Source organism: Taudactylus pleione, unplaced genomic scaffold (genome assembly GCF_031769625.1).
Source record: "Taudactylus pleione unplaced genomic scaffold, aTauple2 ptg000321l, whole genome shotgun sequence".
NCBI lineage: Eukaryota > Metazoa > Chordata > Amphibia > Anura > Myobatrachidae > Taudactylus > Taudactylus pleione.
In genome coordinates, this window is record NW_028284722.1 from 3,148,711 (window position 1) to 3,437,068 (window position 288,358).

General features: G+C 40.7%; 1 protein-coding gene across 3 annotated transcripts; it reads right to left on the minus strand.

Moving 5' to 3' along the window:
- Positions 1–31,552: 31,552 nt before the first annotated feature.
- KHDRBS3 (KH RNA binding domain containing, signal transduction associated 3) lies at positions 31,553–152,530 on the minus strand. Of its 3 annotated transcripts, XR_015869420.1 has the most exons (12): positions 152,118–152,530; positions 120,866–121,039; positions 104,251–104,378; positions 100,842–100,958; positions 100,536–100,682; positions 89,607–89,749; positions 85,495–85,681; positions 67,776–67,858; positions 59,589–59,647; positions 52,499–52,645; positions 51,112–51,172; positions 31,553–31,694 (listed from the first exon to the last, which is right to left on the minus strand). XR_015869420.1 is itself a non-coding variant. In XM_088443004.1 (10 exons), exons 1-10 carry the CDS (start codon positions 152,308–152,310, stop codon positions 52,554–52,556), a joined length of 1,323 nt encoding a protein of 440 aa, XP_088299130.1. In that variant the 5' UTR covers positions 152,311–152,530; the 3' UTR covers positions 51,763–52,553. The 3 variants fall into 3 exon arrangements, 1 of the variants encoding a protein (XP_088299130.1); XR_015869421.1 differs by lacking the exon at positions 120,866–121,039; XM_088443004.1 differs by lacking the exons at positions 31,553–31,694; positions 51,112–51,172 and having other exon boundaries at positions 51,763–52,645.
- Positions 152,531–288,358: the final 135,828 nt, after the last annotated feature.

Consider the following 288,358-nt stretch of genomic DNA (forward strand, 5'->3'; position numbering starts at 1 on the left):
CCCACCACCAGGCCTCTAGGTGTCATGTTCTAGACTGTGCACTGAATTGTACATTGTTATTCTATGAAAGGGTCAGATACCGTACTTTGTGGAGTAGGACCACTGATAAAAATTGTTTCTTGGTTTGCTTCTATGGAAGCTACACCAACATTTGCCTTATGGTTAGCCAGGCAACTGTGGTGGCTGGCCACACCCCCTCTGGTGGATGACCACAACCTTTAAGCATGTTTCCCTACCATTGCATCCCCCAGTGGGCCCTTTATGCCTCAGTCCGACACTGCCACCACCTGTTACGAACAGACAGGCAGTATCAGCATAGATTATTGATGGTTTATATTAATCATGAGAGTGAGGGAATCTTGTGATGTCTTTATTAAATGTGGCACTTTTGAAAGCTCCCCCAAAATGTTCCATCACAAAAATAATGTTTTACTGCTCAACAAAACGGGGTACTACGGTGTGAGTTAGCCTCAGATGGTATTCCTATCGAAGCTGCTATTACTATTATGGTAATGCAGCAGGAAGTGGTATGCATTACTCATCTGAGCTGCTTCCATGAGCATAGCATCTGATCATTTGCATGATTCTTGGCCAGATCAGTGACCAGTCACTCAAGCCGCCGATCGCAGTTGCTGAAAAGAGGCCAGGAAATGTCCATCAGCCTATGGAGATCTGGGCTTCCTCCCTCCCCACCAACGGTGGTGACACGCCTCCATTTGGGGAAAAGGAGGCCATCAGGGTAGCGTACATCTCTTAACCAGCCCTTATGACCACTTCATTTATAAGCAACCCACTCACCCCATCCAATATCTTCTTTGTGACACTGAGAATTTTTATTCGTCCATCGCTACAGGCGGCCATCTGGAACTTTATGGCACATGTTGCAATTGCTGGCTAATTCATCCTTTATAAGCATTTAACTGGCTACAGCATGTCCTGTAGTTTGGAACATTCTTTGGCCAATACGGAAGGAACTGAATTGGATGTGAGTAAAACTGATATTAAATCTTACTAAAATGGATAAGAAACAAACTAACTGCAAACTAACTGCAAGCTATACTCATAACATAACTATTAACAAGGTCATGCTCAAGCTTTGCAAATAACAGCTGTCCGGCTTATCAATATTCTCTACAACTCTATACTCATCATAAGTTTGTTATGCAGATTATTTGTGATATTTATGATATACAGTAGGTCTCATTCTGAATATATCATTTTAATACTTTGTAACTGATTACACCAGCAGTGTATTATTTGTATATTATATAATTTTAACTGCATTAAAAGGAATTAATCTGACTACCAGTGCTGCTAATTATTCTTGACTATGTAAAACTACATTCTCTGGGAAAAACCTAGGTGCAATTCGAATCGCACAGCGTGTGTTCACATTAGGGATGTGCAGGCTCGGATAGGTTCGAGTTTGCACGTGGAGTTCGGATTTTTCCCTCCAAAAAAACGGAACTCAGAAAAAGGCAAAATGTCATCTTGCATGGACGAACATCATCATTCCTGGACAAAAGTCCAGGAATGATGATGTTCGTCCGTGCAAGATGACGTTTTGCCTCTTTCTGAGTTCCGTTTTTTTGGAGGGAAAAATCCAAACTCCACGTGCAAACTCGAACCTATCCGAGCCTGCACATCCCTAGTTCACATTATTGTTTTATATTGTGGTGAAATCTGGTACTTCCTCCAAAGCTTCTAGGGTGTTTCATAGCACCATGTATACAGATTTCTATATATAAGAATAAACCAATATACTGCAATCATCAGTAGAATATCAACCTGTTAATGATACTCAGGGCCGTAGCTAGGGTAGTGCGGCCGGTGCCATTGCACAGGGCACCACAGGTCAGGGGGCGCTGTTTGGGCCTGTCACTTTTCCTGTTTATTATCATTCTTGATTGTAGCTTCCTCTTATTTCATCCCCAGCATCTCCTGGCCTCCCCTATATCTTCCCTGGCCCTTCCCCATGAAGCCATGGCCCTTTTTTTGGGTGCATTGTGTCCTTTGAAAAATGAGGGGGACGCCAATGCTCTTTCTGGCACAGGGCACCAAAAAGTCTAGTTACGGCTCTGATGATACTTATGCATTTATTAAAGGTAACCATGCTGATGAACTATATCAGAGTTGAACTAGATGCTTCTAGAACAACGCAATATCTAATCAAAGTATCAGAACATCAGTAATTGTTTCATTTACTGTACAAATGAGAAAAACTGTAACAAGTTCAGCTCAAAGGCAGCCCTACAGCCTCCTGCTTATTTCTGTGCAACTTTAATGTTTATATACAGCTGGTACTGCACAGATTTACAGGTCAATATGTCATATATTGCCAATATCTATGCAGTTGAGTGATTATCACCTGACAGTGGCATCACAAGGGGGATGCGGCCCGCACCCGGGTGTCACCCACCGAGGGGTGACACTCCCCCTCAGTGACAGGAACCAGGTGCTGCACCGTAGCATTACGTGCAGCACTTGGATCCTGTCTAAGTGAGGGAGCCGGCACTGCCGTGTGCACCTCCGGCACCCCTCACCACCCCATTGATAACTATGGGCCGGGATTCGGCATGGCAGGCCACACCCCATTCACAGAGTACACGCCCCCTTCCTGAGACCATGCCCCTTTTCAGCAGCATTCCTCCCCACACCAGGTGTCACTGTGGGGAGGGACGCCACTGTCGCCCGACTACGCATACATTGCAGTCGCACTGGGCACGTGTCAAGACACCTTAGCAATGCCGAACGTAGTGAGGATTTCTTAGCAAAATGATTGACAGTTGGGGACCATTTGGAAATGGTTACGGGGAGGGGGGGTATGTCATGCCCAATTTTGTGGTGTGTCTCAGCATACTACTGCAATCACTTATGCAGAAAACTTGGCACCAGTGTCTCAATTCCCACGGCCACTCAGAGGGGTATATATACTAAAGTGAGAGTTTTAGAAGTGGAGATGTTGCCCATAGCAACCAATTAGATTTTAGCTATTATCTTCTAGAAGGTGCTAGTTCAATGTTAAGTAGAATCTGATTGGTTGCTATGGGCAAAATCTCCGTTTCTAAAAACTCTCACTTTAGTAAATATACCCCTGAGAGACCATAAGTTTACTCCGATGGTCGAAGGATCTGCGACCACTGCTGCGTGTTTGTTCTGCCAGTGGGCGTCTCTATTCATTGCCAGGTTGATGCATGGATAAGTAGATTTTTGCACAGCAACTGCGTACGGGAACGCAGCTCCAACGATTAAATTAGTGCCCACATCCAATGAGCATTCCTTGATAGGGGTGGATTTGATGTGTCTAGAGCAGATTTCTACTGTATGCTCAACAACTTTATTTAAATGACATAAAGGAGTAGAAAAGGATAACAGTGTCATAGAAACATTCAAACACAAAAGTATCACATGAAATAAAGACACACCCATGACTAAAATAAGCACAAAATGATACTAACAATAGCACATTAACCTTTACAATGTTCTTCGTGGACAGATAGGAGCATATGCATAAATATGGAAGCAGTATACAGTAGTATATGGGTTTTTTTTCAGTTCAAAAACAAGCATTTAGGTCACTTCATGAATAATAATCATAAGATAGCTAAAATTCTCTAAGCAATGGTTCTTTCCACCAGTGGTGTAACTGGTGTCATTGACACCCAGTCTGCCTAGTAGTCCTCCTGTGCACGCCAAAAGTGTGCATGCCCAAAAGGTGGAATGACCTCGTAGGGAGGGGCTTGGCCTCACAGTACATCTCTGGAATGGTGGAGATGTCGGGCTGCCCCTAGAGACTCTCCCCGCACTGCTGACTCCTCATCAGTGAGTTGGAGCTGAGTGCTGCACTATATACAGCCAAAGGTGTGCATGCCCAAAAGGTGGAAGGACTTTGTAGGGAGGTGCTTGGCCTCACAGTACACCTCTGGGGTGTGGAGATGTCGGGCTGCCCCTAGAGACTCTTCCCGCACTGCCGACTCCTCATCAGTGAGTTGGAGCTAGGTGCTGCACTATATACAGCTTACATGCCGACATTCAGAGCCCTCCATCCAGGGGGTGTGGCTGGAAAATGACACCGTATTGGGGCAGGGGTGCACGATTGCATCATAATAACCCCGCCCCCTCTTCACAATGCCGAAATTAAAGGCATTGTGAAGCAGGGAACAGGGCCACGATGACGCAATTCAGCGCAAATTGTGTCACTGCTCCCCTCCCCCACTGCGGGGGTTTCTATCACTAGTGCGGGGGGGCCGAAGGGGTCAACGGCCACTGGGAGGCTTGCCTGCTGTTCCTGGGGGCTGTGCGCTTGCCATGATATTCGGGAGGCTCCCGGCCAAATCAGCAGGGTAGGCAAGCCTGATATACAGCCAAAAGGTACACATTTAGGATAAAATGCACACAGATATCACCAAACAAGCCATAGAAAGAATAAAATGGCTGCTGCTGCAAACAAAATAAGTTAATGTATTGGGTGAAGTTGGCGCTAAAATGGACGGGTCATAGCACTGAATAAAAACATTTTTCCACTACCTATAGATATCCAAGCAATGTTCAAATATTCATATTGTATTTATTGTTACTGTGTTTTATTTCTCTGTTTAACAAGAACAACCCCAATGAGAAAGCAGCCTTGATTGGGAAATGTCATGTTATACAACTAAAGCTTTCATGTATTCATTAGAAGTAAGCAATTTGCAACATGGAATTGAACTTGTCCTATTGATTGTGTAGCCAGCCGTGTAGAGTATAGGCTTGTACATTTTCTAAAAGTAAAATAATAAAACAGCATTAGCACAAGCAATGAAGATAAATATTTTTTTTCCAAATGGCTTTATACCAGCATTCACTTCCTCGCCTTATTGCCTCTCCTCTTGTCATCTCACACTAATCAAATCCAAAACTGCTTAAAACTGATGCAGTTATACTGTCAAGGGATATAGACAGGTCAGGGCAAGATTTCTCAGCCCCGGGTGATCATTAGGGAAACACTAATCATTTCATTATAGGTTAAACTGAGAGATTCTGCAAGATCATTAAAACAGAGGACTGAGATTTTACTACGATGGAGGGGAACAAAATGCAAATTTCGATCATGGTTTTAAAAAGAATAAGCATGCTCATTTTACAGTATATTGCATTAAAATAATTTCCTTATTATGTTGTGGCTGTGTGTAATTTAATAGATAGGCTCACACAAAGGGTGTACTGCTCAGTGTTGCATGCTAGTCTTAGTTTGCAAGGGGGTATTGAGATTTTTTGCACTGTGCCGAGCATACTGTATGCAACTATGAGGAATTATGGAGCATTCAGTGTTGTACATAACTCGGCTAGAGTTCCCCTTGCTGCTGAATGGGCATAACTGGGCTTTCACACATAGGCTAAAGGTGGGTACACACTGCACAAATATATCTGCAGATGATGGTCATTCATAGACACTGAACGACCATCATCTGCTTCTGGAAATGGGTCTCGCTGGCCAGAGGGCATGTCCCACCCCCTTTCCGGCAGCATGTGTACGGGCGGTCTGCCAACTGGAAGGTGAGAAACACCCACCTATCGGTTGTATTCTTATCCCTACAAAGAGCTTTAGACACAGGGGGTCATTCAGAGTCGGTGGCAAGCACTGAGCACTCACAACCGACTCAATGTTGCCCCACTGGGCATGCACACGACGGAGCCGGCTCCGTTGTGCAAATGCACGAGACCCGGCTAGCGACAGATGCTCCATTGCTAGGGGTCTCGCAGCAGACGGGGCGAGCTGTCGATGGTGAGAGACAACTCACCCCATTTGGGAGGCGGGCTGGGGGCGTGCCTGCCCAAACGGAGGCATTCCCGCCGGAACGCTTGCCGTTCGATCAGAGCAGGAAGCTCCCTGGGGCTTACGAGTGCCCAGACCCAACCTTAGGGTCTGGTCGTAAGCCCCAATGGTCGCGATGGTCTTGACCATCGCCACCATCACCCATGGCGGTCGCTAGAGCTGTGGGTGTTACCCACAGCTTAGCGATCGACAAGGAGGCAGTCGTTCAGGATGCAAGCAGCTGCCCTGATTCAGTGCGACTGCTTGCAACGAACGACCGCCTCTGAATGAGGTCGACAGTACCCTGATACTGGGCAATATTACCAATATCCACCCCACCCCCCTCTCTGTTAACAACTGGTCAGATTGAACTATTCATACATATAGTAGCTAAACTCAACTTCTATTTCCTTTACATCACTTTTTATCTCTTCACTTAATAGGATAATCCTTAGAGCATTGTGACTCACAATAAAGGATTTTATACATAATATAACTGTTCTTCTCTTGCCTTTAACTAAATTCTACATCAGTTACACTGTCTATTATTCATGCAGATTCTAGTCAGCAAGATCACACAATCAATTCTCTCCAGGCGCAGACCTTATTTCTGAGTATAATTGTGATATTTAAGGGAGGTGGGGGACCTCCCCATTTTTTAGGTGACCCGCAGTGAGCATTAGCCATCTACTTATATTTATTATCATTTTTCTAGCACCTTCAAAAAGATAATATCTAGAATGTGATTGGTTGCTATGGGCGACACCTTCACATCTAAAAACCTGCACTTAAGTAAATGATCCCCTAAATATGTGTAAAGAGAAAAAAAAAGTTCTCCTTGGTGTCTTTTAAACATACACTGGAAATTCTAAGTTAAGTGAGAGAATGAATTCAAGTTTCATTAACACATGCACAGACTATTTTTGTAGAGTCTAATTTACATTTTAATCTCTAAAAAAAGGACCCGGGCTAAAAGTGTCCCAGAACATACAGTATCAGGCAGGTGCTAGGAAACTGAACATCCCCCCATGCTTTCAGAGTGAATTCATTCAGTCTGGAAATAGATACACTTATGTTTACTTTAGGAAAAGCTGAAGCATGCTTTGTCATGAATATTGATGGCAGAACATTTAATGACAGCCATCTATTTATTGTTTAAGTGCAAATTTAAAATTTTGGGGATTTAAAGTGATCAGTTCATTTCCATTTTTTTTACTGATTGTCTGTGATGATTCATCACATGTAAATTACCCAGAATTTCCAAAATAATAGCAACCCCCACCCTTCATTGAACTTACTCTATTGAACACTGCAAAGTTTATTTACAATTTACACCTTAAGGTGTGTACACACACAATTATTTTTTGAACGATTTAACTATAACGACGTTGTTATCGTTCAAAAAAATCGTTGCACTTTTTTGCGTAAACGATGAACGATTATCGTTGATGCGCAATCACGTTTGTAGTTTGTTGTTCATAGTACATTTTGACTGAACAACTTAACGATTTTCATTAAGGGAAAGCTACAAAATTTGTTTGCAGTTCAAAAAAATCATTCATTACATTTTGCAAATGAACAATTTTAGTAAACATTTTCGTTAATTTTTCCCTTGAAAAAATTAACGAAAATCGTTTACTAAAATCGTTCATTTACTAAATCATTGTGTGTATGCAGCTTTAGGAACTTCACAAAACATCTTGGCTTTGTAATTATGCACTTTAACAGTTTGCCCAATGCACATTTAAGTGCACTCCTCCTCTCTCTACTCTTCTGCAAAGAAAAATTGCAGTTCAATTTGCAGAGAAGCATGATGATCTTTAGAGGTGTACTATGCAAAAATTTACCCATAATGTATTGTCTATTCCCCTTCTCCTTTTGTATCACTCCCTTCAATTAAATAACAAACATTTCAGTTTGCTCAATAAAATACTGCCTGGTTTAGCCTTCATTTAAGAGTAAGGGGCATCAGGACAGTTGTCACTTTGTTATAGATATCGTCTATATCTCTTGGAGTAATAAGAAAAACTTATTTTCCTAAGGGCGAGGGGAGGGAGGAGGAGGGGGGGTAAAATAAAGTATTATGACGATTAAGAGGAGGGGTGCTAAAATAATAATTAAAATAAATTACACTAGGGAGGAGGAGGGGATGATACAAAATGGGGGATGGGAAGTGATTATATAACGGGGGCTTATGGACACGGGAGTGGTGCGAGACACACCCTAAGCATGTTTTTTAATGAAACATTTAAATAGAAAAATAAATAATAGAAAAATAAAAAAACAACAATTTCTGACTGCTTTTGTCAGCAAAAAATCATCAGTTAAGTGTGCTCCTTACACATAGAATCCACCGACTGCAAAACTAGGCAGTTGTCACAATGCCGGGCACCCACAGGCTATTTGCCTTGGCCAAGTGGCAGAGTGTGTACCCAGAAGGAATCTGGCAAAGACTCATCCATGAGATCAACCTGTTTACCATCACCCCTCTGCCAACCCAACAGTGACTGCAGCACTTCTATAGAAGGGTTACCATATTTTAGGTTATGCAATTCAACATACAAAGATACAAGTGCAGTATACAGTAGCACTGTATTAGCCTATTTGTATCCAACTCTGGGGTGCTATTACAGGCTTTTTCTTACAGATACAATGCTTCTCTCTTTACTATCCTGCTTCACTGTCACCCCTTTTTGGTGAACATAGAATCATACATCCTGAATTGTTTCCAGATTAATAAAGACAAATTCTAGTCTGCATAGCGATACCCCTTTCAGACATACAACTCGGGAAATATCCTGCTCAGACACGGGAATTTCTCCTGTGCAAAATGCCGGGTATTTTGTCAAGACCCCCTTTCACATTACAGCATCTACAAGGGAAATTCCCAGGTAGACCCCTTTCAGAAATAAGGCTGTTTGTTTTCATTTTTAATAATGCCTGCCTCTCCTCTGCCCTTCCTAGCCTATCCCCTCTCTGGCTGCCGCTGATGATGTCATCATCCTGCAGCAGGCAGCCGACCAATCACTGCATCCATTTTTATTAATATTATTAAATAATTAAAACCTGCCCTGGTGGTCCATCGAGAGTGCCGGCGGCCCGCTGTTGCAGAGACCTGCCAGTGAGTGTCCCCGGCATCTGGCTGGAGTTCTCTGCACACAGCCACCAGTGCGGCGGGTGGTGAGCACCAGCACTGAGCATCCTATAGGATGCTCTGTGCAGCCAACTCAAAGCAGCAGTGCTGAGCATCCTATAGGATACTCTGTGCTGCCAACTCAAAGCAGCAGCGCTGAGCATCTCTAAGGATGCTCTGTGCTGCCAACTGAAAGCAGCAGTGCTGAGCATCCTACAGGATGCTCTGTGCTGCCAATTCAATGTAAAATCTGCGTGGTGCTTGGAGTAAATTCCCGGGTAGCACCATTCAGACATAAGCATGGTAATTTCCCGGGACTTAAGTCCCGGGAAATTCCCTGGTCAATTGAAGGGTTGGCTACCTGGGAACATGTTCCAGGGTAGGTACCTTTCAGATATACGCGGCAACCCGGGAATTTGGCTGAGGCAGGCGAAATTCCTGGGATTCTCAGTATGTCTGAAAGGGGTATTACTTACAATACCCTCCGGACCTTCTGTCCGGATACAGTCAATAGGTCAAGAATTATTATGATTACACTGCTTATGTCAACTGCACTTTCCAATTCTTTCAGTCCAGAGTGAACTGTTTCATCTTCAGTCTGGACAGCTAAAAATCATTGACAGCCTCCTGGTCTCTAGCAGCTATTCTTAACTGGTCTCCCAGTAGCAGAGTTTAGTATAGTACTTCAATTCCAGACTCACTGATTGGCATTCTACCATTTACTGCATTATCTGACCTTATCTTCAAATTCCTGGATTATATCAAAGGTACATCCCATCTAGACTCCCTGTCTGGAGCATCTGCCTGAAGACGTTATTCTCACACTATAAATCTTCCTGAAGAGAGTCTAATCACTGATTGATGAGATTATCAATGTCATTATCACAGGATTTAACCCCTTCTATGATTCTTCTGCAGAGGATCACTCCCTGGATGGACAGCAGTTCCTGTTCTAAATATTTGCCTATATTAAGTGTTTATATATAATGGTACAGTGGAAGATATGTCCATAATTCAATATTCAGTAAGGTGATGGTGTCCTGAAGGGAAGAAAAGGAGCAAATGATTCCATGAACAGCCAAGTGACTGGCACTAAGGAATGTGGAGGTGCACCAAGGGCCTAATGATGTAGTGGGTACACCTGGTGGGAATGTAGAGTTTATTTTGAGTGACATAAGTGGATTTTGGAAGGTGGAAACAGCTTCCACCAACCTAAGACTTTTCCAAAAGGCCAGAGAATTACCAACAGTAGAGTGAGAAATTCAGGGTAGATCTGGAAGAAGCCATAGTTCAATGACTATATGAATAGAGTAAAGACTCCCTCTATCTTTACCAAATGCTTAGTGTTGATAAGCCTGGATCAATCAATAATTCTATTGAGATGTATTGCATGGGAATTGTTGTCCCTCCTGATAGATTCATCGATAAAAAACAAAATGCAGAGCTGTGGCCATTTCCCATTCCAGGTGAAAATCATTAATCAATTTATGCAACTCTTTGTAGACTTTTTGTGGGATCAGAATCAGTAATGTCTGAAGATAGTACCGTATCCTTGACATAACATTTATTTTAATGACACCGACCTGCCCAAGCCATAAAAGTTAATCTCTTGGCATTTGTTAAGGCATGTCCTTGTGATTATATCTATATAAATCACCAGTATTCTTGGTTATTTAAACAGGTGATGTGGAGTGAGTGCCACTAGGATGGAAGCATCTGTCATAATCCTCTGATCATATGATTTCAGGAAGTAAGATTTTAAGATCTTGATTTCGAGTATTTTATTTTTTATTGTAGCGTTTACTAATGGTGTCAAATTCTGAGACCAGACTGTGAAGTGACACAACTGGGTTTACAATAGTAGCTAAAAAATCATCTGCAAAAATAGCTTATTTATGTTCAGTATACCCCACAGTGATCCTTTTTACTGTGTATCAGGGTTGGCTTTAATAGCTGATACAAAGGCCTCTATGCAAAGTATAAAATTGGTGGAGGAGAGCGGACATCCTTGACGAGTTCCACTAGTAATTGTAAAACTTTCAGAGTGTTCAGTTGATCCTAATTCTAGCTGATGGTGTCGGATAAAGAGATAAAATCTTAGAGGGATAAGAAGAACCCAAGTCAAGATATCGCAGCACCCCTGTCATTATTTGCCAGCTAATCCGAAAATCAGTTAAGAGAAATATGGCATGCATGTTCTATGAGGTCTAAAAGCTTCATACTATAGTATTGTCCCTGGCTTCTTTTACTAGGAACAAATCCAACCAGGTCAGTATGGATAAGGCTAGTTAAGTACAGTTTTAAATAATTATAGAGCAATTCAGTCAGTAATTTTATGTCAATGTTAAGAAGTGAGTTTTGGCGATAGCTAGAACATTGACTTGGGACCTTCCCTTGCTTTCGAATCACCATACTATGTGCTTAGTAGTCCTGGGGGGAAAGATTAGTGTGTTTGGAAATGGCATTAAACACAAAATGTCAAATCAGAGCTAAGTACTCTTTAAACATTTTTTAATAGAGGGTGATAAATCCATCAGCGCATGGGCTTTTTGCCATGGAAGTTCCGGGGGGAGAAGGGTTGTTCCAGATGTGTACTAATGTCTTCAATGTTTGGAAAGCTTATGGAAACCAGATAGGAGTCAACCTTTGCAAAAACAGACTTGTAGGCTAATACAAGAATCTGCCCTTGTATACTAAAATCCATGCCTTCACATGTAGAAGCCTATACTGCCCACTGATTTTACATCCACAGCTGAAATCATCATCACTAGTATCTAGACTAGCAGCCACCCCACGCTAGGTGCAAAGATCAATCTGAAACAGGTGTCCAATTTCTGTTTTGTACAATGTGATCAAGCACGAAATGCGGCATACATGACTATTACACTCCAATGGCCTTCCCATGAGATGGAACAGTACATGCTTGCTGCCCAGTTACCACCCAGAAACAACAATTTTTCTTAGAAATACCCATTTTTTATAAAAGAGAATGCCCCCCCTTTGGTTTTCCCATATGGGTTATTATTAATAAGGACATTAGAATAATGTGAACTAAATAATCATGGTGCAACTTGTGCTGACCTTCTATTGCAGTTATCCTTCAGTTTGAAGTAGCTGTGGTTTTTTTTACTACAATTTTGGCTGCTGTTTATTATCATATATTGTTATTTATTAAGTTTCTAAAATTCAGTGTAATTCAGTAGGAGTCTTAATATAGTAATATTTCAGAAGAAACCCTCAGAAGCACAATACTTTCACCAATGACAGTCTACAGTACACTCTTGTTTTAAAGGCACTGTGTTTCCTTTTTTTGCAACAGTTTAGATTGAGGTCAACATTGACAAAGACTATCGAGAGCCCCTTTATTAAAGACTGCTGATCTGGTGTGTTTAAGAACATGGCATTGCCAGATAAGGAAAGAAGAATGTAGATCATGGTGAGAGAAATTGTTCCTCAGAGGTGGGAAATTGTTTAACATTAATACCATCAAACTGAAATTTCTGTACAGTAGGTGGGAGAACATGTAGTTGGATTAAATTGATTACAGTGATGACCACTTTGGTCATCATGTTCAGTAAGAGATTTAGTGTTTACTGATAGTTGCTTAACCTATTTAGATCATAAGGAGAACATGGATCATGAAAACTAATGTTAATACCACCAAGATAACAAAGGGGATGCCATAGGATATCAAAATGAGTAAGCCAGGCTGATACATTGTTAAGGAGTTGGTGGATGACCCAGGAACACAATCGATCAGAGCAAGAGAGAAGATATTGATAAAATGTACTTCAAAAGATAGGAAGAGTTGGCAAAGGAACAGATGAGAGAGCTTTGAATATGTAGATAGGGGAAGAAGAAGTCCAAGCTCACATCATTTTCTGTTGCCAGGAATGTAGATGTGATTGAAGTGGAGGCCACTGTGTGAAAGGGATGGAGGGGCAAGTAAGAACTTAAACTTATATTTACTTTATTTGATACTGAATTTGTACAGTATATACCAGTTAGAGATGAACATTTGTGAAACCTTTCTGTGGAACGTTCACCTCATGTAGAATTTTGCAAGTTTCTCTAGATGTGATTGGACTTACCACTACATAGAGCAGAATGAATTGACATGTAGTCATCGAAACTCAATGTATAGACTTCTGTCAAATGCAGAATTTGGGATTTACAAATAAGGCGCAGGATGCCCTTTTTGCAGAATATCAAAGCAAATGCAGAACTCAAGATTGCATCCCTGAAACATTGGACGTCTGCAACCTCGGAATGTTGGCCTCTGTTTCATTTACTAAAAATTCTGCTTCTCTCTAATGAAAGTTTCACATAATAACTTGAAATTTAAGTAGATGTTTTTTTTCTAAAGAGAAAAATGTGATGACAATAATGAGAGATTTGTCTACAGTAATTACAAATTGGGACTTACATTTTTTTTTTAATGAAAACATGTATTTGGTTTATAACTTTTGTTATTTTAATTGAATTTTAACACATTGCAATTAAATTGCAGAAAATGATATACACAATAGAACTTCTATGACAATATCTCTCTGGGACTGCTCCAATCTTGACTTTTAGCGAAAAAAGAACAGATACCGCAACAACTGATTAGATTAATTCTAACAGTTCAAACAGTGTAAAACTACATTTCTTCCAGAATAGATTTTCACAGCCAGAGAAAAAAACCCACGTGAATGCTATGCAGGAAAAAAATAAGATAACTTTTTTTTTTGCAGTAATTTCTTTATAATAAAATAATTACTTGTGTGGGCAAGGTATAATTTAGCAGAGGGAACTTAATAACAAAGGGCACTTTGCTTTTCCAGGCTTTAGATACTGACATTATAAACTAAGCCATTAATTATATATGTAAACTGTCAAAATTGTCTACATTTCTATATTTCTATATTTCTAGGTTGTCTGCATTCTTCTAGAAAGAAACCCTAAAAAGGTAATACATTTTGTTCTGTTTTTTTTTTTATTTTCATCACCGAGATGTGGTAGAAGTCAGTTCTGTTACAGTTTCATTTAAAACTAATCTCCCCACCGTAAACAATATTCTGACAGCCAGCATAGGACTCACTTTCTTTCCTAATAAGCCAAAAAACTTTATTTGGAATTTTCAATCCAAAGCAATTTGACTACTCAGATAAGTAATTTTCTACTTAATCCAGTTTTTCTCTCCAAGAAATTACCTTGTCATCATTTTGCCCCTGGAACTCAGCATTAAAATTTCAGGGGAAGGTAAGAGGAGAAGTCTGGCCAGTTTCACACACATGTATCGAGAGTGTCTTCACTATTTTTCATTCACTTATATTAAAGCTTAAAACGCTCAAAGCAATCCCAGGATATTCTTAAATTGGATTTTGCTGCAGCCAGATCAGTCTTTGCGGTAAGGCCATAGCTTGAAAATGACAATGCTGGATTTTATGAAAGGAGAGGTGAACTGTACAGTATGTTCTGTTACAAACCGGTCTTGTGATATTTTGTCGTATCAGACTCTAGGTTAGGAGATGAAGAAGACTGGTTTAATTTTACCATGGAAAATAAATTTTACATACAATTTAAGGCGAGCTCAGGGAGGACAGAATCCTCCCATGGAGCAGAAGGGCATAAGCCATGGCCAAAAGTTTTGAGATTGACACAAGTATTGGTTATCACAAAGTCTGCTGCTTCAGTTTTTATGATGGCAATTTGCATATACTCCAGAGTGTCATGAAGAGAGATCAGATGAATTGCAATTAATTGCAAAGTCCCTCTTTGCCATGACAATGAATTTAGGGCCTGATTCAGACCCGGTCATTAGGAAGTGTTCGCAGGCAGCCAGCTGATTTTTGCATTGTGCACCTGCGTACGCATCGCAGTGAGCGTGTGCTAGCCAGTCCAAGCAATTGGGAAGCGTTTCGCTCACCGCGCATAGACAGCCCGGCTGAATGAGTGACAGGAGAAGCCGTTTGAGGATGCTGACAGGGGTTGGTCTTTGAAAACGGGGGAGTGGAGGTGCAAATGCAAGCGTGCCTGAGCATCTCAATGCCATTTCAGAGGTGTGCATAATTCATATGCAGCATCATAGTACACATCACCTACCTGGATAGTGCACTGAAGTGCTTGCTGTGCTTGTGGTAGGGTATAGTCAACCACAAGTGCTGCGTTCACTTCCGATGGTACCCAATGGTTTCGTACACATCCTGGAGATGACATGCGCAAGTGGGCATCTTAAGACAGTACTGGTGGGTGTTTGCATACACAGAGCATTTGCACGCTAAAACATAGTGGGCATGCTTATTCCCATCTGTACGATTGCCTGCCTTGCTGTCACTTTGCCAAATTTGGATAAGAATCCAGTGAGCATAAGCATCTAGTGAGTTGGTCTGAATCGAGCCCTTAAATTCAAAAACAACATTCCACTGCATTTCAGCCCTGCCACAAAGGACCAGCAGACATCATGTCAGTGATTCTCTCATTAACACAGGTGAGAGTATTGATGAGGATAAGGTTGGGGATCACTCTGCATGCTGATTGAGTTAGAATAACAGACTGGAAGCTTAAAAAGCAGGGTGGCGCTTGAAATCATTGTTCTTCCTCTGTTAAAAATGGTTACCTGCAAGGAAACACGTGCATACCTCATTGCTTTGCACACAAAGGGCTTCACAGGCAAAGATATTGCTGCTAGTGAGATTGCAGCTTAATCAACCATTTATTGGATCATCAAGAACTTCAAGGAGAAAGGTTCAATAGTTGTGAAGAAGGCTTCAGGGTGCCCAAGAGTGTCCAACAAGTGCCAGGACCGTCTCCTAAAGTTGAATCAGCTGTGGGATCCGGGGCACCACCAGTGCAGAACTTTCTCAGGAATGGCAGCAGGCAGGTGTGAGGGCATCTTCACGCACAGTGAGGCAAAGACTTTTGGAGGATGGCCTGGTGTCAAGAAGGGCAGGAAAGAAGCCACTTCTCTCCAGGAAAAACATCAGTTACAGACTGATATTCTACAAAAGGTACAGGGATTGGACTGCTGAGGACTGGGGTAAAGTTACTTTCTCTGATGAATCCCCTTTCAGATTGTTTGGGGCATCTGGAAAAATGCTTGCCCGAAGAAGGAAAGATGAGCACTACCATCAGTCCTGTGTCATGCCAACAGTAAAGCATCCAGAGACCATTCATGTGTGGGTTGCTTCTCAGCTAAGGGAGTGGGCTCACTCACTTTGCCTAAGAACACAGCTATGAATAAAGAATGGCACCAAAACATCCTCCAAGAGCAACTTCTCCCAATCATCGAAGAACAGTTTGGTGATGAACAATGCATTTTCCAACATGATCGAGCACCTTGCCATAAGGCAAAAGTAATAACTAAGTGGCTCGGTGAAAAAAAAACATCAAAATGTTGGGTCCATGGTCAGGAAGCTGCCCAGACCTTAATCCCATTGTGAACTTGTGGTCAATCCTCAAGAGGCAGGTGGACAAATGAAAACCCACAAATTCTGACCCACAAACTCCAAGCACTGGTTAGGCAAGAATGGGTGGCCATCAGTCAGTATGTGGCCCAAAAGTTGATTGACAGCATGCCAGGGCGAATTGCAGAGGTCTTGAAACAAAATGGTCAACACTGCAAATAGTGACTATTTGCATAAACTTAAAGTAAGTGTCAATAAAAGCCTTTTACACTTATGAAAAGCTTGTAATTTTACTTCAGTATACCATAGTAACATCTGACAAAAAGGTCTAAAATCACTGAAGCAGTAAACTTTGTGAAAACCAATACTTGTGTCATTCTCAAAACTTTTGGCCATGGCTATATATATATATATATATATATATATATACATACATACATACATTGTCTCTAAAGGGTTAAAACGGTAACTGGTGATTTGTGCATGGTTAGCAAGAAAATGGGGTTCACTCACCAGTCTTCAAAAAATCTCCTTTATTATCTACGTTTCACTCCCAACCATGGACTTTGTCAAGACATGACAATTTAGGTTCAGATCACCCAGTGAAACCCCGTATGGCTCTCACAATTAAAATTCACAGATAAGTAAGAGTGTACTCACCAGGGTATTTTCCAAACAGAATGCATTACTTACATAGTGTTACATCACAGTGCAATCCACGTTTCAGCCAAAGTATGGCCTTTGTCATATAATTATATAGTTATATAAAATAACCCCTAATCCTAATCCACCCCCTAGTGCCCAATCTTATCTCTCCACTCCCACAGCCTATCCCTAACCCTCCGCTCCTTGCAGAATGTTGACATTTCACATGTGCATATTTCACTTGTTGACATTGCAAATGGGTTGGTTAAAAAATATAGACAATAAAAAGATCCACACTAATTTGATCGACATTAAAAAGGTTGACATGAAAAGTTAGACAGTACAGGTTGACGGGTTCAAAAGGTCGACATGCAAATGGTCAACACAGAAATGCTAGACACTTTTTTTTCTATTCCTAATATTTCCCCTAACCCTATCCCTCCCCTTGGTGCCTAACCCTAACCATCCCTCCTAGTGCCAACCCTAACCCTAAACTTAACCCTAACACTTAAACTTAGTCTATATATAAAAAAAATGTGTTGACCATTTCCATATTGACCTTTTGAACCGGTCAACCTTTTGTACCTGTCGACCTTCTTTTACCTGTCGACATTTTGTCATGTCAACCTTCTTCCATGCTGACCTTCTGATGTTGACCAAGTTATTGTTGACCTTTTCATTGTCTGCCTATTGTTTGGAACCCTTGTGAACATATCAACAATCTGCAGATGTCAACATTCAACAATGTCACTATTATAACTGTCGACATTGTGATGTCAACATTATGATTGTTGACATGGTGACTGCATCCCATGAAAGATATTCAATGGGAAATGATATTCAGGATATATTTATGATATTCTGGATATTTTTTCATATATTTTCATTAATGTTGGTATATTTTAACAAAGTGTATTGCTTCTGCCTTACAGCAGCCACATTCACTTTACACCCTACTAATAACTACAAAGGTTATTCTGCTATCTATTCTATCAAGTGTTCTCCACACCTCTTAGATTGTAAGCTCATTTGGGAAGGGCCGACAACATCTTGTTTCATGTAACTGTGTAATTTATTAGTATAATCATCTCCTCTCCTCAATGTACAGCTCTATATGGTATGCATGTGCTTTATAAAGCCTAATGACAATAATGATAATCTGTGATGTGTACATTATAAGACAGGCAAATCATAATGAAACTTTAAGAACCACTGCACTTATCCAGTTGTTTTTTGTGTTTTAATTTTTTATTGTGTCATTTGTTCCATAGTAATATTCTTGCTAGAATCATTTAACTGATGAGTCTTGAGCCATTTACCTACCCATGCTATGCACAGGCATGATGTGCTCTCGGAACAATACACATTCTTCCCACGTTCCACCAATCAATCTTCAGAAATAGCAATGAGCTGGATAACAAAGCCTTCAAAACAGTAGGGTGTCATATAGCTACTAATGATCACTATAAACAAACTTCCTGTTTTGTTACCTTAATTAATTGGTGACCCTGTTACACTCTGTCAATTTACATTAATTAATTGTTTCTTTCATCTCTAATTATAGCCAGTGAATGTAGGGTTGCTGTAGATTTCAGCTCATATATGTGATTTAATGAGCTTCAAATGCTCAGTTTTATTCAATTTAGAACCACAGTGCATCAGCATGAACCTGAGTATTGGGAATAGTTCCCCATAAACTTCCATAGGGGCATATCCAATTAGCCGCAGGATTTCACCCACGGCTAATTGTCAGGCAAATGTCCCGCGATGCGGGGATTAGCTATTCAATTAAATAGCTATCTCCCTGCGTCATTAGAACAGGACTCCAGCGCGAGAACACACTGATTCCGTGAGAACCGCAGAATCAGTGTGTTTTACCAGCTCGCGTGAGGCCAAATAGGGTGACCTCATGCACATTTTACCTCGCACCTACATGAGGTGCAAGGTAAAGTCTGACAGCGGGGACTCACAAGCGGGGTCTTGGGGACAACCGCGCGTGGAATCCTCGCTAATTGAATCACCACCAGCACGACAATTAGCCACGGGGAGTTGGATATGCCCCATAGAGGTCTGCTGCAGAACTATGAATAATTTGAATCCTAAAGCGCCAACAGCATGGTGAGAGCTGGCTCATGTTTTCAGGTCAACCCACTTTTTATTATACAGTATGTGAAGGACATATTTGACAAAGAATGGACAGTCAAAACTGGGGATGCTCTTTTATTCTCCAACACTGATATGGATTCAGGCCAAACACAACTTGCTGTAAAAAAATGTGTAATTCTCAAAGATTGCTCACTTTTATTAATGTTGACAGAAGGCTCTATTGAAGGAGGACAAACCCTGAGGAAGTTCTGGCCTTTGTTGTTAGGTCAAGACTTTCATTGATTAGTTAGTAACTGATGTGTGTTTTAGACCAAACATCATCATAACAGAAGGATGTGTTGAGGTCTCAGGAGTCCACACACTCTAAAGGTGGGTTGGCACTACACGATATGTTATCCGATCCTGTGGATCGGAGTGACATAATGGGTACAGCGTCTAGTGTGTACCCATGATATGCACACTCCTGAGGGTCATTAGCAACATTGCCCATTGGTCCTACTTCAGGGCCGGTGGGGGATGTCGCTAATGATGTCATGTTGCAGAATGCAGCATGACACGTCCCTCCCCCCCATTGGACCCAGCATCAGCAAGTGTGTATGCACTTACCGCATGTTGGGTACCGTCACTGCGATATCACGCTGGGTACACATTGGCTAATGTGTACCCAGCTTATGGCCTCCATAATTTGAAGGCATGATATAAAGGAGTATGGGAAGCCCCACTTTGTCACCTTTTGAGGGATATGCAGGTCTGCAGGATTGCAGGATCCAGTAGTCTGAATCTGAGATGCTCTCTCACTCTTTCCTGCCATTTCTTTTCTATCTCATCTTTATATTGTTAAAAATATGATGACCAATTTGAAATGCCAAATTATTATTTCGTTTTTTTTTTCTATTGTTACATGGCTATGGGCTGACTGATATATAAAAGATGGCATCTGCCATTAAAGAGTTTAGTACTAGTTTATGTATTTTCAGCATTATTCAATGTTATTTCAATCAGATACTGACAAACTAGTGATCCACCTAATTTAAGTCCTTATTGAATAAATGTTAGCAACTGAGAGTTATTTTTAACAATTGAGATGCAAAGGGACTATTGAATGAACTTCTGGGAAAAATAGTTTCTTCTGAGAAGTGGAGCAAAATTAATGGAGGAATTTTGCATGGAACATTTAAAGCTTGAGTAATGAGCAAAATTTGGAAGGAGGCAAACATTCAATAGAACAATTTTGAAACATTTGTTCTTTTATAGAACAAACACTACTCTTTGGGCCTGCTTCAGAGTTGTATTCAAACCAGATAGTTTGCATACAACTCCGATGGTGGGAGGACTGCGTATGGGCAAATGTATCCTGCAAGCTCACACGCAGTGCCCCCAAGCCATAATATGATTGACTTTGTGGCCATTTGGAGACTGGGGAGTGTTGGCCCCATTTTCAGGGAGTGCGGATTCTAGCATCTGCATCTTCCAGTCTTTTACTAGCCTCACAAGTGGGAAAGAGGTGGCCATTCTGAGTAAGCTTAGATCTACCAATGGTCATTATTTTGCAAATGTTGATCCAATCCTGTGTCTTCAGATACAAGCATGGGATCTGAGATGCCGGCAGGAGGTGTATTTTTCCATCAGATGCCCCTGCAGCATTAGTACATTTTTGATTAGCAGCTTCATCAGTCTCTGTATCAGGACTTTTATATCCAGATTTTATTTATACTGTGTAAATATCTGTTTTGGTATTTTATTTACCATATCAGTAAATAGTACATGTACAGTAAGTTGGCAGGGCATGCTGAAACGTGTAGTTCTACAGTAGATGGGGGGTCACTTATTGCCCACCCCTAATCTAACCAGTTCCTCTATCAACTCCATATCAAAACCTAATTAATTATAATTAAATGACTAACAGCTCACATTACAGGTTAGCCAATTACACAATAAAAATAACAAATCAAACAAGGTAAAATCATGATTTGTTGATTTTGCATTGTTATGATCTCCTAAGGAAGTTACGGAGAACTGGGAATATTTAACCCTAACCATCTACAGGAACAGCCCTCTGAAACTGAACACTGATAATACTGAAGTCATGGTGCGTTAGTCAGTTTTAGTCAGGTGAGGATCCGATTAAGAGTTGCTCAATAGCAATTTTTAATTAAATTTAATTAAGAAATGAGAACACAAAGACCAGTTTTATCCCACATCCAGTTTCTGTTAGAATGTGATTTGTAAATCTTGTCCCCTGTCAACACTTCCATTAACACCAGTCTCTCAGCCTCCCATCCTTAAATGAAAACATAGTTATCAGAACAGACAGCACTAGATAAATTTGTTTTGCCAGCATCGAAAGGCTTCTTTATTGAAGGAATTGTACAGGATGTTTTCTCCCTTATCAGGTCCTACGTGTGTCTCTCTGTGTTGATTGTGGATACTCATTCATTGTAAGTACTCCCCTTTCATCAAAGCTAGAAGTATTACAAAGATGGTGGATTTTCATTCTGGCTAAGGAAAATTATTCCAACAGATTTAAAAATGTGTGCTCTTTAGTCATGGACATCTGAGAATGTAGCCTAACACCAGGCCTCAGTGATATCACAAGATACCTAGAAAAATTGATATGTTTAAATTTAAAGCATATTAGCTTAACCCACAAAATGGGAGTCTTCATCATGGCTAGCCGGCCATTTTAAACACCAAAATGCTGAGGTATTTTTGCAGTTAAATTAAACACATTTTTACATTTGTGTTATCAGTTGATGGAGGTCTCTAAATCAGAGCTATCATAATGGTCACATGGGGCCAATGGGGTATTTTGAACAGTTCCTTAGTTAGGCAAACAATCATTGCATCTTTTGTTAGCAGATCACCAAGTTGACAGAATACTAAGAATTTACAGTAGTTGTGACCATTTTAAGAGATTTTAAGATGATAACAAAATATTTGGAATACAACCAGTCATAGAAAAACCTTACTGTAACAAGACAAAACAACCTTTGTTGTATTATATCACTTAGCACTGTACACATATCCATTGACTAATTGATTATAAACATAAATAGTATGGTTAGATACACAGTGGATACAGTATACGATTTACAAACTGAGACAGCCAAGCAAGCATATTTTTATTAAAATAACTAAATATATTACATCACTTAAAAACATAATAATATTACAAGAACACCCAATTGTCTGCCTTATGCATATCAAGGATTACTCCCACATCCTCTTTTTTTAATTTCCCCTAGCAAAAACCCTCTTCAAGTTTATCGGATGGGCTGGAAATTTTAGTATTTTATTTATTACCAGTTATCTATGTTCACACACATACAAACTAGGGTTATTTCTTTTTTGTCAGGAGCCAATTGACTCTACCAGTATATTTTTGGATTGTGGGAGGAAAGTGGTGTATCTGGAGGATACCCACGTAAGCACAGGGAGAATATACAAACTTTACACAGTTAGGGCCATGGTGGGGATTGAACTGAGGACCTCAGTCCTGTGAGGCAGTAATGCTAAACATTACACCACCCGTGCTGCCTGTGGAAATGCACAAAGCACTCATTTCATCTTTACTCTGTCCTAAAATATTGCTCAGTTTTGCTACATTTGTGTCTTAATAAAAGTGGACATACTGTAGGACAGATTGCTACATACAGTATTACATGTCTAATCCACATATAGTTATACATTTCCATATGCACTGTTGGTAGTCCAGTCTCAGGTTCTACCTGCATAGCTCACAAATTCATGTATAATAGCTGACACAATTTTACAAGCACATAATTTGCCCTGCGGGCATGTACTGTAGGTTTACCTTTATAAACACCACTGAGAATAGGTTGATGCATAAAAATAAACTCTGCAACCACTTTAATAGTTTCACTACTCTGATGCTGAGTACAACCCACCTCCCCCACCCTTTTTCCCCGGAATAGGCTGATTTTTTTCCTGGCATGCATTCAACAAGGTACCAGAAACATCCTAAGGGGTTCTGGGCCTGTTTCAGACCCGCTCGCGAGCACTGAGTGCTTGCAAGCGGGTCGATGGTGCCCAAGTGCGCATGTGCACGACGGAGGCAGCTCCGTCATGCGCATGCGCAAGACCCGAATAACGACGGCGAAGCTGTTGTTAAGGGTCTCGCACCAAAGGCGGCGTGCTGTCGATGGTGATTGACAGCACGCCCCCTTTGGTGGGCGTGCTGGGGCCGTGGTTGTCCAGAGGGAGGTGTTCCCATGGGAATGCCTACCATCTGGGTCCGGCCCCACTGACATCACTAGTGGTGTCAGTGGGAGTGCTTTTGGCTCTGATAGAGCCAAAAGCACTCCTGGGCTTGTGGCAGCGAGACCCTACAGCAGGGTCTCGTCGCAAGCCCGATGGTCGCGATGGTCTTGACCATCGTGACCATCATCATGGGCGCTCACTAAAGCTGTGGGTGGTCACCCACAGCTATGCGAGCAGCCTAGTGGCCGCTCCAAAATGAAGGAGGGACAGCCCTGATTCAGAGCGAGCGCTCTGTCAGAGCGTCCGGCTCTGAATCAGGGCCTCTGTTCCATGGTGGCAAAGATAACATCACTAAATAGCTGCAGATTTGTTAGTGCCACATTCATGCTGCAAATTTTCTGTTCCACCACATTCTAAAGGTGCTCTATTGAATTTAGAAACAAAAACACACAGAAAATCAGGCGCTCCAGAATTAACTGAAAATTGCAAATCTAAATGTAGCTCACCACTGTGGGGTAGGCAAACCCCCCAAAAAACTAACAAAGACTGTTTAAGGAAGTGTGTGAGCGCTAAAAGATTTGGAGCTGTGGCACATAAAATGTAGAGATATCAATGTAAATATATACACATTTATTAACTCGACAGAATAAATCAATAATTATTAAAAAACAATATACATGCAATTGTTGGAAGATGTATCTTGTAAATCGGCAAGTAAATCATCACATAAATAAAGATAAAAAGGATGATGAAGAGAATGATCTAAATCAGAATAGTCTTAAATAGTCTGAGTTGTAGAAAAAACTGTTTTTGTATAGAGTCTTATTAGGTCTTAAAAGGAAAAAAATTAATGACCATAAAATTAAAAATAGAAAATGAAAAATATAAAATATACTGAATGATAAATCGATCCTCAAAGAGTCTTGACGATTGTGTGAAAAATGTAAATGTCACAACTTTGGTACAAAAATATAGTCAATGGTGCTGAATCCACGAGGTAGCCTTGGTGCCCAGTGGCAGAGTAATCCCAAAGGGTATGTCCAGTTGTGAATCCCGGCTGGGAAAGAGTGGCGTAGGTGGACAAGCAGGGCGGCTCCAAATAGTATCGGCAGTGTAGCTCTGAAAGTGAAGTGGCTGTGATGAAAACCCGCTGCCTCTGACTAAGCAGCGTCTCATTCGGAAACAGTGTCCGCCGGAGATAGCCTGGCAAAGGGCTAATTGCAAGGGATCACATGGAATCAGCGTATTGCCGTACCTGGATGCTGCGTGTGAGAGTCGTTTCCAGAGATGGCTTCTCAGTCAGCTCCATATAGTGGAATAGTAAAGCTCAATGAGTCCTGTTCTTGGAAATGTGAATGGGAACACACTAACGCATTTCTCGGCTCAACAACTGGCCGTTTCCTCAGAGGAAACGGAAAGTTGTTTGAGCCGAGAAATGCTCCACTTTCAGAGCTACACTGCCGATACTATTTGGAGCTGCCCTGCTTGTCCACCTATGCCACTCTTTCCCAGCCGGGATTCACAAGTGGACATACCCTTTGGGATTACTCTGCCAATGGGCACCAAGGCTACTTCGTGGATTCAGCCGGTAAGCCAGCACCATTGACTATATTTTTGTACCAAAGTTGTGACATTTACATTTTTCACACAATCGTCAAGACTCTTTGAGGATCGATTTATCATTCAGTATATTTTATATTTTTCATTTTCTATTTTTAATTTTATGGTCATTCATATTTTTCCTTTTAAGACCAAACAAGACTCTATACAAAAACAGTTTTTTCTACAACTCAGAGACTAATTAAGACTATTCTAATTTAGATCATTCTCTTCATCATCCTTTTTATCTTTATTTATGCGATGATTTACTTGCCGATTTACAAGATACATCTTCCAACGATTGCATGTATATTGTTTTTTAATAATTATTGATTTATGCTGTCGAGTTAATAAATGTGTATATATTTACATTGATATCTCTACACTTTATGTGCCACAGCTCCAAATCTTTTAGCGCTCCCACACTTCCTTAAACACTCTATTGAATTTAGACATGGTAACTGTGGTGGCCATTAGACCAGGACTGGCAACAGCATTCTGTGGGCCCAGTACACTTGGATCTCTGGGGCCCCTAAACCTCCCCCCTCTCAGTGCCCCCTCCTTGACCCCTCCTCCAAATGCACATGTTGGGTCCACACTCACATGCATACATACCGTACATATACTCACACATATATACACACATACACACATGCATATACATATACTCACACATATATACACACATACACACAAACATGAATACATACATAAATATACTCAGACACGTATATATACAAACACACATGAATGCATATATACATACACATATATACAGTACACACATACATACACATAGAATGGATGCATGTTCTGAGACACTGGAGCCACATTCACTGCATACCGGTTTGCTGATGCAGACTGTGACACACCCCAAAAAGGGTTGTGATACACCTGCATTCTTTGCCACCACTCCCCGTTACCTCCCACAAACGCTCCATAACTGTCAATCACACTGAGAGTAAATAGTTGCTGCGAGTGACCAGGGTAATGTACCTTAATGCATGGCCCAGTGGGCTCAGACACATGCGTAGATTGGCCATCATCACTCAACTGTGTAAGCATCAGAATAGCATACATCTCTAAATCAGGCCCATAGCCGGTTATCCTGCTGGAAATTGCATTTAGTGGATGGGTAGACTGTGGTCATAAAGTTATGCCCATTGTCAGCAACAATACCCAGGAAGGCTGGCTGTGACACTTAGACAATGTTCAATTGGTATTAATGTGTGCCAAGGGTATCTTCCCCTCATCATTACAGCACTACCTCCAGCATGAACTGTTGGCACACTCCATGGATCCATGTTTTTCTTAGCTGAAAGGAGTTGAATATAGAGTGTCCTTCTGCACCTACAGACCATCCACTATATGATTTGATGTGTTGCACATTCAGAGATGCTCTTTGTCATACCCCTGACATAGTGCATGGTTATTTGAGATACAGTACTCTTGCCTACCTGTCAACTTATACCAGTCTGGCCATTCTCCTCTCACCTCTCATATTAACAAGGAGTTTGCAATCACAGAATTGCTGCTTATTTGATATTTTTGTTTTGTGCACCTTTCTAAGTTCTGCTGACTTTAGAGACTGTTGTGTGTTATCAATCCTGTCGATCTGCAGTTTATAAGATAAACAAACCACCCTCTGTCTGGTACCAACAATCAGTCTAAGTCACAATTCCTCCACATTCTGGTGTTTGGCTTGGATAATAACTGAACTTCTTGACCATGTCCACATGATTGGCTGATTGGATATTTGCTTTCATGAGCAATTGCATGGGTGTACCTAAGAAAGGTGCCACTGAGAGAATATCAATGTAATAAGACCAGAAAATCACCATCTTAGTGAGGTGCAAAATATAAGTCCTTCTCATTTCTGACTTGCATCATAAGTTAAAATGTTCTGTAAACCTGGCAATAGTTTACAGTAGGTACATTTGCACAATGTTATTCTCACAGCAGAACCAAAGATGGGTTTGCCGTGCCCCTCAGCCATATTACAGTACGCTTTGTAAATTACCTCAATAAAAAGTCAATAGCTCTTTGACAATAGTGAGAAACTGATATAAAAAAAGGAAAAATCTTTGTAAATTATTTCTTATTAAATCTATTTATGAGGATATACTGCATATTGGATAATGCTGTATAATGAAGTCTAAATACATTAATAACTTTAGTTATGCTATTATTTAGCTGTGTAATGCCAGCATAGAAATAATTTAATAGCAGTTTCTAAACTATTATTTAAACAATTTCTAATGAAACCCATGATTTCTCAGAACCTATATATTGTATTCCTGTCTAATCGATATATCGTAGCATACACAGGTCTATGAGCTCCCACACTGACGCGTCCAACAAGAATCACATATCTGCAGAAACGTGATAGAGTCAAAACAAGGGAGATCATGCATGCATCTCAAAGTTAACAGTTTTAATTAAATGGAACAGATAATTAGAAAGCATTCCCATAGGACTGATTAAGTGAGCATCAGTGTACAGAGACAATAAGTAGGAAATCAATGATTAGGATAACAATCTCTACTGGGAATACCAGATGCTGGATATGAAAAAGGAAGAATCACTGTACTGTCCTCTGCATCATTTTGTTGAGCACTCTGGGGCTGTTTATTAATAGCTTGGCGCATGGCACGATTCGCGGGCACCTTTGTGCCGCAATCAGCAACAATGAACCTGGGCACATCTGTACCACTGCCATAGTGCATGGTTATTTGAGATACAGGGGTCTATTTACTAAGAAGTGTTAGGAGACAGAGTGAAAAGTGATAAGAAAGTGATAAGGTGCCAGCCAATCAGCTCCCAACTGTCATCTCACAGGCTGTGTTTGAAAAATGACAGTTGGGAGCTGATTGGCTGGCACCTTATCACTTCCTTATCACTTTTCACTCTGTCTCCAAACACTGCTTAGTAAATAGACCCCACAGTACTCTTGCCTACCTGTCAACTTAAACCAGTCTGGCCTCCTCTCACCTCTCTACATTTAGACATTTATACACCTGTTCTAAATTATGGGGAAATTAACAATACAAAGGTACATTAAATACCAAAAATGGGATATGGGTCTGACAGGTGTGGTTTAGGAAGATGGAGGAGTGTTCTAATTAAACCCAACTGGCAATGTTACATTTTACATATATAGAAAAATGGGAGTAAATTAAAGGTAATTGAATAATGATATCTGTTCATCCAACTGTCTGTCTATTTTGGGCAGACACAGCTTAAAGGGGGTGCTTCTTTCTTGTCATATCACTGTATGCAAGTTCAGAAACCAGTCCTTGTATCATTGGTTTGTGGTCTCCTAACTAACATAAATTGTCTGTATAGACTTTAGATTGCTAGATTCATGCAATCCGCAATCGACAGCACAGTCATGCTATGTTTTCTTCAGTTTGTACTACATACTGGTAGGGATGGTTATAGCTGTTACGGTGGTGGTGGTCCTGTTGTTATTATATTACATTCGAAAAAAAGAAAAAACTGCATTACAAATTGGGGCTAAGACTCAACACTATTATACCTTCATATTTTATATGAAGGTATAATAGTGTTGTGGTTTGTACCTACAGATATGTCCTCGCTCATCTTTGCCGCAGATGCAGCAAACGTGCGCACGCATCATGGCATCCGATTTTCCACAAATGCTTATGCTACAATTCTCCAGGATGTGGCAGCATTTGCATCATGCACCCTATGGATAGCGGGAGCAAAAAAGACGCATACAGGCGTGTGACTCATGGCATGCGTGCAGCGGCAAGTCGCACAGGTGGCAAAGATGAGTGAGGACACATCTGTACCTCAAGTTTTGAAATATAAATACAAAATCTCTAACTCATCATCCATGAGTAATCAATTCAGGAATATAACCGGAACATTCAGAGCTGGATTAACTCCCATGAGGCCCTCAGAAAGTTAATAGTTTAGGCCCTGTTAATGATTGCAAATGTGTCCCCCCCCCATAAAAAGGCATAAAATTGTTTCGGTTAGTCTGAGCACCTCGGTGCCCACTGGGTCCTAGACAGAAGCCAAGGATGTCTAATAGATTATCCACTATGAGCTCCATGCATCAACTCCAGATTAGAACCGACAAGGCAGGAACAAATTAGTTTAAAAAGTTGCATTTTTTTAAAACTAGCAATCTAGGTGTTTCAGAGGGCAACATAGCTAAATAAAAATAGATACCATACAGTACGTATATTAAAATAAACATTATTAATTATCCAAAACATTGTAACAGTGTTACAGATCTACTGGCATTGGAGATATAGAAAACCTATTCACATCTAATAATGTTTAAAAAAAAATGAAAATAAAAAGAAGTGAATGAGAATTATTTGCACATTATAGAATCAGCTACAAATCACTCATATTTTCAACCTATATAGAGATTTTATTTTTTAATTAAAGGCTTCCTGGAAAGTTGAGTTTCCTGTAATAAAATAACCTCTATGATGGGTTACATCTTCACAGCAAAAAGAAAAAAAAAAAAATTTATTATTATTACGATTTTGAAATCTGTAATATTGTCTTACAGAGAAGGACAGCAAGAGGATGTGATGGGTAGGACCTCATTTGGGGCATTACTAGAATGTTATGGGGCAGTTGGGGATAATCTTCTTATACATGACCCAAACTGAGTTGGACTGATGTCAAGGAAAAGTGATTGGGTGGACCAAATGACAACTTACTGTAAACACCTATAGTAAATGGAATAGATAAGCTTAGATATTTATAAAATAAGATACAAATAATTAAGAGATGTGTCCTGTATGATTTTATATTGCAGGGGACCACATTTACTATAATTTTGGTATGGTGGATTTTGGCCCTCATTCAGAGCCGCTCGCTATTTGCGGTCGTTCGTTCTAAAACAAGGGGTGGCTATTCAAATGAACCGTTCGCTAATTGCGGTCTGTTCACGCCTCTAAGTCTGAACGAGCGAGCAAAACTTGCGGTTGTAATTTTGAAAAATACGCCCCCTTGCTGCTCGCACCATACGTCATGTCCGCTATTTATTAGATGAATCGAGTACATGTATGAACTGCTCGCTATTCTTGTGGCTGGTTTTTTCAACCGCTATTTTGCGAGCAGTTTTGAGTAAAAAAAAACAAGTGACGTGGTCAATGACGCTGCTGTATTAATTATGCACTCCCTTAAAATGCCCGTTTTGACCTTTAAGCACGCCTGCGATCTAATTCCACACCCCCGTTTTAAAGCACCTTCCCCTGTTACCACCCACATATGCCTCCTTCTGTCACTCAAAATAGCAGGTATTCGCTATATAGCGAACAAACGATTTTCGGCCGCACTGACTGGTTCGCGCATGTATATTAAAATCCGTACGCATGCGCAGGTGTGCGAACATCGGTCAGAACGAACGAGCGGCCACTTACGAGCGGCTCTGAATCAGGGCCATTGTTTTAATATTTATCCATTTGTCTACCTCAGATGACATACAGTACCACTGCTAATTTTGGAATGTGATAAACACTGGGGTTCAAGAATTCATAATATCTGGTAATTACATTTTTTTGAAAAGGAAAAATACAATCAGAGATGATTTGCATGACAATGTTTTCATGACATTATTTAAAAAAAGGGAATATTACATGTATTTAAATTGTGCATTTCCCTACTGTTCATATGTAGATGACAAAGCAGACAAAAAAATGTCAATTACAAAAACATGCATAAACTTGCATATTAATGCATACCTATCACCTACACACAGTGATGCATCCATTTTGCAGTATTCATGAAAATGTAGGATATTCAGTAGCTAAGATATAAAATAATAAAAGAGGCATTTAGGGAGCCTACATGATGTCACAGGTTGTTACTTACTTGATAACCTGCATTTTCATAAATATTGGTTGGAGCCTCACCAGTCCCAAGTGAATTGATAGGCGGCATTATGAAAACCAATTAATTTAATAAAATGTCTGTCTCCACTTTGCACCTCACCGATTTTACTGGTTCCTAGTGAACCAGTAGGCTGAATTCTTACAAATATATTGGTTCTGTGACCAAGAAGACTGCATCCAGTGAGTGAAGGTGACAGTTATATTAGATCATCACCAAGGGGGAAATGCAATGAGCTGCGATTTGTCAAAATTACAGTTTAACAGTGACTTTTGCCATAAAGATTTAAAGGCACAATTTTAATAAAGACACAACCCGAGTGTTTAAAATAGTCCCTATAAATCCCTCTGCAGATATCTCTGGGAAACAGCGATTTCGATAAACTGAATTTAATTTAATTTACCCTCCCTAAGATAAACATTTAAGACCCTGAAAATATTGTTAGATACAGTATTTCTAGTCAGAATATTAACGTACATGACCATTTTTTGCACCAGAAACTTTTTACAAATATAATCTATGAGTGGCATATACTGTGTAGTGCAAAGAAATTTGAAATGTTTTTCACGCAAAATGGATGTGGCTGGTTTCAAATACCAGATCAGAGAAAAACACCAGGCATTGACAGGCTGCGTAGGAAAGTGTTATTGTGTCACCAGGAAAGGTACTTTTATAAAATATAGAAACAGACAAAAACACAAAGGTTTTGTTTCCAAACAGGAAATTATTGAAAACACATAATTTATTCATTTTTAGAACACAAAATACTTGAAAAATTATGTTTGATAATATACTTTTTTTTTAATCTTTTCTGTGGGAAACAAAAAATAAAGATGGATCATTTCCAAGCAATGTATTTCCTGTAGGCACATTGGTGAGTATTGAGCAGTCCAGCAGCCATCTGAACAGTATGTAGAATGAGAAGTCCCTGCGAAACAAAGGAGGAGATTTTAAAAAAATATACAATTACAAAAATAAAACAAATTTAACAAAGAAAAACATCCAAAATTTTAGCTAAAGTACAGAGAATTGTTTATCTGGGGTGCAGCTTTTCACCAATAAAGAGAGTACTCCAATGCCTCTATTGTTTGCTTCACAAAGGCATTGGGGCTAATCTACAGAAGAGATTCTTCAATAATACCAATGACTCTCTGAAACAGCCTTCCCTATAGCAACCCAGAGGAGAACAGCACTGGAAAATTGGATACATCAGGAAACCCACTGGGCCAAGGAAATGCTGGATCGAAGCTACGAAATACTCTTTAGTGCAGTTTACTAGTCATTTTTTATGGCTTAGAGAGTAGTACCATTCTAATAGAGTAAAATTTTATATAACTGAGCAAATTTCTAAAATCGTTTTTTTCTTTTTGCCATGTTTGGAAGGGAATCAGGACACCTGGGGATAGCTGAGAATCATACAAACATATCATTCATTCATACAGCAAGAAGGGGAAATGTGTCAAAAAAGAAAACATGTAAGTGTGTCCTTAACAACCTCATGTCATTGGTACTGAGTAATGAAATTCAGTGAACCAGCACCAAAGCACCCCCCAAAGGCAAAGAGTAAATCTAATAAAAATCCAACACAATAGCAGTCGCTACCTCATGTAAGCCATTATTAGTAGATCCAGGCAGATTTATATCTGAAATAGTAGATGCAAATGAATTATTTCTTCATTAGATCTGTTTGTAATAGAAATAAGGGAAATCTTTTGGAGTCTCCTATAACTATTAAGTGGTTTCTACTAGTTAACAAAATAATAAAATGTGAAAAAAGTAAAGAAAAAAAAAGCAATTGCAGTATAGTATTACAACAGACAGAATTGCAGTCTTATAGCTATACTTGAATGCTTTAAAATACACTGCACAATTCTACAGTTTATTGTATTGGGCAGTAAGGGAAGGTACTATGATGACGCGATTCACCATTAATTATTATTATTATTATTATTATTAGTAGTAGTAGTAGTATTATCCTTTATTTATAATGGTGCCACAAGTGTTCCGTAGCGCCTTACAAAGTACATAAACTTATAAGTGAATACGAAACCAGTGACTTACAGTACAATACAGTGCAGGACAAGGACATGATTTATACACATTGCTGCATTAGCAATTAAAACACTCAAAATAAGCAGCCGGGAGTCAGCAATCAAGCGTTAGGTGCCCTATTGGGGAGAAAGGAGTAGAATAAAGTATAGGGAGAAACATTATAAAGCCCCCGGAATGCCCTCTTCACTTGGGAAGAGGATGGAATCAGGGAGACTGGTTTAATCTCCTGAGAAATTCAGGAGACTTTTGGACATTCCGGAAGAGTAAGCAAGACTGCTCACAATGCTGGGGCTATGGGTTCAATCCCTGGCAGGGTACCATCTGTGTGGAATTGGAATGTTCTATGCATGTTTTCAAGGGTGTCCACCAAGTGTATAGATTTTGTCTCACAGTCAAAAAAAATACAGGAATGAAAAATAGCTTTAAAGGAATGTGATTAAATAATCTCTATAAATAACTCCGTAATGAGTAGGTGTTATATAATAATATATTAACTATAATAATAATAATAATTATAAGACAAGATACAAGCACAGCAGATCTAATAGTAACTGTTATAGAAGTAAATGTATACATTTTTAATTGAACATACAGTGTCATTAATAAAAATAGCCGAGCTTTTGGAGTCTCTGGTATGTTCGATAACACAATGTGAGGTATTACACCTCCTACATGTGAGACCTTAGAAGACCGATTGCTAATAAGCACAAGAATGTGTTTTGAATATCATTCATACCAGAGGCATAATTAACTGCAAATCACCCTAATTTGATCCTCTGACCATACCTGGATTTTTTTTTACAACTCATAGATTTCTTACTATCCTGCCTCATGTAATCATATTATACAACAAAACGTATGTAATCCAGACAAAGCCAGGGATTTCCATAATTTATAAGTGGCATCTCTGTCTTCTGGATATGCCCAAGACTCAAACCAAATAGTAGTTCCCAAATGCGTGCATACTTTAAGAGTGGTAACCGATGTGTATTGGCTTGTGCACAACACATAGACCTTAAACTATCTTAATGAATAAAGATGATTAAAATATCCTGGTTGCTCAGCTTTCATAATTTGTAGTCATCACAGTGCGCTGGAGCCAACTTCTTCCAACTTCCAGTGGCACTGGTCCACTTGGGTCGGCACTGGTCCCTCTGGATCTGTTGCAGACAGGAGCCAACCTTCTGCTGGCCAGCATCCACCACATTAATGTTCCCCTCCAGCTGGTAGATGTGGCTTCAGGCATCTCTTCAGCAGCTGCTGCAGGTGGCTCCTTGCTCCCGGCGGCTGTGGCTCCCACGCAGCACTGTTTAACATTTTAAGTGCTGGGTGAGCCAAAATGTGAAGTCACATTGTTGCCAAATTTGATCCTTCTCTCTATATAAGGAAGTCTTTGGGCACTATCCAGTACCAGAGAATTAGGCTCACTTCCTGATCTCCAGAGTCTGTTCTGTTAGAACCTTCTGCATACTTACCTGTATTCTGACATGGTCCACATGACAATTCTCCTCACCTGCTTCTTTGGTGCTACTCACAGTGACTTCCTGTTTTCAAATTTGGCTTTCCTCTGACCTGATTCAGCCCATTCCCTGGTACCATATTGCCCACCTGGTCCTGACCCATTTCTAATGACTACTCTTCAGTATGCATCACGGTGCCCAGTTTACTACTTGCCTTTGGTTCCTCTAGTGTCCACCAGCCTGTACATGATGAACCCAGTCAGAGGGCCATGACCTTCATATTGGGCACAGAGAAGTGCAAACCCCATTGCAGGGGTCTCTGGGGAAAACCACTGATATATTAGATTCTGCTCTGTGTGTACATAAATCCTACAAGTATGGCCAACATCCATATAATCCCAGCGAGATTTGTGACTGCAGTGCATACAAACATATATTTTTGAAGAAATCAATAGCTATGTACACAGGGTACTTGGTTGTTCTCAGCTCCCCAACATCTCCCAAAATCCAGATACTACTAAGTACATGATATTACACATAAATTCAAAAGTATTTACAGTATGAAACTTGTCTGGTGTAATAGCTGTCAATTAATCAACTTAATAAGGGACCGTTATGGACTTTAAAGGTTTTACAACTAAAATATGGATATTGTATAGGTACAGTAGGTAGTATAGGGATCGAGTGGGCACCTGACCCTATGTAACACTAAATGCAATTGCCAAAAAATGGACACAACTACTGTATAAGGCCAGCATACATGGATTTATAAATATGAAGCACCGGAACAGAGTTAACATACCTAGTAAAATGTTTTAATTAATAACACCCACAAACAAATAGGCAACAAGGCGATGATGATGAAAGGTCTAACATTCACACAAATAACTTAGTTGGCATTCTGATAATATATGCACATTTTCCTGGAGACTCAATGAAGATATATGTCAAGGTTACTTTCATGATGTACATCAAAAGCAAAAAAGAGCCTAACCCTTCCAAACAAAGATATGCTTTCATGACGTCTCATTAAACCACATAATAGCCAAGAAGATTAAATTAAGCAAGCAAAAATATACATGTAGATATTAAAAAACAGACACCAAAGCTCTTCCAGTGTTTTTCACTTGTGAAACTTTTTAATTAATTAAAAAAATACATCTCAAAAAGTAGCAGAAAAAAGTTCAATATATCTGTACAAGTGATTCTGGGCCTGATTCAAAGGTTGGCCTATGTTTTTTATACTGTGCGAGTCACAGTATGTTTTTTATACTGTGTGAGTCACATTGCGCAAGTGTTGCGATCGTTTACAGATGGCAGTCACACTGAGTATTTGGACACAGAGTGAATGACAGTTAGAGTGTATATATGGAAGGTAACAGGGGGGTTTCTAATCAAACATTGTGAGTGTTTTGTGGGCATGGGTTAGCCAATGACTGCATCTATGTAGTTTCACTGGCCTCGGTGCCTGACTTCAGACAGACATTCTAAGCAGTCATAGAGTTGCTCAGAAGTTCAATGTTCAACTAATGTGTGACTGAGTTGTAAGCAAACCCGCAACTGGTTTACGTACAACTCAGATGGTGGGGTGCATGTGCAGAATGGGTTCTGTGTTCTTGCATGCAGTGCTCCCTGAGCCACAGCCTGATTGACAAACTTCGGGGGTGTGGCCAGCCCTTATTCTGGAAAAGAGGGGAGTGTCGCCTCTGTTTTGTGGGAGTGACTTCCTGGCCTTGACTACAGAGCTGCGGAGGCCAATCTGAATAACCTTATGGTTACTCAGATGGCCAATGGTCTTGCAGATGAACTGATGCTGCAACTTAGGGTACAGTACTCAAATTTGCAATGCCAGAAAGAGACTTCTTTTTCCTTCAGACACCTCCTGCTGCATTAGCATATTAGTTTTATGGTATTGTAGAGATGCAAGCTACAGGAGGTGTCTGACAGCAATCAACTGTTTATTGTATATATTGACCATCAAATGGGTGACATAGAATAATGGTTACAAAGGTCCTGAGTTCTGATTAAATATGAGTTATAAAATACATTGGGGTTGATGTATCAAGCTTCCTAAAGAGTGAAGAAGTGGACATTTGTCTGTGGGTCTGATTCTGAGGCACATGCAAAAGCGAACGTAGAAGCGTGTATTGGTGTTTGCCCGTCTGCGAATATATGCAAACTGCATACAAACTCCTTCCCTTGTTTATATTCATATGACTGATGGTGCAAGGACTGAGACTCCTACTTTTAGAGTGCATGCAGGCTATAATACCGAATGGTTGTCCTTATACAGTGCACCATCATCAGTCTAACCATCAAAACTTGCACCAGCCATATGACAGGTGCAGTTTTTCTATGGCCTCCTATGCTAGTTACTGTACGTCTCCTGCTATGTCTGCATCTGTGCATCTGCATACCCAGCCACTTACATTCACATGTCCGTGACACTGAACATTTCTGCATGCACTACAAGCCGCCTTACAGTTGCCGCCCAGAAACGCCATCATTTTTCCGCCATACTTCTGATACCATCTGTCCTGATCACAACAGCACCATTGTGCATACACTACAGTATGTTTACCGCAGGCATTGTAGGGGATCCAGAAATTTTTGCACATGAGCAGTTGCAAATATTTGCTCAGCTATGTGATCATCAGCATTGTGTGTGAATTGCATGCAACTCAGATTCTAGCCCTGTATTTCTGTAGAAGCTGATTGGTTGCTACGAGCATCTTCCCACTTGTCCAATTATCCGCTCTTTAGGAGGTTTGATACATCTCCCCTATTGAGCGCATTACAACAAAGTTGTCATGGCTGGCACAATATGATTGTTAGTTTATTTGTGTGAATAGAAATATGGCCAAACAAAGGATTATATTGAGACATAAAGACAGGGGACAAGTACACTATGTAGACAAAAGTGATTGAACACCCCCGCGCAACCAAAGCATACCATGCATAGCATTGCATACAAGTTCCAAATGGCCACTAATGTGGCGGTTTCAACAAGAACACTTGGTAGGGAGGCCCATGCACTTGCAGTTCTATAGAAACAACAAATGTTTTTATCAGGACGACAATGCCACCTGTCATGTTACTAGTGCGATGCTGGACTGGTATACAGAAAATTCGGTAACCTGGATGGACAGGCCAGCTCTGAATCCAGATTTTAACCCCACTGAGAACCTCTGGGACAAATTGAAGCAACGGATGCGTTCTAGACCGACTCGACCTTCTTCAGTGTCAAAGTTGGTCACTGTACTTAAGGCAGAATGGCATAACATGCCGCCTGCTGTTGTATAGAAACTTGTGGACAGTTTGCCAAGAAGGGTGTATGCAGTAATCACTGCACATGATGGACCTACAAAGTACTGATATCCAGAGGCGCGGAGAGGGGTGGGAGCGGGTACAAATTACCGGTGCTCAGGCTTGCTGGAGGGGACCGGCGGGGGACCGGCGGGGGCCCAGGTCTGGCACCGCACCCCCTCCCTCTTCCGTCACAGCGGCCCAGCACACGCTGCCTGCGAAACTGCTTGCAGCTGCTAAAATAGCAGCCAGAGCAGTCTCCTATGCCTATGGGGGGACCAATCATGCTGATCGTGCCCCCCATTGACTGTGCACTGGGCTGAGGGGCACACAGCTCCCCCTCCCCAGTGTGCAAAAGTGATTTTTTTTTTCTTGAGGGGGCATGGCCATGCCTTCAATGATTAGACTACGCCCCCTGCCACCTGGGCCCGGCGCGGCTGTCGGTGGCCCTACTGATGTCAATAAAGTCTTATTAATCCATTTGCTGTTAGTGTGCAATCACTTTTGTCTACATATTGTATGAGTTCAGTCAATTAGCCTACTGGCGTGACTGGGTGTGATGATATGGATCCATATTACAGGGTAGTGACATGATGTGAGGAGGGGAATTGGGGGAGCAGGAAGCCATAGACTGAGAGTTATATAGTAAAAGGAGCAGGGTCCCCTAGCTGAACAGAGTATCTCAGGAGATGAGTAATGTGTTAGTGAGGAGATGACTGCATGTTATAGAGCAGTACCATGATGTGAGGTTGGGAATGGAGGCTGCAGTGATGTCAGTAGTGGACTTCTTGCTCTATTAGTCAACTTGTGCTTGCTAGAGCTGAGACCCTACCACAGGGTCTCCTCGCAAGCCCGATGGTCGTGATAATCGCAACCATCACCAGATAATCGCGACCGTCACCCACAGCTTAGCTAGCGGCCTGGAGGCTGAAAAAAATATAAAAAATCCCTGCCCTGATTCAGAGCGAGCGCTCGCAAACAGCGAGCGGTTCTGAATCAGGCCCATAGTCTCCAGCTACACAAGTATATTACAGGATGCATGATGTATTAGTGAGGACAGGGCTGCATGTGACAAGGGCAGTGATATGATGTGAGGAGAGGAATGGGCAGCAGGAATCCCCTGATTGAGAATTATATAGTGGAAAGAGCAGAGTCCCAGTAGCATAAGGAAATGCTGTGAAACTACTGCAACACTGATAAAGCATACATATGCTGACAAATATCATTTTATGTGAAATGAGCTCCATGTATCTAACCTGCTATGATCTATACACATGTTGTAATGAGACATTGTCTTAGTGTGAAAATGTATTAGATGTCACAGGATAAATTTGCATGGGAAACACTTTAATGTTTATTTTCTAGTTTGTATATACCTAAAGTAATCAACAAAAGGCAGCCAATACTTCTGATGATATAAATTCATTGAGCAGTCCTACATGTGGTCAGTCCAAGGGCATAGTGACGAGATACAAAGGACATTGTGTCAATATGGCTTTTATGCCCAATGCACGATGGCACAAATGACACAATAAGAGGTGATATGCTCCATGGCTCCACTGCTTGGACCTCACAATTAAAAATAAGTTGGTGTGATCTCCCCATATATCAGCCTTCTAGGAGGCATAATGTACTAATATAACATCCCTGCTGTGTTTTGTTGCCTACAGTATGTATGTTATTGGGAGCAGATGAAGTCATCTTTTGTCAGATATTCCAGTATGATCATTATTACTGCATTAGAACTTAATTAACATGTAGTCCTCACTTAGGGCTTGATTCAGACCCGGTCGCAAGCGCTGAGCGCTCGCAACCGGGTCGATGGTGGCCCAGAGCACATGTGCACGACGGAGCAGGCTCCGTCCTGCGCATGCGCGAGACTCGGATAGCAACGGGCAATCCGTCGCTTCGGGACTCGTACCAAAGGGGGCGTGCTGTCGATGTTGAGTGACAGCACGCCCCCTTTGGTGGGCGGGCCGGGGGAGTGGCTGCCCAAACAGAGGCGTTCCCATGTGAACGCCTCCATTTGGGGGCGGCCCCACTGACATCACGAGTGATGTCAGTGGGAGAGATTTCGGCTCTGTTTGAGCCGAAATCTCTCTGGGGCTTGTGGCAACGAGACCCTACAACAAGGGTCTCATCGCAAGCCCAATGGTCACGATGGTCTTGACCATTGCGACTATTTTCCTGGCCGCTCACTGCTGTGGGTGGTCACCCACAGCTATGCGAGCCGCCAGGAGACCATTCTAAAAAATAAAAATAGGCCCGCCCTGATTCAGAGCGAGCGCTCTGTCAGAGCGTCCGGCTCTGAATCAAGGCCTTAGTACAATGTTGTGAGCCTCCCAAGATCCAGCCACCTATAGGTATATTGCCATATAATAAACAGTTTTTCAATTATTTTATAGCTGCAAACTGCATCTGATTGTTTAATGAACAAGCAGATTCTAATATATTTGTCTCGTGACAAATTATATACATGGAGCTTGATACTGTAGATCAGGGGTGGGGAACCTTTTTTCAGCCGAGGGCCATATTTATATATATATATATATATATATAACATTATTCGAGGGCCCGGTGCAGGCCACTCCCCCTCCGTGTGATGTCACATGGGGACATGACCACAATCACCAGTAATTACAGCAATGCCTGGAGCATCCTGAAGAAACCTGAGGATGCTCCAGGGAGTTGTAAGGGCAGTTTGAAGCATCCGAATGACGCTTCAAGTGGCATTGCTGCATAGATTCTGGCTGCAGGGTGCCATTCTAGGCACCCTGCAAGCCAGATTAGGCTAGCAGAAAAAGTTCAGAGGGCCAGACTGAATGAGGTTCCCCATCCCTGCTGTAGATAGTTGAGATGAGCAACATTTTTAAAACAAGTAAACATTTAATGTTTTCTGCATTTGAACATAGAATTTTTTTGCGTGGTTCCCTGGAGGAGCATACGGGTTTATTTACTAAGCATCAGGTTCTAAAACTCGATGCTTCCGATCGGGTTTATGCCTGAACTTCAAAAAGGCAATGATTTTACTAGCAGAACATGACTAGAAGACAAATGGATTTATAAAATGCTATTGTGTCCCCACATGGCCTTAATGAAAGACATTCGATCATTTGTTATCTATAAATATAATGGTTTACTTGTTGGATATAGTAAATAGTCTAAAATATAGATGCAAGTTTGCTACTGTTTTTAAAGTAATACATGTGTATTCTAACATCTGAGAAAATGAAAATATCTCTATTGATACAATGTAACAGTGAAGAAATACTTTTGGAGCTGTAGTATAGAGTAGGAGCATTAAGCACCTCATTCAGAGTCGGTCGAAGCGGCCTCACGGTCGTATGGGAAAAGGGGCCGGAAATGCAAATGATTCCCTCGCAAGTTGCGTCCCTAAGTTCGGATCGGTAGCTGGCCGACCAAGGGGAGGAAGCGGTCGGAATTCAAAAAAATACGCCCCCTTCTCATACGCATTGCACATCATCTCCGGGCATATAAGGATTAATCGAGACCATCGGGAACCATCGGAACTGGTCGTAGAGCTTAAGGTTGACCATACCCTCTCTTAAGCTCTACGATCATGTCAGTGTAAAAACCTCCCATGTCACATGTGCCATGACGCTCCTTTGTTATTTATGCACTCCCATAAACCATATGCACTCCCATAAAACGCCGTTCGCATAATTAGGCACGCCTGCGTCCGGATCTCCACACCCCTGTTTTCAAGCACCTTCCCCTGTTACCACCCACAAACGCCTCAATCTGTCACTCAAACTGCCGACCTGGCTGTGTTCAAGGAGAGATAAATTTCTGATTGTAGCGGCTAGTTTGCGCACGCGCATTGCGAACTTTACGCATGCACAGTATAGCGAACAATGGTGGTGTACGACCGTGCGGCCGCTTCGACCGACTGAATGAGGTCCTATTTTCCAATAATCTGCATACTAGTGGACAGAGTCATGTGGATTCTCTGAGATTTAGCTATATTCTTGTGTGTTGGCCCTTTTATGGATCATATGGAGGTATACTGTGCCTGATTAAGCAAGGAATGCAACTGCGAATGCAGTAGCGATTACGCATGCAGTTCAACTGCGATAGTATGCTAATTCATTGAGATCGCTATGCCGCCGCAGCACTACATCAGGACGCCCACTTTACCTTACACACATCCGTAATGCTTAACAGGACTGCAAAACCATCGGTACAATCGAGTACCATCGAAGCCTCATGCACACGCACATGCTCTGACCTTACTCAGAAATTGCTAACTTCAGAGCATGCTATCACGCCTCAGGCTGCATAGGGCATCGCAGCGGATAATTTATGGATGTCATTGCAACACCGTTGAAATGCACTGGCATGCCAGCGGTCGCCCGATCCCCCCTTCCCCCGATTACCACCCACAAATGGCACTTCCTGTCAATCACTCTTTGATGGGTCTGCATAGTCACCGATGGCAGTGGCTAGTTTGTGCATGTGCACTGCGATGCATACGCATGTGCAGTACACAACAATCGCCCGATTGCGTGCGTATTAGCAACTGTAGACCTGATTCAGACCCAGTCGCGAGCGCTGAGCGCTCACAACCGGGTCGATGTTTGCCCACTGGGCATGCGCATGACGGAGCCGGATCCGTCGTGCACATGCGCGAGACCCGGCTAGCGACAGGTGCTCCGTCGCTCCAGGTCTCGCACCAAAGGGGACGAGCTGTCAATGGTGATTGACAGCTCGCCCCATTTGGTAGGTGGGCAGGGGGGTGGCTGGCCAAATGGAGGCGTTGGAATGCCTGTCGTTTGTGGGCGGCCCCATCTATTAGAGCCAGAAGCTCTCTGGGGCTTGCAGCCACAAGACCCTAACACAAGGATCTCGTCGCAAGCCCGATGGTCGCGATGGTCTTGACCATCGCGACCATCAACCTGGCTGCTCGCAATAGCCGTGGGTGGTCACCCACAGCTATGCGAGCGGCCAGGAGGCCGACCCAAAAAAAAACGCCCTGATTCAGAGCGAGCACTCGTTCAGGGCGTCCGTCTCATGAGACCTACAGGGCAGTTATAATTTGAATAGTACTTTATAAGACATACAGCTTAATACATTTGTTCTTTATTCAAAATTTATTTTAGTAAGAGATCAGGTATAATCCATAGATGTTATGTTCAATATGCCGCAAGGAAAAGGATGTGTTAGTCACAATGTTGACTAGTTGCTAGGGCTTCCCCAAGGTTGCTATGAACACCAACAGAGTGTACGGATTCAGGTGATGTTATTGCATGATTTTAGGGAACAGATATTTTTCTTTTTCGGGAAACAGTTTTAATAAACTAATAAACTGAAATGTTGGAGAAGGAGACTGCAGTAGCTTTATACTATATCCTATCTAATATTTATTTCTGGAAGGTACCTGGGGGCATTTTAATATAGATATATATCTATATATATATATATATATATATACTGTATATATATATATATATATATATATATATATATTACAGAAAATTATTACATTAATGAATAGAGAGGTACATTATTCAATACCTAAATGAGTTAACTAACGGATAGAAGAATAGCTGTTGGTTTTAAATTAATGGAAAATAGTTCCTCTCTGTGTAAGCTGAAGCTTTTAAGCTAAGACCCCAAGAACTTTGCTGGGATTATTACTGTGGTGCTAATGTACGATATAATAGAAATGTAATAGGCATAATACACTATAATGTACCAGCCAGAGTGCTTCCTGGGAAATGTGCAGATATTTTCGTAAAGATTAAATCTTACACAGTTATTTTTTTCAGGTAACACATGCAAGTCAAACATACAGATGTGTCCACACACATTAAGGGAAAAAGTTGCACGAAAAGATGCTCTGCACTACCGAGTCACACCACGGCATGGTGCGACTTGAAGGGCTGTTTAACGCGCAAGGAGGCTAGATTTGTGTGGCCAATCTGTCCTGTATTTTGCTTTAATATATGTGGATAAATTTAGCTTCACAACATGAATGTTGAAATTAAACCAACAGCCAAAACAAACTAATTACAGGCCAAAAACAAAATTCCAGTTATGGACAGTAATTGGTATATGGTTCAGGTGTATTTGAGAAATTACAATGAATTCTTTATTACAGAAGTTCTCAAACTGTGGTTCATGACGACTTTGTGCTGGTGTCACTTGATCACTACACTGTCAAGTATTAAATCTGGCTCCGGGTGGGGAACAGAGGCAGAAATGCACAGTCATGTGATGGCTGGGGATGGACCTGCAGTTACGTTATTTTACCTCCCACTTTGCATCCAGGGGACATCCAATCAGGGCTACACGAGGAGGGAAGTATGCATTCCCACACATGTGCGCGGGTTCCAGCAGGTTTCAGCCACAATAGTTTAATGGAGGTCTGATCATAAGTTGCATATAACCCTAACATAACATAAAAAGGTATATGGAAAGATCTAGGGGCATGTCTGATACATGTCATGAGCATGTGGGGATGTATGATGCCACGTCAGAGTCATGTGGGGATGTCTGTTGCCAATTCAGGGGCATGTGAGGGTATCTGATGACATTTCTGGGGCATGTGGGGATATATGATGCCACGTCAGGGTCATGTGGGGATGTCTGTTGCCAATTCAGGGGCATGTGAGGGTATCTGACGACATGTCTGGGGCATGTGGGGATGTATGATGCCACGTCAGGGTCATGTGGGGATGTCTGTTGCCAATTCAGGGGCATGTGAGGGTATCTGATGACATGTCTGGGGCATGTGGGGATGTATGATGCCACGTCAGGGTCATGTGGTGATGTCTGTTGCCAATTCAGGGGCATGTGAGGGTATCTGATGAGATGTCTGGGGCATGTGGGGATGTCTGTTGCCAATTCAGTGGTATGTATGGATATCTGTTGCCAAGTCAGGGGCATGTGGGGATGTCTGACTATACATCAGGGGTACGAGGGGATGTCTGATGCCACATCAGAGGCATGTGAAGATGCCTGATGCCACATCAGGGATATGAGGAGATGTATTATGCCATATCAGGGGCATGATTGGTGCCATGTCAGTGGCATGTGTGGATGACTGATGCCATGTCAGGGTTATGTGGGGGTGTCTGATGCCATGTCTGATTCCATGTCATGGGCATGAAGGGATGTCTTAAGCTGGCCACACATCTAAAGATTATCTGTCCAACCAGCCAACTACTGTAGTTGATTGGTTGGAATGAAAATCTGGTAAGGAATACAATCAGCAATTTGCTCCCAAAAGCTGGAAAATGGACCAAAACTATTGTTTGAACAAATAGTTTCGGCCAAACATTTAACAAATTTGTCTGAACGACCATTTTCATCTGTTTTCTGGCATTTAGGAGCAAATTGCTGATCATCATTTACTCCCATACGTTACCAGATTTTCATTCCAACCAATCAACAAGTTGGCTGGTTGGATGTAAGTTGGTCTAGTGTGTGGCCAGCTTTAGGGGAATGTTGCACATTAAGCTTTATTTTCTTAATTACTAGTTCCATAGTGAGGTAGATTCCTGAGCCATCCTAAAGAGACAGACCATATGCACATAGCAGTGAGATAAGAACTTTGGTGATTTTCTACTAGCACTGTTCTAAGATAACTTGTTGGGGTACCATAAAAAATCTGCCTCTTACTTACACATGTGACTAGAGAGAATATATAGAAGAGGGAAGGGGCATTCTAAAGTAGACAGATGGGCTGTGGCTTTGCAAAAGTGGCTCATGCAGACCTGCCAAAACACACACATACTGTATACACTTGTTGCTGCATTTATCTATTGCACCTGCTACAGAGACAGTATAAATTCATGTTGATGAGGACTTGCAGTAAACCAGGTGCACACATTGCTAATGCACTGGCATAATCATCTGGAGGTGTCTATGGCTCTGCATATGGGTGATATGACATTATTTTTTCAGGGGTGTGTTATTAAAATATGTGTCAGTCAAAGTGTGTATAACTGAACAGATGCAAACTGTGATTAATGTATATTTTTTTATTTTTCAGGATTGATTACATCAATAATTATGGGTAATGCTGCTGGCTTTTTATAGCTTTTTTTTATCTTCCTTTTTTTACCAAGGTCTTACGCTATAGTAGCAGAAAATATTAGGAATAGCATATATGATTTTCCAAAAGGGAATGTATATTTGACTTACACTAGTCATAGATTAGTGCAGTGTGAAACATATTAAAATGCAAATGTCCCCATGAATCAAAATTATTCATTTTCAAAACCATCAAACAATTTGGGATTTTGACTGTTTGTTAATCTTTCCCTTCCTGTAGATGGCCGATTCCATTAATGTAGGGATAACATAAAAAAAAAAAAAATATTCACATCACCTTTGTTCTCGTTAAAAAGGCAGAAAACTGGATAAATCATTTTCTCATCATCATTTTAATTACATCAATTGAGTTATTTTTTGGGCAAACTAAGCACCATTCAAAAGGAAATTAAATGTATATCTATTGAAAAAGGATATCCTCCCAGGAAATAATCTCCCTATCAACAGCCAGAATTACTGTAACAGTTTGTCATTCAGTGCAGGGCTCCACAGGCAGTTCATCATAGGAGGGTCGTAACTAGGTTAGTGCGACCAGTGCCATGGCACAGGGCACCGCAGGGCAGGGGGCGCTGTTTGGGCCTGTCAATTTTCCTGTTTATTATCATTGTCACTTGTAGCTTCCTCTTCTTTTATCCCCAGCATCTCCTGGCTGCCCCAGGATAACCCTATCTCTTCACTGGCCCTTCCCTATGAGGCAATGTACCTTTTTCGGGTACATGCCTTATGTCTCTATTTTAAAAATGGGTGGGGGGCAGGGGTGCCAATTCTCTCACTGGCACAGGACACCAAAAAGTACAGTTACGGCTCTGCATTATAGCAAAAAGTTTCTGATGTTTGGATACATTTGTGGACATTTATGGAAACTTGTGCACCAGTAAAAATTGTGTCCTTTCATTTTTTTCATCTGGATTAAAAACATTACTGCCCAACTGTCCAGATATTGGCCGGATGGTCCCTATTTCAGTTTTTCCCAGATTGTGGGGGAGGTTGGAAGGTATTTATGTACAGTATGTGGCAGAGATAGGTGCCTCTTTTGTGCTCAGCATAAAATAAGAATATGTCTAGCAAAATTGCTGACCGGCATCATGTTCACCCCTAGGGGGAGATGTATTAAGCCCTGGAAAGAGATAAAGTACCAATTACCAATCGATCAACTGTCACTTTACAGGCTGTGTTTAAAAAATGACAGTTAGGTGCTGATTGACTGGTACTTTATCTCTGTCCACTTCATCTTCACCCAAGGCTTAGTAAATAGACTGCCTAGCCAATACTGTGAAGTACAGATGTGTCCACATACATCCAGCCTCCTTGCGCGTTAACAGCCCTTCTAGTCGTGCCATGCTGTGGCATGACTTGGTAGCACCTAGCGTCTTTTTGTGTGACTGTTTCCCTTAAAGTGTGTCTTATTCGCACAGTGAATATGTTACGTTACAGTGTCACAGCCGTTGACACTGTAACGTAGCGTTTCACATGCAGATACACCCAGAGTTGCACACAGAATATAGGCATGCCGCATATCAGTTTAATCAGTAGAAGCGGCTTGTGCGCCCCATGGGAATAAGGGGTCTAGTTACTAAGCAGTGTTAGGAGACAGAGAGAAAAGTGATAAGGTGCCAGCCAATCAGCTCCCAACTGTCATTTTTCAAACAGAGCCTGTGAGATGGCAGTTAAAAGCCGATTGGCTGGCACCTTATCACTTTTCACTCTGTCTCCTAACACTGCTTAGTAAATAGACTCATAAGACACATTTGAAAGGAAAAAGTTGCTTGAAAACTTGCTCAGAGCTACCGAGCCGCATGCGCTCACACGTTATGTGTATCGTGACATGTAGCGCACGGAGGATAGAAATATGTGGGCACATCTCTATTAATGTCACCCATGTCCCAATTCCAAACTCCCAAATATTAGGAAGTACAGTATGATTCTTAGAATCTGACTGGCTGTTTTGTGTTAAAACACCTTTTGCATAGTTGCATATATATGTGTGTGTGTATGTGTGTGTAACCCAAGGTGTCTTACGTAGCTGGTGCCATATATAATATGAAAAAAAATGTTAAATATATTATATGTTTTCAATTTAGATATCCGATTACTGTTTATTAAGCCCATGTGATTTATGACCCTGTACATGATGCTCATCCTAACAAACAAGTGCTGGACTTGGGAGGCCGAGCTTCTGTATTGTGTAGACTTGAGGTGACCATACAAGGGAGAGGCCAAATGTGCACATTTATTTACATTACGTATCCGACAAGTAAATGGCAGGTGTTGAATGTCAATATAGAGCTTCAGTGGCTGTCTTATGAACTAGCTGTATAACCAACTAGATGTCTAATTATTTATTAAAATATCTTGTCTGCTGCTTTTATAAAATAAATTACTGTAGTAAACTTTCTATAATAAATCAGGCCAGAAATACGTATTTGTAAAGTGATAAGGTTTTACATAGCCCTGTATACTGAAAGGCTGATGCTACAAAACACGAACAATGACATGAAACATAAGATAGAAGATGACCATGCTCAATCATGCTAAGAAGTGTGGGAAAAATATGATACATAAGGTAGCAAAATAGATGATTATGGGGATGGTCTGGGAGGATACAGTAAGGCAGAGTTGATGTAAGAACATTGTTTAAGCAAAAGAGAGATTCTCTGAAGAAATAAATCTGAATCTTAAAACTGAAGCTAACAGAAGGTCCAACCTAGCTCGATACGATAGGTTCCATATAAGATATGTTGCAGAGAAGAGGCATGATTGTATGAGCGTGGGTGACATTAGACTGTCACAGGAGAAGCACAGAGGGTAATTTGCTTGTACAGTAGGACAGGAGATGTGCAGGCACTTGTAGGATGATCACAGAACTTTTAAATTATATTGGGGGCAATTCAATTCAACGGGAATTAAATAGCACCGGGAGCGAGCTCTTGGAGCTATACAATTCAGTGCGCTGTGTGGGCGGAGAATTCCGGTTATCACACTTTAACAAGGGTGTTAAGGCGTGTTAACCAGCATTCTCTGACCAAAGTGCCAGGCGCGCGGCTGTTAGCGCTGCGCTCTGTAGAAAAACAGCTGTGCGCTCTGCACTTTGGTCGAATTTCTCTTCGTATCTCCAAGGCTGTGCGAGAAGAAATCCTTAGCACGCCAAAAAAGCGAGGTGAATTGAATAGCTCCAGGAGCTCCCTCCCACGGCTATTCAACATCACGTTGAATTGAATTCCCCCCTTATGTAGTGTATGAGAAGATAATAAAGATATTCAAAGAGAGGCAATGGAAGACAAAGGGGTCTATGTACTAAGCCTTGGGAGTGATAAAGTGGAGAGTGATAAAGTGCCAACCAATCAGCTCCTAGCTGTCATTTTTCAAACACAGCCTGTAGCATGACAGTTAGAAGATGATTGATTAGTAGTTTATCACTCTCCAATTTATCACTATCCTGAGCTTAATACATATCCCCCAAAGAATGAGAACTGTAAATGAGTCTTGCATTATCATTCAAGATTGATGTGGATCATTTTTTTTTATTGGTAGACCAGAAAGGAAAGGTTTGTGATCTAAGTGGAACATTATAAAGGTTCTGATCAGGAGGCTGATGTCATGTTGTGTAAGGGAAGGATGTATTTTGGAGATATTTTACAGGTAGAAAGAAGTGGCATGATTTGGAGATTGAATGAAAATACAGTAAGCAGTATTGTATTGGTTCCAATGATGTAAAGCAGTCTGATTAACTGGTGCCAAAAAGAAGGGGTCTCAAATCTGCAGCCGAAGAGATACAGTATCCACTGGTGCTTAATAGAAACCAGTAGACAATAACCTGAGTGTAAAGAAATACTCCCATATAAAGTGGCCCGTTGGTTTTATATGAACTATATAAAAACCAAATAAAGTGTAAACAGTATCAAAAGGTTCAAAGGTAGAACATTTATTTGTTGCTTCCAATCAATAAAATACAGTAAAAAAAGCAGTTAGTATTGTCATGGATATTTAATAATATTCTTTCAGTATAGCAGACAATACTAAAAACTCTTGCGTACACAGTATTTGATATTTTTTTACTATCCATTCCATTACTTGTCCTTTTTTCTGCTCATCTATGACTCAATCAATAAATGAATCAAATAAGTAAACCTCAATATGCCTATATAAGTCTTTACCTCTCAATTGCTATCCAACTGTCTGATGAAGCAATGCACACCATGAAAGGCATTGCAGCAGGTCCTTGTGAGATTTTATTTTTTATCTTATCATGGTTTATATGTTGTTTTATGCTTTATTGATTTTTATTATTCTTCCTGTTAATATTTTTATGCCAATGCTATTGTTATTTATCTGAAACTGTGACGTGAGTCTATGCTTTACAGTTTTGTATTGTCTGCTATAAGAATATTATAAAATTTCCAGATAATAATAACTGCTTTTTAAAGATTGTATTTTAAGAAATAGAAGCAACAAATAAATGTTCTGCTTTGGAACCTGTGAATATATCATTTGGACTACACTTCATTTTATATAGCCCATAATCTGAGTAAGAAAAGTGAAACCATTCTGATACTTTTTTTGGGAGTGTTTTCCTAGACACATGTTGTTATTTACTGGTTTCTAATTGGCACCAGAGTTAAATTTGTTTATCCAGTGGTTAAAAGGATGATACAAAGAACTTGAGAGGTTAGTAGAATGAATTAACTTTTTGAATTCTCTATAACTCTCGTTCTTGAAATGATAACTTTACTGTTGACAATGGAAGATACAACGGGAAAGAAAAAAAATCCAATTTCCGTAAAGATTGTAGAAAATGGACTTGTCTCAAAGACCTTAATGGAATGGTATGTGAGACAGCTTTACATTTATTCTGACATTCACAGAATATTTTGGTAAGTGATTTAGGAAACTAAGGCCATGACTTATTGTAAAACATGCCTGCCTTTTTACAGTTTTGACTAAGATGACCTAGGTTTGATCTTTTTTTTATGTTTTATTCAGTATATTTTGTTTTGTACCTATTATTCAGACAACCTGTGATGTATCACACAGCAAAAGCTAAAAGCTGGTGTATTGACTTTATTAACTAGGTGAGAAGACATATAATGGTGGACTATCTTGCAGCTTCGCCTTTAAGCAAAGCTCTGTTGGTGCTTTGAAGTTATGACCAACAGGAAAGACATCCAAGGCCCACTGTGTCTAATGTGAGCCCAAACATTTCTTACAGTGGAAAACAACCACTAGAGTCTGATTTAATAGGATAGCTAATACCACATTGACTGAATTTCAGGCCCATTTCTAAACAGTTTGGTAACACCTTCTGCAAAACATGTTTGAAGAAAGACATCCCAGTAATTTGCAATGGGTGAGTTTCTAATTTTGGAAACAAAAAGTACCTTATCATGTATTTTTTTCCATAAAAGTTTGCTTATTGGCACACTAACTGTACTGGAGGTTACAACCACTTACCTAACATTCGGAAGGCCAATTGGTTTCAGTCCTGTTCTTCAGTGAGTGTTTTACCTGCTTCCTGGCAAGAAAAGATATTGATTAAAAAAAATAAAAGAAAGCAAAAACATTAATTTAGATACATTTTAAATTAAATTAAAATTCTATGAACAGTTTTCAATTAGAAAAGTTAGCTGTTAACTTTAATTCTGTTGATTACTAAAGTTTATGGACAAAATCATTGTCAAACAGCTAGTTATGAAATTTTACAGATTGTTTTAAATATAATGCTGAGGCTTTTTATGAGATTAAAGAAAAATTAAAAGTTTAAAATGGGAATTTAGGGGCCTTAAACTCACAAAAATGAAACTGACTAGTTTGGATTCCACCTGCTTTTTATTGGTTATGTTAAAGAGAAATTAATGAATATTAAAATCTTATTTGATTTATTTACCTTTGCAAATGAAGATCGTTTTAAGGGTTACACATCCTCTGCCACGGATGAAAGCGATCTCAATTAGTCATGTCAGAAAGTCTTTAAAAGCTTTGTGCTAATTGCTCCCATCACGGTACGAAGTTCTCATTAAGGAATCAAAATTCTTATAAATTCCAAAGTTGCACTAGTGAAAAAATGCTCAACAAAATGAAAACTAGTCACATTATTTTTTCAGAAAACTCAGTCTAATTTAAAACCATTTTAAATACATTATTTTGTTTGCATTGTTTAATTGTGGTACTTAAGCAGATCAATACCATTTATACATCATTTATTCTTAGAGTGATAATGTGAACGTGTTTAGTTTTATACCAAATTTAAGACAAACTGCACAGTGTTTAATGTCAACCTTTTATAAATATCAGTGTTAGAAATATTTTCCCTGTTTACTACTATTTATTTTAGTTTTTTTAAATGATACATAAAATTACTGTTTCACACACATTTTTTTTCAAAAGTTTATTAGTATTAAGCAACAGTAAACTTTGCTCAACACTACAGTACATTTCAAGACTTGTTACAAAAAGATACCACATTATTTGCATTTGTGATTTTTTTTCTTTTCATTTATGCAGTTTTACAAGTGAAAAGTAGCAAATTGTTAAAGTAAAGCTGAAAACTAAAGTTTGTCAAAAACCCTTTAAAATAAGAGGTTACGCTTATGTTAAAGAATGGATTAACATATTTAGTCAATCTAACTGGTTTAACACTAGTTAAAAGTTAAATTCATCCTTTTGACCACCTATTTTCAAATACAGACTATTGTATATAACAAGGTTGGTTTACAATGTTTTGTTCATTTGGTTTTTCAAAGATAAATAAAAAAAAAATATTTAGATTCAGTCCATCCTTTCATTCAGGTTTAGAAGGTTTTTTATGGAAAGGAAATGAGCGTTCATAGAAAAAAATTACTTTGAACAGTAAACAGGACTGGAGGAGAGGGTATAATTCGCGCCAGACTGTACAATCAGTATCTTGAATAAGGTTGATCTCTGTAGGTTCCTTTTGTAGCTCTTGAGGAAGCAGCCTTGTGTCTGGAGTTTGCCCAATCTTCTTGTCCTGATAAATACAATTAATATTTTTTATCATAATGTTCCTTATTTCAATTATACTGTTTACATTAGAACATATAACATTGGATGATTTTCTCAAGAACAGTGGCAAGGGCTATATCTTTGACATTTCATCAATAGTCTTTTTTTGATTCAGATGTTAAAAAAAATCAAACACTAAATACGCTAAATTCACAGGATATAACAGTAATGTCAAATTTGTCAGTCCAACCCAAGCTTTGATGTTAATTAACACTCTTGTGCGCAAACTTACTAATTTATTTACAATTTATATCATATCACTGTAATGTACTGCCACTTTTGTTAATATTCCACATTTGTTTAGTTAAACAAAATCATACAGAGTACTATTTGTACTTAAAAAAATTTATATCATCTAAAGAACAACCAGTATTATCTGCTTGATGTACACAAAAAATACAGCGGAGATGCTCTATTGGGTTCATATGCACAGAGCCAACAAAAAGTATTTACTACTTTGGTATTTTTTAACATTGTATTTTCTTATATCATGAAATAAAAATGGATTTATTTGTTAATTTATCAACACAATGGCAAATAAAAAAGATGATGAAGATGATAATAATAATAATAATAATAATAATAATAATAATAATAATAATAATAATTTGCTAAATAATTACTGTAACCCATTTTCTTAAGAAATGCCTAAATAAATAAACCTTAGTACCCTCAGTTATCTTAGTTAAGAGGTCACAACTCATTAATTGAACAGAGATGTGCTCCAACATGTTTCAATTGATTTAAAAATAAATACACCAGTTTGTAAGATGTCACAGAGAGCTTCAACATGAAAATCAAAGAACATTCCAAGCCAATGTGAAAATAAGGTTATCATTAACCAGCCAAGTTACAAAAATATGTTCAAAGAGGTTTAAGATCACTTGTAGCACTGTTAAGTCCATCATACTGTAAATAATGATGCTAATATCACATTTGTCTAGGACAAGCCATCTCACCAAACTAAACATCCATTAATAAAGTACACTTGTTAAGAAGAATACCAAATGGCTTATGACAAATCTGAATACAATCTTCTAATTTAGAGATGGGAAAAACTGTCAATATAAGAACACTATACAAATCTAAACTTTTTTTGGAATGTTAGAAAGAAATAAGTAAAACATTGTTTATAGGAAACACATGATATCTCAACTACAAATGTCATTTTTAAAATATAAAATGACACTTAGGAGCTGATTGTTTGGTACTTTATCTCTCTCCACATTATCTCTCTCCAAGGCTTAGTATATCTACCCCACAGATACCATGTGGAGTAAGATTATATAGCCTGAGAAGAGTTTGACATTTAAGCTCTATGTTTGGCACAACCCCAACACTACACATCAATTCTAGAAGATAATTTTACTATGAATGGTGGTTACAGGAGCATGATATTACGGGGATGATTCTCTGCTTCAGGAATAGGTCAACTTGCCAAGATAGTAGGCACAATGGGTGGTAAATAGAAATTTTAGGGGAAAGCAGTCTCCCAGAAACCTAGGACTTGAAATATATGGTCTCCATCCAACCTTATGAATCTTGAGAACAATGGGCAAAAATTAGGTGTCTATGTGTAAAACTAGTAGTCAGTTAAACACCATAAGGTACAAACACAGGTATTTATGCTATAAGAATATATATTTATGTAATCAATTATTGCCTACTTTTTACATTAAACAATAAAACAAATTAGGAGTTATGATGTTTGACATTACATAGTATTTTGTGTTGATCAGTGATGAAAATGTTCAAATAAATCAATTTGTTTATAATGATATGTAAAGATGCAAAGGTGATATAATGTGAAAAATACAAAAAGGAAATGAATAGGTCATATAGCCAATATATGATATGAATATTCTAATGTTGTGAATGGCTACAGGCTACAATAGTTCCACCCAATATATTTTATCTATTTTGGATACAGAGCATACTAAACATTAAAAAGGGACACACTGTACAATACAGACATGAAAACAAAGACAATTATGTGGAGAAATATTTCTAAAATATTTTGCATACATTTCTCTTACTTATCAATTATCCACTAAACACTGGATCAACACTAATTTTAGGATAGATTTTCTGAGATATAGAGAGATTTTAAAAGTGGCCATGTAGGGGATTTTGTGGATTAAGTAGAAAAACATTTATATATACAATATAAAGGCTGTTTTTTTTTTACTACAGTTCATTTTTCAAAATAAATTTATAAGAAATTATAGCTCTTCTTAAGGTCAAACAAAATAAAAACAAATTCTTCAAAAAAAACAAACTGTGTGAAGATAAATAACAATGTGTCTTAAAGAGCCAGTGCTAAAAGGTCATGTGATTAATTCAAGTTAAGTCTATGTAGAACCATGATTGTTTCATTATAAAGTTCAAGAATGTCTGATTATGTTGTGCTGTTAAAAACAACTTTGATAAAACAGAGAGAGGAAAAGAGGGGAAAAATAAAAAAAGATGTAAAATAATAATATCTATAAAATATAATTTTTAGTATATTGGTGTCAAGAGGAGAATACAGTGACTTTGAAATAGGGATGATTGATTAGGTGTTTTTGCCAGGAGCTTCAATGACCAACAAAGCTGAATTCAGTTATGTTCAACAAATGATGTCTGCATGAAACTCTGAGGGGAAAAACATCACCAACCAAAATAAATAGCGTCAGGAAGCACACACTTTCAGAATGGAGAAATCTGGGCATAGTCTGAAGTGTGAGACACAACAGGTAAACATCAGCAGAACTTGTGACTGCAAATTTCAACCTAAGGTGCATGCATGCAGCCAGTCTAAGCAAAAACAATGCAACACTAATTCCACAGAACATGATATCATTGCTGGATTGTCATGTAAACACCACTCATCTCTCTTGGCAATGGATGTTAAACAGTTAATGATTGAAAAAACATATGCAATGGACTACCACACAGTAAAAGAAGGTAATATTTTCAGATAAACAACTTTGATCATGTTCCTGGCAAACAGATAAGTGGGACCTATCTAAAGAACTCTACAACCTTGAGTATCCATTTTGAACAGGGAAGGATGGTGTTGGTCCAATAATTTTGAACTAATTTTGCTGTCATGGTTTGGGTGCAGTCTAGAAGTCAAGGTCAATGGTAATAGCTCTGTAATGGTACTGAGTAATCATCTTAACAACCATTGCTTTCCTGATGAGAGAGGTGTCTTCTACAATGATAATAAGTCCACCCACAGTGCACATGGTGCAGCCCAATATGAACATAACAGTATGCAGTCAGGATGCCGACAGTCTAAATGCCGACCATCGGCATCCCGACTGTCTAATCCCGTCAAGGGTCTAATGACAGTTGTCGAAATCCCGACACCTGTCATTTTACTTATGCCAGAAGTGCGACGCTCGGCATCCCTATCGAAGGTAAACTGGGCACGGACAGCCATCGTGGGGGAAAGAGTTAGGTTAGGGGCTCCCGGGGGGGGGAGGACATAGGGTTATGCAACCCCCTGAAGGGTTAGAGTTAGGCTAGGGGAAGGGGGTTAGGGTTAGGCACCCCCTGGGGGAAGTTAGGGATAGGCACCTCCCCGGGAGACTTAGGTTTAGGCTGCATGGAAGGGGGGGTTAGGTTTTGGCACTTAGAAGGGGGTTAGGGTCAGGCACCCCTAAGGGAGGGTTAGGGTTAGGGGGGCTTAGTTTAGTCAGTACATCTTAGGTGCTGTTGGAATCTCCACTGGTGCCGGTCCACTGGCGTCGGGATTTGATCCGCCACACATGCGTCCGGCGGTAAATCATACCGATCCCAACAAAACATATTACCCACATGTCATGGTTATATCAGACACCAGATCTGAACCCAACCAAGCATTCATGGGATATTTTGGAATGATGTCTGAAGCAACAATTTCCATCACCATCTACCAGCAATCAGTTGAGTGGATGAACATTGCTGCTTACATCAAGCACAGTTACGGACACGAACAGATGCAATGTCACAGTGAATATAGGCAATACTGTCCACATACAGTATGGTGTTATCACACAGAATGCTGAGTTGATGTTGTCTATAAAATAACAGAAGGTCTTCCGGGAAAATGTAAAGTGAAGCAAAATACAGAAAAGGCAATACTTATCTAACAAAAATGCATCTTAAGCTGAGACCTTTTAAATAAGTTAAAAACTTGGAATATACATTATTTTCTAAAATGCTTTAAGAAAAAACTAAATAGCATAACCTAAGAAATGAATAGGAAAACAACTGATTCATTTGCAACTACACATTAACGAGTCTTGGTAAGTTTTACTGCATACATATTTGGTTTTCTATCATTTCCACTGTTCATGTCAACATGAATTCCTAAATCTTGTCTAAAGGTAAACTTCTTAGATTAATAAAACAATAAAATCAGTCAATTTATTGTGCTAAGAATTTGCCTAGAAAAAACAAAATCAGGTTATTCATGATTAGCTCTTAAAGTAGGTACAGTATCATGCCCAAAAATCAGGATATTTGGAAGTGTACTATCCTACACTATATGAGTTTAGAGTGTAAATGAATTGTATTATGATCATGTATAGTGGTCAGGTCATGTTGGGGGTGTAGTGTCCTATGTCTGTATAGAGTGTAACAGAACTGTACTATGATCATGTCCAGTGGTCATATCATGTTGGGGTGTAGTGTCCTATGTCTGTATAGAGTGTAACAGAACTGTATTATGATCATGTACAGTGGTCAGATCATGTTGGGGTTGTAGTGTCCTATATCTGTATAGTGTGTAACAGATGTGTATTATGATCATGTCCAGTGGTCAGATCATGTTGGGGTGTAGTGTCTTATGTCTGTATAGAGTGTAACAGAACTGTATTATGATCATGTCCAGTGGTCAAATCATGTTGGGGTGTAGTGTCCTATGTCTGTATAGAGTGCAATATAATTATATTACAGTCATGTACAGTGATCAGGTCAAGTTGGGGGTGTAGTGACCTATGTCTATATAGGATATAATAGAATTGTATTTTAGTCATGTCCAGTCCTCAGGTCATGTTGAGGTGTAGTGTCCTATGTCTGTATATAGTGTAAAAGAATTGTATTATGATCATGTCCAGTGGACAGGTCATGTTGGGGGTGTAGTTTCCTATGTCTGTATAGAGTGTAATATAATTGCATTGTGATCAAGTCCAGTGATCAGGTCATGTTGGGAGTATTGTGCTTTATGTCTGTATAAAGAGTAAAAGCATTGTATTACAATCATGACCAGTGGTAAGGTCATGTTAACAGTGTAGTGTCCTATGTCTGCACAGAAGTCCTGATTCAGAGCCGGACGCTCTGAAAGAGCGCTCGCTCTGAATCAGGGCGGTTTTTTTTTTTGGAGCTGCCTCCTGGCCGCTCGCATAGCTGTGGGTGACCTCCCACAGCTATTGTGAGCGGCCAGGATGATGATCGTGATGGTCAAGACCATCGCGACCATCGGGCTTGGTTCGAGACCCTTGTGGTAGGGTTTCGTGGCCGCAAGCCCCAGAGAGCTTCTGGCTCTAATAGAACCGAGAGCTCTCCCACTGACATCACTGGTGATGTCAGTGGGGCTGCCCACAAACGGCAGGCATTTGCATGGGAACGCCTCCCCCATGCCATGCCTCCAAAATGGTGCGAGCTGTTAATCAAAATCGTCAGCCGCCCCCTTTTGGTGCGAGACCCGGAGCGGAGCGCCCATCGCTAGCCGTGTCTCGCACATGGGCATGTTGGAGCCAGCTCCGGCATGCGCAATGGCCAAACATCGACCCGCTCGCAAGCGCATAGCGCTTGCGAGTGGGTCCGAATCAGGCCCAGAGTGTGCTATAATGGTACTGTGATCATGTCCAGTGTTCAGATCATGTTAGTGGTATAGTGTCCTTTGTCTGCAATGAGTGTAGTAATAATCATGCACAATGGTCAGGTCTTGTTGGGGGTGTAGTGTCCTATGTCTGTATAGAGCGTAATAGATGTGTATTATGGTCATGTACAGTGGTCAGGTCATGTTGGGAGTGTAGTGTCCTATGCAAGGGCAGATCTATGGGAGACAATGGAGGCACCTGTCGCCTGGCTCCAGCACTGAAGGAGCACCTCCTCCATTGCCCACAATATATTCACCACACTTAGAGCTGTAACTATGTACCTGGAGTGTACTGTCATGGCCACCCAATATATGGCACTTTTTCCTGGCACCTGAAAAGCCACTATATACTAGCAGAGAGCTCCGTGTCAGCTGCTGGCTCTGTCTATCTATACACTGTCTCCACTCATTGGGTTTGCTGCTTTGCAGCTTCTATTGTCAGTATGACTCACCTGACGTGGGTGGGGGGGCGCACCAAATTATAACTTGCCTCTGTACGTCTATGATGAACTTATGCCACTGGTCCTATGTCTGTATAGAGTGTAATAGATGTGTATTATGATCATGTACAGTGGTCAGGTCATGTTGGGGGTGTAGTGTCCTATGTCTGTATACAGTGTAATAGATGTGTATTATGATCATGTACAATGGTCAGGTCATGTTTGGGGTGTAGTGTCCTATGTCTGTATAGAGTGTAATAGATGTATATTATGGTCATGTACAGTGGTCAGGTCATGTTGGGGAAGTAAATGTAATGGAATTGGAGGCCAACAGCAATGGATCCAAAATGTTATATAAATTATTGTGAATTATCTCAAAGTTCAAGAAAATATAGTGTTTGGGGTTTTTTTATAATGCAAAAGTTGAACATTTTGAGACTTCATCAAAAGGCTCACAGCCAAGTTGCAAACACAAATGTGCTTAACACATCCATCCAAAGCAATCTGGGATATCAGCCAATAAGCAGAGTTAACATTGAAATTATCTATATTAGTTACACATTAATACATGTTTGGAACAGCACCAATATCATTTACTGACCAAATTGGAGACTTACCGTATGAATCATATGTGTCTTCCCCTAGCCCGTGTCCATAATCATAGTAATCTCCTGTGCTGCAAGGTAAGAACAGAACAGTCATACTCAGCATTTATGTAATGTACAGCCACCTTTCATCAAGAATAATCCTAAAGTGTTTGTAATTATTTTCAAATTAACTTGTAACATTCACAAGCATCAACGTAACAGATGGAAATATATATTTTTGCTGCCATTGGGAAAAAATTCAGTCTTAAACCCTTCAGATTTCATGCTGGCAAATCTATTACTATATACAGCAGACAAGAAGAAGCATTTCAAAGCCCAGAATAGCTGGTAGCTTAAAGCATAACAAATGAAAGTTACATACAGTGTGAACTGTACTGTTCTAGGTTTGTATAAAATTGTTTTCCTTATTATGGAACCAATCCAACAAAATAAGGTACCAGAATTATTGCAATTATCAGTTAGTCTGACAAGTAGAAATATCTCTTGACCTTCCCCTCTCATCCCCTCCCTCTCCCCCGCCCCTCTGTTCTCATTCTTTCCCTCCCCCCTCTCTCTCTATCTCTCTCTCTCTCTAACAAACACACTATTTCTATCTCACTCCCTCTCTCTCATCCTCCCCTCCCCCTCTCTCTCTCTCTTTCTCTCCTCCCTCTCTCTATCCCTTATCCCTCTCTCACTCTCTATCCCTTATCCCTCTCTCATACCCCATTTCTCTTTCTTTCACCTCTTCTCTCTCATACATTTCTCTTTATCTCTCACACACACATTCACTCTCCCTCACTCACTTCTCCCTTATTACCCCCTCTCACTGATTTCTCTCTCATTCTCCCCTTTTCTCATCCCCTCTCTCTTTCATCTCCTCTTTCAATCAATCCCCCTTTCTCTCTCTCATATCCCCTTTTCTCTCTTTCATCCCCACTCTCCTCTCCCTCTTATCCTCATTTTCTCTAACTCTCAAATGCCCTCTCTCCCTCATTCCTCTCTCACGCTCTCTCTTCCTCATTCCCCCTCTCTAACTCTCTCTCATTCCCCATCTCTCTCTTATTCCCCCTTTCTCATACCCATCATTTCCTCCCACCCCTTCTGTCAACCCCCTTTCGTATTACCCCTCTCTTATTTATTTCGCTCAGACACACACACACACACCCTCTCACACCCATTCTCTCTCTCTTTCTCTCTCTCTTCTTACATACTGTATATCTATATCATATCTATCTATATAAAATAAAAATTATATTTTTAATGTAACAATAAGCATTAAAGCATGTGACTTTGAAAACTAGCCCCAGAGGTCACTGTTTATTATGACTCACACAGCTACATTGTTGCTGTAAATAACACTTTTGCAGCTGGATTCAGAAAGCCCAGCCAGCATATTAAATGGTTATTTGGTTTGGCTGTATAAAAGTGTTCACAATTTAGCTACTTACATGCAAATCTACACTGGCCCAGATAAGAGCTGAGTAGACTTTTTCCTACCCTTATAGTGCATTTATGTTGCTGGTAATTCTGAATGACAGCATAGTTTTTCCCATCATATTTAGACAAAAATATTTGAATAATTGTACAAACACTGCATAACAAGTTGACACATGACATACTGAATATTGTTTATAAACTGGGATTTATTATTCATGTTACCAAGGAAAATATACAAGATTTTTACAATCTTTGTTTTAAGTGACAAATATATTTTACATCTATTAGTACAGCTATAAAAGCAATGTCACAGTTTTACTTTCATAAGCTCTTGGCATAGAATACACAGTGGATTTAAAAGTAACAATCCGACAACAAACCTCAACGAGCAAATAAGCTCGATAGAAATAACTGACCATGGGCTAGTAGTTCATTATAGTCAATACAAATTTTAACCACAAACACAATATTACGAAGGCATTAAGTGGAAGAAAGGTGGGGGTCCTAAACTATTCCCAAGAAACTGAGACCAGCAATTACTTCTTCCTGTTGACACCAGGCATCTGCAGGGTGTCTGGCAGGCGATGCCCACAGTTCAGCTAATTGATGGTTGGGGTGTTGTATGCTAACAATATATTTTAAAGTGTACGGCACCAATTAAAAAAATAAGCCAGCAAAATCCACCTGTATCATACAAAGGACCTCTTTAAAAATGTGATTAGAAAATCGTAAATTCGACCAACCTTTTATCTTATATTCAGATCAGAAGACACTAAATCACTTCTAGTGAAACTCTTTACAAGAAAATGTTTCACACTTACAACACATAGGTGACAAATGTTTTTAATTTCTAGATTAGCTCCCAATGAACTATATGACCCTCTTTCTAGTAGATCACTTTAATATGCTGGCATTAAAGTGCTACGATCAAACATGTGCAGTATCTAACTGATCTAAAGCATTATATGCTTACTGTATTAAACATGTCTATCCATTACATGCTGAAATATATATTCCACTTTCTTTATGCTCACTTGCCAATTAAAATCTGTATCAGTAGAAATCACATTGCCTTAACAAAGGAGTTGCGATGATGGTGATGCAAAAGTAGATTTATTGTATTTAAAAACGAAAATGTTACAAATGTAATAATAGTAATCATTTCCATGCTGATGGTAGAGGTAAAGCTGTTAAATTCTATATGGGAGAAACGTTCTAGAGGAACAAAAATGCATCTCTTAAAAGGGGAAAGTACCGGCTTGATATGCTTATAGTACTTTTTTTTTTTGGGGGGGGGGGGTTCAGCCGGCCCTCCTATGGCCCCAATCTGCTCTTTTGAATATGAGGAACCAGTGCCTGTTTGGATAGTGAGTGCAGGATGAATGTTGGCTACAGCACCCCACTCACCTCCAGCCCCCCCATCGGCTTTCGCCCAGTGAAATGGCCATAGTTCTGCCACTGCATCCTGAAGTAACTGGTTAGTATTTGTAAACAGCCCTTGTCCTCATCACAATGGAAAGGAATTTAGAGCCGAGGAGCAACCAGAGAATGGTTTCCTATGTAAATGATCAGGCTGAATAACAGATCGTGATAAGCTGAATGTAGAGACCAACAAAGGGACAGAATAAAGACGGAGATAATTGGTAGAAATATAAAAACTATACCGTTTTTTTTTTAGAATTTTAGGTTAAAAAAGATACTTTCCGAAGTCAGAGCTATTCAGCTGTGCAGCACAATTTCTCAAAGGACCAGTAAAGCTTGTATACAAAGTATTTAATTGGATCTGGCTCATTCGTGTAATTACAACCACATAAGTGGCCAACCCAATGAAAATCCATTGGAAGCAATTAGCATCAGATCTATGCTGGATAAACTCGAGGAGACTGTATTATATCATCACACAATCCAGAGACAGATTACAACAGGTACAATATCCAAATGGTTAATGCAATGAGAGATCCTTTTACGGATTCATTTTATTTTTGTTACAACCTTGTAACATAACCTACATCCTGCTCCTGACAGGACTCTTGCCTTGACATGTTAACGCGGCAGCATCTGTCTGGGCTAAGAATGGACGATTAGAAGTATCTCTGTAGCCATTTTACTGCTATTAAGCAGATGGCAAAGCCAAATCCAAATGATGTAGTGCGGATCTCTAGTGAGCTTCATATTTGTATAGCAATTTTTCAAAATATCCAAGATAAATCTTCTAGAGAACATAAAACGTTAAATAGACAAACACTTCTGTTCTGTTACAGAGTTCCATACGGCCTGGATAAAATAGAATGTACAGTAAATCAATCAGAAGTGACCGTACTGCAGACTATGCAGATAATGCCCTGCATAAAATTTAGACGTTAGAACAGATTGATCTGTCTAACACTTGTGTGCTCATTGTTATTTGGTGTTTCAGAAGTGTAAGAGCTTTGTTACAGTTAAATAAACTAATTGGGAACCCAGACTAATCTTGCTGATGTAGAGAAAGCGGTATTGTGCGTTTTGCTACAGTTGCTGAGTGAGGGTCTAATTTGAGAAATGAGGGTAAACAAAAAAAATGGTCAATACCTTCATAATTTTACTTGTATAAAGTCCAAAATACAATAACACTGTGTCAAAGACACCCAGCTCAGTACAGAAGTGTCATAATGTGTGACTCACCTGTACTCAGTGACTATTAGATAGCTATACATTAATTTAATACAGCCCGAAGGCATTCTTACAGCACACATGTAAAGCACAAAATAAATGGCATGGAAGGACAACCCCTATAAATTAACTGTATTTTAATATGAAATAAATCTGTGTAGATAGAGATAGACAGTAGACAGACTAACAACAAATGTTGACAACAATGGGCGCTATATACAGTTCTTACAACAGGAATATGACAATACAAGGAATACTTATCAGTAAATTCTAAATGGTCCAAATCTCCTGCAGTCATGTAAAAAAATACAAGAAAAGAACACAATAGTGTAATACTGTCTTGGCCACAAAAAACACTAATCCACAATAGGTGTAAGCTATGAATATAGTGTTTCACAGAAATGGATAGAGCCGTATCTAGCAAACGTAGAAAGTGCTCCCCTATAAGCTTGGAGATCCAACCACGTGTCTCTCCTTAGAAGTATGGATGCTTACTTTAATGCTTACATGCAAATAGTGCTGGAATCCATCTCTGTACATAGTGACTATGTGAGAATCCATCTGTCCATATGCATTGGCTGTGTGTATAGCACCTTTAACTATATGGTTTATAAAAAATATGTGCTTTGAACTACCTATAGCACATTTAGCTTAATTTATTAGTTATGGTCCTGGGGAACCCTTTTAAACAAGGGGATGCTAGAGATAAAAAGAAACCTTGATGAGCTTTTCCAGCAATATTTGCATGTATTAAAGTAAGCATCCATAATTCTAAGCAGAGACACGTAAAAAGTAAGCATCCATACTTCTAAGCAGAGACACGTAAAGTAAGTATCCATACGTCTAAGCAGAGACACGTAAAGTAAGCATCCATAATTCTAAGCAGAGACACGAAAAAAGTAAGCATCCATACTTCTAAGCAGAGACACGTAAAGTAAGTATCCATACTTCTAAGCAGAGACACGTAAAGTAAGCATCCATACTTCTAAGCAGAGACACGTAAAGTAAGCATCCATACTTCTAAGCAGAGACACGTAAAGTAAGCATCCATACTTCTAAGCAGAGACACGTAAAGTAAGCATCCATACTTCTAAGCAGAGACACGTAAAGTAAGCATCCATACTTCTAAGCAGAGACACGTAAAGTAAGCATCCATACTTCTAAGCTGAGACACGTAAAGTAAGCATCCATACTTCTAAGCAGAGACACGTAAAGTAAGCATCCATACTTCTAAGCAGAGACACGTAAAGTAAGCATCCATACTTCTAAGCAGAGACACGTAAAGTAAGCATCCATACTTCTAAGCAGAGACACGTAAAGTAAGCATCCATACTTCTAAGCAGAGACACGTAAAGTAAGCATCCATACTTCTAAGCAGAGACACGTAAAGTAAGCATCCATACTTCTAAGCAGAGACACGTAAAGTAAGCATTCATACTTCTAAGCAGAGACACGTAAAGTAAGCATTCATACCTCTAAGCAGAGACACGTAAAGTAAGCATCCATACTTCTAAGCAGAGACACGTAAAGTAAGCATCCTTACTTCTAAGCAGAGACACGTGGTTGGATTTCCAAGCTAGAAGGGGAGCACTTCTACGTTTGCTAGATACGGCTCTATCCATTTCTGTGAAACACTATATTCATAGCTTACACCTATTGTGGATTAGTGTTTTTGTGGCAAAGACTGTATTACAGTATTGTGTTCTTTTCTTGTAATTTTTTTTACATGATTGCGGGATATTTGGACTATTTATATCGCACAATCAAGAATATACTTCTAATTTTTCTTTTAATTTTCATTTTCCTGTTGTAACAACTCTATATAGCGCCTATTGTTGTCAACATTTGTTGTTATTACGTTTGTTTTGTGTTAGGTGACTCTTGCTTTTTTGACATTGTGCAGCTTGATACTGTTTGCACATAAGAGGTAGGTCATTGTTTTCATATAAGCTTTAATAGCTAGCTGTGATAGAAAGCGGAGATAGATAGATAGATAGATAGATAGATAGATAGATAGATAGAAAAAAAATACAAGATGGTATTTTCCACAAGTTGTGGCATCCCTGACTCCCCGTGATTATGCACCAAAAGTTTATGCACCTTAATATTTGGTAGGATCACGCTGCTAGCAAAGAGACATAAAGATAGGTGCTAATCATTTTCTGAAATTGGCAGATATTCCCTTTAATTTCTTGTAAAACCAGAAGCAAATTACCCATTATGACCAATGTTCTCTAACAGTCTATAGTATTTTGCCCCTTTTTGTTATTTGTACTCTACTGTACCTAAAGAGGTTTTTTTTATTGTAATGGAACTTTCTATTTTTAGACTGTGGAGATAAACATGTCTTTATTTACAATTTAGCAAAGAAAACTAGAAAAAATGCACAATCATGACTCAATTGCTGCAACCACAAAAACAGATGCTATTACCTAGACTTTTAGATACAGTATGTGTATTTATTAATTATATACTGTAGTCTACTGATAAGTGTCACAATATTTTTAAATTATATTTTGATAGTCACTATAATGTCTGTGTAATATTTTTTGTTTTGTAATTTATGCCCACCTGAAGAGGGTGAATAAGGGTGGATGTTCTAATGCAGAAGTAGTACAGAAAGGCCATGTTGGAGGAATTAAGAACACATGGAGACTTTCGACCAGCTGCATACATATAGTATCTGAGGAAACCTTATTATTTACGATTGGTCAGGGCAGGTGCAAATACACTGATAACGATGACTGTAGCCAGCAATAGTGAACAGCTTGTGAATGTACAGCTGATTTCATCACTTCTGTTGCATATAATATTCATTTATGTGCATATTTTGGTCATTTTTTTCTCTTTTTCCATACAATAGATGAGGCGTTGTTTCTGTTGCATTAGGAAGGTTTTTAAGTTTTAATGACCAAGAGCAAACTTGTATTTCACAAGCAAATCAAATTGGTAAACATGGGTTTATGCTTGGCATACTGTAATTCAGTGCCTATGCTAACCAGTAACAATTTTTTAACATGCATTGCTCAGTATATGGGGTGAAAATACACTACTCTTACATGAAATCTTTGGCCCATTTTGTGACCATCTCTGCATTAGGTCCTAGGGGCTCAATTTGGAGAGATTGAGGTGGAAAGGTAATGAACTAATTCCTTTTTGTTTTGTTTTTTAGTAAAAAAGGAAAAACCAACCTGGTTTTGCCTTTAAAAAAAAATGCAACACTAAACCACACTACAAAATCATTGTTCATTATATTTCACTTTAGCCTTAATGGGCACAAGTCTATTACAACTTCTATGGAAGTCTCGGTTAGGTCACAGAGAGTTCCAGTGGAATCATCTATTATTGATATATATTCCATCTATCTAAAATCTTGGTCGAGATGGGCAGAGTGCAGTCTGCAAAAATAAACATACATACCGTAACCTCAATTCATGCATTTTTAAAATGCACCCCTATGGGACTGCATATTCAAATGAATTATATAGAGACTAATTACTGTACTCTAAATTTACAGGTGGTGTAGGCCGCTGTGGCAATTCAATCCTGTCACATTGCCAGCATCACCTGCAGATTTCCTGTATTTGAACTGATCTCTAATACTCTCAGGGGTTTATGTATCAAGCAGAAGGAGAAGTTGCCCATAGCAACCAATCAGCTTTGCAGTAGCATTTATCAAGTACAGTCTATAAGATAATAGGTAGGAGCTGATTGGTTGCTATGAACAAATTCTCAATCAATCTAATATCTATACTCCAATCACACATATTTGTAACCATAATATGCTCTGTGATTATTACAGTATTTTTCTTTTGAATCCAGCATGAGCCACTGCTAATGAGAATGATGTAACAGTGTAGCCGTAGATCGGTAAGGTGAGAATGTGTTTCCTTACTCTCAACAGTTTTTTCTTCCTTGCTCCAATGAATGTCACAGTTCAATTGCTCAGAAATGTCCCAGGAGCACCAAAACTATAAGGGGAACTGCTCAGAAAGCAGGTTGGAATATGTTCTCATTATGCTAATGATCCTGTATGCTAGCAAAGAAACAGTTATTGAAAACAAATACATCCATACTTAAAACTGCACCGTCAACAGGAATAAAATGTGCCAGTCCAGCACGCCTTACCTCTGTACTTGTGAATTATAGTTGTTATCGTAAGAATCATAACTTTGCTCATCATATGCGGTTCCGTAACCATCATCATAATCCTGCGGCAAACAAAAAAAAAAGTAAAAACAGTTTTAGACATTAAAGCCATGATTATAGAGTATGTAAAATATAACTGCTGTCCCTTCTGCTCCCTATGGATGAGTTACATAAAATTGGTTATATAAAGCAGTTTTTCCATTTCCTCCTATTACATTGAACAAATCCCTTTATAATTATTATCATTATTATTAACCTTGATTTGTTGATCTTACAGCAAAAACACACAGCCTATATTTTGTTTGAGGGGACCTAGGGCAATCATAGGAAGCCCACCCGAACAGCCCTAGCACTTTGTTCTAGTCATTATTAGATGTACTTTATATAAAACTCACTGAGTGATATTTTTTTCTCCCATGAACTATCTGTTTGAACTTAGTTTTGTGCTTACTTGCTTACTTTGTTGAGCTCCTCTCCTCACTTGGCCACTGAGAATGCACATTCCCCGTATTACTCTCCCATCCTGCCCGCTTCACTAGGAAGTGAGTGGGATGGGCCCGGGGACTACACAAAAGAAGCGGGAGTCTCACTGACCTTCCAGGGGAATCGGTATGTTATACTGCCGGACATCAGCCCGGCAGATGAAATACCGACGCCGGAAGGCCGGCATATGGAGATCCCAACAGGATAAGTATAAAGGCTATTCCTAACCCTCCCCCCCTCTAACCCTATCCCTCCTTTAGGGGTGCCTATCCCTAACCTTCCCCTCCTCCTAGTGCCTAACCCTGATCTCCCCCCAGGGGTGCCTAAACCTAACCCCCCTCCTCACACCCTAAACCTAGCCCTCCCCAGGGGGTGCCTGACCCTAACCTCCCTAACCCTAGCCTAACCCTCCTGGGAGGATGCCTAACCCTAAGTCCCCCCCCGCGACTATCTGCTCATGACACCCAGCTTACCTATGATTGGTAAGTCGGGCGTCTGGATATTGGCATGGGGCTTATTAAAGGCGTCGGTATTTAGATGCCTATCAATAGTCCCATGCCGGGATTTCACTGTTGGGAAGCAGGTGGTCGGCATTTCGACTGCCGGCTTCCTGACTACATACCCCTTCCAGGACAGTAGGTAAGCATGCTCTTGTGTGTTACTGTAATTTCCATTTAAAGCGCTTTGGGTATGCAAGTGTCTATTGACCTTCACCCATGTGCATGTTCATGCAAATGCCAGTACAAACTCCTTCCATTGTTGACATCTGTGCAGATGACTGTGCAAAGACTGAGATGCCCACTTTTAGCGCCCATGCAGTAATATCGATTGGTTTGTCCTTATACACCACCATCAGTAGCACAATATACATTTGCAACAGCCCTGTGGCAGGTGAAGGTTCTATGTCTGACAGTGGCCTCCTATGCATGTGGTGGTGTACCCATAAACCCCCCATTTTTGCATGCACTAGTAGCCACCCCCAGTCACCGCACAGAAACGCCTATCATTTGGTTGGAGATTTTTGCCAATGGAAAGATGCAAATAATCGCTAAACTACATGAACATCGACATTGGGTGCGACTCAGTATTAGTCCCCTAATAAACAACAATAATAATAATTTTCAGACAAGGAGATTGTGTTTAGCTATAGCCTTTTACACCCATATCTGACACACACTTATGTGGGTCTTGTCTTATTATTACCATGACCCTAGTAATACTGTAATTGATTTAAAAAATAAATAAAGGTAATTTTTTTATGAGCTTCAAATTTTTTATACCGACAATGCATTTTTATGTACTCCTACTTTTTAGGCCAAGTGCATTATAAGGTACACGTTGAGCTAATCTCTTTGGAAACACTTTTAAAAAATCTTGGTACTTGTTTAGAGTTAAAGTAGAGGTAAGTGGCTTTGATAAAGTCCCAGAATTGTGGAACGAAACGCATCAGTGGACTGTTTTTTGGACCCATTGAAATATCCATTTCTATTAAGCATCGGGTACAATATCAGCACACTGGCCGTCAGCCGGAGTAGAGGTTAGGATCGAGACACGGCCAGACCAATACTAACATCATCTAATCATCAAGGAGCCGCTTTATTCTTGTCTCTCCGGTTACATGAACCTCCTCTGCTGCCCATTTCAGCTTCTCACCTGCTCGGATGTGAACTAAGCATTTTGTAAGTTTATTTCTCATGACATTGTCTGCCAGGATACGTGGTCATAAGTAGCTTATCACGGCTTTACAACAACACACTCTAATCCTGGTGAGATCAAAGGGGGTCATTCAGACCCGCTCGCGAGCAGCAGTACGCTTGCAAGCGGGTCGATGTTCCCCACTGTGCATGCGCACGATGGAGGGAGCTCCGTCGTGCGCATGCGCGAGACCCGGGGAGCGACGGGCTTTCCATCGCTCCGGGTCTCGCACCAAAGGGGGCGTGCTGTCGATGTTGATTGACAGCACGCCCCCTTTGGTGGGCGTGCCGGGGGCATGCCTGCCAGACTGAGGCATTCCCATGGGAACGCCTACCGTCTGAAGCCGGCCCCACTGACATCACTAGTGATGTCAGAGGGAGTGATTTTGGCCCTGATAGAGCCAAAATCACTCCAGGGCTTGTGGCAGGGAGACCCTACCGCAGGGTCTCCATCGCAAGTCCGATGGTCGCGATGGTCAAGACCATCGCAACCATCTTTTTGGCTACTCGCATATGCTGTGGGTGGTCACCCACAGCTATACGAGCGGCCAGGAGGCCGCTCCATTTTCATGGAGGAGGGCCCTGTTTCAGAGCGAGCGCTCTGGTCAGAGCGTCCGGCGCTCAATCAGGCCCAAAGACCATTAAACACAGATGCGGATATTTATGGATTGATATATGTGTTTTTTTTTCTCTATTTTTTGGATCCACCTCCTCCCGCGATCTTTTATTCTGATATCCAATAGTATAGCAATATTTTGTTACATCATGTTTATCAATTTTATAGATTAATTATTCTACTGTATGTGATTGTTTTCTATTCATTGACCAGTCAAGTGAGTTCATTATAGTAAAAATAATTTCATATTATTAATTTTGTGTCAGTAATGATTTGTTCATATTGATTCTCTTGGGAATTTTATTTTTCTTAGTGCAGACATAGACAATTTTCTATAAGTGGCAAAATGAAGCTATGCTGCAGGGAAGTAAATTATAAAATGTGTGTCAGAATGAAGAATTGGGGCAGTAAACTCATGCTAGCTCAATGCTAAGGGGCCGATGTATCAGGCCATTTTTGCAGACTTCGGTGTCCCCCTTACAGTATTAAGAGGCTTCAGCAGCTGATTTAAGATATATTTTGTGGCCTCCTCTATTCGTGATCACCACAGCAGTCCCCGTAGAAGCCTATGGACACTGAGACCCCCTCCTAGAACAATCCTGCAAATTAACCTTTTCCACCCATTTATCTCATTGAACCCTTGTGTTGTCACTCCAATGCTCAGCCTATTTTGACATGTTATGGGTGATCACATTCCAATACATAGATTAGTAAAAAATAAAGTTTATGTTTTACCCCCACAAATTATACCTTGTGGAGTTTGTTTGTTTATTGAGACAGAAAATAAAATCTACCCAAAATGGATTAAAAAATTAGTTTTTCTATTGATAATGTGATTGTGTTTAACTAGGGAAATAGAACACTAGATCTAGCCTGATTCGCAAAAGTAATACAGCACCACTTGCTGGAGGATTATTACAGTATATGAAATGACTAGTAATCCTGATGATAGCAGTAGAAGTGTTATAAGGTACAGTCCATCTATTAAGTTTGACTCAGGATTGACTCAGGGGCATCTATAGAGAGGAGGAGACCCGTGTCCATTCCCCGTACGGGGCCCCTCCTCTCTTCCTGGCTGCCGGCAGCCGATTGATGCGGCTGGCCAGCCACTGGAGCATTAGTAGACTGTGGGCAGTAGAGTGTGCCCAGTGTCTACTGCGCATGTGCATGCGCAAAATGCCCGTGGTGGCCATTTTTCTGGCTATTTGTACAGCGCTGACACCCGGCGCGGGACCTCGGAGAGGTACGTTTTAAACAATATGGGAGAAGGTGTGCGGTGCCCAAGTGCACAGCACACACTGCATCCATTATAGATACGCCCCTGGATTGACTACATTAATTATTGTACATTTGATCTTTTTGAGGCACTCTTTTAACCAGCACTATCAATATTAGCATATGTGAATAAGCATTTTTGTGTATTAAGCGGATCTATTGATCCCAAATGGAGTAGCAGTTGTTCTTTATTGGACTGGGGAGTATTTGTTTGGAAGCCTTAGAGTGGGACGCCTGTTACTATCACCACAAACTACATTCCCCTGTACTAATGTGAAATGTGGGCAACACATGTCTCCGTAATGTCATTAAGTCTGGCATTACTGTGTGTCAAACCCCCATGTTTAAAAATGAGATTTGTTTCTTTTCTGCAGAATAGAACCTGCATTACACATAATTAAATTATGTGACACCATGTTACAAGAGAACATTTTAAGGGACATACCTGGAAGCAGCTCAATGCTTAATTCAGGGGTGTACCCGATCTTTCCGCACATCTGCAATGTTTTTAGATCTGCACATGTGCAGAAGCTCAACTGCGCAGATCTGAGGCAGCGATATCGCTCACAGTGCTCCAAAAGCCGTAGGGGTAGCAACATGCAGGGGCATTGAGGGAGGGGGGGTTGAGTCACAATTTACCCGGGCCCGGGTCCGGTGCTGCCCTCCCTCCCTCTGCAGCAGCCCAGCACAGCCCAGCACACAGAGTGTGCTCAGCTGCAGTGGGAGATTGCTCGCGGCTGCTAAGCAGCAGCCACAGCAATCTCCACTGATCGCGCCCTCCCCTGCCTTTGCACCGGGCCCCGTGACCAGGGGCAAAGAGAGCACCACTGGGCCCCAGTAAAGAGGGGGCGTGGAGTAATTGCGGGAGGCGTGGCCACACCACCTTGAAAAAAAAACATACTTTTGCACTGTGAACACCTCAGTTCACAGCACCGCAAAAATGGTATTTTGGTACTTACCGGTAAATCCTTTTCTCTGATTCCACAGGGGACACTGGAGGTGCTTACGCTGGGGTATAGAGGCGTGGATAACTGGAGCTGGCACTTTAAATAATTCAGAAGTGTGAAGCTCCTCCCCCTCTATGCCCCATTAGCCCTCAGTTTAGAAAATGAAGACCGAGAGGAGATGGAGAACAAGCTGAGTAAAAGGGAGAGAACACACAATCAAAACAAAAAACATACTGAACAAACTGTACAGGCAGGCAGAGAGCGCTCAGGTGGGCGTGCAGTGTCCCCTGTGGAATCAGAGAAAAGGATTTACCGGTAAGTACCAAATCCCATTTTCTCTTTCATCTACTAGGGGACACTGGAGGTGCTTATGCTGGGGATGTCCCAAAGTTTTCCCCATGGGCGGGAGCGCTCTGCGGCACCTGCAGAACAAAGCGGCCAAAACTGGATGCTGAAGCAGCAAACGTATCAAATTTGTAAAACCTTACAAACATGTGAACCGAAGACCAAGTAGCCGCATGCCACAATTGTGACGTGGAGGCTCCACTACCGGCCGTCCATGACGCCCCCACAGAACATGTGGAATGAACCGAATGGACGAAGGAGGCCGACGGTCCGCCTAAACATAAGCCTGATAAATAGTCAGCCGGGTCCAACATGCCAAAGTCTGCTTAGACGCTGGCCAACCCCTCCGAACTGCATCATAGAGGACAAAAAGCGACTCAGACTTACGGAGGGGAAGCAGTCCTGTCAACATAGATGCGGAGAGCTCTATCCACATCCAAGGTAGAAGAACCACCAGAGTCCTCCACCAAAGACGTTACCACCATAGGCTGATTAATATGAAAAGCCGACACTAACTTGGGAAGGAAGGCGGCTCCCGTCCGGAGTTCCGCCCTATCAGCATGAAACACCAGGTAAGGTGGCTTATAGGACAGAGCACTAAATTCTGAAAATCTACAAGCCGATGCTAGAGCCAGAAGGAGGACAGTCTTCCAGGACAAGTACTTCATTTCAATCTCTTCCAAAGGTTCAATCATGGATGACTGAAAAAACAGAAGCACTAAGTTCAAGTCGAAGGGAGCTATCGGATGTACAAAAGGAGGCTGCCCATGCAAGACCCCCTGAAGAAACGTCTGCACCTCAGGAATGAGGGCCAATTTCCATTGAGAGAAAATGGAAAGGGCAGAAACCTGCACCTTTAAAGTTCCAAGACGAAGGCCAGAATCCAGACCCGTCTGAAGAAAATACAGAAACCGGGACAACCAAAATGTCCTAGAGGGAAGATCCCGACTGGAACACCATGAGATATAAGAACGCCAGACGCAATGATAATGCGCAGCCGAAACTGGCTTCCTGGCGCGCAGCATGGTGGGAATAACAGAGTCTGGGATTCCTCTGCGTCTTAGTATATCTGTTTCAAGAGCCACCCCGTTAAATGGAGCTGCGCTAAGTAGGGGTGTACAAAAGGACCCTACAGTAGCAGATCCAGGCACAGAGGGAGGGGCCACGGATCGTCTGACAATAGGATTTTAGCAGTCGAGGAACAGGTGGAATCAGAGGAAAGAGGTAAATAAAGTCGTAGATCCATGGAACTGTCAGAGCGTCTCTTGACACATATACCGGGGGTTGACGATTCAATCGTGATGCCATAAGTCCAACTGAGGACATCCCCATCGACGTATTTGAGCATTGAACACATCTGGATGAAGCTTCCGTTCCCTGGGATGGATATCCTGGCGGTTTAGGTAATCTGTTTCCCAGTTGTCCACACCCGAGATGAATACCACCAACAGGATTTCGGCCCACCGGAGGATCTGAGATACTTCTCGAATGGCCATGCGACTTTGAGTCCCTCCTTGGCGATTGATGTATGCGACAGCCGTCGCGTTGTCGGACTGCACTCTTACCGGATGAGTCCTCAGAAACTCTGTTGCTTCTATCAGAGCATTGTAAATCGCTCTGAGTTCCAACACATTTATGGGCCATTTTTGTTCTAGAGGGGACCATAAACCCTGAAAGTGATAATCGAGGACTACTGCTCCCCATCCTTGAAGGCTGGAATCTGTTGTTACGATGATCAAGTCCCACAATCTCTGGCCCGCTAAAAGATTGTTGGATTGTGTCCACCAGAGAAAGGCCACTCTGGTAGCTGGGCTCAGATGGATCTGTCGATGTAGAAGCAGATGAGACCCTGTGTTAGTAGGTCCAGCTGAAAAAACCCTGGAGTGGAACCGGCCAAACTGTAGTGCCTTGAAGGCAGCTACCATCTTCCCCAGGAGATGCAGACAAAGAAGTAGGGACACCTTCCTTGGTCCGAGGACCAGCTGAACTAACAACCGGATATCTCGAGCTTTGTCTATTGGAAGAAAGATCCTCTGTGATGCCGTATCCAAGATCATGCCCAGAAAGAGCAGCTTCTGGGATGGATTGAGATCTGCTTTCTTGAAGTTTATTATCCAACCGTGTTGTATTAGAGTCTGATATGTCAGGAAGGCATGACTTGTTAGAAGAGATACTGATTGCGCTTTGCGTAACAGGTCATCCAAATAAGTAATTATGTTCACTCCCGATGACCGAAGGAGAGCAATCATGGCTGACATGAGTTTTGGTGAAGATGCGGGGATCCGAGGAAAACCCGAACGGCAACACCAGAAACTGATAATAATCTTTCAATATGGCGAAATGCAGAAAGGCTTGGTGTGGTTCCCAGATGGGAACATGGAGATAGGCATCCTTGATATCCAGGGATAATAGGAACTCTCCTGGTTCCAAGCTCGCAATAACAGACTGCAGAGATTCCATTTGGAACTGATACATCCTGAGATACAGGTTCAATGACCTGAGGTTCAAGATGGGCATGACCGATCCATCCAGTTTGGGTACTCCAATGAGGTATGGGGTTTTACTCAAACCAGTTTGATGTTCTGGAACCGGAACTATCACAGATGATACGTCTAGAGACTGGACAGCCTCCTGTAGAACCCTGGCCTTGTCTGTAGGTATTGGCAGACTTGTAGTGAAGAACCGAGGTGAAGGGGGGACCTCGAAGTCTATTTGGTACCCCAGGGAGATTAGTTTGCGGATCCACGGTTCTGGAGAGGTCTGGTTTCCAACTTGTTGAAATCCTTGCAGGCGGGCTCCCACTGTAGGAGGTCCCAGGTGGGCCGGAAGACCGTCATGCCACCTGTTTTTAGGCTCCTGTCTACGTCATGCCACCTGTTAATGGCTCCTGTCTACGTGCAACCGTGTGTGGGCGACCTCTACCTCTGCCGCCTTTTGCTTGGGAGGGAACACATCTGGCTCTACCTCCAGAGTAAGATCTTCTGGGAGCCGGTGCAGTTGACGGGAGGAAGGAAGATTTACCCCCCGTGGCCTGGGATATCCATTTGTCTAATTCCGGGCCAAACAGCATGTCTCCATTGAATGGTAAACCCTCCACCACACGCTTGGATTCAGCGTCCGCATGCCAGGCACGCAACCAGAGGCCTCTGTGGCCCGAAATAGCAGAAGCAGATATGCAAGCACTAATTTGACTGATATCTTTTGACGCTTCTCCCAGGTAAACTGCAGACTCACGGATGTGTTCTGCTAATAGGCATAACTGTGCTCTGGAAATACCAGAGTCCAAACTTGTAATCAACTGGTCAGCCTAGCCAACCACTGCCTTATTAACCCATGCCGTAACAAGAGTGGGCCTAAGTTGAGCACCCGCTGCAGTATAAATAGATCTTAGCGTTGTCTCCGAAGGATCTTTTAGTACTGTAGCTCCCAGTACTTGGCGTGCTGTCTTCTTAGAGAGACGGGAGACGGACGCATCTACTGGAGGAGGCGTTTCCCACTTCTCCATCATGGATGATTGAAAAGGGTAGCTAGACGGAAACCGGCGCGGAATTTGGAACCGTTTATCCGGTTGTTTCCAGGCAAGTGAGAGCTGTTGTTGAAGATGTAATGAGAACAAAAAAACCGTTCATTAAATAATTAGAGATTCTACCCCTGGAGAGATGGACTCCAGCTCTAGAGGGGTCTCATCCTGTAACGCTTCCTCCAAGTAGTGAGGAATTCCTCATCAGACTCTTCTAACTGGAGAACAGTCGATAAAGGACGCTTTTGAGTCGGTCTTTGCCAGGAAGTGGAAGGTGCGGACACAGCTGTATCCATTACCTGTATCAGGGTGTCAAGAGGCTTGGTTAGTACAGCAACCCAGGGAGGCTGAGACTTATGTGCCTCAGCTAACTCTGACGTTAAATCCGTCATTACTCCTACCATGTCAGAGGCCCATGTAGGCGCAGGTGAGGCAGTATTAGCCATTGGTGGATCAATTGCTATACAAGCATCACATAACGTGGACCCAGCATGTTACACCTTAAACAGAAACACCCTTTTGAGATGCCTTTGCTCTGTTTGACATGGATACACATAATCACCACACACAGAGGGACAGAGTACAAAACAGAAGTAATGAAAAACAGAAGGCTGGAATGGGACACAGAGGAGGAGCACACCCCACTCCCTTTCCCACAGATCGGATTCCCTGCACCCCCAGTGTATTATGCACAGCCTCTGTACCAAAGCCTTCTGTGCTTATCTGGAATGGGGAGCCAGAGAATCCAGCCTTCTGTATGTCTGCAGCACTCTTCCTGTGTAAGGGAGAGATGCAGGCATTTAACAGTTAAAAAATGGCAGCCACGCTGTTATCTACAGCTGCTTGCCGCGTATAGTGGAGAGAGAGAGGGAATAGAGCCCGCGCTGATTAGGCTCCGCCCCTTCCACATGCCCTAAGGGCTCCGATTATGGCAGCTATTTGGCCATTACCTCCCCCTCTGTGTGTATCAGTGGGGAGAGGGGAGAAGGGTGTAGCGCTGTTTCAACAGCGCTATGATAAACAACACAGTGCAGCATGTGCTAGCGCTGGTCAGCGGGGAGAGGGGAGAAGCAGGGAGCCGCATGTACTGAGTACACACAGCTTCCCTGACACAGCGGGATGGGAGCCACGTGGGCAGGAGCCAGGGGATGCACAGCATGTTACTCACTGCGTGTCCCCGGAGGTCTCTCTCTCGGCAGGTCAGCAGAGTCTTCTCTTCTCTGTGTGAAGACTTGCTGTGGTGGTAAGGAGCTGTCAGGAGCTCTTTTATAATGAGCCCTGTGCAATCCTTCCTGGTGTTTGCTAAAACATCAGGGCGCCAGGTACCTGGACCCCACCTTTTAGATAGGTGGCGAAGGGTACCTATAGGAGTATAAAAGAGGCTTTGAAATAAAATAAATAAAAAATAAATGTATTTGCTGGAGCACAGCATAATGTGACCAGCTCCTAGAGGCACATTTTCTAAACTGAGGGATGATGGGGCATAGAGGGGGAGGAGCTTCACACTTCTGAATTATTTAAAGTGCCAGCTCCAGTTATCCACGCCTCTATACCCCAGCGTAAGCACCTCCAGTGTCCCCTAGTGGATGAAAGAGAAAGTATGTTTTTTTTTCAAGGGGGAGTGGCCATGCCTCCTGTGATTAGGCCACGCCCACTCTTTACCGGGGCCCGGCGGCACTCTCTACACCCCTGGCGACATGGATTGTGCCAGAAAATGGGGCAAGCAGGCCCTGTTTGCTGGATGTGCTAAAGCCAGTGGCTGCGTCCTTGCTTCATCTGCAACTTTTTGCATATTTTAAACTAATTCCTGTGCAGTTAAAGGTGCAGCCCGGAGACACTGGTACAGATGGAGTGGTATTTTGCTGCATCTGCTGTGTGAATAATACCCAAACTTAAAGAAAAAGTCACTACACTACACAGCTCGTCACGGCTCACTCGCGCCAGGTGTCTCGCGACATATGGCGTATTCAAGCTAGGGCCCGTATTCAATTAGAGGCGAAAAGTCAGAAAGGTTTCACCTGTCTGACTTTCTGCCTCCTTCGCCTGTTACAGAGGTGAAAACTTTTCGTGTGCGTCCCCGCTTTTTGCCCCATTCAATTCCAAACCACGCGAAAATGGAAAGCGGCAACTGCGGAACAGGCGGAAAGTACTGTCAGATGTGGGGAAGTCAGTCTGTACCCCAAAAAAGATGCACTAACATAGGGAAGTAATGTACATGTTTCCTAATACCCCTAATAAAAGTGTTTGGGGTACTTAAATAGTTTAAATAGTTTATTTTTATGTATGCAAAAGTGGAGAAGAATGGCATAAAGCAGTATTTTTTGGAAAAAATAAGTAGTCCTGTCAAATTCTAAAATGGGTGCAGGCATATTTTAATGTTTCTAAAGTGAACTTTTAAAAAAATGGCAAAAACGCACCTGCTACATGCAACTGCAATACCAAAACCACCTGATCCATCCTTGCAGACCCCCTCCCCCCCCGCAGAAGTCTATTTCGCTACTTTTTATGCTTGTCCCCCCACTTTTTACTTTTTTGCCCCAAAGATGAAAGTACATTTTTGGGATGTTCTTCGTTTTTTTTTCTCAAGATTTGGCCTTTTGGGGACTGTGCCAAGGGTTTTGGGTAATTTCCCCATGTTTGCACCCTAAAACAAAGATTTTGTACTTTACACCTGCAATTCATAGGCAAATAATTTTCGCCTATTACATTGCATTTGAGTTTCCGCGTAGGTGAATTCCGTCTGGAATTGAATTTGGAGATAAGTTCCGACAAGGCGAAAAACGGCAATTGGCGAACCTTTTTCACCGATTGCGGCTTTTCGCCTCTAATTGAATACGGCCCTAGGTGTATGATGACACATCTGCATGTATTGGTCTGCAACATAACAGAGATGTCCGTGTGAACTAGACCTTACAGAGAGTTGAATTCTGATGTAATAAAAGCCTGTGCTACATGGCTAAGAAGTTATTTACAGTGGTTTATATCTGTCTACTCCCTTTCCTGCTGACATTTCCTGCATTAAGCTGGAAGCACCTACAATCACATTTTGAAAGAGAAAAGGTTTCATGGAGCAGCTGAGCACGGCTGGCAAGTAAAACAATACCACCAAAAACTATCCCTATGAAATATTTTATTAAATGTCTTTGTATTATTAGGGACTGGACAACACTTAGGAATCTTCAAGTGTTGCCTGTTTTGTCTGCACAAGAACCTGACATAATAAGGCCTGCACCGGTGGCATTGAGACGGCACTTAGAGACAGTTATACAATAGATGATTATCTCTATTCACGACTTGCTACAATCTCATTCTAAAGGTGCCTAAACACTTAGCAATATTTTACACGAATTGCCCGATTACGACACATCGTGACGACAAGTCATGTAAAATATGCCCAAATCGTGAATGTCCACTCACGATCACGATGCCGATGCACGTCCCTGCAGGTCGTACATCGCATCTTCAGATCTGCTGTTCTGTAGGACAGATCTGACAATCTCAGTCACGATGCACTGGAATAGTTAGGAGGCACGATAGATCGTTTGTCACATTGGACAGTTTTTAACACCAAATTGTGCCCACGACTGCCGGGGAGCTGCTGGGTAGAGTTCAAGGGGAAATCGGACACAATGTCAGATCATGAGCACATCGCCAAGTGTGTAGGCACATTTACAAATTTTAAAGAATATATGCAAACCAATGGTGAATGGCTCATTAATACCAAAAACAAAGTTGTTACAAGGATTTACTGGAAAACCATTTATCAGCTGCTGGACCGACTGAAACGCCTGACTATGGCACTGATTCAGCATGGATGGCAACTGTGTAATCGCACGCGATAAATTTGTGAAAATATGCTAAAGTATGCTGCCGCTCAGCCACCATAGAGACGCTAACTACTGCCTTCTCACATCCATAATACCTTGCGGTCCTGCGTATACATCAGTAACATCGAATAACATTGGCCCCCTCATGCGCAATTACAGCATGTCTGACCTGTCTCAGAATATGCAAGTCTCATCGCACGCAGTGAGTACTCATTCTGCGTAGGCAATCACAGTGGCTAATTTATGCACGCCCATGCAATGGCATTCTAACGGACAGGCGCGCCTGCGTTTCTGCAACCACTTCTCCGTCACCACCCCAAAACATTCATGGCCTGTCACTCATTCTGCAATGGATTCCACAGTGTGTCCGTAATCGCAGTACGATCGCCGTGCACACAAAGAGCTGTGCATACGCATGCGCAGTATGCAACAATCGGCCGATCTGCATCAATTGCGATCAATGCAGAATCAGGTTCAGTGGGCCTGATTTAGAGCCGGATGCTCTGACCAAAGCGCTCGCTCTGAATCAGGGCCCTCCTACTTCAACTTGGAGCGGTCTCTTGGACGCTCGCATAGCTGTGGGTTATCACCCACAGCTATAGCGAGTGTCCATGATGATGGTCTCGATGGTCCAGACCATCGCGACCATCGGGCTTGCGACGAGACCCTGTGGTAGGGTCTCGCTGCTGCAAGCCCTGGAGTGATTTTAGCTCTATCAGATGTCAGTGGGGCCGGCTCCAGATGGTAGGCGTTCCCATGGGAACGCCTACGTCTGGCAGCCACACCCCCGGCACGCCCACCAGAGGGGGCGTGCTGTCAGTCACCATCGACAGCACGCCCCCTTTGGTGCGAGACACCGAACGACAGCTTGGCTGTCGCTATGCGGGTCTCAATAATGCGCACGACGGAGCTCCCTCGCGAGCGGGTCTGAATTAGGCCCAGTGTCCTTATTACTCAATACTCCAGCCAGGTCTAGTTTACCTGTTCCTTGTTATTCTTACTTATCTAACTTATTTCCTTTCATTTGAGATACCTACAGTACCTACTCTAATACTTTGTGAGTTGAACATTACCATTGGCAACCATGATAATCTCTGCCACCACAAAACATGTATTGCTTACTGTACTTTCTATTTTGGTGTCTCCCAATGGACTTCATCTAACACTCTCTGTGTAGGACACTACCTTGTTTTTTTGTCCCACCTCTGCTCCATCTTTATTTTCTCCAATTTTTTCCCTAAAGTGTAACCTTATTTCATGCTTCTCCTTCATCTAATTCCACACAAAGTGACCTATGTATGCTCACAACTTCCTCCACTTCTCACTATAACTAACTACCTACCCTTATTTGGCTGCTCTTAACAACAACACACTCTTCAGTAGTTTCAGCCAGCACAGAGTTTCTGGTGATCCAAACCGCAACCATTACACACAAAACAGACCTAATACCTGCAAGATTGCTCTTGATCTGCTGGTATCCAGTTAAGAAAATCACTAACCTACACTAATCCCCTTCGCTATAAATGTATAATTCATCTCATTACACTGCCGTTCTTACTTACCTGCTTTTCTTCTCCGATATTCTGTACACCCAGTCTTCTAACTCCCAATGCCCGTTTCCGCCTTCAACTTCTCTTTCCAGCTACAAAAGCTCCTGCTTCATCCCTCCCAACTCATGACCAAATCAAAACTGATATATTTAGAATTTTTGACAATATATTTTCTCATGCCACACAGTGCACCCAGCATCTTCTACACTAGCCAACCAACCCTGGGGCCAATTACTATTGTAGTTGATGATAAAACGTTTCCATTGTGACAGCTCATGCAGAAACAAGATGACAAGGATCATATTGTTTTTCAAAAATAGTATTTTACATGAGATGAGACTGGAGAATATTTTTTTCAGCCACTGCAATGTAACACACACACACACAAACACACAATGATTGGATCAGAAGCACACTCCTTAAACCATGAAATGTCCATTGCCCTCCAATGCTCTGATGCTGCAGCTGAGAGCTAAAGTACAATTCCAAAAACGACAGCGGTCATGATAGAACAAACAAAACAGCAAAATACTGTAACTTGACCAACATTTCAGTGTTACAAGAATACTCTGATGAAAATGCTCTTGTAACATTGAAACATTGGTCAAGTTATTTTGTCTGCTGTTTACTTTGTCCCAGTGTTTTGTCTGGTTGTCTGTTGTTCTTTTCCCTAAAGTAATCTACAAGTTACAGGGATGCTTTAATCTGATTTCATAAGTGTATAGGCATTGCCAGAGAAACAGAGAAACTATTCACCCCACTTTACCGGCAAAAGTTGCTTTGCAGGAGGATACCACAATCCTCTCATCACTGATCTTAGGTAGGAGGTAGCAAGGGTAGCCCACAGAAAAATACATGAATTAGACATTTAGGGCATCCAGTTCCAGTGCACTTATGTGCTAGCAAGTCAGATTATACATGCACTGAATCATACAAAACTGGCTGGAGAAGTAGCAACACTTCTCTTACCACTGCCAGCCATTATCACCAGAGAGTGGAGTGGGCACTGGTACAATTGTATAACTAAAGGTTTTTCTGTTGCTGCAATAAACACTGATTCAAAATTTTAGTTATCACAACATCTTGATAAATATACCTCCTGTAGTCTAGATGACAAGGTGTGTGGCCTGCTCAAGGCTAGGTGTTGGCAGCATTTTGAAACCCAATGAGTTTTTCTAAGCCTGATTCTTTATCTTTGAAGCACAAACCTTATTACTTTGCAGAACTCAGTGAATGGACATTAATGAGAAAACAATTAGACCCCTTAAACACAGGTAATAGAATTTGCTTCAGCTTATTGTACAAATACTTAAAACCAGAATTCAATCATCTTTAAATATGGCAACCATACATTTGTTACAATAGTTCAATCATTATTATATTATTTCAGAACTCAAGGAAGTATTGTACAATTTTGAAATGATCTATTTCATCACTGTAAATGGAACACGTGCCAAATGTTTTAACTACCTTGATTTAAGGCTGGAAATGTAAAAAATACAAAAGTAGCAAAATAATACTAACCAAATCCCATCAAAAGACAGATAAAACCTAACCATCTCTATAAGAGGTGCACATCTGCATGCATATGAGACATAAGTGTAACACTGACTGGGAACTAGGATAAAAGAGGATACAGATGATTAAAGCTGTTATCGAGTATTGAAGCTTATCCTCTCCCTCTCTCATCTAAAGTAAGCTAAATCATTGCTAAAATCATCAGGATGTGCAAAAATAATCAGCAAATATCTCTACAAATTTTTATTTAATTGTCCTTTAACTACCAGAGTTTTTAGCACTCTATTTATGCAAACAGTGTTTTTCTTAATTACAGGTTTTCATAGAAATAGAATAACCTAAAGACTAGAATCTGGGCTTCCACTTAAGGAATATGCCATGGAACAATTTAGCAATATATTTGATAAATCATGATGGAAATAATGCACACAGTTTGGCATATAATATACAGATTAATTGTGGATCCTATGAGCCAGTGACTCTCAGACCTGTTCTCAGATTTAGAGGTGGGCGGTCAGTCATGACCACCGGTGATTTCTTTCAGATTCACTGCTGTGAAAAAATGCAAATGTTATCCTCAGCCTTCCCCTTCTGTAACTGTGGGCCTGATTCAGAGCCGCTCGCTCTGAATCAGGGCCGGCTTTTTTTTTTTTTGGAGTGGCCTCTTGGCCACTCGCATAGCTGTGGGTGACCACCCAAAGCTATAGCAAGCGGCCATGATGATGGTCGCGATGGTCAAGACCATCGCGACCATTGGGCTTGCGACGAGACCCTTGTGGTAAGGTCTTGTTCATCGCAAGCCCAAGAGAGCTTTCGGCTCTAACAGAGCTGGAAGCTCTCCACTGACAACACTTGTGATGTCAGTGGGGCTGCCCCCAAATGGCAGGCGTTCTCCATTTGGGCAGCCACCCCCCCGGCCCGCCCACCAACCGGAGCGAGCTGTCACTCAACATCGACAGCTCGCCCCCTTTGGTGCGAGACCCGGAGCGACAGAGTGCCCGTCGCTAGCCGGGTCTCGTGCATGCGCTTGACCCAGCTAGCTAGAGCCGGCTCCGTCGTGCGCATGCGCTTTGGGCCACCATCGACCCGGTTGCGAGTGCTCACCGCTTGCGACCGGGTCTGAATCAGGCCCTGTGTTTGCTGGAGATTTCAAGCCCCGAGATGCCAATTTTAAAATCTGCGAGTGTACTCAAACAATCCACCATTGGCGCATCATTGTGATGACCATCAACACTTATGATGACCTATGGCTGGCTCAGTAACTCCTTCTGAACTTCCTCTAATCATGGTCTCTGTAGGTGCGACTCTGCATTTGAGAATGCAGCTGCATTCACTGACACGCCCATGAGACAAACTTTTTTTGTGCCACCTCCCCACGCACCTCCAAAGAATGCCAATGACTGTTCAGAGCCAGCCCTAGTACAAGCGACTCCATTCCAACAACAGTCTCTGTGTACACTATCTGGTTCGCATGTGCCATAAGGGTTTCTTTGAATTTATGCGCATGTACAGTAGTCCTTAATCACTCAACTGCACAAACATCAACACTGTGTCCACCTCTGAATCAGGCCCACAGTGTCTGTTTTCCTTAAATACAATGAAAGCCACAGACTGATTACAGTGCACCAGTCATTGTATAGTTGAGGCAGCGATTTTGTGCCCTCAGTGATGCCATTATCTTATTGTAAATTGATGGTTGCATTCTTATGAATATCATTAATTTTGGTTCATTCACTATTATAGCTGCCTCCAATGTATGATTCAAGTGGACTATTTGTCAGACACTGATTATTCTGAAAAGCTCAACGTGTTACTTAGAATATCATAAAAAAGAGGGAAAGACCACAGTAGCACTGAACGGTATACAATATAATATTAGAAATTATGACAATCATAAATTAAGTGATTCAATAGAACACTTACATATTCTCCATATGTGTCCTGTGCTGGTGGTGGGGGTCGGTATCCAGTGGGAGGGGGAACTCCTCTTGCTCTTGTGGCATGAAGTCCCCGAGCCCTTGTGGATGGTACCCTTGCTGGGTTCCCACCTCTGGGAGCTGGTGCCCCTCTTGGTACCCCTGCAGATGCTGGTGGAACCCCTCCACGACTCCTGCAACAAAGTTCAGAGTACAGGTTATATTAAAAATGTTCCAGTATCACAAACATGTATAGATTAAATAAATAAGTACTGTACATATCAGATAAAAGTATGCAAAGTAAGATGGTTTTAAATACAGTACTTCTTCCAGCAATATTAGTAAATATTGATTAAGTACTTTGGATACATACTGCAAAAGTCTTAGTTTTGCAATGGAGGACCTCAAGGTGCACATCTACACTTCATTCAAAATGGGTATGTTTTGCAAACCAGAAGTGCACTTTGGTGTAGTATCCAGAGATGTGGGCAGATAAAATTATTTGTCAAATCAAAGCCCAACCTCCATCCCTTTAGTATGACTACCTTTCACTACAATTAACCATTCCCATATTTCTCCTAAAACACTGATTGGACTAGCTTCTGCTATGAACTAAACTTTTCACAAAAGTGAAGGAATATCAATTCTGCCTTTTGTGAATGTGCCAATATTGGTTGTGATTGTGAGCAAAGTGTACTTCTCAACCAAAGTGCAATTATATTAAGGCAGTGTTTCCCAAACTCAATCCTCAAGGCACACTAACAGTCTAGGTTTTAGTGATATCAATGCTTGAGCACAGATGGTTAAATCCAAATAACTATGGTACTAATTAACACACCTGTGCTCAAGTATGGCTATCCTTAGCACCTGGACTATAGTGTGCTTTGAGGAACATGGTTGGGAATCCCTTGTATTAAGGTACAAAATGGATTGCATTACAAATATAGGATAAAACAAAACTCAAAAAAACTCAACTCTGAGCTGGTGCAAAATTAAATTCATTTTGCAGAGAAAAAATGGTCAAGTGTAATTATGTACAACTAGGAATCCCTGAAAGTTTGCATTTTCCACTCTTTTCTCTCATACAACAATCTTCCTTCATACAATGAAAACTCTGGATCTCTCCTTCACAACATAAAGTGTACCATCATGTCTACTTGGTACTTTTCAAGCAATGACCTTGCTAAAGCCAACAACTCCTCTTGGCCTGAGCAAACTTCTGCTTCTACATAAATATTTACATTCTCATTCTGCACACGTGCTTTGGTGAAAATCTAGGCACACTTGTGTAAAATAGGGTGCACAGCAGGATCAAAAAATGTCAACAGAGAAGTCATCTGAGTTTATCAAAACTGTAGCAAATAATCATATTATAACATTTCCGTAAACTAATGAATCAAAACATTTTCCCCGTGCGTTATCTCCAATGGGTGCCTTTTCTAGCAGACCTGTCCTCGAAGCTCCTGAAGCTGCGAGGAAAAGTTCACCTCTGTGGATTAATGCAGGGGATACATTTAATTTCCCGGGCAGGGAATTAGTCATAGGTTTTATTGAATTCCCCTGAAGGGCTTATTCTGTGCACATATACTGAATTCTGCACCAACACACAGGGTCTCATATAGAATTGGTCAAGATGGGCAGAATTTTTGCTCAGAACAGCTGCACATAAAAATAGCATATTTGTGCCCATATGTTGATGGGTATGCCTCACAAGATGCATGCTGGCCAGCAGGCATACATCACATGCTTTTATGCCCATGTTTTTAACCATTTTTTTTTTGCTCACAAAATATGCATTCACCATTAGGCATCAATAAAACTTCAAAAGCATATAATACAGCAAAAAAAACCTCTCTACCTCAAGTACGATAAAAAAGAAAACTATTTTCAAAAATATGCACACAATGTATGTCTGAGCAACAAAGAAAGCTCCTATTATTGCTAGTGGTGCAGCCAATCACAAGCAGCTCAATAGTACTGACAACCTCATCATAATTAGCACCTGCCCCTGACCTCCTTCATTACGGCTTTCTCAGGCATAAGTGCACCTGTATCCAAGGGCCATATTCAATTAGATGCAAAAAGACCATTGCTGGACTTTTCGCCTACATCTGAGATTTTGGGTGCATAAAAGTATCGCACTCGTCCCCGTGTATCCCCGTACTCAATTCCAAATCTGCAAAAACGAGACCCGGCGAAAACGAAGTGAGCGAAAAGTGCTGTCATTTTTGGGGAAATCAGCCTGACTCCCCCCCTAAATATGCTGTGACATGGGGGTTCACTATGTGTACCCCTGAATAGCCCTGTTGAAGGTATTTTGGGTCTTTAAATGGTCTCGGTGCTGTTTAGCATCTTTGAAAAAGTGATGAAGAATTGCATTTAGCACGTTTTTTGGGAAAAATTAGTAGTGCCAGCAAATTTGGGGTACATGATAATGGGTGCAAGCATATTTTAAAGTGGCTAATGTGTACTTTTAAAAATAGTGAAAAATTCACCTGCAGTAACCACCTGTATAAAAAAAACACATGTGGCATACTTGGGGATCCCCCCTGAGTCTATTTCGCTAGTTTAGAAGTTTGTCTTCCAACTTAGTTTTTTTTTTTTCACCCACAAAACGAAAGTACTTTTTGGGGTGTCCTGGGTAACTTTAAAAAAAAATTTACACAGTTTACCTTTGGGTGACAGTCCAAGGGGTGCTGGGTGATTTCTGAAAGTATGTACCTCAAAGCCCCAATTCTGCACTTTTTTTCGACACCTATTCATAGGTGATACTTTTTCATAGGGTTCTATCCATAGACTTTCTGCACCGGCGAAAAGTCAGAAGAATTGAATACGGGGATATGTCCAGATTGGTGAAAATGACGCCGGCAATTGAATATGGCCCCAAGTCTGCATGTGTTTGCAATTGGATGAACACGCCTATACTGTTCTCGGCCCATTAGAATGTTTCTCCCCTGTACTGCATCTCCAGGTGCAAGCAGGAGTGAGTACCTGAATCTTGCAGATCTGCCTAGCTGAATCTGCTTTCTGGGCATGAGCAGAACGATTTCCAGCAAGGCACTGTACACTGGCATAGTATTCACTCAGCACAATAACGGGCAGTGCAAAATGCTGATTTCCAGTCATGCTTCTAACATGAATGCTTTTTTTGTATGACAGCCCCAGGCTAACATTTGCAGGTGCTCAGCGCACCTGTGTCACTAGACTAACAAATCAGTTTAGTTAAAAGTAGAAAATAAATACATAAAAAATAATTCTCAGAAACTTAGCAAAATCACCATTTGCAAAACAGTAAAAAAAATATCAAACTTTGCTGATAGCACAAACATAGAATGACCTGCGAAAAACATGCACAACACACAAACAAGTAACTAAAGAAAGAACATGTTATTAATGGGTGGGAAAGAATGATCCCAGTGGAGACATCTGGATTTGTGCTATATGAAAACAATTTTCCAGTTTTAGCCAACCTGTTTACACAATGCTAATTTAGGTGGCATAGGTCATAGGACTGAAATCTATATTTGTATGTGTAAGCTGTAAGCAAGGCAAGCTGTAGTTCTCCAGCAGGTCTGGACTACAAATGCCAGCATGTAATGTAAGCCATTGATAGTGCATGAGCCCTTAATACCAAGTATGTGTTTACAAATAAACTTTATATGGATAAAAAAACACAGAACATGAAAAAATAAGGTTTTTAATTGGTTCAGCTTCTGAATCACAAATGTCACATTTTCGCTTCTACCAATGATATAAGAAAATATATTTTATTCTAAAACACTTGCTGATAATAGTTTTTGGATGGTTTTGGATCTGGATTCATCTACGTGTTTTGATTTTACAAAACCACCCTCAAGTGTTTTGGTTTTGGATTCAGATAAAAATCGATAAAAATCAATAAAAACAGCTAAAATGTCCAAATCCAATTTTTTGAAATCCGAGTTCTGAGCCGGCAACAGATCAGAATCGGGACTCGGTTTGAACCGGGTCACAAAAGTGAATCCGAACCTTGACCCTATGCGGAACCCCTAATTTCGGGTGTGTTCAAATTTTAGAAATCTGGACCCGCACATCTCTAATCATAACATTGATAACATTTCTCTTAAAACATAAAATTACCTTGACAATGCAGATACTGGTGCTCCACGTGCACGGACTGACTGCTTTCCACGTACTACTACTGGATCTTCTGCGTTTTCAGATCCATTATTTAAGTATGTGAGTTCTTGCAGCTGGGCCTGTCTGATTTCATCATTGTAATCCTATGTGTACAACAGACAAGAACAGTTTATAAAATAATGGCATTCTATTTCCTGTTCTGTATATCAGAACATCTATAAAAGTCAGCACTGTGTAGGTGATCGCTATGCGTTAATTAAATTCAATAAGATTCCATTCCGCTTACACTCCTTTATCCTATTGTTTACATAAGCGTGGAAGGAACAAGTTGCATTAAATGATCTGTAAATCTAGTTGTTTTTTGGCTTCACTACAGTCAGGAATTCATGGATCATGTTTAATTGGCAAATCCTTTATCTCAAGTGAGGACGGCTGGTACAAGTGAGCATGAAATATGGTTTCACCCATGGCAATGAGGTGGATAAAGGTCTAAGATGGGATTGAAATGTAGAATGTGATTAAAACTACAATATATTGCACATGATGTCAGTGAGGCTACATGCTGATAAGGGTAACTCCATTGTCTTGAAACTAGTAGCCCAAGAAACAGAGGTTTGTTTAAAAATGCACTTTTAAAATTGCCAGTTTCAGCAATTTCTGCAATGAAATTCAAAGCATGATTTTTTTAAAGGAAAAACCCAGCATTTTGTGTTATACTGGATTTTGCCTTTAAAAAAAACCCAACAAATATCTCTGATTTTGGCAAATCACACATCATTAGATAAGCCTTGAACTGTTCACTTAAGGGGCCTACACTCTGAGGGCCTGATTCAGAGGTGCTTGCAAAAAGCGAGAACTCGCTCTGAATCAGGGCGGGCACTGGTTCTTTTAGGAGTGACCTCCTGGCCGCTCGCTAGCTGTGGGTGACCATGATGATGGTCGCGATGGTCAAGACCATCGCCACCATTGGGCTTGCGATGAGACAATTGTGGTAGGGTCTCGTGGCCGCAAGCTCCAGAGAGCTTCTGGCTCGAATAGAGCCGGAAGCTCTCTCACTGACATCACTGGTGATGTCAGTGGAGCTGCCCACAAACGGCAGGCGTTCGCAAGGGAACGCCTCCGTTTGTGAAGCCACCCCCCGCCACGCCTCCAAAATGGGGCGAGCTGTTAATCATCATCAACAGCCGCCCCTTTTGTAGTGAGTCCCGGAGTGAGCGCTTTCTGCGCTCGCTCCGGAGCTCATGCTTGCGCACTGGGCCACCATCAACCGTCTTGCGAGCGCAATGCGCTTGCGAGCGGGTCTGAATCAGGCCCTCAATTCTAAACTCTAGATTCTAAGCTCTCACGAGTAGAAAGCTATCCGACCTATGGAGAAAATTGAATAGCTTGCATATTGTAGACATGAGCGAGATCCCAGCGAGTCTGGACTTTATTTTAAAGGAGCAATCATTTAAAAAGGCAAAACCATCCTGATTTTACCTTTTAAGTGATTGCCCCTTTAAAACATCATCCAGTCTGGCAGGGATCTGGTTGATGTCTGCAATTTGCAGGCTATTACATTTGCCCCCTACAGCAGGTCTCGTCAGATTGGTTGATTGTTATGATTTTCTGTTTAACTTGCATGTGTGCTTTATCACTTTTTACATTTTGTATTTGTATAAACATGTATTGTTGTCTTGTTATTGTGTCTATTTAAGTGTTTATTCTTATCCGTAGGATTTGTATGCCAATTGTCCCCTTACAATAAATAAAGGATGTTTTTGATAAATAGAATTACTACATATACATAGCGTAGCAATAACTTCAGAGAATTTAGTTTTTAATGCAGAATATAGAAATGTAACAAGACCAAGAGAAAATGTGAAACCATCTAGAGAAGTAAAAGGGGTTCCACTTTTGAACTATTGCAATTTAAAATCAGACCACTCCTCTTAAAATATATCAATTAGCTGATTTGTTCAGATCTTTAAAGAGGCCTGACAATAACCGATGACCTAAAGACTTAGGACCTCATTCAGAGTCGGTCGTTGCGGCCGCACGGTCATTCACCACCCAATTTCGCTATACTGCGCATGCGTAAAGTTCGCAATGCGCGTGCACAAACTAGCCGCTACGATCAGAAATTTCCCTCTCCTTGAACACAGCCAGGTTTGTAGTTTGAGTGACAGAATGAGGCGTTTGTGGGTGGTAACAGGGGAAAGTGCTTGAAAACGGGGAAGTGGAGATCCGAACGCAGGCATGCCTAATTATGCGAACGGCATTTTATGGGAGTGCATATGGTTTATGGGAGTGCATACGGTTTATGGGAGTGCATAATTAACAAAGTAGCGTCATGGCACATGTGACATGGGAGGTTTTTACACCGACATGATCGTAGAGCTTAAGAGAGGGTATGGTCAACCTTAAGCTCTACGACCAGTTCCGATGGTTCCCGATGGTCTCGATTAATCCTTATATGCCTGGAGATGACGTGCAATGCGTACGAGAAGGGGGCGTATTCTTTTGAATTCCAACCGCTTCCTCCCCTTGGTTGGCCAGCTACCGATCCGAACTTAGGGATGCAACTTGCGAGGGAATCATTTGAATATCTGACCCCTTTCCCCATACGACCGTGCGGCCGCTTCGACCGACTCTGAATGAGGTCCCTAATGCTGGTGTCTGATTTTCTTGGGTCCTACATTAGCTCTAGAATTTTAATCCTAATATACTGTGGGCTACTGCTACCATAAAGAAACTGGAAGCATGAACTTGGTTTCATATAGAGATACAATTAAAAAAATAACCTTATATTACAATGAAAGATACCTCACATCACTACACTCTGTTATTGGGGGCCCCTCTTGTATTATTTATTTAATGCTAGTAATAGACTGCAAGATTTTTCAGGATGATCCATTAAATGAGGGACTGGGAGATGGTCTGATGATAGATGTATGTTCATGCAGGGAATGATGTATAGACATATTGAATAGTTCACTGCATGAAATCGTCAAAATGATGGTTAGGAAGATCAAACATGTTTGATAATCAAATCAAATGATTCTGATTATTTTTCTGCTATTTTCAAATGTTGAACAATTATCTTTCATATACATACTGTACACTAAATGATAACCATCTTGCTTCGGTCTGGACAATAATAGTTCAGTTTAATGCTGGCTTTAGTCCGTAGTGTCCTGCCATTGACATTCTGTAATAAGTACCCCTGTCACAAGCAGCCATGTCCTACCTAACATTATCGACCACGCAATATAACTAATTGGCTACAGTTTACTCTATACCCTCAAACTGGGGTCCAACCCATTTGACAAAAACAAACATCAAAAGCAAAGATCAATACTGAATGATGGATATGACCAATCTAGGTGTTAAGAAGAAAGTCAGTAATACAAGTACAGTACGTTAAATGCATACTAGTGGTCCATAGGGATCAACATTGACTGATGATCAACGTTAGTATAATTACATGATTTAAATGATAATGTTGACACATTCAGTAGTCAGGTATGTTTCATCAGTATATCATACAAGCTTACACCATTATTTATCTACAGTACAATAAGTTTCTTTTGAATTGTTTAGTGGGAGCCCAGATATTGCTTTTGGGTTCCAGGTAGTATGAACAAAAAAACAGAAGAGCTGATTATTGTGCCCAAAATATAATGGCAAAATGGTAGAATTGGGTTGGTTGGTTGGTTGGTTGATTGAGTGGTCTATGGGAAATGACTAAAACATTTTATATATAAGCCAACACTTATATTTTACATTTTGAATATATATACGGAAATGTGACAGCTACCGTAGCTGCAGCAAGATAGATCTGTTAGTTGAATCTTTAAGCATTGTGCTACAGTATTTGATACATTCTATCACAGGAGCTATCTCATGGCTTTATGTCCTGATCCCGGTCAGCTTTAGGTGTGGAAATGAGCAGGTGCTCTGGAGAAAATATGATTAAGAGATTTCAAATTTTCCACACATATGGGATACATGACCGTGGGCATGAATATATCTTAGCTTTGCCTCATTAAAAAGGTTCTATACCCTAAGAGAGGCTGACATGTTAATTATATTTAGAACACGATCTATATCATTATAAAGAAAAGGAGTTTGGGATTGCCATTGAGACTTCACAGTTTCAGAACCACAAAAAGCACATCCTTGCATCCGGAAAAACAGAAGGAGCTTTGTAAGTTGATACAATATTTCAAGGACATTGAAGCATTAAATAAAGACATTTTCACATTCTGTAATGGTAGGTAAAATGTACCGTCCTTGGCTTGTTCATTTTATTCCTACTTAAACAGAACTGTGAAGACAGGGGAATACTACGCAGCACATTTTATTTAAAAAATAGTCTTCAGAAGAAAAGAGTGCCAACTAGGCTAGAAATGTATAGCAGTTGGGAAAAAAGTCAGACTTTATTAAGTATTTATGAATATATTGGCAATTATGGTTCTGTGCTTTATAACCTAGTGTTAATTGCCATCATGCAATAGGCTGACTCAATATCAATAAGTGCAGCCTAAACTCCTGTTTATGTGATGTCACTATATCCTAGTTCAGTGGTTCTTAACCTTTAAGTGCTCATACCCCATCAGTTTTCATACTTTTATTATTGTACTCCTCGTCAGTTATAATAATGCCTGATAATTTTGTAGTATAAAATCAAAGTAAACTGGTCATAGGGGGTAAACCTAATTTTTGAGGTCTTGAGGAATAAAAAAAAAAAACAGCCCCAAACACAATGAATAATTTAATTAAAGAAAAATATTACTAAATACTCATATAAATCTGCATATTTAAAAATGTATCATACCCCCAGCTTGAACATTTCATACTCTCAGTGGGTACCGGTCCCCCTCCCTGGTTAAAAGTCCTAGTAAATTGATTTGCCAAGTTCTCAATACCTTTACGGGTATATTTACTAAAGTGCTGAGATTTTGCCCATAGCAACCAATAAGATTCTTCTTAACATTTATCTAGCACCTTCTAGAAGATAATAGCTAGAATCTGATTGGTTGATATGGGTAACATCTCCACTTCTAAAAACCCTCACTTTAGTAAATATACCCCATAGACTGACTCCTTAAATAGAAGATTTGCCTCAAAAGCTTCAAATAATTGACATGACTAATATGTACCACACTTTTTTTATTTGGGGGGGATAATCCTGTACAGCATTAAATGTTTAGACAGAGCTAAAATGTTATTAAGTAACTATGTTTTGCAGTGTGGTAGAGACATGAAATAGTTTCCCAGTAACTGAGGTACCATAGGTGATTGTAAGGTAAAATATTTCAAGAATGCATGAGACAAACATATTGTTGTTGTTAAGAGGTTATTCATTCCATCATATTTTTTGGGGGGGATGGGGGTGGTGTTATGATCAGGAAAGTGTAGAGATAAAATCTTCTTTTTAATAAGAAAAAAAGAAAGGAACAATGTATAGCATACTGAAATGCTACATAAATACTGTACTGTATGTCATATTTGTCAATATGTAAATTATATTCACACACTTCTCTGGAGATACAGTATATCGTGCTTGTTTAAATTAACATGGTCCTTTATTTACATCATTTGTATCAGTATTGTACAGCTCAATGTAAAATCTTTATATACGCTATTTCATAATAGACACAAGTTTAATAAGAAGACTGCACGCACCTTCAGTGCTCCAATTAGAAAAACACAAACTGTTACAGATTTGTCCATATACATCTATCCTCCATGCGCTACAAGTCGCGACACATAACGCGGGAGCTCCGTGTGACACGTAGCGCTGAGCATCTTTTCGTGTGTCTTTTTACCATCAAATGCATCTTATTCGTAGAGTGATGCAAATATTTAGCACAAGCAGCTTCTGCTGATTAAAATAATATGCAGCATAGCCAGGCCCGCCAAGAGCTGCGACGGGCCTGAGTAAAGGAGGCGTGACCTAATCGTGGGAGGCGTGGCCATGCCCCCTTTGAGGGAAAAAATTTTTTGCAGCACCACAAAGCTGCATTGCGCGCTGGCAATGGTGTCGCTCTGAGCCCCCTCAGCCTGGCGCATCACCAGTCGGGGGGGGAGATCAGCTTGATTGCTCCTCCAACAGGCATAGGAGACTACTGTGGCTGCTTCATAGCAGCCGCAAGCAGTCACCCAGTGCAGCCCAGCACACAGCAGTCTGTGCTGGGCTGCTATGATGAATGAGGGGGGGAGCGGTACCAGACTCGGGCCCCTCCTGCAACCCCGGGCCCGGGTAATTTGTACCCGCTCCCCCCCCATCTCGGCACCTCTGAGCATGCCTATATTCTGTGTGTTACAGCAGGTGTATCTGTATGTAAAATGCTACAGTGTTACAGCCGCTGACACTGTAATGTAGCATTTCACATGCAGTTACACCCGCAGATGCTCACAGAATATAGGCATGATGCATATCATTTTAGTCAGCAGAAGCTGCTTGTGTTAACTATTTGCATCCCTATGGGAATAAAATGCATTTGAAGGTAAAAAGTCACACAAAAAGACGCTCTGCGATATCAAGTCACGCCACGGCATGGGGCGACTAGAAGGGCTGTTTAGCGCACAGGGAGGCTAAATGTATAGGGACTCATCTGTATGTTGCTCAGTTGCCTTAGGTTTATCTCATCTGATAAATATGTGCCTATTTCAACTAACTCTCGAATACTTTTACATTTTCTAGATTTCCTCCATAAGGTAGATGGTGAATAAACCTAATTTATACAGTTATATAATTATTCCGGAAGTTCCAACACAGACGAGTTCTCAAAATAAAACTTGCTGAAGGTATAAGAGGTCCAGATTGAAGTAACTCTTCTATATCTTCTTGGCAAGATAAGCCTAACATGATTTCTATTCATACAGAATAAATTTAGTTACAGACCAAACAAACCTGTCAGAAATGTGCCTACCATCCATTTTTACTGCGCAGAGCAGCGACTCCATCGAGATGAAATGACTGTCTGTCTAAAAAGTTCCCAGATTTTCGGAGCTCGTCAAACAGTCTATTTGGACTTGCCTGACCTCATTTGGTCATTAAACTGAAAGCATTCTTCAATACCCTGGTAGAGAACTGCCTTAATCCAGACAGTGACATTTGATTGAGTGAATGGCTACATAACTTTGTACTTTAAAAGCTTTTCATTACATGCAAATCAAATCCTGGTCTTCAAAGACCAATTCACAGCAGAGGCTTCCACAAGATGTACATGTGCAGTAACCAGGAAAACATACTACTAACACAATAAAATAAATCCTCTTAAAAAAAAATGAGCAGCTAATAATCTTAGCTGGAGCTTCACTATTCTCTAGACAGATAAATGAAAAGATCATCTTTTATATACTATGTGTCCCATTAAAGTGATAATCTTAATATTATTTTATATAAGGATTCAGTAATATTTCCTTTTTTAAAACTTATGAGGACACCTTGATTTTTATAAAATATTTATTGGGTACTACTATATATTTTTAATAATTATGGGGGCAGTACAAGTTAGTTTCCTTAAGAACTGAAAACAGAATAGAATACTGGCGCTTAGAGGGGATAATAGTACAATTATAGGTTTCACTAAATACAATCCGTGTTATTCTGCACCCAAACTGGAGGAACTCATATTTTCCTATTTGAAAACATATACAAAAAATGGTGCTGAACTAGAGACCATCGTATATCCTTAAATTTAGATTAACATGTTGAAGCGGCTTTTTATAAGCACAATATTAATTACACATATAAAAGAAATAAACATTCTTAAAAAACCCTTAATACAGGTTGAGTCTCCCAAATACGGAATATTCCGAAATACAGAATGTTTTTAGCATGACTGAGATAGTCAAACCTTTGCTTTTTAATGGTTCAATGTACACAAACTTTGTTTAAGGCACAAAAATATTATAAATATTGTATAAAATTACCTGCAGGCTGTGTGTATAAGGTATACTGTATATGAAACATAAATGAATTTCAAGTATGTAGATAAACTTTGAGCCACAAATTATTGAAAATGTTGTATAAAATGACCTGCAGGCTGTGTGTATAAGGTTTATATAACACATACATGTATTCTGTGTTTAGATTTGAGTCTCATTCCCAAGATATTTCATTATGGTATGCAAATTTTCCAAATGACGGAATATTCCAATATCCAAAATAGCCCTGGTCTCAAGCATTTTGGATATTGGAGACTCAACCTGTAGTAATAAAATAACCACTCTACGCAATAAATGCCAGCAACTTTATACTTGTAAATTCACTGCAACCAAGTGCCCAAGTCCCAATCACATCCTACTTTTTTGTACAATGAGGTTATGACTGGGACTTGGACATCTAGGAAACATTTATTCTTCTGTTACTTTTTAGTTTTCCATGCTCATTTTGATATACAGTATTTGAATTATTTTATCATGTCACCTCTATCGTCATGCTAGTAATCCTTCTCTAAACTTTATTTTAAATTTTCTGTCTTCAATCATTTTTTAACTACTCAACTGGCTTTACCAATAATTTGGCCACACTTAGCTTGCTGACCTTCATATTTTTTGACACTAACTCCAAGATCTGTCATGTTGACACTGCATTCCTTGTGTACAGTATACTACTTTCCGATTTGCTGGTCACAAATGATAATTTTATTCCATTACTCTTTTTTCTCTAAATCCTTACACATTTTGTTTTACTCCTTTAACATTAATGGAAACCTCTGTATCATCTGTAAAAGACCTACCTATATTCTTGATCACAAGTACAGTAATATATATAACAGGACCCAAGACTAATACCTGGATAATTCCATTGGTTGCTAACATCTAATCTGATCTTAAACTATTGACAATGGGTGTAGTATATTTTGTCGACAGTCATTATGTTGTCATTCATAATGTCGACATGAGAATATCAACATGGTCATACTGTCGACATGCACCCATGAAATGTCTTCTGGGTCCGGTGGTCAGCTGATGATGACTTCAGGCTCATCCAGCTGTGTTTCTGGTTGTAGGTATCCTTAATCCCTAAATCCTCCCCCTAGTGCCTAAACCTAACCCTCCCCTTCTATAACCTAACCTTAACCCCCACTGCCGCAGCCCAACTATAACCTTGTGGTCCCTGCAGAATGTTGACATTTCACATGTTGACATTTTGCAGATGAAGACATGTTCAATGTTGACATTTCAACCGTGTCGACATCATAACTGCACCATTCAACTCATATTGAAGGATATAGCAAGGATGGAGATTCAGGGATTGATTCTGAGGAGGGAGCAAAGAAAATAAAGCAAGAACTTTGTATCTGGAACAAACCATGCTGCAATGCAAGGGGTGCAAATTTATATATTATTTTAGCATGTAGCATAAATACTGGCTGCTTTTGTATGTAGCCCACAAATCTAAATTTCTATGCACATTTTACATCTGCCCCACCAAAGTGTAAAATTATATGCTTTTATTTGTTGCTTTTCTCCCAACTCAGAATCAGCTCCGTAGTTTTTACTTTTATACTATACTGTATGTAGCTTCATTTGGAACATTCTGCCAAACAGTGCTGGCTATTAAATATTTTTGGGGTTATCCTTTATTTTATATACTAATATATTCTTTTTTCTTTTATGGATACTAATGTATTTCTCAAAAAATAAAATATATACTACACGTTTGCATATGTTTTTGGCCTAATATATATTTTTATTTAACCTAAAATGATTAACTGTATGGTACAAAATCAATAAAAACTGTTGATGCAAAAATATAATAACTGAAAAACTGTATGTACATAACTATAAATGTGTCCTCATATATCATTGCTGCAGTTGCGCCAAACAGACCCCCTCGTCACGCCTGGACCTGTGCGATTCTGCTAGTGCTGGGCTTCTTTCTTGCCAAAATGAGTCTTAGGTACAATGCAATGCGAATAGGATACACCAAAAGACTGCACTAATAAATTTGATATGAAACATTTGTATATCTGTGTGCGACTGAGGAGGGTATCCAATTAGCCATGATTGACAAAAAAAGAGGAATTTTCACTGATTATCTCCATTTTTTGCCTATGTTTTTTCTTCCCCAATCCAATTATTTCATATGACATAATAGGATATTTTGGCCACAAACACATAGGATCTGTGAGAAGTTCAAGGAGATATGTGTTTTCGCCTTTGCGGCAGTGAAAAAGCTGCACTTTTTGTGGATTTTTTCTCAAGACACAACAGGTAATGGAAAAAAAAAACCACTATAAGTGTCAGCATCAGGCGCACTGAGACTAATTGGATAGCCTCGGGGGATCCATTAGTGCCCGAACAATGTTCTGAGCCTGTGATTCTGTATACAAAGTGCTATGATGCAGCGGCCACTGCTTATTTTCACGGCAAGTTCCATTATGCTCAGTATACAGACTCAGTTGCACACAGATATACAAGTGTCGCATATCAAGTCAATCAGTTAGTATCCTGAAGCATCCTACTCCCAACACAAAATGCTTTTTTGCCAAAAAACATGCCAAGCGCTAGCAGAGTTGCAACGACCTGGCTGCTCACTACCGCCAGACATCTTGTACCACGTGGGCCGTGTCATATTAAGGCTAGATGTATGAGGACACATCTCTAGGTCCATCCAACATGCCATAAGTCCTATCCCCTTTATTTAAAATAGACATTTAAAGAACAATAATTTAGAGTTGGTTACGTAGAAAACAAATTGAGGTATTAGATGTTTCCTTTTCTTGCATTACCTTGCATAAACATAAGAGATAGGGCACAGGTATTAAAATCTCTAAAAGGGTTCTGTGATTGATTTGCAGTCTTCTAGGTAACATAAATACAAATTGCTATACTCAGAGAACAGAATATGGCAAGGCAATGTCATTTTTAACAAAGATATGTTTTTTTAATTTACATTTTTTCCCAAAATATTAAAAAAATACTAACTGGAATAAGAAACTTCTTAATTTCTTCCAGAGCATGTCCCATTCTGGCATAGGCTTCTGCTGGTGGAGCAAACACCTCAATGAGAACATGAAGGTCATCGTTTAGATGGAAATATTTTGCTTCTCCACTTTTTCGGAGCTCTTCTTCCTGTAGTAAATTTAAAGACCACATTAGCTTTAATTATGGCAGCATACCGAAGGTAAGCTTAAACTACATTGTGCCAGATACGGATTCTTACTATAAGAAATCAACTCTTATCCTGTTCAGATTATTGTGGTATAAATATAGGAGAATTCTAAAAATTACCTTTGCTTTATCCCTCATAGATCCTTTTCCAAGTATGGACATTTTAGTTAGTGTATCTTCTTGTAATCTTTTCAGGGAATTGCCACGTGGACCCAAGAGTTTACCAACAAAGTTAAACTATGCAATGACAGAAAAAAAATAATATATTATATATGCAAGCAATATTTAATTACATATATTGCGACAGTGTCTGCATTGTAATAATTGTTTATCCATTTCACCCAATTATTTGATCATTGACAATTTATACAGTTGTCTCTTCACATGTAAATTGACTATTCTTTTTAATGTATTCATGAAACACAGAGAAACAGAGAAAGAGTAGTGATGTGGTTTTATTTTTAAATACCATCATTTTAAATCATATAATTACTATATTATATGGACAATATAGAAAGCAACAAAAAGTAATGATAGTGTTTAAAAAAACGTAAATCTTACAAATTATTTATACAGGTTGAGTCTCTCATATCCAAATATTCCGAAATACGGAATATTCCGAAATACGGAAATATTTAGGCATGACTGAGATAATGAAACCTTTGATTTTTGATGGTTCAATGTGCACAAATTTTGTCTAAGGCACACATTATTAAAAATATTGTATACAATTACCTTCAGGCTGTGTGTATAAGGTGTATATGAAACATAAATGAATTTAATTTCTGTAAACAAACTTTGCTTGAGCCACAAAATTATTGAAAATATTGTATAAAATTACCTGCAGGCTGTGTGTATAAGGTGTACATAACACATAAATGCATTCTGTGTGTATACTTGGGTCCCATTCCCAAGATATTTCATTATGATATGCAAAGATTCCAAATTACAGACCCCTGGTCCCAAGCATATTGGATATGGGAGACTCAGCCTGTACTGTACATGCTAAATGCATTGGGAATGGTTGAATTAAAGGAAGTGATGCCACAAAAACTGCTTTTCCATGGCATGGCTCAAATGCTTCTAGTATTGTTAATACAGAAGAAATAGTATAATAAACATTTGCTCATAGCTTAAGGATTGTATTGCCAGGGTTGTTCTACTGAAGTATCTACATATTTTCCTCATCTACCAGAGAAGTCACCAGAAAAGCCTTACTACATGTGTCCACATACATCTATCCTCCATGCTCTACAAGTCGCATTACACATAAGCGTAAGTGCTGTGCGATTCAGTAGCGTCAAGCAACTTTTTGTGCGAATAGCACTCACAAGCAAGACTTGAGCTGATTAAAATTATATGCAGCATGCCGATATTCTGTGCGCGACTGCAGTTGTATCTGCATGCCAAATGCATTACGTTACAGTGTCAGCAGCTGTTAACACTGTAAAGTAGCATTTCACATGCAGATACAGCCACAGTCACATATAGAATATATGTATGCTGCATATCATTTTAATCAGCATAAGCTGCTTGTGCATCATATTTGCACTGCTTTGAGAATAAGGGCATTTTAAAGCAAAAAGTCGCACACAAAGACGCTCAGTGCTACCGAGTCGAGCCACGGCATGATGCGACTAGAAGTTCTATTTAACGCATAAGGAGGCTAGATTTAAGTGGACACAACTTTACACACTATTTGATGCACAAATTAGTACTTGCAGAAGTGTTTGATTTTTTTACTTGCTTATCTATCTAATATTTTATAGACTAATAACCATGTTTCAGCTCCATTTGCTACATTGTAATTATAAATTGTGGAAGTATAAGTAATGCTGCATAGTTCTATGAATTTGTTTATCTATAACAAGTACAATAAGTATGCAGTTAGTGCATCTGCGTATTCCACCTCATCTTAAATTAACTTACTTCTTATGGTCCAGCTGCCCTATCCACTTATTTCTCACTACCCCATAGTCTTACTGGTGTGTGAGCTATTACAGTCAGGGGTCTCTGGGCCTCATTCAGAGGCGGTCGGAGGATGCAAGCGGTTGCTCAGAAACTGGGCGGCCACTTGCATCCTGACCGCCCGCCTCTGTTGCGGTCGTTAGGCTGTGGGTTAACACCCACAGCTCTAACGACCGCTCGGGTGATGGTCGCGATGGTCAGAGACCATCGGAACCATCAGGGCTTACGACGAGACCCTAGGGTAGGGTCTCACTTGTCGTAAGCCCCGGAGAGCTTCTGGCTCTGTCAGAGCCGGAAGCTCTCCACTGACATCACTAGTGACGTCAGTGGGGCCTCCCCCAAACGGCAGGCGTTCCCATGGGAATGCCTCCGTTTGGGCTGCCACCCCCCCGGCCCGCCTTCCAAACGGGGCGAGCTGTCTTTCAACATTGACAGCTCGCCCCCTTTGGAAAGAGACCCACTACGACCGGCGCTGTCGGTCATAGCGGGTCTCATGCACGCGCATGCGCACTGGCAAAACATCGAGGCGGCCATGCAGTCGTAGACCGTACGGCCACCTCTGAATAAGGTCCTCTCTCCATCCTATCTGTCATCACCTCCTACATTCTGCTTTGTGTTTTCTGTTTCTATTTTCTCATAACTCATAAAGCTGTAATTATTTGTTCTCTATATGTATTTGTAGGATGTAATTGGTATTTACTTAAGGAAAAGGGGAAGGGGAAAGTTCGTCGCACTGACCGATTATTATATATAGTTGTAACAAACCGCTATTCCTATCATATATTCAATTAATTGTGGATGTTTATTAAGGCAACGGTGATGCTCACTAGAGTTATGATGTATGGATAACAAGGGAGAAGGATAGAAAAGAACTCTGTTTTGTGAGCACTCAATTTATGTACTATAAGGATTTAAAAATTAACTTTTAATAGATAATATTAAAATGACAAAAAAGTTCAACAGGAAAAAACTTAAATAGTTGGACAATTATAATTGCAATACATCATTCCATCTCAATAAGTACGCTTGGATGTATCCCTATTATAGTATCTGAAAAATATAATCCAATGATATTCTAAAATGATTTTTTATATACATTCAAAAACAAACAAACACTGAAGATTAGAAAAAGCGTACAAAAAAGATATTCCCCTTGTTTTGTAATAATGGCGAAGTATTGCACAGTAAATTTTATAATTTTCAAAAACATCAATACATATCATGGACTTGTATTGAAGTTAACTAGAAATAACTTTGAAACTAGATGCACTCTTTTTTTGTTGTTGATTTAATCATGTGGAATACTATACTGATAGAGAACCAGTGGTCCCATAGATTAAGATAGTAGCAAACTCTTACCATTGTCATTAGTGTGCATTATTTATAACTGCAAGATCTGCAGACATTTAGGAATGCAACTGGTTACCAGGTTTGGTGATTTATCTTAGCAAAATATATCGTCTATGAATTGTGATATTCTGGAAACATGTAAGCAGTGTCAAGCTTCCATGCAGTTCTCCACAGAAGAGGAAATCAGACATAGATTTGGCAGGTGACTTACTTTAGGAAACTGTTTAATAGGGATTAGGACTTTTTGTGCCAGCTTCATGTTCTTGTTTATCACTACATCAATATACTGGTCCTCAGTATCATCTTCAGTCTCATCCCCCTTCTGAAGTTTTTCAATCTCTGAAAAGTAAAATAGGAAAATATATATATACATATATATACACTGTACTTAGTATTTTACAATTACAACTTAGAATGTAAGCTCTCATGAGCAGGGACCTCTTCCCTCATGTGCTTCTCTTTACATTTTCTTCTACTCTTTACTCCCCATAGGGCACCTAACATGGGACTGCCAACTCCTGGCAGCTTATTGTGAGTGCTTTAATCACTATTTCAGTAATGTATATAAATCGTGTCCTTGTCCTGCACTGTAATGTACTGTAAGTTACTTGTTTCTTGTTCACCTATTACTTCTATGTACTATGTAAGGCGCTGCGGAACACTTGTGGCACCATATAAATAAAGGATAATAATAATAATAATAATAATAATAATAATAATAATAATAATAATAATAATAATAATAATAATAATACAACTGCACATGTGTTGGTGTTCCAAGTTATATTACTAATATTTAAAAAGGAACAAGATAATATTTGTGTATGTCAAACTTATGTTTCATTAAAGTCACTCATACTCATCAGCCCACACTGTGCTATTTCATAACACTACCTTGACAACAGAATCCTCCATGTTTCCATTCCCTTCATCACATTTTACCATACATACATACTGTACATACATACCGACATACTGTTCACATAAACCACATAAACATATTAACAAATACCTTATATATGCTTATTGCAAGATGACAAAGAAAGCAAGTGGCTCACTGGTTGTTATGGTATATGTTATTAAATTAGATCTACTGTCACTGTCAAAAATGATCTGTGCTGCTGTGAACATTCTGTAGATTTGATTCACTACAAGTTGTTATATTGGCACCCACTTCAAAACAGGATTGCAACACACAAGCAGTACAGTACCTGGAGATTGGTGAAAAAAATGCTTACCCTAGTCCACAGGTTCTCAAACTCGGTCCTCAGGGCCACAAACAGTGCATGTTTTCCAGGTCTCACGAAATCACAAGTAAAATAACTAGCTCCACCCATGGGTGAGTAATGACTATACCTGTGCACCTGCCAGGACACCTGGAAAATGTGAGCTGTGTGGGGTCCTGAGGACCGAGTTTGAGAACCACAGCCCTAGTCAAATGAAACTTTTAAACAGTGTCATTAGGGGATTTTATAATATTACATTTATATTTATTAAAGTAGTGAGTAAGGGTTTTGGGAAATCTTTTATTGACATAAACTATTTAAAAAATTTATTTGGTTTTAATTTGTACATTTTCCCCATTCTTTGCCATTTTTTGCCACTCATGTTCAGAGTTCTTAGGGAGACCCAAGTACAATGGGCATTAACCCCCAAGTATAATGTGTCTAAAAAGGGTAATGGATAAACAGCACACGGTCAGTATGATTTACTGCAAGCTATTAAGATGTGACAAGTGCTCAGTGGGACTCTGGGCCTGATTCAGAGCCGCTCGTAAGCGGCCGCTCATTCGTTCCGAGCGATGTTCGCACATCTGCGCATGCGTATGGGTCATAATGCGCATGCGCCAACCAGTCAGTGCGGTCGGAAATTGTGTGCTCGCAAAATAGTGAATTCCTGGTAATTTGAGTGACAGGATGAGGCGTTTGTGGGTGGTAACAGGGGAAGGTGCTTGAAAACGGGGAGTGGAGATCCGAACGCAGGCGTGCCAAATGGTCAAAACGGGCGTTTTAAGGGTGTGCATAATTAACAAAGCAGCGTCATCGACCACGTCACTTGGTTGTCTCTTAGCCTGATCTGCTCGCATGATTGCGGTAGGAAAATGCTACCACAAGAATAGCGAGCAGTTCATACGCCTTTCAATGTACTCGATTAATCTAATAAATAGCAGAGATGACGTAGGATGCGAGCGGCCAGGGGGCGTCTTTACAAAATAGGAGCACATGTTTTGTTCGCTTGCTCAGACATAGAGGCGTCAACAGACCGCAAAGAGCGAGCGCTTAATTTAAATATCCGGCCCCTTTTTCAGAACGACCGTCCGCAAATAGCGTCCGGCTCTGAATCAGGCCCTCTGTACTGCATATATTCATCTCAAAGATCCATCACCAAATTTTTTATGGGATCACCATTTACCCTCGTGAGCCACACCTGCAAGAAACATTCTTACGCATTAGTCTCAGTGAAGACATGCTCACTTAAAAAGAGAGACAGGTGCCTTAAAATAATTGTTTAAGCCACACTGGCAGCTAGATAAAATATTTTCCTGTAACATTTCAGGTTCCGTTGAACAGAACAAGCAAATCAATTAAGCTAACAAATGTAAATGGGGGAGGTGTAAGAGGCTGGACCAATCACAAGCCAAAATCCTTGGACTGTGGCTTTTGGTTAGCCCTGCCACTCACATCCCCCTCCGATTTTCATATAAGAGTCTAAGAGGGGACTCCGGCTAGAAGTAGTAAAAATGTCTACCAGACGGTTTTATAGCTTTAAGCAAACAAAAAAGAAAGAAAAATGAACTTTATCTCACTGACACTTGGGCATGAAAAATTGAACAGTGTGCAGGGCTGGTGACACAGGTTTCAAACAAAATTGCCAAAAACATAAATAAATTGCAATACAGAGTTCAATTCTGGGGACAAAAATGATGACACTGCTCCTGGGGCAATTGAAGCTAATTCATCTTTGTTACAAATGGTGACTTTTTAACCAGATAACAGTGAAAAACCTTTACAAATGATAACCCTGCAAGTCTCACACAAAAGTCTATTTGTCCTACTTGCCTAGTCACAAATGTATTGTATTATTAACTATGGGCTTGATTCAGCAAGGATCGCAGTGTCTAATATGCAGGCAATCGACTGATTGTTGCGTTTTTGCGATGCGTATGCATTGGAGTGCGCGAAAAAGCTATTGCGATTGGGACTGCGATCGCAGATGCTACGCAGACCCCTTGCAGAGCGATGGACAGGAAGCACAGTGACGGGGGGATCGGAGAAATGCAGGCTTGCCAGTACATTCGCACGCAATTGCAGGTGAATGCATAAATTAGCCACTGTGATGCCCTACGCAGTCTGAGGTCTCATAGCGTGTGTGGTTGTTAGCAATTACTGAGTAAGGTCAGGGCTTGTGCTAGTGTGCGTGAGGTTGCGATGGTACTCGATGTGTGTAAGGTAAAGTGGGCGTCCTTATGCTGTGCTGAGTTGGCATTGCGATCGCAATGGATTAGCTTGCTATCGCAGTTGAACTGCGTGCGTACGCAGTATTGCGATCCGTAGAGAATCAGGCCCTACGAATGTAAAGCCAGGGCTAAAATAGCCTCCCCATTTCTATATAAAACTTACAATATGATTTGCAAAAATCATACAACGTATGACGTGACGTGTAATTACTTTTTGAACAAACGGCACTTCTACTTTTAATCACATTTTTCAAGGTTGAAAAGCATAGCGGGATTTGCTTTACTAATCCAGAGATTACATTCTGTACCGCTAGGTTGTGTCTGTACACACCAAAGCTTTGCTGTAAGTAAATGTATGATTAAGGTTTCTGAGCAAAAAGATTAAACAAAAAACCTTAAGATACAGATGTTGCATCTGAAAAAGCATTTACAACAATCTGCGATTGGGCATTACACTTAATATCCTCTGTACCTTTACACATGTTCATGGAGTATTATAACAGCACAAACAAACAACATAAAATCTTATTTGTGCTACGGTTAAAAATATAAAGCAGATATGAACGAAAGGGCTTTTTGGTAGAGATCAAGGGAATTAATTGAAGTCAGCTTTAGGAGATAAAGGTATAACACGTTACAGATAACAGCAGTAGTACTCCGATCCGTATTGTGATTTATCAATTTAGAGCTTTCAGCAATGATTACAACAGACAATGCTCCACCATACATATATTTATTGCTATTTATGTATGCCTCTCACAGCACTGGGTATCGTATTGCAAAAAACATCTCCAGAGGCAAATTGGGTAATCGTGGTTTGGAGATAACAGTGACTAATGGGACCCAATATGTAGACAGTTTAATATAACTTAATTTTCATTAAACAGAAGAAAAACAAAGCGATTCATCCTGAGGTGACTGTGCAGAATGTCTATACATTCAGCATTTACATAAAGGATAGCAGCATAATACCTAAAGACTTCATGTTTTCTTTAGATAGCTACTCAAGCACACAACTTTATTGTAGAACACACAATTCTGTGTAAGGAATTTAGGTATAACATTGAAGGGAGTAATTTGCACCCTCTCACAAAGGAAACCGTTTGGTTAATGGACAGTGGGTTTCATTCAGACCCGCTCGTGAGCGCAGAACGCTCGCAAGCGGGTCAATGATACCCAAATGCGCAGGCACATGACGGAGGCTGCTCCGTCGTGCGCATGCACGAGATCCGGCGAGCGACGGGGAAGCCGTTGCTTGGGGTCTCCCACCAAAGGGGGCGTGATGTCGATGTAGAGTGACAGCACGCCCCCTTTGGTGGGCCTGCCGGGGCGTGGCTGCCCAGACGGAGGCGCTCCCATGGGAACGCCTACCATCTGGGTCCGGCCCCACTGACATCACTAGTGATGTCAGTGGGAGTGATTTTGGCTCTGATAGAGCCAAAATCACTCCAGGGCTTGCGGCAGCGAGACCCTACCGCAGGGTCTCGTCGCAACCCCGATGGTCACGATGGTCTTGACCATCGCAACCATCATCATGGACGCTCGCATAAGCTGTGGGTGGTAACCCACAGCTATGTGAACGTCCAGGAGGACAAACCAAAAAAAAACGCCCTGATTCAGAGCGGGCGCTCGTTCAGAGCGTCCGGCTCTGAATCAGGCCCAGTGTTTGCTGCCTAAAGAAAGAGTGATGCAAAATCTCTTTGAGAAAGTCCAAATTTGATCATTGTTTATAGAGCAGGTCCAATCAATTGAAGAGTCATTCCCAGTTCTTTGGTTTAGGTTTATCGAAAATTCATCACTAGCTTTATAGATAGATGACCATCAATTCAGAAATGGCAAGAGTTGGGTACGCGGAAACTTTTGTAATGCATTTCATGAACACAATGCCCACTTCCTCAGACTTTGTTTATGCCAATATATTTGTAAGGATTTAAATGCTAACGTGGCATTATACCTGCACTCCACTAATATTGCTGGCGTAGCATCAATTCGTATTGCAGATCAAAGGCCAAAATTGATTTATAGCCTATCCATGTTTGTGACAAATTTTTAATAAACCTAAGCTAAAGAATTGGTAATGACTCTTAAATTGATAGGACCTGCACCATAAAAAGTTATCACATTTATATATCCCATGGTATAATACAATTCCCACTGGGGTGTGCAATGTATGGTATGGGCCACTAGTCAAAAAGAATGCTACACTTTAGACCAGGGATGGGGAACCTCAGGCCCAGGGGGCTGAATAAGGCCCATGGAATCATTTGGTCTGGCCCTTGGAGCTTTATTCTGCTAATGTCATCCGGCTAACATGGTGTCTAGAATGGCACCCTGCAGCCAAAATCTATGCAGCAGTGCCACCTGCAGCGCACTTAGCATGCATCAGATAGTCATAGTGCTGCCTTGCAGCTCCCCGGAGCAATCTCAGGATGCTGTGGGCATTGCAGTAATCACCGTGGATTGTAGCCCTGCCCCCCTGTGATGTCACATGGAGGGGCGTGGCCTGCACCAGGTCCATGAATAATGTTATGTCAAAATGGCCCTCGCAGAAAAAAGGTTCCCCATCCCTGCTTTAGACTGTATGGCTACTACAGTTAATCAGCACAGGACAGAAGTGTTCTCAATAAATCAATAACATTTAAGTTGAAGAAATTTAAAGGATACATCCAATTTTGTGAAACATAAATGCATACTTTTTTTTCATTATGCAGGATAGACCGAAATGATCCATTTTGCAGATATTATTTAGGCACTGACTTTTGCCTATTCTTTTTACATTGAAATTTACCTAAAGCTGCTGCTATCTGTAGGAGTTTGGGGCATGCACCAAATGTCCAGTGGGCAGAGCGTTGATTTAATGTGAATGATTACACAGAAGTTAGTACTCTGAAAATGGAGTGATTCATTTCTGTACCGGTACAAATGGAGTTGCTTAAACCTTTCCCTAGCATTTTAATATTTTCAGAATACATGTCTAATAACTTAGTAAGCACAAAGTGTTTTTCAAAGACATTTTGCTAAAGGTACTAAATGATATATTGAGCTTTTTTGTGCTAATAAACTGCAGTGTAAAACAGTTGAAACTAAAGTAACTGCCAAATCATGATTTCCAAATTCCCAAAGTTTACTCTAATGTGATTCAGAAGATTAATATAACTAAATAAAGAAATAAAACACAACACTACAACAAACTGCACTACAGTACACCAGAATCATTAAACCAATAAGTAAAATTGCCACCGGCGTTTTGGCAATGCCTCTCAATTGTTGGCAAGATTTGGAGCTGTCAAGTTCATAGTGCATCACAATGAGTCAACCTCTTAGCTGGAAAAAATCAACCTTTTTCAGTGTTACAGCTCACACAATAATGTTTTAGACTCAATTCTTTAACAGGCCAACTTATGATTTTAGAAATGACATGATTTTAGAAATGTTTATTTGTCAGTAGGGCAGGTTTTTGATCATCAGTTTTCCAGCAAGAGAAATCCAGCTAACAGTAATCTGTCAATAAGATATTGCTAGGACAGATGAGCGGTATTCCACTGCCTCTGCAAATCCTGGTCAGATCAGGAAGAGGTAACTTACTGCTTCTCTGGCCAAACCCAAGGAACATGTACATACATGAACTAGTTGGCCAATATATGCTTTCGCAGTGTAATGGAGGACCTTCAGTTCCATTTAAAAAAAAAAAGAAATAAAAAAAATACATACTGTAAATTTACACATAAAGATAAAAAGTACATATATGTGCGTGTGTATTGTATACATTTACAGATGTGTCCTTCTTCACATAGTATTTTGCGCAATATTAGCATCGTAAGATGCTTGCCATGACTTAGCGCTCTGCTATAACTAGCTATTTGTACTTTTTACTGGATTTTGCATGTTATTCGCATCATAGCTGCAAACAAAGTCATTTACAGTGTACCAGGCACACATATGTAGTGCCAACATGGTGTGGGTAGCTCATTTTGGTTCTCAGCCTTTTGCCTTTTTACCCAGATTAGTGACTGAGTCATGCACAGAAGTACATAAAATTCCAGCGTCAGTAGTAAGTGTACCCCTTCATTGTACTTTTATCACAGTAGTGATGGAAATAATGCACGGACACTGCCAAAACACTTGGCTTAGTGGAAAAGTCTGTGGCATACCAAATAGGGCTTTTTGGCATGGTTGGATCAAAGGTACATGTGTACACAACTGTGCACACAAACACACAATGTCACACTCTGACATTCAATGTGTTCAAATAGAACTTCTACCAATTGCCGTCCAAGTCAAACAATAACTACAGACTGTGTGATGGCGGCACTCGGGGGATAAGCAAACTGGATACTGGTACCAAAGTAAGACCGTTTTATTGGCATCGGTATCTAGCTTGTTTATCAATATATACATTTATCAGAGATGTGCGACTCGGTTCTCCAGAAATCTGAATCCACTGGAAATGTGTGAGTCCGAGCAGATCCAAGTCATGGTTCTGATCTTCTCATGGTTCGGAATTTGGATTTTAAATCCAAATTTCAGGTTTTGGATTGCAAAAATTTCATGATTTTAGAAATTTTTATTATTATTTTTTTTAAACCCAGATCCAAAAGCAAAACACTTAAGGGTGGTTTGACAAGACCAAAACCAAAACATGAAGATGAATCCAGGTCCAAAACCAAAACTAAAACACAGGGGTCAGCGCACTTCTCTATGATAGATAGATAGATAGATAGATAGATAGATAGATAGATAGATAGATAGATAGATAGATAGATAGATAGATAGTTAGTTTGTAAGAGAAGAATAAAGTAAGGTCAGAAAACTATCAACTAATTTGCTTCTTATTTTAAGCCATATGCTACATTGTACATGCTACAAAGCTAATATAGCCAGTAAACTATTTTTCTTTAAAAGCCAACAACTAATAAAACAACTCATTACAAGAAGCAGTCTCTAATGACAACTATGTATAGCCAGCTTTTGATCTTAGGGCACCCATGTAGTCAGTATATGTCTAATGGTTCCTGAGACTGAAGTTCAGCTACATCTGGTTATAAGTGATTTGCAACTTTATATAATTTGTGTATTAACATGTAAATCAAATTCTGGATATAGGTTACTATTAGGATTATACTTTATAATTACACCACTGAGTCTCTACAGCACCATACAGGAAACAATTACATTGAAAACTCAACCACTTCAATATAAAAAGTTCAAACAACCACACAAGGGAAAATACTAAGGGTTGAATATGAGGGCTTAGCGAGTGACATTTATACAGTCTCACTCAATGACCAAGTGTCCTGGGTGGGCAGACAGGAAGTATCATTAACAGTGGCCATGAGTGGGAGAGCATTTCTAAGTTATTTAACTATATAGTACAAAATTATCCACATCTGCTGTAAATTGAATCATCACCTTCTTAAGCAGGCATGTGATTACGCAGAAATCTACAAATCAACAACTTCTATTCAACAGAGAATACTTCTTGGAAACGGCTCTTACAGATCATTTCCTGGGAGCCTGTTCTCCTTGAAAGGGCTGGTTTATTAGCTTATTGTTCCTAAGGAACATTCAATCTCTTCCCCTAAGCTATTTCATTATTTCAGTGAAGTTGTCTCCACAGACCTTCTCACTGTAAGTCTAAAATGTAATCCTGCACTGATGAGCTCCTATAAATGTGTGAAAATACATAAGGATTATGCAGTAGCAATGGTGACCACCCTTGCAATGTTTTGAAAACACAAAATGCATTGACTCTAAGGAAATTCATGAAGTTTCCCTGAAATATGTTCCTCTCAAGAGGAATAACTTATTGAGTTTTTTCTATCCCTAGGGAATAAGGACACTAAAACTGGCCACACATCTAAAGATTATCTATCCAACCAGCCAACTAGTTGATTGGTTGGAATGAAAATCTGGTAACGTATGGGAGTAAATGATGATCAGCAATTGCTTCTAAATGCCAGGAAACAGATGAAAATCTAAAGAACTTGTTCAAACAACAGGTTTTGTCCATTTTCCGGCGTTTGGAAGCAAATTGCTGATTGTCATTTGCTTTCATTCCTTACCAGATTTTCATTCCAACCAATCAACTAGTTGGCTGGTTGGACAGATAATCTTTAGATGTGTGGCCAGCTTAAGGGGTTGATTCAATTAGAGGTTTGTCGTGTTAAAAAAAAACATTAATTTCCAAAACCTGTGAGAAATATCCAGATGAAAATAAGCAACACTCACCTGTTTTTTGCTTGCACTTCTAAAGTTGGTGAAAACTTTTTAAAACTTATCATATTAATCTTAAAAGTTGAGGGGGTGATTTATCAAAGCTTGGAGAGAGATAAAGTCGAGATAGATAAAGTACCAACCAATCAGCTCCTGTCATTTTACAGGCTCTGTTTGAAAAAAAAGGACAGGTAGGAGCTGATTTATTGGTACTTTATCTCTCTATAAGGCTTAGTACATAGACCCCCAAGTCTCTATCATCAAGTAAACATGTCATTGAAAGTAAAAATGTTGGAAGTTTTTTCCACCATATTTATTTCCCCATTTAAAATAGTGAGATTGAGGGGTCTATTTACTAAGCAGTGTTCTGAGACAGAGTGAAAAGTGATAAGAAAGTGATAAGGTGCCAGCCAATCAGCTTCCAACTGTCATTTTTCAAACACAGCCTGTGAGATGACAGTTGGGAGCTGATTGGCTGGCACCTTATCACTTTCTTATCACTTTTCACTCTGTCTCAGAACACTGCTTAGTAAATAGACCCCTGAGACTGAGATGTGTGTCAATGCGTGGCTGGCATGTTGGTGTGGTGTACAGGTGAATGTGAATGTTTATTGCATGGAAGATGATACATGCACACATTTAATTTACTCGCTTTAAATTAGCTTAGTTATTTGGTTGGATATGGAGAAATGATTAAAGGATAATTTAGAATTTTGATCAAGTCTGTACACAAGTACTGTTTTGGGGTCTTATAGTAATATTCATTCTAGCACCCTTCGCCTGTCACAATCCGTGCAGTTCCTCTTTCCTGCTTGGGGTATTGCTTTCTGCTCTGGTACTTCTAGCACACTCTGGTCTGTATCTAAGCAGTTTGCTGTGCAGCTGAGTGTGCTAGAAGCACCAGAGCAGAGAGCAACACCTAGGGCAGGAAAGAGTAACTGCACGCATTGTGACAGATGCAGGGTGCTAGAATGAACATCAATGCCCTACACTACTTAAAAACAAACCAAAATTACAAGTTATTTCACAGCCAACAATATCATGCTCACTGCTTGCAAACTACTCCTGCATCCATAATCACATATGTCAGTTCTCCTACAAGCTCTTTGGAATTGTATATACATAATAATATCTCCTTATATATCTGTGCACTGTGCTGGATTCCTACACCACAATGCAGATTTTTAAAACACAGAAACAGACATTATGAATAAATCTAATTATACAATATCAACATAGAATAAAAGCTTATCTAAAAAAATAAAAAAATAATCATTTAACAGAACAGTTATCTACAGCACAAATTAGGGTTACAATGCAAACTTAATTAACAGGTGTCAAAGCATGCCATATACAGCACAGATCTGACGGCAGTTCTCGGTTTCTTATGGTGACTTGCTATAGAAGCGAAAACAGATCTGGGTGCAAGATCTTTCTGCACCTCATATGCCTGCCACAAATGCACTCCACCCATCTCAAACAATATTGAATTTAAAATTGAATTACACAAGAGATACAGAAATTCAGAGCACTAACATGAATAGCATGCAAAGTCAATGTGTGAAAACTCCTAACTAACAATCCCCCTAGTACTTGTTTTCATCCAAATCAAAAACACAACGCTTAACTTTGCCATAGAACTTGATCGTGCACTGCTACAGTATTACCACTAAAAAGTATGAGGAAATATATTCAGTAGCTCCTAAACCTAAAGCTCTTGCTACTGTCAGTCATGTGTGGGCTACTGGTTTACTATTAAGCTATAATCTTTATAGTCTAGCAGTCCTAGGGTTTGATCCATTGTCATTAACACCACATTGAAAGAAGCAATACATAATCAACGTAGTTGAATCTCCCAGGATATAAAATAGACCAAATAGGGTTCATTTAGTGTGAAAACACACTTGGCTTATTGATTCATAGTAAAAGATGTGTCTAGTTCCCAGACAATTAGTGCTGTATAAGACAATACCCTAACATCCCTGACAAATATACACATATGATATTGTCTTGCTACAATTCAGATCCAAATGGTTACTGTAGCTTTCAGCACCAATAAATGTTCAAAAGTAATAGCTGGGAAGGAAACCACAAGTTTAAGGTAGACAAGAGACATATTTAAACCATTAACTCCTCTCTGTAAATCATATGATAAACAATTTTTTTACAACTGTTTACCTAATTCCTGTAAATGTCAAACTTAGGGCCGTATTCAATTAGAAGCAAAAAGCCGTTTTCCTTGGAAAAGTATCGCCGATCGCGGCTTTTCACATGGGCGGAACTTATCTCGAAATTCAATTCCAGACGGAATACGCCTATACGGAAAGTCAATGCAATGTAATAGGCAAAAAAGATTCGCCTAAGAATAGAAGGAGAAAAGAATTGCAACATTTTTATTTTGGGATGCAAACGTGTGAAAACTACTCAGAACTCTTGGGACAGCCCCCCAAAAGACAAGTGTGTCAAAAAAACAGGGAAAAAAAATTGGGAACGCCCCTAAGAAGTACTTTCTTTTTGGGGGTGAAAAAGTACAAAGTGGGGGGACAAGCATAAAAACTAGTGAAATAGCCATCTTAGGGGTCTGCAAGGATGGGTCAGGTGTTTTTGGAATTGCAGGTGTCTGTAACAAGAGCATTTTTCAAGTTTTTTAAAACTTCACTTTAGGGAATTTAAAAGATGCTGGTACCCATTATCATGTACCCCAAATTTGACTGCGCTACTTATTTTCACCAAAAAACTGCTTAATCCCATTCTTCACCACTTTTACAAGGATGCTAATTACAAGGATTTTAAACAACTTCAGTACCCCAAATAGTTTTATTAGTTCTATTGGAACACTTCTACATTGATCCCCAATGTTAGTGCATCTTTTTGGGGGGTTCAGACTGATTTACCCTATTCTGACAGTACTTTCAGCCTGTTCTGCATTCGCCGCTTGCGGTTTTTGCCTGGTAAGTAATTGAATAGGGCGAAAAGCAGGGATGCACACTATAAGTTTTCGCATACAAAACACGCGATGTAGGCGAAAAGTCAGGTAGACAGAATTTTTTGTGGAGGCAAAACTAATTGAATACGACCCTTAACAGGAAATGTGTTCCAAGTTGTCATGGACAACTAGAAAAAAAAACACCCATGGACCAGTTCTTCCTCAACCCAGTATTCCATTACCATTATCATGGGATTTGGCAGTGTGTTTTACTGTTCATGCTGGTAATATGCATTTCTCCCCATCAATGTCATTACACAGAGAGTGATGGCATGGGAATGGGCAAATCAGATGGGCAGTTCCTCTATACAGTAGCTGTCTGGGAAATTTGTGTATGTCCATGAAACAATGGCACATGTAACTAGAGGTAGGTGATTTTTTAGAAACACAGGGTTTGGAGAAACATACTACACTACAATTTTATCATCAGTGAAGTTCAAACCTTGTGAAACAATTATTTCCATCACAACATCTGTTGCAGGGAAACAATACCCGTTGAGATGACAAGACGACGACCATTTCTGACAAACATTTGCCTAAACTGAAATTACTGTAACCATGTCAACTAAAAATATAAATAAACATCACTATTACTCCATTAAAGTATTTAAATACAAATGCTTCAGACATAATACCATATATTGGTGTTAACCTACTTTCAAAACACATTATCAAAAACTTGCACATGGAAATTAAGTTCTAGAGCATTATTTGCTCTAATTGTACTATTTAAATTTCCTTAATTTATAAGAACAATGAATTAGAGATGAGAAATTTTCCATAGATGTTACATGGAACATTCACTTCATATTTTACTGGTGGAATTTAGTTGTAAGGGTTAGCAGTCCAATAGGAGCCAAAATACACAGCCAAATGAGTTGACCATGGTCATACCAGCTCTACTAACAGTGTGACATGGTCTTACACAGAATTGTAGAGATAAATGGCAGACGAAGCTTGCATTTCCAATGCAAATTGGCTGATTCCGCTCATCACAATATACTGTAGCTCATCTCTGCTTTGAATGATAGGAGCGAGGATGTCTATGGCTTGGTAATAAGATGGATCAGTTGACCTCAGCACCATTAAAGGTCAATGGGGAAACTTTCGGAACAGATACAGGATGTTTGAAAGAATATACTCTAATCAAGCATGATATCTTTGTCATATATCAGTATAAAAAGTACAGAACCTTCAAAAGGAAAACAGAACAAAAGATACAACACATAAAGCATCTCCTGTCACAGCACTGTGAAAACCAACTCTGAACATTTGATGAGTGAATAATGAGAATGCCAATGAATGTTTTGGACAGATCAGCCCTAAGGGTTAAGCTACATTTCTCTCTTAATTGCAAATTCCATTAAGTGTACAGCAAAACGACTTGATATTGTATGCAATTACCAAGCTCCAGAGAACCACCAACAAGAATTCTGCCAGGATTTGAATTAAAAAAAAAAACACTGATTAGTTGAGGTAATGATCCAAAGGATATTAGTTATTTTCAGATTATACTCATTTAAAAAAAAAAAAAAAAACATAATCCTGAAGTCTCAATTTCTTTAACTGTTTGAAAGGTAGAAAGGTATGGAGCACCTGATAATCAGGAATCTTTCTCATTAAATATGATGTAGGAATTATCAAAGTTAATTTCAAAAACATCAGTTATCTTCACACCACTAATGAGTATGTTTGTGAACATAATTTACCAAATAAAACCACCCCATTCGCATTGGTTCACAAGTTACTGATCTCTCAGTGCAACATTTATGATTTGTGCCAGTGTTCATTGGATTATGGCAAATGATTGTGATCATATCAGAATACTGGCTTTGAGGATAATTTTGTAATAATAAAACAAAAACAGTAAAAGTATAATATAATATTATATGGTTACACTAAAAGATACCCTAACATTTGAAATGTTATTACACCATACACTAATCATCACACAATCTATAATCTGGGATGTAATAACAGACAATTTTAATTAACAAGCCAAACAAATCAGTAACACCTCTTGTTATATTCTTTTAGTCTGGAGACAGCCAAGAACATCACACTTAGTGAAGGATCAGTTGGGGTGCAACATATATTGAATCCATAATTTGCTCCATAAACTCAATAAGTTTTCATGGAGTGGACACCAAGGAGCATGTAGAAAAGTAAACTGCAATATACAAAAAGGTGAAAGGTAGTGTAGGATAACTAAAAGAGAAAATGCCTCATCTTGCAGACATATCACCCAGTCACCTATTTACAGTATGCTTCCCAGCAGTCAACTCTCAATGACAGCTATCCATAGCTGACACAAGCTAAATAACTGGTTTTCTGGAGACAAATTAACAGAATCTCATTTAAATCATCTCATCCCATGGCATCTTGTCAGCTGTATCTACCTGGAATCCTCCAAGATAACTCCACTTAAGCCGCGTATCCACTAGCAGATACCGGCACGACAGCATGATTACAACATCGTAATTGTACCATCGTTCCCCTTCCCCCTGCAGTGCCTACACTGAACGAGTGATCGTTCAGTGTAGGCACATCAATCATCTCTGAACATGTGCAATCTGTCATTATCGGCAGATTGACTAGCATGTTCAGTAGATAATTGATGACGGAAACGACCAGCGTGAGCACACATCGCTGGTCATTTCCTGATTTGTGCCTGATTTGTGCACTATTACTGAGCGATTGCAAGATTACAATGTCGTAATCGTGCAATCACTCAGTAACATTGCGTAGTGGATACGTGGCTTTACAGTTATCTATATCTTTGTCTCAGCTCTAAATCTATGTTTTCAGTTATGTTTCTGTAAGAAAATACATTATCCAAGTGTAACAATACTTTCAAAAGCTTTATAAAATGATTTATTGTGCTCTGCAATGTGACTGATGCTTGATCACACAATTCACCTAAAATAAACAGGTTCCATCTGTTTATATGAGAAATATAAATATGCATTTACATTTGGTCATTAGTTTTAAAAATAAGCATACCTATATTGTACAAAAACAGACTCGAAGGATCATTAAGAGCTTTGGTTACTTTAGAAAAAATCTTGAGTAGTGTATCAAACAATTATCTTAAAATATAAATAACTTTGCATTAAATAAACGGTATGTCAGATTGCTGTTCAAACCTCCTCCCCCAGTGTAATGCAATGTCCAATCCAAAGTGTGAAAAGCTTTTCTCACCACTAGGTTTGCGGTCTGTAATATACTGTAGAAGGTTTGGATGGTTTGAAACAGGAAAAGATAAATGATTACTATATAACTAATTTCATACAATCACCTGCGACCTAGGATCATGCACCTGATTACATACACCAAGAGTAAGCCATAAAGACAGATGTGGAATCCACTTATTTAATATATTTATTATACTTCAGCTATACTTTCCAACATTAAAACCAAAATGACTATTCCTGTTCCACCCAATCGACATCCAGATCAGCTCAATGATGACCATTTAGGCACAGACCCTACCCCTTTCATCCCCTCATGATAAACTGGTCAAGCATGCCTTTAGCTAGGAGCCTCACAGCTTTCATTCTGTTTGTAACTTCGTAATACATATTTAGAATCTCTATTTGGTGTCATGGTTACTGGCATTGGGGCCATGGTCTCAAATGCAAACAGGGCACTATCTATGTGAAATTTGAAAGTTCTTCCCACATTTATGTTGAACTGCCCTAGGTGTTCCAGTTTCCTCCTGTAATCCTAAAACAGTTATAGATTAACTGCTACTGACATATTTTGTGTTTCTAGGTTGTAACGTGGAGAACTTAGACTCTAATGGAGGAGATGATGTAACTGATTTCACATCTCTAAAAGTATATATACTAATATTCTATGTATCATTTTGTATACATTAAAGATCCTGAAGAACCTACAGAAAAGGTTGAATGGTCCCTCACTATCTTCAGCTATCATCACATATCTTCAGTTGACCATAATACATTCACATTCATGCAGAGGAAAACAAAAACACTATGGGTGTAAGAGGGGTTAAATAGAACCAAAATAAAAGTATGAATTTGTAGATTTTTAAATTAACTTTTTAAAAGGAAACAAATGTATCTCTTCTGACAAGGTAATAAAACCCCCAGTGGCTGTTACATACATAGAAGTGTTAATAACTTGTGCTGTGTGTGAACCGGTCACCTGTGATGGAATCCAGCAGTGTAAGTATCATTTTCGCTGCATGCTTGACTAAGGGAGGCTGCTGGGTCCCAGATGTATCTCGAGTTCTGGCAAGTGTGTCTGATTTGAACCCTTCCTCGGGATGTGAGTCATTCTTGCTTGGAGGTGCAGGAACATATGTAGGTTTCAGCTGATCTGTGACATAATAAAGGCCATTTTTCAGTAAGTCATACAGTGTCACCTTCCAACAGGCCTCAAAATCGACAATCCTGCCTTGTGGATAGGCTAAATGAAGACACATTCACTATTAATGTACGAGGAACTTCTAGTTATGACAGGAGTCAGGGGCAGGTGAAGCGTGATCTTTGGGGAAATATCATGATACGCAGTGTTAAACAACATATGACAGATAATAAATGTTTACTGAAAGTACTTCGTGTTTTGTCATTTTTCTACTTAGCATCTTTAACAACCCTTCGTTTAGTTCTAGCTATTATCCTTACTGTAAACATGTATTGATGTTTGCAATTTTTTGTATTTGAGATCATTCCTGAATAGAATATTTTTCATTATACTTAACTGTATTTAAAAATACTATACACACAGGCAGCTTCACTCATTGTTTAACAACATTATATACAGTTTTGAGTTTCTACAGTGTCCCTGAACAACTAATCTTGGTGCAGTATAATCCAGTAATAATACCCAGCATGGCGTTTACTCATTAACTACGATCCTTTAGTTAATATATTCTCTCCAGTTACTTACTAAGTTGGACGCTATAGACACATCCAATGATGATTAATGTAGACAGCTTCACATTATTTATATAAAAGTTACCACCATGGTTTTATTTTAAGGTCAACGTTATGACCAGTAATGTGTGTCTCTGCAACATTACACAAATGGGGAAGTTCTAATTTGGCCATAAGGAAAATTTGATTAGTCTTCGAGAATGACTGGGAGACTTTGGAATTTTTGAGCAGTCCCCCAAACTCCTGGAAGAGTTGGTGGACCTCCTGCATACCTCCTATTTCCTGTTGAAATAGGCAGAATGAGAAGTCTAATGCCAGTGATCACCTGGATCTACTATCCTCTCCCTGAGACTATAACCTAAAAAAAATTGGCAAGTATGCCATAAGGAACTGTTTGTTATTTATTTATGACTTGTGGGGTGAATGTCATGTATTATATTTGTGATATTATGGTATATGGTATATAGTTAGAAAAAATGGAATTACCATATCTTGTTTAATGCAATTTCCTTATTTTGTATACACACTGTCATTTAGGTAATAGAAGTTGTTCAAGTATTCTAGTAACTGTAGTTGTATAAATCTATATACTCACACACAGAAGCAGCATACGTGAAGACAGCCTTAAACTAAGTATTGCTTTATGCATACAATGAACATACTGCTGCATTAATTGATGAGCTTTAAAATACCAATACACTTTAATATTGCATTTTTTTATGAATTATGAGGGTAACATCATAGTTGTCGGCTTTAGTTGTCGGCTCTGGGAGGGTACAGCCAGCTCGAAGTTGCAGATATGAGAGAGGTCTTGGGGGTGGGGTTCATAATCTCATTAGAATGTCCCTCTCCCCCCTCCGCTATGCAAAGCTTTGATTCCTACCACTGAAAAGCGGAGTCCATGTATTTTCTATAATTCAGTGCTAATCACATCATAATTCTGCCCAGGAAGTAGGAGGCAGTGGGTGGGATCAATGTGCCGACAGATTTGTCTACTTGTCCAGGCATCCAGAAAAGTCATCCGGACATTCTGTGAGAATCGGTAAGTAAGGGTAAAATACACTGTTCAGTGCTAGTGTGACATTCTAATGTAGATCTGGGAAAGAATAAAGTGTTATCTCCCCACTCTATATAATAACAGCTGAAACTCCTTCTACATCTGAGTCCTGCTGGTATTGATACTGCTCAACAAGACATTGAGATTCTGGTTACATCACTTGTTTTCTGCACAGCAAGTCCACAAATCTGTCACCAAAACATTGTCTACTCAGGTAGACAAACAAGGCAGCCTCTATATATATAAATATATATATATATATATATATATATATACATATACACACACATATATATATATATATACACACATATATATACACATTGTATATATATATATATATATATATATATATACACATACTTGTCATTCAATTTAGTAGAACATGGTCTAGAAATTACAAAATAGTTCAACTTATTTAATTAACAAAAATATAGATAACAGATATCAGTGAATACATTTGTTCAGGTAGCCCCATGATAAAATAGGGAAGACTGCTACCTGTATTAGGCCCACACGGACACTCCTCACTTAGACAGCTTGTCACATAATAACCAGCCTGGGATTTTTAAGCTTAAACCAGAATTGTAGAGAGTAAAACTAAAATAAAAATCACCAAAGTAAACTTTTAATATTGCTACTATTCAATATCAAGAGAAAACCACAATGTACAATGTAAATGCCCAAACACCAAGCACATATGTACATGTACACAAAAAGGGCAGTGCTTAAAGACAATAACACAAGGGTACTAATAATAATTTATTACCATAAAAATCACAACATCAAAATCAACTTTCACATATATAAACTCCTGGGAGTGGGGATCATAAAAAGTTGACAAAACACATATATTAACAAGAAATAAAAAATAATGATAATAAAACATATTATGCATAAATAAGAAAAAAATTAAAAATCAAAATAAGACAGCTTGTGACCAATGTTTTACATTTATATGGCTCTTAATTCCACACTGGATCACTGTCCCATATGGCCTCAATGTAATTCACTATAGCCCATGCATGGGCAAGAAGTTTACAGGCAACACTTGTATCCACAAACGTTCAAATGAATCACTGAGGGCCTGATTCAGACCCGCTCGCAAGCGCTATGCGCTCGCAAGTTGGCCATTGTCGGGGCATTGCGCACGCGCAGCGTGCGAAATTCGCGTGCACAAGCCCCGGAGTAAGAGAGAAATTCTCTTGCTCCGGGGCTCACTAAAAACAGGGCGGCTGTTGATGTTGATCGACAGCTCACCCTGTTTTGTAGGCGGGTTGGGGGGGGTGGCTGGACAAATGGAGGCATTCCTGAAGGTACGCCTGCCATTTGTGGGCGGCCCTACTGACATCACGAGTGATGTCAATAGCAAGCTTCTGGCTACCACAAGGGTCTCGTCGCAAGCCCGATGGTCGCGATGGCCGCGACCATCACCTGGCCACTCGCTAAAGCTGTGGGTAGTCACCCACAGCTTTGCGAGCGGTTAGGAGGCCGGGCCGGGTTATTTAAAACAAATATGCTGCCCTGATTCAGAACGAGCACTCGCTTTTTGCGAGCGGCTCTGAATCAGGCCCTGAGTGTCCAATAATGGTAATTCAATATCATACTGATAACAGAAGCTAACTATCCAGTTGGTGTCTCCAGGGCCACCAACAGCCGCACCGGGCCCAGGTGACAGGGGTCTAATTGTGGGAGTCACGGCCACCCCCTTTTTAAAAAAAGAGAAAAAATTCATTTTTGTGACGCTGCATGCTGGGGAGTGGCGTTTTGTGCCCCTCATCCTAGCGCACGGCCAATTGGGGGCGCGATCTCTCCCCCCATAAGCATAGGAGACTGCTATGGCTGCTGCTTTAGCAGCCAGGAGCAATCTCCTGGTGCAGCCCAGCACACGGCAGCATGTGCTGGGCTGCTGTGACGTAAGAGGGAGGGGGAGCGGTGCCAGACCCGGGCCCCCGACAGGCCCCTCCAGCAATCCCGGGCCCGAGGTAATTTGTACTCGCTCCTCCCTTCCTCTTGGTGCCCCTGGATGTGTCCTGATATTGCAGCTAGCTGAGGAGGTGCACAAAATAGAAGTACAGTAAACTGATATTTATATTTAAAAATATAAAGGAAAACAAATGGTTAAGAGTCAATTTGGAAATGGCTTTTGTACCAGGTGACTAACAAAGTTGTAGTAATTGCAGCTATCCAGTCTTTCTGGAATTAAGGTCAGTGATTTGTTAAGAGATCTTCCTATTGAAACAGATACTAGACATTAACCACGGTCCTTGTAAGAGTACAGTAAGTTAAGAGTTACTGTTCTTTTTTAACTTGTTTATTTAATTCTATGGGGTACTGTATATTTAAATCAGAGTTTTTAGAAGTGGAGTTGTTGCCTATAGCAACCAATCAGATTCTAGCTATTATCGTCTAGAATATGCAACTTAAATGTTAAATAAAATCTGATTGGTTACTTGTTTTGCCATGAAAACTAAAAATGTAGAATGTGCTCAGTATTGCTGAATAATTGTTACTTTAAAAAAGTGAATTCTGGAACAGTCGGAATATTTTTTGGTTGGTTACTTTAAGAAGACTTTTGGCTCCACCTTTAGGACTTTCTACTGAACAACAACCCCACATGTCTTCCCCTCTGCCCCAAACCAGAATGTTCCTGATGCCATTATCAGGGCAAAATGTACATTACAACTTTCTGGAGCTTTTTGCTTAGCCAACCCAGACAGGTCTCCATAATGTTTAGCTAGGTCTACTGTAGTATATAGTGACTACCATTGTGAGTAAAGGGGCAGCTGCTATTTGCAGGAGGGGTAAATTCAAACTGGTAAGAAATTATCTCCCGTACCTATAATGTGTAATTGGCTGCCCTCGCAATCTAATTAACTGATATGGTGGATAGACTAAATATCTCACTGGATGCATGCTGAAACATTGGATGTGGATATTACAATATTGGTATAATGGCATGAACATACAGATGTGTCCACATACATCTATCCTCTGTGCGCTACAAGTCGTGTTACATAGAACGCGTGAGCACCGTGCAACTTGGTAGCACTGAGCAACTTTTCATGTGACATTTCCCATTAAAATGCATCTCATTCACAAAGCGATGCTTGAACAAACCATTTACTTTTTGATTACACCAATTTTACCTTATCCCCTAACAGAAGAGAAAATAAACAAAATTATCTGTAAGTACAACATGCCTATTAAATCCACAGTCAAATATACCTACTGTACCTCCAATACAGTTAAAATCACATGACTAGTAGACATGAATAATAAGCTAAGATGCTCACTCGCTGATGCAGAGTTGAATGCATGTCAGCAATAATTTGTATTATTATCCTTAATTTATATGGTAACACAAGTATTCCGCAGTGCCTTACAAAGTACATAAACAAATAAGTAAACAAGAAAACAGTGGCGTATAGCACAATATAATGCAGGACAAGGACAAAGTTCATATACAATGCTGCATTGGAAATCATAACACTCAAATAAGCAACATAGTATAAGTTTTAGGTGCCCTAGTGGGCAGTAGGGAGTAGATTTAAGCAGAAGGAGAAGCTCAGGAGGGTAGAGGGCCATGCTCGTCAGAGCTTACATTCTAATGGAAAACTTGCTTCCTCATTCTTTGCATAGAAGTAAAAGCAGATATTCACCTGTTTGCAGAGTTGTACTCATCTCTGATGCCAAACCCACCTATATGTACATTTCATCTGATACCATTTATCATCAATGTGCACCTGCACCAGTTCTATCCTTAGTGCAAAATATGCCATTGAAAACATTAGAAGGCTTATTGGAATTTCAGGGCATTTCCTCTGAATTTTCCACAAAATATTCCCTGGTTTAAGAAAAAAATTCTGAACCAACATCTTGAAAAGAATATAGTTATCTGGTATTCCCATAGGCTTATTTTGGCAACACTATTTGGCGACACTTTTCTGGGGTTTTGCTTATTGCATTGAACTACAGGACCTCTGATGTGTCCACATTTTTTAGATAATTGTGGTATACTGTAGACATTATTTGTGATATTTTCTTGGAAAATTATCTTATGTCATTCTTCCAATTTGAAGTCAGTTACCATCTTCCACATAAAGATTTTTTACAAATTTCCCCAGGTGCGGCACTGGTTTCCCTCCCACACTTTGAGCAAAATCTTGAGAAATGTCCTATTCCAATTAAATGGGAATCAGATCTCAATCTGACATTAGAAGAGAGCAAATGATGGATAATATTCCATATGGCGTTCAGGATGTAGAGGTATATAATCCACTCTCGAATGCTTATTGTGTCCATACAATGTATCCTGCATCAGGAAAGCAACATAGGATTTGTACTAAAATGACCAAGTTTTATTGATGCAACTGTGGCTGATTGTTGACATAGCACACACCTTTTGGGACTGCCCTGGTGTCAAACATTTTTGGTGGAAAACAATGTATCATTACCCAAGTTTGGGTCTTCATCTTGATTTGATCCCAGAGGCAGCACTAATGCAACCATATCCAGATGTCAATCCACCACATGACATGTGCTAGGTCACATTACCAAGCAGGTGTACCCCTGCTATGAAAGCAAGGTTCAGCAACTCTATATCAACTGTCAAATCCAAAATTCAAAAAAGCTACATGATCGAGAAAGCTGATTGTGCCAATTCTACCTAAACTTCCTCTCCAATGATTAAATGGTTCTGTTGGCTTGAATATGTTTTTAAGATATTGGGCTTGTGCTTAAGTACTACCTAATATTTATGACCTTTGCACTGCTCATTTGTTGGGAGGTTTGATACACAAACCGACTTTGGAATCACTAGTCCGAAGTTTCATGTTAATGTTTGTTTTTTTTATAGTGTTGGGAAAAAGAAAAAGAATTATTAAAAAAGAGAACTTTTGGAAGGATTCAAGAAAGGTATTTGTGATATTTTGTAATGCCCTATTTAAACTTTAATTATAATTTAAAATAAAAAAGTTATACAAAAACTCACATTACAGAGTTTAATACTTAAACATATAAAACTTAAAATAACATTACCATTTACGATTAAATTGTTTAATATTATAAACTATACAAATACTGTATGCATGATAAAATATATTTGATCTTTAATATACAATAATCCCAACAATATATATACCTACGGGAGTACAGAACAGCCTAAAATTGTTTGATTTTTGTTATATCTGAATTATTTTTTCCAAAAATCTTTTTTTTTCCTTTTTAAAGGCTAAATGTAGTTATCAGCATAGCTGTAACAGTGGATAAATGAATTCAGCTATACAAGCCTTGTAACAATTCTAAATATTTCCTTAGATTTCACAAAATTCCTGGTATAATGAAACCCTACAGGCAACTTGACAATTTAAACACCCAAGGGGTAAAGTTTTAGAAGAGGTTCTTTTGAAAATAAACTCATCTAAAGACTATTGTGACCATACACAATTCTGATACAGAAAGAAAGCAGCTCCTATTCCTAAAGCTGTATATCAAGTGTTCTAAAAAAGCTTAATCCAAGGCTAGGATCTCTCAGGGTCAATGATATCCCACTTCTTAGAGACTTCAGAATTTCTTTTCATCTATTGTACTAATGGTTTCTAAGATTATCCATCCTTGGAAGCATAGTAATACTTTACTCCTACTCTCATCTTTTATTAAAACAGAAAGTGCTTAAGACGATGGTCAGATCATCTTTTTTGCTAACAATAATCATCTCTTGTTTGACTGTGCCTTGTTTAGAAAGGTGGATTACATGTAGTAGCCAACAAATCACCAGAATGCTGAAATCAGCAAAGTATTTAAGGAGAGGAGTATCTTAATCCTGTTGCATGACAGTTTTGCAGTTAAAACCTCATGGACAATTGAATATGCCCCATGGTCTCACAGTGTACAATGGGATGGCGATAAGCAGGAAACCACAGGGGCTTGGTGATGCAAGGTCCGCAGGCAGCATGATGTTGCAAGATATACTGTATGTCAAACTAATATGAAAAAGTTATGGTGTCAAACCCATCTTTTATGTTAATTCTTACATCCAACTCGTATATAAATATATTAGTCTTCCAATGAATTTTAGTTTATCCAAATCTTCTTAAAATAAAAGCACAGTACTCAGAAATACACCATTGACTAATTCATATGACTCCTATTACTGGGACACATCTAAACATTAAATGATATATTTCTATTTAAAAACATACGGGTGCTATGCATAAATCATTATGTCTCTTTCCAAAACCCATGCACAGTTTATTGTGTGCTCCATTTCCCTAGGGGATTCAGGCCCATCCTGAAGCAATAAGGGCTGTGTGGCATTATAGCAGAGACCCCACAATGTGCGATTGTCTGTTTCAACATCATCAGCTCAGTCCATCATAGTCTAGTCCTGGTTGTGCAACCGCACAACATTATTTGTTCCCTTGAAATTGGGGCAACAAGGTTCTGAGTGCTGGTCTTTAAAAGCCATAATATATATTTGATTATTTTTATCTGTGTTCTTTTTTTAATCTTTACTTAGGTTGGGTACACACCTAAAGATTTTCTGTGCAATCATCCAACTAGTTGATTGGTTGGAATGAAAATCTGGTAATGTATGGGAGTAAATTATGATCAGCAATTTGCTCATAAATACCAGAAAACAGATGAAAATGGTTGTTCAGACAAGTTTGTTAAATGTTTGATCTAAATAATTTGTTCAAACAACAGTTTTTGTCCATTTTTTTGTGGCATTTGGGAGCAAATTGCTGATTGTCATTTGCTTTCATATCTTGCCAGATTTTCATTCCAACCAATCATCTAGTTGGATGGTTGGACAGAAAATCTTTAGGTGTGTACCCAGCCTTACACTGCAAAAATCTATGCTGATCAATATTATAACAATATTATAACAAAGATCTATGCTGATCAATATTTGTGATTTGCAACAGTTTTCTAGCACCATCAAGAGAAAGAGCTCCTTTGAACACTACTATGTTGCTCTTTGCCTGCTCCTTTCTTTTCCCATCCTGACTTTCCAAGACAGTGGTCACCAACCTTAATTGAGGTGTGAGCTACTCAAAAAAAATGAAACCTCCTGAAGAGTTACTAACATTTTTGAAAAAAAAAATCTGGCTGATAACCGAAAAATTAAATATCACTCAATGAAAATGACAATAGAAAACAACAATGCATTTAATTAATACACAGTGATATTGTTGCACATTTCACTTTTAATTACCAGCTCCAACGAGGTAAGTACAGTAGAGTAGCAAAAGATATAGGCAGGGCTGCTGTGTGATTTTTCGGCAGGGCTGGGCAGGAGTCAATCGCCCCAAATGCAGTCGACTCCTGTGATGTCCAGATGGTGTCTGTCATGTATTGTGTTGCCCAATGGCAATCACCTGACGTGCTTCCCCGTCGCTCCACCCATGGCTTTGTCAGAGGTCACTTCCTCCTAGTTGACTCAGCAGTACTGCAGCTAGGAGAGCTACCCAAATTACTGCCGCGAGATACCGGTAGCTCATGAGCTACGGGTTGGAGACCACTGCTATAAGCACTATGATTAGCAAGTGTAAGATGCTTCCAAATCTCAATTTGAATGTGTGGTTGATGGTTTTGCTATTGATGTTTTTTTTTCTTAACTGGCCCAGGAGGCATGGAGCTTAGGGCCTGATTCAAACCCATTCACTAGGTTGCATTTGCACGTAGCCTGCTGATGTTTGCAATCTGTGCATGTGTATAAGACACAGTGCATGTGCGCAAACTAGTCCATACGATCGTGAAGCGATCGCACACTGTACATAGAAGCTCCACTTGAATGAATGACAGGACGGGCCATTTGTGGGTGGTGACAGAGGTTGGTCGATGGAAACGGGGATGTGGTGGTGTGAACGCAGGCATGTCTGTGCGTCTGAATGTCGTTTCAGGGGCGTGCATAATTAAGACACACAAATGGGTCTGAATCAGGCCTTTAGCCCCACCTACCAATGTACATCTAATCCTGCCCCTTCCCTGATTGGCATGCTACCCATGTGCAGCACTAAAGGGATGTTCATTGATGGGTGAAACCATCAATGATTTGCTGTCATGGGGTCATGCCATTGATGCTAAGCACCAATAACACCATCAATGTTTAACCTACAATGGCAATCCCTACCTATTATTACCATATGTGTTATTTAAAGGAATCTGAAAACCTAGGTGTGAATACCAGCATACAACATAAAAGTAGCTAGCAAAGCCTATTGTAATAGATAACCCTAGCAGTTTTGCACCAATGTAGTAGAATAAATATGCGTCCATGCATGAGAAAAAACAACACTACATCAAAAGTTGAACAAACTATCTGGCACTTTTATAGGTTATAGTCGTACCAGCACTAGTGGCTCTCAAGTGCTGGTCGCATATGAGGTTTCTTATATTACTGATAACTTGGTAAAAAGTTTAAGAGTTTCTTTTAGGAGTTCAAAGGAACTCAATCTTAGCAGTAACTTGCAAATGATGCCCATAGCTTCAGATAACTACCAATATTCTATATAATCCAGAACTTTTAACAGTTGTCTGTAATCAATATTCTGTACAATGGTGCATTGTTTTGTAATTTACAACAACATCTACTCCAGGTGGCAGCAGACTGGTGGACCCCAAGTAGATGGTACTGTCCTCAGCTTGCAGCATCATATGGTGCATTGCTGGGACCAAAATGAAGGTAATCCCATACACTACAGAAAAAAAAAATCCACTACCTGATCTACCAATGCTTAGATACAGGAATAACAAGAGGTGGACCTGCTTTATGTGAAATCCATGGGGCCTTTTGTTAATCTGTCTCCACTTAACTCAGATGTGAGCAATACATTGTTATGGCTGCCATGGAGAATTGAAGGGGAAAATAATTTATTATAAGTTAAGTGAAATGGATAACACAATTTAAGACAATGTCATGGCTGTTATTTCTCCATCAACTGAAGCTTTTCAATTTAACTTTGTCTGGACCACAAGTCTCATGCAATTATTTTAAAATTACTGCTCCCATGCAACTGGGGCAAATGCCTACTGTTCACTCATGAATAACAATGTCTTGGAAGATTCTCATTTAAACTTTGAATGGTGCTAGAAATGCTCTTCTCAGGCTAGACAGAGTGAACAACTGCCAGAAAAGCAGCTCCTATGTGATCTTCTGCTAAGAAGTATTTAGAAAATGACAAAGCTTGAAAGACTTCATGATCAAAGCAATAGCTATTGTAAGATATGCTACATACACAATTCATGGGAAATGTATTTTATCCCAGACAATGCCAAATAGGAATCATTTGTAAACTGTTGTGTCTGTTTGATGAGTTGACCAAGGGCCTGTTTCATGGATCGCTTTTCTGCTTATACGCACGCAATGCGGTGACATGTAAATGTTTGCATTCGCATTGCAATCGCCCCCAAGAAGGGGTCCCCCCTCTCCTGAAACCCCAGGCTTAGACTGAAGCCTGTGGCTCTTCCCTGCACCCTTGGAGCAGTGGGTACAGGGGTAATAATGGGGCAAATAGTTCAAAACTATTGTATTTTACAGTAGAACTACAGGTGCCAGCATACCTGCCCTTTGGCACTTGTGGAACTACAAGTGCCAGCAGGTAGCCGGCACCAGTACCCCCACTGTAAAATAAATAGTAAAAAAAAAAAAAAACACAGTACACACACATCTGTATTTCACATGGGCTGCTAGCCAATCAGCGGCCTCTGTACATGTAGTGCCTGCTCATTGGCTGGCACCTACGTGTAACCGGCCAATGAGCGGGTGCTGCATGTAAAGTGGCCACTGATTGGCTAGCAGCACGTGGAAATACAGATGATAGTGATCATCTGTCATTTCGCAAAGTGCAAGTATATGTCACAACATATACTTGCACCTGTCCACCTTGGATCGGGTCACTCGGTTTGTTATTATGCCAAGTACATGCTACGAAGAGCAGCGCAAGGACAGAGGTGAGCATGGGATCTTTTTTACAGGTGCACCCATGGATTCTACATGGGAGAAGTGGACAGATCAGCTGGCAGCAGGTAAGTATGTGTGAGTGAGGTAGGTGAATGTAATAAAGTTGTAGGAGAAAAGTACTAAGTGCGCTGTCAATTAGCAGCTAGTCAGAGGTAGTCAGCCTCCAAGTACTTTAACAAACCAGCACTTTAAAAAACCATTGAATAGGTAGATATAGAGAACCGGATGTATAAAATATAAAAAAAAATCACATTTATTACAAACACATTGATCAATTACATGAAATCTCTTGAAGGAGGAAATATATAGGTCTTTCAATTCATTCAGCTGCTAGGGGGATCCCTAATGGAATATTAGTTGGAATACTGATATATCCTGGTGGGACTTCAATGAAAAGTTAAATGGATTCAAGCACAGCAAATATTTACCAAGTGGAAGTCACTTAGGATGGCAGTCCAATTAGCAGATTACTGCAACAGCAAGTATAGATCAATAAATCCACTTGTAGCTGTATCTTCAGTATCCTACGTATTCCTCTGATGCTGCATTGACTTTGGGGTGTCTCCTATATTGTTGGATCTAGTGGACCTTGAATACAATACCAACGCAATTTGGATTTACTTCATTTTCTATTGGACTGAGGATACAGCTACAAGTGAATTTATTGATCTATACTTGCCGTTGCAGTGATCTGCTAATTGGACTGCCATCTTAAGAGACTTCCATTTGGTAAATATTTGCTGTGCTTGAATCCATACTAACTTTTCATTGAAGTCCCACCAGGATATATCCGTATTCCAACCAATATTCCATTAGGGATCCCCGTAGCAGCTGAATTAATTGAAAGACCTATATCTATGCTCCTGTGAGAGATTTTATTTAATTGATCAATGTATTTGTAATAAATGTGATTTTTTTAATATTTTATACATCCGCTTCTCTATATCTACCTATTATGGTATTCAATGTTTTTTTAAAGCGCTGGTTTCTTTTATACATAATAAAGTTGTACTTTAGATGGTGTGAGAGTACTGTGTTTTTTTAACTGTTTATTTTACAGTGGAGGTACGGGTGCTGGCTGCCTGCTGGCATTTGTAGTTCCACAAGTGCCAAAGGGCAGGCATGCTGGCACCTTTAGCTCTACTGTAAAAAAAACAATAGTTTTTAACTATTTGCCCCATTACTACCCCCATACCCACCACTCCAGGGGTGCGGGGAAGAGTCCTGGGCTCCAGTCTAAACCTGGAGTTTCAGAAGAGGGGGTCCCCTTCTTAGGGGGGTCCCCACCTCCCCTGAGATCCCTGGCTTGGGCTAACTGGCTTGGGGTGTTGATGCTTCAGCAATAGAGACCCGGTGATAGAGTTTCCTGGCTGTGGCATTACACCCTGGTTGGTTTAGGTCTGGTGCTGGATTTAAATATAGGGGGACCCCTACACATTTTTCCCCATAGATTTAAAACCAGCACTGGCCCTGCAGCCAGGTGCTGGTTCCTAAATTATGGGTTGAACCCTACTCATTTTGTTCCCTGTTATTTTAGGAACCAGGACTGGCAGAGCAGTCTGGGGCTGATTGTGTATTTGGGGGTGGTACCCTACGTAATTTTTTTTACATTTAACCCATTTTTTACAGGTACAACACAAAAGCAGCCTTCACATATCTCACTAATATGTGCAGGCTGCTTGCACGGGACAGTTTTGCAGAGCGAAGACACTGCAATCTTGGGTGAGTAATCTCATCTAAACTTGCTACTCGGTGGAGAAATCTTGATCTGCTTCACCATCGACCAACTCACTTTTAGCTAAACTCACTTCTTAGTAAATTTGAGAGCTTAAAAATGGGAAAATCACCTGATTTTTGGCGACGCAAATTGAGTTAAAAAAAACCTCAATCAGATTCAAATCTTAGTAAATTTACCCCTAACAATGAGTTTAGGTGAAATCGGTGCTTCCCTGATCCTAATGTCCTAATGCTGAGGACTTCAGTTCCTTCAATGCAGGTAGCAGGTAATGGCATCAGTGCATCAAGCCTGTCAACAGTAAATGACCCAGGTGGTGGAAGAGAGTTTGATCAAAAATACAAGACAGCATGAAAATGAAGGGGCAAAATGGCATCCAATAAATTGTTCAGCTGCATGATATTTTCTGCACCTATCTCTTAGAAGATTTACAACATACCACACCAGTTTGATTTAATGATCTACAGTGATCACAAACATTCATGCAGTAGTAGTACTGTCTTCAATGCAAGTTATACTGGTAGTCCAAATCATACAGTCATAGATCAACTATGGGGGAAGGCATTGGCAAAAGAAGTTCCTATACTGTAAATGCATGCAAAACATGAGTGATGCTCATGTTTTGCCAAAAAGTGGTCACGACTTCGGAAACATCTGGTCGGAGGCCAGAGTGGATAGAATTCAGCCTCCACCTCATTATTATTGAAAGAAAATAAATTGGAAACAAAAAGTAACTATAATTGAAACAAAATATAGAAAGAAAAACAAAAATGGGCTAAAAAAAAAGACAGCATCAAAATATGCTATAGGCTCTATATTCCAGTATTTAAATACCACCCCGCCACCCAATCTCTGATGTTTGGTGTGCTCCTTGTTGTTCCAACAGCAGTATGTGATGGCTGATAGGAAAAGGAAGAGGGAAATCAAAGCTTTGATTCAGTGATTTTGAGGAAACAGAAACAAATCACCATAAAACAACACATTTTCCACTAATAATGAATTTCGCCCAAGTTATGGTGAATTTTGGGGGCTTCATACAACACTAATCTTCTTAATGCAATGATTTACTAAATTCTTCTGTGAAAGTCTTGAGCATCTTGTTAGTCAAACATCTTAAGATTTGCAGTGACATTCATTTTATGTAAAGTGTTCTCGCTTCCTGCCAAGACAATTATAAAGGAATGATTGCAATGTCAGATCTCTTCAACAAGAGAAGCAGCTTTTGACTTCTCTAGTGCTTCTTATACTAGATCATGCATACTGCTGTGCATACTAGCAGCAAAAGAATGTACAGCACAATTCTCTAAAATAACCAATATAATCCTACTTGTCTAAATCTCAAATGCACATTAGGGAGCTTAACATTAAGCACCTAATGGGGCATGGAGATCATTAGATCTGTAGGCCAGATAGGGGGAAAAGTTTACGAAGAGAAAATAAAGTGAAGAATGGATTACTAATTGTCCTCAATTAACATATCACAAGTATCTGAAGTGACATTAAAGTTAATTAACAACATGAGAAAACTGCAGACAAGTGAGCACAGACCGCCTACTGGGTTCCAAGCCAAATTTGAATATTCAAAATTCTATATTTATAAGGTTAAGATTAACAATAAATAAAGAGCTGCAATGATATTACTACAGAATTATAATTTCATTAATTACTGTATTTTATATTAGTACTTATGATATAAAAGACCATACCATTTAAAATATACTGCATCCAGATTAATGTATAATAATTACTTACAAAAACACTTGAACAGCTACAAAATCTCCTATTTAGACTGTGGTCTCAAAGGGAGCTTTACATATGATTTATTCACCAAATCAATGCCACTCCTTTGATGGCACATATCATTCACTGTCTTCAGTGAGCACTTACATTATAAAAGTGCACAGTTCTGACAGTGTTGTCATTACATTGGTGGTTAATGATGAAACCCCAGACTTTGCAAGATCTCAATGTGTTCCTTATGGACATCAACCTTAAGTTGAATGCCAATTAGCAGACCAAAATCTTCTGTATAACTTGACTAGCAACTTAAAGGCATTCGGGTTAGGTGTGAGCAAATGTACTCAGTGGTATAACGTGGAAGGGTCGAGCGGGGAACATGCCCTGGGCGCCGTCAAACACGACGGCTTGGAGGGCACCACCAACCGCTGGCCACAGTCCAGGGCAGTGCAGTCCGTGGCACTATACACTAAAACAATCATGCAGGTGGTGGTGTGTTTGCTTTAGCACTGCAGCTAATAAGAGTCAGACAGACTCTTATTAGCTGCTGAACCAACTGCTGGAGCCAGGCAGGAGCTCACTCATGAGCTCCGCCTTTCGCTCCCACAGTGGGTAGAGGGAGAGACGCAAAATAAAAAGAGGATAATAGCACAAATAATGGGATTGAAAGCTCAAGTGTCTCCCATATTACCGAGCGGGACTGGATGAGCGGACAGCAGCGACGCAGGAGCTGGGATTCTGGTAAGTAAATTATATGTGTCTGTGTTGTGTTTGTGTGTGTTTTATGTGTACGGGGCACTACTGTGAGCACTGTATAATGGCCATTGATCACTATTGGGGGCACTAATGGAGGCACTATATAATGTGCACTGCCTGGGGCACTGTGCAATGGGCACTAGTGGGGGCACTGTATAATGGGCACTACTGGGGCACTGTATAAGGGGCAATACTGGAGGCTCTATATAATGGGCACTACTGGGGCACTGTATAATGGGCACTATTGGAGGCACTGTATAATGGGCACTACTGGGGCACTGTATAAGGGGCACTACTAGGGGTACTAATGGAGGTACAGCATAAGGGGCACTACTGGGGAACTCTATAATGGGCACTACTGGGGACACTGTATAAGGGGCACTACTGGGTGCAATGTATAAAGGGCACTAATGGAGGCATTGCATATGGGATACTATTTGGGGAACTACTACTGAGGGCACTGCTATAGGGGGCATTGCATAAGTGGCACTGCTACTGAGTGCATTTATACAGGGGGCACTGCATAAGTGGCACTGCTACTGGCGGCATTGCATAAGGGGCACAGCTACTGGGGGCATTGCTAATGGGGCATTAAGGTGCATATGGAAACGAAAGGAATATTCCCACAGTTACAAGAAATGCTGGTGTGTCATGTTGACATGCCCCCATTATCAGTGGCCACGCCCATTGTGGCACCTGACCACGCCCACTCTTTGGTGCGCCTTTGCCATGCGCAAAAAGTTGTGGGGGGGTTCCATTTTTCATCTTGCCCTGGGCTCCAAAGACCCTAGTTACGCCACTGAATATACTATAAGGGACCTGCTATGTATGAGATTGTTTGTGTATGTAGCAGTAGGCTTACAAGCAAGAAATTATTGTCTTCATCACCCCCATAAGCACCAGATATGATAAACAACCAGTCAAATTCTCCATTGCTAAAAGATCTCACTCGGCTAATGTGGTTGCAATAACATAATCTCACCCAAAATTGCAAAATGAAAATTAATATTTTCACCAGACCTTCCCTAATGAGCTTCAGTGTTTGGACCTGGAAAGCTGATTGCACAGTTGTTGGGCTACACAAGTGCCAATAAAGGCAGGCTAATGCAATGCAGAAGCTCATATACTATGGGCTAATGCCATCTAAAGATGGTAAATTTGACAATTTAGCAACCCCAATACAAACCTATGGGATGCTTTTGTGAACAAATTAGGAGTCACCCCTTGCTACATCCTGGGAATGGTTATTTTTTTTGCAGGAATCCCCTCAAAACAGCTGTTTTGGGGGATTTCCCACAAAATTACATTGTTAAATATGCAACTTAGTATTGTACTAGCAACAAATAACAAAAACCTCTGAAATATATATATATATATATATATATATATATATATATATGAATGAAACAGCGGCACTGACTGGACTTGGTAAAAAAGACTCAGGTACACAAACGGTGTGTTGGATTCGACGTTTCAGTCGGTGAGTTTTATCAAGAACGTTCTTGATAAAAGTCCTCACCGACTGAAACTTTGAATCCAACACACCGTTTGTGTACCTGAGTCTTTTTTACCAAGTCCCGTCAGTGCCGCTGTTTCATTCGTTTCTACACATCAGGTCTTCCCTACCTTGGATGGCACCTGGGCAAGTATCTTTTGTTTTTTGTGGAGTGCTGGCTTCAGTGATATATATATATATATATATATATATATGTGTATATATATATATATATATATATATATATATATATAAAAAGCTTGAGGCCAAAATATATTGTGCAATCTTAATCTTAATTTCCACTGTAGATCTGTATGAACCCTTCTCTATGCCAGTCCCCCAAGAGGTTAAAGACTAAGGGCCTGATTCAGAGCTGCTCGCTCGCGCTGTGCGTTTGCAAGCGGCCCAATGTTCATCATACGCACATGCACATGCTTTATTCTGCGCGTGCGCGAACTACACATTGTGATCGCAACCCTCTCACTCTCCCAGCAAAGGCAGCCCAGGGTAATGAGTGACAGGAGAGGCCGTTTATGGTTGGTAACAGGAACAGGACACTAATAACAGGGGGTTGGAGATGCGAACGCAGGTGTGCCTGAGTGTTTCAAAGCCATTTTAGAGGCATGCATAATTAACAGGCAGCGTCATAGTACATGTCACTTGCCTTTTTTTACACTGATTTCCTCGCAATGCTTGCAGTAGGGTAAAGTAACCGCAAGCACTGCGTTAGCATCCGATGGTGCTTGATGTACCAATGTTTTAATACACTTCCTGGAGATGACGTGTGCTGGTGGGCGGCTCTGCCTGTGCGATTGGGTGTACTCTCAGACAAAGTGGCCGCTCGCTGGGACATGGTGGGCATGCGTATGCCTTGGCGAGCGTTCGCTTAAAGTGGCATCACTTTGACAAATTTGTATATGCATCCAGCAAGCATATGCAGATAGTGAGCGGGTCTGAATCAGGCCCTAAGGGCCAAATGTAATAAGGTGAGAGTTTTGAAAATGTGAGAGTTTAGCATTGGTCGAGTTTTATCTTCAAAATGGGAAAACATCTGTATGAGAGTTTATATCGTGAGATTTTTGGGGTCTAAAAACATGGGAGTTTCCATGTTCTCAGACTCAAATAGATTGGCTGAGTTTAACAAGTGTGAGAGTTTACTGCTAAACTTTCACCTTTTCTAAACTCTCACCCTATTACATTTGGCCCTAAGTGTCATTAACATGCTGCAAAAATACATAGTGCAGATGCTCTTTTGGGACATCATGTGAAAACTAGCTTTACAGAAATGCTCAAGATTTGTGGGCCAACTTGGTGGTACTGACTGCAATAGTACAAAAGTTTAGTCTGGCCAATGAGCAGGTGGATTGGTGGCTCTATGTACAGATTAGGGGAATGATGCAGAGCTGAATACAAGTCTGCTTTGAGGATGAATCTTTTGAGTTCTTGATCTGAACATGTTCCAGAAGAAAGCAGATGCATTTATGGGTGAATCAAAGTACTGCACATCTCAGTTACATTTACAATTGCAGTTGAATGGATAAAACCAAGTGGTAACAGGGTATTCACACATAGGCTAAATTTAGTGTGGATATGTAGGTGGAGAATTATGTTTAAGTAGAAATGGGCATGGACAGCCGTGTTTTGATTTGGATTTGGGTAAAACCTTCCTCGAGTGTTTTGGTTCTTTTTTTGGTTTTGAATTTCTTTAAAATTGATTAAGAAAAATAATTAAAATCATGTCATTCGGACCAGTTTAAATGTAATCCAAAGCCCCAGATCTGGTTTGTAAATCAGAGATCCAAACTGATGGGTAGACTTGAGCTGGGACCCAGTTCTACTAAGAACACCAAAAGTGATCCGAGCTGGGACTCTGGGCCTGATTCAGAGCCAGACGCTATTTGCGCTCGCTCGTTCAGAAAAAGGGGCCGGCTATTTAAATTGAGCGCTCGCTCTTTGTGGTCTGTTGACGCCTCTATGTCTGAGCGAGCAAACGAAATATGCGCTCGCTATTTTGTAAAGACGCCCCCTGGCTGAACGCATCCTACGTCATCTCCACTATTTATTTGATTAATCGAGTACATCGAAAGGCATCTGAACTGCTCGCAGTGCTTGTGGTAGGATTTTCCTACCACAATCATGCGAACAGTTCAGGCTAAGAAACAACCAAGTGACGTGGTCGATGACGCTGCTTTGTTAATTATGCACACTCTTAAAACGCCCGTTTTGACCTTTTGGCAAGCCTGCGTTCGGATCACCACTCCCCGTTTTCAAGCACCTTCCCCTGTTACCACCCACAAACGCCTCATCCTGTCACTCAAATTAGCAGGCACTCGCTATTTTGCGAGCGCTCGATTTCCGACCGCAATGACTGGTTGGCGCGTGCACATTACGACCCATATGCATGCGCAGATGTGCGAACATCGCTCGGAGCGAACGAGCGGCCGCTTACGAGCGGCTCTGAATCAGGCCCTCTGTTCAAGTCTGAACCCAAAGTTCGGATGTGTTTGGTTTTCAGTAAAACCAAACTGCTCATCTCTAGTTTTATGCATATGGAGAGAGCCATCTGTTTTCAGACTCACCTCTTGCACCTAGTATTGGAAAGGTGAAAGTGCATACTGATTGTGTAACAGCTATAAAACCAGGCATATGGGCAGGGGCAGTACTGTCAAATTGATGCATACAATTCAGTATAAGGATGACTATCCAAATACAATTTTGTGCTCACAATATAATATAAAGTGAGGTCCTCACTTTTATAACTGGCTTCCGTGCCTAATACTCAGTAACATAATACACTGATACAGGCTGTGAAAAGAACCTATACATTTACTATTTTTATTTGGTTTTGTTATTCAAGCTGATATTAATCATTTACTGTATAATTCTACGCAATGTAATGGAATTAGCATGGCAACCACAATCATATGGCACATTATGGGATGAGCAGAGATACTTTTGAATGCCCCTCTGAGTGCTGCTGTGTGCAGAGTAAAATCCACCACTTTTTCCTATATCCCTTAACACATAACATGCTGTCCCTTGGGGTGATTCTGTAGGAGGACAGCTAAAAAAAATGCTTATAAAAAGGTACTTAACTTGCTATGCAAAGGAAAAAGGAAAACCTGTGTGGGATTGCTGCTTTAATAATCTCTACATATAAACATTTTAAAGTATAAAAAGAAATTGCTGAACATGTTATGATAAAGTTTTTGGTGCAGTAAGGTCTCCCTAGACTGTACCATGTATGGAGTGTTTAGCTAACAGAACTGATTACCTGTAAATTATTTAACGTTGTGGGCTGGTATGCTTTCTGAAGTTCACAAACAATCATTACTGTCTAATGTAAATTTAAAATATCTCAAAATACAAAATATTGCATATAGCTTATGACAAGTTGTAAAATCAAAAACATCTGAAACTTGTAAAGGGCAATTCTATTAACAGGAAAACCAGTCACATGGCTCATGACAGAACACCCCCACCCTGCGATATAATGTCTGCTTTCTCTAATAGATTTAAAATACTTCACAATTAGTTTGAAAATAATTATATGTATCAGATATTTTACTTAGTAGAGTAATGTACATTCTTCATATTCATTTTTAAAGAGGTCCTTCCATTTAAGTCAATTGATATGTTTTGCCTGATAAGCTTTTGCATTATTTGTGTTCATTTACACTACAACATTATAGAAGACATTTTCTAGATAATCCTAACTTATTTCTAATTAAAAACAGCACAATTAAAAATATTCTGATTACCTTGAGTACATATCTGTTTCAGGTGTGCATAAAAAAATAAATGTTGTCCAAAAGTTTATAAAGTAGGATAGCATGTAAGTAAATTAGTCAGTGAATAACTTAAGATAGTTACTTTATGAGAAACCATAGAATAAGTCTCTCTTTTATTTATCTCATTTAGCCAACGCAAGAAGACAATACTGTTTTGGATAATGGTATTGTACACTTTACTACTGTATATGCTTGTATTTTCCAACCATTGTTTACATTTTAATTGCTCATTATAAACCATAGTTTCTGTAGGGTGCGTTTCAATTAAGTATAGGTTGCACAATGCGCTGATGCACACATTGTGGGTAATTACGGGAGGAAAACCTTGCTCATTTTTACTCTATGGGGTGCAAACAAAGATAATTTAGTTTATTTGCTGGAGACCCCACGTTGTACTAGCATGTCAATGGAAACTTACTAATTGAATCTCCCTCTTTAGTATTCCACAGTAGAACACAAAGGATAAAAACTACATTCCTGTCTGAATGGAGTATTATCTCTGCAGAGAATATGCAGCCTGAAGCATGAGTAAAAAAGTGTTTTACAGGGTTGTAAAATTAACAATTGTACTTGTCCACTACAATTCCAGTTACAATTATTCAAATCATTTGTTGAAGTGTTTTTAGTTTCCAAGAATCAAAGCTGGTCATAAATAAAGGTTCCCTATCAATCCTATATTTATAATTTCCCAGATTAGTAAAACAAACTCCAGATAATTAGTGTATTTACAATATGAAGACGAGACACATCCAGACATGGTTTACCAAATAGATAGCATCCAAATGCTTCAAGAGTCTGTTTTGCAGTTTAAGACAAGCTCTTTTGCTCTTCTTTCTAACTTAATAATCTAAACAGTCAACAAAACAAGCACAGCTACAAAACAACAGCAGAAACATCAAGTTATTTGACATCACTACAACTCAAATAACCAGTATCATAGATAATATATAACTGTAAATAGAAACTTTATTTCAACAGCCGCTCATGGAAAATAAGCAGACTGTACTTTAATGGATTAACAGTGTCTCCACTGTTGAACAGACTGAAAGAGCTTTTATACTGGATGAAAAGCTGTACCATGCATCAGAAAAGAGAAAGTGGATAAAGGCTAGAGACTAGAGTTACTGTGTTTGAATTATGTTACAATGAATCTGCAATGGTATACCACATCCTGTATCACTGTCAATTCAAAAAGTGAGAACAGTAACATCAATTATGTAGGTAAACAACTGAAAGACAAGAGGGTGGACAAGTAACCTGAATCATACAGATATTAATAGAAAGTGTTAGATGTCCAGGATTTTCTTTTTAATAAAAAAGAAAGGGCATATTTATTATGTTCATGATTGATGAGCAAGATTTATTTACTGTAACTTACTACAGCAATTAAAAAAAATGCATTGTAATTTACCAAAGAAATATTTATTGCCCTGGCAATGAATACCTGAATCGGCTATAATTGACTTCCCGCTTTGCTGAACCAGTTTCCATATCTGTAAGAATGTGTCAGTCAGCTTGGCTGCTGCTTACAGTTCTATTCATTTGAAAAAAAATATACACAGTTTAAAAATAGATTTTGAAATTGCTTTGTTCTATGTTTTTGTACTATTTTTACCATCTTGAGATGGCAATAGTGGAAAAAATATTTGCAAAATACTGCATATTATGTTGGCAGCGGCATTATCAGTAGTCATGACGATGCTGCCAGCAATAACTCCTTTGACAAATTGTGCAAAACAAAAATAATCCCAATCACTGGTGAAAGCTCCCATTCATGCAGTCAAAAGGTCTTTTTTTCCCTTTCATGAATATGACCCTTTAAAATCGGTGTCATTAAAAAGTGTTTTATATTCAATTTTTCATCATTTCATGGACTCTCTATATGTGGATAATATACCAACTAAGTGACTTATCTAAGTTGAGTTGCCAAAGTCAAGTTATTGCTTTTATTGTTGATATCATGTGACTTCTAGGTTAAAAATGCAGAAACTCTGGGCCTGATTCAAACCCGCTCGCGAGCGCTGAGTGCTCGCAAGCGGGTCGATGTTGGCCAAGTGCGCATGCGCACGAGGGAGCCAGCTCAGTCGTGCGCATGCGTGAGACCCGCATAGCGACGGGCAAGCCGTCGCTATGGGTCTCGCTACAAAGGGGGCGTGCTGTCGATGTTGAGTGACAGCACGCCCCCTTTGGTGGGCATGCCGGGGGCGTTGCTGCCCAGACGGAGGCATTCCCATGGGAACGCCTACCGTCTGGGGCGAGCCCCACTGACATCACAAATGATGTCAGTGGGAGTGCTTTTGGCTCTGATAGAGCCAAAAACACTCCAGGGCTTGTGACAGATGAGACACTACCACAAGGGTCTCGTCGCAAGCCCGATGGTCACGATGGTCTTGACCATTGCGACCATCTTTTTGGCCGCTCGCTATAGCTGTGGGTGGTCACCCACAGCTATACGAGCGGCCAGGAGGCTGCTCTAAATAAAGAGAGGGTGGGCACTGATTGAGAGCGAGCACTCTGAAAGAGCATCCGGGTCTGAATCAGGCCCTTTATTCAAAACATAAATTAATTTAACATCAACTTTTCCTTATCATAGATATATTTTTTCTGGGAATGTGACTGCTGAAATATAAGAACCCTATGGATCAATAACGTTGCACACTGAGGGCCTGATTCATTAAGGATTGCTATTGCGATCGCAGCTCCGTAATCACACACAGGTCTGCTGTGAAAATATGTTAATGATTGCAATCGCAGTACTGTCGCACTGGCAGCATAGAGACGCCCATTGCCGCCCACTACCGCTATCTCACATCCGTAATAATTTGCAAACATTCATAAACATTGGTACTGTAACATTGAGTACCATCGTCCCCTCATGAAGAATCACAGCAGCCCTGACCTTACTTAGAAATTGCCGTCTTCGTTGCATGTAGTGAGTACTCAAGCTGCGTATGCAATCACAATGGCTAATTTATGCACGCTAATGCAACGGCATTCAAATGGTCAGGCATGCCTGCATTTTTCTGACCACCCCCTCCCCCCGTCACCACCCCCAAATGCTCACTGCCTGTCAATCACTCTGCGATGGGTCTACGTGGTCTCCATGATCACAGTGGTTCCATCACACATGCGCACTGCAATGCATACGCATGCGCAGTACGCAACAATTGGTCAACTGCGAGCACTGTTGCATTTGCAATCCTTAATGAATCAGGCCCTAAGTCCATGACATAGATGTTTACTGTTAGGGTATGCAAAGGATTTCTTGCTGTTTACAGGCTGGCTAAGTAACCCCCAGAGCTGTTCTTTCACCAAAATATACACCTATTATCCATTCTACATATCAACTCTGTTCAACAAAGGGTACTCTTAACATATTATCCAAACACATTGCCTGCTGATCGGTTACACAACTTTTTGCAATTGACATAGATAGCAATGACGTGTGTTCTCTTTCTACACTTAAATAACTCTATGATCCCAGACAAACGCTGCTGTGTTACTGGATCATAAGGCCCAACAACCCTAGCAGTCTCAATGAACCAATATGCACTATGTGGAAGTATGTAGTATGTTTACATTCACAGTGTCAATATAGACATAATGTCGACATGGTCATCATATCGACATGTAAAGGTTGACAGTCACAATGTCAATAGTACAAATCAGTGTTAGGTTTAAGGATAGGTTTTGGGTTTGGGTTAGGCTAAGTTTATGATTAGACTGGGTTGAGGTTTAGGGTATTATTAAAGTTAGGATTTAAATACTGTAAAAACACTAAGTCAACATGCTGACTGTTGCATTGCACAATGTCAACATGTCACATATTGACATAACCTCCAAATTTTTACATTCAAACCATATGAACATCATGGTGTCGTTATTCTGAATATTGACATTTTTCACCACACCCATGTCAGGAGTATGAATAATTTAACTGGTCATATTGTGTACTTTTCACTTTGCAAATATTTACATGTACTGTAGTAAGAAGGTGAACATTTCTGTACTGTTTTTTTAAGCTGGAAACGCCAGAGTCATTGAGTCATTGTACAAAAGATACCAAAACTGGTGGTTCCCAACAGGATGCAGACTATAACACATAAAACAACTGATGGACTTCAAAAAAGCCTGGAATTATACATACGGTCTCGGTCATCAGTTTGTGCACCTCTGGCATGGAACATGAATCAACAAAAACATTTTTAGTACCTTATATATACCAACAATCAGAATTATTTTTCAAATAAAAATAAAGTGCTACTTCACTACCAATACAGCCACCTAATAAAAGTTTTCAGCATTTATCGATAACATTAACAAAACCTTGTGTAATTAGCTGAGTAAGGAACTGTAGCAACAGCCACAGTAAGTATTGTATTGTGAAAACTAGGAACCCAAAAGTAAAGGTTATTCATGCCAACTGCCATATCTAACAAATACATATCTAGGTAATCAAAAGTCACATTTCTTACTTCAATTACAGGAATCACAGCAAAAAACTCATGTGGAAACTTTTTCTTACCAACTTTCTATAAGGAAATAATTCATACTACAAGTAAGCATTCGGTAATAGGTTTTCCATGGAATTAAAGAGACCTAAACTGTGAGCCCATGCTCTGTCAGGGTGGAAACTTAAATCTCTAGCCAGCTATTGATCTGATGCTTTGATAGCAATATGTATACTCCCTGTGCTAACTACTGCTAGTATTGTAAAGGGGATGCAGTCAATATCCGGTATTCTGGGATTCTGATGGTCAATATCCCAACTGCTGGGATTCTGGCGGTCAGAATGGCAATGCCAGAATCCCAACATTTGTCAGAATCCTGGCACCGGCATCCTGACTGCCAGAATCCCGAAGGTAAGTAGTGAAGTTGGGGGGAGGGTTAGGGGTTAGAGTTAGGCACTAGAGGGAGGGCTAGTGGTTAGGCACTAAAGGGAGAGGGTTAGGTTTAGGGTGTGGCACAGGGGAGGGAGCATTAGGTTTAGAGTTAAGGTTGGGAGAGGGGGAGGTTAGGATACCGACCAACAAAATGTCAGTATTCTAACCCTGTCAGGTTGCTGGCGTCAGGATTTTGACCAGCAGGATCCCGAATGCCGACATCCAATTACCCAACTCATTGTAAAGCTATAATATAATTTACTTATTTTTCCATTATTTAAATGTTTACTACCAATCTTCCACCAAGCAAGGCTATCTGCTTCACCTTAAGTAGTTATAAATTAAAAAAATATATATAGTTTTAGTGAATCTTTAACTGGTCTCTTTTTGAAATAAGGAAACAAAAGATCATTATTAATCATATTCTAATGCATTGTAAGGACACAACTTTATGGATGATGGAGATGCAGAAAACAAGAGTTGCAAATGTCTCTTCAACTGCTTTGCAAATTAGCATTTTCCAAGAGGAAAACATTTTGAAAAATAGCATAAAACAGCTTAAACATCCAGCTTGTCTGAAGTGTTGTTCACAGATATTGCTGTATTATTTCATATAAAATCTCCAGGGATGGAGGATTTGGGCTGTGCAGCAGAGTGAGGAAGACTTGCGGCTAAGGGTCAGCACTGTGACCATGTTCTTGGTGCATTTGTTATTCTATGAGAAATAAGTCCAGTTGAAGTCGAGATCCGAGATTAGAACACAGCAATGTAGAATAAAAAGAAAAAATGAGTAAATGCATGAATAGATTCAGAAAATGCTAGGGGACAGACTATAGTACACAAGAAACTAAAGTTATTTAAATTCAAGAGGTTTTTGTATGGCATTACAGTTTTCAAAGCTCTGGTTTCATACTTAATGATAGATGTAGCTTTGAAGAATGTAAAAAATGAACAGTAAGTTCTCCCATAGTACAAAATTATGTCATTACTAAATCTGGAAGTATTATATAATCAAACTTTACAGTGGTTTACAGTGGGTGACAGTGAAAGTACAAAATATATAACAGTGTATATATATATATATATATATATTTATATATATATATGGATATATAAATATACATATATTCACACACATCTCATCATATGTATATATATATTAGGGGTGAGCGGATTTGGTTCTACTCGGTTCCATTCGGATTTAAAAACTGAATCTTATTGGCTATCAGCTATCATGAGTATTGGATAGCCAATAAGATTCGTTTTTTAAATCCGAACGGAACCGAGTAGAACCGAACCCGCTCACCCCTAAATTTTATATATATATATATATATATATATATATATATATATACACACACACACATATATATATATATATATATATATATATATATTCAGTACTTTTCTTCATGCACTTGTGGTGTGTTGTACTTGTAAAGGTCCTGGGTGGGACCGAAATGTTGGTGGCATGTATATGTATATTTTTGGTTTGTATTCTGATGGACATTAAATGCACTGGTTTTTCTTTACAATATTAGTCTGGAGAATGCCATCATTTCCACATAGAATTTATGTATATATTTTGGGTCTGACCTGTATACTAGAGCAATAGCCCCTCATGAGCACCCTAGAAGATGCATATATTTGAGATTTGAGTGCAGCACCCTCTTTCCTTTATATATACAAAGATATATACTTCAATGTATACATATGTATATTATAATATCTGTACTGTATTTTGCATCTTTCCATCTGCTAATGACTCAATAAATACACTTCCCCAATGCATCAATGTATTTATTTTCTAATGTGTTTAGTACAGCAAGTTCTTGTGTTATAGAATAATATCAGAAGACTGCAAACCCCAATTCCCTGTGCAGGGGAAAGAGAGCGAGGCTGTGTGAATTATGCAACAAATTCCAATTTAGCCTTTCCAAACTTGTGATAAACTGGTCTTGATGAGGATGTCAGGGGAGATACAAGGCAGACAGAAAGGAAATACAACATGGCACATTTGGAAGCTAGGACTAAGCATCTCATATAGAGGGTGTGACTTGCCAAGAACACAGCCAAAATGCAGCAGAAGAAACAATATATATAGTTATTACTTTTGACTGACAAGAGGCAAGCCATTTGCATAGCTATAATAGCTTCATCTGCGTGGCTATAAACCATCTACAAATACTAGTAACATCAGACATATATTTGTCACAAAAAAGGTAATTGCCATAGTACATGCTAGAGGCCGTATTATTAAAAGATGGAAGAAATACTGAAGAATTGTGGCTGTCAATACAAACTGATGAGCACAGTCACTTCTGAAACGCAGCATCACAAATGATAGGAGAGAAGGAATGAACATCCCAGGTAAGTAGAAAACTCATTTTTGCAGATCTGGGGGGCATACAGTGAATTCTAAATACTAAATGTCTCAGTAATGATATTGAAATCTGCTCTCGGCTACTGGTGAAGGTATCTGCAATACATATAATTTTGTTATTAAATAGACAAAATAAAGATAAAAAAAACACTTCACAAAAGGTAGTGCAACAATGCATAAATGTTTATTAGTCAGCAAATGGATCAAACAAAGTTTAATGCAGACACAGCTCTAAGTCAACTTACTGCAATAACCATTTATGGATAAACCTACCCATAGTATAATTTTTAATTCATAAAATGTGTTAAGGAGCCAACTAGGTTAAATGAAACCAGCTCATATCACATGTTATGAAAGTATATGCATATCAATAGGTATTGAAAGACTACATACATCCATGCTGACTTTGAAGGGCAATTTGATGGTGCCATCTGAGGATACTGTTTACTTCAAGCAATAGAACGGATTGGTCAGTTAATTAAGCCATCAAAAGTGGACAATATTAATAAGATTGAGCTTGCAAAATGACAAGGTAATAATCCGCAGAAAGGCTGCTCAACACCACACTGGAAACTGTGCTCATCCATCATATTCATAATCAAGACAGGACCCAAGAATGAGGTTTTGCATGTGTAGATTTTTTTTTAATGATTACACTGACCACGATATATACATTTTGTACAGATATATATATATATATATATATATATATATATATATATAAGCTTCATGATTCTGCTACTCCAAGCCAAGATGGTATAGAGTAAGCAGAGAAAGACAAAAAAAAATGGACAGTAGAAATATATATACATAGTAGATAAAATACACAAGATACATTTTTTTAGGGCACAAATTCATCATTAACACATTCAAATGAAAGAAAACTGCTTCACATCCATATTACCAATTTACATTTAAGACCATGATGGCATAATATTATTTTAAATGCTGCCTGATCCTTGAAATTGTACTCCAAAAACACTTTGGGGGATTTAACAGTGCTAACTCACATCAGTTCTCTATTAAAACCATGAAACAGAGAGGAAACCTGATATTCACTGATTACTCTTCCACATCGAGATACACTAATGAGAAATTAAATATTCCCCATCGAACAGGGAGTACATGCTGAAGACTGCAAAGATCAGATACAGCCATCTACAGGACTTCCACGCACAGCAAATGACACAGAAACATGATGTAATGATCTGACATTGACATTCAAGTCTCCTGGTTCACACCTATCCTGTTTTTGCTTAAAAAAGCCTTTAGCTAATTTTCTGCATTTAAATCACATACTAATGATGTCAACAGAGGCTAACAAACCTAATACAACACCCTATGAGGCTAGAACAAAAAAACAAACAAAAAAACAGTGTCAATGGATACTTAAAATGCCTTTTAACTAATTATAACAATTGAATAGTATTTACCTGGCCTCTAACAAAATAGCTATAAAATACTCATATACTCATAGCAAATTCAATGAATCATTTTACACAGCTACAGTATATATTATATGCGGCACATATGTTGACAGTTTTATTTCTACTGTACGCATGAATACAGGAGGGAATAAATGTCAGGCAGAAAGCAAGGCAAAGTTGCATAGCTTCTGCTACAGGACAAGATGTGAGGACCTGCTTCAAGAGCCACCATGCACAGATGTTTGCTAATAAGGGGATCCCAATATTCCAAACCCAGTAACCTTGAGAATATTTATTGTGCTACCTTGTAAAGAATGGGAATTTATATATGCTAAGCAATGAACTTAAGTACATATGCTCCTAAAATACTGGTCTAGGGACCACAGTGGTATATACAATATTGTTTGAAGAAGTCAAGGACCTTGTGCATCAGTTCCCTATACACCAGGACACTAAGGACCTCAGGGATATATGATCTTGGCTTTAGGAGCCTAAGGGGAATATGGTCTGCAGACATCAGATGCGGTCTATATTTTGTGGTATCCCTTCATCCATGTAGATGTCGGGGACCCCCATGTGCATATGTTGTAGTGGCCCCATGTTCATGCAAATGTTGTAGCCCCATGAATATATTTTGTAGTGGCCCTGGGCCATACAAATTTTAGAGAGCCATGTCTATGTTTTAGCGGCCCTTGGTCCATGGAGATGTTGGTGACTCCATGCCTATATGTTACTATGGCCCTTGAACCATGCAGATGTTGGAGACCGCATATTTATATTCTGTAGTGGCTGTTGGACCATGCAGATGTTAGCAACCTCATGTCTATATTTTGTAGTGGCCCCTATTAGATATTATAAACTTCCATGTATGTTAGCTGCAAGGTCCCTGGTCTTTGTAGATGTTAGAGACCCAATTTATATTTACTGAAGGGGCCCCTGATCTGTGTTGATGTTGTGCACTATAGATGTTGTAGTAGCCCCTAGTCCAGGCTGATGTCACAGACCCCGTGTGTTTATGTTGCAGGTGCTGCTGGTTCATGTATTTTGTAGCGGTCCCTGGTCTGTGTAAATGCTGGAAACACCATGTATTTATGTTGCAGATGCCCCCGGTCCAAGCAGATGTGTATATATATATATATATATATATATATATATATATATTTATATTTATTTTTGTAAAGGACCCTGGACTATGTATATGTTAGAGACGCATGGAGGAATGCACTCCAGACCCTAACGCTTGTGCCCCTCTGTATGATCCTGCAGATGCCCCCTGCTGTCCCTCACCTTCAGTCACCATCCTGAGAGCGTGGGTAAATGAAGGATCCAGTGCGTCCTTCTCCGCCAGCAGCTGCGGCAGATACTTCTCCATCCCGGGAGAACAGAGCGAGGGATACAGTCCAGTGACGGTGCAGGGAGAAGAAGCCGCGGAAGCGAGAGCGATCCTGGTTTGTGTGCTGCCCTGGAGCCGGCCACTCATAGAGAAGCTCCACCGCGGATACTGTACGGAGACAGGGAGCCGGATATACAACGAAGTAACCTGGAGCCCTTGCTCCGCTTGCTGCTGCTGCAACTGCCGGGGACTGGGGACAGCAACCTCTGCCACCGCCGCTCTATAACCGCACTGTGTCCGGCTCCTCCCCCAGGGCAGAGATTCATCCACGATGGCACCCGCCCCTCACGCTGTCACCACACGGGAGAGGGCGTTCCGGAGGGTACTCATTGGGCGGAGCGGACGTCACTCAGTCTTTGGGGAGTGTTCTTCCGCTGCTCGCTGTCCGTGGTGCTGATAGAGAAATTCTGAGCGGCCGCTGTCCGTGGTGCTGATAGACTGAGCAACCGCTGTCCGTGGTGCTGATAGAGAGACTGAGTAACCGCTGTCCGTGGTGCTGATATAGAGACTGTTGCGGACGCTGTTCGTGGTGCTGAGAGAGACACCGAGCGTCCGCTGTCCGTGGTGCTGACAGAGGAACTGTGAGCGGACGCTGAACTGATTGTGTGCTTTGCGGTTGTTTTCCGCGGAGCTGGAATGTCTGTGTGCACTGCCGATGTCCCTGGTGCTGATAGAGATACAGTGATCAGCAGCTGTCCGTTGTGCTGACATCGAGCAGCCACTATTTGTGGTGGCACTGGAGTGTCTGTGTGCACTGCCGGTGTCCGTGTTGCTGATTGTAGAGGCTGCAGTCAGTGGTGACTCAAACACATGCACCTCCTGATCCTTCCTCATACTGTGCTCCAACACTCTACATCTCCTGCTCCGACCCCTCTGTCACACTGTGCCTAACACAGTGCAACTCAAGTTCATGCCCCACTATCATACACGATGTGTTTACTGTTCCTGCTTCTTTGTCATATTGTGCCCCAAAACTACAGTATGCACCTATAATTTGTCTGTCTTCTGTCATGTCTCAGAACCATCCACCTACAAAATCATGCCTCTCTGTCATACTGTGCCTCAACATCTTGCACATGATGCACCTTCTCCAATGTTGCACTATACCTCAACACCATGCATTTCCTGCCTCTCTGTCATACTGTGTCCTACACCATGCACCTTATTTCCATCTTTCATGCTGTGCCCAAAAAACAGTATGTGCCACCTACACCTCTGATACATTGTACTCCAACAGCATGAGACAACTACATCTGCTTTACATTGTACCTCAACCCCATGCAGCTTTTATTCCTGCCCCACTGTCACACTGTGCCCCAACATCATGCATGTCCTACTGCTGCCTCTCTTTGAAACTGTGCCTAACACCATTATTCTACTGCCCCTCTGTCATACTATTCACCAAACAGCATGTACCATCTACTGCTCTGTCACATTGTGCCCTAGCACAATGCACCTTTGTCACAGTGTGGCCAAACACAATACACCTCATACCCACCATGCACCTCATGCCATGTCCAGCATTATGTACCTTCAATCCCTCTAACATTCCATGTTACACCTACACCTTTGTTAAATTGTAGCCAAATTCCATGCACCTCCTGCCCATCTGTCATACTGAACCACAACCACATGTGCCACCTGCATATTATTTTTATTGTGCCCCTCACCATGAACCTCCTTATTTGTCACACTGTGTCCCAACACTTTTCACCTCATGCCCCTCTCTCATTTAGTACTCAACACCATTAACCTCCTGCCCCTCTGTCACTATGTACCTCAGTGTTATGCACCTCCTTACCCTTTGTCTCACAGTGTCCAGCCCCATGCACCTACCTTCATTCTTTAATATTGTGTTTTAAAATAGCATGTGCCACCTAAACCTCTATTAAATGGTGCCACAACAGTATGTGCCAACTAAAACTCTGGTACATTGTACCCCAACAACATACAACTTCTGCTCCTGCCCTTCTGTCACACTGTGTATAAAAATATGCACCTCCTACTTACAGTATGTCTTTCTGTCATAATGTGCTTAACACTATGCTCTTCCTGTCTCTATGTCAAACAGTGCCTCAATAGCATGTGCTACCTACATCTCTGTTACATTGTGCCCCAACATAATGCAATGGTAAATGGATTGTGGTTTCTGGCACATTCATTATAGCAATTGAAGGGATTTCCCTCTTAAGTATACATCTAATCAGGTGCTATTTAAATAATAAAAATGTGACCAAGTCAACATAGTTGATCACTCAGAAAAAACAGCAATAAGCCTCAGTATCCTCTGGAGTGTGTGTTTATATCTCTTCAAAAAACCCTTCAAAATCAACAAACATCCATAGATAATAAACAAATGAATCTCCAATATAATCATGTGACCCAAAAGAGTATAAAAAACCACACTGAGCATTTGAGACAACATAAATGTAATATACTGTATAGATGTAATATTTATCAATATCCTATACAATTATATTATTAAGAAACATACAATAAATCATGCGGTAGCAATCACTCACAAGGTACCATATTGGCAATTTAGATAAACTTTTGGGGATCCAGAAAAGCCAAATTGCATAACGATCATTAATATAGAGCCAAAGAGAAAAATATCATAATGTCTAATTTGTGTCTGCAGTATCCCGCACCAATGTTATTTGTAAAATAGCTACCAAACTTACATATCCATGTATGTAATAGACCAGCATTTTTTCTGTGAAGATAGTTAATGTTCCATTATCCTAAAGGAAAGATTTCCACACTGATCCAGTAATGGGATGGCTGAAAATGTGACTGTATCTTTATTATGGTAATCCATTACCAGTCTACATACAGTAGAGGGATCTCTAGACCATTATGTCGCTGTTAAGACATCTCTGTTTAATCTATGGATTACAGCTATCCTATTAGTGAAATTTTCCCCAACACCATACAACTCAGGTCCCACTCTGTTACATTGTGTGCCAACGTAATATGCCCTGTTCTCCTGCCCATCTGTCATACTGTGCCCCAACATCAGTTGACCCTGTTTTTAAACTTTCTCATACCATGCATTTCTGGAACCTGCCCTTCTATCAAACGGTGCTGCAACACCATGTACCACCTACCCCTCTGGCAAACTGTACCCCAACATGTGCTACCTACTCCTCTGTTATATTGTGCATACAGCTCCTGTACCTCTGTGACATTGTGTCCAACACGATCCCATTCCTGAACCTACGCCTCACATTGTGCATCCAAAGATGATGAAGGGGGAGTCAGTTACAAGGACATGGCCACACCATGTTGGGGGCACACTGATCAATGCTTTAAAACACACACACGTGTTTAACATAATAACTATAGTAAAAAAACAGGCCTCATGGCTGCTTTATTTTTTGGTTTAATGTAAGTCATTAAACAGCTTTATCTTAGGTGAAACATTGAAAGTGTATATATGGAAAAAAGCTGTAGTAAAGTGGTAGGAGGTTTTGATGGGATTTCTTTGCATAGTATTTCTCATGAGATTATTCCTCGTCTTGGCACATCTAGGTGTACATCAAGTTTGTGGAGGTATATGCTGAGAGTGGAAAGCAGGCAGAACCTTCAATGTATGCTGGATGAACCAACAATGTACTGTACTCTACTGCAAAATCAATGCATTAAAATGGTGTACATGAGGCCCTATATATCCTTTGTGCCTGTCAGTCATACCATGCTGCAACATGATGTGCTCCCTGCCCCAAAACTTGTCATTCTAAACACTATACATACTGTACTTTATGTCTGACTTATGTCATTTAGTGTAACTAAATGTCATGTGCCCAATTACCTCCATGCTGTTTATTGCTGCCCTCCACTGACCTTGCTGTCATCACCTTCTCACACTGTGTCTCAACACCAGAAGCTCAATGATAACACTCCTTTGTCAATGTACCCCTGGAGTCACTCCATATAATACTATGCTCAAATAAAATGCATACCTATTCTGACTAATTTACCACAACTGCAAACACATTGCGACCCCTTTTTCCACTCCTTCAACTCACTCTTATCAAACACTATGTGCTATTTGCTTTTACTCCATTACATTGTTCTCCATCACTATTTAGCCCAACCTTTATTAATTTATCATACAGTGCCAAAACACAATTTTCTCAGTTTCTTCACCTTTATCACATTATGGTTGGACTATAATAAGGTCTGAGTATGCAGAAGTACAAATTTCTAAATAATTTTACAGAAGGATTTTTTTTAATATATAGGCAAAACAAGGTTGGTTTTCTCTATTAAAAATTTCCCCATTCAATCATGCAGCAATATTACTAAAAAAAGTCCACCATGTACTCCCTGCTTCCAATTTCCAGGAATTTCTTATGTATTTAATATTGACCAACTACAGTGTCCATCCATAAGCATGATTGAATCCAACACAAGAGCAATCTGTGACTAATTTGGTCACTTACATATAGAACTACAGTACACAGAAATGCTTGGTCAGTAGCCAAGTCTAATGGCTATATTTCTGCTGAAAAAAGAGCAAGTTGGGCACACTAGGAGCCTCAGATTGCACATGCACATGGGTAAAGTTGTTCTTAGTCAAGTAGGTTGATAATTTTACAAAGCAGCCCAGAAACCAAGATTTATGTTTACCAAGCAAAATTATACCCCTTTTACACTGGAGCTAAAACCCGAGTTATTGCAGGGTTAACCCGGGCAGCTTCCTGGTGTAAAAGGGGAGAGGGTTGGATCGCCGGGTCGAGTGACCCGGCAATCCAACCCAGGTAAATAGCAGGGTTGAACATGGGCTTAGCCCGTGAAACCCTGCTGTGAGAACAGTGCACTCCGGGTCACGATGACCTGGAGTGCACTGCAAGCCGGCCGATTGGTTCAGCTTCAGTGGCGCTTGGAGATGACGTCATCTCCAAGCGTCCACTTTCAAGGCGGGAAAGTCGGGTCTATGCAGACCCGACTGCGGTGTGAGCGGCGCCGACTCGTGAATATCCTGAGTCGGCGCTGGCTAAACTCCGGGTCTGATCCGGATAGGAACTCTGTTCCAACTCTGGGTCAAACCCAGAATTTTGATGGAAAAGAGGTATAAGTGAAAAGAGACAAAGATGTGTTGAAGGCAAATTGTTAGGGGTGATTCTTAGCAATACAGAGCAGCACATTGGCTTGCCCACTCAGCACAAATAATTTATTACCAGCTCAAAGCTATCAAAGTCCGAACCTCATGCTACATTTAAATGGTACCCATTTTTCCGCTATGGCAAATTTCAATAAACAATTTTATGCTATTGAACATGCTTCAAAGTCACACTGCGCACATGTTGTGATTGTCTTGCTGTTGTGCATGCACAGAGAACCCTTTCGCAAAGTAAGGGACATGTAGTCAGCATTTGGGGGGGTTAGAAAACACAGATATGTCTTACCGTTTAAACGCTGTTACATGGGCATGCATACATTTGCCACTGCTATCTCATATGCTGCATGAAAGCTGCTGTATTTCAGAAAGGTCAAACTTGCAGCAAGAGCTGCATGACTGGTCATGTGTGTCAATATTGCCAATATTTATGCTGGTATGCAACGTCAGACGCAGATGAGGAGGCAGCAGTGGGCATCCCATATTTTCACAGCTGCGGTCTATGCTCAATCGCAGCTGTGATCATATCAGCCTCTATCTCTAAATCAGGCCAAATGTAATAAAACATTTCACATGCTCAAAACTGCCACTTATAATAATGACCATCCTCATGACCCTGTACTTTAATGATTGAACTAATTAAAATATGAAGCTACGCCGAGTATTATTTTGGAAGAAAGAGTTAAATGTTTAACTAAAATGTAAATAATTTACATAAACAAAGTAATCGGAATGCCGTCTCCCCACCAAATCCTACCCATTGTCCTGATTACATTTCTTCTCCTCTGCCAATGGAGCCATATTTCTCACAAATGTATTTGTAAATCAGGAAGCGTATCATAAATTATCTCCAAGGCCCCATTTTATCCTCTGATTTATTTCCTTTTCTTTTTATATGAATGACTGAACATTTTTTACAAGTATTTCTTGGCAACCCACAAGCAATGACCCGGTTTCAGAAGCCGCAAAAAACTTTTCCTATTGTCAGCTTGTTTTAACAAGTACTACAATTCCTAACACAATGAATTGCCTATGTATTTCCATCCATAGCTAGCTCATAATGCTAACGAATTAGTTGCTATGACAGTAAATTCCCTGTGTAATTCTATACTTTTGCACCTAATGACAAGAACCCCAAATAAATCAAGTTTTGTGCCAGTCAGTACAAATACAACAAATTAGACCACAATAAGTTACCTAATTCTGTTTATAAGAGTACAATTATATTATGCAGTAGTCTGCTTGGTGTAGTGAGGGTTTAACTGTGTAAATACCTATTATTAATAATATGTTCCCATCTCTCGCATTTTCTTATAAATTACTGTAGCGCATGTACTCAACTTCTATTACTCTCTCACACTATGAAACATATGACTGGCTGCAGTTTATCTCTCTGCTTTCATTCACCTCCCATTGTGCATCGTCTAATCTCAAAATTATGCTTTAATCCCTATCCCTGTGTTCCCTCTGACTAGACACGAGTGAAGTTGTAGCATAATCTCACATGAACCGAGTTTCGCATGTAATAGGCTGTTTTGCAGAGGTGCAAAGTTGCAGTTACAAAATCAGAAGTGTTTTTATTTAGCCATTCTTTATTATATATGTAAATTTTATTATGTAATATATATACTTTGTAAAAAGTGGAGCTTCAATTCATTTTACTGAGAGGTTCGGTTGGGGTATGAGACTTGAGACTAAATTTTACAATCAAAAATTTGAGAAATTTAAAAGCAAAATTTGAAAATATGCCATAGAACAGTTTTGACATTTTGCACATATCTAACCCTCGTCCTTGGTCAAATATAATTCATTTTTCTACTTCACATCATCCTGCCTATCACTTACGTTTTAGATTATTTCCTTCTTGCTCACCTGTTTACATTTTTTTCTAATATTTTTACTTTTTTAGTGCGTCATGCTGTGATTTGTATATAATCTTGTGTAATCCTTTTGTGAATATTTCCTTCACTGTAAATGTATTCTTTTTTTTTATATTTTATTGTAACATCTCAAGAATTTACAAGATTATTAGTGATAGCATACATATGAATAAATGTTAAACAGATATAACCTGATATATACTATCATAACATAAGGTGAATGTTGATGTTATTTTTTTTCTTGTTCCAAACATATAACAATATAATATTATCAGCTGAGCTTAACAAATAGATTGAAAAATTCTACTTACATTGTCACTCTTTATTTGACTATCTTCATTACTGGATTGGATTTATTTATTTTATGAAATGTTTTTATTTCAATTTCCTGATACAGAATCTACAAGAATCCAGTGATTGAATATTGTCACTAATTTCACACAACAGTTTATTTACCCAAGCAATGCTTATAAGATTCAAGTCATTTGGTGTATTTTATTCCTTAAAATCTGAGGTTTTACATGTACTGATCAACATCTTTTCTTCAAATAACTGACAAAAATTTACGTAAAAATACATTTCTACATTTCTAAGTGTTTACATTTTTGTGACAAGACAATTGGTCAATTAGTACTGCAGGTTCTATGTTTCATTGAATGCTCACCAGACAGTACTGCAGAACCTAATGTACCTTGGGTAGCAGATATGTCTCTAGGCTCTATCATAATATTTGTTGGTTATTTCACAAAGGGTTAATAGCCTACTTTCTGCTGTTTAGAGATTCATGGAGATGGTGGTTTAAATCAAAGCCTATCTTATTGCTGCTGGGCAGCTGTGAGAAGCAGCAATACAAAATGAAAGGTTCCAACAGTTGCAGTAGTTCTTAATAAATAAAATCTACAGAGTGTATCACAATTTATGGCAACTGATGGGGACTAGCAGTCCACAAAAGCAAAAGCCAGGATCAGGCTAAAGATCGAAGCATGCAGTACAGGATTATAAGTATTCTTGAAAAGTCAGAGACATAGCTTTATCAAATACCATAGAATTATTAAGAACAGGAGTGACGGTGGGTCACAAATACTGTAGGTCTGGAGCACAATCACCTGGAGCAAATCACAATCAACAGGAATAAACACAAAGAATATAAGAAACTAAAGGAATCAGATAAGCAGCCAATTTCCTAGATTGCCCATTCAAGGGATTTAAGTAGAAGAAATGCTCTTTGCGGTTTCTAGAAAGATGTCAAGACAAACTATTAGCTAAGAGGTTCAATGCTCTGGTCAGGAAACATAAAGTCAGGTGTTTTTCAAAGAGCCAACACATGCAACACTTCTCCAATAGTCTACAGTAGGTCTCTGCTGGTATGTGGAAGAAGTCAGAACCTGGGCAGCAAGTTGAACAGGTAAGTCTCTGTTTGAAAATATCAGCCAGAATCAAGGAACCCTCTTTTTTTTTTTTTACAAATCTGTAATTACAATTACAATTATATTTGTAGCCTTGCTAACAATGGCCAGTGTGTCATATGCTGTGTGACTGACTGTGGAATCCCGAGAAACTATGCAGTATCTCCCTTTTCTCCACTGTCCTCAGTTTACATCCTATTCACCTTGGCCTTTATTTTACTTTTACCTTCAATCACTTTTTCCCCCATGATTATTGTACTGTATTTCACATCTTCTGTGGACTGTTCTTTCTCTACAGCTTCCTCCTTACCAATATCTATATATCGAGATAAACTGAGGGAATCAAATTTTCTCTCTGCACCTCTCACCTCCTTGTTCATCCCATATCCTATATTGGTCAGTATAAGGGTGAGCATGTGTGGAGTTAAACAATTGTCTGCATGTTGCTGCAGCCTTGCATTAAACTGCCCAGAGTAGCTTTGTAAGCAACCTCCTGTTATGCTGTAACTATTCAGAGTACAGGAGGTGGTGCAAAATAAACATTAAGGAAGTACTTATGCCCTAGCACCGAAACAGCATGCCTAGAGCACTTGCTCTACTTGCTCCAACCACATGACTGCTTACTGTTTCCCACTTCCTAAAACTTCCTGCCAGGTTCAAGAAAAAAAACTTGCAATAGATATTTTTGGTTTAAGTGGTACACATCAATATTGGAGGGATTGTGGGTTGCAGAAAAAGTTATTATACTGTAGCTTTTCATAATGAATCCAAGGTTCAAAGTTTGGCCCTCACCATCCAAAGGAGAACTGCTAGCTAATAATAAACCATAAAAAAATGGTTTACCACCAATGGTTTTAACAGGGGCATAGCAAAGTCATTGCAAATAAAATGAGATGGGAAGGGTTGAAGATAATCAGCCACTGAGTTCAATAGATTAATACATTTGTAAGGCTAAATGATTTGAGGAAAAACAGTAGCTGATGATATAGTTAACTTAGTATTCCAGAGGCCGATGCAGAATTGCATGCAGGTTGGCCATAATTGCACCAGCCCTATCCTTGGTGCAAAAGATTCTTCTGAAAGATCGATCTCTGCATTCACACAACTTAGCCCACAATTCTGTCAATGCAGCCTTGACACTCCCTCATTAAACTTAGCCTATGTGTGAACATCTCATTGCCAATCAGTAACGCAAATGGGTATTGATCTGAGTTGCACATAGTTGTAAACACTCAGCCAAGGATCATGCACAGTGAAAACAAGCAAGAACCATCCTTAAAACAGACCTGTGTGATATCTATATCGCAGGCCTGATTCGGAGATGTATGTTAATCCACGAGTTAGCGAACATCTCAGTTTGTGAGTGGTTTTCCCATACGCAGGACCCATACGCAGTTATATCTCCTGAGGTATACTTTGCACAAATATTGGTGATTGACAGCTAGATGCATGCACATAAAACCCCTATTTTAGTGACAGCTGCAATGTTTTATATTTAGACACCTGATTAAGCACCTAGAGTATGCTTGCAAAAAAGAATCCATATAAGAACTTCAGTTCACTTCTAATGTTCCTAAAGTGTTCATTAGTGCTCAGTAAGGCTGCATAGACGTACTGTAGGCTGCATTAGTCCATGTTAGATTCAAAGTGTTAGATTATAAGTGTAATTACAATTTGATAACTAAGGCAGAGTTACGCCGTAGATCTTAGTAGCTATATGCACACCCTGCAGCGACTGATGCGACTTCTGTCTCTCTCTGAATTTTACAGGTAAATTATCACTACTGCTCCCATCAGATGCTGTTGTTTTGAATGCATAAGCACAGCTTTGAAAAATGTATACTAGGTAAATTATCACTACTGCTATATTAGGAGCAATTTCTATAAAGGAAGTTAGGAATCTATTGTGATTCTGTAATGGTCCACTCCCTTCTCACAAATTGTTTATCTTAGAATTTATTGCATCCCAATTTAGTGTGTGTTGAGCTCTGGGGGTGGGGTCCCAATCAATGAGCACACATAGGCCCTCATTCAGAGCCGCTCGTAAGCGGCTGCTAGTTCGCACTGAGCGATGTTCGCACAACTGCGCATGCGTACGGATTGTAATACGCATGCGCGAACCAGTCAGTGCGGCCGAAAATCGTGTGTTCGCTAAATAGCGAATGCCTGCTATTTTGAGTGACAGAAGGAGGCGTATGTGGGTGGTAACAGGGGAAGGTGCTTGAAAATGGGGGAGTGGAATTAGAACGCAGGCGTGCTTAAAGGTCAAAACGGGCGTTTTAAGGGAGTGCATAATTAATAAAGCAGCGTCATTGACCACGTCACTTGTTTTTTTTTACTCTGAACTGCTCGCAAAATAGCGGTTGAAAAAACCAACCACAAGAATAGCGAGTAGTTCATACGCTGTTCGATGTACTCGATTAATCTAATAAATAGCGGACATGACGTATGGTGCGAGCGGCAAGGGGTCGTATTTTTCAAAATAACAACCGCAAGTTTTGCTAGCTCATTCAGACTTAGAGGCGTGAACAGACCGCAATGAGCGAACGGTTCATTTGAATAGCCACCCCTTGTTTTAGAACGAACGACCGCAAATGGCGAGCGGCTCTGAATGAGGGCCATAGACATGTTTGTAACTTTAGTTATTAGTGCTCAGTAAGGCTGCATAGACGTAGGTTGCATTAGTCCATGTTAGTTTCAAAGTGTTAGATTCTAAGTGTTTTTACAATTTGATAACTAAGACGGAGTTAAGCTGGAGGAAAACTGAGGGAAAACCTCCTCAAAACCAGAACACTTTTTAAACGACAACAAGCAACATATTTATATGAATTATCAAATTCACCATCTACTGCTTTATGAATATCCAGGAAACTCCTTACTGCATCCACTGCTTGGACATTGCAAGTACTCCCCTATCTGCATGCTGCTCTTGTTGATTGATCTTTGTTGATCATAACACTTCAGACTGGATCGGCTCGGTACATTGTAATTTTTGCCCTCATACTACACAAAATCTGGTTTGTATTGCCTTTTCCCATTGCGTCTCATCTATCCACTTTAATAATTCATTTAATAACTAATTCCTGCACCCACTACTCACATACTTCTCTTTATATATTACTTTAGGAGCTGCACTCATGAATTAGCAGCACTGTTCTTTTGTCTATATTTTTGAACAGTTAGCAAGTTTAATCCACACTGTCTCTATATCACACAGCCCCCACTCCAGTTTTCATCTCACTTATTACCTCGTCCACAGCATGAACACTCTTACTTCAAACACCCCCAATATTCAGTGCCCACATAATCCTCTGCTTTATCTATCCCTATCCTCCCACTCTTGTCTCCTCCGCTTGCTGTTCCCCCATTTTTCTCTCATCAGTCTGCTTTCCAACCCTCTGCTTCTTTCCCCCGCCTTTCCTGTTCCTCCACTCTCAACCACCTCCCTCCCTCCATGGCCTTGCTACCCCAACACTAAGCCCTATGCCCTCCTGGTTCTGCCTGTCACCTCAGGGGCTGCCAAGAGAAATTCTGGGCCCAGGTACAGCAACATCATGTGGGACCACAGCATGTTGGGCATGGCTGCACCCATTTGTGGATGGGTCTAGCATTTGAGATGCACCCACTCACTGGAGCATGGCATAGTACCCAGTAGCTGATGAAACCGTTGTAATGAGAAAATGGATAAACACGTTAAGGTAACTTAAACCGGAATTCTAATAATACCTGCTGCTCCTGCTACTGATTGAGGCCCTATGGATTACAAAATGGATGCTTAATGTTCCAGAGGGAGTGGCTTTCTCCCTCCCCGCGATTTTGGCTTCACAAGTGTTGCTCCAACTAGATGCTGTCTAGTACCACTAAAGGTGTGTAGCCTGATTCCACCTAACGAGGAGCGTAATACACTGTGAACTTCCTCTATTGCTGTTAATTTCAGTTAGAAGCTGTTCCAGCATTATCTTGTTGGATAAATTATTCGAACATATGGAGATCCTGAAGCATTGAGGATCTCACCTACCGCTGCCACTCTGTGACTGTGTCCGGGGAGTGTCATCTGCGCCAGTGGTGAGCTGATTTCCTAATGGAGGAGGTTGAGATTTATGCCTGTTTCCACATTTTTTGTTGCTTTCAAGTGACTACTACTTTTGGATTTCTCTTCAATAATCATCACACTGTGGTCCTCTTTAGCGGAGCTAAATAGGCAGAATAATATTTTGTCATTGGAATTTCCGATTGCCGATATGCTAAAAGTTTTTAAGCATGAAATATTTCTATATATGTATGTATACGCTTGTATAAATTTTATGTGTTATTTAGAATACAAATGTTGAACTAAATGTATTAAATAATTAGATTTAAGCGCTCCCTATGTGCCTTTATTGGTTTTTTAGTTTTGATCAATGTTGAGTATCTCCAGAAATACTCTTGGGAGCTGCTAAGTAGGATAAATCTTCAGTTAATTTTTAATATGGTTGTGCCTGATTTCGATTTTTAGAATCTTTTGGTGAATCAATGCTATTAAAGTAGTCACTGCTGTATTAGGATAGCAGGACAGTCCCATAATATATGCATTTGCTACAACTTTATTTTGTACATCTCTCATGTAAATAACACATAATCAAAATATATTTTTTGTCATAGTGGTAGATGAATGAAGGACTTAATTTTGACATAACATCAGGTCATCTTAAACACACACATTCTGCAACACATATCCTAATCCACTGCTCAATGCTCCTTCCTCACTATCTACCCCATCTGTGTCACCCTGTCTGTCTACTCCTCCCCTTTAGAATGTAAGCTCTCATGAGCAGGGCCCGCGTCCCTCACGTGCTTCTCCTCCCCCTACTTATAGTATAATTTACTCCTAACTCCCCACAATGGCACCTACCGGTAACACTTGGTTGCTCATGTCCTCCTGCTTGTGTTATGCAGCTATGTTTATAAACCATGTCTTTGTCCTACATTGTTTTGTATTGCTATTAAATGTTTTTCTTGTGTGCTCATTTATGTACTGTGTAAGGCACTGTGGAACCTTTGTGGTGCCATATAAATAAAGGATAATAATAATAATAATAATAATAATAATAATAATAATAATAATAATAATAATAATAATAATAATAGAGTACATCACTTCAGGATCACAGGTGAAGTTTCATGTACTGTAGCCATAATATGAAAATGTATGACCACACTGTCTGGTTGAGAATACGGACCCTGCCATGTTCTGGAGTGGCTCCATGCACTAAATCAATAGGACAAACCTTTGTTTAGTGAAGGAAATAAAAACTTTGACAGATTGTAGTAATTAGAAATGGTTCAGAGCCTATCTATCCAAGGTGGCAGGTTTTCAAAGAGACCCGTTTTCATTGGTAATGCAGAATTACCATTGCTGTTTTAAAAGCTTTCAGCAAAATTATAAAAATTGGTGGCTTTTAAAACCTGTCACTTATACCTCTTTTCCACCAAAAACCCAGGTCCGACCTGGGTTTTTGGACATGGTTCCAACCCTGGTCAGACCCAGGTCAGACCCATTTACACAGCACCTTTGATCTGGGTTACTCCCAGGTCAGCCCTGTTCACACTGAGCTCAGGTCTGCCCTGCTAAACCTGTGAGGTCATAAAAAGTGGGAGGTGACTGCTCCACAACCACCAATCCGCTCATTTTAGGCATGATCCAGGTCAGATAACCCGGGTTGCGCTGTTTACACTGCACCATTACCTGGGTCCATCCTGGGTCCAACCCTGGTAGCTACCTGGGTTGGATTGCAGGGTCACTTGACCCAGGTTATTTTTCAGGGACCCTTTTACACTGAGCTGCGACCCGGGTAGAACCAGCAATAACCCAGGTTTTTGCTCTGGTGTAAAAGGGGTATTATTAAATATAGCCCCACTTGTTCAATGGAAAAGCATGAATTTTTCCTCTAGTCTAAACAAAAATATGGGATTTACTATCAGAAGCAAAGGAAAACATATAACTACAGTTACAGATGAAGAGCTAAACGCATAAAAGTTGAGGGGTCATAATAGAGGTGGAGCTATTTTCAATAGCTAATGTATCCGCTATGCCATTGGTGATACGGCAAAAGCTCACAGGGGAGTAGAATAATTGCCCTGGTCTGCACCCACAAGGGTAAATTGAACTTGTTTGCAAGAACCCAAGTGCTGTGAAGGTTGCACCTGCTACAGACTATAAGCAGATACAAACAATATACAGGACCAGACTGTGGGCTTGGGAAAACCATATAGGGTAAGAAAACACTTTATATAGAACTGTGTGATATTAGCTTACTTATAGGGGTCAATCCAATTAGGTGTACAGGGGCCAAAATGCCATTGCAACAGCATAGAAATACTGGCAACACCATGGCATTTCACCCCCTTCGTGACCTGATCTCACCCCACAAGCTAACTCATTCCTAAGTGGAGAGAGCTCATAGGCTCAATCCAATCAGGTGCAATTATCTCACACCTGCAAGTAAGTATGACTGCAAACTGCACATACGGTACATCTGGACTCGCACATTTCTGTTCACAGCACCGTAGTCCAGAGTGAGATTGGGTCGTGAAGATGGCAACTTGCTGTGCCGTTGCCGGTGTTTCTATGTCATTGCAACGGCAAACCACACCTTTTGCACTAATTAGATTGAGTCCATAGTGTCACATGGAATAAAAAAACACCAGAGTTTTTCAACTAAAATAAATCTAATTAATTTAGAACCAAAGCTAAAGTAGATGGATGAACATGATGATGGTCAACTTTTTGTCTTTTCCATGCACATTTTCATGTGTAAATGTGATCTCACAGACCTAGGCACATTCCAAATTTAAAAGGCAGTTACTAAAATAATTAGAGTGGGATATGGGTGTTTTCCTGCTGTATGTATGCAGTATACAGAGAATTAAGCATATTTGTATAACTAATATTGTTCTTCTGCAGATTTCATAGTTAGTATATGAACCTTAGTGACTAATAATGAATAATGTAGGAGTTCTTGGCATCATCCTTTTTAGGAACCTCTTAGTTATTCTGACATTCATAGAATCACATTACATATTAACCTCTTCTAGAATAGACCCAGTTTATAATTAGGATTTATGGCAATAATAGTCAGGAAAATCCATTACTTCATATCAATTATAGCTAGAACTGGTATAAATTGTAATATCACTTTATAGAGTTTATCATAAAATATGTAACTGACCATTCAGTTTGCAAGTGCATCATATCTGCAGACAAGGCTATTTAAAGTGTGTAGGCTGGTACTAATGGATCATCTGTATTTGCAATTAAGAGGAAGAAGGGGTAAGACAACATAGTTAAGTGACTTTGAAAGCAGCATAGTATTGGGCAGCAGACATGTTTACATGAGTGCATCAGGAACAGAAACATTGCTGAGGTTTTCACACATGAGTGTCTCAAGCGAATGAACAGTGGATCGATAACATCAGTCAATCAACAAAAAAACACGATGGAGCAGCTTTAGAGAAATGGAAGCATGTCTTTATTTCTATATACTGCATGTATCCCAATTTGGATACAATTAGAGTATGAATAAATTAGTATAGCAATGATGTTGAATGTCAACGAACATGAAACCCATTGTAACTTTCTATTAATGGGCTAGGACAGGCAACAGCTCAGCTGAGTTTCATGTGTGCAAATGAAAGACTAGACCATGCAGTTGCTGTAAGGAAAACACTGCACACTGGAAATACATCATCTGGTCTTATGAATGTCATTTGTATTGTTTTTTGTTAATTAGAAGAACAAAATAGAGCCAAAGCATGGATCTAGCCTATGATTCATGGCTCACATTATGTCTCTTTATATGAGTAGAGCTGACATTCTTAAGAATTCTTAACCCTGCGTCAGCTGTCAGGCGCAGCTGGCCTGACAGGCGCCACAAAGCTGTTCTCGCTCACCTCTCCACCGCAAGGGGGTGCAGGGGCCTGCCCCTCCTAGTACCTACCTATCTCTAGATGCTGTTTGAAACCCCCCTAGTCAGTTTTCCCGCTGCCTGTGTGGAGTGCAGTAGTGACCTTCTTGGCATCTCAGGCTCATTGCACCCAAACTCATCCGACTTTTGAAGGTACATATTTATTTTTATTTTCTTACAATTTTGTGTATTTTGCACATTTTATGACTGAAAATTTCAAAGGTTGAGGGTATTTTGCAGAAATATGTAGGTTTGTCCAGGGTGGCCTCTTAGGCACACTGTGCCTCTTAAAATTTAATATTTTTTGTTTTACTTGCTTTAAGGTTAATAAATGTGGTTTTGTGAGTCAGATTAACATATATTTTCTCTTCACTGCTACTGAGGAAGGTGTGGGTTATTCCACATCGAAACGTGTTTAGCTGTTTCCTGTATCGCTTATCCCAGTGGGAACTCATCTGACTCTATTCCGGACCAGCGACTTTGCTTATCCAGCCAAATCCATACCTTGGAACCACGCCGAATATCACCTGGTGGAATTACAATAAGGACGTGATGCTCCATTGGAGGCTGGTAAATACAATTACAGTTGGACATTAATCCGGATTGAGAACTGATATATGTCTATTTCAACACTTCAGTTTATTTTTGTGACTTTTGAATGAATACTACCTTTTTGGTGATTTACCATCAGTGGACAATAATATGTGTCCCAATAAGACCTATATATTACTATTTTTCTGATTTTTTTAGACAATTAATGTGTTTTATATTGATGATATTAAACTATTTTTATTGATTATTTCAACCAAGCCGTATTTATATATTTTTATTATACATATATCTCTGTTTGCCTATAGAATATTCACTGCATTGAGTTTATTGTTATGTGAATCATATGTACAGATTATATACATATATTGATATCCACTCTAATAATCTGTAGCGCGGTTCTACCATTTTGTATTTTCCCTTTCTATAGGGTGCTGACTACCCCCATTTGAACCTGCAGCTTAGACAGTGCCATCTGATATCCCATTGCTTTCTTTCGTTTTTTATATATTTTCTCTTCGTACATCCTAATGAAGGTCACTGATCACTTTAAGAATGTTAGAATTGAGTTAATTAGGTGCTAATGACGATTTTATAACAGACGCCTGTCAGGCGCACTGTACCAGAACCTGGGAGTCCCAGAGGTGCACCTAACGCAGGGTTAATAAAAAAGGATAGTACAATAAATGGTTTTCCAAAAGGAGTATCATGTCAACCCACCATAGTCAGTAATGTGATCTGTTTTTGAGTGAGTGGGATATATATAGTGGTAGAATGAAGCTAGATTGTGTCAGTGAGCCATTGGATCTGTGCTGTGTATGTATGTCTGTCTGTCTGTCTTTTACAACCCAGTAAAATGTTAATGTTGATTCAAATTGTAAAGCGCAACCGAATTTGCTGCACAATATAAGAAATTGTTAAATAAATAAATAATAAATAATATGGAGTTGACAAATACAAATAATGATCTTCTGCCCCATGACACGAAAGCAAAAGACATACATGAGACTACAAAAATATTTATAGCTTTCTAGAATGATATGGATATGACCAGGTCACACACTTTTTGAAACCAAAAACTAACAGGATATTAAGTATAAACTTGCCCTGATGATCAATGTGTTGTAAGTTAAGACAAATGGGAAAGTCTCAGTCTCCTGGGGACATTTACAGTCTGATATTGCTTCTTTAATTCCAGACATCCCAAAAGGAGTGCAGCATTATGATTCTAACTTCTTGCCTTCTGGTGTGGAGGAAATCATTGATGTTATTGAAGTTCTTCAAAAGATGACTGTGGTGTGACAATACCAAGCTAGGTGGCAATAGTGAGCCATGGATTCTCTGTTGGTCTGAGGGGATCCACACAGAGAAGAAAATGGAAGTATGACTACCAGGGCCACCATCAGGGGGGTCTTCCTGGCCTGGAGAGAGACCGGGAGCCCGGTGACAGCAGGGCAGAAGATATGAATTGGGCTTTGGCAGCCTGGGAGAAACAGTGCAGCACCACCGATGGTATTTGAAACATGGCACCATCCACGAGCTATTACAGCTAATGGACTGGCGGCCAATCAGGAGTGGCTGCGATGGCCACTCCTGATTGGCTGCTGGTACACGAGCTGTGATTGGCTCGCGGCCAACGTCATATTTGAAATACTGCCGGCAGAGCTGTGCTGTTTCTCCCAGGCTGCCGCTGTATTTCTGCGCCATTGTTTCCCGGGCCCGCTGATGCTGAGAAACAAGGAAGGACTTGGAGTCCCAGCCATACGCCCCTCCACCTAGTGCAGCTGGCCTTACCTACCCTAACCCCCTACTCCAGCCAGCCTTCACCTGCCCTGTGCTCTACTTGTCCAGACAGCCATCTGTGGCCTGTGCCCCCCCAGTCCTACCAGCCTTTCCTGCCCTGTGCTCCCCCTAATCAAGCCAGCATTCCCTTCCCTGTGCTCCACTTAATCAAGCCAGCCTTCCCTGCCCTGTGCTCACCCTAAACCAGCCATCCTTCCCTGCCCTGTGCCCTCTAATCCAGCCAGTATTTTCTGCCCTGTCCCCCCTTCCCAGTCCAGACTTCCCTGCCCTGTGCCTCCCCCTAGTACACCTAGCCTTCCCTGCCCTGCCCCCTCTAGTCCAGCCAGATTTCCCTGCCCTGTGCCCCCCAATTAAGGTCCAGCCTTCCCAGCCCTGTACACCCACAGTTCAGCCTTTTCTATGCCCTCCTAGTCCAGGCTTCCCAGCTGTTTGTCCCCATGTCCATCCTTCCTTCCTGACCTCAAACTTTGAGAATTTTTAAACTGGTTTAGTCACCAATTGACATCCCAACCCCCAGTGTAATTCCACCCACATTATACACAACTCCACCCACCTCTGCGCCATCCCCCAGGGGGGCCCTGCCTATTTTGTCAGTACCGGGCCCCACAATTTCTGATGGCAGCCCTGATGACTACACCTAAAGGAGAGAGGACTGAGGCAGACCAGTCAGGTTGTATGTGCAGTCAGTCTAAGGAGGACTGAAGCAGCTATAGAGCCCAGTGTGCCAAGCTAGGCTAGTGACAGGCCAGGAGGACATGTCCATACTGGAGAGGCAAGGAGGAGCACAATTCTCTAAGACTCTGTGTATGAAGCTGCAGGCCAAAAGGCCATGTGATGCCCTGTTGTCAGGTAGGTAGCTCCAGAAGAGAAACTTTGTGTAACTATGTAGCAGACAATCAGGCCAGGAGGCTGCGTCTATTCCTGTGTTAAACAGGAATAAAGGCTGAGACTCTATTACGTTTTGCAGACTAGCTGTCCATTATAGAGAGGGATCAAGAAGTGAGGTGCATGGGGGATAGGTCGCTTATTATTTTGTTCCTATATGTTGACAGTACCTCAATATTTGTTACTGAAAGCTGTGTGTGTACCCTTATTGTGCATCTAGATACTGCACCACTGATCCATCTACTGAACTAACTTACCCCAGTTTATCAGAGTGGCTATAGAAAATGTTGGGTTTGAGATAAAAAAAAAAATTGGAAGTTTTGAAATGGAGGGAGAAGCACAAAATGTGTTTGAATGTTGAAAATGTTTGCACAATTTAAAAGATTGTCACACAGGGTTTGTGAGCTGGGTAGTGGGACATGTGGTAGAATGAAGCTAGGTGGCATAGGTGAGACACTGATACTGTGCTGGGATCCATCCAAATAAGTTTAAAAAAGGATGTCATCACACCTGTCTGCTGACCATAAGATTCAGCCTAGGTGGGGATGTGACAGCCAAGTCAGTTCAGTGGACCAAGCCAGGTCAGTAGGCCAAGAGACCAGTGTACCTGCTAGAAGCAGGCAGGACTGAGACTTCGTGTGAAGTTGTGCAAAGACTAGCAGTCCTTGATAGTTAGGGCTGAAAAAGTGAGGAAGTGCTTTATTGAGGGCTAGGTTGTTTTCTTTATTTCCAAGCTATATGGGGACCCTTATTTGTGTTCCTAAACACTACTCTACTGAGCAAAACACCCCAGGACATCAAATCACATCTCTCTCTCTCTCTCTCTCTCTCTCTCGGCAGGTCATAACACATTGGGATGACAGCAAATGAATATACAATATGGTATCAGACCATGCTTTTTATAAGGAGCATAATGGGAGAAATGGAAACATTTCAGAAGGATTTGACAATTAGTGGTAGAGCTTGTGTGCCTGATTCTGAATTGCATGCAACTTCAAATGTTTCTACATCTACTGATTTGTCACATATAGCACATGCATTGCAGGTTGTATACACATCATTGCAAATGTACACATGATTCAGAGTAATGTCAGTGAGCCACTTCTCTGTGGCCATTAATGGGCATTTCTATGTGACAACTGAGTGACAACAACATGGCTGCATTCAAAATAACCATTTCATTGATGTGACAGGTGTGTCATTGGCACATTGGTATGAATTGTGGATACTATATTCAGTCTTGTTTTCTGCACTTAATATGGTTTAGGTGTAAACGATGATGGTAACAATGATGGTAACAATGATAACTGTACGACTCAGAATCAGGCCCACTGTGTCTTACAGTTTGAGCCACAATACAGAAACAGAGTGGAGCCGAGGTCTAAACCATGAATAAACTTTTTATTCCCATCTGCCAATATGTTTTCAATAAGACAATGGCCATATGTTTTACATTCAACCCAAATTACAAGCAAAGAGATAAACTTTTACCTTGTGTTTAGGTTTGTCTTATAACTTAGTACCTCATTTTTATATGTATGTGATGCTATTTATTGTACTAAACATTCCTCCCATGACTTTGGTTTGGAGAAGCTCAGAAAAGGTTTGTATTGTACTGTACAATAACTGCTGATTCTTCTGGTCTTAATTATGACTTACCTACATTATAAGATAATGTCACGAAAAAGCAGAATCTATTTTCTGAGTAGAGGTCAATATTATACCATAATTCTTAATGCTACTTACCATGATCTCTGCATTCTGTGCATACTGGCAGCATATTTGATGCTTCTAGTGGCCTAAAGGTGCAATATCCGCTCCAGCAAAGTTATTTTGTCCCAATTCCATGAACTTCTAATTCTCAGTGACACTGCTACTTGTTTGAAATAGGCATTGACTTAAAGTGGAGGGTGCATTTTTATCTAACAATTAGAAGCCAGGGCCAAAGTTAGGAACAGGCAATATCATAATGAAACTTGCAACTTTTAAGGTGTGTAGTTATAAACATTAAAAATAAACATATCTTTATACCTATGTCTCCTGCAAAACATTTTCTCGGGACCATTATAATTGCTTCACAGGAAGTAGACCTCCCGGACTTAGGGTCTGATTCAGAGTTGGGAATAGAGTGAGATATCTCTCTCAAATGATCATCTTGGTGAAACCATGTTGCACTGCAGGTGGGGCAGATTTAAAATGTGCAGAGAGAATTAGTTTTGGTAGTGAGGTATCCAAACTGACATCTAAATTGTAGAGTAATAATAAAGCTGTGCAGTATTTGTGGGCTACATGTAAAAGCAGCCAGTATTTACCCTACGTGCAAAAAATGTTTTATGTATTTACATCCCTTGCATTGCAACATGGTTTTTCAAGGTACACAGTTAAGTGCTATCTCTCTCTATTCCCAACTCTGAATCAGGCCCTTAGCGTCCCTCACACATTGAGATAGAAATTGTATCATCTGGGTTTCTAGTAAATACAAAACATTGGCTCTGACCTCTACAACACTGCATGCAAGCACCAATCACCTGGAATGAGTTGAAATAGTGGTATGCAATCGGGAAACCGACTGCCTAAATACCAGCAGCTGGCTTCCCGACTGTCATATCCTGGCAAGGGTGAAATGGCGGGCATCTAGATGTAGACGCCCAGCATTTCCCCGATGCCGGGAGACCGGCGCCGGCATCCCGATTGTAGAGATGCCGGGTGCCGCGAGCGGACAGCCGTGGGGGGGAGGGTTAGGTTTAGGACTCCCGGGGGGGACTTAGGGTTAGGCACCCCCCTGGGAGGGTTAGGGTTAGGCTAGGGGGAGGGAGGGTTAGGGTTAGGCACCCCGGGGGGGGACTTAGGGTTAGGCATCCCCCCGGGGGACTTAGGTTTAGGCAGCGGGGAAGGGGGTTGTTAGGGTTAGGCACTTAGAGGGGGGATTAGGGTTAGGCACTTGGGGGGGAGGTTAGGGTTAGGCACCCCTAAGGAGAGTTAGGGTTAGTGGGGTTAGGTTAGACAATACTTACCTATCCACGATCGGGATGTCCAGCGCTGTCGGGCTTCCGCTGCCGGGATCTCTGCTGATGCGGCCGGCGGTATTTCATACCAATTCCGAAATAGTTCCTGGTAACTACATTGCAGTGGGGCTGTCTAATCAGGTCTTCTCTAAATAAAAAAAATACCAGTGATGTGATCAGGTCTAATTTATCACCTGTTTAAGTTTTCTGCTCTGTATTAATATATTGGAAATTCTATTATAGGTCAAATTAATGTTTCTTTCTTATTTAGGGAACTGCCATTTTGAAGATGTCATTAACAATGAAAACCTTCATTAAGTAAAAGTAGGAGTAGATAGGAATATTAGTGAAGCAGTTTTAATTCTACCTGTTTTCTATAAATCAGTAGAATGCAAGCCAATGACCATAGCCATAAATAATCAGTAGTGACAGTGGTTAAATTGCTATCACATATAGTAAAACTGCATGACTAACACATTTCACAAACTACTCCACACATATGGTCAGTGGCAGGCTGGGCCGGGGGGCAGGGTGCCATGTGCCCCCCGGGCTGCAGCGCCATGCGTGCAGTCTGTGTCTCTGTGACACAGCTGCACCGCGCGTGTAGCGTTGACCGGACAGAGTTCGGTCAGTGCTACACTGACTAACACACAGCCACCGGCTCCAGCAGCTGTGTGCTTGTTTTGATCAGCAGCCAATGAGAGTCTGACAGACTCTCATTAGCTGCTGCTGCGCCCACTGCAGGAGCCGCTCCATCTTCCAGCTCCCGCGGTGGGTAATGGGAGAGGTGTCATGATGTCATGACGTTTCTCCCATAATGCAGAGTGGCCCGGCACGGGAGGACAGACGGAGGAGTGGATGGCGGCGGCCGGAGCGGTTATTCAGGTAAGTGTTTTTTTTTTATTACGTATGTCTACTTGGGGGGGTTTGGGGGGGCTGGCACTACAAGGAGGAGACCACTACTGGGGGCACAACAAAAGGGGGGACTACTACTACTGGGGGCACTACAAGGGGGGGACTACTACTACTGGGGACTACTACTACTGGCAGCACTACAAGGGGGAGGACTACTACTACTGGGGACTACTACTACTGGGGCACTACAAGGGGGGGCTACTACTAGGGGCACTACAAGGGGAGGGGACTACTACTAGGGGCACTACAAGGGGGGGCTACTACTAGGGGCACTACAAGGGGAGGGGACTACTAGGGGCACTGCATAAGGGGGAGGGGACTACTACTAGGGGCACTACATAGGGGGGAGGGGACTACCATTGGGGGCACTGCATCGAGGGACCACTGCTGGGGGCTCTATATAAAGGGCAATACTGGGGGTACTGCATAGGGGGGAGAATACAACTGGGGCCACTATTTAAGGGGCACTGCTTAAGGGTTACCACTATTGGGGGCACTGCATGGGCATGGACTGCTACAGGGGGCACTATATAAAGGGCACTGCATAGGGGGTACCACTATTGGGGGCACTATATAAGGGGCTTACTACTGGGTGCACAAGGGGAATTGCACAGGGGGGACCATTACTGGGGGCACTATATAAGGGGCTTACTACTGGGGGCACAAGGGGCACTGCATAGGGGGGATCACTAGTGGGGGCACTACTGGAGGCCTGCATAAGGGGGTCCTCTCCTGGGGCACAGGAGGGCACTGCATATGGGCACTACGACAGGGGGCTTGCCCTAATCTTTATATTTACTTTACATTAATCCCATATGGACCCACCTCCTCCCTGGAACACTTGGGGGGCGCCGTAGCACGCACGTTCTTCGGGCACCCTGGCTACACGCTACTCCTCTGCCAGGGCCACCTGCATGCATTTGCCCCCCAGGCTAAAAGTTGCCAGCCAGCCCCTGCATATGGTATTGATGCCTACTGTATGTTGCGTTGTGAAATTCTATTGAGGAAAAAGGGGGTTATACTTTATGTAAAGCTTCCTTTTGATAGATCAGGATCTAGTTCCCACTGAAATCAAAATACTTGTTTGAATTACATGTTATAAAACGATAAAAAAATGCAGGTTAGTATATATAGTAAGGACAGGCATGTATGGTATGTGGTATTTATGGTATGTATGGTATGTGGTATGCAATGCCAGTGAGTACAGTAACTGCCTTAAGACTGATTGGGTGAAATTCACTTGTTTTATCGCCCCCTATCTCCCATCTTAAGTGACGGGAGATCACGGGGCGATATTCAATTGATGCAGATGATTGCACTGATCGCACCCAAAGAGGTCAGATTTAGCAGCGTAAAATGGCTAAACCCGAAAAAAACGCAAAAACTGCAGTTTGGGCGCCCAAATGGCTCACTTTTCGCACATTTCAGCTTGCCACCCCCGTGGGGGTGTGAGGTGAAATGTCGACGCTGGCAGTGGTTTGTGCCCAACAGGGCCAACAATTGAATAGCTCTGTTGAGCGCGAGGTGGGAAGACAACTGCTGGCGAAAATAATTGAGTTGCGCCCCATGTCTTACAAATAAATGTTCCTGTAGTTTCTAAGGTCGAAAGCAGGTTACAGCTTTCCATGAACATTATATTTAGTTGTAGAAGTCAGTGCTGCTCTTATGATTGCTTGAAATTATCTCAGGGGTGAGATGTTATCTACTTCTACATCTTCATCTGAAAATGGCTTGCTTTAAATGAAGTTGGCAGTTACGCTGTGGACTTTACTGTACTGTATCTTCCTGGCCATGTGCTAATAATGATACAACCCTAAACTTTAACTGTAAGTTCCTGTATATAAAAGATAGTAACAACAGTCTCAAATATAAACATGATTTTCTTGAGTTAAGTAAAAAACTTGAAGCAGCTCTATGGATTTTTTATATGACTTGCAAGGAATGTTTTTATTCAATCTTCTTTGCTCCAACCCCTCCACTATATTATAGAAATAAATCAAACATATATTATTATTATTATTATTTTGTCTACAATACTTCTCCCTATCTAACTTCTAGGACTCCGAAAATGGCATTTTCTGCAAAACAAAATCCAAACTTTGACAAACTGCATTTGTTCTATGGGCCTGATTAATTACAGATCGCAACTGTGATTGCAATAGCGATTACGCACACAGTCTCGCTGCGACACTATACTTATCCACTGTGATCGCTATGCCGTCGCAGAAAAACATAAGGACACCCGCTTTACCGCTTTACACACATCCGTAATTCTTAGCAAGACTGCAAAACCATTGGTAACACCATCGCAGCCTAACGCACAATTGCACAAGCTCTGACCTTACTCATAAATTGCTAACCTTCTGGTACACAGTGGGAGCTCAGGCTGCGTACGGCATCGCAGTGGATAATTTATGCATGCTCCTGCAATGGCGTTCAAATGCACTGGCATGTCTGCATTTTGCCAACCACCTCTTCACCACCCTCAATCGGTACTACCTGTCAATCATTCTGCGATGGGTCTGCGTAGCCACTGTGATCACAGTCTCAATCACAGTGGCTGGTTCGCTCATGCGCACTGTGATGCATACACTTGCGCAGTACGCAACAATTGGCGATTGCATGCGTAATAGCTGTTGCTGAATCAGGCCCTATGAATTTAAATGTATTTTTGACCTTATATCAGCTCTGTAGTGAAATAGGGGTTGATACAAATTTGCACCCAAGTCAGCCACAATTACATACATACTGCATGAATGGAACTGTGGGGGTTATTCAGACCCGCTTGCAAACACATGACGCTCGCAAGCGGGTCGATGTTACCCCAATGCGCATGCGCACGATGGAGGGGCTCCGTCGTGCGCATGCGCGAGACCCGGTCAGCAACAGCCACGCTGTCGCTCCGGATCTCGCACCAAAGGGGGCATGCTGTCGATGGTGACTGACAGCACGCCCCCTTTGGTGGGCGTGCCGGGGGCGTGGCTGCCAGACGGAGGAGTTCCCATGGGAACGCCTGCCGTCTGGGTCCGGCCCCACTGACATCACTAGTGATGTCAGTGGGAGTGATTTTGGCTCTGGTAGAGCCAAAATCACTCAAGGGCTTGCGGTCACCGAGACCCTACCGCATGGTCTCGTCGCAAGCCCGATGGTCGCAGTGTTCTTGATCATGGCGACCATCTTTTTGGCCGCTCGCATATGCTGTGGGTGGTCACCCACAGCTATGCGAGCGGCCAGGAGGCTGCTCCATTTGTATGTAGGAGGGCACTGATTCAGAGCGCGCGCTCTGGTCAGAGTATCGGCTCTGAATCTGGCCCTTAGGCCCTAATTCAGTACAAATTGCTATTGCAGCTGCAATTGTGCAAGCAGGTCTGCTGTGAAAATATGCTAATTAATGCAAATGCAAAGCCGTTGCACAGCCAGCATAGAGACACCCACTACCGCTATCTCACATCCGTTGTACCTTGCATTCCTGCATATACATCGGTAACATCGAGTAACATCGGCCCCTCACGCACAGTTACATCAGGTCTGACCTTACTCAGAAATTGCTAACCTCGTCGCACACAGTAAATACTAAAGCTGCGTATGCCTTTGCAGTGGCTAATTTGCATGCCCAAGTAATGGTGTTCAAATGGACAGGCACGCCTGCATTTCTCTGACCTCCCCAATGTCACAACCCCCAAACGCTGACCTCCTATCATTCGCTCTGCAATGGCTTTATATCTGCATAAGTGATCACTGTGCGATCGGAATGCTAACTCATTCAACCGCACTGCGGTGCATATGCATGCACAGTCAGGGGGGCTGAGAGGGGGGGTGGGTACTTTTTACCCAAGCACGGGCTTCCTGAGGGGCCCGGCGGGTTCTTTGGTCAAGTGCTCCCCCCCCTTCTCTCTCCCATACAGCAGCACAGCACACGGCGTGTGCTGAGCTGCAGTGGAGACTGCTCGTGGCTGCTGAGCAGTAGCCACAGCAGCAGCAGTCTCCTATGCCTGTGGGGGTAGCAATCACACTGATTGCACCCAACCTGGCTTTCCGCCGAGCTGAGGGGCTCACAAAAGTGTTTATTTTTATTTATTTTTGTTAAAGGGGGTGTGGCCACGCCTCCCAAGGTTAGGCCATACCCCCCTCTGTACCTGGGCCCGGCAGAGCTCTCTATGGCCCTGTGCGCCGTATGCACCATTGGCCGATAAGCTGTTGCAATTGCGATCTGTTATGAATCAGGCCCTAAATGTAGATATTCCACCATATGGCTAGTCACATGCATCTATAGTATACAGAAACGCCATCCCTATTTACACTTATGTGCAAATCCCATCATTATTATCAGCAAGCAGTTGCACCAGATCTATACTTGAGCAAAATATGTATCTGACCTCACATGCATCTCTGCATACATACAACTTTACACAGCTGTTGTAGATTTAAAGATTTTTTAATCTAAAAGCTGATGTAGACTGTACCAAGAGGTAACTAACTGCTTTGTCACTGAATATTTGTGTTGTACTAATAAAGTGGCTCTTTGAGTTCCTTTCTGAGTCTCTTTTAGATTTCCGAGAGGAAATTTATACATATAGTGTTTATGGTTAGATTAATTTTTTTATATAATTCTGACATCTCAGTGGAACACATGCAATGATTCGGGTGAACGCCATTGTCTTGATTCATACGAATTCATTCATTCCTGTCTGCAGTCCACTCAATTTCTTCTGTCGCTCTTACTTAATGAGGGGACAGGGTTGCGTTCACCTCCTTGATCTCATGGTAGTAAATATCACCTTCTCATTACACAACTCATTAATCTTATGTGCCTGAAATCCCTCAGTAGAAAGATCAGGAGCCTACCTAGGAAGAGAATTTAAATTCAACACACTGGAGAACAAATAATTAAAAGAAAAAAAACCCTATTTCCGAGGATAATTTTATATTATATATATATATATATCAATTACAATAATACCCTCCTTCCTGCTTTTTCTAAACTCTGAGCAATTGCCAGAGAGCATCAGGAAGCAAAGGGTTCTAGGCGTTCCCATTTTATTTTGTGTTGTGACAATCACAAAGGGTTATTGACTATGTGGGTTTCTCATTCATCATAATCACCCTGTCTCATCCATCACTGCTTTTCCTGTAATATCTAATCAAAGTGCATTTCATAATGTTCTTTTCAAAAATAATGTTTATGCTGCAAACAATTTTATGCTGCCTATATAAGTTCTGTCCTCTTATTATTATTTTTTTATGCCGGTAATCGAAATGTCTCCTTGCAATGTTGAGTTTACCACTTAAGGGCCCTGGATATTTATTACAATAATCATCGTAGTTTGATACATATATCAGTTGGATTGCTGAGGATTTGTATCTGTAATGGTGCGATCCTGCTCACATGTACTAGAGTTGAAAATAAAAGCATTCAACCACATAGCACATTCCCTCCATTGTTTAATGGTTGCTTAATTATTTAGGAAGGCAATTTGTGATACTCTGCTCAAATGGATTTCTTTCCTTTTGAAGCCGGCAAAGTTTTTTTTTTCTCAACTGTATACGCATACAGCATTGTAAAAAACACCTTATTCATACTGAACATTTCAAGTTAGCTTTATGTAAAGGCTATATTTTATCATACAGGTTGAGTCTCCCATATCCAAAATGCTTGAGACCAGGGGTATTTTGGATATTGGAATATTCCGTACTTTGGAATATTTGTATACCATTTTGAAATGTTTTAGGAAGAGGGCCCAAATCTAAACACATAATGCATTTATGATTCATATACACCTTATATACACAGCCTGCAGGTTATTTTATACAATATTTTCAATAATTTTGTGGCTCAAAGTTTGTGTAGATACATGAAATTCATTTATATGTCATATACACCTTATACACACAGCCTGTAGGTCATTTTATACTTTATTTTTAATAATTTTGTACCTTAAACAAAGTTTGTGTACATTGAACCATCAAAAATCAAAGGTTTCACTATTTCAGTCATGCTAAAAATATTCCGTATTTCAGAATATTCCATATTTTGGAATATTTGGATATGGGAGACTCAACCTGTATATGTCTATATTACAACTATTAATGTCATATTAGAAAAAAAAAGAATGTTCGCAGCTTCACTGTCATGGTCCGCACCAGTATTTATCCTAATTTTTGCTCTCTGCCAGTTTCAATGGAAATGTCATAATTTTTAATCTACTCAAGCAAATTTGGTCACCTGACAGAGATTTATTTTGGGATAAGTGAATATATTTTTACTCCATTAGAATTATGTATAAAAGAAAGGAAAAAATATATATTTTCCTTGCCTTACTTTCATGCAATTAATTCAGCCCATAAAATATGTTTTGTCATTTTATTCTGTCCCTTGTAGCATTTAAAAAATGCAAGTACTTCATTATAGATTTTTCTTTTGTATTAGGGATTAAATAAAAATATTATTATCAAATATTAAGTTTGTGTTTTTAAAATGTATTTATTCTATGTACTGTATTTATTTTACTTGTACTTTATTTTACAAGGTAAAGTGTGTGTTGGCAAAAGAGGTAAATGAAATACTGTAACTGAATTGCAGCAATTTTTGGGAGATCATAATAAAATAAAATATGTAGATTATAAGCATGCCATAGTGATAAATCAGGTCACAAACTGGTCAAGGGATCAAAAAACAGGAAACCACTCTCCAAAGGGCCTGAGCTATAGGTATTGGATTATTTTTAAATGTGGGACCCATGGAGAGGCAACTTTGCAACTTGAGTGGTCATAGGGCCTTATTAGTCAGCTATCGCAAATGCAACTACGTACACAGGCCCTCATTCAGAGCCGCTCGCTATTTGCGGTCGTTCGTTCTAAAACAAGGGGTGGCTATTCAAATGAACCGTTCGCTAATTACGGTCTGTTCACGCCTCTAAGTCTGAACGAGCGAGCAAAACTTGCGGTTGTCATTTTGAAAAATACGCCCCCTTGCCGCTCGCACCATACGTCATGTCCGCTATTTATTAGATTAATCGAGTACATCAAACAGCGTATGAACTGCTCGCTATTCTTGTGGCTGGTTTTTTCAACCGCTATTTTGTGAGCAGTTCTGAGTAAAAAAAAAACAAGTGACGTGGTCAATGATGCTGCTGTATTAATTATGCACGCCCTTAAAACACGCGTTTTGACCTTTAAGCACGCCTGCATTCGAATTCCACACCCCCTTTTTCAAGCACCTTCCCCTGTTACCACCCACATATGCCTCCTTCTGTCACTCAAAATAGCAGCCATTCGCTATATAGCGAACAAACGATTTTCGGCCGCACTGACAGGTTCACGCATGCGTATTAAAATCCGTACGCATGCGCAGGTGTGCGAACATCAGTCAGAACGAGCGGCCGCTTATGAGCGGCTCTGAATCAGGGCCACAGTTCGTTGACTGTTAGCCATTGTGCATGCATATACTGTAAGCCACACTGTGATTACAGACTCACAGAGGAATCGATTGCACAGTGAGTGACAGGCTGTGAGCATTTGTGGGTGGTGATGGGGCAGTGGTCAGAGAAACGCAGGCATACCTGTCCATTTGAACGCCGTTGCTTGGGTGTGCATAAATTAGCCAATGTGATTGCATACGCAGCTTGTGACCCACCCGCGTGCGAAGAGACTTGCAGCAGGTCAGACCTGGTGTAAATGTGCGTCGATGGTACTGATGTTTATACAGAAGAGCGACAGTGCATGGATGTGAGAAAGCAGCAGTGGGCGTCTTTATGTCGGCGTTGATTATGTAAGCATTAGCAAATTTTTGCAGCTGTGTTGCATGTGATTTTGCAGCTGCAATCGCAATTGTGATTCATACTGAATCAGGCCCATAGTGTAGTGGACTGCTGTCTCGCAAAAAAGACAAATATGAAAAAATACAGATATGATTAAAAAAATATAAAATAAAAATATCAACGCAAGGATAGAAAATGAAACAGGGACAAATGAGGGACTGCTCAGCTTTTTCTGCTATTGAATTCAATGACTTTATGTATTTTTATTTTACAGTCACATAATGCCATAAACTATATAGTTCATCATGATAGATAAAGAAAAGAACAGAACAGCCTCACAGTAGAGATGTTGAGGAAGTTAAGAATTAAAATAAAAAGGAAAAGAATAAGAATAATACTGGGCCTTTATGAGGACTCATTGTGTAAAAGAAAATGTCTAATGTAAAAAAAAAAATCAGAAATGAAAAACAAAAAGGAAAAAAAAACATGTATAGTGTAATGTATAGAATCAGCAAGCTAGATGGCCCAATCACTTATTTCTGAAATCAAATTATATGTTTCAATTATACAATCACACAATACACAATAGTGCCCATAAAATATATGGTAGCTACCATAGTCTACATGTGATAAATACACAAATATCTCCTTGGACTTTTGGGGTATGTTTGAGCTGAGTTTTCACTTTAAGTATTTTCTGTAAATATATGAAGATATCAGGATATTTATGAACAGCTATGATGTAATGTTAATACAAGTGTGGATAGATTGGTTTGGAGAATGATTAATGTATTGTATTTATTTGTGGTGATTTTATTCACAAATTGAAGGTAGACACTGTATTACAGTAAAAAGAGAATATGTTGTTGTGAAAAGCAAAAAAAAATGATAATAATCTGGAATATTTGCAACATTGTGAAGTCTCCCTGCAATTGGAATATTTGTTGTCATTAAAAAAAATATTTCTTAAAATGTTGCCCTTAACGGAAATATTAATATGTTTTATTTATACAACCTTTTGGTTATGCATCCCTTTTCTACATAAATGGGTGTTTACCAATAGCTAATAAGGCAGTAGTCTGCATATATAATTTATTTTTGTCATATTGTTTATGGGCTGCTGTCCTCAGTTCCTGCAGCCATGATAGTACCTCAACCAGCTGAAGATAGGTGCTGGAAGTTTGGGTGCCTGCACAGAAGCACAGATGCTTCCACCTGTTGGAATGCAGAAGCTGGAAGTTTGGGCATCTATAAAGTAGAAGCTATCAGGTATGGAGTTAAACCCTTTGCAAATCAGCTTTTAAGGAGACACCAGGTGTTAGGTGATTAGTAACCTTTGGGATGCTGTGGTCCCTAGATTCTGTGCCTGAGCCTGAAATGCCTTAATTATTGGAGACCTGCAGTACTTCTGGACCCAGTTTTCCCTCTGACCTGCTATTGCTTGTGCCCTTACTTGTTGTCAGACCAAGTTTACTTTTAACATCCTATTGCTTATGCCAAAGTTTCCCAAACACGGTACTCAAGGCTCCCCAACAGTTCAGGTTTTAGAGATATCCATGGTTGAGTACAGATGACTTAATTAGTACCTCAGTCAATTTGATTTAACCACCTGTGCTCAACCATGGCTATCTCTAAAACTTCCAAACGGGGCAGCTGTCAATCAACATCAACAGCTGCCCCTTTTGGATGTGAGCGCCGAAGCGAGTGCTTTTTGAACTCGCTCCGGGGCTCTTGTGTGCGCACTGGGCTACCATCGACCCACTTGCGTGCGCATGGAACCTTGAAGGCCACGTTTGGGAACCTCTGGTTTATGCACTTGCTTGTTGAGTAATTGTTGCCAGACCCAGTTTGCCTCTGACTCACTACTACCCTTACTCATTGGATACCTGTTGCCAGACTGGGTTTGCCTCTGACTTGCTGTTACCTGTGCCTTTAGTTGTTGGGTACCTGTTGCAAGACCCAGTTTGCCTCTGACTTGCTATTGACTGTGATTTTATTTTTGGAAACCTGTGGCCTGTCTTGGACTGTGTGCAACCTCCTACTGTCAGGTGCTGCCAGCTTGGCTGCACATTTAACACTTGTATTACTAAGTCCTGAACTGATTGCCTAGAACCGTCTGACAGGTGAGCAGCTTATTTATATTTCATTGAGTTGCTCCTTCTTGTTACATCTACATTTGACACTCTGCAGTTGGGATTCAACTTACAAATTTTATAGCTTAACGCTAGTATCCACTTGAAACATAGATACATTTATAAGTCCCTTTGTCCTTCTGCATTCTGTTTGACTATTTTTACTATTGGCATTGAGCTATTAGGATAGGGCACTATTATGTTAGACCATCTTTTTGCACTGGAAAAAGAAACCACCAGAGAGGGGGGCCACATACCTAATGAAATTGTCTGCACAAAACACATTGTGTGGTCTTACCTGTGTTTTGGATGCCTTTTTCATTCTGTTTGTTTGATTGACCTTTCTGTAAAAGATTACAATGATAGACGCTGCAGCATTTATAGTGTGATATCTTGGAAAGCCTTGGTTTCAAAGTAATTCTACAGTTAAGTCTATTGCTTTGTGTGAGCCTTTATTAAACTTGATACAATTATTTGAAGGTGTGTGCACTGAACCTTGACAAAAGGAACCACATATTCTGGTAAGCTCATCATTTTATTGTTGTAGTACTTCAGTCCTCAATACTGCAACTTAAACAGTCCCCTTTTGTCTCTCTTCTGTTTTCTGTTTAGCTTATGGTCCCTTGTTGATTAAGGACTATCAAAAGGAGTATCTGCTACTTTTATATTGTTCACTATATTTATATTTTGATCTCTATACCTTAATATTTAGTAGGGGTGAGCGGGCTCGGATTTCTGAAATCTGAACCCCCCTGGTCCCTCCTGATCCGGGCCGATCTGAGTCAGGCTAGACTTTTCCTGCCTGACTCGGATCTGAAATCGAGGCAAAACGTCATCATCCCGCCTTCCGGGTCTCGCGGGTTTTGGATCCAATATAAGGTACCCGCGTCGGCGCCTTTTTCTCAATCGGCTGTGGACAGTGAAGAGGGAGAGTGGGAGTTAGGGCTGGCTGGGCTGTGTAGTGTAGTGTAGTGCAGAGTAGTGTTGTGCTGTGCTGCGCTGTGCTGCTGTTGTCCATAGGGGCTGTGTCCACTACTTCAAAGTCCATAGGGGCTGGCTGTGTTGTGCTGTGCTGCTGTTGTCCATAGGGGCTGTGCCCACTACTTCAAAGTCAATAGGGGCTGGCTGGACTGTGTTGTGCAGTCAGTTGTCCATAGGGGCTGTGTCCACTCCAAAGTCCTGTGCAGTGTCCCAGTCCTAAAGGGGTGCTGTAGTGTTGTCCAGGGGGTGCTCTGTCCATCAGGGGTGCTCCCCCCAAGTGCTAAAAAAATATATATTTTTTCTGTGTTTGTGAATTGTGTGCGCAGTAGCCGCACGTGCATCAACAAAGTAGTGCCAAGCGTGCGCCTGTGTCATAAGTAAAGGGCCGGCTGGCTTGTCCATTAAAGGGTGCTGTAACACCCAAAGTACACTCCAAACAAAATAAAAATATATTTTCTGTGTTTGTGAATTGTGTGCGCAGTAGCCGCACGTGCATCAACAAAGTAGTGCCAAGCGTGCACCTGTGTCCCATAAATAAAGGGCAGGCTGGATTGACTGCTAAAGGGTGCTGTAACCCCCAAAGGGCACTCCAAACAAAATAAAAAATGTTTTCTGTGTTTGTGAATTGTGTGCACTGTGGCTGCACGTGCATCAACGAAGGAGCAGCACCAAGCATGCGCCTGTGTCCCATAAGTAAAAGGCCGGCTGGCTTGTCTGTTAAAGGGTGCTGTAACCCCCAAAGGGCACTCCAAACTAAATATATATATTTTTTTTTGTGTTTGTGAGTTGTGTGCGCAGTAGCCACACGTGCATCAACAAAGTAGTGCCAAGCGTGCGCCTGTGTCATAATTAATGGGCTGGCTGGCTTGACCATTAAAGGGTGCTGTAACCCCCAAAGTACACTCCAAACAAAATAAAAAAATATTTTCTGTGTTTGTGAATTGTGTGCACTGTGGCTGCACGTGCATCAACAAAGGAGCAGCGCCAAGAGTGCGCCTGTGTCCCATAAGTAAAGAGCCGGCTGGCTCATTTCTTAAAGGGTGGTGTAACCCACAAAGTGCACTACTCTCCAGCAAAAATAAAAAAATATTTTCTGTGTTTGTGTGCGCCTTAGCCGCACGTATATATCAATATAACATAAATGGAGGACCAAACTTTCTCCGACAAAAATAAAATAGGGAAAGATCAAGAACCACTTCCTCCTAGTGCTGAAGCTGCTGCGACTAGTCATGACATAGACGATAACATGCCATCAACGTCGTCTGCCAAGGCCGATGCCCAATGTCATAGTAGAGGGCACATACAATCCCAAATGACAAAGTTGAGGAAAATGACCTTGAAAAAAACATTTAAATCATCTGAAGAGAAACGTAAACTTGCCAATATGCCATTTACGACACGGAGTGGCAAGGCACGGTTAAGGTCTTTCCCTATGTTCACGACTAGTGGTTCAGCTTCACATGACGATGTAAGCCCTCCTCCTGCTAAAAAAATCAAATGAGTTAAGCTGGCAAAAGCACAGCGAAGAACTGTGCGTTCTAAGAAGATATCACAAATCCCCAAGGAGAGTCCAAGTGTGGTGGCGGTTGCGATGCCTGACCTTCCCTGCACTGGACGGGAAGAGGTGGCTCTTTCCACCATTTGCCCACCCCCTGCAAGTGCTGAAAGGAGCACCCACAGTCCACTTGCTGATATGCAAATTGAAGATGTCACTGTTGAAGTACAACAGGATGAGGATACTGGTGTAGCTGGCACTGAGGAGGAAGTTGGCGAGGAGGATTCAGATGGTGATGTGGTTTGTTTAAATCAGGCTCCGGGGGAGACAGCTGTTGTCCGTGGGATGAAAAAGCCCATCACGGTCATGCCTGGGCAGAAGACCAAACATTCCACCTCTTTGGTCTGGCAATATTTCTATCCAAATCCGGACAACAACTGTCTTGCCATATGTACCATATGTAAAGGTGAAATAAGTAGGGGTAGGGACGTTAACCACCTAGGAAAATCCTCCCTTATATGGCACCTGCAGAGCGTTCATAAAAAGTTACTGTCAAGTTCAGAAACTTTGGCTAAGACCGTAAGCAGTCCAGAGACACCTAAATCCCTTTTTCCTGTTTTATCCAAGGAATCGGTGGATGAGGAGGATGAGGACGACATCTTGCCTCCGTAGAGCCAGTTTGTGCAGGGACAGATTAATTGCCAGCTTCTTTTGTGGGGGCCCAAACGAACCAATCATTTCAGCCACAGTCGTGTGGCAGACCCTGGCGCTGAAATGTTTGGTTTGTTAAAGTGTGCATGTCCTGTTTATACAACATAAGGGTGGGTGGGAGGACAATTCCATCTTGCACCTCTTTTTTTTCATTGAATTATTTACTGTTTGGGGCCTAGTTTTTCAAACTGCCATCCTGTCTGCCACTGCAGTGTCACTCCTAGATGGACCACGTGTTTGTGCCGCCCACTCGTATCTCTTAGCATAGTCATCCAGCTACCTCGGTGCAACCTTTTGGATATAAAAACACTATTGTGAGGTGTGAGGTGTTCAGAATAGACTGGAAATGAGTGGAAATTAAGGTTATTGAGGTTAATAATAGCATAGGAGCAGAAAAACACACAAATTCTGTGATTTTAGCTGTTTAAATGCTTTTTTAAAAAAAAATACAGATCCAAAACACAAAACCCAGAACCCAAAACACGGAAGGGTGGTTTTGGCAAAACCAATCCAGATCCAAAACACGAAGAAAGATCCAGATCCAAAACCAAAACACAAAACAAGTATTTAGTGATCTTTAGTGCAAAACATTGATTCATTCAGTTTTCATTTTTTTCTATTATTTATTTTTTGTACACATGAAATGGCTGAAAGGGTTTGCCACTATCGCACATAGGGTCTCATTCAGACCTGCTCGCAAGCGCTATGCACTGGCAAGTGGGTCAATGATTGTTCATTGCGCACGTGCAGCGTGCGCAATGTGCATGCGCAAGCCCCATAGCGAGTGAAAAATTCACTTGCCCCAGGGCTTGCTACAAACGGGGTGGTTGTCGATGTTGGGGGGGTGGCTGGACAAACGAAGGCATTCCTGAAGGAATGCCTACCATTTGTGGGCCGCCCTACTGACATCACCAGTGATGTCAGTAGTGAGCTTCCGGCTCTATTAGAGCTGAAAGCTCACTGGGGCTTGCGGCAGACAAGACACTACAACAAGGGTCTCGTCGCAAGCCCGAAGGTTGCGATGGTCACAACCATCATGACCATCACCTGGCTGCTCGCAAAAGCTGTGTGTGGTCACCCACAGCTTAGCGAGCGGCCAGGTGGCCGGCTTTTAAAAAAAAAAGTGGCCGCCCTCATTCAGAACGAGCGCTCGCTTTTTGCGAGTGGCTCTGAATGAGGTACATAATGTAGAGGACCTTGTCAAAATTGTACAACTATTTGAAGCATTTTATGCAATTGTATTGTATCAAACTTGTAAAAATATGTAAAAGATTTAGAAGTCAGATGGAAATACCTTGAGAAAAAAATTTAGGAATAACTGTCATTATCCCAGCTTGAATTAGTAGTCGGTGTTTATTGAGGTTAAAATGACTTTTCAACAATAATTTTACACTGTGTATACTGTTTACAGGTTATTCTGTTATGAATACAATATATTTGGTCCTTGTGACTATTGAATAAGTCACTGGAGTAAACATCAATAAAACATACAAAAGTAACAGAACAAACAAGAACTTTTTTCATCAATTCATAAAAGAATGTTTATGGGGATCTTGTTGAGTCAGAAGCAAATTAAGTTTTGCGGTGTTAAATATGCAATTTACAGAAGTGTCCTTTCTTACTGTTGCCAAATAGCCCCTATCGGCATGCCAGGCCCTGTGCTTCTTTCATTCAAAATATGCATCTTATTCACATGATTAAAACCCAATGAAGTGCCAAACTTACATTGCTAGCTTTACCTAGGCCAATGGTATACATACATCTCTGATGGTGTGAGATCAGCGCTGCGCAAATGCCACACTAAGCATGTGCAGATCTTGTTCTGTAAGATCACTCACTGTGCCCTGACTGCAGCAGTCTGATTGACAAGCCATGGTAATTTGAGGGTGGAATGAGGCTGCATTGTTTTTACAAGGGGGGGTTTCCACACACACATATATACTATATATATATATATATATATATATATAGTGACACAGTCAGGATAGTGGTCCCCCTCCTGGGGTAGATGGACTCCCTCTTTACACACACCGCAGCCGGAGAAACAGGACATAATTCTGGGGTCCTCGTACAAGCTGGTCGGAGCCAGTCTTTATTGTGCCAGGTACATGAATAAAACAAAACATAAACAAAATCCTAACCCATCTGGGTTCTAACTAGACAGTAAGTTCCCTCACTATCAGAACACTAAACAAAATCCCCGTCCACAGTACCTTCTGGTTTACAGCCAAGAGTGTCTCAGAGCAAGGTAACCTGTGGCCTGCTCTCCCAGGTATGAGACACTCAGCTACAACTGAACACAGCTTAAATTAGCCAGTTCCAGGTGTAATCCCTAATGAGCCTGCTACCAGGCTGAAAGGCCCAAAACCTGGAGTGGCCTGTGGATGGAGCCCTCCCTCTCCTCACATCGACACCCCCAGGACCCAAACCGGTTTTTCCAAAAGCCAATACTCTGATCTGTTTACAAAACAGACTTCTGCTGGGGTTTTTTAGAACACATAGGCCAAAAACCTAGGACAAACATACCTGCCATTTACCACTTTCCCAGTGCTTCTATCACAAGATATATATATATATATATATATATATATACCAATGTGATGGCTATGGCGCCAGCCATTAACCGTGTACAAATAAATAAATGAAATTTAAACAATTATGAATGTTATTTGAAAAATACAACAGGACGCTCTGACAAAAGGTGTCAGCTGGATATCAGTGATATGGATTGGGGCATAAATCCCAAACAGAAATATGGAAATGGTGAAAGATACAGCGACAGGCGTCTCTAATGATAAAAGTGCACAGTGCAATAAATATATAAAATAAAAACAATTTATTCAAAATTCATAAGGACATAATATAAATAAACAAATAAAATGCACAGAATAATAAAAAATACTAATTGATCCTTTAAAAGTGTCAAGCTAGTTGGTATAATATAAAGGAGCAAAGATGAAACTAATTAATGATAAGCTATATTAAAAATGCATGTCAACAAGTCTCAGCACCACAATAATTGAATAAAGTGCAGATAGACAATAGTATATATTGCACAGGCCCAATAACATATACTAAAAGCAATTAAAGAGAGAATTAGGTTCTAAAAGCAGTAGTAGACAAAAATGCTTATCTTGGTAACTCAAAGGCAAGAGTGCAGCTTTCCAACGCGTTTCATCCAATGGGAGTTTTTCAAGAGATGATAGCTAGCAAACATGAGTCCATATTTATACCAGGTTTATACAGAACTGATTAATCCACCAAAGGTCAATTAATGACCTCATATCCGGTCTAACGATGGGATTAAACAAAAAGGAAATTCCAAAGCACTCCTATGTGATAATGCATTAATTAAAAATTAAAAAGGATTCCAGTAATGTCCAGATAATGTTGCAAATATATAAAAATAAGTGTTTAGCTTGGCGGTTACTTCCACCCTATAGAAGTGAATTTCTGCCCTTAGCACCAACATCCGCCCTCTTCCGGATCTGGACAGAGACCCATGGCAATGAGTTCAACATCCACTTGATGTACACGACTTCTGCCCTCACTGTAGGTTCCACGCGGCTTCCATTCTCCTAGTAAGCATCCGGGAATAGTATCGCGGGTGCACAGCTCACGCCCAGTCCACGTGACTTCCGCCCTGGCTCGATCGTCCACCAACTCCGCGAACATCCGCCCATAGATGACATCAGTGCATCCCGCCTAGGTCCAGCACTTTCTTCCCTTAACGTGGTCAGGATCTTTAATAGGCACAGCCATACATATGCGGAAGAAAAAAGACAGTAGTTTTTTTGAATTTACAAGCGTCATTTTGGAAAAGGGTAGCTTAGCCCATAATTAAGAGACACACCAATTAAATAGGCATACCATAATAATAACAGTAAACACGGTCTAAAAATGGGACTGACCGTGATACACGGTCTAAAATCTAGATGTGGCAACATAGTTTTGGAATCATAAAATTATGACTTAAAATTTATATAAATGAATGTAATTAAAAATGACAACATTAACATGATATCTTATTAGATAAAACTAAATAAAAATTAATAACTGAGAATATTAAAAATAAGCATATTAGCAATTTTTTGAATATTATTAAAGAGCAATAGTCTTTCTAGTGAAAATGACGGAGGAGGGGATTGTAGATACAATTCATATTTAACCATGGAACAAGGGTAGAGAGTTAGATTAAGCATATGTGGGCCTGGCCAGTACTGGGATGGGAGACCTCCTGGGAATACCAGGTGTTGTAGTATCCTTACATATTTACAACAGGGCATGAGACAGCCACTAGGTCTCTGTATGGATCTAACTCTCTACCCTTGTTCCATGGTTAAATATGAATTGCATCTACAATCCCCTCCTCCATCATTTTCACTAGAAAGACTATTGCTCTTTAATAATATTCAAATTGCTAATATGCTTATTTTTAATATTCTCAGTTATTCATTTTTATCTAGTTTTATCTAATTAGATATCGTGTTAATGTCGTCATTTTTAATTATATTCATTTATATCACTTTTAATTAATAATTTTATGATTCCAAAACTGTGTTGCCACATCTAGTTTTTAGACCATGAATCACGGTCAGTCCCATTTTTAGACCATGTTTACTGTTATTATTATGATGTGCCTATTTAATTGGTGTGTCTCTTAATTATGGGCTAAGCTACCCTTTTCCAAAATGGCGCTTGTAAATTCAAAAAATCTACTAAGTCTTTTGCTTCCGCAGATGTATGGCTGTGCCTATTAAAGATCCTGACCACGTTAAGTGAAGAAAGTGCTGGACCTAGGCGAGACGCACTGATGTCATCTATGGGCGGATGTTCGCAGAGATGGTGGACGATCGAGCCAGGGTGGAAGTCACGTGGACTGGACGTGAGCTGTGCACCCGTGATACTATTCCCGGATGCTTACTAGGAGAATGGAAGCCGCGTGGAGCCTACAGTGAGGGTGGAAGTCATGTACATCTAGCGGATGTCAAACTCATTGCCATGGGTCTCTGTCCAGATCCAGAAGAGGGCGGATGTTGATGCTAAGGGCGGAAATTCACCTCTATAGGGTGGAAGTAACCGCCAAGCTAAACGCTTATTTTTATATATTTTCAGCATTATTTGGACATTACTGGAATCCTTTTTCATTTTTTAAATAATGCATTATCACTTAGGAGTGCTTTGGAATTTCCTTTTTGTTTAATCCCATCGTTAGATCGGATATGAGGTCATTAATTGACCTTAGGTGGATTAATCAGTTCTGTTTAAACCTGGTATAAATATGGACTCATGTTTGCTACTATCATCCCTTGAAAAAGTCCCATTGGATGAAACGCGTTGGAAAGCTGACCTCTTGCCTTTGAGTTACCAAGATAAGCACTTTTATCTACTGCTGCTTTTAGAACCTAATTCTCTCTTTAATTGCTTTTAGTATATGTTATTGGGCCTGTGCAATATATACTATTGTCTATCTGCACTTTATTCAATTATTGTGGTGCTGAGACTTGTTGACCTGCATTTTTAATATAGCTTATCATTAATTAGCTTCATCTTTGCTCCTTTATATTATACCAACTAGCTTGACACTTTTAAAGGATCAATTAGTGTTTTTTATTATTCTGTGCATTTTATTTGTTTATTTATATTATGTCCTTATGAATTTTGAATAAATTGTTTTTATTTTATATATTTATTGCACTGTGCACTTTTATCATTAGAGACGCCTGTCGCTGTATCTTTCACCGATTCCATATATATATATATATATATATATATACTGTATATACACATACATGTATATATATATGTGTATATATATCAGGGTTCGACAAAATCCGGGGGCCAGGTCGCCGTGGTGACCAGATTTGGTTGCACGGCGACCAGATTTTCAGCAACCCTCCGGGCCCTGTAGTGCAGACCGCGAGCGCAGTCCACACTACAGAGTAACAAACACACAGCCGCCAGTGGCAGGCTGTATGTTTGTTATAGCAGCCGATGGGAGTCTGTCAGACTCTCATTGGCTACTGCGTGGTCCATGGAGTGAGCCGGCTGGAGCTCACTCATGAGCTCCACCTTCCGGCTCACCCTGCAGCAGGTTGGGAGAGACGTCATAACGTCTCTTCCATAGTGCAGAGTGGCCAGGAGGAGCGGACAGCGGTGGTCATCGTCAGGAGTGTGGAACAGGTAAGTTGCATTTTCTTTTTTTTTAAGGGACACTGCATAGGGGGTTTGGCCACTACTGGGTACACTGTGGGGCACTGCATAGTTTGGGTGGCCGCTACTGTGGGGGCACTGCATAGGTGGGGGTGGCCACTACTGGGGACACTGTATGGGAGGGCCACTACTGGGGAACTGTGCAGGGTGGGCCACTACTAGGGGGCAATGCATAGTGGGGACTACTACTGGGGTCACTGCATAAGGGGGACTACTATTGGGCGCACTGTATAGGTGGGACTACTACTGCGGGCAATGCATAGGGGGGACCACTTCTGGGGGCACTGATTAAAGGGGCACTATATATGGGGACCACTACTGGGGGCACTGCATATGGGGGTGGCCGTTACTGGGGGTACTGCATAGGGGGAGTGGCTGCTACTGGGGGCACTGTACGGGGGGTGTGGCCGCTAGTGGGGCACTGTATTAGTGGGGTGTTACTAGGGCAATGTATAGGGGGGCGCTACTAAGGGCAATGCATAGTGGGGACTACTACTGGGGGCACTGCATAGGGGGACTACTACTGGGGGCACTGCAGAGGGGGACTACTACTGGTGGCACTGCAGAGGGGGGCCTACTACCAGGGGGCACTGCATATGTGGTACTACTGAGGGCATTGCATAGGGGGACCACTACTGGGGGAACTGCATAGGGGTGCCAAGAGCATATTCTTGCATCTGGGCCCACCACTCTCTAGTTTGACCCCTGCCGGTGGTAGCTTTGCTTGCCCAGGGTTTTTGGCTGTGGAGGCGTGGTCTTTCTGGGGGTTGGTTGCCTGGAGAGGCGGGTTAGCTGCTCAATAATGAGGCTGTGGGAGGGTGGTTTACCTGGGGTACCCCGTTAGTGGTGTGGCCATGGGTTTTTTTTTCCTGGGGCGTAGGTGTTCAGTAATGCTGTCCCGGGGAATGGGGGGGTCTGGCTCCCACACTTTGATCCTGGCTCCTAGGTTTTACAAAAATTTGTCAAGCCCTGATATATATATATATATATATATATATATAAAAAAAATAGGGGCACTCACCAGGCTTAAAAAGAGAAATTATTCAACCTTTATTCCAGTGATGACACATAGAAATTCCTCAACATTTCGGTCACAATATGAGACCTTCTTCAAGAGTCACAGCGTGTACAAGTATAGAATAACAGCGACCACCATGCAGGATACCAGTATATATATATATATATATATATACACATACATATGTCACACACACCTTACATGCACACACACGCACTAAGACACACACCTTTTGTATGTCACACATACATTACACGCACACTTACCTTGCAGCAGCTGTGGGTTGTAGACCTGATAAGGATGGGACCTGGCAGGCTGGCACCATGTCACTAGGCACCTCCCACTAGCTACAAAATGATACAATTTGCAGGTCAATTGGGAGTGGGTGGAGCCAAATGATACGATTCTAATGGAATCACATTATATTGGCTCCGCCTCCTCTCTGACCTGTGAATTGTGGCAATTTGCAGTGAGGGGGCGGGGCTTAAGAAGATGGTGCCTGCTCTCCAGTCTGTCACGGGTGTTTCTGGGTACTCAGAAACCCCCCCTGCGTGCGCTAGTGAATGTTCATGCTGATAATATGATGCGGTGTCTCCAGATGCAGCAGTTGATCATTAAGATATTATCACACTGCATACAAGTGGCCTGATTCACATTTGTGTGCTAATTTTGCTGCAGCTGAAATTTTTCCTCTTGTGCATATCCAAAAATATGTTAAAGCAATAGCGGCCGAAACTTCTACTGAGACACCCACCTGAGCCATAGCAGCTGTCCACAACTCCATACACATACGCATCAACAGATGCAGGTCATTCGCACACTGACTACCTGAATGAGTCTATGGTCACTAAGAATGGCCGCCGTAATTGAGATGCTGAAGCCATGTCTCCTGAATATAAAATCGCAGTCGGTGGCTGATTCATGCCCCCAAAACAGTCACAACAGACCTGCGTTTAGCCCCCCCCCTATTTGTTACCTCCCACAAAATGGCCCCTATCTGTTAATCATTTGCTAATAAACCCTATGGGCTAGTGTATTCGCAATTCAATCTCTGCCCATGTATGCATTTGCGGCTGTGATGCCTGGCTAGTAGGCTGATAATTGCTCAACTGCATGATCATCTACATAAAGCTGGCCACACACTAGAACAACTTACATCCAACCAGCCAACTTGTTGATTGGTTGGAATGAAAATCTGGTAAGGAATGGGAGTAAATGATCAGCAATTTACTCCTAAATGCCAGAAAACAGATGAAAATTGTCATTCAGAAAAGTTTGTAAAACGTTTGACCTAAACTATTTATTCATACAACAGTTTTGGTCCATTTTTCAGCGTCTGGGAGCAAATTGCTGATTGTATTCCTTACCAGATTTTCATTCCAACCAATCTACTAGTTGGCTGTTGGACAGATAATCTTTAGATGTGTGGCCAGCTTAAGCCTATATCTCTGAATCAGGCCCAAAGATAAAAACATAGAATTTGACGGAAGATAAGAACCACTTGGCCCATCTAGTCACGATGCAGCAGCTGTGTGATTAGCATACATCTCTGAATCAGGACCACTGATAAGTTTGGAGTTTGACATTTGTACATCTGTATGTGACTGAGTCTGAATCTGTTTATAAAGAAGGGCACTGATGCTTTTCCTCACCCCAAGTTCCACTGTGCTTCATCTGTGACTTTGTACTGTATGTGTGTAAAGCCATTTCATGTGCGGTAAAGTTGCAGGCTAGCACCTCTAGTACACTGTGGGTGGCTTTTCACTGCATCTTTGGTGCAATTAATATCCACAATTTCAAGAAATATATAGTACTATATGCTACTCCTGTTAGAGCATCTCATTTGTATCGGCATATTGTGCTGCATGGCGTACAGGTGCCCAGTAAGTGAGGACACATCTATACTTCTGCCTTGGCCAGATTAACAATGGGGTGGATGGAGCTACAGCTCCAGGTCTCCACATACAAAACGCGTTTAGCCCCCCCACCATTATCCAACACAGCACTTGCAGCGTCTTGTGGAATTGCTTCCGGACCAGCATAAACTATCTACTTTCCAGTCTTTTCCTGTACCATCAGCACACCAGTAAAGCAACCTCTGCATATACTTCAGGCTGTGGACATTCGATCAAGTCTGGTAAATACCATTAGCTGGATATAATTCTGGACCCACCTATATAGGTCAGTGACTGGTATTACTTATATTTGCCAATTGGATTGAGACTGTCCCCCGAGACTCTTACTGCAATTTTTTATATATTTATATATTTTGAGTGTTGAATGCTCACATGAATTCATAAGTGAATTTTTATCTACTGTACAATTTTGGAGATTTATTTTAAAAATAAATAGTTCTACTCTTTAATCAAGCCATATAGAGTCGTCATCTTTCTAATGTTATACTCATCTATTGTATAGAATTTTTTATATGGATATTCACATCCTTTTATACCTTTATTTATGATTTATATGCAATATGCAATACACTTAGGCCCTGATTCAGAGACAGAGCGCTCGCTCTGAATCTGGGCATTTTTTTTTTAGTGCGGCCTTCTGGCTGCTCACATAGCTGTGGGTGACCACCCGCAGCTATTGCGAGCAGCCATGGATGATGGTCACGATGGTCAAGACCATTGGGTTTGCGACGAGACCCTTGTGGTAGGGTCTCGTGGCCGCAAGCCCCAGAGAGCTTCTGGCTCTAATAGAGCCAGAAGCTCTCTCACTGATATCACTGGTAATGTCAGTGGGTCTGCCCACAAATGGCAGGCGTTCACTTGGGAACACCTCCGTTCGTGAAGCCACCCCCCGCCACGCCTACAAAATGGTAGTGAGCCACAGACCGAGAGATTTTCTCTCTCGCTCCGAGGCTTGCGCACGCACAGTGTGGCTGCTGCACGTGCACAGAGCACACCATCAACCCGCTCACGAGCGCTCAAGCGCTTGCGAGCGGGTCTGAAGCAGGCCCTTAGACCATTAGTGCTGTTCAATTATCTGTTTGTTTGTTTCATATGTATTGACAAGATTTGACACCTCCCTTGAACCAGCTGCTCACCTGACAGTGCTTACTGAGATTCCCTTCCCCATTTTCCTTTATTATATTGTGCGCCACATACAAATTGGCCCATCATCATGCCGACATGATAATGACCAGTTACTTAGTTGGCCACACAGTTGGCCATAAATCATGCTCCCCTTCTCAGTATAGGCCCTTGAATATTTTCAGGCCCTGGCCCATGTGGCCCTTAATCTGGCTCTGACTTCTGCTCATGCATACAAAGCACTACTTATGCCGGTGGTTGCATTCATGGACAATTGCAGATCCTTGCTATTGAAGAAGCTGATGGAGGAAGGTATGTGCATATAAGCATGGTCAAAGTATACAAAGGCAACTTATGGAGACTGATACACAGATGCACATGTGCATAACATGAGGCTGGAAAAGTACAGGTGCTCAACCCCTGGGACAAGTCCCAAAATAATGATGATGATGATGATGATGATGATGATGATGATGATGATGATGATGATTTCCCACCATGTTTGAATGACTTGTTGTATCTTTAGCCTTCCCACTGTCTAAAAAAGCAGTGCTGCTACTAAAACATTATCTTAATTTACTAAGCAGCATATCTCATAGTGTTTAGAAACTGATGGGCATTAGCTAAGGGCCCGATTCAGCTTTGGAAATAGAGTGAGATATAGCATGGAACTGATCATCTTGGTGACACCATGCTGCACTGCAGGTGGGGAAGATGTAAAATATGCAGAGAGAGTTAGATTTAGGAGGGGTGTGTCCAAACTGAAATCTAAATTGCAGTGTAAGAACAAAGCTCTGCATTATTTGTGGGCTATATTCAAAAGCAGCCAGTATTTACCCTACATGCAATTTTTTTTATGTATTTACACCCCTTGTATTGCAATATGATTTGTCCAGGTACACAGTTACGTGCTATTTCTCACTCTATCCCTAAAGCTGAATCAGTCTCCAAGTTCAAAATACAACATTTACTTAAAGACACTTCTAATCTGAAGCCTCTATTAATACTCATTGGTTTCTAAAGCCCTAGGATCCAAGCTGGCTTATATATTTAAAAAATTTTAAATTCACAAGAATAAAAAAAATGGCAGGAGTACCACCTAAGTTATTAAATAGACCCAGGCATTTAAGCCTAGACTGGTAGTGAGATAATTTTTACTAACAGTGCTAGGCTTTACCAGCCAGGACAGGTAACACTATATCAGGGGAATACTGATATATGAAGTACCCCACCATAATGTCAACCAGCCCTAAGACAGTCAGCACATGGCTGGAATTCCTTTGGAAGTGGGTCCAGCAAAAGAATATTGGGCTTCCCCTAGGGACAATAAATTGAACTATATTTAGTGCATGAGAAATAAAAAGGATGATGGCACACCTGCAGCAGTAAATAAAAAGGTATTGCCAACCTCACCAAACATCAGTAATAATAAGCAAAATACTACACTGGTGTGCACTAAAAATTCCAAATAATTAATTAATTAGCATTAATTTATTTATCATAATACAGTGCCACAAGTTTAAAATTAGTCCATAAGAGACAAACACAATAAATACAATAAATGTATCTAATAAGTTGATAAAAGCCCCTTGTATAGCAACAATATTTCTTTTGGTATTTTCAATAAACCAAGGTAATGGAGATTAGTGTTATGTTATATGAAGCAATTATGTAATACAATGTATCAACATTCAGCCAATTGGCCACAGTCTCTTCATTGGAATGTAACCAGGATATAAAAAGTTCAATATACGGTACTGTATTATATATTTCTTTGGAATATCCTCCAATATTAGCATATAGTGCCTGTGGAGAAGTGGTTGTGTTGGCCTAATAACCATGAGTTTAGCTGTACCTTACACAGTGTCTCCTGCGGCTGGGTGCCGGTTGCAGGAAGCCGGAATGCCGCAGTCAGGGTAGCAGTGGTGCCATATGACCTCAGGAGTCCACCAGCTGTGATGACTCCTTGTACAGTGTCACCTACTAATAGAATACCCACTGTGCGCAGTTGGCATTCCGCGGTCAGAGTAGTCAGCAAGACTATGATTTCCCTGGAGTCCACTGGCTATGTGGTCTCCTAAAGCAAAGGTAAGCTGGAGATGGACTTGCTGCCATGGCATCAGATCCCTGTCAGGCTAAAATAGTCTTTTTGCCGCATAAGGGGCCAGCTGACAGAGGTGCTCACAAACCAAGTTGGTTTAATTGATCAAGAGGTACAGCGGTCAAATGTCCAACAGGAGACTGTGCAGCAAATATCCAGGAGTAGGTAGTGTAGAGCAGCAACACATTTGAGCCACTACTGTGGCTTTTTTAAAGCTGCCCCAAGTTCAACCAGGACTGTACTAATAGCACTAGTGCTGTCCCCACACTCCTGAGGCTGTGGGAGTGGGGTTATTTATGATAAATAATTGAAATTATATTAATCCTTACTGATGCACTAGAGATCCCAGCTAGCACTGTTATGCCCAATATATGGGGCTATCATGGCATGCTGGAACTTGGCAATGGATACGTGATGTACCCAGACCCTGGTCTGTTACAATTTCAAATCAACACAAACCTACCAACACTGAGACATCAAGACAAAAAGACCAATTAAACCCCAGCCCATAATCTGACTGAAACCCACCTGTGATCACCCAAACACCCCCCATATGGAAATACAACCAATATGTATCCATGTAGTCCTCCAGTGTGTATCACTTTGCTCCCACTGTCCAAAAACATACTGGGTGGTTAATTGTCTTCTACAGAGATTGTCCCTAGTGTGCATAGGTGTGTGTGTTTCTCTGATATAGAAGTTGTACTGTAAGGTCCAATTCTGAATAAACATTTCCAAAATAATGTTGTATCCCATGTTGGTGTTTTATACATACTGTAAATGATAATAATAGAAAGTAGGTAATTTGGGCATAGAGTATTGCAGTCATATTGGAAGAACTGGCCAAGTGTTACCATAAAGAGCTATCAGGAATTATTTTTTGGACTTTGAGCACAGGTCTGTAACAGTACTTTTTAGACTTTGTTTCACAATGTCAGTATATGGATTAATGTGATATTATTTCATACCTGCCATGTAGCCACATCCAATGTATAAAGCACATTGCAGAATTCTTGACTCTTGAAACAAACTGCAACTCTTCCTTCATCTTGTGCACCCTATGGCAGTGCCACCCTTGTGTTTTATACACCTTATATATTCCGGGTAGCATAAGACACATTTACAACCATTCATGAATTGCTTTCTTTCACCGAGAGCCTTTGCTTCAATCACACAACGATCCTCAATCTCTTTAATATCAGATTTGGATGCAGGGGGATCTCCCATAAACTATAAAAGTAAAAGTAATTGATATTGCACAATCTCATTAATTTCGACATGTTAATTATTACTTTCACCTAACACTGCTTAAAATAATTCCTACAAATGTTCAAAAGAAATGCAAATGAGGGAACAGAGCATTCAAGTTAAAACAAAGACTACGCTATGAAGCTAACATTGAAGATTTGTCAGGAAGAAGGTAGGGGACGAGTTTAAAAATTAACTTTAAACATTTTTTTAATGATGACAGCATTATCTAGCAAATAACATTATAATAAAATGATACATTTCTCTTATCTGTTCTCTTTGACTTTGAACTTTAACTCCTCTGTTTGTCAGCTGCTGAGTTTAAAAGAAAATTGTACTTTGACTGGGAACAATTTAAAAATAGTTTTGTTCCTGATTTTGTGATATTTTACCTAAGCAGTTTTATCATAATTGTGTTTCGTAGCACTAATAGCTATTGTGTGTGAATAATAATAAGAGTATAAAGCATAAATATTCAGAATGTTACATTATTTTTTTGTTAAACTTGCAGATGTAACTGTTCTTTCTCACCTACAGATATTACAGATGTGTCCTGCTTCATCATTGCTGCCGCTGCAACTTGCCACGGCATGTATGCCGCAAGTCGCGTGCCAGTGAATAGGTGCATGCATCTTGTTCTCTCCCGCGATCCATAGGAATGCATGGTACAAACGCTGTCATGGCCTGGCACACTGTGGCATATGCGTGCATGGCAAATCACTTGATGCAATGCATGTGCATGTTTGCCCCATTGGCAAAGTAGAGATGTGTGGTTCTGAAAACCGAACACACCTGAACTTTGGGGTTCCGAGTCGAATAGAGTCCCGGCTCTGAAAACTTTTGGAGTTCTGTGTAGAAGCAAGTCTTGGCTCAGATCTGCTGTTAGTTCAGAACTCAGAATTAAAACCAAATCTTGGGATTTTGATGACTGATTTTATTTGTTTTTATAAATTTTAAAGAAGTCCAAAACCGAATCCAAAACCAAAACACTTGTGGATGGTTTTGCCAAAACCCTACCAGTGAGAATGGTTTTTCCAAAACCAGAACATGGGGGGCTGCTCACATCTCTGCTTTAAAGAAGATAATACATCTTTGCTGCGGTGACTTTTCAAGGCTAACACATATCAAGTTGCACACTCACCATCTGATCTTTAAAATCACCCTTTTCAAACAAGAATGTTCCTACAGTTTTTGTTTGTGGATTTTGTGGATAATGATAATGGTGAAAATAATTGTAAAAATGTTACTCAAGAACTACATATTTACATTTTAGGACCACTTCTAAATTACAACTTGTGTTTTATCCTTAGAACACTGTTCAGTTAAGATTAAATACTTAAACATGAGCTTTGTATTACATTGCCCAAAGTGCACCAATAAAAGTGACTTTCCACACAAGGGGTGAATTTATAGCATGTTTTGCTTTAACATTATTTCTGTTTACAATTTTGGGGTTAAACACCATGTGAAGTTGTAGCTTGCATAAGGCTCTGCTTAGTAAGTTTACTCCAGGGCCTGGTTGAAGCCAGCTCCTCAAATGTGCATTGTCTACTTCTGTTAGATCATCAACTGAAAAGTGCAGCAAAGTCATCCTGCAAAGCGCAAAAATACTATATAGGCACTTGTGTGTTTCATCCACACTTAGCAGGTCAATACTCCCAACTAATATCTTCAGAATATGTAAACTTTATACTTCCCAGACATCACATTTACATAAAATCTAACAATTAGTCTATAGTATGTTACTTTTAGCTGTGTTTACTAAACTGATGGACTGAGTGTCAGAAAATATAGGCAATCATACCTGTTGTTTGGAATTGGATCTCAGTAGCTGGATACAGGTGTGTTGCAGATGATGAGGTATTTTAGTTAGGTAAGCCAGGAGAATATACTAGGCCAGAATAGAAGTCTAGGGCATAGGGTCTCAAACTCGACCCTCAGCAGCAGGAGCTCCTATCCTCTTGCAAGTCAGGGGACTGTCACTGCCGGTCCAGCTACATCGGCTGCAGCCCCTAGAAGCTGTGTAGGCTACCTGAAAGGCAGAGGAGCATCTTCCCACTGGAAGCCGCTCTCTGCTCATCACAGCCTGGACTGGCAGTCACAGGAGGAATAAATACCTCCCCGTGGGGCTGCCTGTCCTGTTTGTGACTGGCAGGTAGCACTTCCAATGGGAAGCTATTGCCAGTCACAGTGTAGCCAGTGCAGTCACAAATGACTCACTGAATTGATGGATTTTACTGGGGGGGGCTGCATCCCTGCAGTCCCTAGATAGAATTCACCACTGGTTCCTAGGTCCCCAAACAGTGCATGTTTTCCAGGTCTATTCACATAATCACAATTGAAATATCTAGCTCCATCTGTTAGTGAGTAATAAATACACCTGTACACCTGCTAGGAAACATAGAAGATGAGAACTGTTTGGGGGTCCTGAGGACCAAATTTGAGAACTATTGATCTAGGGAAATCCAGGCAATATAACCAGTAGGGGAGCTAGGGTATCATACACAGTAGGACTATACACCATGTCAGAGCAACAGGCAAGGGATATTCAGAAGAAGTAGTCATTAGCAATAGCAAGTGTCAGATTCACAGTAGATTAATCAGGAAACTGGAGCTACTCAATTCAGTGCGCTGTTCAGTTGGAGAATGCTGGTTCTTATGACTTAACCTGGGTGTTTAGTCATGAAAACCAGTATTCTCCAACTAAAGTGCTGGCCGCGCGGCTGTCATTGCCATGCTAAGCCAGAAAACAGCAGCGCCGGCACTTTTGTTGGATTTCTCCTCGCATCCCAGTAGGGTGCGAGAAGAAATCCTTTAGCCCGACTAAACATTGCATTGAAATGAATCGCCCCCAATGAGACTTGTAATTATCAACCCCATACTGATATGCCAGATTCCCTATATTTGGCTGGGAACTGTGGATGTAATCTGCGTGTTAAGAGCAGAACTGCACTGGTCGGGCTTATGATCTGTGAAACCCACCAGCCAGTTTGTGGGAGGAGCTTGAGGGCCATGGATGCAAACAGTGGGCAAGCCACTGAAAACAAGTAGCCTGAATTGAATAGGTTTGGAGCCCTCTGGTAAATGTACTGCTAACCACCCTGGTAAATGTACTGCTAACATAACATGGACGGTCCAGTTACTGTATTTTGGTATTGTATGCTCAGCTTGTGGTGCTGAGAACCTGCTCAGCACCCTTATACTATTGATAGGACAAATGTTATATCCCACTTCTGAGAGGACAGGTTCTCATGGCTTCTTCAATTAGTGTTTCTTAGCTGATTGGATTCCTAGCACAGATGTAGACTACCATCAAATTCCCCCAAATTTCCAAATCAACTGACATATGTGACTGAACTGTTGCCTAAACTTTATAATCAGGGCAGTTCAGGCTAAGTCAATGCGATTCAAGCATAGATAATTTAATTACAGTGTCACTTCCACAAAATCATTTTTACAGGCATTTGGTGAAATATTAACATTTCTGGAGAATAGTAGGTGAGAGGACTAATATAAGTATATGTAGAATGTTATTTTTTGTAATTTTAGAAATGAATGAATTGCTGTTGCTGTTACAAAGCTGTGCCACTATTTTTCAGCAATTTTCCTTTGGAAAATTAGTATTTTTAGCTATACAATATGAAATTACTACAAGGAAAACTGATATTAATAGTGATAAATAAATAAAATATGTCAAAGTTGTTAATATTAAAATGAACCTCTATATACCCCTGCCTGTACCTTCTAAAATCCTACCTATAAACCTCTAAGGATGATGCTTAATTTGCATATGCAATCATACAGTAAATAGAGACTCCAGACTTAGAACATGTGGTTCCAAAGCACAAAGTATTATTCAAGTAAAAAGTACTGTCAGTTACACGCTATTGATCCAGACACAATTAGATGCAAAGGAATTATACAGACCCCCAAGTACAGTATACATACGCCGCGCTTCCGGACCTGGTGATAGGCATCAGCAAGAGACCCCATCGTCATTCAGCATTCAGCAAGAAGACTAAAGACTCAGTGCCTGAGCACACATATTTATACCCCCCCAGAATAGACAGGACAATAGAGAAGTTTCTTGCTTATGCCATTGGTTCCCAGGGGAGAAGCATATGTTACAGTGCATTTAACAGGCTGGTTCAAATAGACTCGCCCAGCCTCTAACAACTGAGGGTCTTTTCCCTCCCGCCTCCCCATGCTGCATCCTAACAGTTGTTCCTAAAAAATACATTTTGTTGCTTGTAGGCTCTGCGATCCATAAGTTGAGAATGCTTGATGCGATCTCCACACCGATAGTACCGGAATTCTGTTGAAAGAGTATGCATCAGTACGGACCCAAACACTGCTGTCTTAACATGTATAGAACCTTAGTTATCAAATATCTTTATTTCACAGCATTTAAACTAACTGAACCAACTTAAATCATATACTTTAAAGCATATTAAACCTTATGTGTGAATATGTAATGTGTGAGTTTTCGGGGTTTGGTATAAAGGCGTATTAATGTGTGCATGAGGAAGGGGTGCAGTTAACTCTCACTGAGTGAACATTTTAGCAGTGTGACATGCTGGGCCAGATAGTTCCACATGCCCACTCTATGAGCAGTCCCCCCCACCTATCCCAGACTTCAAAAGAAAAACTCTTTTATTCTTCCAGTCTCTTCTGTGAAATGCAAATAACCCAGCTACAAGAGACAGACATAAGATGACACTCTAGTCTTTGAAATCATGTCATTGCAGGAAGCTTGCTAATGTAGGTGTGTATTAGAGCCAGACCACATGTTGTGAGGGCAAACACTGTCCAGGAAGCTTATCTACACAAGCTAGTTGTCACATAGTCACTGGCTTTATTCAGCTAATGCAATCAATTTTGGCATACTGTAAAGTCATTTCTGAAATATATCCTTTATAATATGTAAAGTCATGAAATAGGCTTCTGGTGAATCGCCGTAACTTGCTTATAGTATTATCGCCACATGTACTAAAGTGTGAGTTTATCTAAAATGGCGCTTAGGCGGCCATCTCACAACATGGCATCTTGCGGCCAGTCGCAAGATGGTGTCACTGCGATTCAATTTTAAACTGATCTTGTCTCAGCCAATAATCTAGTTTTGACAAAGTAATTGGAAGGTAGAATGAACTGAGGTCCTTGCTGAGCTGGAGGCAAGTTACAGTACACCTGATAGCAAATATAAAAGCCTGATTCAGATAGTAACTCTATTGCAGCTTTTTACAGAGTCGCATTGGCAATAAGATGCAGATTCTAGTTTCAGGCTTGTGTAATAGTGTGCACTGGACTGTGCAAGCCTTGAGAAACCTACTTTCAATGCCCATGGATAGTGCATCTCCCCTGGTGGTTCAAAACAATCCACCATAGGTGCACGATCCCATTCACCATCGACACTTGCACCAGCCTATGGTAAGCACAATGTCTCCTTCTGAAATCCCTCTGAACATGGTCTCTCTGGCTGTGGCTCTGCATTTGGGAATGCAGCCCCTATATCTGAGACCAGAAATAAAGTGGGTGCGCTAGATCTGCTCAACTATTGTTTAGTATAGACAGTTGCTGCTGACACCAGAGGGTATTCTGCCAATAACCCTCATTAATGTATAGATAAAAAGAAAAGAGTTGTCTGCGCATTCGTCTATACACAAATGTAAAGACTGTAAATTGTTATATAAATTTATTTAAACATATAATTGAACTGCAGTTCAGTATAAAACATAGCAGCTGGACTCTGCTCCCTTTCTACATGCTGGAGCCATCAGCTGTTGGAGCGGCTATTTGGGGTTTACATTAGAGCGGTGCACTGCACCTGCTACTGGACTTTGTTCACATTCACACGCCGGAGCTGGTGAGTGCTGTAGCAGTGCTACATTTGGATACAAGAACCCTCTCTATTTGGGTAGGCAAAAGGTAGCCTACAGGACACTAACCTTGATATCGGGGTCCGCACTGGTGACTATATCAGCTACCTTATCCAATTAAAACTATTTTTACCCCCAATTATAGAGGGTATTTATTACCATTTTGATTATTGTATCTGCTAATGTTCGTAACCATTGGTTTGGGATGTTTTTGCAGTGTACCTTCAATCAAGTAATATATACTAATTGGTACACTTTAAGTGATTTTTATGTGAGGCTTTTCATGTGATGTTACATTATGTTTTTATACTGAACTGCAGTTCAATTATATGTTTGAATAAATTTATATAACAATTTACAGTCTTTACATTTGTGCATAGACGACTGCGCAGACATCTCTTTTCTTTTTACCTATATCTGAGACGCTTATGACATTCACATGGGACAGACCTTTTTACTTTAACTTCAGGCCTCATTCCAGGCACTGCCCTGGAAGGGTAATAGCTTTGCCAGCTCTAATGCCAGCTCTATCTACATGACAGTGGTCTCTGTGTACTCTCAAGGGATTGTATGCATTATCGAAGTTTTCAGGACTATTTGCACATGCACAGTAGCAAAAAATCACTTAACTTTGCAAGTGTCGTCATTGTGTCCACCATTGAATCAGGCCCAAAACATGCAAATTTGCTACCCATGCAGAGCTGCTGCAAACGCGAGGTGTGTCCAGGTGGTGAGTTTAGAAAAATTCACCTTCTTACTCCAAAGGGCAACACATGTACCTAGAAAGCGAGAGTAAATGTGACTTCACAGTGATGGGAAATGTCAGTCTGCACTGCACATGGATTACAGTACGTGCTAGTCCAGGTTGAAGGTGTCTCATGCCTTCAGGTGTGCTAAGAAGCACACTAAATGGAGTGTATAGGAAAAGGTCATAGACTGCACACCCTGAATATATATAATAAGAAGTGCTAGCTGTTAATGCAGGCACAGAAAAAGACAAATCACAGGTGCTCAACTACAAATTACTAATTATATATACAGTACACACATTATTAAATAAAATTTAGCAATAAATAAATAGAGGTTTTTAGTATAATCATGGCCAAGGTTTTGGGCCTACCCACCATATCCAGGTAACCTCTGTAGGGTAGGTCCCTAACATACTAGGATTCAAATCCAGAGTGCAGGACACCCGCAAACCAGCTCAGCCGAGCCACCCCAGGGCATCGCTCTAATGAGAAAGGTGAAGTGTAAAGTAAGATAAGTAAGAGCAGCTATGGCTGCATATATAAGATGGAGAAGTGAAAATACAAATATAATAAACAGTAAAAGTGTTAAAATGTATCTGTATACTCTCAAGGGATTGTATGCACTTTTGGAGTTTTCAGGAGTTTTCACACATGCACAGTAGCAAATAATCACTTAACTTCGCAAGTGTCGCCATTGTATCCACCATTGAATTAGGCCCAAAATGTGCTCCTGAAAAACATGCAAATTTGCTACCCATGCAGAGCTGAGGTGTGTCCAGGTGGTGAGTTTAGAAAAATTCACCTTCTTACTCCAAAGGACAACACATATGCGTAGAAAGTGAGAGTAAATGTGACTTCACAGTGATGGGAAATGTCAGTCTGCACTGCACATGGGTTACAGTACGTTACTGGACAGTGTATTATATAGGTAATAAAGTTGCAGGGAGTCAGTAAAATGAAAATTAAACCAATTTTTTTTTGGAAAGTTTAGTTTTTTCCTGGTAGCCACACTTGCTGGAGAAACTGAAGGAGGAGCCATCGCTGCACCATGTGCCGCTTGAGCTGACAATTTACTTACCAACAACTCTTTTCATCTCTTCAGATGTTTGTTTGCTGGGAAGAAAGACAAAATGTATGACTTAAACCTAGGATCCAGCTTGGTTGCCAAAATGTATTGATCCAATTGTAAGATCCTGACAACCCTTGGATCCTGGCAAAGAAAATAAAGGACTTGATTTACAAGTCCGACACACTTAATGTAATCGATTCATTTCAGCTCCTCCTTCAGTTTCTCAAGCTGATTTTCCAACAGTCTAATTAGGGGAATTACCTTACTCAAGCTGGCAGTGTCTGAACTCACTTCACAGGTAACTACTTTTAAGGGTTTCAGCACTTTGCACAATACAGAAAGTATTTTCCACTGAGCTTAAGTAAGGTACAGTCAACCTCCTCTTCCTGTGTCATAGTTCATTGTGTAGCTTTGGATGGCTTTTTGCTGTTCCTCCATCTGCTGAAGCATATAAAGTGAGGAGTTCCACCTTGTAACTACCTCTTGCTTCAGCTGGTGACAGGGCAAATTCAACATGTCTTGCATGTGCTGCAATCTTCTACATGCACCTGCTGAATGGAAAAAATGTCCAGAAATTTTGCAGGCCACAGAGAGCATCTCCACATGGCCCTGTCATTTTAAAAAAAAATTTGCACCACAAAATTTATTGTATGAGCAAAACATGGGACGTGTTGGAATTCACCCTGCTGTAACGCTATCACAATATTGCTGGCATTGTCAGAAATCACAAATCCTGAGGAGAGTCCAAGCAAGGTAAGCCATTTTGCAATGACTTCCCTCAGTTATTCTAAGAGGTTGTCAGCAGTATGCCTCTTACTGAAACCGGTGATACAGTAGCCTGCCTCTGAATAAGCTGCTTTTTATTAGATGCTGCTGCTGCTGCTGCTGGTGCCACTGAAGGCAATACACCCACCCAGTGAGCTGTTACAGTCATGTAATTTTGTGTTTTCCCTGTTCCACTTGTCCACATATCTGTGGTAAAATGGACAGTGGGTACAATGGAATTTTGGAGGACACTAATTAAGTTTTTTTTTAACGTCCCTGTACAGGCTAGCAATTGCTTTTCTAATGAAGTGGAACCTAGATGAGATTTGGTAGCGGAGACACAGAACCTCATTTAACTCTCTAAAACCCACTGCACTAATGGCGTATATCGGACACACATTTAATACCAGCATAGATGTTATGGCATCTGTGATACACTGTGCAACTGGGTGACTGCTGTCATACTTGCACTCCCTTGCAAAGGATTGTTTAACAGTCAATTGTTTTTTTTAACTGCTACCAGTAGTCTTCCTGGTCCCCTTCTGTGATAAAGATCCACTCCCAGCAAAAGCATCAGCAGATGTAGCGCTCAAGGATTCTTCTGAATATTCCACGAAAGGAGAGGACTGAGTTAGCCTTATCAAATTGGATGCAGAACAACTTCTGATCATGATTGAGGATATTGTTGATGAAGGTGTTGGTGGTGAAGATGCCAGCTGCCTGGATCTAGCAGAGAAAAGGGAGCTAGCTGATGCTGGACTGCTTGTAGTTAATTTTTTAGCCAAAGTTTCTGAATTTTGCAAACACTTTTGATGGATGTGCTGTAGATGATGTAACAGGGACGAGGATCCTAGATGGTTAAGGTCCCTACCTCTACTTTCTCTGGCATGACAATGGGTACAGATAGCATGACATTTGTTGTCCAAATTTGGGTAGAAATGATTGCATACATACAGTAAGAAGTGGATTTTTTTGTTTTATGCCCAGGCATGACAATGGGCTTTTCCTTATCATTTGCAACAACTGTTTTTACTGGGGCCTGATTTACACAAACAACATCCTCATCATCAACATCCTAATTAGCATCAGCTACACAAATATCCTCCTCATCCTGGTGCACTTTCTATGTCAGCATGTTGATTTGTGCTGCTCATCTCCACATTTGCAGATAAACACTGCACTACCACTTACCCTGTCACAATATTTTTATGAATACACTGCGCTACTACTTACAGTGTCACAATACATGTTGAATATTACACTGCATTTTCACTTACAGTGTCACAATATTTTTAATGAATAAAACACTGCGCTACCACTTACAGTGTCACAATATTTTATTATGAATACACTGTGCTACCACTTACAGTGTCACAATATTTTTTATGAATAAAACACTGCGCTACCACTTAGTGTCACAATACATGTTGAATATTACACTGCGTTTCCAACTACAGTGTCACAATATTTTTTATGAATACACTGCACTATCCCTTACAGTGTCACAATATTTTTTATGAATTTATTACGCTGTGGTTTTACTGAACAACATTGTCACAATACTTATATGAATAATATTACACTGTGATATTGGGGTACAGCACAAAAAAATATTTTTATCCTTTTTTAACTTATTATTTTTTAAAAACTTTTAGTTACTTTTTTATTTATAGCACATGGATGGACAGCACAATCCTGGACAGCACACCCCTTGATGAACAGCACAGCACACACCTGAATTAGCAAAGCAATGATTTATAACACAGCACCCTAGACAGAGCACAGCACACCCTGCCTGGATTCGACAACACAGCCCAGCACAGCAAACCCCTTGATAGGCAACATAGCCCCCTGTACAGAGCACAGCACAGCACATTATGCCTGGATTGGACAATACAGCCCAGCAACCCCTGCATTGGACAACACAGCCCAGCACACCCCTATATTGGACAATACAGCCCCACTTGACTCTTTGACAATGAGTGCAACACAAAATGCAGTAAGAAATGGTAACAAAACATGTTGGTTCAAGGAATAAGATACAAAATTAGCTTTGGGCTAGCTGCGAGCCTTGGGTTTGGTATAAGAGATCTACAGCAACAATATAGAAAGTGTCTAGATAGACCCTAACTGGTAGACAATCAATAGGTAGAAAGGGACAAAAGGTTGACAGGGACAAAAGGTCAACACACAAAGTTTGACATGGATGAAGATAGGTTAAAAAGGTCGATAGGGTCAAAAGGTTAACATTAAAATGGTCAACAGAAAAATGTTTGGCACAGTTTTTTGTTTTCTAACCATAATCTTCACCTTAACCCTAACCCTCCCCTTGGTGCCTAACCTCCTAACCCTTACCCTCCCTCCTAGCGCCTAACCCACTGGTAAGTGCCTAACTCTAACCATTCCTTTCTAGTGCCTGACCCTAACTATCAGGGTAAGTGCCTAAACCTAACCATCCCTACTAGAGCCTAACCCTTACCCCACGGTAAGTGCCTACCCCTAACCCTTAAAAAAATAATTCACGTGTTGACCATTTTTGTGTTGACCATTTCAATGTCAACCTTTTCACCCTGTTAACCTTTTGTCCCTGTCTATCTTTATCGATGTCGACATTTTGTTTGTCTACCTTTTATCTCCGTCAACTATTTGGGGTCTATCTAGACATTGTCAACCTTTTTAGTGTAGATCTATTGACTGGAACCCCTGAGCCTCAGCTTATGCAAGTACACTTACATTCCGCCAAAGTGCTGAGGTTTATGGAGCAAGAAGTTTACACAGAACAAGGGGAAGTGTTGATTGAGATGAAGGCATTAGATTTAATTTGAGAAAACAAGGGAAAGGGATAGAGAGGCACATACTTAGGGGTATTACTTGCTGTGTGGAGGGATGCACCAAATAAATCAAACAGTTTAAGGCAAATGTGGCAATTATTAAGTCAATAAAATGGGTGGATTTAAAGTGGTGGGTGATTTATATTTTTTCACAGTGCACCTTTTAAGATGTTCTCATTTCTCTATACGCCTACAGTAGGTACACTTCCAGTGTGTGATGGTGTCTCCAAGTGCAGTTAGTAGGCATATACTTTGATGTTTACCGTCTTGACCATTGAGGTGCATCAATGCACAACCAAGACAGCACCAAGTTCACTTTGTGCTTGCAATGTGGTCTGTTCAAGGCAGCAGATTGAGAAATATTGGATTTCCGTTTTGCACTCCGCTGCAGAGAAAATAAAAACAGTTTAATACTCTCTGTGTGAGAGCAGAAGTGTTAATTTATGATGATAATAAAGATCATTCCACAAACAGCACAACATAATAAAATAGCAATCTGTAAGACTACTATCCCTTTCCACTCTACGGACTTTGTTCTCTTACATTGCCCTTGTAATCTTATTAAAGGTTGTTTGTGTCATTGTCATTGCTTGTGGAAGAGGTAAGTAAGGATGCAGAGTGGAGCATATTTTTTATTCTGTACAAATACTGTATGGCGAGCTGTGTATGGTGACGTAGTATTAACTGATATCTTCAACTATTTGGTGTTGTGTTTTCAATTACGGTAAATCAATTTACTATATCAGAAGTGGGCACCAAATTAGTGGATTATTTTAAAGACTGTAATTGTGAGAAATTTCAACTTCAACTTGAGCAACAAATTTCTTTTCACTGGGCTTTGATGCATTTTATGATATTTTTATAATTTTGAATACATATAAAATGACAAAACACTATGCATTAATCAATTCAGAACAATGCAGATTATGATCTAAATTTTTGTACCTCAATAGGTTATTATTATCTCACCCGCTTAGTGGGTTCAGACTCATTGAGTGCTATTTTAATTCCTAATGAGAATTTTGGGAGCAATTTATGTGAAATGATCTTATAAAATAAACATATAGGGCCAGATTCAGCTGCAAATGTATGCTAATGCCTGCCACAGCCCAGCCGGCATAGAAATGGCCACTGCTGCTTTCTCACATCCGTACTTCCTCGCATACATCGGTAATATCGATGCACAACATTTACACAAGGTATGACCAGCCACAGAAACTGCAAGTCTCATCACATGCAGTACTCAAGCAGTGTATGTCATCGCAGTGGATAATTTCCGCATGCCCATGAAATGGCGTTCAACTGGAAAGACACGCCTGCATTTCTAAGACCACTCCCCTGTCACCACCCCCAAATGCTCACAACCTGTCAATCACTCTGCAATGGATATCTCTGTGTGTTTGCAATCGCATTGCAATTGCAGCGCATGCTCAGTGCGGCTTACAGGGCCGAAGGGAGGGTGATGCGGCCGGTGCCTCCGCACAGGGCGGAATCCTCCAGTGGCCCCGGCCACACACTTCCCGGCTCCGGAGGTCTGCAGGAAGAGACCTCCAGCAGTGGTGCACAGCACACCAAGAACGTCGGCGGAAGATCCTGCCCTCCCTCCACCCCTTGGATGGAAAGGTAAGTGCTCAGGGGGAGGAGGGGGGTGGGAGGGGAGCAAGAGGGGTGGCAGTGCTGCACAGTGTGCACTGTCATCCAGATACAGCACTGGTGGCTTATACACATGTGCAATGGCAAACAATCGTCCATTTTGCATACAGTACGTAGGTTGCATTAGCGACCGCTACTGAATCAGGCCCAAAGTCCATAGTATTGCAGATCTATGGGAGAGTTGAAATCCTATGTGTATCAATAATTAATTTCCTATGCGGTGCAAGAGAAGAATCATAAAGCAGAGTAAGTGACAATCACATACTGTAGAAAGTGAGTGTTGGTTCTAAATATGTCAGGATTCAAGGGAATTTGTAGGATTCTTGTAGTTGAAATTGGTTTGGTGAGACTGACCAAGTTGTTCAGAGTCTAATAAAGAACTGGTTATCACAGGAAAACCCAGCAATGAGATATTGAATTCATCACCAATGTAACCCCATGGGTTGCGGCCTCTCAGTTGAGTACCAAAGAACTAGCTGGAAGTAGTAATAAAGAAGTTCAAAAGCAGAAACCATGGGTCAGGGTTATAAGCAGAGGTTTGTAAATGGAAGGCAAACTAAGAGGTCAAAAAGTAGCCATACTGGTACACAGGACTCCATACAAAGGGGTAGATTTACTAAAACGTCTAGAACAGACAAGTGGAGGTATTGCCCATAGCAACCAATCAGATCTTCTCTATTATTTGTTAGAATGCAATACAGATATGATAGCTAAAATCTGTTTGTTTTCAATGGCCAACACCTTAACATTTCATTTTTAGAAGTTTTAGAAAATCTTCCCCAAAGAGAGTAACAGCACATAGAGGCAGCGAGGTCAGGGAATCGCCACTCTAGGAGAGATTCAAGGATCTGACAAGGAGGTAATGAAATGAGAAGTTTAAATAGGGCAGAAACATCAGAGATTGGATTCAGCGGTCAGCTGGGGGAATTCTAGAGAGAGCTGCAGCTGTTTCAGTCTTCACCAAAATGGTGACACCCATAGGTGGATTCCAAAGCTAATTCTGCTGGAACTACAGTATAAGCTCTCAGTGCATGGATGGATGACAGAGGAGAACTGAGCTCTAACAATATCATCTGCTGTTTTCCAGACCTGGTAAGTCACCCCACACTGTAGAACGTGGCAAAATACCAAGTGGACATGTTTCCACCAGATGCAAAAGTATAATTAAAAAGATAACCTACTGTATGCTGCAGTGATGTAAAGGGAATATGTTTCTTATGACTCAGTGCTTTGTCAGATTTCACAGAGACTGTGTATGGAGTCAGTAAATAAATTAATGGATATTCTCTACTTATTCAAGAAGACCCCCTGAAAATATTGTTTCCATCAGTATCTGTGCTCAGTCTTTCCTGACTTACCTGTGTTTCACATTCATTCGCACCTCAGTGTGCACGTACCTATATTTTCCCACAGTGACCCATACACCCTGAGTTTGACCTGAAAGGACATGACCAGATATTTGACATTAATGGCATACTGCCACATTACACATGTAAGCAAACAGGGCTTAATTAAGGTCCAGAATGTTTTGTAGCTCACTTCAGATATTGCTATATTTCTAAGTAGATACACCCAACTTCCTACCCTTGTCAAACTTATAAACAAAGCTCACCAGGTAATGCAAAGTCACTCACTGTGGTTCACATCTCCTGAGGAGATTCAGATAAATTCAAGTCGCTGTTCTGATCTTCCTGTGGTTCTGAATTCAAATTTTAAATCTGAATTTTGTCTTTTGGATTGCAAGAATTACAAGATTTTTGATGTTTTTAAAACTTTTTATCATTTAAAAAAAAAAAACAGACCCTAAACCAAAACATAAAGATGAATCCAGATCCTTCACCAACACCAAAATACAGGGGTTAGCGCACATCTCTATACAGTGTATAGAGTGATATATTTAAGTACAGTAAGAGGACTCATCAAACAAATGGATGGGAGAAAGTTCAGTCATTAGAAAATAATGACAATATCATCAACCAAAATGTTATAGAGATAAAGTAATCAATCAATCAATCAATAATGTTTGTATTAACAGACAGACCACATTAACTTTTGCTGATGACTTCTAAAACTCGATGATGTCAGGTGATGAATGGATGATTTCTAGTGTAATTTGGAGTTATTAGAATCCACTTAGCAAGGGTCATTCAAAAACTATGATTCATTATGTGCACAACTTTGCCTTCTTGTCCACTTAGTGTATTTTAAGGTGAGTGGCCACTTCTTGGACCTTGGAACTGCTACCAACAAATCAATAACCACTAGCATCACCCTTTGCCTAATGACAGCATTCTTTCTTCAATGTATGACTTAAGCTAAATACTGTATGAGAGTGAGAGGACATTGGGGATAGCTTTATTACATGTGTCACATTTCTGCATATGAAGGTGTTTATCAGAAGTGGATTTAGAAATGTGATTTTCTTGTGTCCTGTAAGAGTATATGATATAATCCAGTCAGGTTGGGTATGATATCTCAGCAGTCGGGATGCCGATGTTCAGAATACCGACAGCGGCTTCCCGACAGCCAGGATCCTGACAGCCATAGATCCTAATGGTGAGTACTTTTCTATCCCCTACCCTAACCTCTACCATTACCTACACTCCTCGGTACCTAAACCTAACCCCCCCTTCCTAGTGCCTAAATCTAACCTCCCCCTCCCTGCACCCTAAAACTAACACCCCCTTCCCAGGGCCTAACCTCCCCCCTAGTGCCTAATCCTAACCTCCCCCTCCCCTAGTCCTAACCTTCCCTCCCCGGTGCCTAACACTAACCCTACCCCTAGTACCTAACCCTAACCATGCTATCTAATGCTACCCTCCCCCTGCACCTCGATACTCACCTTCGGGATGCCAATGGTCAGGATACTGGTGCCGGGATGGTTAGTGCACATCTCTGATGGTAACTGGTCTGCACATGTGCCTGATTGACAGGCACAAGCATTTGGGGGTCAGTGTGTGGGTCAGGATGGCCTGCATTCCCTGAAATAGGGGCTGTGGCCGGAGGCCGGCCCCACATGTATAATGGCGGCTGTGGCACTGAAGGGGTTAAACCCTGTGCTGCAGCGCCATTTTTAAAAGGACAAAAGGGACAAGGCGCCCATTGTAAATGTGGGCTAGGTGCTGAGTGTTAATAAGTGTGCTTTTAAAGTTTTATATGCAGCGGCCTGGACTTGCTGCACTGGGGGAGTGTAGGTAGAGTGTAGCTGCATGCTGGGAGCCACTGCGACCAGTGCTGATACAGTTATGGTCCCAGTGAGGAGACAGTTTAAAAGCACACTGCACATGGTTTATAATAAACTGTATTAAAATATGTATGTATTGCTGTAATGCACTGCAGCTGATCTGCAATGCATTAGTGCATGAAGCAACGTATATTTAATAGGCTATGCATTATATGGTTTAAATGTATATTTTGTAGAGAAAATGCACTTCTTGAACATGCCTATATAAGACATGACAAGCTTGTGACTGCAGAAACTAGATGCTGATTGTGATTTCCTAGCAGGAGGTCTGATGAATAGGAAGACCTGTTGTGGTCAGTGAACTCTGGCTGGAAGGTTTTTGTTTCAAGGTGTGAATGGTGTCATATGGGCAAACCCTTCAGTTACAGCACTTCCTTTGAAAAGACAATTTGTTTGTTTTTAAGAACCTTTTGGATGTCATTGAATGTATTAAGGTTGGGAATGCCAAACTGATTGATACTTCCATGGGAAGGATGAATGTCATTTACTATTTCCTGTGAAATGTTATATCAACATTTTAGGACACAGTTATACTGTATGATAAATCAGTTTATGTTAAGGAAGCAACTGCTTTTAGGTGGTGGATTAGAAAGGAGGAAATTGGGTGACTCCTTTGAAATGTAATATGTTGTTAAATTATATTATGTGAGACAGCCTGATTGGTTGAGTGGAACCCAGGGCGGATTTACCCCCCTGTGATATTGTGTGTAAGAATGATATAAAAAGAGGGCCTGTAAGTCCTGTAGTTGTACATCTTTGAAAATCCTTTGTGGAGAAGAACTGCTGACTGATAAGATTTCTTGTATGCTGATTATTCCCCTTCATTTAGAAGGGACTAGTCTTCTTTAAGACTGTGAGCAATAAACACCTTTTTTCCTTTACTTCGATTAAATCTATACCCTGCGACCAACAGAATTGCGCCAAACCCAGCTGTTAAAGGGACACCATGCTGGCTTCAATGGACAGCACAGTTAGTGTAGTGGTTAGCATTACTATTCTCCCTGTTTTTGTGTGGGTTTCTTCCCACAATAGGTTTAACCCAATTGTGTGTAGATGTACTTGTGGTAGAGAAAATACATTCAGTGACCAAATTATTATGATCACCAGGTGATTTTATGCAAAGTAACTATTCTGCAGATAATGCTGACATATTGTAGGATGTTTGAATCTGAATAAGAACATAAAGGTGAAGGTATGCAGAGACTAATGAAGTGTATTTTTTAAGAAATAATGGGTAATTGATGCAATCTGATGGACTTTGAATGTGGAATAAATATTGGTGCTTGCAGTGATGGTTCGGGCATTAGCAAAATGACTGCACAGGTGAATTGTCCAAGGGCAGCAGTTGGTAAAGTGTAAACAGAATGGACCAGCAGACAAAGAACAGTCTGAGCGCATGGCTTGGTTGTAAATGCTACTGGGTGCTCAAGCAGAATGGAGAGTGGGCAGACTTGTGCAGTCCAACAGACTGGAAAGTGCATTCATTTATGAATAATCTGAATCAGGGACCAATCAGATGGCCTCTCAAGAAAAAGTACACTGCACATTACATGGTATGGGCTACAGAAGCAGAAGGCCTCTCCGTACCCCATTACTATTTGCTGCAAACAGGGTGACATGCCTCCAGGTAGCTGAGGAACACAGTATTGGACAAAAAATTATTGGAAATGGGTAATGTGGTCCAGGGGCATTTTAAGAGAGGAGGGGGCTTGTGTGCAGCCTCCGTGTTGGCCCCCTCCTCTCTGACTGCGGCTCAACGACACTGAGCGCTGTAGATTCTGGCTTCATGCCAGAAACTACAGCGCATGCGTGGGTCTCTGGGAAAATGGCGCCTGCACCTTCTTTCCCGGGGACATCTTTTCTGTGCATGCACAGATCAGTGGGAAAATGGCCGCCGCCATTTTTCCAGCAAGTGTTTGCTGCTCTACAGCGCTGGTCTGGCTCTGCGGAGCAGCACTTCGGGAATCGGTGGAGAGGTAAGTATAATTACCTATGGGTGCAGGGTGTGCCCCCCGCTGGACCTGGGGGCTCGTATGTCCCTCACACTTTGCACCCATCATAGATATGCCCCTGATGCAGTCTGATAAATCACATTTTCAATTACACCATGCAGATGATAGGGCGACAGTGTCAGACTGGGGCATGAAGGGCTCACCAGGCAAATACAAAGGAAGGGGTCCATGCTTAAGGGGTGTTGTCACTCAATAGTCTGGAACCTGACCCCTAGAGGAGGGTGGGGGCCCTTAGCCAGTTGGGTCCATCAGTGAGTTCCCCTGTTCCTCTGTGAGCCAGTTCGACCCTGTAGGGTGAAGATACAGAGGCAACAGCCCAAGATAATGGATCCTTCTTGCATCATCATGGCTCTTCAAGCTGGAATAGGCAACATTATAGTATAGTGCATGTGTTCATGGGAGTGTTAGGACCCTTTGATTGGTGTGGAGAACCATATTGACAGTTAAAATAATCCATGCCTAGAAGAATTCATGTCGTATTAAGGGCAAAAGGTGGCCCAACAAAGTACTAACCTTGTGGTCATAATACTTTGCCACCTAGTTTATATTGTCAGCTCATCTGGGGCAAGGACTGATGTGAATATCCAAATATTCTCTAAGTGCTGCAGAAATTGTGATCATTACAGTATATAAATAACTTAATAATAAATGACCTTTGTCACTGTATTGTATGTTAATGGTATTTCAATAAATGTACTTTCCTGTATAATGTTTTGCTATGCAAAGGTGTTTCATTGAAAGTTTTGGCAGGTATTCCGACCTCTGAAATCTCTCAACATATGTTAAAACATGTAAATTGTATGAAAGACATAGTTGCCAACTTCTTATGTATGTTCCCTGGGAGGTCTTGAGAGACAAGTGCTGATAACTGTGTGGCAGGGTGACTTGCATAATCCATCTTCCCCATCCTCTGCTACACACTTTATTTTGTAAATCTAACAAAATTAGGGGGGAGACATATTATACAATTCCAATTTTTTATGTCAATTGTTGAGTTCATGCAGAGAAGATCTGGAGGATGCAGATGTAGTTAGGCAGAATAGCAATGTTATAGCACTCCTCCAGCTTCCTGCTCTGGCATGAAGCCCCGCAGGGCTGTTTTCTCCTACAGGGGTCCCTGTCTGGTATACATTATAACTTTGTGTTTCTCTGCTAGAGTGTCCCTAGATCTTCCAGTAATTGTCTAGTGCTGGTAATGGGTATTTTGGGGAAGTTTGCCACTATCAGCCAAGGCTGATGAGCACCAGTGCATATGTATGAGCACCAGTGCATATGCCCCTAGATTGTAAGCTCCTAGGAGCAGGGTCCTCCTCCTCAATGTCTCACAGCCTTCTTCTCTAGCACTTCTATGACAGCCTTCACCTTCCAGCTGTACTGTGTATGGAGGATTGTGTTGCTAATTCTTACTTGTGTTCTATTTATATTTTGATTACTGTATTGTAATGTAATGTTCTGTCTACCGTTTACTGTATGTATGGCGCTGCGGACCACTTGTGGTGCACTATAAATAAAATGTAATAATAATACTAATAATACTAATAATAATAGTGGAACGAGGCAAGCTATTTTTTTAGATTTATCTTTATTTATTTTAAAACTACATTAAATATAATTATCAAGAGAATGATCATTTTATTATAGCTTAATAATAGATTTCATAACAAATATCATGCTTTATTCATGTGTGCATATTTTCCCAGTGTATATGCTGAGCATATAGGTGTAGATAAGCTATTTTTTCATGTTCATCATTTTGACATAAATGGCACTAATTGTGCATACAGATCAGTATCATGACCGATATATTCATGACATCGCACTATGCAACATTTGTGCAGTGTAATATATGACACCTAGGGGTGTCTGTGACTTTATGCAAATATTGCTACAAGCCCTTCCCTGGTGTATAGCCATTCGTCTAAATGTGCAAAGACTGAGACGCTCACTTTGTGCATCTTTAGATGCTTAATTACCCCTTGGTACATCTTAAGACCCAACTAATAAAACTTGCACCAGCCCCATGGTATATGTAAAATCTCTGTCAGAGTATGGCCTCAAATTTGAGCGACTGAGTGTCTGAGTATGCAACCACTTCAGAGGCACACCTTCCACACTCCTGTAACACACCTACCATCTATAATAGCTGCAGATTGTTCAGTGAATAAGGGGCCCTGGGTCCAGGAGGACCCACACCACACACCCTGCACCCATATATAGTTATACTTACCTCTTTGCAGTCTCCAAAGTGCTACTCTGCAGCACTAGGCTGGCACTGCAGAGCAGAAGAAATCTCAGGGAAAATGGCTGCGGCCATTTTCCCTGTGACTTGCACATGAACAGCAGAGATGTTCCCAGGAATAAGGAGCAGATGCCATTTTCCTGGAGTCCCGCGCATGTGCAGTAGATTCTTCTGGAGTCCCGCACATGTGCAGTAGATTCTTCTGGAGTCCCGCATATGAGTAGTAGATGCTGGCAGTAAGCCATATTCCAATGCACTGCCAGAGAGGAGGGGCCCACATGGAGGCTACACAGGGGCCCCCTCTTCTTTTAAAAAGCCCTTTACATATACATGTAGATGCATCTGAATGGCCACTTCCCAGTCACCGAACAGGAACACCTAATACCTTTCTAATACATAACTGGCCCTGAAACTTTGTATACTAACAGCACTGGACACATGAGCACTTGAAGAACATTCGACCATTTGCGTGATAATCGTCACAGCGTCTAACTCAAAATTTGGCCCTTAGTATTCCTCTGTTTTATCTTCATACCATGACAGCTGTGCTACTGCATTTATGATATCCAGTCATGGTAAATAATGATGTATTATATACTAATTGCATGGAGGAAATTGATGCATGTACCATTATTCCTAGTATGTTCACTTGCTCTTTATATCTGAGCATTGAGTGGTATAAATAATTATGTGTAGCTTCCTTTGTGCATAGTGTGAAGAAATTAATGAATATCCCAGTAATCTGGCTTTCTTTTTTTATTCTAAATAAAGACTCACTGGATGAATAGGTGTTTTCTATAAGTTATGCAGAGAACATGTCAATGTGACCATGTTTCTTCATTATTACAGCATGTCTCCAATGTAGAGACGCTCTTATAAGGATTATGTTTTTCAAAAATAGTTCAGGCCCTCTACCTCAAAATATTTATAAGTACAGTGTTCAGAATAGGATGAATAAATTATTCCTGTGCAAATGAGTCCGTTCTGCTGTTCCACAACAATAGGCAATCATTTTTCTTTGAGAAACAAAAACTTACATTTGTACCCAACATGAGTACACTGATTGAGGTGTTACTTAATGTTCTAGCTTTGATGAAAAAAAAAATGATCTGGAAATGAAGGCTTAAAAGCTTATCAAAATGAGCACTCTTCTATGAAAGGTTGCCTTATCATAGGGGGTGATTCAGCAGAAGACGCTGGAGCTATCACGGCTGCTATTACGCCTCCTGCATTCATTAATGATCTGATCTGCATCCAAGGATGCAGCATCATGTCATCTGCATGTCCATCGGCTGGCTAAGTGACCCATATGGTCAAGCGAGCAGACCTTCGCAGATGAGCAAAGGAGGCCAGGAAATCTCCATCAGCTGTCAGAGATCCTGCCCTCTGCACTCCCCCAAATGGTGGTGACACACCTCAGTTTTGTGAAATAGAGGCCGTTGCTGCTCACTTCTCACCCAGAAACAGCAGCAGACTGTCAATCACTGTCTGCTGCCGGACTGTGTGTTGGATCGCAGACCCGTACTGCATATGCGCAGTATGAGTCATGAGCAGTATGGGTCAGGCGCATGTGCAGATTCCCAATAATCAATAATCTGCATGATATCTGTTATGGAATGGGATTTAAATACAGCTGCCAGTTCAAAACCCGACAGTGAAAACCCGATGGTAGGAGATCCCGAAGGGTGGTGGTAAGTATCCTAACCCTCCCCTCTCCCCCCTAACCCTCCTTTAGGAGTGCCTAACCCTAACCTCCCCCCGAGTGCCTAAACCTAACCTCCCCCCAGGGGTGCCTAAACCCCCTCCCCGCACCCTAAACCTAACCCTCCCGGGGGGGGGTGCCTAACACTAACCTCTCCCTAGTGGTGCCTAACCCTAGCTCCCCCTTCCCATAGCCTAACCCTAACCTTTCCTGGGGGAGGTGCCTAACCCTAAGTCCCCCTGGAGGTCCCTAAACCTAACCCCCCCATCCCCAGGCTAAGAGTTATACTTGAATACAAAGAAGACTTGCGCTGCTGATGTATAATAGATCACTGTTTATTAATAGATTCCAAAGTGGAATATCAAAGTATAAAATGCACAATAAATTATATGTGGTAAAAATTAGTTATAAAGTAAGAGAAGATCTATAAAAATAAATAAGTAGGAACACGTATTGAGATTGAATCCAAATAAACAGATATACAGATTCAAAATGAAACCATGACATGAAACAATGTATTGTTTCTTTAAAAAAGAAAAAAGAAAAAACCAGCTGGTGACTAAAAAATAAAAAAAAATAAAAAAACGATGGAAGTTCCTTATAATTAAGAAGTGGGCCTCCATGGCACAACAGAGTCTGTTAGGATATGAAGATAATCCCTAAATAAGGGTGCAAATCCTCAATATGCACACTGTAAGTTTACCTCTGTATATGAGTACAAAAAAGCAAATAATGGAGGATATTTTAGAAGGTAATAGGCCCCCTTAGCACAACATAGTCAGTTGAAAGTTAGAATATATTCCCTTTAATTGGGCACAGTTCCTCAATTGGTACACAGAATGTTCACCTTAATGTAAAAATGGTGAGTATATACTCACAGTGAGAAAGATGGAACTTAAATAGTACCTACATCAGGCACAAACTTCAATGTATAGGGTCCCGTAGATAATGGAAAGGAAACAACTCACAGTTAGATGAATAAGTCCTTGAGTGTAGGTATAGCTGTGTATCCCCGGTATACAGCACGGACTTGTAAATTCTGCGCTGTAGATGGAGCTCGTGTAGTAGCAAACGACTGTAGAATGATGCACTAGATCTATCCGAGCGTCCTCGGAGATCAGTGAAGGTTGGATCAACCGTGCTGGAGTCCGGTGTAGGTCCAGAAGGGACAGATAGATGACGTGGTTCCAAGTGAACAGATGCGGTCTCCGCTCGCGGGACCAGAGGTCTCCCGCTAATCTCCACAGCACAGGTGTAGGACAGGAAAGCCGGCAATAGTAGCTGGAACAGCCGGACACTCCGGTCTCCCTGGATGTAGACAGGGTGGTCTCCGATAAGGGACCAAGGTTATCTGCTTGTCTCCACTGTACAGGTGCAATGAATAAAAGCCGGCAGAGGTAGCTGGAGCGGCCAGACACTCCGGTGTCTCTAAAGGTCAGAAGTCCAAGAAGCCCTTAACGCGTTTTGTCATGCTCACGTGACTTTCTCAAAAGGTGTGGCTTCAAACCTTAGATGCTTCCTATATATAGATGCTATTGAATAGTAGCAGGTGTGGGAATGAATCAAATCAAAGTAATCGTTCTTTTTAAAGGGACATGAGGTGATAATTGCATGTTAAGCACTCATAAACTATTATTATAATAAGAAAGTTATACTTACCCCTCAGGTGACGATCAGGATGGCAGGGGGTCGGTCTTCCGTCATTGGGATTAACATAGGCATCAGGCATTTTGGCGCCTATGTTAAGTTCCGTGTCGGGCAGGAAATGTCAGTATTTAGACCGGAGGCATTGCGTCCGCCGGACTAATAACTACATCTCCTCTGTCATTGCATCCCCTGCTGAATCACCCCCATAGTTCACTGATGAGTTTAGATGAAACTACTAACGTTACCGGAAATAATGCATTTTGATATTCATTAATGGTATATTTTGATTACTTTTTCTCCAGTAAAGAGAATTTAGTGTAAACCATGATGCTGTTTCCTGGGTCTCAGATGTAATTACATTAAATAGCTGTACTAGAGAAAATTAGTAAAAATCTCCCTAAGGAATAATTTATTGCCCAGGTGACAAAGTTGAAACACTACATTTTGGAAAACTAACCCCTTCACCAGCTACACTCTGTTTGCCCTATGACGAGTATTTGGTATTAAGTATACAAGAAACATTGTGTCATTCTTATGTAAGAGAATTGTGCCAGCTATAGGTGAGAATGGTAGATTAGTAACCAAGGTGTTGCTGAAATGGTTATATGTGCCAAAAGTAAAAATGTCCTTCTACACAGTAATTCAGGTGAAAGGCCGTAGTAGGATTTGAATTTTCAAGATAAAAATAATTATGTTTTATTTTCTTATATTAAAGTAGTTACTTTAATGTCATTATATCTATTTATTGTATAACACTGTTGTAAGTACAGAGGGTCTGACGTACAGCTTGGTATGTGACCACATTCAGAATGCTGATGTGTTGATAATGGAAATCTAATGCCATGTCTTCTGGTGTACACGCCACGATCACGCCACCCAGAGTCTATCTCCAGTCGCCATACTGGGTGTAAAAGATCCATCTGAAATAGGTATCTGCTCAGCATACACATGAATCATAATAGGTTACATATATGGTTATACGCCAGCAACATTCCCAAAATACTCCCACAAGACATTTGCCCAGTTGCCACTCAGTTAACACTGAGAAATTCCCATTTCACACTGGGAAAGATCCGTTAGAATCGCCCAGAGATAGGCAAAGATGTATATGTTTTCTACAGCACATTCATCATTTCCTAAAAGTCGATAGATGTGGCTGCATATAGAGCTGCATGCAACTCAGAAACACGCCCAGAATGTGCACTTTTATGTTATATATGGGGAGATACAAGGCTCTCTCTGGAAAACTTATTCTGCATCTTTTGAATGCAATGTAGATTAAGTGGAAGACTGGGAATGTTTGTCTTTAAACTGAAGTAAAAGAAGCATATACTACCCAAGGATCATATCATGGGTACAATAATTGGCCATTGTGGCAATGCATCCAGATGTCACAACTCCCACAGGATAATTATTGCTATGATGTTTCCTCTATGAAAATATCCTGCGGCCTTGTGGTTCTGTAACTCTGCTTCTATAGATCAGTAAGGTTAAGAAAAAGGCAAAAAACAGGCACTGAAGGTCATTTACAAAGAAGAAAAATCCACTGCACAGAGTTAACAGCTTTGGGATGTTATGCACTTCAGTTTGCACAAATGCATCTACATATATGCAGAGACTTATGGATTTTTGGAATGAGTTTAAGACAATTACAGAGAAGCTAAATTTTGCACAGGGAAAACAGGGAAAATAGGTGGAGAGGCATAGTATGTAATAGGCAACACCTAGCACGCACGTCTCCTTTCCAGACTGATATACATATATACACTATTGCCTCTTGTAATAAAAACAAGTTGTGATGTTCCCTCTGTCATGATTAAGTTACGCCATAATGAGACTAAGACAAGCTGTGCTTTAGGTAAACACTTAAAGAAGTTGGAATTCAATGTGACTCTCCAAGTAATGTACAGTGCACCTCTGAAGCTGTTGTTTTCCCATCTGTACATTTACTGTAGGTGCATGTCTAGATTGTTTGTGGTTCTACAAAGAGGGCAGGGAAGCTATGCACCTGAATGTACCCTAGGCTAACCATCCTGACACAACTGTACAAATCTAATGTGATGTTCACAATAGCTGTGTTTCATAAATGACATCCAACTATCAGTTTCTTTTGGTAGACTCAGGAGAGCCCTATCAGATGTTTACAGATGTGCCACAAACATAAACCCATGAGCTATATGAAAGTGTGGAAAGTTTATGTAGAATAGTAGAAGATAGCAGCTTTTATTAAGTCTGTCCATGGTACTGAAAATGTTTATTGTGCTTCCCATTAAGTGGATCGCCTCTCATTTGGCACCTCTTATTTCTGTCTTTCTTACTATGTATCAACAAAACTTCCACTGAACACTGATTGGAGTCTATTGTGCATGACATCTCTATTTTAGCCAGTCTAGAAGGAAATGCCTTCCATGTAATCAGTTCCAGATAGAGTACGGGAAAAAAGGTTTTTAAAATTAGCTTTGGTAGCAAGGGATGTTTTCTATAGCTTGGCTGCTTAGTAATTAATGAGAACTTCCTAAATCTCATTGCTTCTGTTGCACAATTTCGAGATTAGCATTGTTAACTGGAAAACAAATGGGTCCCTTAATGCAGCTATTTCTGCATCTTCTGTACACTGTGCTACACTGACAGCCAAGGGACATATTTTGGTTATTCAACTAAATCTGCCCCAGAGACAGTTGTGTAATTTCTGTTTGATAATCTACGATGAAACTTAATTCTACATTGCTACACAATTTCTGTACCTTTCTGATTCTGTTGAGAGTCACACAGTCGGCTTGATGTTGTTGGTATAGGAATAATTAACCTTTTTTTCTCCCGTAAGGTTGCAGGTCAAACTACAGAGGTGTGTAACTTATTAGATTCAAGGCCCATATTTAAAATTTTCATAGTTTTCCTGACTTACTGGCCACAAACGTAGACTGTGAAACTGTTTTGAAATGCAAATAGGTATTTTCATGTGTTACCTAAAATTCTAGGTACTGTAATCTATTTAAAAAAAATTTGGTAGGGAAATTTTGTTTTTTGAAGGTTACAGCCTTGGCAGAAAATAATGTAGTTGTCCTTCCCTGACCAGGTAACAGCCCAGACACAAACCAAAGAGAATCTTCTGGCAATTGTAAAGAAAAAACTCAAGAAGATGATCACCACCAAGTCTGACCTCATAGAAGAAGTTATCCGAATATGGCATAGGGATGAGGACAAGAGAAACTGTGAAACGCTCATGAAAAGCAGCCAAACCATAGTTAAAATGATTATAAACAGCAAAGGATATCACACAAAGTATTCATAGTTGTAAACAGTGTGTCAATAAAAGAGTTTTATAGAAAAATTGTGGCTTTGTTTTAAATTCCTTGGTTGAGTCTAATAATATTCACACCTATGTATATTAGGAAATATTTACTCAGGGTACAAAACATAGACCTACATAGATTAATATCAATAAAAGTATATATATATATATTTTGCTATAAACCACCTTAACTAGCTGGCGCTATGCCCTGTGCCCGCCACGGCACCTGACCAGATGACGTCATGCCAGACCAGATGAGCGTCAAAAACATATTCCAGGATGCCCTGCAGCAACAATCCTGGCTGCAAAGTGCTATTGCCAACAACCCTGCTGGCCAGAAACAAGGTATATGCAAATAAAGGTACAGTGGACAACTGCGCACAAGGGGGCTGCAAAGAAGGATTGACCGTGGGGGGATCACCAACCCCCAATAGATAAGTCACAAGCCAAAAAGATTGGGCAACCCTAAAACTCTGCGCACTCCTTATAAAGTAGCACACACCATACAGCAAAGAAACCAATACAATACTATGAATATAGTCTTACTGCCCAAAGGGAATGTTCAATGTGATGAATGCAGTTCTAGTTCTTCTTGTACGGGATCTCGCCAAAAATGGAAAAAGAGAACAAACAAGAAAAAAATATAGTGTAGTAATTCATAAAAAGTCTCTCAAATAACACAAATAAGTGGTGATTTCTTCCTCTAAATATGAACATAAAGGATGATCGTACCGCACTCACGTTCAAAAACTATGACTTCCACATATAAAGGTATCTTTAAATCAGATGGCCTCATCACCACTGTGCAGCATACCAATAGTGAAGTTCACCCATGCAAATGGTGTAGTATAAAGAAGGCGGGCGTACCCCAACTCACACTGATCATAAATTCATAGGCCAATAAAGGTATCTTTGAGCTTCGACACTTCTATTCGTTGTGGTTGATGACTTATCTTCTTACTCCAAACATATAAATATGGAATGGGATAAAGTGGAAACCAACCATCAAACGTCAGTTTAAAAAGTTTAATGGTTCACCATACAATACAAGTTTAAAAACGGGTAACCAAGTGGAAATAAAACAGATGGAAAATAAAAACAATGACCTGAGTGGATTAAAGGTCCAGACTTTTTCACCACAGGTCACTGCTGCAGAAATCCACAGGGTCCCCTTGTATCCTGCTACCACCGTGGTAGCAGGATACAAGGGGACCCTGTGGATTTCTGCAGCAGTGACCTGTGGTGAAAAAGTCCGGACCTTTAATCCACTCAGGTCATTGTTTTTATTTTCCATCTGTTTTATTTCCACTTGGTTACCCGTTTTTAAACTTGTATTGTATGGTGAACCATTAAACTTTTTAAACTGACGTTTGATGGTTGGTTTCCACTTTATCCCATTCCATATTTATATGTTTGGAGTAAGAGGATAAGTCATCAACCACAACGAATAGAAGTGTCGAAGCTCAAAGATACCTTTATTGGCCTATGAATTTATGATCAGTGTGAGTTGGGGTACGCCCGCCTTCTTTATACTACACCATTTGCATGGGTGAACTTCACTATTGGTATGCTGCACAGTGGTGATGAGGCCATCTGATTTAAAGATACCTTTATATGTGGAAGTCATAGTTTTTGAACGTGAGTGCGGTACGATCATCCTTTATGTTCATATTTAGAGGAAGAAATCACCACTTATTTGTGTTATTTGAGAGACTTTTTATGAATTACTACACTATATTTTTTTCTTGTTTGTTCTCTTTTTCCATTTTTGGCGAGATCCCATACAAGAAGAACTAGAACTGCATTCATCACATTGAACATTCCCTTTGGGCAGTAAGACTATATTCATAGAAACAAGGTATGTAGGGCAGCGACAATGCAGCCTACAGAGTCCTAAGCACACCACTAGCTACGGCCCCGACTATAGAACAAACTGACACACTTTCTTCCAGAAACTACTGTCATTTAAACCATTAGACCATTGTATACTCAGAACATGTTAAAACTCTTATTTAAGCTCATGGTGTTGGCTGGCAGAGGCTCCAGCTAGGAATTTATGTATTGATTTTATAATTTCTATTACAAGTTTTAAGTCAATGAACACGCTCATTGCTACTTTTGTCACACTGACATATTACTGTTGTTAGCCACCCACTTGATTTATTGATCATCATTCTAAAGCTAAGCAGAAAATGTGAGAGACGAGGTTACAAAGGGTTTGAGGGGATGATAGAACTACTGTTATATATTGTCAAAACCTTAGTTATCACATGTCAAGTTTCTACTCATCATAAAAAAATAATAATCTGGACAATGATTTCAATACGTTTTCTAAGGACCTGATTACATTGAAGACTGTAGGCAATCAACCCTTGGAGACATAAGCATCACCAAACACCATATGATTCTATTAGATTATTCACTATGTGCATTGGTCTCTGCATGGAAACTTTTAAAAGAATATTTGTGAATGATATAAGATGAGTTTTCTTGTTGGATAAATGCATGCAGGGGCCATTTAATTATCCATTATAAGCCCATTTCACATGCGTAAACACTAGTTTCTGAATGTCTTAAGTAAAGAGCCCATTCATTATTAGGTGCCACATAATATTCTTTATGTTACAGCTTGACGGTTTCCTGACCACTGAAATCCTTGAGCTAGTATAAATAAAAACATAAATAATTTAGTTTTCCCACTCACAGCTGCTAATCCAATCAGCCAGTACCAGCTGGCTAGTTATTTCTCAAAACCAAATAAACCCCCCCCCCCAAAAAAAAAGGCTGTGTTTAGGGGAATCCTCTTGGATTCTCAAATTGGATACGCCACATCCAAAAGGCCTAAATATAGCTTTGGATTTTACTTTTTTGGAATGATCACTCATCTATCCATCTCTATAGGGAAACACTGTTCAACTACACTTTTGCGTATATACATAATCCTGCAAGATGACGTCCGTCACTGCAGGTTATTATGTATTATTATTATGTACTATCATGCATTTTGTATGCAATTTGCCTTCCCATTAGAGTTGCCTATTATACAATCCCTCTCAGTTTTTATCGAAATTATGAGGAAAGCTATCTGTGGGGATATACATAAGAACTACCTTCCTTTCTTGAAGCTAAGCAGAGTGAAGCCTGGCTGTTGTTGGGATGGGAGACCACTAGAGTGTGTTTCCTGAGTTAGGGACATATACTTCATGGGAACAGTATTTTAAATAGACAATAATGCAGATATATAAATGTAATTATGGTTTTCCATTCACCATTTTTGTACTTATGTGTTTGAGCATTTAACTAAATGGTTAGAGATGTAACCAATAATAAAATGATTAAATACGCTCTAAGAAATATGAATTTATCTGTTACTTAGGAATTTTAGGTTAGATAAAGGAGGTGCAGAATAATGATACATAAGGTATAAATCTGTATATTTAAATTGCATCTTTATATGCACATATCATTTGATTTTGCTGAGATTATTAAGTACAATTGATGTATATGGATTTCTGTGCATTATTGGTAATCATTATAGTAAATTTTCCATTGGAATTTCTAATGGATATATATGATTCTCTGTCATCTTAGGTTAGACTACTTTTGTTATTTTTATTTTTATTTTATTTTTCATGTTTTTAGTCGTGTTTATACTTTTGCTGTAGACTAAATATATAATAAGTATATATCAAGGCTTCCCTGGTTTTAACTAAGAAACTGATATACTGAATTAAGACACACATGCAATTAATGATCCAACTAACACACCTGGGGGAAATGAATAAAGGTGAGTTCCCTTATTTAAGAGTGATCTGGAGGACATCTCCCATGTCTAGATAAAGCTCCCTGAAGGAAGCAAAACCGGTTAACAAAAGGATAATTGTGCCCACAGACTGCATCCAGGCAATCTAGATATACCTGCTTTGTCACATTGTGTGGACCTGTGGAGGATTTAGGACCTGATTCAGACCCACTGGCTAGATGCAATCACTCGCATCCAGCTTATGCAAATCAGGCAAACACCCAGCAAGGCAAGCGATTGCAAGGCAATACATAAGCACACCCACTATGTCTTGGCGTGCGATCACTTCGTGTATGTAGACGCCCACCATCCATTCTTAAGATGCCCACTTGCGTACATCATCTTCTGAAAGTGCCTAAAAACATTGGTACATCGAGCACCATCAAATGCGATCGCATCGCTTGAAGTTGACTATACCCTGCGACAAGCACTGCGAGCACTTCAGTGTGAAGTTCCACCAAGTGACGTGAACTATGGTGCTGCCTTTTAATTATGCACGCCTCTGAAACAGCATTGCAACACTCAGGCACATTTGTGTTCGCACCTCCTCTCCCCCGTTAGTAGTGCCTTGCCCCTGTTACCACCCACAAACTGCCTCTCCTGTCACTCATTCAGATGGGCTGTCTTTGCTGGGCAAGCGAGCCCTTCCAGACCACTCGCAGTGGTTCATGCATGCGCATTGGGATGCATATGCATGCGCAGATTGGAAATATTGTCCGCGAACGAGCGAGCGGCCGCTTGCGAGTGGGTCTGAATCAGGTCCTTAGTCTAACCAAGCTCCATCTGCGTGCATACATTACCAAGTGGCTATTACCGGCTGTAACCAGAGGCAAGTGATCCCCACGGAGAGGACCCGGTGCGAGGAGTGCCGGATTACCACACCAGCCGCTGTAAACAGAGACATCGTGGTTCCCCAGACGCGGGAGGAGAGCTATAAAGCGGAGACGCACTGCCGCCATTATAAGGAGAGGCAGACACTGATACTGAGTGAAAGCATTTCCTCTGGATCCTGTGCACTTAAGCTAAAGGAATCTCAGTTTGTGCTTTTACAACTTGCCGGAGAGCATTGCACACCATATGCACGCAACTAAACTATACAGGAGACTGTGACTGATTGCATTTTATTAGTGAGGATCTATACTCAAGTTTCCTGGTTTCATATTTTACACCGTGTTATACAACGGACACTATTTTATACAAATGTGTTTTTCTATGTGGTAGTATTGTTATCTCATGTGTGTTTTTCTATGTGGTAGTATTGTTATCTCATGTGTGTTTTTCTATGTGGTAGTATTGTTATCTCATGTGTGTTTTTCTATGTGGTAGTATTGTTATCTCATGTGTGTTTTTCTATGTGGTAGTATTGTTATCTCATGTGTGTTTTTCTATGTGGTAGTATTGTTATCTCATGTGTGTTTTTCTATGTGGTAGTATTGTTATCTCATGTGTGTTACATTTGCTAACTTTGAATATGTATATTAAATTTGTTATATTTTACTAAGAAGCCTTGTCTAAATTTTTTGTTTCGAAGTCAAGTGGTTATTATATTGTAGTAGTTTTTAATAAGCTTCAATCCAACAATCTTTTGAGTTTGGCCACATAATATTCAGCAAACTCCAAAAACTGAAAGCTTTCAGAATTTTCCTTTGGGAACCAATGACCTCTTCAGATGGGAAGGATGTCCGGCGTTGCAAAAAGGGTTTCAATGGGATCCCTCTGCCACCTTAGCACTGTGTGCCCTGCAGTTGTGCACATGCGTGAGGTCAGATCATGCATTCACAGTCTGCCAGATTGGTAGTGGTAACTATAACTGCTGCTTCAGTAGCTGTGTTAGGGATCACGGAGACAGCTGATTTTCTGAGCAGCTGGCCCCGCACTGAAGAAATACTGAATTGCTCTTGTAATTAAGTATCAACCACTACAACTCATGGCAAGTTGGATACTTAATTATTGGGGGTCATCCGCCTCCCAATGACGAATATACCCCAAAGACTTGAACTTTTCTCTGTACTTGATGATGTTCAGGACATCCAAATGTATATTTAGGGTCGTACTCAATTCAGAGCGAAAAGCCGTTTCCGCATGTGTTTTTGTGATCATTTTGCTTTTTTTTTTCTTTCTCTGTATTCAATTCCAGTCCGTTTTCGCCTATGTGGAAAGTCTAGGCACTGAAATCGGTGATACTTTTTCTTCACAGAATAGCAGGTGAAAAAAAGAGTAAAATCTATATTTTGCGGTGCAGATGTTGGGAAACCACTCAAAACCCTTGGTTCACCCCCCCACCCAAAAGAACATTTCACTCCCAAAAGTAAAAAAAATTCCAGGAACACCCCAAAAAATGCCTTTGAAATTTGGGGCAAAATGACAAAAGTGGCTGGACAACTTCAAGAATTAGCGAAATAAGCTTCTGGGGGTGCTTTAAGAAGGGGCCAAGTGTTTTTGGGATTGCAGGTGCTTGTATGATGGAAGAATTTCACTTTTCTAAACTTCACTTTAGAGACATTAAAATATGCTAGTACCCATTTTCAAGTACCCTAAATTTTACATGCCTACTTATTTTCATAAAAAAATACTGCTTAATGCCATTCTTCACCACTTTTGCAAGGACGCTAATAACAAGGATGTTTAACAAATTCAGTACCCAATTAGCTTTATTAGGGATATTGGAAGACTTTGACATTGATCCCCAATGTTAGTGCATCTTTTTGGGGGTGTATGGCTGATTTTTCCCAAGTCTAACAGTACTTTCCGCCTGTTCTGCATTCGCCGCTTGCTGTTTTCTCCTGTTTAGGAATTGAATATGGCAGAAAGCAGGGACGCGCACGATACGTTTTCACGTCCAAAACACGCTATGTAGGTGATAAGTCAGGCAGGCGGAACTTTTTTTGTGGATGCGAAATGAATTGAATACGGCCCTTAGTAGCACAAAAGGTTTATCAATATAAGTGTAATTTACAAAAGTAAAAAAGAAAAGGTAAAGAGCTTATTTGAACTATTGATAAAAGATGGTATAATAATATGCATTAAATTGGATTATAGCAGAAAAGATGTAACATGATGCAATATATACTGTATAAAATATATCAATAGCAAACACCCATAGTCCTGCAAATGATGTAATATAACCCTTAAAGTTGATCGTATTTAGGACACAATCAGATTTCAATACAGTACTCTGTTAAGGTCTCTCTCTCTGAAAAGTAATGTCCAAATGTAATAGGGTGCCACGTTAACAAGGGAATTTCTGCAAATGCACAAACTTGTTGAAACAGATATTTTCACCCAGATCTCACTGTGACGCTGTAGACACAGTCCAGTGATCAATCATCTGTGCTGCTGTGTCCTCCATGATTGAGGAATAACCAGCCAGTGTGTGCCCTCAAAATGCGGAGATGTCATAGATCAGAGCTGGAGATGCAACAGTAATGTAACGAGCTCCGCCTGTGATGCCGGCCACATTCTGCGCTTTTCTTTAGAACAGGGAGAAACCGCAAGCTTGATCACTGAATCCCTGTGGTTTCTGTGGTGTATTACAGTGCAGCCAAGCTCTGTTTTGATAGGCAATAGTGATAGGTACTTATCCTTGCAGGTACTTGGGTGTGTCACAAATAATGTCCTTGATGTGTTTCTCCGGGTATAGAGACTTCAATAAAGAGTATTGTGTATTTAGATGTAAATATACTGTATGTAAGGACTGTAAAAAAATAAAACAACCAATGCTAATAATATTTTTTAAAGCTTCTGAATATTTAAAGGGATTACATGGCCTCATCCATTTTTTTTTGTGCCGGCTGTAAATAGATATAAATAAATTAAGCCTTAACCTTTAGACTTATTTCTATACCATACTGCAGCAAAGACATTGGGCCTGATTCAGCATTGCACGCAAGTGCAAGCTGAATGCAGATTCCCAATTATTGGGAACGCATATTCCCAGTTATCGGGAATCTGCATGTACGCAGGACCCGTTCTGCGATTGATCAGAACAGGTCCTGCTTGATCGCATGCAGACCCTTCTATCCCTCTGCCTGTCAATCAGCATTTAAGGGGCGATGCAGGAGTGGGGAGGGACAGCAGAAACGGGGGCGTGTCGGCCGGGTTTTCCGGGTGTGGCAAGGCCAGAGGCTGCATTGACGGATGCAGTTTCCTGGCCTTGCAAGCCTGCCAGCCTGAGTAAGCCTCAGCTTACTCAGCTGGCCAGTGGCCCAGCACTGTCCACCACCGATGGTCGCAATGGTGAGTCCAGCCTGCGGCCTCGATCATAGTGCTGGGATAACAAATACAACAGGGGGTGTCATAAACCTCCTGCTGCATTTACATATTATCAAGGAAGGAATTGCAAAGCTGCCTACTTGCAGTTTTGCAATTCCGTCTAAAGCTGAATCACCCCCATTGTGCAGTGCTCAATAACATCAAAGAACCTGCAATGTAAGGAAGTAATCAGTTAGTCTGAGAGTTCCGGCATAACACACATCTACAGTGCCAAAAAAACTTCTGTTATTTCCCATAAGTACTTTTCATGCATCACCTCAAGATGAAAACCCAGATACTTCTGATAATCAGAGAGAGAGAAGGAAGGGGGTGGGGAACAGACAGGTGAAAGGGATAGAGAGGGAGAGACTTTTACCCATTTCACACAGAATGTGTGCAAATCTCGGCTTTTACCCAGCATTTGAGTGCTGGGTCGGTTTGCCGGTTCTAGCCTGACCCCCCTTTTACACCGAAAAGCAAATTACCAGGTAAAGAACTTTTATCCAGTAATTTGCTGATCAAAACAAGTTTTTTTTCTGTGTGAAAGGGTCAACCCAGGTCAAAATTGCCAGGTCTTTGACCCTGGAGAAAACCAGGGTTGAAGTCCCGGGAATTACCTCCTGGGTTTACCCTATCACACAGAAATAGGACCTGTGTTGATCGGTTAATTAAATTTGCCGGGTAAAACTACTTTACCCAGTAATTTGCTTTTCTGTGTGAAAGGGGTTTGAGAGACTGATGGGTAAATTTACTAAAGTGAGAGTTTTTAGAAGTGAGTTTTAGAAGAGATGCTGCCCAAAGCAACCAATCAGATTCTAGCTATTATCTTCTAGAAGGTGCTAGTTAAATGTTAAGTAGAATCTGGTTACTACGGGCAAAATCTCTTCTAAAACTCACTTCTAAAAACTCTCACTTTAGTAAATTTACCCCAGAGACTCGTCGAAAGTGAGAACTTCCAGAAATGAGGAACAAAATACCTATTATTAATACTGAATCATGCTTCCTCATTGTAACCCTATTTTTAACACAAATTAATTTCACATTATATCAAAGCCCAGGGATCTTTTCAGTGAGCATCTAATCAATGTTTCCATGCCACAGCATCCTGATTGGCAGCATCACAATGGCAATTAATTAATTTAATGAGTAACTCCTTTGGAGAAAAGATTCATATTCATATAAATGGAGTTTATTGACATTTAGCACAAAAGCCATAGACCGATAGTAATTTTTGCCTTCCAATGTACTAACAGTTCTCAGCTTTGTTTAGTTTCAATGATTTCTCTGTCCTTAATTTGTACACCTGTAATAATAACTATTTTATTAATTATGGTTATTTTCTTATCTGGCAATGAAATAATACATTACAAAGAGACAGGAACTCCAGGGGATCTCTGTGAAGTCATGTCTGCAATCCTTGTTTTCATGTTGTTGTGAGCCAGAAAGTGAAACTAATTAGAGCAAATAAAACAATTATTAATACAATCAATATTGTTAGCGAGGAGATGAAACATAGAGGAGAGAGGCAAATGGTGGGGAAAGTCTGTAATCAGGTGATGATGAACTGGCGGGCATCTACATCGGTGCAATTGTCACATCACAGCTGGCCTAATAAATAGAGGGGGGGTCCAGTGAGTAGAGAGGAGCTTGATCACCTGTCCACGAAACATTAATTGCAAGGTGGAGAAAGGACCTGATCAAATATCTGCAGCAACATTGTTTAATCGAGTGCTATGCAGTTCTAATGCTGCTTACATGTAAATGAAAATATATGAGCTAAGAAATACAAATATGAAAAAAAATCCCCACAGAAAAGATGCATCACTAAAATGTCAAAAACATTTTGGTCATGAAGAGTTTTGAAAGGAGAAAATCATCCATTTGTGAAGTTTTTGAAGAAGAATTATCTTTAAGAGAAAAATATATTGTATCCAAAAAACGGTGGTAGAATCTACCCAACTCCTGGTGCTAATATAGGTTATGAATAAATCTTCAATGGTGATCAGTAGCAAATGCAAGGAGTTTGGTGTGAACTCCTCTATACAGATAAACCCAAAAACACAAAATTGCACTGCGCTATGATCACAACTGGTTAAGCCATTACAGTCCACGTTTTAGGGCTATCCAAGCTTGAGTCCAGAGGGTTAAATAAAATGGATTGAGGTACTAATTAAGTCACCTGTGCTCAAGCATGGATATCCCTAAAACGTGGACTGTAATGGTGGACTTTGGGAACCTCTGGGTTAAGCAATGAATTATTCATGAGAATATACACAAACAGGAATTTGAAGAATGTAAATAACTTTTACTCATAAAGACAACATATCATAAACATAAATAAATGTAGACAGTACATGTACAGGAATAGACATAACAAACATATAAAAATTGTTTAGTAAAAAACCTTTGTAAGGCTATGCACTTCGGTGAATTGAAATTGAAGATAGGATTTTGCAGAGTGAACGTGTCTATTGACCAGAAGGAAACAATTGCAATGTTGTAAAAAATAATGAGTGTAAGCATTCGATTCCAATTGGGATGTAACAAGTTTTATACTGAATGTATTTTTTTTAAGAGAAACAAATGGTTTTTGTGTATATTGTTTGAAGTTACTGTAATCCAATATCCATGTATGGAAGTGATAGGGATTGTTTGTTTTATTCGTACCTGTATAGGTTAGAGTGCCAATGAGCTATGCTGGCGTCCCAGCACAAATGCAAGCTCTAACTGACCTGTGATGCTGATCCAGGCCTCCGGATAGAAAACAAATGTCCCTGTGGGAGTGTGGAACCGCCAGCACGGAAGCTGGTTGTAGCGGCGAGCGGGTGATTTGGTTCTCTGTGTGTGGATGAATAGGCGAGAGTCTTTCCCGTCGCTGTTGGAGCTGTAGTCAATCGCTCCGTAAGGTAAGGTCTCAGCCTATTGTGTATAATCATATATACAGTATTGTGTTCTCATTCCTCGCATTAGGAAAAAATACAGTAATAATGATTAGTGGGTGGGATGAAAAATACTCAGAACTGTTGGTTATGTCAGGCTTCTGCTTCTACCTTTAGTTGGCTGCAATTTCCCCATTTTGTGTCATCTCTTCTAGGCATTGCCTATTCCACTCAGGGGAACCTTATGTAGCACACCCACAATGGATGCCTTGCCTGGTACCTTTCATGGTTGGGTTATGTAACCTGTAGAATCTATTACCTAAAATGGCTGCACCAACCCTGCATTAAGTTCATTGCCCCCATAATGTTTGCTATGTTTATTGTTTTTCGGTTTGTTTTCTTCTTGCTGTAATACTATATAAAATCTGTGCTATGCTTGTGATGATGTAAAGCTGTGATGGGGAACCTCAGGGCCCGGGGGCCATATAAGGCCCTCGGAATCATTTGGTGTGGCCCTCTGAGCTTTTTTCTTCTAGCCCATCTGGCTAATAGGGTGCCTAGAAATGCACACTGCAGCCAGAATCTATATAGCAGTGCCGCCTGGAGAGTCTTTAGGACACTTCAAACAGTCACACCGCTGCCCTTACAGCTCACCGGAGCATCTTCTGGATGCTCCGTGTATTGCAGTAATCACCAGCTATTGAGAGCGTTGCCTGTACCGGGCCCACGAATAATGTTATATATATATCAAAATGACCCTTTGCAGATAAAATGCTCCCCACCCATGATGTAAAGTGACTGAGTCCTGTTGGAGAAAAGAGCTATATTATTATTATTATTATTATTATTATTATTATTATTATTATTATTATTATTTTGTTACAAAATAAATCACTATGGGTGTAATTCATTTTACCGTGCATAGTATGTAGCATATTCTTGAACTTTTAGGTGTATTGGTTAATTTACCATTTTGTGCTACTTTGACCTTTTTCTACATGTATAGTTCTGATGTAGAAATAGAGACGGTTGCAGCCAAGGTTAAGACAAAAATTTTGAATTTGAACTCCGGGCCTTGGTCATTATGGATCGTAACTGCAACAGCATAAGCAGATCAATAGATGGTGTGTACAGCGCATGGATCGCAGTGCGCAAGTTAGCATTGTGATCGCTCTGCATTCACCTACGCAGATACAAAGCCATCACAGAGAGACGGGATGTCAGTGTTTGGGAGTGGTGACGGGGAGTGGTCGGAGAAACACAGGTGTGCCAGTCCATTTGAACGCCGTTGCACGGATGTGCATAAATTTGCCACTGCGACAGCATACGCAGCTGCATGCAACAAGGTTATCAAGTTCTGAGTAAGGTCAGACCTGTTGTAGTTGTACATGAGGGGGAGATGTTACTCGAAGTATATGCAGGATTGCAAAATATTCTGGATGTGCGAACGCTGTAGTGGGCATCTCTATGCTGGCTTTGGGTGTCTTTATAATAGCTTTGCGATTGTAGTCATTAGCATATTTTCACAGCAGACCTGCATGCGGATTCACAGGTGCGATCGCAATAGCGATCCGTAATGAATCAGGCCCTTCAATCAGAATTTCTCAAATCCCAAATTTCACACTATAATTTCTCAAAGGGCCTTATTCAGAGGTACACATAACACCGATGTTTGTGCAGCTGAGTGATTATTTGCTACTGATATTTTGAAAACCCCTATGGCACATGCGTTACCGTGTGTACGTAGGAATGTTCTTTTGCCTACAGAACCCTTGAATTAGAAATGGTGAGGCAAAACCATGGGCGTTCCTTGGCAGTGACTTGGGGCTGGTCTGAAATTAATGTAAAAAAGTCAGTCTCATGGGTGAGTTATAGGTGTGTCATGGACAATGGCTGCATTCCCAGGTGCAGAGCTGGAGCAACAGAGGCCATGTTTATTTGGAGTTCAGGAGGGTGAACGTGATGATGTGCTGATGGAGTATTCAGCATCACTGGTACAGTTGTAACTTGCATGTCCAATTGGGTGTCTTAGATATTGCACATTTCTGGCGCACGCTATTACACAAGCGGGAGGCTAAAACTAGTATTTACATATCACCGCTGCGACTATGCAAAAAGATGCAGCAGCATTCGCGTGCCCTTCTGAATTAGGCACAAAGTCTCAGAATACTCATCACAAATCTATAGTGGTTGGATGATAGATATCTAGAAACTTTATTGGCTGATTGATAAAATAATATTTTTTATAACTGTGAAACTATTTCTCAGACATCTCCAAAATATAATTTGCTGGACACTTACGGTAACTATATCAAAAGGTACCAACTGGTTTTCCCACCTACAGCACCCCCAAAAAAACCACTATCGGTTTCATCTAATTTGAATGGTTCTGTTTTTATGCATTGCGGGAGAAATTCCTGAATACAAGAAGACTGATTTGTACTGATCTGATGCTGAGTTCCTCCATTACCACTTGCTGTTTCCTGGCTATGTGATGCTGAACTAATTTCCAACTAATTGCTGAGTAAAGAGAACAATGAAATGTTGCAGCTTAACAAAGAAAGTAAAATATACTCAATGAGGTCCATGCATCAAGGTTAAACTGCAGCATTCACATCAAAATGTTTGCCTTCCATTCCTACTGGAGCAAATGCAGAGAATATCCTGTTATTTTAATTGAAATGTTACATTATATTGGGTAGCTCAATTGTAAATGGGTATTTATCAAAGCTTGGAGAGAGACAAAACTGTGAGAGGTAAAGTACCAACCAATCTGCTTTTAACTTACATTTATTGTTTAAATGACAGTGATGAGCTGATTGGTTGGTACTTTATCTCTCACAATTGTATCTAACTCAAAATTTTGATAAATAACCCCCAATCTGAAAAATATTCTCTGTAGAGCATCAAAATATCTAAAAAAGGTTGAATACAAATTTTGCAGTGATATAAAAAACATTTGACTGTTACATGGTGTAGAGCAGTGGTTCTCAAACTCGGTCCTCAGGACCCCACACAGTTCACTTTTTGCAGGTCACCCAGCAGGTGCACAGGTGGATTCTTTACTCACTGACACATTTTAAAAGATCTACAGGTGCAGCTAATTATATCACTAGTAATTATGTGAGGAGACCTGCAAAACATGCACTGTTTGGGGTCCTGAAGAACGAGTTTGAGAACCTGTGGTGTAGAGATTGAGACTTTAGAAGCTCTTTCCTCTAGAGGCCTCTTTGAGGACAACTTTAAGGGTCCCTGAAGAAATATTACTGTCTGGGTCCTGTATGGAAGGAAGAAAGAACTCGTCTGTTGGCGCAATCATTTAATTCTAGTGATTGCCAAAATATTTTTTTTCACCCATTCCACTTCCGAGTTTCCCAAGGAAAACAGAGCCCTATTAAAAGGATTTGTTTACCAACAGGTGAATTAAAAAATCAATACAGTATTATTATATCCCCTCTATACTGAATACTAGTACTTTGCACAGTTAATTTGCAATGTATAGCAGGGTATCAGCACTGAAATAGTCAGTGCCAAACAGCAATGTTATTAATTTTTTTTCCAAAATTAAAGTTTATTGAAATAACATTTTAAGATGTGATTATCAAGAACAATGGTAGAGCATAGGGCAAGTCATTAGAATCCAAAGCATAATAGTATCAAAAGCAACAATGTTATTAGGCATAAAGGTAGCATGGATGCAGTCCCACACAAAATAATAATAATAATAATAATAATAATAATAATAATAATAATAATAATAATAATTAATAATAATGTATTATTATTATTATTATTATTATTATTATTATTATTATTATTATTATTTCTGGATGTGTTATATGTATATAAATGTATAAACTTGTCATCTACAACCAGAATACAGATGCTGATATAGGAGTAATATAATGTTGAGAGTAAAAATCACACTACGGTTTTTGGGAGTATTTGAAATATAGGCTTGAGTTTAATTTAAAATGTATTGTATATTTGAGTGCATTTTGTCATAAAGGGCATTTGAACCAAAAAGCTTAGCCACCAGAGATTATTTTTTTTCCAAAATCTAGCAACTGGTAGTTTTTGTGCCTTCAGTATATGGTTTAATATTCAATATAATGAGATTGAGGTTAATAAATTAATACAGATGTGAACTAATACAAAATTTAAAACTGACACATACATACTCCCAGCATGCTTGATTTGGGTGTTTTTGTCAGAGATTACTTCTAATTTCAGTACTCAATCTAGCCCTCATGTCCTGATGGTTCAACCTCAGTAGCTATCTCACATCCATACCCACCTCATCACTGCTGCTACCGATTTAAGATAAAAATACCCCATTAGACTCAGTTACAGAAATTTAATTACTGGCATGAATATTTATCTTCAAAAACTTTCGCGATTTTCTATAGTAAAAAGGACAAAACATTATATTTTAGATTTAATATAACTAGGTACTAGATATTGGATATAATAAAAAAAAGAAAACATGAATGTGACCTATAAAAATTCAATACAGTCATACAAACTAAAAGGACAAAAATTACAGAAATATAACATATACACACAGTAGTTCATATAGTACATATATATATATATATATGTGGTGCAAGGCACGATAAAATGGACAGAACTTCAATTTTGATTGAATCCTGAGAACTGTAATTTTTTTACAACATACAAAGGAATTTTTAATTTATTCTCCAGTGATATCTCTTAGTAAAGTATTGTTTATGCTAATATGGGGTGGAAATCTGTAAGCACAGCCCCTTTAAGAGTGTTAGCTTTTTAAGAAAATAGTCTTAAGCCTTCCATAGCTTTCACCTGATACCTCACAGAGACATGACATTCAATGATTTCATGACATTCCATAAACAAGTCATAAGTTATTTATAATTCACAAACCTAATGCAAATGTGCTCCCTTATGTTGGCAAACAGCTTCCTCAAAACATGAATTATGAAGGAGTGTGTTCTGAAGACATATATTTTTCTTGATAAGTATATACAATATACAGCTTGTATTCTTTGTGTCTGTGTTTGTCCCGCATACAGATGTCTTTTATACTGCGGCTTGAGTCACGACAAATAGCCCTACTTGGCACACCAGCTCCCATGTGACTCGGCTGCACCGAGCGTCTTTTTCGCTCAAAATTTGCATTTTATTTGCATAAATAATGCAACTCGGCGTGACAAAGTTGCATTGCTAGCATACACTAACCACTGGCAATTGCAACATTTGTACATCTGTGTGTGACTTAGTGGCAGGGGCAGAACTATGGGAGACAATGGAGGCACCTGCCACCGAGCTCCAGCACTGAAGGTGCACCTTCTCCTTTGCCCACAATATATTCAACCCACTTAGGGCTGTAACTATGTACTCGGAGTGTACTGTAATGACCGCCCAATACATGGCACCTCTTCCCCACACCTAGGTAGCCACCATAGAGTAGTGGAGAGCTCCGTGTTAGACCATCAGCTGCCACATCTATCTATAGCCTGTACCTACTCATTGGTGTTGCTGATCCTTAGCTGCTTCTTTTGTCAGTGTGACACTTCTGGCGCCCCCATCACCCAAAACTCTCTGTCCCACTCCTCCTTGGCGGTAGCCCTAGCCACTTGGACCCGTGCAGAAGTCTCGGTGCATCCCCTCACCAACAACTCCCCGTCCCACTCTTCCCCGGGGACAGCCCTAGCCATGGACCCATGCAGTTATCATGGCGCCCTCCACACCCACAACTCTCCATCCCACTCTTCCCAGCCCTAGCCGCAGTAGAGTCCTGAGTGGCTGTCCTGAGGATAAGTGTGGGTGCAGATTTTTTCAGGAGCTGGATGTCAACAAGGATGCATCGAACAGAGCTGTGGGTAAGAGGGCATGGAAGACTGGGACCTGGGGCACCAGTGACTGAGATGTGATGCAGTAGACTGGGCATTCTGTGATTTGTAATCCCACCACAGTGGCAGTCTTACAGTACCTTGACTTAAACTCAGTCCTCAAAGCCACCACATCAGGTGGTTTTCCCCTCCATCACATCAGGTGGTTTTCCCCTCCATCACATCAGGTGGTTTTCCCCTCCATCACATCAGGTGGTACTCCCTTCCATCACATCAGGTGGCTTTTGCCTCCATCAGGAGGACTCTGAGCCTCATTCTAATTGCACCATTCAGGTCACTATCTTATCTGTGACTAATGCATACAGATGTGTCCACATACATCTGTCCTCTGTGTGACACATAACACGTGACCGCAGTGTGACTTGGTATTGCCAAGCATCTTTCCGTGGGAATGTTTCCCTTCAAATGCATCTTATTTACACAATGATGTAAATAGAACACACACACACAGCTTCTGCTGATTAAAATGATATGCAGCATGCCAATATTCTGTGTGCAACTGTGGGTGTATCTACATGCAAAATGCTACATTACAGTGTCAGCGGCTGTGACGGGGGGAACCAAATTATGACTTGTCTCTGGGCATCTGGGATGAATTTACACCACTGCTGAGTGGAATCTGTATAAAAAGGGCACAGATGCTAACAGAAGCGCCAACAACTTTTCCTCACATCAAATTCCATTGTGCTTCATCTGCGGGTCTGTATGTCTGTATAACCAATTCCTGTGCAGGTAAATTTCACAGACCAGCGTCTCTAGTACACCGTGAGCAGCTTTTCACCGCATCTGTGATGTCATAAGGAGCAAACTTAAAGCTAAATTTCTTGGTGCATCTCAATTGCACTGGGCGTCTCATGCCATATGGCATAGAGACACTTAGTGCATGAGGATACATCTGTATGGTTGCTACTGAGCTATGCCTTCTTGTCAGTTAGCAATAAGTACACCTGCTGATAACCATCCTCCTGTCTGCACTAGCCTTAATCTCTCTATTTCCTAGAGCCATGCAAGAGGGGCAATTGATTTGAAATTCAAAGTCTTGTTGGCTATCAGCTTTCTGACATAAGTATATTAAGCTAACTACCTCACCAGTTGTCTCCATTGAACTAGTGAACTAATCCCCCTCTTCATTCTGGGGTGTTTCCTGGCCACATTCCCAAATCTTTTAACGGAATAAAATAATTTTATAGGCAGACATATTTTGATATTAATTCTATAAATTAACTTTCTATCACAAAAATACAGTATACTATCTTGGGGGGTATATTTACTATAGTGAGGGTTTTTAGAAGTGAAGAGTCGTCCAGTTCTAGATATTATCTTCTAGAAGGTGCTAGATAAATGTTAAGTAGAATCTAATTGGTTTTTATGGGCAAAATCTCCACTTCTAAAACCCAGTACTTTAGTAAATATACCCCTTTGTCTTTAATTACCTCCGCCAGTAACCGCATTGCTATGCGTAAGTGGAGGGCATCGCTGAAACATAACAGTTCATATTGTAAATCAGATTTAAAGCCTGATGCACATACTCTAAGAAACTTGATTAATATGTGACAAAAATATTTTTAAGGTACTCTCTAAATATCCCCAATCTACTGTATCGGAGGTCATTTCTACAACTAGTGCAAGGAGCAGAGAATGTCTCATCTTGGTCGAAGACATTTAGACCAAATTTACAAAACTCCTATTATTGTCTGACACTTGGGGGTAAATTTACTAAAGTGAGAATTTTTAGAAGTGAGTTTTAAAATTGATGTTGCCCATAGCAACCAATCAGATTCTACTTAACATTTAACTAGCATATTCTAGAAGATAATGGATAGAATCTGATTGGTTGCTATGGGCAACATCACTTTTAAAACTCACTTCTAAAAACTCTCACTTTAGTGAATTTACCCCTTGGTGTTCTTTCGTGATTCTGACTTGCTCCAGGTGTATTGGATCTGCCATAACATTGTACAATTGGTAAGCAATTGTATTCTTCAAATATCTCTATATCACTATTATATAATCATGACAATAAACGATAATGATACCTGTGATTATTCCAACCTACAGTAACTGTGATACATCTTTGTAGGTGATGGACAGGCACTTTGTATATAAAAGAAAATGTCACAAACCCACCTCTAAAGAGAGAAGGAACAGCCCCCAACCAGAATGAGACACTTTAAACGAAAATACTTGTATTTTGTCTTAATATGAAAAAGAGGAGAGCAGTGGCAAACTCAGGATTTCCAGAGGGGGGGTTTCCAAATGCTTAATTTTAGAGCGAGTGTGGCCTGTCAATGAAAAGGGTATAATTAGTACTTAAACAGCTTTAATAAGCATCATACAAAGTGTATTATGTGTAAAAATTCCAGCATATACAGGACCAGTGATCACAGTAAGCCTTTAGATGCGTTAGTAGGGCCATCCTGCCTGAGCTGAATATATTTATTTTAGATGTGGGCACCATTCCAGACTATTGGAGCAAGTCCGGGAGCCTGGAGGAGCAGCAGAAGAACCTAGCACTGCCCTGGACATATATATACAAATTGGGCTCTATAGCAGTGCATCTCTAACAGTGCATGTTTTCCAGATCTTCTAGTTGGTGCACAGGTTATTTATTACTGGCTGATACATGTTAAAAGATGCACAAGTGGTGCTAATTATTTAATTTGTGATACTGAGAAGAACATGCAGCACTAGTAACAATCTATTATATTACTATATATGTTGTGGTCATGGTGTGGGCTGGAGAAGGGGGTTTCCAGGCAGACGGAACCCCCCCTGCATTTGCCTATGGAGAGGATAGATATAGAGGAAGACATTTGCAGAGTGTAAGGTTACTAGTAATTAGCAGTACTCCAGCTGGCATAGTTACAATTCTTACATTAATACCTACATGGATGACAGTGCTAATTTGTGTTCAAAGCTGAAGATCTATTCAATGCTGTTTGTTTATCTGTCAGTAACAAATAATTGATTTTAAATACAAAGAAATTTGAGATATTGTGTTTTTATGAATATTTTGCCACCTTTGTAACACATCCAGGTCTATACATCACTCTCAAGTTTTACTTGTGAAGTCTCAGGAATCAATTTTATCCCTGATAGAATCCTCGGTGACGTTTATTTATATATTGATAAAGTGCCTCAAACAGCTAAGTGCAGTATAACAAGGCTTCAGTTACACCAGCTTAAAAATAGTAAAGTGGCAAACACAAACATGTTCAATGACTTCTCAATGTCAGACATGGCAGAGAGAAAGGATAATAAATACAGGGATATTTCATAATTTAACAGCAGGAATGACAAAGCTGTGCCTATTTGATGGAGCCGGAGAGTGAAAGGAATGAAATGAGAGCTGAGTTTATACATGCTCAGTATTTTATAATATGACACGAATAGAAGGATGAGTCAACTGAAAATAGTGCATTGCTGTGAAGGCAAAACACTAGGGTTTCAATCTTGAGGACATTAGCAGAGCTACAGTAGGTTTATGAACCTCTACAAGTTCTTTCTCAAGAAAAGTAATAAAGCTGCTGCACGATGTATAATGAAACAAAGCAGAAAAAATAAATGATTGTACAGCCCGATACAGAGTTTGATGCAATCGCTTCCATATTGCATTGTACAGTACAGTACGTATCTATGTGACTGTACTGAGGGCCAGATTCAGATATGTACAGTATTGCACAGCTGCAGGAAATACGCCTTCAGCAGGAATCATAGATCCGAGTGTTGCATCCAAAGAGACAATATAGGCTCAATATCTTGACCATCGCGGCCAAGCTTACTTAGACTGGTTGTCTCCTGTCTGCTTATGAGGCCAAGATATCTGTATCCTCCAATGCAGATCCTGTCCTTGGCACTCCAAGGAAACGGGGGTGAACGAAGGCCAGCGCCACCACCCCCCCAACCCCCGAATGGCCACAGCATGTCAATCATGCTGCGATTTGGGGGTACTGAGTGAGATCACGCAGGACTCATTCTGCAAATGCACAGCATAGGTCCTACACATGCGCAAGTGCACCACCATCGGGAATGTAGGTAAACCATTGGGTTTATGTACATTTTTGAATCAGCCCCTTAGTTACATTCAGTATAGTGTGCTGGCTTTTTTGCTGGCTCATTGCAGTGTGCTGGAAGAAATTTTCTTGTCTAGATAAACCTCTTCTTTACAAACTGTTTTGTGCACTTAAATTGGTTTTCTTGCACTCTTTATATCAATGTTTTAAGATGCATATATAGGATCTGTAGCTTACAGGGAATGCTTGTACAGTATTTTAATTGACAAACTAAAGAATTTTGGGGAAACTCCTGGTACTGTAAGTTAGTTCTCAATATAAAAGCACATAAATGTATGCCCACATCAGCTGTTCTGATCTTTTTGCGGTTTGAAATATGGATTTTAAATCTGAATTTCGGGTTTTGGATTGCATAAATTACATGATTTTATCTGTTTGTAAAAGTTTTTATCTATTTATTATTTTAAAAAATCCAAATCCAAAACCAAAACACTTGAGGGTGGTTTGCAAAAGCAAATCCAGATCCAAAACCTTGAAGGAGATACAGAGCCAAAACCAAAACCAAAACACGGGGGTCGGCGAACATCCCTAGTGTCAATATTGGTAAGCTCTCCAACCTGCATGGTGAGACCAGTCCATTTTTTAACTTCACCTCAAATGAAGCTGTCATTAAGTTGTGTGTTCTTCTTTTTTTGCTGCTATTAAAAATTTAGTTGTAGAATTCTCTCTTTGTCCACTGGTTATGGATTGTGTGTGTTCACTGGACAAACAAGTTGGGGTATGGATAAGCCTCATTGTAAATACTGTCAAAGCTGGATTATTGGCTAAAACAAGATCAGTTTAAAATTGAATCGCAGCGACGCCATCTTGCGACTGGCCGCAAGACGCCATCTTGAAAATGAAATCGCAAGATGCCATTTTTCGAATGGCCGCCCAAGCGCCATTTTAGATAAACTCACACTTTAGTACATGTGGTGATATTACTATTAGCATCATGCGATTGCATCTTACACCATTTCTCATACACACATTAATACGCACAATTGCGCAGTTAACTAGTCGCATATTAGTGAATGCATAAGATCCTGTATGAAAATGCTGAATATTAGCTTCATGCACACGCATCTGCCCCAAGTTAACTAGCGTATTTACATCAAACCCCACATTCTCACACATTACATATCCACATACAAGGTTCCATAAGATTTAAGGTATAAGATTCAAGCACGCACATTTACTATAATTGCTATGAAATTAAGATTATTTTGTAACTAAGGTTTTATACGTGATAAATAAGCCATGTTTGGTATTGTACTGATGCGTACTCTCTCAACAGTATTCCGGTAACATCGATGTAGAGATCGCAACATGCATTCACAACTTATGGACCGCAGAGACTTCAAGCAACAAAATGTATATTATATGACCAACTGTTAGGATTTGCATGAGGCGGGAAACCAGAGACCACCAGTTGTTAGAGGCTGGACTGTGTCTATTTGAACCAACCTGTTAGATGCCTTGTAACATATGCCCTCTCCTTTAGGACCAATGGTATTAGCAACAAACTTCTCTATTGTGTTGTCTATTTCTGGGGGGGGTATAAATATGTATGCTCTGACCCTGGGTTTCTAGTCTTCGTGCTGAATGCTGATTGACGAGGGTTTCTTGCTGATGCCTACATCTGGTCCAGAGCACTGCATATGTGTAACTGTACTTGGGACTGTATAATTTCTTTGCGCTAAATTATACTTATAACTAGCGTGTAACTGACTGTACTTTTACTTGAATAATACTTTGTGCTTTGGAACCACAGGTTCTAGGTCTGGAGTCTTTATTTACTGTATAACTGCGTACGCAAAAGGAATGGGTATGATATGTATGTCAGCGGCTGCCTGACAGGAGCAGAGTGCGACGCAGTGGAAGCCCGGCAGCACTGGAAATCCCGATCGTGGATACGTAAGTATCCACTAACCTAACCTAACCCCCCTAACCCTAACCCTAACCCTCCTTAGGGGTGCCTAACCCTAACTTCCCCCACAAGTGCCTAAACCTAATCCCCCCTCTAAGTGCCTAACCCTAACGACCCCCTTCCCCGCTGCCTAACCCTAAGTCCCCCCCGGGGGTGCCTAACCCTAACCCTCCCTCCCCCTAGCCTAACCCTAGCCCTCCCGGGGGGGTGCCTAACCCTAAGTTCCCCCCGGGAGACCTAAACCTAACCCTCCCCCCATGGCTGTCCGCTCGCAGTGCCCGGCATCACTACGATCGTGATGCTGGGCGCCGGTCTCCCGGCGTTGGGGAAATGTGGGCGTCTACATCTAGACGCACGGAATTTCACCCTTGCCGGGATAAGACAGTCGGGAAGCCGGCTGCCGGTATATAGGCAGTCAGCTTCCTGATTGCTTCCCACGCAAAATAGCGTCATCCTTAGAGGTTTATAGGCAGGATATCAGAAGGTATAGGCAGGGGTGTATAGAGGTTCAAAGGCAGTATCGTTAGTTGGGGGATCGTAGTGAAGTCACTTACCCACTCACACGGCACATACAGTTATCGATATCTCACCAAAGGGTGGAGTGGCCACATGCAAGGTTTATCTGCAACCACTTGGTGCTGAGAAATCGCTACCCATTTTCGTGTGAGCCAGGGATGCTGACTAGAATCCAGGGACAAGAGAGGAAAAAGTTTGTTTTCCTTTGTTGATAGAACCTAACATTTAAAGGGGTGCCGCAGTATTGAACAAGCGGCTGAGTCGCAGTTTTGTGCACAGTAAAGATGCACTTTTGTGTACGCAGCTAAAGGTTGTCATATGGTTGTGTGGTAGTCGCATTATTGTGTATGCGACTGGTCGCACAATAGCGTATACAAACTTCCAGTTGTGCTGCCACGTGTTTAAACAAAGCCATTGAGTTTACATTATCAATTGTTGCTAAATATCTGGGTTAACATGTATTTTTCTGCACAGGAAAAAAGTGTGTAACTGTGAGTGTTTGTTTAGTGTGTAACACGGGACCTAAATGTTAAGGGTATCGTAGGACCCTTAAGTGCTAGGCGCAGGAATTGGCCTAGTGACTCGGTAGCAGCTTACCATTTACTTTACACAAAGCAGGTGTATGGTTTGTTATTTTTGTTAGGGTTTGGTCCCCAGCGTGATTATAGCGTTCAGTAATCAATGTGTGTGATCTGTTAGGCTTATTTGAACACTATAATTGAACCACATAATCTTGGCTAGATTGTGATTGTGAGCTGGTGGGAGAGTGGACAAAATCAACTGGAACACAAAGGGTACTTTGCTGCCCCCTAGCAGTTGAAAGGTAGTCAAAAAGGGATTGCTGAGCGGAAGTGGCCTTTACTTCCGTAGGTGAGTGGAAGCGTCTAGAAGTCCTCCATAAGGCTTGCGAACACGCCTTTTTTCCAAGATGTTCGCAGGTAAGTGAAAGTATCTTGACTGTCTTTCACCAGTTTAAATATTTATTGAAAAATGAAGGAGTTGTCTCAGAATGGGAGCCACACAAACAATAGAGATGTTAGACAATGATGTGCTGCTAATGGAAGCGCCACTTGGATCGGCCCATCGTATTATGCATACTAAGTACGGTACTTATGCAATAAGGTATTGTGATGTATGGTTTAAAATGACGTTGAAGAGTGTTCGACCGTTTCCCAGAATTGGTAGTTTTGATAAAGATGTATTAGATAATGTCCGGGATCACATCAGTCTGATGCGCTCCTGAGAGAAAAAGGTCAAATATTATGAATGTTTAAAGTTGTGGCAGCATGAAGGGGATGCATGGCTTAAAAATGTGCAAGCGACGTAAACTAGCATTGTGAGCGCAATGCCAGATAATACATCCGCAACGCTGAATTGCAATGCGGATGAGCCGCGAAATGGTGCGCACATGCAGCAAGGTAGCATTGCGGAAGGTATTGCCAGCAGTTCACGCGCACCACCCCCACCTTATGTGTATGGAGGTGCAAGTACAGTTATCAAAAATACCCATAAAAATGTAACAAGCAATTTGTACCCTCTCTTAAGCAACTATAAAGAAAATGTTCATGATGTGGATGATGAGCCTATTGTAATGTCTGCCATTTCCCATGCTGTACAAATGATAGATGCTACACCACAACAATCACGAGTGGTGCCGCCATCTCCATCGGTAACAGCAAGGAAAGTGCTAACACCCTCTGCACCCATAGAGGAAGTTGTTAATACCATATGTAGCAGCAACAGTTTAAACCCCCAGCAAGTTAACAAGGTCAAAGGTAGCAGCGCTACCAGTCTGCCTCCCATTTGGACAATAACTGTTCTGAGTGGAAATGCAGATGCGAACGGTGTAGTGCGCATGAGGGAAGTGGTAATGCATTCTCCTTGGACAAGAGCAGAACTAAATTCTATCATAAATGATTTCCCCGATCCCAAAAAGGAACTAGCCAAATGTCAGAGATTTTTGAAGAATTTCGGTAGTTCTCATGAGCCAACTAATAAAGATTGGCGTGTGGTGTTAAGGGCCTGTCTACCATGCAATACCGACGTGACAAAATTTATCATGGATTGTGTATTGGATGGTGACATTCCCTTAACAGACCAAGTAAACCAAGGAAACATTTCTCGCATTGTAACTCAATTGGGTATATATTATCCGGTAGTAGTTAACTGGAACTAAATTTTCACCATAAAGCAAAAGGAGAGTGAATCTGCAGAAGAGTATTGCGACCTGGTTCTGCAGGCTATCACCCAGTACACTGGGATAGAAGATATAAAAGATAGCACTCAACACAGGGGAATGATAGTCACGGTACTCATGGATGGTCTTAAGGAAAACTTAAAGACTCGGGTTCAGACCTCACAACCTGGCTGGAGGGGAGTCACAATAGATAGCCTCATAGAATCTGCCATAGAACATCTCAAAGAAAACTAGTGGCTGTCAGTATTCAAGCTCTGGAAGGAATGACGGTATCATCACAGCCAACAGACACACTTGCATCTACACACACACCTACACCTGAACAGTTATATGCACTCACTAATCCCACGCAACAGCAAACACAGCTCTATTCTATGTAATCCTACACAACCACATGTCCCACACTACTCACAAACTTCATATCCCCCACAATACCCTTATCCTCCATATCCCTACCCATATCCACCACCTTTAACCCCTGCTCAAACCTCACAACAACCCGTGTCTTCATCCAATCCACAAATATGTTTTAATTGTAACCAGCCTGGACATTTAATTAAAAACTGAAGAGTAAAAAGGGTAGGACCCCCAAACCAGAGAGTACCTGGATATCCCCATAAGGGATATGCACAGAGAACAGCTAATGTTCAGCAGGCACCAGCTCCAATTGTGGCCGTTAATGCTTTATTGGAGAATGGTAGACAACGCTAGGGGTCAGGTCATACCTGTAGTCTACAGATCGCCAGGTTAACAGGAAGTACTAGGGAAGAACCGGTCATGATGGTTGATGTAGCTGGTACTGAATATCCTTTTCTTGTAGACACAGGGGCGACCAGGTTAGTGATAAAATCTCCCGTTAATTTACAGGTGACCAACGAGACAGTACCAACAATGGGTGTAACAGGTAAAGTGGAACATTATCCTTTAACAAAGTCCACAGAGGTTACTATTGGGCCGTTGCATACCAGGCATTCTTTTCTTTTGGCTGCTGCGGCTCCTACTAACCTGCTGGGCAGAGACTTGTTATGTAAGATGGGATGTGTGATATATTGCACCCCTGATGGTGTATTTTTAGATATCCCCGGGAGAGTTGTGCATGAGGTGTGGGATATGTTGGACACTCCCCAAAGGATAATGTATCACTCTACCAGTTTAAATGAAAATCCATCCCAGATAGATCAAATGTTGTCCCAAATTCCAGATTCCCTTTGGACTAAGGATGGACAGGACACTGGATTAATGGCAAATGTAAGCCCCATAATGGTAAATTTAAAAAGCGGTAGGCAAGCTCCAAAAATTCCCCAGTACCCAATAAAACAGGAGGTAGAATTAGGGTTTTTTCCAATAATTGAATGATTATTGCAACAGGGAACTTTAGTCCGTACAGCTAGTCTAGCCAACAGTCCCATCTTCCCGGTGAAAAAGAGTGGTGGGAGGGGTTATAGGCTGGTACAAGACCTTAGAGATGTTAATAAGGTCATAGAGAGCCAATTCCCCGTAGTGTCAAATCCAGCTGTCATCCAGATGCAGTTCCCACCAAATGCCACCCATTTCACTGTCATTGACCTCTGTTCTGCTTTCTTCTCTGTGACTCTCCACCCTGACTGTCAGTATCTATTCGCATTTACATACAGAGGTGTGCAATATACATGGACATGGTTGCCCCAAGGTTTCATAGACAGCCCCAGTATCTTTTCCCAGGCATTGCACGACTGTTTACAATCTTTTCTACCTGCCAATGGATCTGTTCTAATTCAATATGTGGACAATTTATTGCTGTGTTCTGATTTGTTTATGTCATGTTTGAATTATACTAAACTTTTGTTGCTTCATCTCTCACATACAGGACAGAAGGTGGATAAGGACAAACTACAGCCATGCCAATCCAGAGTAAAATATTTGGGACACTACCTAACCCAGGGGTTTAAACATCTCCCAAATGATAGAATCCAGGCCATACAGAACATGACACTGTTGCAGAATCAACAGCAAATTCGTACCTTCTTGGGAATGTGTGGATACTGTAGAATGTGGATCCCAGGTTTTTCTATTTTGGCCTTGCCTTTACAGGACTTAATCTCTTCCTCAAAGCCCAATCATGTCATACACACAGAGGAATCAGAGCAGGCTTTCTTTAATCTTAAGGATAGTCTGACAAAAGCACCTGCATTGGGAATACCTGATCATAAAAAAACCTTTTGATTTATATTGTACGGAAGCCGATGGTTGTGATGCAGGTGTCCTTGCACAAAAACATGGTGATGCCAGTAGGCCCATAGCATACTACAGTGCCCAATTGGACACTATGGCGAGGTCACTCCCCTCCTGTTTGAGAAGTGTAGCAGCTACCGCTCTGTTTGAGAGTAAAAGTGAGGACGTAGTATTGGATCATGATATGATTGTATACACTCCCCACGCTGTATCTGCTCTGCTGAATTCTGCTCAAACCAGACACGTCTCTTCAGCTAGATTTACCAAATGTGAACTAGCTCTAATTGCACCTGCAAACATCACTGTTAAACGTTGCAGCACGCTGAATCCAGCAACATATTTACCATATGTACAACATGATGTACAAAGAGTGGAAGGAGACAAGTTGCTGGCGGGGGGTGTGTTCAGCGGACATAATGATATACACGATTGTATGGAATATCTGAGTCAGAACTTTACTGCTAGACCTGACATACACGACACACCTTTAGAGAATGTAGATGTTACTTTTTACTAGGGATGTGCAGGCTCGGATAGGTTCGAGTTTGCACGTGGAGTTCGGATTTTTCCCTCCAAAAAAACGGAACTCAGAAAGAGGCAAAACGTCATCTTACATGGACGAACATCATCATTCCTGGACTTTTGTGCCATCCCATAATAACACTAAATTGTATATAAATGTAAGCCTAAAGATTGTATTTAAAAATCAGATTATGATAGCATGTTGTTCGCTATCAAAGGGTGGACTGTCGAAGCTGGATTATTGGCTGAGACAAGATCAGTTTAAAATTGAATCGCAGCGATGCCATCTTGTGACTGGCTGCAAGACGCCATCTTGGAAATTAAATCGCAAGTCACCATTTTTAGAATGGCCGCCCAAGCGCCATTTTAGATAAACTCACACTTTAGTACATGTGGCGATATTACTATTAGCATCATGTGATTGCATCTTACACCATTTCTCATACACACATTAATACGCACAATTGCGCAGTTATCTAGTCGCATATTAGCAAATGCATAAGATCCTGTATGAAAACGCCGAATATTAGCTTCATGCACACGCATCTGCCCCAAGTTAACTAGCGTCTTTACATCAAACCTCACATACTCACACATTACATATCCACATACAAGGTTCCATAAGCTTTAAGGTATAAGATTCAAGCATGCACATTTACTATAATTGCTATGAAATAAAGATAACATTGATGTAGAGATAGCAACATGCATTCTCAACTTATGGACCGCAGAGACTTTAAGCAACAAAATGTACATTATATGACCAACTGTTAGGATTTACATGAGGCGGGAAACCAGAGACCACCAGTTGTTAGAGGCTGGACTGTGTCTATTTGAACCAAACTGTTAGATGCCTTGTAACATATGCCCTCTCCTTTAGGACCAATGGTATTAGCAACAAACTTCCTTATTGTGTTGTCTATTTCTGGGGGGGTATAAATATGTGTGCTCTGACCCTGGGTTTCTAGTCTTCATGCTGAATGCTGATTGTTGAGGGGTTTCTTGCTGATGCCTACATCTGTTCCAGAGCCCTGCGTATGTATAACTGTACTTGGGTCTGTATAATTCCTTTGCGCTAAATTGTACTTATAACTAGCGTGTAACTGACTGTACTTTTACTTGAATAATACTTTGTGCTTTGGAACCACAGGTTCTAGGTCTGGAGTCTTTATTTACTGTGTAACTGCATACGCAAAATAGCGTCATCCTTAGAGGTTTATAGGCAGGATATCAGAAGGTATAGGCAGAGGTGTATAGAGGTTCAAAGGCAGTATCGTTAATACTGTATACAATACTGTAAATATACAAATCATGCCCCCAGATACTGTTTGTTCCCACCCACCCCTCTCTCCATCCCTGTTCACTGTAGTTAGAGCAATCTATGATTATCATCACACCAATAATGCACTTGCACTTTTTTCTACATTGCCAGCAATGACCCCACAAATGAGAAGAGTGGCCACCAGCAATGTTCACCCAGTTTTTCATCACTGTACCCCAATACATGTTTGTGTCAGAACCATGACCACCAAACAAATTTACCAGCATTGTGCCATCTATTATACCAGTACTATGCCTTCCAGTATAACAGAAGTGTGCTCTCACATTTGGTTGTAAGGAATCGGTATAAAATCTTGCCAGTCGGGATGCCTGCTGTCAATATAACAACAGCGGTATCCAGAGGCTCAGGATCCCAATAACGATCTGCCAAGTACAGTAACCATCCCCCCTTCTCCCCCTAACTGTACCCTCCTTTCCTGCATCCTAACACTAACCCTCCCCACCCAGCAACCTAACCCTCCCCATTAGTGCCTAACCATAACCCCCCCAAGTGGTGCCTAACCCTAACCCACCCCATGGGGTACCTAACCCTAACCTCCCCTAGCCTAACCCCCTGTGATGCCTAAACCTGACCCTTCCCCACAACAAAGACCTAGCAAGAACCGCTATACTTACGATCGGCATCCCGGCTGTCGGGATTCTGATGTCAGGATGTCCACTACTATCGGTATTCCGGCGCCGGTCTTCTGGCTGGGTAGTGGCATTTCCTCTCCTGGGATGCCGGCTGTAGGTATGATAGCTAACTACATCTCGATTGTAACTATACTGTACTCCCACACATGATTGTGTCAGCAATGTACAGCATGCCACTCAAAAATATGTTCACTTGTCTGATCTGTGTGTGTAGCACAGAAATAAAGGATGCCTAGGGGTATCTTGGACAAAAAATAGGTTCAACTGCTGCTTCCAAGTATGCACTGAGTAGTGTGTGGGACATATCGAATGGAGAGTGGAACGTACTGCCCAACTAAATATTATGCAATTTGTTCCAGGAAGACTATGAGGGACATTTATGAAAAATGGTGCACAGAAAAAAGGTGATGTCATCCAAAGCATCCAATCAGATGTTTGCTTCCCTTTCAAAACTGAACTAGAAAAAAAGACAGACACTAATTGGTTGTTTTGAGCTTTACCAAAATAGTTTTGGAGTTGTTAGTAGTTAGCATTACCCCATCACAGCTTTTATATCATGAGTTCAATCCCTTGACCACTGCAATATCTGTGTGGAGTTTGTATGTCTTCTCCATATTTTCGTGTGTTTCCCCAGGGTTTCAACAACAATATACGGGTAAGTTAATTGGCTTAAACAAAATGTTAACACTACTGTGTGTGTCATGGAAATATAGATTGTAAGCTCCGCTAGGGCAGATACTGATGTGAATGACTGAAATGTTAGTGGACACCCAAAGATCACACATCTCCTTTTTACCATAATTTTCCTCCAGTAGTCTCCTCGGGTCCGAATAAGTGCAGCCACTGCTAAGGACGCTGAGCCTGGAGACTGCGAGATTACGGTACCCGGAAGTCTCGCATCTCAGCAGTGTGGAGGGATCTGCCAAGCAGCGCACGGATGGAGCTCAGTAGTGGCTGGGGACACAGGACATCGGGATCTAAGGTCACCTTCAGGCATCCGGAGTCCACCAGGAGGTGGGCATAAAGGACGTGAGGGTGAGTTCAGTGCACCTGGGGACACAGCACACCGCCCCACCAGACACTACCCGCTTGCCTCATGTAGTACCAGACTTTAATAACTACACTTCACCACTTCATTCTCATCACTCATTAAGTGACTTTACCCCAAGTTTTCACAGATCTCCATTGACCAATACAGGTCCATTAGTATCTCACCTGATATTTTCTATGTGCTTATTTGCACAAAGAGTCCGAAGCCCTTGACTCCATTCCAATATAAATAGTGTCAATACTTTTACAAACATTGATCCATTCCCATTATTGCATTTTGAGTTTAACATACTGGGTATTTCCATATATTCATAACAAAATAGCTAGTTTGTAGCTTCTTTCTTCCCTTTTCCCATTCCTATACATACATATGAGGGTGGGTGCGCCGGTGGTATGTACATCTGTGTCTACCTATAGGGTTCCCACATATGCACCTATATATTACCCGCAATAGCATTACGTGAGTTAGAGGACCACTCACACCACCAGGCTGCCCCTTGTTTCTCATTTTTCTTCTTCGCTCCCTACATCTCATTTACTCCAGCTTTAGACCGCTTGTACCTCTATCAATATCATGTGAAATGTTAGTGTTGCCTAATATGTGTGTGCTGTATAAATAAAAATTAGTGAATAATAAAAAAATGTGCGCACCACCATGCATTATCCATCAGTTTACCGGCTGGGGATGATGATCCCCCACCATTCTTCACTGACTTGGCTGGATAAAAAGAGTGACAATGTACAGTACGTAAAGCTAGGAATTATACTCCCCTTATAGTGCAGTGATTTTATCATCTTTTACAGTATAATTGCATGTTTGGTGACTGAACAATTTATCATAAGATTCTGATTAGTTATTAATCATTTAGACACCATCTATATATAGATAAGTATGTGTCACTTTGTTTGAGGCTGGATGAAAATGTCAAAACCAGAAAATTTCTACTTTGATCAAGTTAATTTATCTTGTTAGCTTCCACATTAATGAAATACAGTATAATATATAACCTACCAAGAAGAGATGACAATATTGAAGACAACACAAATGAAACAATGGATTGAAAACAAAAATAGTTCTTGTATTATAGTCCTTTACTTAATGGAAAATGGTAAGCTCCCCAGTGGTCCAATAGGTCTCATTGCTTAGGGCAAGAAACTAGAATACCCTCCCCACCACCATCAAACAATTAGTACTGGAAGAACAAGCGCGCTTAGCGGAATCCATCAAGGGCTTTTATTTAAGGTATTTCCCAAAGGACGAGCCTTGAACCTGTAAAACCACGTCATTAGTTTTCACATTGAAAATAATTCAATCATATACACTGAAGATGAAAAACAAATCAACTGTATCAAAATCTTCACATGAGACGTTGTAATAAAAATAATATTATTAAAGAACAATGAAAGTATTAACATTATAGCTGCCTTGTCTGGTGGGACATAACGATTTTCACTGGAGACCTCTGTTTTACAGTGAGATTGAGTTGTCATATCATCAGTGCTAGCACATCTATTTTAAGATACATTGGAAACATGATGACAAGTGAAAGTAAGTAATGAGGAGGTACAATTAATTTTATCTTCATTTCTTTATATCTTGCTTAAAAGTGTCTCACACTGGTCCACACTCTACAGCAGCAAAATAATAAGTTTTCCAGGATCTCATATTACAAGCATTATTAGAATAATTATTTCAGAAGATTATGGCCCTCATTCAGAGGTGGTCAGTGGATGTAAGCGGTCGCTCAGAAACTGGGCGGCCGCTTGCATCCTGACCGGCCGCCTCTGTTTCGGTCATTAGGCTGTGGGTTTACACCCACAGCTCTAACGACCGCTAGGGTGATGGTCGCGATGGTCATAGACCATCGCGACCATCGGGGCTTAGGACGAGACCCTAGGGTAGGGTCTCACTTGTCGTAAGCCCCGGAGAGCTTCTGGCTCTGTCAGAGCTGGAAGCTCCCCACTGACATCACTAGTGATGTCAGTGGGGCCTCCCCCAAACGGCAGGCGTTCCCATGGGAATGCCTCCATTTTGGCTGCCACCCCCCCTGGCCAGCCTTCCAAACGGGGCGAGCTGTCAATCAACATCGACAGCTCGCCCCCTTTGGAAAGAGACCCGCTACGACTGGCGCTATCGGTCGTAGCGGGTCTCACACATGCGCACGAAGGAGCTGGCTCCCTCGTGCGCATGCGCACTGGACAAACATCGAGGCGGCCGTGCGGTCGTAGACCATACGTCCGCCTCTGAATGAAGCCCTATATGTAAACTACTGTGTTCAGTATATATTAGGTCCACCTATTAGTGTTGCAGGACATTCCATAACTAGAGCTCCTGGTGAGGTCTCGGGATCATGGGGGAGATGTACAAAGCCTTGGAGAGAGATAACGTAAAGAGAGATAAAATGCCAACCAATCAGTTCCTAATTGTCATTTCACAAGCCGTGTTTGAAAAATGACAGGAGCTGATTGGTTGGTGCTTTATCTTTCCACTTCTCTCTCAAAGGTTTAGTACATATGGAACCACTGGTATTGGTACACGTGTATTTTAATGCAGTGCATCATTAAATAACATAATTAGTTGCACCCCAGATTATCTCTTATCTTAAAATAGACTCTCACTATTTATTCTTTCTCCTGCAGGTCTTGTGCTAGAAAATAACATAACATATATATTCATCTCCTTCCTCCACTCCAGTGCATACTGTAACTTGCAAGACATGAACCCCTTTGTATCTCAAAGCTTGTTGACTCAGTACACTTCACATTAGTCACAGTTCTCACAATGCAGCACTAAGTCTACTCAACAGTGTATCTTCAGCTGTCAATCAACCCTTCACAATGGTACAATGTGGGGTCTCTGCCTGCCCCTTATAATTTCAAGGTAGCACAGGCATAGTGGCTCCCCTGCTTGCCTAAACCAACAGTGAATAGGAGGAAATTGACTATAGTTGTCCCTATATTTCTTCTTGGCAATGCGATCTTTAAATATACACTTTATGTAGGTTTAAACCTGGGGATAATGTGTTAAGATTTTGACACCCAGCTAGAAATGGGATCAAGGAGATAGGCCTTAATGTTTTGGCCTACCCAGCCAGTTTTGCTGTATTGTCCCCCTTATACTGTACACCCATGACCATAGAGCTCCAAGACCCCAACTTTTACTGTGTAAAATGTGTATAAAATACATAATATATTCCAACAGTCAATAAAAATTATTAGAATTTAATCTGCTATTCATGTTTTCCTGACATCACCACTCCACGACCACTCACCAAATTGCAGCAGAATTACAGATACATATAAATATGCTTAAGCCTGCTTCTACCATCCTAGTTCTGACCTACAGTGCATGTCCTTTGGACATTATTAGCCCTGGAGAGATTACTCAACTTTCTAGACCCTGCTAAAATCTGTGCAGATTGTAAATTTAGTACATGACCCTTGCAATTTACAAGTGTCCACACTTCCCTCTAATAGTACATATGGACGACTCATCTGTGATCTTGGGTCTATAATTTTCTTGTCAATAAACGGGTGAACTGCTGAATTGCTATACAGCCTCCTGGCCATTCCTCATTAATATATGTTTTAATTAATTACAGTACACCAATAGCCACCGTTTAAATGAAAATATAATTGTACTAAAGTGTTCTATGTAATAATTGAAAAATATAAATGATAAACACTGTACAGTGTAACTTATATTTTACATTATTTTGCTATAAAAATATTCACGGTAGTGAAATCAATAGGTAAAGTGTCTTTATTATACCTTCATAGAGGCATTCCAGTACAGCGACATGTACGGTGCTTTTGTCCTTCAGTTTGTCCTTGTAGTTTTGAGTTTGTTTTGTCTTTAGAAATGACATGAAATTCCCAAGTTCTATACATGCCAGGAGTTCTATTGATATTCTGCTGAATGTTAAATCATTGTAATATCTCATTTGAAAGACAAATGAATAAACATATTTTTTTTCCAGTTAGCGTTGTGTAGGATTTAGCAGATTCCTTCAGTGTAACATTTTCTTTTAGACGTTAATCCCTAAGTGAGGTGACAACCAGGAATCATTTATTATAAATAGTTCTGTCAATGCACTCAAAATAATGTGTTTACTATGTGTGACCTCCTAAGTTACATTTCACTAGAGATGCAGTTAATATAAAAATAAATGGGCACATACTGTACGACTTGACAAAAGTGCATTAAAAATAAATTATACGTAAAGAAAAAACAAATACTATATAAGACACAGGTTCTCAAAGTCTGTCCTCAGGACCCCAAACAGTGCATGTTTTCCAGGACTTCTCACAGAATCATAAGTGAAATAATTAGCTCCACCTGTAGATCTTTTAAAATTTGTTAGTTAGTAATGAATACACCTGTGCACCTGCTGGGTGACTTGGAAAACGTGAATGGTTTAGGGTCCTCAGAGTTTGAGAACCACTGATATAAGAAATATGGGGGTCTATGTCAGGGCCGTAGGGAGGGTGGTGCACCCAGTGCCTCCACACAGGGCGGAATAATCCAGCATCACCGGACACGAACTGCCTATCTCCGGAGGTCTGCAGGAAGAGACCTCCTGCAGTATTGCGTGGCGCACCAGCAACACTGATGAAGATCTCGCCCTCCACCCATCCCCTAGAGGAAAAGGTATGCACTCAGGGGGAGAAGGGTGGCGGGGGTTGCGAGAGTGGCAGCAATGCAACACAGGGTGCCCTGCCATCCTAATACGGCGCTGATCTATGTACTAAGCTATGGAGAGAGATAAAGTGAATGGAGGTAAAGTATCCAACCAATCAGCTCTTAACTGTCTTTTTTCAAACACAGCCTGTAAAGTGACAGTTAGGAGCTGATTGGTTGGTACTTTATTCTCCGTCCACTTTATCTCTCTCCAAGGCTTAGTACATAGACCCCCTAGACATAATACATGTAGATTCATGTAGATTCACAATTTTATAAAGCCGTATGCCCATTTATTTTGATATTGTTTAACGTTTTCTCAATGCTGTACAAACCTCTCGCCTACTTGCTTACATTCTATCAGAGGCTGACCCCCTCCATTGTATAGCTGCTGTGCTTCGCCTCTGACAGCTGCTGTGCTTCGCCTCTGACAGCTGCTGTGCTTCGCCTCTGATAGCTGCTTTTATACCTGCATATGGTATATTACAAACAATATTAGACAGAGAATCTTATATACAGTTCTTTAACTGCTCTAGGGCTTTTTCACACTCCCAATCCTACTCCTACAGTAGTTCTCCTCACCAGAGTGGTATTTCTTAATATAGAAATACATGACTCTGTCATATAGATGTATTATAAAGTCAAAATGGAGCCTTATTACACATACCATTAATATATATACAAAAAACTACATAACGTGATCAAAATGCACACACAATATGTGCTAACATTCTACATAAAAGAGCTATTATACAATATACTGTATATACATTATATGTACAGTATACATGACAGAATGTAAAACATTTCACATATTTACAATAACAGAAATTAGAGGATATAAATAGGAAGTGAAGACTCTAAATAAAAAAAGTTTGTTGCAAAAATATTCTTAGAAAATATTATTATTATTATTATTATTATTATTATTATTATTATTATTATTATTATTATTTCATACTGAAGGAAGTTATATTAACAATATCTGGTAACCAGTAGCTAATACATTGTTACTTTCTGTAAGATGGAATTACAGTAAGCACAAAGGAGCATTTACAAAGTGTTTTACAATACATTTTAAATGAAGATTATGGGCCAAAAATAATAGCCCATGACTTTCAGGTGGTGTGGCAATTCAGACACACACACACACACAGGCTGCGACCCTTCGGGGGCTGGGAGGGATGGCACTGGACTGCATTTCTGGAAATGGGGGCATGTTGCTGAGTTTCCTGTAGGTGCCAACACCAGGGTTTGTGACATAGGGCCAGATTGAGCAAGGAATGCACGGATGCAGATGCATGCAATCGGTCGATGGTTTTGCTCTGCGCATGCATATGCATGCAGTGTGCGAACCGGCCAGTGTGATGGGAGCTGCGTATGCAGGGAGTTCACAGCCCCAGGGACAAGTGATTGACAGGAAGTGCCATTTGTGGGTGGTGGCAAGGGAGTGGTCGGGCAAACGTTGGCGTGCCTGTGTGTTTGGACGGAATTTCAGGGGCGTGCATAAGTAAGCCCTTGCAGCGGCGATGCAGCCTGAGGTCTAGTTGCACACAGAACGCGTATGAGTCGGATGGTTCTCGATGTTACCAATGTTTCCGCTGTCTTGCCAGGTATAGAGGATGCATGTAAAGGGAAGAGGGTGGTATTATGTAGTGCTGGGTGTCTGCTTATTTTGCTGCGATTGCTGTGTGTATGCATTCTTTAGTATATTCTTGCAGCGGCAGGGTGCATGTGTCTGCATCCATGCGTTCCTTGCTGAATCAGGCCCATAGTATGCAGATTTCCTTGCCTTACACGTGTACCTGTAGCTTTGGCTTATTCAGCCTGGCCAAAAGCAGCAACCATCATGACAATGGTTGTGATAGTGTTCCGAAGCAGCATCTCGGATCACAGATGAATGCAGATATCCTACAGACACCTCCTGCTGCATTTGCATTTTAGTTGGATGGTATTGCACAATCGCTTCATTGTGGCTGTGCAATACGTCTACATCTGAATCAGGCCATCTGTGTGTATGCACAAATCTGCGCAGCCTTCAATTTTGTTTACATGTCCTCACTAAACATAGTCTATGTGTGAACTACTTTATTTAGCTTCTCACTACTAACTCACACATCACCCAACTCCTCCATCTAGCCTCTCTCTCCACCATCTCCTCATTCTAGCTTCACACTTCACCCAACTTCTCCTTCTCTTCTAGTCTCTCACTCACTCTACTCTGCTTCTTCCCCTAGTTTCTCGCTACATCCAACTCCTCCCTATTAACTATCAATCAACCTAAGTCCTAACTATGGTCTTTAACTCCATCCAACTTCACTCTATAGCCTCTCACTCTACCCATATCCACCCTGTAGATTCACTCCACCCAACTAATTTGTCTAGGCTCTCACTCCTCTCAACTTCTCCTTTAGTTTATCACTCCATCAATCTCCTCACTCAACCTTATCACCACACCCAACTCCTGCTAGCCTCTCACTCCACCCAACACCTTCCTATAGATTCTCACACAACCACTCTCCTCAATTTAGCCTCTTTATCTACCTGGGACCTCATTCTAGCCTCTCACTTCACCTAATTCCTGTTTCTAGCCTCTCACTCAACCCAACTCCTTGCTGTAGCAATCAACCAAACCTACTTTCACCTCATACTTGGAATTATACTACCTTTTTGGATTAAGATTATATATTTTTGCCTTATTCTTACAGGCCTTTGCCTTCTTGACAAGTATGCTGAAACTGCTTTTGGTTGCCTCTCACTCCTATTATTAAACAACTGGGGCTTCTGTTTAAGGCATGGAGTCGTCTTGAGACCTCATATACATATCAGTGGGCAACTTAATATTCACCAGGGACCTCTGCAAAATGTACATGGAGTTTGTTCGCAAATTGGAAGCCCCAGGTTAGTCACTCTAGTCAGAAGTCGGCAACGGACATCACCAAAGGCAGCAACATACTCATGGTGGAGTTACCGTACAGAGCTAGTCAGGGAAATCATTACTGTTGGTGAATCAATCAAAGTCATGTTTATTGGAAGCACAAGCACAGTCAAAAGTCAGGGTGATCAGTAATGGATAGTCTGACTAGAACACATTAGTTCCCTAACTATTTGTGAGACACTCTATTTTTTCAAGGTGTATATAATTTTCATTTTGAGCAGTACTGAATAAATATATTAATGGTAGCTGGATAACTAGACAATGCAGAGAAACCATCTAATAAGTTGCAATTATCACCCTAGCTCAATGCTTGATTCAGCAGAGGATGCATTTGCTGTAGCAGCTGCATTAGCACTAATATGGTAATGCAGCAGGAGGTGTCATGCCTACTGCATGCATTACTGATATGAGTTGCATTCTAGAATGCAACATCAGATCATCTGCAATCCCATCAGCCGGCTGAGTGACCCAAGTGGTCAGACAAGCCGGCTGCAACAGATGCACAAAAGAGGCCAGTAAATCTCCATCAGCCAGCAGACATCCTGTCTCCTCATTTTCCCCCTACGGCGGCGACACACCTCCATTTTGGGAAACGGAGGGTGTTGTTGCCCCCTCCCTGCCCAGAATTGGCAGCAGACTGTCAATCACTGACAGTCTGCTGACGAACTGCGTGTGAGATTGCAGATGCGCAGATTCGCAAACAATGGGCATCTGTGTGATCAATTCAACTGTGTTCTCTGGTGACTGAGGTCCTCAGTTCTCAGTCACATAAAATATCCAGCCTGCTACACACAGAAAATACAGTAAAGAGAGGGGTAAGAAAGAGTGATAGCAGCATTTCCCACACCATTGAAGTGTCTATAGTTTAATCATGGTTTTTTATTTAACTTCTAAATACCAGTAAAAATGAAACTCTCTGGGGTATATTTACTAAAGTGCTGGTTTTTAGAATTGGAGATGTTGCCCATAGCAACCAATCAGATTCTAGCTATTATCTTCTAGAAGGTGCTAGATAAATGTTAAGTAGAATCTGATTGGTTGCTATGGGCAACATCTCCATTTCTAAAAACCCACACTTTAGTAGATATACCCCCCCAGTGTTTAATATAATCTGTTTTCTGCCAAAATACTAAATGTACTTTGATTGCATAACTACAAGAAAAAAAAAAAAACATTCTGTAAACTCATAAAAAAAACCAAAAAACTTATGTGCTAAAGTTGAAGGGAATGTCACTAAGCAGATGTTGCAGATAACATCTAAAAGAGAAACATTAGATTATCAATTGGCTGCAGTAATGAATGTTTTATTTATACAGTAACAAACTCTGACTATTGTGTGCAATACAGAAGAGAGGAATGTAATGTCTCAAGAGCCCTCCATGATTAGGACATTGCCTGAAATGTCAAAAGATATTAGCATGTGAATAGTGTCCATTTTAATTAGTTGTCAGCTTTTCTGGGATCTGGAGATACTTGTTGAATAATCATTCTCTCCGTATAAGTTTGTATTACAGCACTTCATGTTAATGGGATCTGGAGATACTTGTTGAATAATCATTCTCTCCGTGTAAGTTTGCATTACAGCACTTCATGTTAAAGGGACACATTACTGAAAAACCAGAGCCGGCCCTAGCCCATTTGGTGCCCTAGGCAAAATTTTTACTGGTGCTCCCTAACAACTTCCCAAAACAGGTGGCCCTTCTTATGGCCACGGGCCTAGTGCCCGCCTACTTTATTCAATAGTGACCTGGGCCTAGTACCCAGGTCACTTACATCTTATAGGGCAATAACTCCCTCTAGGGCCTAATTCCCCCTATGTAGCCCGGGCCTTGAACCCGCCTTCTGGCCTCTTCCGTGGCCGCAGAAACTCTTGCCGCGATGATGCTCTCTTTGGGAGGTCTTCACTCCTCCCTCTCTGCTGCCGTACTGCCTTTTCCCGCTCAGTGCCGTTTATCAGACACCATGAGTGGGTGGGGCTATGATGCTGCGAGCCGCGATTGGCTCGTCACGTCTGCCTCCTATTGGCTGCTGGCCCGCGAGCCAGGTTTGGCTCGCGGCCACAGCCAAACACCCGCCCCGGCCGACACTGTACCAAGGCTACCGGGTGATGGGCTACAGTAAGTCCGCACCCAGAGCCAAGTCCTGGCCGCCGCGCCCGACGATTGACCAACGCTGGGAACACTGTTCCAGTGCCGGCTACCCACCGCCTATGCTTCCCCGATGCTGAGAGCAGTAATAGCATCTCAGCACCGGACGCTGATGTGTCCCATAGGGGATACATCTCCTCCTGCAGTGCTGATGCTGGGATCAGCCACTTGATCCCAGCATGGCTTTCCACACGGCAGCAGCCGTGCATGCAGCGCCAGTGGGGGGGGGAACTGCGGCAGAGCCCTGGAATGCCCCTTGGCATTCCAGTTGCTCCTAGGCATTTGCTTATTATGCCTATGCCTAGAGCCGGCTCTGTGAAAAACATTCTTTGAAAAACGATTGTGGTATTGGTTCCTATTAATATTGCTTTATCCTGGTAACTTTAAATATGTTATACATTTCGGTGATAGTCAATGCTCCCCAGAGGGTTAAGGCTTATAGCTGCGAGTGTTTTGAAGAGAGGATTTCATTTTCAGTAGTACTCACAGCCAATCACAAGCTGTCCTGTAAATGCTGCTATTTCTTCAGACCACTCACAACTACAGTATATTTGTCAAAACATTTAACATTAACATTTAACGTTACAAAGTTGATGTGTTCAACCACTTTACTGTAAGACAGCTGACTGGACATGGGCCCAACAATAGGATGAAAACAGTGGAGCATCTTACCGCTCTTGCGATAACCAGTAACTGTTGCCTTTCATGCAGTGCCATAAGGAAGTGGCCAGAGATGGATCTGTGATGTGTGGATTGATATTTCTACAACAAAAAGTTCAACAGTCAATGGGTTGACACCAGAGGGTCGACAGACGGTAGGTCAACATGGTTATTAGTTTGACAGGGACATTAGATCGACAGGTATTTGGCGAGAGTGACTTAGCCCAACAGGGTTAATACTGTAGGTCAACAGGGGTAAAAGTTTGACATTCAACTGGTCAATGCCAAAAAAGGTTGACACATGATTTGTTTTTATTATTTAGCCTAGCCTTAAACCTAACCCTAACCACTAACATGAACTCTAACCCTAAACCTAACTCTAAACCTAACCCTAAACTTAAAAATCATGTAAACTATGTGTCAACTTTTAACACTGTCAACCATTTAAGCCTCTCAACCTAAGTAACTGTTGGTAACTTAACTGTCAATCTAATGTCCCTGTCGACCAACTGACCCTATCGACCTTTTTCTGTCGACCCGTTGACTGTTGACCTTCTTATTTTAGCCATACCATCCGGATACTGGATCTGCAAATGACATGAATGTCTTCTATTTCCTCCTATATTTGTCCTGTAAATATTTAGCAAACTGCCACATATCATATGCGATTTTAAGAGCCAAATTACCAGATTTACTAACCTGCAGTTTGGAAACTGAAAACTCCATTGGAATGAGATGTGTGGCTCTTTCCAAAGTCCCAAACTGCAATTTACAGAAAGACAATGGAAATAAGCCTGCTTTCATTACACATGGATCTGACAAGCACGATGGCATGCAGTTGCAACTACCTCGGCTTGAACTACCTTAAACATCTGTTGTGTAAAACTGCACTGCAGCAAGTTTCCTCCAAGGTGTTCATCTCACTTCTTGGCAGGAATTCCCCATGACTGAACAGGTGCCATGGATTGTCCAATCACCTCATTCTATATCCCTGTACTACAATTACAATATTTTTTAAAAAATTTTCCTATTTCCAGTGACCAAATGTGTTCATATGGGGTGAGCATCATGGAGGACAGGAGTCTTTCCCCTGGAATCACTATAATTCTATTTCTAACTTTAAGCAAAGACATGTGTTCTTTAATCATGCTATAAAGTACATATGTGTCCTCATACACCTAGCCTGGCATGAATGAGCTGCCAGGTCCCCTAAAACACTGCTTGTGCCATGCATATTTTCCACCCAAAAATGCATCTTAGCCATAATTGCCTACCCTCCCGATTTGGTCGGGAGCCTCCTGAAAATTGGGTGCTGCTCCCGGCCTCCCAGGAAGGCAGGCAAGTTTACCGGCAGCTGCCGACCCCTCCTGCCCCCACCATTTTACCAGAGAATCCCTGGCAGCAAGGCAGCCTGCGATGCAATTCACGCCGAATCATGTAATTTTGGCCCTGCCCCCTGCTTCACAAAGCCGGGATTATCAGCATTATGTAGCGGGGGCGGGGCCAAAATGACACGATCACATGGCCACTCCCCAGTTCCACCCACAAGCACTGACCACGCCCCCAATTTTGCCGATCTGGCTGCCCCCTCCCGGAATGGGCAGCCAGATTGTCGGCATCTCTGGTCTTAGCCACAATGCGATGCTGCAAATAAGATGCACCAGGAAACTGCATTGATTAATGTGATATGCAACAAATGTATCTTGGTGCAACTGAGTCTATAGAGTAAGTACACTGGAAATTGGCATGGAAAAATACCACAACCGCCGCATGGCAGCACTTCGTATATAAATCCAGACTCATGGCCTAATTTAGAGATGTACCCAACTGCATAATGTACTTTCACAATTCGCTGTTGCTAAAATATTTGAATGCCTTCCAAAGCACAGCCAAGCATAGGGTCGCCCACTGCTGCCTTCTCATATCCGTCCAATGACGTACAAAGGCATAAACATTGGTAACATCATTGCACATCGGGCAGTCACAGAGTATATGCGGCATGTCTGACCAGACACAAACACTGCAGCTGTCCAGACATGCAGAGAGCTCTTATGCTGACCAGGAGATTGCAATGTCTAATATATGCCCTCAGTCACATACAGATATACAAGTGTTGCATCTCAAATTAATCAGTGTAGTCTTCTGATGCATCTTAATTGCATAGCAACTAAAGCTGGACATACACGGCCAGAAAAAATGCCTGTCAGACCGACAGACATTTTATCCTGTAGCCTGCCAGCCGCAGATGTCCGCGGCATCTACGCTCCGCCCCCGTGGGAGGAGACATGGAAATATCTATCTGTCGGCTACGGCTGGGCATACACTGCCTGATGCCACTGACAGTTTTCCTCATAAATATCGCATCGGACGGGCATGCTGGACAATCCGGCATGCCCGACCGAGCAATATTTAACACTCGGTCGCCCGCACACACGCTACAATTATCAGGGCGATCCACGGATATCGGGCAGATCACCACCATTATTGTAGCATGTATGGCCTGCTTTATATGCATTTTCTGGCAAAAAAAGATGCTACGCGCAAGCAAAGTTATTGGGGCCTGGCGCGCTGAGTTGTCTGTTTGGTGTGACTGCAGCAACAATGTATTAGGACACATTTGCAAATCATTCCTTGTATGCATGTAAAGCACAGGTTCACAGACTCGGTCCCAAACTATGCATGTTTTCCAGGTCTCCTCACAGACTCACAAGTGACATAATTAGCTCCACCTGTGGATCTTTTAAAATGTGTCAGTGAGTAATGAATACACCTGCTGGGTGACCTGGGAAACGTGACCTGTGTGGAGTCCCGAGGACTGAGTTTGAGAACTGTGATCTAAAGAATCCACTCTGAAAAGACTGTGGTTGATACAGGTGGCCCACATTGTTACACTGAATAAAGTGTTTTGATTTTATGCAATGCACATAAAACTCGAGCATGTTTTGGGATGATCTCCAATGTATACAAAATAAAGATCCTGAAAAACGATGATTCCAACTTAAGCAGCATAGAAGCAAATATGCAAGATATAAAGCTCTTGCTATAATGTTTATATAAATCACCATGATTGGGTGATAATTTTCTTATCTCTTTGTCAATCAAAGGCAGTTTCTACAGCAATATACAATGGTCAATAAACAAGGCACATCACCATACAAATGCAAAACAAGCCAAAGGATGGGAAATAGCTTCAAATAAAACTGTCAATAGAAATGACTGTACCATAGACCAACCCTTAAAAAGTCTGTAAAACTATAAAAACAACCCTACATTTTTATAGAGAAATAATGCATAATGAGAATGAATAAATAAATACAATATCACATTCAGTCATGATTAATGGCAGCAACAAAATAATATCCCGTAGTCTTTACATAAATTTTTTACTAACTAATGTATTTGAAAGCAAACTACACAATATATAATGCTGGGTACACACTACACAGATATATCTGCAAATGATGATTGTTTGTACACCCTGAACAACCATCATCTGTGTTCAGAGTGTAGAAGGGGGCGGGTCCCGCTGCCCGGCAGGGCGAGGGCATGCCCGCCCCCCTCTCCGCGGCTGCAGCTTCATTGTGTACAAGCAGTCTGCAGACTCGGCTCTGAAAACGAGGCAAATCCTGTGTCGGATTCTCATGGGTTTTGGATTTCGTATAAGTCCCTCCCCGTGGTGATCGGCACCATTTGTTTCACTCCAGCTGTGCTATATGGGCTGTGCTGAGTCCGTCCAAGGGCTGTGCTATGCAGGGGTTGTGCTGTCTGTCCAGGGGCTGTGCTGTCTATCTAGGGGCTGTGATGTCCGTCAAGGGGCTGTGTGCTGAGTCCGTCCATGGGCTTTTCTAACCAGTGGCTGTGCTTTCCAACTAGGAGCTGTACTTTCTGACCAGGGGCTGTGCTGTGCTCTGACCATACACTCCAGGGCTGCTTCTGTGCTCAGTGGTGTGCTATGTCCAACCACTCATGTGCTGCTGATGCACCTGTCCAGTGTCCATCTGCTCCAGTGCTGCCAATGCTCCATTTTGGTGTCCATCCTCTCCAGTGTTACTGATGCACCTGTCCGGTATCCATCCACTCCAGTGTTGCCAACGCACCTGTCCAGTGTCCATCTGCTTCAGTCCTGCCAATGCACCTGTCCGTTGTCCATATGCTCCAGTGCTGCCTATGTTTTGGCCAGTGTCCATCCACTCCAGTGCTGCCGACGCACCAATCCGGTGTCCATTTGCTCCAGTACTGCCAACGCACCTGTCCGGTGTCCATCTATTCCAGTGCTGCCGATGCAGGCTGCAGGCCATACCCCAATGTATACATATAAATACTGTGATGCTGTAGGCCATACCCCAGTGTATCCATATAAGTATTGTGACGCTGCTGGCCATACCCCAGTGTATCCAGATTCCATATAAGTAGTGTGATGCTGCAGGCCTTACCCCAGTATATCCATACAAGTACTGTGACACTGCAGGCCTTACCCCAGTGTATCCATACAAGTACTGTGACACTGCAGGCTTTACCCCAGTGTATCCATATAAGTACTGTGATGCATACATGCCTACTCTCCCGGGAATCGAGGGAGGCTCCCAATTTTTTATGTAACCCCACGCACTCCCAGAAGAGTAGGCATATATCCTGCATCCTGCCCACTTTCTAGTGAAGTGGGCAGGATGGGGAGATTTTACCTGGAATTTTCGGGTCCGTAGGAAAGGGACAGGGCTAAATGGTGCAAATCGCATTATTTAGCCCCGTCCCCTCATCACGGACCCGTGAATTGTCGGGGTTTTCTGTAAAGGGGGTGGAGCCTAATGCCATATATCAACTGGTACCGCCCATGAAGAGGAGAGCAGCAGGTCCTCTCCTGCTGCTCCCAGAAAGCTACCCAGGAATGTCGGCAAGTAGAGCAAAGCCCAGTGTATCCATATAAGTAATAAGATGCTGCTGGCCGTACCCAGATTCCATATAAGTACTGTTATGCTACAGTCCTTACACCAGTGTTTACTGTGACACTGCTGTATGTACCCCAGTGTATCCATACAAGTACTGTGACACTGCTGGCTGTACCCCAGTGCAGCCATACAAGTATTGTGACACTGCAGGCTGTACCCCACTGCATTCACATTAGTGGTGTGATTCCACAGTATCATTTGTGAACAAAGTTTAAAAAAAGTTAATAAAATATATATTTGTTGTACTGTTCCATCCAGTGGCTGTGCTGTGTTGTCCATCCATTCGCTGTCCTGTCACAAACTGGTGCTGGAGTGACTTTAAAAGCCATAGCCCACTACGTTCACTAAGTTTGCATAAGCACTATGACTCCGAGCAGTGTCAGTTGAAAAGAAACAGCATAAAACAAAATATATTTGGTTCTATTGTTACTTGTACTGCTGAGAGCTGTACCACAGTGAGTTTGTTCAATACAAAGCCCTATAAATCTCCACAGTGTGAGCTAAGCTGCGAATTGTAAATTGATAACGATCAGTTTAAAAGAGCAGAGCAGGAGCAACAACCAAATACTTTTTCTGCAACTGCTGTCACCAGTCATTCTGATACTAGTTCTTCAACATCATCTACTAAAGACGATGCCCAAGGGTTTAAGTCAGGGCATCTAAAATCAAAGAACCAATATTTTACAGTGGTAAAAAAAAAATGCTTCTAATAAAGGGAAAGTATAGTGCAGAAAAACAAAATTGAAAAAATGCCATTCACCACACAAAGTGGTGGTTCTGTAACTGTCAGTGAGGCATCTTCTTCTGCCTCTCTTGACAATGTAAACCCTTTTTACTCTAGAAGAGGGGCAAAATTTACTTAGCAGTGGGCTCTAAACTTCAGCGTTTTGGTGGTGGTTTGACGGGGGTTTGCTGGTGATCTTGCAGCAGGTTCTAAATTACAGCCCTGTTCTATTCTATTCTATTCTAAAATGTGTTTTGATGGTGGTTTTGTGGTGGTTTTGCAGTGGTTTTGGCCTTGGTAAATCTGCGGATAGCAAAACCACTGCCAAACTGCCACCAAACTACCGGGAGATTAGAACCCGCCGCTTTGTAAATTTTGCCCGCGGTATCAAAAAAATAAAAACCACTAAGGCACAGGAACCAACTGTGTGCTCAGAAACCACACAAATCCCTGAGGAGAGACTAAATGTATCCTTGGGTGCTATGTGTGAGCCTGACCTTTCCAATACTGTACTCAAAGAGGAGCCTCCTTTCAACATTTGTGCACCCTCTGCAAATGTGGGGATGAGCAGCACATATCAACATGCTGACGTAGAAATTGAGGATGCTAGTGTGGAAGTGAACCAGGATGAGGAGGATTGTTATGTAGTTGACACCGGTGCTAATAAGGATGCTGATGAGGATGTTGTTGATGTTGTTTGTGTAAGTCAGGCACCAGTGGAAACAGTTGTTGCCCATGAAAAGAAAAAGCCCATTGTTGTGCCTGGGCATAAGATGACAAGATCAGCCTCTTATGTGTGGATTTATTTCTACCCAAATCCGGACAACAAATGTCAAGCCATCTGTAGTGTTTGCAAAGCCACAGTAAGTAGAGTTGGGGACCTTAACCATCTAGGAACCTCCTCCCTGTTATGTCATTTGCAGCGAGTTCATGGAATATTTTTTGGAAAATCATAAACTGGTGCTAAAAAATTAACAACAGTCAGTCCAGCATCAGAAAGCTCCCTTCCCTCAACTAGATCCCAGCACCTGCAAACCTTCATCATCAATATCCTCACTAATGATCAGAGGTATTTATGCATACAGGATAAGGCTAGATGACTCCTCCCATATCCGAGATTCCTCAGCAGAATCCTAGAGCACTAGGCCAGCTGCTGTTGCTGGGGATGGATCTTCATCCCAGATAGGGGCCAAGAAGTCTACTACTAGTAGTAGTTTAAAAAATCAAATGACTGTTAAACAGTCCTTTGATCGAGGAAGCAAGTATGACAGCTGTCACTCTGTTGCACAGCGGATCACTGACGCCATGACGGGTGTGCTAGTATTAGATGGTGAAATTATAGAAATTGAGGGCCGTATTCAATTAGTTTCACACCCTCGATACTTTTTTGCCTACCGGACTTTTCGACTACATCACGTGTTTTGCATGAAGAAATGTATTGGGCGCGCTCCCGCTATTCACTGTATTTAATTAGAAAGGACGCGAAAATGGAACCTGGCAAAACTGAAACAGGTGAAAAGTCCTGTCAAAAATGGGGAACTCAGCCTGACACTCCCCAAAAGGTGCACTAACATTGGGGATCACTATTGATGCCCCCGATTAGCCCCAATGAAGGTATTTGGGGTACTTAAGTTGTGTCAATTGGTGCCAATTAGCCCATTAACACAAGTGAGGAAGAATAGCATTAAGCAGTATTGTTTTGTTAAAATAACTACTCTCAGCAAATTTGGGATACTTGAAAATAGGGTCTAGCAAATTTTTAAGTTGCTAAAGTGAAGTTTTAAGATATGTTAAAAACCCACCTGCTGTAAGCACCTGCAATCATAAGAACACTTGCCCCATACTTGTGGACCCCCCAGTAGTCTATTTCACTAGTTTTTAAATTTGTATCCCAACTTTGGTCTTTTTTGCCTCCAAATTGAAAGTACTTTTTTGGGGTGTACTAAAGTGTTTTTTTTTAATTTTCTGACACAGTTTATCTTTGGGGGGCTGTGATGCAAGGGGGTTTCCAGATGTTTGCACCCCAAATCCGCAATTCAGCACTTTTTTCCACCTGCTATTCATAGTTGAAACTTTTCCGCCTATTACATTGCATTGACTTTTTGCGTACGCGAAAAGTCTTTGGAATTGAATACAGCAGAAATTTTCCGCCTGGCAAAATGACATCAGACTTTTTGCATCTAATTGACTATGGCCCTGAGAATGATAGTGTGATGGAAGTGCAAAAGGAGGATAAAGGGGGTATTTTTGTAATATCTGACGCTAATGAGGCTGTTGATGATGAGGATTTTGTTTATATAAATCAGCCACCAGTGGCAGCAGTTCTTTCTCATGATAAAAAGAAAGCCATTATCATACCAGGACATAATACTAGAAAATCCACGTCGTGGGTGTGGAATTATTTTAACCCAAATTCTGACAACAGTTGTGAAGGCATCTGTTCCATTTATGAATTTAGTAGAGGTAGGGATTTTAACCATCTAGGCACCTCCTCCCTGTTATGTCATTTGCAGCAAGTTCATGCAATGTAATTAACAAAATTAGAATAATTTGTAAATTAATAACAAGCACACCAGTATCAGCTACCAGAAGTTTGGACCAGCACATGCAATCTCCACCACTAACACCCTTATTATCAACCTCCTCCTTAAAGATTGGAGTTAGTCCTTGTTTTATAGTTTTTTAAACTGCCATCCTGTCTACCACTGCTTTGTTGCAATGTTTCATAGATGTCCTATATTTTTTTACAGTGCCGTGCATTTGTGCCACTACTCTGTCACTTTAGCCAGCCAGCTCACTGCAGCCTTTAGCCTATATTGGTGAAAAGTAGTGAAGACAATATTGTGAGCTGTATGGTGATTAAAATTGATTGGAAATACCGGAAAAAAATATTGATTTATGTTAATTATACAGTATGATCAAAAACAGGCCCAAATTGTGTGATTTTAGCTGTTTTTATAATTTTTCAAAAAATATTCAGCTCCAAAACCAAAATCAAAACACGCAAGGATGGTTTTGCAAAACCAAATCCAGATACAAAACATTAAGATGATATAGATCCAAAACCAGAACTAAAATTAAAACTTGGGGGTTCCTGCACATCTATAGTTAATACTACACTATTTAGGGACTGGTCATATCAACCACCTGGATTGATATGTGGCATGATATGAAGGAGAGCTGGAACACCAGGTAATTGGTGAGTGGTTAGTAGACTATCGTCTTCTCTTGAAAAATAGGAAATATAGGGATTCAGAGTTGGTGCTTCACTCCAACAAAAAGCTGCGAGCCCTCACCTTTATGGATATATTCCAAAGTATCCTGATCTGAAGTATAAATATATATATAGAAAGGTGTGGGAAATGGCACTACTTATTGGATAAACAGGGTGAAAATGTGAAAATTAAAATGGATGAAATAAATAAATCAAAATACTTATCTGCATAAGTGGAGTTAGGGCCTGATTCAGAGGCGCACGCTATTTCCAGAGGTGCATGCTCACTCTGAATCAGGGCGTCCCTATTTTTTTAAATTCTGGCCTCCAGGCCGCTCGCACAGCTGTGGGTGACCACCCACAGCTTGTGCAAGCAGCCTTACAATGTTCGTGAATATCGCCACCATCGGCATTGTGAGGAGACCATTGTGGTAGGATCTCAGCACTCACAATGCCAAGTGGACTTCCAGCTCTAATAGAGCTGGAAGTCCACTACTGACATCACGAGTGATGTCAGTAGGGCCACCCACATATGGCAAGCATTCCTTCAGGAACGCATCCATTTGTTCACCCACACCCCCTACCTGCCTACAAAACGGAGTGAGCTGTCGATCAACATCAACAGCCACCCCGTTTTGCTGCAAGCTCCGGAGCGAGTGAAGGTCTCACTCTCTCCGGGGCTTGCGCACGTGCATTGCGCATGCCACGCATGCGCATTGGGCCACTATCGACCTGCTTACGACCGCTATGCGCTCACGAGCGGGTCTGAATCAGGCCCTTAGTCTGTTATTTTCTTTTGCATTTGTCATATTGGAAATTTCCTCAGGCAGTCATAAAATTGACAAAATAAAATACAATGTGTAGTTCATTTTAATCTTCATCCTGTTGACCCAATAGGTAGCATAATTTCCCACACCCATAGTATCTATATATATTTATATAATTTTCCCCAACACATGTGATAGTTGTGTTGGTATGTAGGAAGGTTGCTGCTAACTCTTTGTCTTAGGCACCCTTTAACTTGAACCCCATTCAACACATGTGTTAGTTGTGTTGGAGTAATATTTTTGGTCACCCATAGTCAGCCTGGCCTGTTTGCCTTTGGTATCATCACCACTGTTAGGATATTAAGATATTACTTTTGTTATGTTGTTAAGTAGCTGTTCAGATTTTGGCCCTGTCGGTTCACGCCATCCTCAGATGGCATAAACTGCTTTATGCCTATTAAGGTATATTTGCAGGGAAGCGATATTATGATTTCTCTTCCATTGTCTCCATTCTGCTATAGAACTGATATTGTGCTCGTGCTCAGTGTCAATTTTCCTCTGATGCAGCCAGGATCTAACTCACTACTGATGTCCCTGCAAGCTTTCTTTAGTACATAGAAGGGGAAAGCTTGTTTAAAAGGAAGAATTCTGTTGCTATATGGACTGTTAATAATCACAGCATTTCCACAATTATTAATGCATAGGGCCAACTGTAATAGGGTGAGAGTTTATAAAAATGTGCGAGTTTAGCAGTAATCTCTCACATTGGTCGAGTGTTATCTTCAAAATGGAAAAAAAAAACATCTGGATGAGAGTTTAATTCGTGAGAGTTTTTTTTGTCTAAAAACATGCGAGTTTGCTTGTTCTCGGACTCTGTAACATTGGCCGAGTTTAAAAAGTATGAGAGGTTACTGCTAAACTCTCACATTTTCTAAATTCCCACTCTATTACATTTGTCCCATAGACCACTAAGAGTAGTAATATTGTGCACAGCCTAACATCAATTGTATTATTCAAAATGTATTGCTTGGCTGAACTGTGCATCAAATTACCACTTTTAGTACTTTGTAAACATATATGTTTGACCATATTATAGCACCTCTACTTTTCCACAGTGTATCTTATTTTAATTATTTATAAGGTATTTATAAGTGTTAAGATGTGTAGGCTAACTATTGTATTCTGTGGTCACATAAGCTTACTCATTTACTGTATATGGATTACCAATTTCCTTCCTTCCATTTGCAGATACACTAAGTACAGTGCAGTCTAAATCTTTAAGGCTATCTCTTCTGAGCAAACACCCATGCTGATGCTAGTCATCTTAGTGTAAGGACAGGATAAAGGCCTTCTGCCCTTGTAGTGCCTATAAGTGTCTCAGTAGGATCTGGAGGTAGTGGATTAAATATCCCCAGCCAGGATTTACAGTCAAGCAGACCTGACAAAGTAAATTGTGGCCCTAAGATTTGCCTCTCTGGCTTGTGAAATGCTGGTAGCCTAGAAAGCATGATATCAAATGAGCACATGGAAAATTAGCCGGACAAACTGAGCTCCAACACATCAGCAGGGAACCAGATCAGCAAGAAAAGGTAGATATGTATACGATGTTTTGGTTTTGGATCTGGATTCAACTTTGTGTTTTGGTTTTGGATTCGGATAAAAATGTATAAAAACTAACTAAAAATTAGAGATGACTCGGTTCTCTGAGAATCCGGACACACCCGAACTTCCCGATCCGATGCAAGAATAGAGTCTGGCTAGGGTTTTCCAGCCTGACTCGGATCTCAAAACGAGGCAAAACGTCATCTTCCTGCTGATGGATTCTCGAGGCTGCAGTATATAAAGAGGGCCTTCCTTCAGTGGGTGCTGCAGCTGCTGTGTCACTTTTTCCTTTCAATTAACTGTGGCTACTGCTGTGTTGTTGTCCTGGCCATCAGGCTAGGGCTTAAGTCCATAAAGGGGTGCTGTGTTGTCCAGGGGGGGGTGTGCTGTCAATTAGGGGTGCTCTTCCCCAGTTAAAAAAAGTGTTTTTTTTGTGTGTGCGTTAGCAACTTAGCTGCGCTATTATTGTTCGGTGACACTGCTGCAGTTTATCATCCACTTATTTGTGACTCTGCAGCTGGTCTGTCTGCAATCGGCAGGGGGTACTTTGTTGTCCATCAAAAAGGGGTGCTGTCTGCGTTGTTCATCAAGGGGCTGCTGCCTCATTCAGGGGTGCTCTTCCCCAGTGTGAAAAAATAAAAGTGAAATTAATTAATAATATCAATATCAATCCACAAAAAAATTATATTTTTTTTTGTGTGAGTGTGCGTTAGCAACTTAGCTGCGCTATTATTGTTTGGTGACCCTGCCAGCCAGACCGCAGTTTATCATCCACGTATTTGACACTATAAATTGTAGCACAGTGTGTTTTTCTTATTAATAAATTAATAATCTTGTGACACTGTAAGTGGTAGCACAGTCTAATATTCAACGTTTCACTTCTTTCCTCAATTGTGAATAAATGATTTCTCTACACGCCGACTACTAGACCATAACAAAATGCTAAATAACATGCGTTATATATAAAACATAATGACATCACTGAAAGTGGCAGCGCAGTGTGTTATTCTTATTCATAAATAATTAATCTTATCACATTAAGTGGTAGTGCAGTGTGTTATTCTTATTCGTAAATAATTAATCTTGTGACACTAAGTGGTAGTGCAGTGTGTTATTCTTCTTCATAAATAATCTTATGACACTGTTAGTGGCAGCGCAGTGTGTTATTCTTTTCTTATTCATAAAACATCTGTTGACACTGTAGGTCATTGATACCGCAGTATAATATTTAAAATTGGTACAAATTGACATGCGTACCGTACCCCACTTCATGTTTGTTGATCTGGAGAACGATCAGCTGAGACTTTAGAGGAGAGCAGGAACCACATACTAGTGCTGGAGCTGCATCCAGTGCCACCAGTCATGACGATACCAGTCCATCTTCATCATCTACTAAAGCCGATGCCCAAGGGCATACATGGCTTAATTCATGGCATCTAAAATCAAGAACCAATCTTTTACAGTGGTAAAGAAGAAAATATCAAAGGGAATGTTAGCTGCAGAAAGACATAAAATTGGCAATATGCCAATTTCACCACTTGAAGTAGAAAGGAAAGGCTAAGGCCTTGGCCTTTATTCATGACTGGTGGTTCTGCCTCTTATGATGATGTAAGCACAAGTGAACATGCTGACATAGAAATCGAGGATGCTTCTGAGGAAGTGCACCAGGATGAACATGATATTTGTGTAGCTGACACTAATGAGGATGTTGATGATGAGGATGTTGATGATGTTGAATATAAGGATGTTGTTGATGAGGATGTTGTTTGTGTAAATTAGGCACCAGTGGATGAAACAGTTGTTGACCATGGTAAGGAAAAGCCCATTGTCATGCCTGGGCACAAGACAAAAAAACTTGGTTGTGTTGACTCAACTGCATCACCACTGGGTTTTTTGGGAAATTTGTAGTTATTTCTCAGCAGATGCACTTGCTGGAAAAAATGAAGGAGAAGCCACCGCTGCATCATGAGCCACTTGAGCTGACAATTTGCTTACCAACAGCTTATTGCATCTCTTCGGGTCTGCGTCCAAGACGCAATGGGCAGGATGTAATAGAGATTGAGTCTGCCGGTGGTGTCTGATGCAGAGTGATCTCGATCGTTTTTTAAAAGTTGCACACATTTACAAAGCAAAGCCAGTTCGGTGGCTTGGAGGCCTTTGCACAAACTGGCTTTGCTTTACTTTAGCTGCCCACCTTGCAGTGTGTACTCCAAAAGAGTTTTCAGCACAGCCAGGAACATTTTCAGTGATCAGCCTATGAGGCTACTTCCCCAAAATGTGGAAAAAATAATGTCCATTAAAATGAACTACAAATTTTATGAGAAAGACCTTTACTGCCAATTATGTCCAAAAATTACAGAGGCACCTGTAATGGTGGATTCCAGCAAGGAGAAATTAATATTGTGTGAAGATGTATACACTGATGAGGATGAGGAATCAGATGATGATGATGATGACAAAAACATCTTGCCTCTCTAAAGCCAGTTTGTGCACATAGAGATAATTTCCAGCAATGTCAGCTGCCCATTGATAGCTTGTTTTGTGGGGGCTTCATGATTGAGGATGTTGTTGATGAAGGTGTCGGTGGTGAAGATGGCAGGTGCTTGGATCTAGCAGAAAGAAGGGAGCTAGCTAACGCTGGACAGCTTGTTGTTACTTATTTACCAAAGTTCCTGAATTTAGCAAAAATGTGTTTGGTGGATGCACTGCAGATGACGTAACAGGGTGGAGATTCATAGATGGTTAAGGTCCCTACCTCTACTAATTTTGGCTTTATAAATGGTACAGATGCCTTCACAACTGTTATCAGGATTTCGGTTAAAATAATTCCACACCCAAGAAGTGATTTTTCAGGTCTTTTGCCAAGGCATCACCCAAGCCTATAACCCCAGTTTATATTTTTACCCCAGCCTATAACATCACCCCATATTATACCAGCACCCAAGCTTATATCATCATTCCATCCTGTGTTGTGTACAGCTGCACTCCCTGTTATATTGGGAATTCATTGTCCACTTTAGTGGATGTGAGCTCCATTTTAGTCCATATCACCACAGCCCCTACACATCTCTCTTCTTTTTTATGCAATTTGCAATTTTGGGAGTAATCTTTCCAGTTGCGGCATAACTCTGGTTAAGTTGAGTGGGTAACCATAATTTAAACAACTCCATGTGAATTCTGGGGCAATGTTAAATGTTTCACAATGTCCCTCAAAAATATCACAATAGGTAAAAGGGTCTATGCTGGGATCATACTTTGGGATTTCCTTATGAATTTTTAACAGGAATTGCATCTTCTCCATGCTATAATTTCTATAGGGAGTGTGCAATCCAGTTCCATTACTGTGGCCTGTTTGGAGAATAGGCGCAGACTTTACTGTTTCCCATCCATTGCGGAATCCAAAAACAGGGTCATCAACATGTGCATGAACATTAGATCCACTCCCAAAAGGTAATGGGGAATAATTTAATGGGTACCTGGTGTCACCCATTGGGCATAGTATATCCAATGCTTCCCATCTCACCTCCTCTATTTTCAGTTACACAGTCTAGTTTTCTAGACTCCATGTTAGATAAGTCATTTCTAGTTTTGTTCATATGTGTTATCATTTGGGTTTTGTTGGTTAAATTATTATTTAACTCTGCAATTAAAGCTTCATTGGATGTTGCTTTATGCTTGAATTCATTATTCTCTGTATATAGTACTGCTAACTCTTTATCAACATCTGCATAATATCTCTCTTTTTCTAATATTTGAGATTTGAGCATACAAATTGGCCTTCCTCTATCAATATTGCTGAAATCTCTCTCTCTTCTAATTGTGATTCTAGGGTACACACCTTTTTTCACTTTTTCAACGCAACACTGGCAATGAGAATTTGCATCATTTATCTTTTTGTTATAGGCAAACATTTCAGCATGTTCTGGTCTCCAAATTGTATCATCAAATGCATGTACCAGTTTGGTTAACATTTGAAGGTGTTTGTGTTTTGTTTTTAATACACTGTGCTTATTTATACATAAAGTATCATGAGTAAAAGCCAGATGTAGCAGTGTAAACCATAATATCTCAGCTGAGGTGTATTTGTTGGGAATGACAGGGTTAAATGTACTGTTCTTGCACAATTTCCTAATAGTAAAAAAAATCATACTCACATGTTCCTTTGTAGAACTCAATGTCTGTCTGTGATCTGCATTGTTTCTCACCGTGGTAAATCTGAGTCACCAAGACGTCCAGAAATCCTCTTTAATTTCTCTCCATTAAGACTCTACTTCAATAGAGCAATACTTCAATAAGCAAAACTGGGTTCCAGTCCTTAGCATTTGACAGTCTGCTCCTTGATATCTCTTCAAATTTGGGAAGACAAAGAAATAAACAAGTATCAAAGGAACTTTTAATTGTTCTAGGTTTGCTGTAATTAATTGTATTTTGTTGTCTAGTTTTCAGGCGAAAGCTTGTTATCGGTCAAAATTTCTAGAAAGGACTTGCAGTAGTAACACACTAGTAGCAGTTCCTTCTGTGTACTTGTTACCTGTCCCTCGCTTTTCTACCAAATCTTTGGCCTACAGATTAACCCTGATTCACCACTGTATCCTAGTATAAAATTACAATTAAAACAGTAGGGCATTGGCTCGCCAATATTAAAGGATCATTATATCCCCTTTATTTCCTTATACTGCTCCATGTTCTATAAATCTTTCCCACTTAGTGCTCTCACCACATGAAATAACATAAAACACCCAAATCAGTTTATCAAAATACGATTTACACAGTACGAAAAACAAATAACTGCACAATTATATATATATATATATATATATATATATATCCTAATGTTTAATGTGATAATAATGATAATTAATGTCCTTGGGATTACAGGCTTGGCTTGAAACTCTCCATTCTGCAGTCTTCAACACATGTGTCAAGCCTCAGTCCATTCACATACTGTATGTATAGTGTAACCTGCCACAGGAAACAGGAGTTGTAAGCTTTGTTTTGCATGTGTGTGTGAGATAAATGGTCTTTACTGGTTCTGCAGTTGGCTGAGCAGAGAAAAAAGGGGGGAGAGAGAGGGGGAAGTTGCAAGACAGGAGACATCTTTGAGGAATTCTCCTACAACAGTATGTATGTGACCAATATACACAACTAATTTATGTAATAAACGTATTTGCACTTTATTGCAAACATCCAGGCAGGAAGATGCTCTGTGCTGCTGCTCATATTTGTCCACCCCATCGACTTGGTGGTTCAGAATTTGTTTCTAAAAAATAAAGGGGCATACAGGAGATGCTGTCTGTGGCCACTATAATTTCTGGACATTCATAAACGATAAAATTGCAAATGTCAGGCAGCAGTGCCCCAAACAGCACATAATGCACAGAAAAGAGGTGTAAGATGGAATTGTCCTTGGGCTCTCCCACCCACCCTTATGTTGTTTATTTGAAACAGGACATTCACAGTTTAACAAACCAATCACTTCAGTGACAGAGACTGCCACTTGTGGCTGAAATGATTGGTTTGTTTGGAACCCCACAAAACAAGCTGCCAATTTGCAGTGGACATTGGTGGCAATGACCCCATACACAAACTGGCTTTACAACATAGGTAAGATCAGATGTCGTCATCATCATCCCCATCAGTGTGTACATCCTCTTCTTCATACAATATTAATTTGTCCCCACTGGAAACCACCATTACAGGTGCCTCGGTATTTTTCTTACTTAATTGCCGGTAAAGGACTTCCTCATGGAATTTGTCATTTGTTTTGATGAACATCATATTTTCCAAATTTTGGGGAAGTAATCTCCTACGCAGATCACTAACAAGGTTCCCCGTTGCACTGAAAACTCTTTCAGAGTACACACTGAAGGGTGGGAACTTAAGTAAAGCAAAGCCAC

What these genes read in the sequence shown, in the direction of transcription:
- KHDRBS3 (XM_088443004.1), bottom strand. Translation starts at nt 152,310, where the DNA reads ATGAGTGGCCGGCTCCAGGGCAGCACACAAACCAGGATCGCTCTCGCT. An exon ending in TATAATTCACAAGTACAGAG is followed by an intron (nt 59,648 to 67,775) that starts GTAAGGCGTGCT and finishes CTTACCTTGCAG; the next exon opens with CACAGGAGATTACTATGATT. An exon ending in AGACACATATGATTCATACG is followed by an intron (nt 52,646 to 59,588) that starts GTAAGTCTCCAA and finishes TGTATTTATCAG; the next exon opens with GACAAGAAGATTGGGCAAAC.